A 288358-nucleotide genomic window follows, 5' to 3' on the forward strand; every position below is an offset into this window, starting at 1 on the left:
CATAGCAAGGCTACCTAGCTATCTTCCAGGCCTTCAGGAGGCTGTTCTTTTATTTCCCCTTTTGTTGCCCTTGTTGTTTTATTGTTGTAGTTATTATTGTTATTGTTGATGTCATTGTTGTTGGGTTGGACAGAGAGAAATGGAGAGAGGAGAGGAAGACAGAGTGGGGGAGAGAAAGACAGACACCTGCAGACCTGCTTCACCGTCTGTGAAGCAACTCCCCTGCAGGTGGGGAGCCCTGGGCTGGAACCAGGACTACGCTTTGCAACCACGTGCGCTTAACCCGCTGCGCTACTGCCCTGCTCCCAGGAGGCTGTTCTTAATTCCAGCTCTACACAATTTATCAGGGTGGAGCACCTATTGTTCTGTCTACTGCTGGAGCTGCTCATCAGCGCCCCCTTATGTTGGACATGTGTTTTCTCTGACTCACTTATCCCCATTTCCTCCCTTGAATTTCTAGGCATTAGATTCCAAATAAGTGACCTGAACTGAGCCATTTTTTTCCCCCAAATCTCTTTTTTTTCCTGGGCACCCAAAGATTCTATTACTTATGCTTTTTCGTTGGGGTTAAAAAAGCATAACATAAAATCCACCATTTTAAATGTATGGCTCAAGAGGCTGGACAGTGGTGCAAACAGTAGAATGCATTGTTTACCATGTGCTGGGACCCAGGTTCATCCCCCCACCTGAAAGGCAGAGGTTTCATGAGTGGTGAGGCAATGTTGTGTCTATCAAATAAAAGAACAAAAATGGCCACTGGAAGCATTTGTCATGCAGCCACCAAGCCCCAGCGATAACCCTGATGGCAGCAATAAAACAAACACATAAACAAATAAAATGTATGGTTCCATGGCATTAAGGACATTTACATTATCGCATCACCACCCTGCAACTCCAGGATGTTCTCCACTTTTCCGAACAGAAACTTTACTACACACTAACTACCCACTCCTATTAATTCCCATCCCCTGGACATCACCACCCTTCTTTCTGTCTTCATGACTGTGACCACCCCTGGTGTTCACTAATATGTGGACTAGTATGTGGGAGGTTCATGGTTTATAGTATAGATGTTGGCACATGGGCACAATTTCTCATCTTGTCTGCAACCCTCCCCCACCAACTTGTGGTTTTTTTTTTTCCTGTCATGTACTCTGTCAACATAGGAAGTCTCAGTGGTCTAAAGGTATCAACTATCCCTCAACTGAAATACAGTTTAATAAGTAAGTTTGATTCATATTTGGGGGACCTATGGACAGGTTTGGAGTCTTCTCCCCTCTCCTCTCCTGTCCTTTTTTTTTTTTTTTTTTTTTGAGCTGTTAATTAGAAGGAGAATGAGGGGGACCTCCAGGGTACTGGCAATGCTCTACTTGTGAACATGGATGGTTTTGTATAAAGGAATTACATTCCTGTCTTCCACTATAAGCTTACACTCTGGCTACATTCACTTCACTTCTGACAGCAGAGATGTGAGCATTCCACATGTGAAGCAGTTCTCCAACATCAGCTAAATGTCATATAATCTTACTCAATTCTGATTCTACTTACATACCTAGAATGCTTCAGACCCTACAGTCCCATGTGATTGCTCCTATCCTCTTCAGAGGCCACTTGCAAATCCCAGGTTGTAAATAGTAAGCTCCAGTGGTTGGCTATAAATTGGGGTCCCTGTGATTTCCTCTTTGGGCTGGGCTTTATAGCTTCCTAGCTGAACTTCCAGAAGACACACACCTTTACTGATTTGTTATGGAGTAAAGGTTATAGATGAGCAGTCAGCTGAAGAGATGTAGGGACCTATCAAGTGTATGTGACCTATTAGTCAAGGTCTGGAAGGGTCCCAAGCATAGAAGCTTCTGTCCCTATGGAGTTCACTCTCTCAGCATGTTGTATGCTCCCAAACCTAGATTCCTTTACTTCCAAGATTCTCAGTAGAGACTTCTTCACCTAGGTAAGAACTTGGTCTCTAGCTAGCCCTTCTCCTTTACCCTCCACAAACTTCAATCATGGCCTTATATTTTCAGTGACCAGTCACTATTCTGAAGCTACTTACAACACCAAGAGTTACCTCAGAGCAAAGAGGTAACTACATTACCCAAGAAAATAGCAGAGATTTTGAATCTCTATGTCAAGAACTGGGGTCAAAAAATAAATAGAACAAATGTTGTCCTAGTGTTCCTAGCACTTAGGAACGTTCTAGAGTTTTAGAAGTCTTTACCTGTATGTCTCTCTATCTGTACGTATGCATAAGTGCATATATTATATATACAAGTGTATGCATTCTATTTATAGTGTCAGGGCATTTGCTTTGTACTAATGTGTTACTATATACATTTAATGTATACCTCCCCAACTCCAAAGTCCTTCTTCTGAGTTAACACTTAAATTTTAGTCATCAATTCCTAGTACTTATTCCTAGCTCTGCATATCTACTTTAAAAAGATATATTATATTGTTAATTAATGAGAGGATGAAAGAGAGACAGAGGATCACTGTGGCATATGTGATCTCAGGGATCAAACTCAGGACCCTTGAATCTGAGAGCAAGTACTTTAACCATGGCACCACCTCCCTAGCCACTTACTTTGCATATCCAAATAAGATAGTTTATAGTTTAGTTTTGCTTACTTTTGATCTTACATAACAGAATGAAATAGTATATATGCAGTTTTGGCTGGCTTTTTTTGGTCTCAAAATAGTTTTTTCTTTTTTTTTTTATAACTTCATCCTGAAATTCCTGGGCAGATGATCTAACCAATTTGTCCCAGAACTTCACTTCTCCAGAGCCCTACCTAACTAGGGAGAGATAGAAACAGGCTGGGGGTATAGATTAACCTGCCAATGTCCATATCCTTCAGAGAAGCAATTACAAAAGCTGGAACTTCTAACTTTTGCACCCCATAAAGAATTTTGGTCCATACTCTCAGAGGGGGAGAAATGTCAGAGGAAAATGACCAGACAGGTCTCAACTCCATCAGGACCTGGAGAGAGAAGGAAAAAGGAAGTACATTTGGAAGTGGCAATAAGTGTAGGTGTGACTTAGGAAGAAAGAGAAGGCAGGACTGTAGAAAAAAATGGGCAAATATGTATAAATATAGATAGATAGTTATAGAAATAATAGTCAACCTATGTTTATGACCTTGGGAAAACTACTGCAGTTTCTTTTTTTTTAATTTATTTTTTATTTAAGAAAGGATAAATTAACAAAATCATAGGGTAGGAGGGGTACAACTCCACACAATTCCCACCACCCAATCTCCATAACCCACCCCCTCCCCTGATAGCTTTCCCATTCTCTATCCCTCTGGGAGCATGGACCCAGGGTCATTGTGGGTTGCAGAAGGTGGAAGGTCTGGCTTCTGTAATTGCTTCCCCGTTGAACATGGACGTTGACTGGTCGGTCCATACTCCCAGTCTGCCTCTCTCTTTCCCTAGTAGGGTGGGTCTCTGGGGAAGCAGAGCTCCAGGTCACATTGGTGGGGTCTTCATTCCAGGGAAGCCTGGCCGGCATTCTGATGGCATCTGGCACCTGGTGGCTGAAAAGAGAGTTAACATACGAAGCCAAACAAATTGTTGAGCAATCATGGACCCAAAGCTTGGAATAGTGGAGAGGAAGTGTTAGGGGGTACTCACTGCAAACTCTAGTGTACTTCTGCTTTCAGGTATATATTTTGCACTAGTTATGGATACGTGTGAACATATGCTCTCTCTCACAGAACCTGGTCTATATCTAGCTTTTGGGACTTTGTTAGAAAGTGAACCACCTGGGATGGAATTAGAGAATACCATGAAAGGAAAGGTCTCACCTGAGTAATGAAGCTGAAGGGTTGTCATTCCACACGTGAAGTCTCTGGACACAGTCTGAGCTGAAGCATGTTGAGGTGGCAATCGTTGCACTGATTAGGTTGCGATTGGCAGATGCAATATTATTTGATACGGACTGGGAGAGGCATGCGGGAAAGTGGGCCCTATCCTAAGGTTCCAGGACTGGGGGAAATATAGGCTCTATAGTGGAGATGTGAGGTTCCTGCTGTCTTAGGGTTCAAAAAGGCAATGGATAGTTAATGTTATCATCACATTATTTGGTAATTGGGTTAACTTTGAAAAGTCCTTTTGTTAGGGTTTGCTGTATCTTGTATGTAGCTGTGCCATACTACTGCAGTTTCTAATGGAGGGAATAGAAATGCAGAACTATGGTTGTGGGAACAGTGTGGAATTGTACCCCTATTATCTTGTAATTCTGTAATATTAAAGCACTAATATATAAAAGAGAAAGACCAGATTAGAACTGTTGAAGGGGCATCTGGGGAGGTGACTTAGCAGAACAGTGAGTTTGATTCCTGAAACCACATTTGCTATGGAGGAGAAGTGCTCTGGTCTTGCTCTTCCATAAAAAATTTTTAAAAAATCAATCTTTTATAAAGTATTAGAGGGGAGGCATGGATAAAGAACAGCAAGAATTCAGTGCTTTGTGGGACATGCTATTCTGAGTGCGTGTTTGTGTGTGTGTGCAGACGTGTGTGTTGCTTGAGAATTTCCATAATAAAATTAGAAAAGACAGCTCACATAAAACATCTACCTCTGCTTTTAGGAAGCTTTAATCTATAACCAAAATAATCATAGCATAAATATTAGAAAAATGTTCCACTATTTATACTGACAAAGTTAATAAATTAGAGTAGAGAATATTAATAAGATTTGTGTTAGCATGTAGCTTTTTTTTTCTTAGCATATATCTTAACTAGGAAAACCAGGCTGGAATAAGTTAGGACTTTAACCTCCAGTGCAACGTATTTAATGTCTCAAGTACTGCACATAAGTAAGTTCTTGAATTGTGCTTAAATTAAGAAACTTAAAAAAAATAAAATTCTCAGGCTAGCAGTTTAAGTTTTCTGGTTTCCTATTTCTAGAGGAGAGTTTATTCCTGGCATTTCCTGTTCAAATGATTTCTTCCTTTTTTCTCATTAATATTCTCACCCTTTCAAAACTCAGCATAAATAAAGAGAATCAAATTAGCAGGAATTTTCTTTTCAAATTGCTGTGATGAGATAAAAGTTCTGTGTTTCCATGATAAATGGATAGGAGATCAGTTGTTTTTTTTTTTTTTTTTTTTTTTTTTTTACTCTTCTGGGCTTATTGCAAACATACTCTCTGTGTGCAATTAACTCAATTAACTTCTGATTAGTCCTTAATAGATTGAGAGGGTTCATTACATTTTGAGAACCACATGCCAAATAAGACAAAGAAAAACCTCCAGTGCATTTTTCTCCCCCTCAGGCTATGCCTTCCTCAACTGTTGGTCTTCTAACAGGATAACGAGAAGAAGCCATGTTGAGATGACCCTCTGGCCCACTGAGCCCACTGTTACTTCTGGGGATGCGTCAATGACCTGACTGTGTCTGGGGACCCATGTAGGAACCTGGTAACCTTTTTTGTTTGTTTGTTTTTGCCTCCAGGTCATTGATGGGGCTTGGTGCCTGCACTACAAATCCACTGCTCCTAGAGGCCATTTTTTCCCATTTTGTTGCTCTTGTTTATCATCGTTCCTGTTATTATTGTTGTTGTTATTGATGTCATTGTTGTTGGACAGGACAGAGAGAAATGGAGAGAAGAGGGGAAGATAGAGAGGGGGAGAGAAAGACAGACACCTGCAGACCTGCCTCACCACCCGTGAAGCGACCCCGGGCAGGTGGGGATCAAACCAGGATACTTAACGCCGGTCCTTGTGCTTTGTGCCACGTGCACTTAACCCGCTGAGCTACCGCCTGGCCCGGAAGGTCATTATTAACTTCTGAGCTTGTAGCCTTCAAGTAGACCTTCAGATTTTGAAAATATAATATTGTTAGAAAGGGGAAATGCTTTCTAAAATCACCGTCGCGTTCCAGGAGTGTTCATCCCCTGAAAGTTAGCCAAAATAGCATCTTCTGTGCTCACATGGTCACAAGTCTTCTTTTTTCAGCTGGGCACCATGGTGATTTTTGATGTAGGGTTGTAGATGGGTTGAGGTATGGAGAGGTGACTCAACACCACATGTACTAAAGTGGTGCTCTAACTTGTCTCTTTCTGCCTCATGTGACACTCTCTCATACATGCAGATATCAGATAAATATATTAAGGAGGAGTGGGCTCTGGAGTGAATTGTAATATATGTCTTACTAGGAAAAAGCTGTTGCAAGAAAAATACACTGAAGAGGACAGGGAGTAACCAGCTGGCACAAAGCGGGGTCACCTTGTATTTGGGGAGCCTGACCATTGGAACATCTAGAGACACAGCAGAGAAAATGACTATTAGGAGGAGAGAGATCTAATACACATTTTAACATTGTTTGTGTTTCTCCAGTGCAAATATTTTGGTTTCCCCCAGACAATGCTCTACAAAAAGGTCTTTATGATTAGATTGCTTGTTTTCTTGTTGCTCTTTTGATAGGAGGAGGATAGAGAAAAATGAAGAAAGATTTCCCATCAGAGTGAATCCAATAGGGAATAATGTGAACTCCAGAAACTCAAGTAATTCATTAGAAGAAAGAAATTAGAGGTTGAGAGACTTCCCCAGAATGAGGAACTGACTGCCCCCAAAATGAGATAGAGCCAGGACAAGATAGCCACTGTGACTCTGGTCTCAAAACAAAACCAGGATGCATCTAGGGGCAGAGTGACCTAGTTAGTGTAATGGAGCCACCTCAGGCAGACCTCTGCTCTCACCCAGGTTACAACACCTGACCACCCACCCTTCCTGCATACAGCCCCTCTCCCCTTATTCCCTTCCCTTCTCCTTTTACCAAGGTATAAAGCTTCCTTCTCTAGAAGGATCTGACTCCTTTGTCAGCCGGTCCCTCTCGGGTTTCATCTCAATAAACCTGTCTAGCCTCTCAGACATGCAGGTCTCTCTGTCTCTCTCTTCCTCTGTGACCCTCGATACTTTTTTCTATAAGAGGTGACCATGAGAACACAAGCCTCTGAGAAGCAGCAAAAACTGGGATGAGGGCTTATGCTATCTTAAGTTACAGAGTGGATACTTGAACACGCTTCTCCAGCTGTTGGGAGGCAGTGCCACTTTGGCTGGTAATGAACTTCACAGCAATGCTATTGGTGTTAGTCTTTAAAACATTAGCCAAACATGAAGGAAGTAATTTCTGCTCTTGGAATGTGAGCTAAGCTGTCTTCAGCAATTCCCTTCAATCTGTCCCCTTTGAGCCAACTTATTATAATTATTTCAGTCTATCTTTATACAAAATTTGTTCACTCTCTATAAGCATTTTAGTTGGACTTCTCTAATTTATTCCTGTGATGACATTTCTTATGTAAGGCTGTGTGTAGAGCTAATGCTATCCAAGTTCAATGCCTCTAATCATTACCTCTGGCATCAAGAGAGCTGGGTGTGCCCTAGATTTGGCTTTTTCAGCAAAGCAGAGGATGGCAGACATTTGGGCCTCAGCTGGGCCACTTAACTCTCTGTTTAGTGTGTGACTCTCAGTGTGACCTTGACCCTTCAGTTCCATTATAGGCAAAATAGGACAGCAAACAATAACTATCCAATGTCTTCTTGAACCCTAAGACAACAGGAACCTCACATTTCCACTATAGAGCCTATATTTCCCCCAGTCCTGGAACCTTAGGGTGGGGCCCACTTTTCTGCATGCTGCTCTCAATTCAAATCAAATAATATTGCATCTGCAGATCGCAACCTAATCAACACGGGTGCCACCCCAGCATGCTTCACTTCAGACTGACCAGAGACTTCAGGTGTGGAATGACAACCCTTCAGCTTCATCACTCGGGTGAGACCTTTCCTTTCATAGTATTCTCTAATTCCATTCCAAGTGTTCCACTCTCCAATAAAGTCCCCAAACCTAGATATAGTCCAGGTCCCCTGAGATAGAGCATAGGTTCACCCGTGCCCATAAACAAGGGGAAAAATATACACCTGAAAGCAGAAGTACACAAGAGCATGCAGGGAATACCCCCAACACTTCATCTGCACTATTACAGTCTTTAGGTCCATGATTGTTCAACAATTTGTTTGGCTTTGTATGTTAACTCTCTTTTCAGCCACCAGGTTCTGGACGCTGATCAGACTTCCCTGGACAGACGACCCCATCAATGTGTACTGAGCGCCACTTCCTTAGAGCCCCACCCTACTAGGGAAAGAGAGAGGCAGACTGGGAGTATGGATCGACCAGTCAATACCCATGTTCAGTGGGGAAGCAATTACAGAAGCCAGACCTTCCATCCTCTGCAACCCACAATGACCCTGGATCCATACTCCCAGAGAAATAGAGAATGGGAAGGCTATCAGGGGCGGGGGTGGGATGTGGAGATTGGGTTATGGGAATTGTGCGGAATTGTACCCCTCTTATTTTATGGTTTTGTTAATGTCTCCTTTCTTAAATAAATAAAAAAAAAATAGGACAGCAAGCCGTTACTGCTCACTCTCTAAAGTCATGGAGAATCCTAAAAGAGATCACTTAAATCAAGGACCGATATTCAGAGTTCACTTTGCAAACAGGAGTTAGTAATTGAATGGTATTCTGACTGTAGGAGTTTCTTTTATGAAGGACTATTTGATTTAGCAATGTACCTGAGAAAAGAATTACTGAACCCTGAATGCTTCTTATTTCTCAATGGGTGATTTGGCAGCAGTCTAAACACACACAGAACCGGGAACCCTTTTAAATGGTCTAGTTCTTAATTTTCCTTCAAGTATCCAAAGGGGCCAGGAATCCAGCTAGTTTTCAGTTCCTTTCTAGTGAACAAACTGCATAGAAAACTTCAGCCAAACTTGCTTCAGCAGTTGCTACCCAGAGGCTTTTTTCTTTTCTTGTCTTTTTAAAGAGGCTTCCTCTGTAAGCCAAGAATTAGATCTTCAGAAAGGGCCAAGCCCAGTTAAACAGCCCAAGGGCTTTGGTGCTTCCACTGAGCAAGAGAAACACTTTACTCAATTGCATCTTCTCAGTCCTACTGGCTAGTGCCCCCTCCAGCTGTCTTTCTGCAGACACCACTCAGGTTGCAGGAAATGGGGTGGGGGGCATCAGCACTCAAGTATGCATGTGTTTCTCAGACTCAGGCAGTGGGTAGACCTTTCTATGGTAGAGAGAGTCTCCATAGTGTGGAAGTAAGAATGCAAAGTAATTAGAGGACTGGAAGTATTCTGTGTGCTGTTATCATGATGGAGCTGTCTCATATTTGTCCCGGTCCACAGGAGGTGAGCCTTCAGGCCAACTTGGGGCTCTGGGTGATAGTAATGTGCCTCTGTAGGTTCATCAGCTGTGCCTAGCGTATTGCTCTGGTGAGGGGTTGGTGGGAGGTGGGTAAATAGAGGGGTTATTGTGCATGTGTGTGTGAAAGGGAAGAGTATGTGGGAACTCCCAGTACCTTTTTGTCAGGTTTGCCGTGAACATTCAAAAATGCTTTGTTTTTAAATATCTTTCTATTTATTTATGTATTTTTACCAGAGCACTGCTCAGCTCTGGTTTATGGTGGTGCAGGAGATTGAACCTGTGAACCTGGAGCCCCAGAGCCTCAAGCATGAGAGTCTGTTAGCACAACCATTATACTATCTTCCACACCATAATAATACTTAAAAAAATAATAAAGGTTTGGGTTTTCAACATAGCTCACCTGGGAAGTGATCTGTTTTTGTTACTCACACAAACATGACCTAGGTTTGAGCCTGGCCCCCAAGGTATTGAAGGAGCCTTGGTTTCTTTTTTCCTTCTTCTTTTTTACATTTATTTTTATTTTATTTTATTCTATTTTTATCAGAGTACTGATCAGCTCTGGCTTATGGTGGTGTGAGGGGATTGAACCTGGGACTTTGGAACCTCAGGCATGAGAGTCTTTTTGTATACCATTATGCTATGTACCCCCCTACACCTCTTTTTTTCTCCTTCTGTCTCTCTACTGGAAAAATTCAACCAGAGATGTAAAACTTCAATCCCCACATCTTGCCCCCTAAATAAGGCTTGGGCCAAGGAGTTGGTTCAGCAATAGAACACTCTCCTTGGATTGATCCCCAGCACCAAATAAAACATTGGAGCAATGCTTCAGTCTCTTTCTAAAAAATAATTTGAGAATCAAACTAAATAAATAAATAGCACCTTTACTAAAACAAGACGCAAGAATCAAAACAAGTCTGCTTTCATTTTGGCACAGTGGCACTGAGACATTGGGGCTGGGTATGGTGAGTCTATACACATGTGTAGGTATGAAACTGTACCCCCAAAATTAAAAATATTTATTTATTTATTTTGGAGAGAGAGAGAGAGAGACTAGCAGCATTGTTTTTCTGTTTTATTCATTTACTCATGAAGCTTCCCTCCTGCAAGTGGGGATGGATGCTTGAACCTGGGTCCTTGAGCACTTTAATGTATGTGCTTAACCAGGCTCACCACTGCCTGTTCCCTTTATATCCCTAAAACTGACAGTGTTGCTAGTCAATGTTAACTTAGTTAAAGATATGGGAAACTTAAAAAGGAAGAAATACATTGACATATAAACCTTGAAAAGAAGAAATATTTGTACTCTTAATGCTACACTATGAAGATCTCTTTTCACAATCTAAGCTTTAAGTTAAAATTCTTGGCACCACACCTACACACACTCCTGACCCACCTCTCCTGGAACTCAGTGTTTCCAGGTGAGTAACTTGGTCTGGGAGCCATGCTCTGGATTTTGGTGGGACTTTGGCTTCCCAGTCTTGGATTCTTGAACAGCCAACAGTTCTTGTGTGATGCCCTCTATAACAACAGAGCTCTATTCTCCCTCCCCTGCTTGCTGTTTTCTGGTCTTTTCCTCAGGATTATAAGAATGGAAACAGATTGTTTTCTCGCTACCTCTGAAGTATATAGTGGGAAAATCCAACAGTTGGGAACAACTATAAGGTTTCACAAAAACTGGTGGCTCTTTCAGGGCTGGGTAGTGACTCACCGGTAGAGAGCACACATTACCATTCATGAAGTCCCAGGGTCAAGTGTTTGGTTCTCATCTGCAGGGGTGGGGGTGGGGGGTAGGGGTGGGGGGTGCAGTTTCAGGAGCGGTAGTGTAATGATGCAGGTATTTCTCTTCTTTTTGTCTCTCTCTCCCTTTATCTGTCTCTCACCTTTCTCAAAAAGAAAGAAAAAAAAAAACAGCTACTAGAATGGTGGAGTCATGCAAGCATAGAGCTTGAGAGATCACCCTGGTGCCAAAAAGGAAAGGAAATACTTTTCTTTTTTATAAAATAATGAGTGTTCATTGTAAATTTCCAGAGGCTTTTGTTCACTGTTTATATATTTTTAGATCATTACTGTCTTCAATCAATTATTAAAGGTATACTAGATCCATTCAAGAGAGCAAATCGATTAAGGAGAAACAGATTTCTTTCTAGTTTTACCAAAAATATATAGTTGGGAAAATGAGCATTTGGGAGCAACTACAAGGTTTTAAAAAATAATGACTTTTTCTTCATATAAAATAATGAATGCTTACTACGTTTCTTGTGACAGAACTGGTCAAAAAAATCCAAAACTCCCTAAAGCCCTTTTGTGAGAGCTATTGATGGCCGTGTCTCTGACTGAATGAGACCCATATGTGGACTGATGGTGCCTTAGCTCAGGACACCTTTGTCTCTGTCTGGTGCCCCCAGGAAGCAAGAGAAGGAAGGTGACTCCTTATTATCCAGAGGAACTCTATCTCTAAGTTCAAGTCTGGACCTCCAGTACTGGTGCTGCTGATCACATGGTGTTGTCCTTTTCCTGAAATCAACATGTGCTGAAGTGAACGGCCTGGAAGTAAAATCGGCTCTGAGCTATTCTGCCTGAGGGAGTGGTGGTGGCCTCCATTGCAGTCCCAAGAGTTAAGACAGGGGCTGCCTAGTCATGCTAGTCTAGTCTTGCTTGGGTGGCTAAGCACTGTGGTCCCAGCTGCAGGCAGAGACAGCAATACTGTAGAGAGAGACAGACATGGAGACCTGGGTCAGCCTTACTACCCACCTAGAAAACAAAATCCTGGAGCTGGGTGGTGGTGCACACATAACCATGTGCAAGAACCTGGCTTCAAATCCTCATGTCCCTACTTGCAGGGGGAGCTTCAAGAGCAGTGAAGCAGGTCTGCAGGTGACTTTCTCCCTCTCTTTACCCCTTTCCTCTTAATTTCTCTCTGTCCTGTCAAGTAAATATAAAAGAAAAAAAAAAGCAAAAATGACCACCAGGAGCAGTGTATTCATAGTGCAGGTACTGAGTCCCAGTAATAACTCTGGAGCCAAAGAGAGAGGGAGAGGGAGAGGGAGAGGGAGAGGGAGAGGGAGAGGGAGAGGGAGAGGGAGAGGAAGAGGGAGAGGGAGAGAGAGAGAGAGAGAGAAGAAAAGTCCTCTGTGACTCAGAATCTGACAGGTGCAGGTAAAGACACCCCTTGACCTTCGAATTTTCCACCCAGAGATTTTCACCTTTGAGTTTAGATCCCACTCCAGGGTTTCAGCTTGAGGGAACAATTAGGTAGACATGCAGATCCTTGGCTATAAGAATGGTCATTACAGCACTGCTTGTGATATTTAAAGTAATTCAGATGTTCGGAGTTAAGTACACTCTGACAGTGAAATTACAAGGTTTTTTAAGGTAGACATTACATATCAAAGTTGATAGCCTTCACTTCGTCAAAGCTCTTTTCTGTTGTCAAAGACATTGTCAAGGAATTTAGCTGAGAGCTCAAGAATACTTGTGTTTCTTTTGTCATGGGACACTACCACTCTACATAGAATTTTTTAGGTTGAGTGATACAGAGACAGAGAGGCAGAGAGATAGAGAGAGACCCACAATACTGAAGTTTCCCCAGGGTTCTGGAGTCTAGGTTCAAACCTCAGTTGTGCACATGGCAAAGCAGGAAAATATTGCTGTCCCAAGAATATTTCTTTTCTAAATTTCACATATTAATCCATTTCTTCCTACAAGTGAAACAAGAAAAAAAGGCAATGAAATGACTTTCACCAGTCCAAAAAATAGTGAAAAATGTAAAACAAAGAAAATCATAGATATTTGTAGCTGAACAGGACTGTGACATGTTTAAACCCAGTACCTATCATTGTACAGATAGTGAAACTGAATCCCAGTGAGGGATAGTAGTTAACTGAAATTGGATCACAACCAGAGTCCACCTCAAATCAGAAACATTCTGTTTTACCTCCAGAGGCTGTAGGACCCTCTGAATTCTGGGAGAGATTTGAATCCATTCCACATAATCTCTGATTATAGCTACTATTCAAAGAAAGTTGCTTAAATCATTATATAAGATAAATAACAATACTTTAATAAATACATCTTAGGTATCTACAAATATAATACACAACAAAATATGTATTCATATTTATAAACATGTTAGTATATGTTTAGTATATCCATGTATTTGTAATAAATACATATATACGCACCGAAATTACTAGCTATTTATCTGATTCAGATTTTACTGGACATGTGACTAGGGAGGTTACTTGGTGACAGAATACAAAACTTTTCTAATGAGGTCCAGGGTTCAATTCCCAGCATTATGTATGACTGGGCTGTACTCCATGCGCTCTCTCTTCCTCTCCCTCTATTTCATTTTTTAAACTTTTTATTTATTTATTTTTATATTTTTATATCACAGAATTATATGTCGACAGGTTTGAGTCCACACCATTCCCACCACCAGAGTTCTGAATCTTCACTCTCCCCACTGCAATCCACCACAGTTCCCCTAAAGTTGTAGACATGGGTCAACCATCTTCTCTACAACTGTCTGTCCACATTTATACATAGTTGCCCCCTTCTTTTTCTGATTCACTCCTCTCTTTTCCTCTAAGCCACTCATGACATCATAACTACCTCCATATGTCCCTCTCCTTTTCCTCCTCTCTTTCTTGGGGTGCTGATGGAATGCAGAGTCCTCTTATCTTCATCCTATCACTTCTCTTCCACTGGGAGTTTGGATCAAGGTTGTTTATGGGGAGCAGAAGATAGGAGTTCTGGCTTCTGTAGCTGCTTTTCTGCTGAGCATGGGCATTGGCAGGGCGATCCATACACCCAGCCTGTTTCTATCGTTCCCTAGTGGACCTCACACTGGAGATGCGAGGGTCCAGGACACATTGGTGAGATCATCTGCTCAGAGAAGTCAGGGTGGAGTCATGGTAGCATCTGCAGCCTGGTGTCTGGAAGGTGGCATGACCTAAGTTGAGACAAGATGGTTAATGAACAGGAACCAGAAAGTAGGATCAGAGCAGATGAGATTAGGGAGTTTAGGGTAGGAGAAGGCTAGGAGAACCATTTTAGGCATGTTCCTGGGGGCACACAATGATAGTAGTTTTGCTTCTAATTAACAGCAAGTATGAGGTTGGATGAAAATATTGTCTGAGAGAATGGTGTCAGAGTAGAGAAAAGGGCTAGAATGTTGGATTAGGGAAGGGAGTAGCTCCCATTCTTATAAAAGAAATTGTGGCTAAAATTAACTACTTACTTCCATCCACCTGCTCCAGGACCCATATGTGAATGCATATTTATAAGTGCCAGAGCCTGTATAACCTCTAAATCCCTATTGGTCTGAGCTTATAGCTCATGGTCACATCTGAGGAACATTGCAGGCTGCAATCATTTCAGGACCAGTTTTTTTTTTTTCAAGTGGCAGGGCAGGATACCCCCAGCCTCCCTTCAGAGATTGGGGTTATCTCTACCATCATTGCTTTATGGTAGAGCCAAGGTCCTGAGAGGGCCCACAAGGTGCCATTCCTTATGGAACCTCTCTCTCTATTTCATATAAGATAAAATTTTTAAAAATATGCCTTTAGAAAACTTCTAGAATCAGCAAGATAGCTCCCTGGATAGTGCACCTGCTTCATCATGAGTGCAGCTTGGGTTTGAACCAAGCCACAACCACACTGGAGGAAGCTTTGGTGCTGTGTTTTTCCCTTTCTCTCTCTGAGTTTTCATATCTCTCTTTCTGCCTGGGAAAGTAGACTCAGAGTAGGTGAAGCTTCAGAGAAGGCATTCTTTTTTTGTTTTACTGGGATCTGCTTTTTTTTTTTTTTCTTAATTGGGTATTTTAATTAGCTAAATCTGGCAATATTCAAAAAGAGACCAGATTCAAAGCTGGCTAGCATAAAAAAGGATAACCCATTTAATTTCCTGATTTCCATAGAGGAGAAAACTGGGAAGCAGAAAGCTGTACGTGGTCCAAGCTACTACCGCTCCTGTTAGTGGCCAAGTAGGGACTAGGATTTAGACGAGGTGACTCCTGGGACCCCTTCCAACACACCACACAGTACATGTGCCTTCTCTAGGGCATTGGAAACTTCAGCCTGCCACTTTTTTTTCCTACCACATTCAGATTCAATGCCTGCATGACAACTCCGCTGTTACTGATGGTCTTTCTTATTTCTTTTTCTGATAAAGGTAGAAAGGGAGAGGGAGACCTGCAGCAGTGCTGTATCCCTCATGAAGCTCCCCCATCACAGGTAGGGATGAGGGGTATTAATCCAGGGGTATTAATACATTACACATAGTAATGGATGTGCTACACCCCCACCTCTGAAACACACACGCCCACGCCCACACACACACTCTTCCTAGCTGCAGCCTTTCCATGAACATTTTCTTTTTAAAAAATATTTATTGATTTTCCCTTTTGTTACCCTTCTTTATTGTTGTAGTTTTTATTGTTGTTTTTGATGTCGCTGTTGGGCAGGACAGAGAGAAATGGAGACAAGGGGGAAAACAGAGAGGGGGAGAGAAAGATAGACAACTGCAGACCTGCTTTACCACCTGTGAAGGGACCCCCCCCCTACAGGTGGGGAGCCAGCTCCAACCTGGATCCCTACACCGGTCCTTGCGCTTTGTGTCACGTGCGCTTAATCCATTGTGCTACTGCCTGACTTCCCCGTGAACACTTTCTATACTGACAGAACAGCTTCACCACTGAGGACTGCAGATCTTGGGAAATGGTGGTTCTCGGATTCCAATAGGCACCAGAGTCACCTGGACGGCCTCATGGACCGCTGGTCCTCCGTCAGTGCTCCTGATGCTGGAGGATGGCAGTGGGGCCCTAGGCTTTGCATTTCCCACCAGTCTCTGGGCAGGGCTATCTGTCTAGCACTCACACTTGAGAACTGCTCGCTTAGCTGGTACAGTTGTGCCTATTTTACATGAGTTCCTTGATTAAAAAACCTCCTGATGTTGGGGGGCCAGGAGGTGGCACACCGGTAGAATACACTTTACTGTGTACTAGAACCCTAGTGCAAGCCCCCACTCACCACATGGGAACATCACACAAAGGGGAAGCTTTTCAAATGAAGAGCAAACTGAACAGGGTGGGGGAAACAGCATTATGGTGATGAGGACTCTCGTACCTAAGGCTCTGAGGTCCCAGGTTCAATCCCCTGCACCACAATAAGCCAGAACCGAGCAGTGCTCTGGAAAAAAAATGGGGGCCAGGCGGTGGCGCACCTGATTAAACGTACACATTACAGTGCCCAAGGACCCAGGTTCAAGCCCCTGGTCCCCACCTCCAGGGAAAAGCTTCACAAGTGGTGAAGCAGGGCTACAAGTGTCTCACTATCTCTCTCCCTCTCTATCTCCCCCTTGCCATTCAATTTATCTCTATACATATCTAATAAATAAATAAATAAATAAAATTTTTTAAAATGAACACAAATGGCACCTACATAAGAAAACTTTGTGAGCTGTGACTCAGTGCTGTGGGATCTCTCTGTGTCTCTTCCTCTCTCTGTTTCACCTATCATAAAAAAGAAGACAACTAAAACTAAAAACAAGAACTAAAACTAAAGAGTCCGCTGAGAGTGGAAGAACTGTGCAGCTGTGGAGGCCCAGTGGTAATATTTGTGACCAAAGAAAAAAAAAAAACCTCTTTGTGTTGTTATCATGCCTGAGGTCTGGAGTGTTCAAACCCAGCACCATGTGGAAGGGCCAGTGCTGCAAAAGGTGAAGCTCCATTGATGACTGACTAGTGCAATGATGTCTCCCCCACCTCTCTCTTTCTCTGTGTAAAATTTAAGAAGAGTTGAGGTGAGTCAAAAGATGTTTCCTTTTGGTGGTCAGGCCATGGCACAATGGGTTAAGTGCACATGTCATGAAGCTCAAGGACCGATGACGTAAGGATCCCGGTTTGAGCTCCCGGTTCCCCACTTGCAGGGGGGTCACTTCAGCAGTGAAGCAGGTCTGCAGGTGTCTATCTTTCTCTCTTCCTCTCTGTCTTCCCTTCCTTTTTTCGATTATTCTCTGTCCTGTCCAACAACAAAGACAAAAAAATGAAAAAAAAATGGCTGCCAGGAGCAGTGGATTTGTAGTGCAGGCACTTGAGCACCAACAATAACCCTGGAGGCAGAGAGAGAGAGAGAGAGAGAGAGAGAGAGAGAGAGATGGATTGTCTGTCTCATAGAGTGCACACGTTACCCCTGGCTGCTCCCTGGGAGCACTATGCAAAGGAGAAGCTTCACAAATGGCATAGTGCTGTGGTGTCTCTCTTCCTTCTCTGTCTGTCTTTCAGTCACCGAAGAATAGAGTTCACTTCAGACACCGGATTTGTGCAGGCAAGAAGCCCTAGTGAAGCCTTGGGGTACAGTAAATAAATAATTGATTAATTAAATTAAAAAAAAAAAACACATGAGAGTCAGTGCAGGAACCATGGGATTGCATATACATGAGACCCTAGTGCCACGTTAGGGGCAAAACCAGTCTAAACCAGTTTGCTGAGACCTGTAAGAGCAAATGACAGCAGTGAAATACGCAAGGATGAGGCAAATTTAGCTGGGCAGGTAGAGAGGGAACGAGGAATCATTACTCATCTCAGAGATGGGGCCCCACATGAATCATTTGAAAACGCACTCTTGTCAGAATGTTCCATGACTATGCCCTACCTCTAAGGTTCTTTTCTTTCCTTCCAGACTTAGATACCCAATTATGGGGCTAATTGCAGCTGAATGAGACATTTTGTTGAGACGATTTTGGCCAGATTTGAGGGTTTGAGGCCTTTGTTGGATCTCTGGTGTGGGAACTGGGTGCCCTATTTCCACCCATAGGAGCTGGAGGCTGGATAGTGTGGCTCACGACTCCCTGTCCTTCTGTTACTGTGGCCTCCTGGACTGACCCCTGAACAATGGTCACATTGTCACACCTCTCCTAGCCACTGAAGGAAACCACCAAACACAAGTTTTCAAAATGCCCCTTATCATCTGTGTCCTCTTTTATTGGGCCCACCCCAGCCTTGAGCTCTGAGCCCAGAAATCCCATCATGTGCCTGCATGTTGCCAGATTCCGGTGGTCACACACAAGTGCAACAATTACTGACCATGTGCCAGATAGCATGACTCAGTTCCAGCCACTTCAAAATATAAGAGCAATGCAAATTAGGCTGAGGATATATACAGGGGTAGTTCACAGGACTTGCATGGAGGAGGTAGTAGGTTTGAGCACATGTACCATCAATAGTCAGAGGTGGGAGGTGCTCCGGTCAAAAAGAAAAAATCAGATTAATTTAGAAAGAAAGAGAAGGCAGGAGCATCAAAACATGGGCAAAAATATAGATAGATGGATAGGGAGGTCATTAAAGAAATAATAGTCAACTCATATCTATGACCTTGGGAAAACCACTGCAAATTCCAATGAAGGGAATGGGGTCACAGACCTCTGGTGGTGGGAACAGTGTGGAATTATCCCCATGTTATCTTGTAATTTTGTAAAAAAAAAAAATTAAATCACTAATAAAAAATCATGTTAGGTCCAGGGAAGGTCTCAGTGCCAGAGTACAGGACATATATCCATTAAGTCCCAGGTTCAGTTGTTGCTACCACATATGCCAGAGCAAACAGTGCTCTTGTGCTCTCTGCTCTCCCTCCCTCTCTCCCTCTTTCTCTCATTGTCTTTTATAAAAAACTAAAATTAGGCGCTTGGTGGTGGTACCCACCCAGTAGAGCACACATATTCGAGGACCCAGGCTCAAGGAACCAGTTCTCACCTGCACAGGGTTGGGGGGAAGCTTCATTAGTGGCAGGTCAGTGCTGTAGTTGTGTCTCTTCTCTGTTCATCACCTTTGATCAAAATGAAGTAAAACAGACCCCTTTGTGAACCCCCATAGGACCTTTTCCTCAACTTGGATCAACAATGGTAGAGAATGTTCCATCCTCTGAAGGGAGGCTAGACAACATACTCTATGCTCCACCTGAGGAAGATGGGTCCTGATATTGGGGCAGCTTGGAATGTTCCTTTTCATGACCACAGAATGTGAGCTCAGATCTACAGGGATGCAGAAGCCACATAGGCTCCTAAGCTGAATATGGGGTTTACAGTTTATAATATTCATACACCTTTCCCATATTTGGGAGCTATTCTCTTCCCTGATCCAGCTTTCTGGTCCTTTTTCCAGCCATGACATCATCTCCCCAGACAATAACTAAGATCCACCTGCATATCAGATTTCAGGCTCAGGAGAAAAAAAATACTAGTATAGCCACAGGCCCTTTGGAATATAACTAAAGCATGCCTACTAGCTGTCTACAGAATGGAGAGCCCCCCCCCCCCAACTCTTCATCTGCACTATTCCAGCCTTTAAGTTCATGATTATTTAACAATTTGTTTGGCTTCGTATGTTAACTCTCTTTTCAGCCACCAGGTTCCAGATGCTAGCATGATGCCAACCAGACTTCCCTGGACAGACAACCCCACCAACATGCCCTGGAGCTCTGCTTCCCCAGAGTCCCGCCCCATTAGGTAAAGAGAGAGGCAGGCTGGGAGTATGGATCGACCTGTCAATGCCCATGTTCAGCAGGGAAGCAATTACAGAAGCAAGACCTTCCACCTTCTGCATCCTACAATGTCCTTGGGTCCATACTCCCAGAGGGTTAAAGAACAGGAAAACTGTCAAGGGAAGGGATGGCATATGGAGTTCTGGTGGTGGGAATTGTGTAGAGTTGTACCCCTCTTATCCTATGGTTTAGTAAGTGTTTCCTTTTTATAAAAAAAAATGAAACAAAAACCAAAATGAAGTAAAACATTATAATAATAATTTAAAATTTATAATAATACATAAATACAAATTTAAACATTACAAACAGTCAAAATCCATTTCTGTATTGGGAAGTATGGTATATACTTCCTCACTGCAAGAGCAGGCTCTTCTGGGAAATCCAGGTGGCTATATGACATTCCAGGGATGGAGCTTAACTGGAAAATATCTATAGCTATAAAGAGAAGGAGTGAAGGTACCCTCCAGCAGCTGAGGGGTTAGTGACCCTGCCTGAAGCTAGGGGTTCCCAGGAACCCTTTCCCCACCTGCCTAATGACCAAAGAAGTCAGGAGCTAAAACAGAGGAGACTGTTTCCCTGAATTTAACAGCAGCACCCCCCACCCCACCGCCCTCCCCTCCCAGGTAACAGGAATGGTACCTAACCTATATGGAAAGTGCTGTAAAGGCAAATTTCCTGTATCAGTTGAGATTTAAGGAGATGGAAATCAGATGAGCTCCTCCAGGAATTCCGGTGTGGTAGGTTCTGCTCACTCAAGTTAACTATGCTGGTGGTTCCTTGCAGAGGGAGGAGGGAATCTGCTGGAGGTCAAGAATTAAGACTTACAATCTGCTCCTAAGAAATGAGCTGTAACAAGAGCAGCACTGGTGTGCAGGATTGGAGCAGTGAAACCTGAGACAGGCTGACCTCCCACTCTCTCCATGAAGTGTCTCACGCCTCCATGCAGTTGGACAGACACACTGCCTTGGGGAGGATTTGGCCCAAGGCATGTTACTCAGAAGGCAGCTCTTAATTGCTGAGCACATTGATCTGCAAGAATAAACTGCCTGGAGGAAAGAGGTTGGTGGCAATGAGATTTTTAAAAAATCTCTTAGTGCCTTCAATCTTCTGCATCCCACAATGACCTTGGGTCCATACTCCCAGAGGGTTAAAGAATAGGAAAGCTATCAGGGGATGGGATGGGATACAGAGTTCTGATGGTGGGAATTGTGCGAAGTTGTAACCCTCTTATCCTATGGTTTTGTCAATGTTTCCTTTTTATAAATAAAAAACATACTTTAAAAAAATCTTTGTGAAGTAAAAAGCTGAGAAAGTTAAATCTCTTACTCTAGATTCATCAGCTTAGTGTGACAGAACTTAGCCTTGACCCCAGGGCCCTGTCTCTTCATGTCATCTGTGGTCTACACTCTCCACTGCTATGAAGCAAAGAGCATGTTTAACACAGAAATCAGAGAAATCAGTTGCTCCTTGTGATCACAATTAAGGAAGACGAGCAGAGTTGAGACCTTCTGAGAGTGACTGAGCAGAAGATGTTAAGAACTGAGAAGGTGAATAAGAACAGAAGAAGGAAACAGGGTAGTTTGAAACAGAACAGAAGAGAAGGCAGAGGTGATGGGAAGACAAAGGGAAGAAATGATGAAAATGGTGAATAAAAATTATAACAATGCATATTTTTGTATGTGTGTTCTATGGCAGACACTCTCCTAAGTGCTTTAGTATATTGTCACATGGTACATAATGGCATTTTGGTCCATGATGGACCACATGGATGCTGGAGGTCCCTATTCAAACCCTAGGTATGCAGAGAGCTATACCATCTAGGCTGGTACAATGCTGAAATTCCTAACGACACATTTTTCGAACATATCCCCTTCATTAAGCAACACATGATTGTATGGCATACTTACATTTCATATCCTGCCTGGCAGGTAGGTGCTATTATTATCATTTTACAAGTGAGGAAGCCAGCACTGCAGAGGAGGCAATTAACTTGTTCCAGGTCACAGTGCTAGTTAGTCTTAGAGAAACTGAAATGGTGGAGCTGGGCTCCACCCTCTGTGCACATAACTTTTCTCTTTTTCATTCTCCCATTGAGAAAGTTAGTGCTGAGGATGCCACAGATGTACAAGGGACACAGGGGTTATGAACCACGTAAAAGTGGACCAGGACTGGCTGACTGTCTCAAAGTAACAGCACAGGATGAGCTGAGCTGGTGGAGGAACAGAGCAGGAGCATGGATTTCACTAAGCAGGAGGCGTGAGCAGGAGCATGAATTTAAACCCTGCTCTGCCTGACATGATACATAGTATTTTTAGTCTTAGATTCTTCATTGAAAGAATAAAATCAGGGTCAGTAAATGACCTCAGTTACTATGTACTGCTTTGCCATTTGAGCAACCCATCTTTGAGCCTGCCCCCCACTGCACTGAAGGAAATTTTGGTTCTGTGATTTGTTTTCACTCTCTCTTTACTTCTCTGTTTCTCTGTCTCACTCTGGGGGAAAAAAAAACAATAGAATCAGTAGTACTTCTTAGTGAGGACTCCAATAGAATTCTTACAAGTATTGGGCAAGTAATTAAACAGTATTTCCCCTGCTGTTGTCATTAGGGAAAGTTAATGGTGCTTCACAGAAACTGTCTTGGAATTAAGTAGTTGGGGATCAAATTTTGGATCCCTCGCCAACCTAGAAAATGATCCTTCTTCCCAAGAGGAATGTAAGCCACTCACCCATCCCATTGCTATCACATGCAGAAAAATGTTGGTCCTGCAGAGAAAAAGAAACTGTCAAAGAACACAGAGGCACAAGTGCATCCATAGCAGACAAGCAGAGGCATTGCTTCATTATTGGAGCAGACAGCCAGCATCTTCCAGAAGGTGCTGCAGGGGACAACCTAGGTACATACAACTTGACAGACGCTCAGCTTGGAGGGAAGTTTGCTTACAAATTTATAGGAAATGCATTCCGAAGGACTTATCCTGAAGCATGAAATATGTATACTGATGCAGCAATTAGTGGAGTGGACACACATAGTGTGGGGGCAGTAAGAGGAGTACCCAGAATGGACACAAAGGACATGATCTTGGTGACACTGGTCCGCATTGCATGTAGCCATAAATAGGTCCATTTCTTCTTTCTTTTCTTTTCTATTTCTTTATTGGGGAATTGATGTTTTACATTCAACAGTAAATACAATAGTTTGTACATGCATAACATTTCCCAGTTTTCCATATAACAATACAACCCCCACTAGGTCCTCTGTCATCCTTCTTGGACCTGTATTCTCCCCATCCATCCACCCCAGAGTCTTTTACTTCGGTGCAATATGCCAATTCCAGTTCAGGTTCTACTTGTGTTTTCTCTTCTGATCTTGTTTTTCAACTTCTGCCTGAGAGTGAGATCATCCCATATTCATCCTTCTGTTTTTGACTTATTTCACTTAACATGAATTTTTCAAGGTCCATCCAAGATCAGCTGAAAACAGTGAAGTCATCATTTTTGATAGCTGAGTAGTATTCCATTGTGTATATTGACCACAACTTGCTCAGCCACACATCTGTTGTTGGACACCTGGGTTGCTTCCAGGTTTTGGCTATTACAAATTGTGATGCCAAGAACATATGTGTACACAGATCTCTTTGGATGGATGTGTTGGGTTCCTTAGGATATATCCCCAGGAGAGGAATTGCAGAATCATAGGGTAGGTCCATTTCTAGCCTTCTGAGAGTTCGCCAGACTGTTCTCCACAGAAGTTGGACCAATTTACGTTTTCACCAGGAGTGCAGGAGGGTTCCTTTGACCCCACACCCTCTCCAGCATTTGCTGCTGTTACCTTTTCTGATGTATGACATTCTCACAGGAGTGAATTGGTATCTCATTGTTGTCTTTATTTGCATTTCTCTGACAATAAGAAACTTGGAGCATTTTTTTCATGAGTTTCTCAGCCTTTTGGATCTCTTCTGTGGTGAATATTCTGTCCATGTCCTCTCCCCATTTTTGGATGGAGTTGTTTGTTTTCTTGCTGTTGAGTTTGGCAAGCGCTTTATATATTTTGGTTATTAGCCTCTTGTCTGATGTATGGCATGTAAAGATCTTCTCCCATTCTGTGAGGGGTCTCTTGGTTTGGGTAGTGGTTTCTTTTGCTGTGAAGAAGCTTTTTAATTTGATGTAGTCCCATAGGTTCATGCTTGCCTTAGTCTTCTTTGTAATTGGATTCGTTTCATTGAAGATACCTTTAAAATTTATGCAGAAAAGAGTTCTGCCAATATTTTCCTCTAAGTATCTGATAGTTTGTGGTCTAACATCCAAGTCCTTGATTCACTTAGAATTTACTTTCTATTTTGTGAAATATAGCGGTTCAGTTTCATTCTTCTGCATGTTTCAACCCATTTTTTCTAACACCATTTTTTGAAGAGACTCTGCTTTCCCCATTGAATAGTCTGGGCACCTTTGCCAAAGATTAGATATCCATAGGTGTGGGGGCTTACTTCTGGGCTCTCAATTCTATTCCACTGGTCAGTGTGTCTATTCATGTTCCAGTACCAAGCAAGCAACACATATTTTTATCCACTGTTGTTGGACACATGAGTGGTATTCATAACTTGGCTTTTGTAAATGACACAGCAGTGAATATAAATGTGTATATATCTTTTTAGAATTTCTACATTACATGGTAGGTCTGCTTTTTAACATTTTGAGAAGCCTTCATACTGTTTTCTATTGGGACTAAATTAATTTACATTCTCAGTAACAGTGTATGAGAGGTCATTTCTTCCCATATCCTTACCAATGCTTGGTCTTTGGGTGTCAAGTCTCAAAAAAAATCAGTTAAGAATGCTGTGTGTAGCTGTGCAGACTTAGCAAGACCTATTGCAGTCACAATTATATGCCTGGGGTAGATAAAACAAGCAAATGACACCCCTTAAAGCCAATATTGGTAACTTATTTATATTACCACATAACACCAAACATATTACCTGCAAAGATTTTTTTGCAGAGTTTTTTTACAACTGTGTTTTACTTCTTTTTTAAAATTATCTTTATTTGTTGGGTAGAGACAGTCATAAATCAAAAGGGGAGGGGGAGATAGAGAGGGATACAGAGAGACACCTGCAGCACTGCTTCAAAACTTGCAAAGCTTTCCCTGTGCAAGTGGGTACCGAGGGCTTAAAACTGGGTCCTTGTGTATTATGACACATGCACTTAGCCAGGTGCACCACCCCCTGGCCCCTGTTTTACTTTCTATATGTAAATATCTCAGGTGGCATAATTTCCCATGTGCCTTGAGTTTATACATTACTGTATTTGTTGTCACAGAAATTATAAAGAGAAACTCAAGAAATTAACTGTTATTGATGCCACATTTGTGTGCTTATTGCTGGTTTGCTTGGATGATCAGGAAGGGAGAACCCCATGCAACCTGTAATGGAGGACATTTCAACTATGCAGTTGGGAATAGAGGCTAGAAACTAATAGAAAAGGGAAGTTTCGAGTTGGGGATTATCTGGAATTTTGGCAGAGACAAGGGAGTGAATAAAACACAAACACAGCACGAGCTAGATAAGAAAAGGTTGTCATTGGAGAAGCAGCTAGAAACATGGTTGGAGTAGTCAGAAAATGCACTGAGAAGCTTCTGACAGACCCAGAAGTAATCTGTGACTTAGAGCAGTAAGATGGGATTCCTGCCAAGGATGAGACACACAGAGTGACAGAAGTTTCCTTGGGGAAAAGGAGGACAAATCAGAGGAGTTGCAGAGAGAAGACTGCAGTAGGACAAGCACAGTCTGGGGCAGAGGAGTCCTTGGCCACATAAAGTCACATGTATCATGCAACCAGATGACATCACAGGAGAGAGAGTCCAGTCTCTCTCTCTCTCTCTCTCTGTGTGTGTGTGTGTGTGTGTACATACATGTACAAGTTTGTCAAGTTAGGGTGGTGGAAGCTGGGTTTTTACACTGGAGCCAGGTGGTCCAGTTAAAAGAGTTAGGGCAGTCATAGGCATAGGCAATGAAGAACAAGCAATACAGAGCAGGGGAGAGCTCCTGGATGGTGCAGGGGGAGTGAAGCCCAAGGAGGTGGGAGGCAGGCAGAAGAGACAGCACCAGGAGGCAACATGTGGCCTGACTTTTGAAAAAAGATGCAAGAAAAGGGACAAAAACCAGAACACCACTCTGTTTTAACTTTTCAGTTCTCTAAGCCAGTAGGTTTAGGGAACATGCATCAAAGTCCTCCAACAGATTGCCAGAACCCAGGCTTCTGGGGGCTGGGGATATAGCTCTGTGGTACAGCACATGTCTCACATCTATGAGGTCTTGGGTCCAACTCACGGCTCTAAAATCAAATGAAACAACACAAAACAGAAAACCATATAGACTTTCTTGAGTCCAGCCCCAGAATGCCTGAATTAGCAGCTCTACAATGGAGCCGGAGACATGCATTTCTAACACTTTCCCAGATGGTAATGACGCCACTTGTCTGAGGAAACACACTTTGAGAACCATGATCTAAAGGAGGGGCAAGTGTGTGTTTTGAAGCTTTGTTATGAAAGCTTAGCGAATCATCACTCTTTAGGAAGACCAGAAATACCCTGGTCAGGGATAGAAACAACAAAAGGGCACAAAGCAGGATGGTACTGGAGGAGTAAGGAGTGGCCCAAACTCCAAATTAACTCAAGAAACAAAGAGAGGAGGGAAGAAGGACCTACTTATACAGATGAACCCAGGAGACATTTAAGAAAGGACCCTTGAAACCAGGGGTTTCTGCTGTTTCCTCATCACCAGTGCCTAAAGTGCCAGCATTGCGTAGTCTAAAATAATCACAGCAGAATCTCAGGCACTTCTCTGGGAACTAATAAGTCAACTACAGTAGCTAGTCAGAGATCTAGCTTTTACCCATCTGCAGTTTGGCCATGCACTGCTTGATTCCTGCTTCCCCAGCTCAGACCCTAGCAGGTAATCTATGTCCTGACTTGTGTGAGGATATTTGAAGCTGAGGTTATATTTACCCTTATTTCTTGCCCTAATCTCTAGTGGGAATGATGATTTACACATTTTTAAAAAATATTTTATCTATTTGTTTCAAGAGATGGGAGGAATAAGAGAGAGGGGGGGAGAGAACACCACAGCACCACTCTGGCATATGCAATGCTGGGGCATGAACTCAGTACTTCAGGCTTGAATATCCAGGCCTTTATCCGTTGCACACCTCTGGGGATGCTCCACACAATTCTTTTAATTAGTTAGTTGCTGCTAAATACCAACAGTTCATAATTACTGAATCAAGTAATTACATAGTGAGCTTTTTCATATAAATCTAAATTTGCTTGACTTATTTTTTTATTTTCCCTTTTGTTGCTTTTGTTTTATTGTTGTTGTTGATACTGTCGTTGTTGGATAGGACAGAGAGAAATGGAGAGAGGAGGGGACGAGAAAGAGAGACACCTGCAGACCTGCTTCACTGCCTGTGAAGCAACTCCCCTGCACGTGGGGAGCTGGGGCTAGAACCGGGATCCTTACACCGGCCCTTGAACTTCGTGCTACACACTTAACCAGCTGTGCTGTCTCCCAAACCCCGCTTGACTTATTTTTAAAAAATATGTATTTATTAATGAGACAGAGAAAGAACCAGAACATAACTCTAGCATGTACAATATCAAGGTTCCAACTCTGTACCTCATACTTTATCTACTGTGTCTGCCGCCTTCTGGACTGAAGAACTTTAAACTTCTAAAGAAAAATCATATTTTCCTTCTCTTCCTACTCATTTTCCATATCTTTTTCTCTTCCTCTTTCTTTTCTTTTCCACCAGGCTTATGTATTTATTTATTTATTGAAGCATTTTTTTTTTAAATTTTTTATTTAAGAAAGGATTAGTGAACAAAAGCATAAGGTAGGAGGGGTACAACTCCACACAATTCCCAACACCCAATCCCTATAACCCACCCCCTCCCCTGATAGCTTTCCCATTCTCTATCCCTCTGGGAGCATGGACCCAGGGTCGTTGAGGGATGCAGAAGGTAGAAGGTCTGGCTTCTGTAATTGCTTCCCCGCTGAACATGGACGTTGACTGGTCGGTCCATACCCCCAGTCTGCCTCTCTCTTTCCCTAGTAGGGTGTGACTCTGGGGAAGCTGAGCTCCAGGACACATTGGTGGAGTCTTCAATCCAGGGAAGCCTAGCCAGCATCCTGGTGGCATCTGGAACCTGGTGATTGAAAACAGAGTTAACATATGAAGCCAAACAATTTGTTGAGCAATCATGGATCCCAAGCTTGGAATAGTGGAGAGGAAGTGTTAGGGAGGTACTCACTGCAAACTCTAGTGTAGTCCTGCTTTCAGGTATATATTTTGCAGTAGTTTATGGATACGTGTGCACATAAGCTCTCTCTCACAGAAACTGGTGTATATCTAGGTTATGGGACTTTGTTGGAAAGTGAGCTACCTGAGATGAAATTAGAGTGTACTATTAAAGGAAAGGTCTCACCCGAGTAATGAAGCTGAAGGGTTGTCATTCCACACGTGAAGTCTCTGGATACATTCTGAGGTGAAGCATGTTGAGGTAGCAATCGTTGCCTTGGTTAGGTTGTGATCGGCAGATGCAATGTTATTTGGTTTGGATTGGGAGATGCATACGGGAAAGTGGGCCCTATCCAAGGGTTCCAGGACTGGGGGAAGTAGGGGCTCTATAGTGAAGATGTGAGGTTCCTGCTGTCTTAGGGTTCAAAAAGACACTCAATAGTTAATATTATCATCACATTATTTGTTAATTGGGTTAACTTTGAAAAGTCCCTTTGTTATGGTTTGCTGGACAGTACCCAGTATCTTGTATATAGCTGTGCTATTGGAAGCTTCTAATCTACTTGGTCTAGGCTTTTGAGAGAGTCCACATATCAAATACATAGCCTATATATTAAAAAGATTCAGTTTGTCTTTTGAGAAACTTTGAGACATACAATTGATTTCCCCCTCTCATATTAATTAGCTACTGATTTATATGTCTACATTTTGCTAGGAGTGTACATAAACACCATTCCCACCACCAAAGGACTGTGACCCATCCCTCCCGCCCACTCCCACCCCCCACTGGCCCAGGAAGCTACATGCCTACCCCTCACCACTGGGTTTTTACTTTGGTGCCCTACTTACAATTTGATCAGGTCCTGCTTTTAGTTTCCCTTTCAGATCTTCTTAGTCAGCTTCTGTTGATGAGTGGGATCATCCCATACTCATCTTTATCTTTCTGACTTAGTTCACTTAACATAATTCCTTCTAGCTCTGTCCAAGATGGGTCAGAGAAGGTGGGTTCATTGTTCTTGATAGCTGCATAGTATTCCATTGTGTATATATACCACAGCTTTCTCAGCCACTCATCTGTTGTTGGGCACCTGGGTTGCTTCCAGGTTTTAGCTATTATGAATTGTGCTGCTATGAACATAGGAGTACACACCTCTTTTTGGTTGGGTGTTATGGAGTCCTTGGGGTATAACCCCAGGAGAGGAATTATTGGGTCATATGGGAGGTCCATGTCTAGCCTTCTGAGAGTTTTCCAGACTGCTCTCCACAAAGGCTGTACCAATTTACATTCCCACCAGCAATGTAAAAGGGTTCCTCTGTCCCCACATCCTCTCCAGCATTTGTTGCTGCTGTCCTTTTTGATGTATGCCATTCTTACAGGAGTGAGGTGGTATCTTAGTGTTGTCTTGATTTGCATTTCTCTGATAATCAGTGACCTAGAGCAGTTTTTCATATGTTTGTTAGCCTTTTGGATCTCCTCTGTGGTGAATGTTTTGTTCATTTCCTCTGCCCATTTTTGGATGGGGTCATTTGCTTTTTTGGTGCTAAGTTTGCTGAGCTCTTTATATATTTTGGTGATTAGTTTCTTGTCTGATGTCTGGCATGTGAAGATCTTCTCCCATTCTGTGAGGGGTCTCTCTGTTTGTTTAATAGTTTCTTTGGATGTGCAGAAGCTTTTCAATTTGATGTAGTCCCATTGGTTTGCTTCTGCTTTGGTCTTCCTTGCAATTGGGTTTGATTCATCAAAGATGTCCTTGAGGTGTATGTGGGAAAGTGTTTTACCAATGTTTTCCTCTAAGTATTTGACTGTTTCTGGTCTGACATCTAGGTCTTTGATCCATTTGGAGTTGATTTTTGTTTCTGGTGAGATAAAGTGGTTCAATTTCATTCTTCTGCATGTTTCAACCCAGTTTTTCCAGCACCATTTATTGAAGAGAGCCTCCTTTTTCCATTTAATCCTTTGGGCCCCCTTATCAAAGATTAGATGCCCATAGGTGTTGGGATTTACTTCTGGGCTTTCAATTCTGTTCCACTGGTCTGTATGCCTATTTTTGTTCCAGTACCATGCTGTTTTGATGATGATGGCTTTATAATATAGTTTAAGGTCTGGGAGTGTGATGCCTCCATTTCTGTTTCTTTTCCTTAAGATGGTTTTGGCAATTCTAGGTGTTTTCAGGTTCCAGATAAATGATTGTAGCGTTTGTTCTATTCTCTTAAAGAAGCCTGGTGGAACTTTGATGGGTATTGCATTAAATTTGTATATGGCTCTGGGGAGAATATTCATTTTGATGATATTTATTCTTCCAATCCATGAGCATGGGATATCTTTCCATTTCTTGGTATCAGTTTCTATCTCCTTGAGTAGCGACTCATAGTTTTCAGTATACAAGTCTTTCACTTCTTTGGTCAACTTTATTCCTAGGTATTTGATTGATTTTGCTGAAACAGTAAATGGGAGTGATTTCTGGATGTCTTCTTCTTCAGATTTAGTGTTTGCATAAAGAAATGCCACTGATTTTTGTACATTGATTTTGTAGCCTGATACCTTGCTATATTGCCTAACAACTTCCAGTAATTTTCTACTGGATTCTTTAGGTCTTTCTATGTATACTATCATATCATCTGCAAATAGTGAGAGCTTGACTTCTTCCCTTCCAATCTGTATCCCTTTGATTTCTTTCTCTTGCCTGATTGCTATGGCAAGAACTTCCAATACTATGTTGAAGAGTAACGGTGACAGTGGACAGCCCTGTCTAGTCCCCGATCTGAGGGGGAATGCTTTCAGCTTCTCTCCATTGAGTATGATGTTGGCTGTAGGTTTGCTATATATAGACTCCACTATCTTGAGGAATTTCCCATCTATTCCCATTTTCTGTAGAGTTTTGAGCATGAATGGGTGTTGGATTTTGTCAAAGGCTTTCTCTGCATCTATTGAGATAATCATGTGGTTTTTGGCTTTGCTTTTATTGATGTGATGAATGACATTGATTGATTTACGGATGTTGAACCAGCCTTGCATTCCTGGGATGAATCCCACTTGGTCATGATGAACAATCTTTTTGATGTGTTGCTGTATCCGGTTGGCCAAGATCTTGTTTAATATTTTGGCATCTATGTTCATCAGAGATATTGGTCTGTAGTTTTCCTTTTTTGTTCTGTTCCTATCAGCTTTTGGTATCAGGGTGATGTTGGCTTCATAAAAGGTGGAAGGGAGTATTCCTGTTTCTTCAATCTTATGGAAAAGCTTAAGAAGTATGGGTATTAACTGTTTCCTGAAAGTTTTGTAGAATTCATTTGTGAAGCCATCTGGTCCAGGACTTTTGTTGTTGGGGAGATTCTTAATAACGGTTTCAATTTCTTTGTCTGTGATTGGTGCATTTAGATTTTGTAGTTCTTCTTGGTTCAGTTTTGGAAGTGCATAGGTTTCTAGGAATTGTTCCATTTCTTCCAGATTCTCTAGCTTGGTGGCATATAGTTCTTTATAGAAGTTTCGCAGAATTCTCTGGAATTCTGTGGTGTCAGTTGTGATATCTCCTGCATCATTTACAATTCTATTAATTTGAGTCTTCTCTCTTTTTTGTTTGGTGAGTCTGGCTAGGGGTTTGTCAATTTTGTTTAATCTTTCAAAGAACCAACATTTGGCTTCATTGATCTTTTGTATGGTTCTTTTATTTTCGATGTTGTTTATTTCTGCTCTAACTTTAGTGATTTCTGTCCTTCTGGTTGCTTTAGGGTTCCTTTGTTCCTCTTCCTCTAAGTCCTTGAGGTGTCTAGTAAGGTCGTTCATTTGGGCTTCTTCTTGGTGTTTAATATGTGATTGTATGGCTATAAGTTTCCCTCTCAGTACTGCTTTCGCTGTGTCCCAAATATTTTGATAGGTTGTGTCTTCATTTTCATTAGTTTCCAGGAACATTTGAATTTCCTGTTTGAGTGAGTGTCTGACCCAGTGGTTCTTAAGGAGCATGTTGTTTAGTTTCCAAATTCTATGTCTTTTAATAATTTTCCGTTTGTTGTTAAAAGTTAGTTTTACTCCACTGTGGTCTGTGAAGATACTTGGGATGATTTCAATGCTCTTGAATTTATTGATGCTGTCTTTGTGGCCTAACATGTGGTCTATCCTTGAGTATGTGTTATGCGGATTTGAAAAGAAGGTGTATTCCAGTTTTTTGGGGTGGAGGAGTCTGAAAATGTCCAAGAGGTCTAGTCTGTCGATCTCTTCATTCAATTCTCTTGTATCTTTATTGGTTCTCTGCTTTGTTGATCTGTCTAAGTGTGAGAGTGGGGTATTGAAGTCTCCCACTATTATTGTATTACTATTGATGTATTTTTGAAATTCTTTCAGTAGGTGTTTAATGTATTTAGATGGTCCCTCGTTGGGTGCATAGATGTTAATAATTGTTAAGTCTTCTTGGCTGATTGATCCTCTAATCATTATGTAATGTCCTTGCCTATCTTTTATTGCTTTATTTAATTTAAAATCTATCGTGTCTGAGATGAGAATGGCTGTTCCTGCCCTTTTTTGTGGACCGTTAGCCTGTATGATAGTTTTCCATCCTTTCACTTTAAGTCTGTGTTTATCTTGTTGTGACAGATGGGATTCTTGCAAGCAGCATATGGTTGGGTTATGTTTTCTGATCCATCCCCCCACCCTGTGCCTTTTGATGGGTGAGTTTAAGCCATTGACATTTATTGATATTATGGATTTAATGTATTGTAGTGCCATTGTTCTAAAAAACGATTTGTTTACTCTGATATATTACAAGTATTATAGTGATATTCTTGTTTATAAGAGGTCTTTTAGTACCTCTTTCAGGGCCGGCTTGGTGATAGTTGCCTCCTTTAACTGTTGTTTGTCTAAGAAGGTTTTGATCCCTCCATCTAGCTTGAATGAAAGTCTAGCAGGATATATTATCCTTGGTTGAAACCCTTTTTCATTCAGGGCTCGATAGATATCTTGCCACTCCCTTCTGGCTTTTAGAGTTTGAGTGGAAAAATCTGCAGAAAGTCTTATGGGTTTTCCCCTGTATGTGACTTTTTGTTTCTCTCTTGCAGCCTTTAGGATCCTTTCTTTATCCTTACTTCTTCTCATTGTGACTATGATGTGTCTTGGTGTTTTCAGGTCTGGGTTGATTCTGTTTGGTACTCTCTGGGCCTCTTGCACCTTGATATCCTTTCTGTTATTCAGGTCTGGGAAATTTTCTTGTATTATTTCCTCTAGAATGTTTGCTTCCCCTTCCTCTCTTTCTTCCTCTGGCAGGCCAATTATACGAATGTTACTTCGTTTGAGATCATCCCATATGTCTCTGTTGTTGTTTTCAGTGTCTCTCAATCTCTTTTTAAGCTCTTTGAAGCATTTTTTTAAATTTGTGATTAATGGTTTACAAGACTCTAAGATTACAGGAGATATACACCACACCCATCACCAAAGTTCGGTGCCCCCACCCTCCCAATAAGAGCCATCATAGTTCTCACAAAGTCTTAGAGACAGTTTGTTTGTTTCTGTTTTGTTTTTCTTTGAAAGGTCATGTGTATCAGTTCTCTAGATTCCACATATTAGTGAAGCCATCCAGTACCTCTTTATTTTGCTAAGCATAATTACCTCCAGTTAACATCCATGTTGTCCCAAATGACACAATATCTTCTTTTATGATTGTAGAGTAGTATTCCATGGAGTATATAACCCAGCACTTCTTTATCCCATCATCTGTTGATGGGCATTTAGGTTGAATACACTTTTTGGCTTTTGTGAATAATGCAGCTATGAACATAGAGCCAGTTGGATTATTACTGGGACTCCATGACTGTATGATGAGACTTGTCCCAGCAGACATTTTGGTTAGGTAGTGGGTGAAGGACAGAGACAGACACAGAGAGCGGAGGCATGGCAGCACTACTTCCCCACTTGTGACGCTCCCCCCATTCAGGCACTCTCATGTGGTGGCTGGGCATTTGAGCCCAGGTCCTTGTGCATGGTAATGTGTGCAGTCTACTAGAAGAAGAAGAAGTGAGCTATGCCCCTTATACTACTTTTTTTTTTTTTTTTTAGTCACACATACAATGAGGCAGTTCCTGTGGAGCAAGAGTCCTTGAAGTTGCTTCTGGGCCTAGCTCTAACATCAAGAAGCTGGGGAATCTTTGCCTTGCTCAGGTTATTTCATCCCCATCAGTCATCTGGAGACATCTGCTCTGCTTAACACAATTGGACTGTGTAGAAGAGAATCAGATGAGATAGGTTGGTAGAAAGTGTTATTTATTATTTTGAGGGTTTGTTTAAAAATATTTTTATTTATTCATTTGTTATTGAATATAGAGAGAAATTGAGAGGGGAGAGAGAGATGTAGAGAGGGAGAGAGACACTTGAAGCCCTACTTTGCCAATCATGAAGCTTTCTCTCTGCAGGTGGGGACCAGGAACTTGAACCTGCATCTTTGTGCACTGTATTGTGTGCACTTAGCCAGGTGTGCCACTGCCTGGCCCCAGAAGTGTTTTGAAATTTGTTAAAGCTACTGGTCTTTAATTTAGATGGGACATGTCTCCAATGTCCCCCAGCAGTGTGCATCAATGACTATTTTATTTCCAGACATCTAGTGAGAATTGAAAAAGCAGTGGGACTCTTGCCCTGTCCTTGACTAAAAGAACCAATTCACGACGAAGTTCTCCAGGGAAACACTTAGTCTATGTGAATTGAGATGAGACCGCAGATCCTTTGATAGCTGATGATTAGGTTAATAGACTCCTATCAAAGAGGGAGCAGAGGTTACCCAGACTGGACATCATCAAAATGAGGCAGATGAGCATGAACTCTCAAGGGGTTTAAAGTGCCTCTCTATTGAAGCTATATCTCCCTCGTGTTATAGATGTGTGACTGATTTTCCAGACAAAACTACAGGACCTTATGTTTACCACTGTTTGGTTTTATCAGTCTTCCCTTGGAGGAAATACAGAAATTCTTCTCTATTGGGAGGCCATTTAGAGGGTAAATACCTGGACACGGGCATTGATTGGATGTGAGAGAAGGGAGCTGTCCAGAGGACATGGGCAATGTTCTCTGCTCATGTTGAGTGGTGGAGGGAGACGAGGTTAGGAAGACAGCAGAGTTGTGTTTTGGACATGTTAGAACAACACATGTACTTCATGTGACAACCTGGAGTTGCTATGGGCATCCATAGCAAATGGCATTCAGAAATAGACCTTAAATACTGACCAGCATGACATTTATATCTCAAGTTAGCTTTTTTCTTTTCTTTTTTCTTTTTAATTTTATTTATTTATTCCCCCCTTTTTTGCCCTTGTCTTTTTCTTGCTGTTGTAGTTATTATTGTTGTTGTTATTGATGTCGTTGTTGTTAGGACAGAGAGAAATGGAGAGAGAAGGGGAAGACAGATAGGGGGAGAGAAAGAGAGACACCTGCAGACCTGCTTGACCGCCTGTGAAGCGACTCCCCTGCAGGTGGGGAGCCAGGGGCTCGAACTGGGATCCTTACACTGGTCCTTGCTCTTGGCGCCACGTGTGCTTAACCCACTACACTACTGCCGGACTCCCTCAAGTTAGCTTTCTGTACCAAAAATGTATACAGTTTGATAGTGAAATAATTAACAATATTGTGTGAGCTTAAGGTGTGAGCTTAAGGCGTGTCACATTTAGATATATTGTGAAATGATCACCTCGATAGGCTTAGCTAACATCTTCTCGTATAATTACAATATAAAAAAGAAAGAAGAAAAAGAAAAAAATTCCTTGTGATGAAAACTCTTAGGACTTACTCTTATATTGGAAAGTTAGCTATAATGACCATGTTGTATACGACACCCTAATCCTTATTTATCTCGTGCCTGGAAGTTTGCACCTTTTAGTCACTTTGCTCCAACTCTTCCTCTCCCCACAATCTCTGCTTCTGAGAACCATAAATTTGATTTCTTGACTCTTTCTCTATGAGTCTGTTCTTTCTTTTCGTTCCTTCCTTTCCTCCTTTCTTTCCTTCTTTCTTTCTTTATTCCTTTCTTTCTTTCTTTCCCTCTCTCCCTCTCTCCCTCCCTCCCTCTCTCTCTTTCTCTCTTTCTTTCTTTCCCCTTTTGTTGCCTGTTGGGCAGTACACCAGCTCCCCCCTGCTTTTGCTGTGGTCTATTTACATAATCACCGTTTTACCTGAGACCCGCCCTGTCTGCAGGGCATTGGTTTAATCCCACTGGTTCGCACACTCTTTTTGCTCCACCCTCTCTTCATCACATCCTGTTTTCCACCCTACTATTTCCTTCTTGGCGAGTATAAATACAGATTCTTTTCTGATTAAATACACATTGGATTGCCTTCTGCCTCCGTGAGTCCCAGAGTCTCTCTCCTGCGATGCTAGCCCGACACGAGTTCCTGATCTCTCTCCCACACAGCAGCCTAGGTTGGCTCCAGTCGAGTTCTCTCCAACCCAGAGAGCATGTGCTTGGGAAGAAGCAGCCTCAGGCTATCCCGGCAGTTGCCCTTGTTGTTTAATGTTGTTGTGGTTATTATTATTGTTGTTATTGATGCCATTGTTATTGCATAGGTCAGAGAGAAATGGGGGGGAGACAGAGAGGAGGAGAGAAAGATAGACACTTGAAGACCTGCTTCACTGCTTGTGAAGCTACCCCCCTGCAGGTAGAGAGCTGGGGGCTCAAACTGGGATCCTTATACCAGTCCTTGGGCTTCGCACCATGTGAGCTTAACCCATTGCGCTATTGCCCGACCCCCCTCTTCTTTCTTCCTCTCTTTTCTTTCTTTCTTTCTTTCTTTCTTTCTTTCTTTCTTTCTTTCTTTCTTTCTTTCTTTCTTCCTTTCTTCCTTTCTTCCTTTCTTCCTTTCCCTTCCTTCCTTCCTTCCTTCCTTCTTTCTTCCTTCCTCTATCTTCCTTCCTTTCTTTCTTTTTCTTTCTCTATTTCTTTCTTTCTTCCTTTCTTTCTTTCTTTCTTTCTTTCTCTCCTTCCTTCCTTTCTTCTTTCTTTTTTTCTCTTTCTTTCTTGTATTTAAAAAAGTTTCTGCATTTAAGTGAGATCATGCAGTATCATGCAGTATGTCACTTTATTGAATTTATTTCACTGCTATAATGCCTTCAAGCTTCATCCACATTATCAAGAATGACAAGATTTCTTCTTGGTGGGTAACAATATTCCAGTGGATATATGTTTACCACAACTCTTTTTATACATTCATCGTCCACTGGTAAATGCTTAGTCAGGTTGTTTCCATGTCTTGACCATTATAAATCATGCTGTTAAAAGTATGAGAGTACAGATATATTTTAGAGTTAGTATCTTTCCCCACTAGTGTGTATTATCAGGAGTAGAATTATCACATCGCATAGTAGTTCTATTTGTAATTTTTTAAGGACCTTTCATATTGTTTTTTATAATGACTACAACAACTTAAATCCCACTAACAGTGTACAAAGGTTCTCTTTTCTCTGCATCCATGCCACCATTTGTTATCGTTTGTCTTTTGAGGCTGATGATTTTAACAGGCAGGTGGTTTTAATTTGCATTTCTCGAATGATTTGTGAGGCTGAGCATCTCTTCACATATCTGTTAGTTTTTTGTCTTCTTTGGAGATAGGTTTATTTACATCTTGTGTCCAGGTTTTAATTGAGCTTTTCTTTCTTTATGTATATTTGCTAATGAGTTGTACAAATTATTTATCGTTTTTGGATATAAAGCCATTATCAGAAATATGGTTTACAGGCTTTTTCTTTTTCATTCTATAGGTCATCTTTTCACTTTGCTGATGACTTGTTTGATACAACAATTTTTTTAATTTGCTGCAGTGCCATGTGTTTATTTACTTATTGTTGCTTGTGCTCTAGGTGTCATATGAAGATTTATTACCAAGGCCTGTTACAAGGAGCTTTATTCCTATGTTCCTTTCTAGGAAATTCATATCTTATGCTTATATCTTAAATTCGTTTTTTAGTTAATTTTTGTGAGTGTTGCAAGATGTAGTTCCAACTATCTTAGCATGATCCAATGAAGTCTTTTCTCCACTGAGTGGAGAAATAGTAGTTGATTATATGTTGGTGGATTTATTTCTGAGGGTCTCTCAATTCTGTTTCAAGCAGGTTTTTTGTGTCTATTGGGGTTTGTATATTTCCTTTAGATAAATGTTTATTCAAGTACTTTGACACATTTTTAAGTGTGTTACTTGTCTTTTTATTGTTAAGATGTAAGAACTCTAGCTTTCCCAAATACTTGACTCATAGGTTTATGACTTGCATATATTTTCTCCTATTTATCATTTTTTGATAATGTCCTTTGATGTGCAAAAGTTTCTGATTTTGACAAATTCCTGTTTTTCTATTTTCTTTTTTGTTTCTTGTGCCTCTGATGTAACATGTAAAAATCCATAGCTAAATTCAAAATAATAAGATTGGCCTTGTATTTCTTTGAAGAGTTTTATACTAATATCTTTGATGAATTTTGAATTAATTTTTGTATGTGGTATGAAATAAGTTTTTAAAGTCATTCCTCTGTGTAAGGCTATTCTTTTTTCCATTGAATGGTTTTGTAACCTTTGCCAAACTCAGTTGGACATAGAATTATGCATTTATTTCTGGACTCTCAATGTTATTCCATTTGTCCAGATGTTAATCCTATGCCAGTACCATGCTGTCTTGCTCACTGTAGATTTATACTAAATTTTAAAATTAGGGAATGTGAATTTTTCTATTTCATTTTTTTTTTCAAGATTGCTTTGGCAATACTGGGTCCTTATGATTTCATATGAATTAGAGGATCAACTTTTTAGAATATTTCTGCAAAAATTGTGTTGATAGAAACTGCACTGATACTGTGAATCACTTTGGGTTGTACTGCCATCCTAACAGATTTCAAGCTTCCCTTTTATGAGTACGAGCTTTGATTTCATTTACTTCATCTTCGGTTTCTTTCCACTGTCTGGTGGTTTTAGTGTACATCATTCATAGGCATATTAACAGTCTGCCTTTGCCTGAAAAAAATCACAAGTTTTGAGTGTTGGCAGAGTTGTGGTACTTGATGAAAAACTACAAGAGAGTGAGAAGCTAAATATTGTTGTTAACTTACATCAAGACTGGCAATGTCTACTCACTGTCACAGGGAAGACCGAAGGAACAGAGTCACTGAGTCTTGACATACTAGGTGAGGTGAACATAGAAAAGTACAACTTTGGGGGTTGCGTGGTGCTGCACCCAGTTGAGCACACACATTACAACGCACAAGACCTGGGTTGACGCCCTGGGTCCCCACCTGCAGGGGCAACATGACATGTGGTGAGACAGTGCTGCAGGTGTCTCTTTCCCTCTTAATCCCCCTTTCCAATCTCAATTTCTGTTTCTATCCAAAATAAATAAATAAAGATTAAAAAATAAGGTACAACTTTGATCATTTATTTGCCTTCAGGCCTCTCTTACATCAGCTTCCTTAATAAAATAACGATTTTTGGTGCCATGCAGATAATTCTGTGCTAGGCACCTTAGAATTAGAAGACAAAGGGAGTCGGGTGGTAGCGCAGAGGGTTAAGCGCAGGTGGCACCAAATGCAAGGTCTGGCATAAGGATCCAGGTTTGAGCCCCCAGCTTCCCACCTGCAGGGGAGTTGCTTTACAAGCGGTGAAGCAGGTCTGCAGGTGTCTTTCTCTTTCCCTCAATGTCTTCCCTTCTTCTCTCCATTTCTCTCTGTCCTATCCAACAAAGACGACATCAGTAATAACATCAATAACTACAACAATAAAAAACAAGGGCAACAAAAGGGAATAAATAAATAAATATTTTTTAAAAAATGAAAACATAAAAAAAGAATTAGAAGACAAAGAAAAGAGCAAGGTACAGCTATATCAAGAGGCTATGCTTAATTTTGTGGAAGGAATGGCATTTCTTTTTTTAAATTATTTTTATTATCTTTATTTTGTTTATTGAATAGAGACAGCCAGAAATCTAGGGAGGAGGGGGTAATAAAAGAGGGAGAGACAGAGAGACACATGCAGCATTGCTTCACCACTCACAAAGCTTTCCCCTTGCAGATGGGGACTGAGGGCTTGAACCTGGGTCCTTGTGCACTGTAACATGTGTGCTCAACCAGGTGCACCACCACCCAATCCTGGGAATGGCATTTCTTTTCCTTAAATATTTCTGGGATTAATGCATGGTCAGTAGTAAGCTTTGAAAAGACATTATTATTTGTAAAAAAAAAAAAAAAAAAACAAGGTTTATGCTGTTTAATATGGGAGTTACTAATTATATGTGGTTTAGAGAGAGAGAGAGAAACAATGAAGCACAACATTGTCATTTTAGGAGGTTCTGGAGATAGAACCCAGGGTCTTCAGCATGAAAGGCCTGTGCGCTACTGCCAAAACATTTTCCTACCTGTGACTAAATTGAAATTTAGATTGGTAAATTAAATGAAATTTGAATTCAAATTTGCAGCCACACAAGTGACATTTCAAGTGTCCACTTGCTTCTTTGGGGCTGGTGACCACCACATTGGACAGCACAGTTATCACAACAGTAAGTCCAATTGGACAGTGCTGGGCTAGGGTGTGGAAAATCATCTCAGAATGCAATTCACTCCTTTTGGGAATCTTAAAACTCCTTTGACAAAAATCATATACTGTAGTCATGAACAATACAAACCTAGCATGAAATTTATGAACTCTTAGGTAAAGATGATATATTTACATCTATGAAGTTTGATATAATTGTATCAACTTTGATACAATTACAAATATTAGTTCTATTCTTCACCATAATTTTTTCCTCTTTATCTCAGTTCACTCATGCTTTTCTACTCCTTTCATGGAGCCCCTAATTGATCTTATAGCCCAAATATTGTTTTTATTTATTTCATTCATTAGTTAGTTTTATCTATAGATCATGTATGAGCAAAATCTTATGATGTCTGTCTGTTTTCTTTGTCTAGTCTGTTTCACTTATCATGATGCTGTCTAGGCCTAAGTATATTTCAAATGGCAAGATTTCATCTCTCCTTATAGCTAAGTAGAGTTTCATTGTGTATATAGACCACATTGTCCTTATTCAGTCACCAGTCAGGAGGCATTTGGGTTACTCCAATTCTTGGCTATTGTAAATCATGATACAATAAACCCAAGAGTGTGCATAACTCTTTGAATTAGCATGTTGGTGTTTTTCATGTAAATACACAGCATTGGGATAGATCATACAGAATTTTTATTTTTAATATTTTCACACATTTTTACTTATGTCTTGAACTTCTTTTAAAATTTTTTTTAAATCTTTCTATTTGTTGGACAGAGACAGTCAGAAATCAAGAATGTATGGGGAGATAAAGGGGAAGAGAGACAGAGAGACACCTGGAGACCTGTGTCACCACTTGTGAAGCTTTCCCCCTGTAGATGGGGACCAGGGACTTGAACCCGGGTCCTTGCTCACTGTAACATGTGCTCTCAACCAGGTGCGCCACCACCTGGCCCTATGTCTTGAACTTCTTGGAGGTGTTCCTCAAATTTGTCATGAGACATGGAAATGTCACCTGGAATAGGACTTCTGAGGATAAAGGGCAGGCATGCAGCTGACTCACAGACAATATCTCATCTACTAAGGTATTGTGAGGGCTGTGGTTCTGGGCTTTCCATGAGCTTCTCCCTCAGATTTGTCCTCTTAAGTCTCACAAATTCAGTTAAGACTTAAACAAAAAGACTCATGTGGGTGAAATAGAGAAAAAAAATTTTCACTCATACCTCTGGGACACACTGATATGATGAGAATCTGAAAAATATTGGGTCTTCTCATCAAAGAAGGTAACAGAGCTCTCCATTTGTTTAGCAACTATTTGTTTTTAGGAAAATGTTATCTATGCATGTGTATACATGATATGTAATATAGTATAATATACATAATTTTAAATCTAATGCCAGGGAATGTACTAAGAGTCTTGCATGTGTGAGACTGCTCAGTGACCTTCTTGGCTCAATTGTTTTCTATATACTTAGAAAGAGAGAGGGTGGGTCACTGGTCACTTCCAACAACATCATCATTAGTCTTCTTGTAGGCCTCTCAAGGACCATGTCTTCACTAGAAAGTATCAATGGTAGGGACTGCCTCACTCTCCAAAGGAAGGCTGGGTCAGCCTATAATGCCACTCAAGGAAGACTGGTCCAGAAATGAATATAGCCTAGAATGTTCCCAGCTGTGACCATGAACTGCAAGCTCCGACTGACAGGGACTCGGAGGTTACACAGGCTCCTGTGCTAAATATGAATATATATGGACCAAACTTTCTTCAAGTTTGGGAGCTACTCTCTGCCCTAATCCAGTGCTCTAGCCCTATTGTCAACTCTGACATTATCTCCCCAGACAATAGTTACAGTCCACCTATATGGTAGCTCTCAAGCTCAGGAAAAAATTACTAAAGTCATAGGCCATTAACAACATACCCAAAATAGACTTCCTAACTTCTTTCCACTCAAAACCCTTACTTTCACTGCTCTATTCCTACCTTTGGGTTCCTGCTTATTAAACAACTTCTACTGCTTTGTGTCTCACCACCTTTTAGCCACCAAAGTGCAGACACTACTGTGATTCCAACCTGACTTCCCTGGGCAGCTGACCCCAATAATATGTCCCTAAGTCTCATCTCTCCAGAGCCCTACTCCACTAGGGAAAGATAGAAACAGGCTGGGGATATGAATTGACCTTTGAGCACCCATGTCCAGTAGAGAAGCAACCACAGAAGTCAGGCCTTCCATCTTCTGCACCCCCAAAAGAATTTTGTTCCATACTCCCAGAATGATAAACAAACAAACAACAACAACAAAAAACCTCAGGGAAGAATGGAGGGGGTGTAACACAGAACTCTGGTGGTGGGAACTGTGTTGAATACGGTTATCTTACAATTTGTAAATCATTATAAAATCACTAATAACATTTTCTTTAAAAGAGAGAGGGTGGGGAGAGAGACACTAAAGCACTACTCTGCCATCTGTGGAGTTTTCTTTGGGGCTGCCCATGGTGTTGTGGTTCTGGGGATTGAAACCAGAAGTTCAGACACTGGTAAGGTATGCACACTAACCACTGAGATATCTCTAATGCCAGCATTTTTTTTTTTTTTTTTTTTTTTTAGTGTGAAGGTAATGCTGCAAGGGAACTTCATAGCAAGATCCATATGTGCTTGTAGAAGAATTAGATGCAGGCAGAAGATGGCTGACAGCCTAATAATAGTGTTCCTCATTTTTCTTAGCAAAGAGAATGTTCTAGAATAAAATCTACCCAACAGAGCATCACTTTTGTCACTGGCCATGAGCAGAGTCTCACAAAACCCAGATAACCTAAACTGAATTATTAAGAGTCTGGGCTTGTGTGAAGCAGGCGGGCAGGGTGAGTGGTTTTGAAGTTCAACAGCACCTCTGTGGTGGATCTGTAGCCCTGCCTCCCACCTGTCAGCTCTTGGGGGTGCAGCCTCACCTTGGTCACATTGTCCTGAGGCTGTCATAGATGTCACAGGAGCAGTCATCAAGGCTCCACTACTTGCTTCTTCCTGCCCCAATCTGATATCATAACATGTGCTCTGAGTAGACAGGGATTACTTGTGCATCTGCTGTCTATTGTTTTGCACCCACATAAAGGTCAATGATCTCAGTCTTGCTATGGGATATTTTCTGACTCTGACCTGTGTTGCTTGGCTGAGGAAGCTCTGGGCCATAGTTCTTGGCACTTTTTTCTGAATTAAAGTGTTTGCCATGCCTCTTCTTATCTTTGCATTTGAGAAGACTGGGGGCCAAGAAGGAGAATAAGGGAATAAAAATTCAAAGGGAGAGGATAATATAACCTACTAGTGACTAAACATCCACTTTGCTTCCAAGATTCCTGGGAGGAACTTTAGGAGGGAAATACGAAGTGGGGGTAGATCTTGTTTCTGGAAATTGTAAAAAGCACTTATGAGGCTTGGGGTCTATGTCCTTTTGATGGCAAACTCACACCGATGTTCTATTTTCTTTTCTCTCATGGCAAATGTCATTGTCTTTGAAAAAAACCCCAGGTTTTCTGGGAAAAGCAGAGAGAAAGAGAAAGAGAGAGAGAGAGAGAGAGAGAGAGAGAGAGAGAGAGAGAGAGAGAGAGCTCACTGGTTAGGATATGTGCTTTGCCATCTGTGCAACCCAGGCTCCAGAGCAGTGCAATATGGAAAGAGGTGTATGAGGGGAAACTCCAGTTTCTGTGGCGTCTTTTCCTCTCTGTGTGTCCCTATTTTGTCTCCCTTTCTGAATGAAAAAAAAAAGTCAAACCAGAACTGGTGAAAGTGAGCATGTGTGAGGTCCTGGCTTTACACAATGAGAAAGAAATGAAATAGTTTACTGACAATAAAAAATAATGAAATGCTAATTTTGAGACACAGAGGAAAGTAAAAGTTTAAGACATTTTCCTATAACTTTTGGTATTTTATGTGTTTCTTTCCTGCCTTTCTCTTTGTCTATAAATAACACATATACAAATTTATAACCACATCTTTATAGTCTCCTTTTTATTCAATCCATTATGAATATCATTCCATGCTGTTAAAATTTCTCTCAAAATATTATGTACATTGATTGGCTGGCACAGTGCTCCATCATGAGGACATACCGTAATTTATTTAACAATCTATCTTTTGTTTGATATTTACATTGCTGCCAATATTTCCATATTATGAATAAAGCTGCAATTACCATCTTTGTGCCTAAATCTTTATCAGTTTCTATAGTTATTTCCTTTGAATGGGTGTCTAGAAGTAGAAAATTCTAGGCCAAAGCTCAGCAACATTTGAAGCCTCTCAGAACATGCACAATGAGAATCGCTTTTCGAAAAGAATGATCAATTTTTTAATAAATGTGCAAGGACAAGAGCATCCCTCTAACCAAGTCATCACACCCCCCATGCACACTTAGTCTTCACAAAGTCCAAGAGATAGTTTTATTGCCACTTTTGCAAGTTCAGTTGCTTTAATCTTTTATGGTCCATGTGAATGAAAGCTTTTAGTAGTTGTTCTCCTCTTACTCCGTTTAGCATAATCACCTTCAGTCCCACCGATTTTGTTCCAAATATTACAAATTCTTCTTTTCTGATTGCAGAATAGTGTTCCATTGAGTATCTACCCCATAGCACCTTTATCCAGAATGGCTGTTTAGATAGCTTCTATATTTTAGCCACTGTACATAGTACAGCTTTGACACAAGAAAGCATATATGCTTTCAATTAGTGCTTTCATGTCCTTTGGATATAAAGTAGGGATTTTTAATGGGGAGAAAAGAGGAAGACGAGGTAAGTGACTAGAGTTGGTTAATATTAACAAACTTAAACATTTTTTGGTTGTACATTATTGATGACAGATTCTCTAGAAAGGATCAAGAGGGAACTTGGCTGATCTTATCCTTCAGCTAAAAATCCATAATTATGTCATTTCCTAATACAGATGACTTTTCAGCCAACTGTTTGTTTTCTGGTTTCTTCAAGCAATTGCAGCAATTAGATATATCTCAGTCCAAAGGCTTTTTAAATTTTTTTATTTTTATTTCCCAGAGCACTGCTCAGCTCTGGCTTTGGAGGTGAAGGGATTAAATTTAGGATCTCAAAACCTCAGGCATGAGAGTCTGTTTGCATAACCACTATGCAATCTCCTCTGTCCTCAGCCTATTGGTCTTTGGTGAAATTCAAATAAGACAGATAATTCAGTTTCTCTATAATCAGTACCGAGTTCCTTTTTTTTGCCTCCAGGGTTATTGCTGGACCTTGGTGCCTGCACCACAAATCCACTGCTCCTGGAGGCCATTTTTCCCACTTTGTTGCCCTTGTTATTGTTGCCATTGTTGTTGTTGTCATTGCTGTTGTTGTATAGGACAGAGAGAAATTGAGAGAGGAGGGAAGACAGAAAGGGGGAGACAAAGATAGACACCTGAAGACCTGCTTCACTGCCCGTGAAGCGACCCCCCAGCAAGTGGGGAGCCAGGGGCTCCAACCAGGATTCTTACACCTGTCCTTGAGCTTTGCACCATGTGTGCTTAGCATGCTGCACCATAACCTGGACCCCCTGAGTTCCACTTTAAAATCATTTCACAAGTGTCAGCTTTTGACATAACTCAATTGCACCACCTAACAGCTGGAGATAATATTAGATCCCACCAGCTAAGGGCTCAGTGGCCCCATGCCAGATACCAGTCATAAATTCAGGTTGGTACCTGTATTTCTGGTTGCCCAGCAACATACATCAAACGTTCTATGACTTCCTCCTCAAATGTGATTAATTTGCTAGAGGGGTTCATAGAATTCAGAGAAACATAGACTCATGCCTACTATTTTATTGTAAATGATATTTGGGGGGGGCAGTAGCACAGAGGGTTAAGCACACATGGTGCAAAGTGCAAGGACTGGCGTAATTATCCTGGTTTGAGCACCTGGTTCCCCACCTGCAAGAAGGTTGCTTCACAAGAGGTGAAGCAGGTCAGCAGGTTACTATCTTTCTCTCCTCCTCTCTGTCTTCCCCTCCTCTCTTGATTTCTTTCTGTCCTACCCAAAAACAATGACAGCAGCAACAACAATAATAACAACAATGATAAACAACCAGGGCAACAAAAAGGGAAAAAATAGCCTCCAGGAACAGTGGATTTGTAGTGCAGACATGGAGCCCCAGCAATAATCCTGGAGGAAAAAAAAAAGATATTTAAAGGCTGCAGAAGGAGTATATAGGACTAGGCCCAGAAACTTGTGTCCTCATGGCCCCAGAGTTCATGTGGATGCATTTATCAGTCTGGCAGCTCACTAAATTCAACTTCCAAACTTAGCTCTTTCAGTTCTGAGGACCAGGAAGTTCAAGATCAAGGTGCTGGTAGATTTAGTGTCCGGTGAGGAGCTGCTTCCTGCTTCATAGCAGGCTGTCTTTTCACTGTGTTCTCACAGAGCCAAGTGGGTGACCTGGTTCTATGCAGCTCCCTGTTAAAAAAGATTATGTATTTTGGATAGAGAAAGAGAGAAATTGAGAAGAAAGGAGGAGACAGAGAGGAAGAGAGAAAGAGCGACATCTGTAGCACTACTTCATCACTTGTGAAACTTGTGCAGAGGAGGCCTGGGGGCTCAAATCCAGGTACTTGTGTGCTCTACTGGGTGCACCACCACCACACTCCTAAAAGCCTCTTTTATAAGGGCACTAATCTCCTTCTAGAAGGGTCTGTCATGACCTAGTCATCTTCCAAAGGTCCCACCTCAAATACCATCAGTTTGGAGACTGGGTTTCAACATATGAAGGGAATGGGAGTGAGAAGCCCAAAATTCAGACTGTTGCATCCATGAAAGAGATTTCTGGAGGTTCATTGTCTCATAGGAAAAGACACTTGAGTAATTCACAGCACATCTCTACTAATTGGTAGGCAACAAGCACCCGGCCCCCTAGATTAATTGTCTTCTAGGCAGGAAACAGACTTGTTTGTATAATATATGTTGGGAAATCTAAAACAGGAGTTAATATAAACTTAACAAAGGCTTTAGAATTGAAAAGTGAAGTTCATGGACCACTCTTGGGGGTGCTATGCTCAGTTAGGTACCAACAAGTCACAGGCAATGAGAATTATGTTCTGGTGGGTCTGATTTACGTATTAAGCCATGAGCCACTTTTAAAAGCAAATGTCAATGCCAGTGATGAGACAAATTCAAGTTAAGCACCATAATGAGGGAGGAAGAAAAAAAACCTAGCATATACTTTAATAACAGTAGATTGTGGAACTATACACTGTAGTCTTATAATCTTGTAACCTGTTATTAACCACAAATAAAATATAAAATTAAAATAATAGTAGATTGTATGTGATCCATGAGGAACAAAAAATTTCACAGGCAATGAGAATTATGTTCTGGTGGGTCTGATTTACGTATTAAGCCATGAGCCACTTTTAAAAGCAAATGTCAATGCCAGTGATGAGACAAATTCAAGTTAAGCACCATAATGAGGGAGGAAGAAAAAAAACCTAGCATATACTTTAATAACAGTAGATTGTGGAACTATACACTGTAGTCTTATAATCTTGTAACCTGTTATTAACCACAAATAAAATATAAAATTAAAATAATAGTAGATTGTATGTGATCCATGAGGAACAAAAAATTTCAGTAGTTATAGTAAATAAAAATGATTTGGAAAAATGAGATAAGGTGGAAGAATTGGGTGTCAATTTGGTGCTCTTTTTCTTCTTTTTTTTCTTTTTACTTTTCTGTGTTTTTCCATCACTTTGACAAAATATTGCTTGCTTGATTGCCGTTGTAACCAAGGTACAGTTCCACATCTCTCCCATGGCCAAGTTCCTACACAGAGCAATGAGGGGGAGGAAGTAGGGTTCTGAGACTCAAACTTTTCTTTCTTTTCTTTTTTTCCCCTTCTTTCTTTCTCTGCCACTTCTTTCCTCATGACCCATAATGAAGAAAGTCATGTAATGGGATGACCTATAGTGAATTCACACACTCACCCCCACACAATATTTGACATTAAAATGCAATGACTGACTTGGTGTCTGATGAGGACCTGCTACCGGACCATAGAGGGGTGTTAGGGGCAGGCTGGGGCCAGACAGAAGCTTTGGGTGGGGGGAGGGTTTCCTGAACAGGATGTCAACATCTTGTTGTGGGGATGGACTAGGTGAAACTCTATGTAAAAGAGCTTCCTGGAATGACCAATTGCTGCTGGTTGACTACATGGGCCAATAACAGAAGGGGTTGACCTGCTTCCACTCAGGTCTGCCTATATATATATGCTTGGTGCTGAGAAGATGGAGAAGATCTGTCTGTGGTTCCTTTTATGTCTCTGCACATCTCTTTCAAATAAAGATCATCTTACTTGGCTTATGGGGCTCCACTTATTCTTCTGCAGAGACTACTGTGATGGATCCAGAGCTGGAAAGTTTACTGAGGGTTCCCTAGGAGCTATAATGCTCCATTGGACCTGGGTACCTGCCTCTCAAAGTATCAGTAGCCCACTGGGGCCTCTTAAGAGCAGGAACTTGCTTCTCCCACAGCAGCACAATCTTCTCATGAGGTCCTCACCTGGCAGAGAGAGGGTGAAGGAGTTCTTGGGGGCATTTTTTTTTTTAAGATTTATTTATTTCATATGAGATAAGGTTTCATATGTGAGAGAGAAACAAGCACATGCAACACCTGGGATTGGTCTCTAATGTCTCAGGCATGCAAGTCCTGTGCTCTACCAGATGAACTATTTCCCTAGCAGGACCTCTTTTATCAGGGCACTAGTACCATTCATAAGGGCTCTATCCTTATGAATTAATCATCTCCCAAATGCCCCACTTCCAGTACTATTTGTATTGGGGGTTTGGTTTAATATGTTCATTGCTGGGGGGTGGACAGAGGTGTCTAAAGCAACTACACATCTCTTTATTAAAATTTTTTTCTTGGGGAGGTTGTGGGGTCAAAGGAACCCTCCTGAACTGCTGGTGGGAATGTCAATTGGTCCAAACTCTGTGCATAACAGTCTGGAGAACTCTCAGAAGGCTAGAAATGGACCTACCCTATGATCCTGCAATTCCTCTCCTGGGGATATATCCTAAGAAACCCAACACATCCATCCAAAGAGATCTGTGTACACATATGTTATTAGCAGCACAATTTGTAATAGCCAAAACCTGGAAGCAACCCAGGTGTCCAACAACAGATGAGTGACTGAGCAAGTTGTGGTCTATATACACAATGGAATACTACTCAGCTATCAAAAATGGTGACTTCAGCTTCAAAAATGGTGTTTTCAGCCTATCTTGGATGGACCTTGAAAAATTCATGTTAAGTGAAATGAGTCAGAAACAGAAGGATGAATATGGGATGATCTCACTCTCAGGCAGAAGTTGAAAAACAAGATCAGAAGAGAAAACACAAGTAGAACCTGAACTGAACTTGGCATGTTGCACCAAAGTAAAAGACTCTGGGGTTGGTGGGTGAGTGGGGAGAATACAGATCCAAGAAGGATGACAGAGGGCCTAGTGGGGGTTGTATTGTTATATGGAAAACTGGGAAATGTTATGCATGTACAAACTATTGTATTTACTGTCGAATATAAAACATTAATTCCCCAATAAAGAAATTTAAAAAAGTTTTTTATTTCAAAAAATTTATTAGTGATTTGATATTGATTTACAAAACTGTATGTCAACAGGGGTATAACTCCACACTGTTCTTACCACTAGAGTTCTGAACCCCCATTTCCTCTACTGCAAGCCACTGTAGTTCCCCTAAGGTTGCAGACATAGGTCAACTATCTATGTACGTTTGCACATAACTGCCCCCTTTTTCTGCCAGGTCCAGTCTTCTCTTTCCCTCCAAGCCACTCAGAACCCTCTCACTATATCCAAAATGACCCTTCCTTTTCCTTCTCTCCTTCTGGGTCCTGATGGAGCTAGAGAGTTCAGAGTCCTCTTATCCTCTTCCTCCTATCACTTCTCCCCCACCGGGAGTATGGATCAAAGTTGTTTTTGTGGTGCGGAAGGTAGGAATTCTGGCTTCTGTAATTTTTTCTTTGCTGTAATTTCTGTAATTTTTTCTTTTCAATCCATATCCCCAGCCTGAAAAAACTTTTTATTATTATTATTTTTTTATTGCCAGCAGGGTTCTAACTGGGACACAGTGCCACTGCTCTGGGCAGTTTCAGTCTCTCTCTCTCAACTGAGAAAAATTAAGAGGGAAGTGGGTAAATTGAAAGGTAGAAAGATATAAGCCTGCAGCACTGCTTTACTACTCATGAAGCTTCCCCCCTACAGAATGGAATCAGGGCTTGAACCTAGGTCCTTGTGCATGCGTGATAATGTGTTTGTTTAACTGGGTGGCCACTACCTAACCTCTAAACATATGTTACTAGATACATATTTTTAAAAATCCATTTATTTATTATTTTTAAGGGAAATAAAATTATGGAACGCTTCATGGATTTTGCATGTCATCCTTGCACAAAGGCCATGCTAATCTTCTCTATATCGTGCCAACTTTAGTACATGTGCTGCCGAAGTGAGCACAAGATCTAGTTATTAATTAGTTAGAAAGAGCAAACCAGAGTGTCACACTGGCACATGGGATACCTGATATCGAACTCAGGACCTCACACTTGAGTCCCACACTTTTACTCAAGTATTACATCCAGGTCACAGTAACACATGCAATTTAAGATTTATTTTTTTATTAAAGAGAAAGTCTGGGGGGCCAGGCAGTGACAGAGAGAGGGAGGGAGGGAGGGAGGGAGGGAGGGAGAGAGAGAGAGAGAGAGAGAGAGAGAGAGACAGGCGAAGTCGAAAGGAGTGATCTTACATTTGGTGCTGGGACTGAACTGGGTCTTCAGGCTGGTAAAGCATGTGTTCTTTAACCACCTTCCAGCAAAATTATGTTTCCAAAAACTGTCTAAAAATACCCCCAAGGCAGATACAACACTTTCTGCTGATACAACAAGGTCTGCACTGGGTTATAGAGACCCAATGCAGACACTGGTACCCCTGGCATAGCCACCAACACACAACTTGTAGAACCAAGTCACAGGTGGTGGGGAAATGTGGGTTCACCCCAACCCCCCGCCTGGGGTGGGGAGAAGATATCTTAAAATGATCTGATGCCTTACCTAACCCCTGGGTTCCACATGGCTATTTTCTGTGTACTCATCCCTATGTCAGCCAGCTTTTTTGTATTTATTTGTTTATTTTGAATAGAGAAATTTAGAGAAAAGGGGGGGGGAGATTGAGAGGATGACAGACTCCTGTAATACTGCTTCACCACTCATGAAGCTTCCTTCCTCCATGCAGGTGGGGACTGAGAGTTTGAATCTAGGTCCTTGCACACAAAAATGTGTATGTTCAGTCAAATATACCACCAATGCCTGGCCCTAAGCTGTTTTCTTTCTTGATAGCTCCTATTGTGGTGAAAATTAAGGCCTGATCTGTTTCCTGGTGGCAACAGCCACAGGAGAACAGCACCATGTGATGGAAATGTGATGAAGGATGCCTGGAGAAATACCCCATTTCTTTTTTTTTTTTAAATATTTTATTTATTTATTTATTTATTTATTCCCTTTTGTTGCCCTTGTTGTTTTATTGTTGTAGTTATTATTGTTGTTGTTGTTGTTGGATAGGACAGAGAGAAATGGAGAGAGGAGGGGAAGACAGAGAGGAGGAGAGAAAGATAGACACCTGCAGACCTGCTTCACCGCCTGTGAAGCAATTCCCCTGCAGGTGGGGAACCGGGGTTCGAACCGGGATCCTTATGCCGGTCCTTGTGCTTTGCGCCACCTGCGCTTAACCCGCTGCGCTACAGCCCGACTCCCGAAATACCCCATTTCTATTATTCTTCTGGCATTGTGCAGTGATGGACTCTGAAATTAAAATGCGTATTTCACACCCCTGTGTTTGGAGGATGGCCATTCACTATGCATCAGCTATCTACTGGTGCTCAGCACATGGAGAAAATTACATTTTCTCACTTGCCAAATGGAAGAGATAAATTATCTCACGTGGCCAAGCACAGTGCTCCCAAGAGCAGGGCCATAGACCCAAGGCACTGATCTAGAATCTCCAGGAGAGAGGGCTGGAGCTTTCCTGGTGTCTTCATGGGCCAGTCTCTTCATTTAGACCCTCTGGACCCTCCTCTTACAGGACTGAATGTGGTAGGGCATTTGCTTTACTGGATTTTTTTTTTTTTAAACTGAGATGAGCACCCTTCAGGCCTCTTCTTATTCCTTCCTAGAAAAGATGCTATAAAAATGAATAAATCAAGACAAAACATTTCATATTTATGTACAGCCACTGAATTGATAATCCTTATTTGTAATGAAAGTTAAAGAAGGAAATGTTAAAATGTGATCTTTGGGGAAGGTATATTAGAACATCCTACCATGGAGACATTTGCCTGTTATAATTTTCCTCTTTTCCCTGTCTACTCTTTCAGGTTAATGAAGGTCCAGATAGGTAACAGCTGTCTCCAAGGTAGCCAGTAAGCCCTAACCTATTATCTACACACATATTATTAATAGCAATTGCATCTACACAATAATTACACCTGGCGTTTATTACCCTTCATATGGCCATCGTTTTTCTAGCCACAGATGCAGCTTTCAATATGATGGTACAGCGTTTTGTTCGTTGGTCTGTTTTTACATTCATTGCAATGAGCAATTTTATGATCCACATGCAGCAATATTGAACGTCTCTTCTATACCGGGTATGATACTCGGCCCTGGAGAAGTGAGGACTGAGGCAGAAGTCACCATAATACACAGCGGCCCCCATGAAGCGTCCAAATAAGCTTCTTGCTTTGAATGTTTTAGTTGTTGGGAGGCAGGAGGGATGGCTCGTGGGCAGCTAAAGCCACTAGTGACCTTATACAAAATTTAGGTTATTTTTTTCTCCCTCTGCCCAGAAAAGTAGCTGTTTAATCATCCCCCCCCCCCCGGGGTACACGTAATTAGAGACAACCGTGTGTGATAGTCAGTGATAATCAGTGTGGTCCACTTCGGAAGGGACAGAAGGCCACTTGGTCACCAGCTACGGCCAATGTGGCTGGGTTCTCAGGATTTTTCCTTCCACCTGCTTTCTAGAGTGTCACTCCCCTTCTGCCAGTGTCACTCGGACCGTGCCCTTGGGTGCTGGGCATCCCGGGCGGGGTCGCTCCTCAGCTTGTGAGCTCGGCGCCCCTCAGCCCAGCGCCTGGCGGGCGGTTCCTCCCCGCCCGCGGGTTCCAGGCCGCCCCTTGCCCTCCTCTGCGCCCCACCCCCGGCCGCTGCAGCAGCGCGGAGTCCAGCCCGCTGGGAAACGCGTTTCTGTCGAGGCTCAGAACAGCAGCCTTCCCACCCCGCCCCCTGTCTCGGAAGAATCTGGGGCGTCCCCTCCTCGGGACGAGAGGGAGGTCGTTGGAGAGTCTGCGCCGAGACCACCGGGCAGGTTCTTCCCCCGACGGGGACCCCGAGCCCGCGGGCGCCCGGCCCCCCAGGTGAGGCGGCGTGCACACAGGCGGCTCCACTCGGCGTGAGAGCGCGGTGGGGCGGCGGGGAGGACCTGGGAGGGGCGCGCGGGGGAGGCTGCCGCCCCCCGGTGCCCAGGCCCCGGCTCCAAGCGCTAGTTGCCAAAGCAGGTGGGGGCCGGCGGGCGGGGCGGGGCGGGGCTGGGGGCGGAGCCGCGGGGAGAGCGCGCGGGGGCCGGGGCTGGAGCCGGAGCTGGAGCCGCGAGCCGCGCAGTCCGGGCGCCCGCGGAGCTCGCCGCTCGCCGGGGCCGGGACCCGCCTGGCCGAGCGCGCCGGCGCCGCCCCGCAGACAAAGGCGCCCTCGCGGGCTCTGCGTCGGGTAAGTGGCTCCCCCGGCGGCGCCCCCTCCCGTTGCCCGCATCTCTCAGAGTTCACTGAGCCCGGAGCGGCTGGGCTGAGGGGGAAGGGGAGGCGACCCCGCTCGTCCCCCGCTCGCACCACAGAGCCCCTCCACCTTTCACAGAAAGCCGGGGAGACCCTCGGCCGGCGAGTTTGGGGGCACCGGGCTGTCTCCCTGGGGACCCGCACGGCTGCCCCTGGTGACCCCTGCTCGGCGGTGCGGGGGATCCGCGCCGTGGACGCGAGGTCATCCGCCGGCCTCCCCCGCGGTGTGTGTGTGCCCCGCCAGGGAGGCGCTGGGACCCGGCGCCCTGGGGAGGACCCGGTCCTGGGTGCGTTAGGGGGCGCCCTGCGAGGTCAGATGGGGGGCTCAGCGCCTCGGCATCCTCCCTTCCCGCCGCCCCGCGCTCGGGCTCAGGGGCTGAGAGCAGCGCCCCCTGCAGCCCACCCGGCCGCGGCGCCCACTCTGCTCCTCCGTGGGGTGCGGCGGTGGGGCCGCGGGCGGGGAGGGCGGGCGGCAGCGGGCTGAAGATCGGGGCTGACTTGAGCGCTCGGACCCGGGCCGGCTCCCTCCAGCTGCTTCCTGGGCTCTTCGGCTGATAAGCAGTGGGAGAGCCGGAGCGGCTTTGGCTTTTGTTCTGCCCGCGACTCCCGGGAGAAGCCGGGGTGGGCGGATGGCCCGGGGGCCGCGGCGGGAGCTCTGGGCTGCAGCGGGAGGCAACCCCGGGAGGCGGAGCGCCCCGCCGGCTGCTTGGTGCCCGGGGCCGGCCGCTGGTCCCCGCAACGGGACAGACGGCGCATTGTCACGTGCCTGTCCCAGCGCTCTGGGAGGCGCTACCTGGAGACACGCATTTCCATTCATGGATCTGTGCCTGGGATCCCATAGGTGCCATCTCATCTCGCTGTCTGCTACTATTCCATAGACGAGCCCGGTGCAGGGGTTCAAGGGGGCGACTGCGGGCCAGGCAGCCGCCTTACCATTCTGACCCGCTCAATTTAAAAAGATACTTGGGTACCTACTGTGTGCAGGGGCTGATAGGTCGCAAACTTTTTGATTTCGTCGATATTTACTGAGCACCTATTATATGCAAAGCTGAGGTGTCTTGATCTCTGTTCAGAGTATTTTGCTGTTTATGTTCATGGTTGTTAGCTGTGCTTGAACTACTGAACTACTGCCTGCTGAGTACAAGCTCCCCCCTTCTTTCTTTCTTCTTTTGTAGATGATGTCCCATATACTTTTGGGGAGCATATGGAGACGAGGGAGAATGTGTCTTCCAACTCTGGAGGTACTTGCACGTTACTTTTTGTGTACTGTTTGTTGCCCCGTGGTCAGGAAAGCTGCAGCTGGAGGGTTTTATCAAAGGAGAGCTGGGCAGGATAATAAAGGCTCATTCTGGGACCTCCTTCCTAGGCAGTTTCTTACCATGGTGGTGGTGGTGGGGGGGGAGAAAGTAGTTCCTATTTGTGGAGCACAGGTGCTAAATATTATTGGGGGGGGGTCAAAGATTGATAAAGGAGGCCCCTGTTCCCCCTAGGGCTAGAGAATCTGGCCATGACAGACAGATAGACAGCCAAAATGATAATCATCCAAACAAGGAAGGGTGGAGGGGGAGCATGATGGTAGGACCAGTCTGGACCTTCCAGCCCATAGTTCCACACTGGTGACAACAGTGTCCCTGGACACTAGCTTTAAAATCCCCTCTTTGTTGAACTGGGCAGTTGTGCACCCTGTTGACCACACATAAGACCTGGGTTCAAACCTCTGGACCCCACCTGCAAGGGGAGAGAGAGCTTCACAGGTAGTGAAACAGAGCTGCCGGTGTCTTTCTTTCTTTCTTTTTCTTCCTTTCTCCCTTCCTTTCTTCCTTTTTTTTTCTTCCTTTCTATACCCCTTTTCTTCTCAATTTCTTTCTGTCCTGTCAAAATTAAAAAGAAAAAGGAAAATAAAGTAAAATATATATTTTTAAATCCCCTTTGCCTCTGGCTGGGGAGCTAGAGATTGAGTCAAGTGGCATGAGGGTCCCTTCTACTGAGAGATTGGATGGCTCTCTGACTCGGTAATCTTGGGATCCTGAGCCAAGTGGGGAGGTCCAGATTGGCAGGAGGACTGTGGGTCTGCAGTGTTTCTGCAGGTGTAGCCTGCTGTTGGGAAGCAGTCTGAGATGTGGCTTTGTCCAAAAGGTCATAACAGAGCTCTCAAAAAATAAATACATAAAATGACCTTGCAGATGGCACATATGACAAGGCAGGGGCAAATTCTTCCTAGCATTTAATGCCAGAGGAAAATAAAGTCTGTCATCATGGAACTGTGGCTTCCAAGCAAGGATTTGGCTGTATATCTAAGATGTCTACCTTTGTACCTTGGCCTTTAGCAATTCCTGGTAGCTGCTTAAACCCATCCCTTGGTACAATGATTCTTCTAAATTATGTCTGACTTCCCTTTTAAATTATTTTTTTCATTGCATAGTATTTTTCTTTGTTATGGACTCAGAAACATGGCTCCCTCCCCCACCCCTACTTTATTTTTATTTTATTTTTTTAGATAGAGAAATGGAGAGTGAAGGAGACCACAATATTGAAGCTTTCTTTAATGTGGTGGAGGCTGGGCTTGAACCTGGATCACGCACATGAGAAAGCATAGCACTATCTAAGTGAGCTATTTTGCAGGCCCTTAAAAGCCCCCTATTTGTGCAACAATACATGCTTAAGCACCAGAGGAACGGCATGGAGGTCTCAAACTTATGAGGAAAAACCAGTGGGGGCCAATATCAGGAATGGACATAAAAAATATGCACTGGCCTTGCAGGTGCATCAGGCTTCAGACAAAGCAGAGTGGCCACCCCCTTCAAAACAGAGGGAGAGAGTACCTGGGAAGGTGTCTTGGGGGGAACACCTTCTCTTAGAGAGTCTGAGGAATCTGATAGCTCATTCACGGAACGAAGAGGTCAGGTGGGGACTTTACCCAGGACAGTGTCAAGTTCACCATGATCCCGGAACTGCTGAGGATTCTCTCTCTTGTCCCAGCTGCAGGGGACAGCACTGTCATTCTTTCAGGCATTCCTGGAGTGGTTTCACCTGAGCTGAACTTGATGGTAATCTTCTTCCAGCCCAAGAATGTGACTTTCTCCTCCTCTCTCTAGTTGCATCCTTCCCTCTCATGGGGCTCAGGTATAGAGTCAGTGGCATTTATCTCAGTCCTCTGTCGTGCCCATTTCTTCACCCTCTTTCTAACCTCCTTCTTGTCCTTTCTTCCTGTCCCCCACTTTTAGATGCTCAGAGCCTTTCCCCAGAATGAAAACTCGGGGAAGCATTGTCATCAGTGACTTTCTCTTGAATATAAATGTAGGTCACTCTTCTCTCAGCCTGGGTCTTTGCACTTGAAGCCTCATTATGGATGGGAAGACTCTCTGCCAGGAGAGGATTTCAAGCATGGAGAAGTGGGGGCTGGAAGTAACTGGGGGTGGGGTGGCATGGGGCACAAATCCTTTCTTGGTGCACTGAAATGATGCTCTTTTTTAAGTCTTTCACGTTGGAGCCTTGCTCCTTCTTGAACCCCCAAAGTCTGGAGGCTTCATTGCTTTTTCCACAGTGTGGTGGTTAAAGTAAGACATAGTTCTGTGTGAGCCATCAGTCTGACCTTCCAGCCTTACTGTAAGGTTTAAAGATTAATCATCTGAGGCCCTGAGTTCAGTTTCTGGCACTGGCAAAAATAAAAGTTAATCATTTTCCAGAGGGAATCCTTGTTTTCAATTATTTTTTCAGAGAGAGAGAGAGAGAGAGAGAGAGAGAGAGGCCATAACTCTTAAGTTCCTTCAATGCAATGGGGGCTGGGTTTGAACCAGGGTCATGTGCATGGCAAAGCAGTGCACAATCCTTATGAGCTATTGTGCCAGCCTGGCCCTTGCTTCTTTCCCTTCATGTACTCATTATTTGAAGGCCGGGGTTCTCAAGTTAGTCCCTGCTGGTGCTGTGGGCAGCATCATTTGCTCACGGGGTTGGGGGAGGGTGTCCTGTGAATTCCAGAATGGTTATCAGCATCCTTGACCCACTAGATGCCAGCAGTGCCCCACACCTAGTGCAGCATCTTTGACACAGACGCTGTCAGTTTGGATTAAGGATTAGTTCCATCAGGATTAACTGAACCAGAAAGGAACTAGCTAGTTCCCAAATTCTCTTCCTTCCCCTCACTCTCAGGCAACTAGTATTCCAGCAGCTCTGCAGGTCAGAGTGAAAGGGACGCACTTCTGACTCCTGGCCCAGTCTTGCCACAGACCTCTTTGTACCCTTGGTCACCCGCATGACTGCTCTCTGCCTCAGTTTCCTCATTTACACAGTGGGACAAGGAGATTCCTTGCCAAGCTAATCTCTGTGACTGTGTGCATAATTGACCCAAACAGATCTTGTCTCCAAATAGATTTTGACTCTTGAAAAGCCTTAGAAAACTCAGATGAATTTAAATGCAAATGGAAATTGAGTCATGAAAAAGCCCACCCACCCCCCTTACTACTGTAGAGTATTGTAGAGAATCAGTTTCTTACAGAGGGGCTATTTCTTTGGGGTGTCAACTATAAATATGAAGAGGTTTACCAGGGTTTCACCCTGGGGATGTGCTGGCCCCTTGAGCCTGTGAGGCTGTTAAGCTTCTCACCCTCCTCTTTTGGATTGGTAAGTACTCCCAGCCACCAAACTGGAGTAAAGTGACTTCTAAAACCTTGGTCCATATCTCTGGATTTCCTTACTTTAAGATCTTGAGCCTGGACCCCCACCACCACCCAATCGTGTCAGCTCTTTGCTACTTTAAAGAAGACTTTTTAGAAAGATTCCCTCCAGGTGTCTTTATTGAGTACACTAGGAAGACTGGTTCACATTGCTCTGTTGTGGCCCAGAGGGGTGGCTTAGTGGCAGAGCATAGGACTTTCAAGTTTGAGGTCCCAGGTTCAATCCCTAGCAACAAAGGAAGATTTGCGAGCCTTTTCATGCATTTAGAAGGTGTATTCTTAACACTGTGCTGTCAAGAGGAACCGCCAGACATCTCTCTCCTGCCTTGCACCAATTCTCACCAAAACTTTGTCCATGGTATTGATAAAGCCAGATATATTTTCAGTGAACAAAGAAAAAGTATTTGCTAAGCTTAGAAAGGCTGAACAAGCGTGCACTCCAGGTTTGAGCCTGTTCCCTGCCGCACTGAAGGAAGCCAGATGGCTTTGGCGCTGTGGGTGCTCTCCCTTTGCCTCTCTGTCTCTATCTAAACATGTCATCAAAAAAAGAAAAGGCTGGAGAAATGGGTTTTGAATACTGGAAGACTCCTTTTTGTTGACGTACACTTAGTTCTTTTAAAAACAATTGTTCTTCTTATTATTATTGATTTAATAATCATTAACAAGATAGTAGGATTAGAGGGGTACAATTCCATACAGTTCCCACCACCAGAGTTCCACATCCCATCTCCTCCATTGGAAGCATGACGCACTTTAGGTCCAGCCCTGATCTCATAGGGTCATCAGTTGATTTTTCTAAAGAGATACAGAGTTGTTTTTTTTTTTTAAATTATTATGCCACTTTTCTATATGTCTGTTGTCAATTTTTTTTTCTATTTAAATCTGAGGTTTTTTTTTTCCTCAGCCATTTTGAGCCCACTTTGTCTGCTAATAAGATAGATATGCTGTGATTTCAGTAACATGTGTGAAAGCTGTGGGGGGGGGGGGTTTCAGACAAAGTTAACTGAGCTGATCCCAGTGCTTATTTATCCTCGAGGCCAGAACATAGTCTGCAGGATGCTTCCCCCCCCAAGTGTCCCTAACCTTTGAAGATACTCAGAACAGAGGGTATTGTTGCTCCTTCAACAGAAAAAAAACAAAAAACAAAAACAGGGGAAAGTTCAGAAATGTGCCATGATGTTATTTATAAGAATAAGGAAGATGATTGCAGTAAACCACTTAGGGAGAGGCAGTGAGAAACATATAACAATAGAGTAACTACAGCTAGTGGCTTGCCAGTCTGGGTTGGAACGGAGAAAATGAAGAATGTCCTGACCAATTACTGTGGAGTTTCAAGACTTATTGTGTATAGGTCTGAAGGGAGCTTAAGTATCGCACCCACTTGCTAGGCAGCAAAGCCAATGAAATACATAGCAGGTGGACAGAGAGACCTTTGAGATAAGCTGAAGAGAGAGAATTCTTTTGCACTGAATGAGAAAATGTCTGGTCAATGATTTTATTGTCATGGGATGAGTAACATTTATTTATTTAAGATTCATTTACTTGTTGGTGAGAGAGAACAGTATCACTCTGGCATATGTAGTTTAGGGAACTGAACTTGGGACCTTACGTTTACAGGTCCTGTGCCCTGTTGCTGTGCCACCTCCTGGGCTGCAACTGTTCATTTTTCTCCATGTCCCCATTCTTTTGAATTGAATAGAGACAAAAGACAAAGGCCACTTAGGTTATTATTATTTTTTTAAGACTTAAATTTTTTATTATTTTTATTTATTGATTGGATACAGACAGCCAGAAACCGAGAGGGAGTGGAGTGATTGAGGGAGAGACAGAGAGACACACCTGTAGCCCTACTTTACCACTCGCAAAATTTTTTTCCCCTGCATGTGGGGACAGAGGCTTGAACCTGGGTCCTTGTGCATTGTAGCATGTGTGCTCAACCAAGTGCACCACCACCCGGCCCCCTCCCCTCTTCTTTTCTATGAGTAGTTTTTGAAAGTGGACCTGAAATGCTTCTGTGGAAAAAGAGACAGTCAAAATATCCTTTGGCTTCTCTCTTCTGTTTATTCAGAAGCAGATCTTCAATGATCTGCCTGCCAGTCCTTTAACAGATGACTTTTCTCTTACTTAACCAACAAACAAACAGTGCAGTGTTTTGCTCCATATGCTTGAATTCAGGATTTGACTTCCACATTATATTAAATGCCTCACTTGTCTTCCATTCTGTCTTTCCTATTGGAAGGAATAATAAGGGCATTATTATTTAATTATTAACCACTGAAAGCAATGTCAGATTTCAGTAATCTAAAACTATATTGCCTTAAGCTAAGATTATTTGACATAAGATCTTTCCTCTCTAGTAATAGATACCTAGAAAAGAAAGTGTACAGCTGTGGGCAGGGGGTGGATATAGAAACGTCTGCATACCCAGCCATGATTACAGGGCAGTCGTACACTTCTTCGTTTTTTTTTTTTTTTTTTTTCCTGGAAGGACACATAAGACGTTGTTAGTGGTGGTAAGGTAAGAAGTAATTGGTGACTGAGGTGAGGGAAAGCATCTTTTACTTTTTATTTTAAATGTCTCTGTACTATTTAGCATTTATTTTTAGATTGAGACAGAAAGGCAGGAAGAGAGAGAGAGAGAGAGAGAGAGAGAGGAAGAGGATAGGAGAGAGAGAGAAGACACCTTCTTCTTCTTCTAGCGTTTGTCCTTCTTCCGTAGCCAGTCAACAGCGTCAGGTTGAGCCTGATGTAAAGTTTCGAGACACCACAACATCATAGCTCTCTTGAGTGTGGTGGGGGTTGGGCTTGAACCTGGATCTTGCACATGGCAAAGCAGCACTATCCAAGTGTGCTATTTCACTGGCCCCTGTACTATTTAGTTTTTAAAAGAGGTGCATTTTTTTTATTTAATAAGTAAATATGGGAAAAATATAAGACAGGGAAGACAAAAGAAGCCATGGTGTGAGACTCTCTCGTCTCTGAACTGAACCTATAGAATGGTCAGTGGATTTTTCTGGTTTCTATCAACCATGAGCTCAAAGTCTAGGAAGCCATGCTCACTAGACATCTTCAATAGCCTCCATGGTATTGTAACTTAGATGATACATTTTTTTTTTTAAGTTCTTCAAGTGATATAAACCAGTATGTTGAATCAGTATTACCTGATTTCCAATTTCTGTTCTGTTCTGTTATATTATGTTATTTTTTTTGCCACCAGAGTTATCGTTGGGGCTTGTTGCTTCCACTACAAATCCACTGCTCCTGGTGGCCATTTCCCCCATTTTTGTTCTTGGATAGGACAGAGAGAAATCGAGAGAAGAGGGGAAGACAGAGAGGGGGGAAGAGAAAGATAGACACCTACAGACCTACTTCATTGCTTGTGAAGCGACCCCACTGCAGGTGGGAAGCCGGGGGCTCGAACCAGGATCCTTGCTGCAGTCCTTGTGCTTTATGCTATGTGCGCTTAACCTGGTGCACTACTGCCCAACCCCCTACCTGATTTCCATTTTACAGATGAGAAAACTGAAGCTTGGTTGAGATGGGTGATTTGTCTGAAGTGACATAGCTACTATTTGCTAAATGCTGGACTAGAAGCCAAGAACCTCGGAAGAAAGAGCTTTACTATTTTCTCTGGACTTTCTTTCTTTCTTTTTAATTTTTTTAATTATCTTTATTTATTTACTGGATAGAGACAGTCAGAAACTGAGAGGGGAGGGAGGGATAGAGAGAGTGAGAGAGAGACACCTGCAGCACTGCTTCACCACTTGTGAAGCTTTCCCCCTGCAAGTGGGGACTGGGGGCTCGAACCTGGGTCCTTGAGCACTGTAACATGTGTGCTCAACCAGGTGCACCACCACCTGGCCCCTGGACTTCCTTTCTTTCTTTCCCTCTCCCTCTCCTTCCCTTCCTTTTATTTGATAAGATAGGATTTGAGAGCAGAGATGGAGATAGAGAGATAAAGATACCTGCAGCACAGCTTCATCATTTGTGAAGCTTCCTCCCTGCAGGTGGGGACCAGTGCCTTGAACCCAGGTCCTTGCACATGGTAATGTGTATGTTTAACTGGGTGAGCACCTGCCTGACCCAGAATACTCTTTTTTCCAACCACTCCAAACTGCCTTTTTCTAGCATATGTGCTGTAGCCTTGGCTTCACTCTGCTAAAACCCTAGTTAGGTGTTTTGTTTTCTTCACTAACTTCATCAGCATAGACTGTCTCGCTTCCTTCCGTAGTGTCTAGTACACTGTGGTGCATGTGTTGGTAACTTAGCATTTGTTTTGTGGAATTGGATACTCCAAAGAATTATCCATTTTTTAAAGGAAAAAACAAAGCAATAAACTTAGCCATTCCCTCAAGACTCATATCTTTGTCCACAGGAGAATTAGAACCACATGATGTTTGAGCTGGAAGCAAACCATCGTTGAGATTATTTGTTCTCTTTTATCAATGAGGAACCTGAAGGTCAAATGACTTGCTCAGGGTCACACAGGGAATTAGAGGTGACATGGTCCTCAGAGCCAGTTCTCTTAATTTCCAGTGCAGTCTTCCTCCTGCTGCAGTAATCATCACAGAGACATATTCTCTTTGTCATCAGCTATGAATGTTAAGTGTTCAGTGTGGGCCAAAAATTAGGTCACATTAAATTAAAACTCCAATTGTGAAGAGGTAATCTCTTTTTAAAATATTTAATTTTGGGGGTCGGGTGGTGGCACAGCAGTTGGGCGCACGTGGCATAAAGTGCAGGGACCGGTGTAAGGATCCCGGTTCAAGCCCCCGGCTCCCCACCTGCAGGGGAGTCGCTCCACAGGTGGTGAAGCAGATCTGCAGGTGTCTGTCTTTCTCTCCCCCTCTCTGTCTTCCCCTCCTCTCTCCATTTCTCTCTGTCCTATCCAACTACAATGACAGCAGTGGCGACAATGATAGTAACAGCAACAATGATAAACAACAAGGGCAACAAAAGGAAAAAAGTGGCCTCCAGGAGCAGTGGATTTGTGGTGCAGGCACTGAGCCATAGCAGTAACCCTGGAGGCAAAAAAAATTAATTTAGTATGTAATTTATATATTTGTTTATTTTGGATAGAGATGGATAAATAGAGATGGAAAGGTGAGATAGGGAGAAAGAAAGACACATGCACCACGATTTCGCTGTGAAGCTCTGCCCTGCTGGTGAGCATTGGGATTTGTGTTTAGTGGGGTGCACTGCCACTCGGCCCCTGGAATAGAAGAAAAAAAAAGTTATAGTGCTTATTCTGCCCAAGTTTTAATGACTTCTCCCTCTTTTTTTCCCCTCCTCTCCCCTCCCCTCCCCTCCCTTCCCCTCCCCTCCCCCTCTCCTTCCTCTCCCTTCTCCTCCCCTCCCCCTCCTCCCCTCCTCCCCTCCTCTCCTCCTCCCCCTCCTCCCATCCTCCCCTCCTCCCCCCACCCCTCCTCCCCCCACCCCTCTTCCCCCCTCCTCCCCTCCTCCCCTCCTCCCCCTCTGCCCCTCCTCCCCCTCCTCCCCCTCCTTCTCCTCCTCCTCCTCCTCTTCCTCCTCCTCCCAGCTCTGGTTTATGGTGGTATAGGGGATTGAACCTAGGACTTTGGAGCCTCAGGCATGAGAGTCTCTTTGCATAACCATTATGCTATCCACCCCTGTCCTCACCTACAGGTTTCTTAACAGGTGAGCCATATCTGACCCGGTGAACGAACCGGCTTGCCTTGTCTTCAGCAGGAATTAGAGATTCCTCCAATTCCTAAATTCACCTCTGAGCACCTGAGTGTCCAAGAATCGTTGCCAGTCTTCACACATGCCAATGCTGAGGGGAGAGTTGGGAGATGTTTTTCTTGGTCTGAAGCTACCCAAAGACAAAAGAATGGCAGAAATTCCAGAGAGAGAAACAGCAGGATTCCTTGGTGAGGAGAAGGAATGTAGGTTTTGTTTATGCTTTTGTCTCTGGGATTACTGTTGGGGTTCAGTGCCTGCACAGCTCCAGTGTTCCTAGTGGTCATTTTCTTTTAAAATTTTTTAAAATTATATTTATTTATTTATTTATTAGATAGAGACAGCCAGAAATTGAGAGGAAGGGGGCAGATAGAGAGGGAAAGAGACAGAGAGACACCTGCAGCACTACACCATTTACAAAGCTTTCCCCCTGTAGGCAGAGACCAGGGGCTTGAATCCCAGTTCTTGAACACTGTAATATGTGTGCCCAACCAGGTGGGCCACCACCTCGTCCCATGGTCATTTTCTTTCTTTTTTTTAATTTTTAAAATTTATTTATTTTCCCGTTTGTTGCCCTTGTTGTCTTTTTATTGTTGTTGTAGTTATTGACGTCATTGTTGTTAGGACAGAGAGAAATGGAGAGAGGAGGGGAAGACAGAGAGGGGGAGAGAAAGACAGACACCCACAGACCTGCTTCACTGCCTGTGAAGGGACTCCCCTGCAGGTGGGGAGCCAGGGGCTCAAACCACGATTTTTAAGCTGGTCCTTGCGCTTTGCACCACGTGTGTTTAACTGCTGCACTGTCACCCGACTCCCTCTTTCCCCTTCCTTCCTTCCTTCCTTCCTTCCTTCCTTCCTTCCTTCCTTCCTTCCTTCCTCCTTCCCTCTCTCTCGCTCGCTCTTTCTTCCTTCCTTCCTTCCTTCCTTCCTTCCTTCCTTCCTTCCTCTATTTTTCTTCTTTCATTCTTTCCTCTCTTCCCCATTCCTTCCTTCCTTCCATTCTTTTTCTTTCTTTTTGATAGAGTATGAGAAATAGAAATACGGACAGAGAGATACCTGTAGCAGTGCTCCACTGCTCATGAAGCTTCTCCCTGCAGGTGGAGACTCAGGGGCTTGAGTCTAGGTTCTCATGCTCACTGCCACTCTCCCCCTGCAGAAAGTAGTTTTATGACATATGTACCCTTGGTGCCAACCTTGGTTAGATTCACACTGTCCTGGGAGGCATTTGTTCCACTAAGTGCAATTGTAAACAGTGTGATAGTGGATGTCCCTGAAAACTCAATTTGCTTCGACAGACAGTTAATGTGGGTGCTGTTGAAGCGTTTCAATGAAAATAGCAGAAGACAGACCCTCTGCCCTGGAGCTTGGAATCTTTGCTGAGCTCTCCAAACTTGTCTGCACATTGGAATCACTTAGGGACCCTCAAAAGAACTGATGTCTATACCCAGCCCTCTACTTCAGAGCTTGTGATATGATTAATGGGATAAGCTCTGTATTTTTTTTTTTTTCCACCACAGTAATCACTGAGGCAAGGCGCTTGCATGGCTTCATCTTCCCAATGGTAACACAGAGATAGGGAGAGAGATACAGAGGTAGAGATCTGGGGGCCGGGAGGTAGTGCAGTGGGTTAAGTGAACATAGCATAAAGCACAGGGACCCGGGTAGGAATCCCGGTTCAAGCTCCCGGCTCCCCACCTGCAGGGGAGTCACTTCACAGGTGGTGAAGCAGGTCCGCAGGTGTCTGTCTTTCTCTTCCCATCTGTCTTCCCCTCCTCTCTCCATTTTTCTCTGTCCTATCCAACAATGACAGCAGTAACAACAACAATGATAAACAACAAAGGAAGCAAAAGTGGGAAAAATAGCCAGGAGGAGTGGATTCATGGTGTAGGCTCCAAGCCCCAGCAATAACCCTGGAGGCAAAAAAAAAAAGTAGAACCTGAAATGGAATTGGCTTATCTGGGTTGGGTGGGTGGGTGGGGAGAATACAGGTCCAAGAAGGATTCAGAGGACCTAGTGGGGGTTGTATTGTTATATGGGGAACTGGGGAATGTTATGCATGTACAAACTATTGTACTTACTGTTGAAAGTAAAACATTAATTCCCCAATAAAAAAAGAAAAAAAAAAGTAGAGATACCTGCAACACTGCTCCATGGCTTGTGCAAATTACCTACTTCCGCTTCCCTGCCCAGGTAGGGACCTGGGGCTTAGACTTGAGTGCCCACACATGTGTGTGCTCAATTGGGTGAACCACCACCTGGCCCACTTTGGAATTTTTAAAAAGATAATTCCAGGATCCAGACAAGTTTGGGAACCATAGGTCTGGAGAATGATCTTCAATCTTGACTATTATTAGAGCCACCTGGATTCATTTGCAGGCATGTGGCTATCTGTGTATGCATGCATGCGGATCTCTGTGTGTAGTGTGCATGTGTGTATATATATACATGTGTTGGCACTCACATTTTTTAATATTTTATTTATTCCCTTTTGTTGCCCTTGTTTTATTGTTGTAGTTGTTGTTGTTATTGATGTCATTGTTGTTGGATAGGACAGAGAGAAATGGAGAGGGGAGGGGAAGACAGAGAGAGAAAGAGAGACACCTGCAGACCTGCTTCACTGCCTCTGGGGCGACTCCCCTGCAGGTGGGGAGCTGGGGGCTCGAACTGGGATCTTTACGCCAGTCCTTGCGCTTTGCGCCACGTGTGCTTAACCCACTGCGCTACCGTCAGACTCCCAGCACTCACATTTTAAATATGTATATCATATGAACATGTAAGACAACATACCCAGTCTCCAGTCCTCAAGACTGATTTCTGAGGTCTGGGGTGGAGTCTAGACATCATTATCACTTAAAAACATGGAACCCAAGATAAATTGCACTTTGGGATCACCTGGAGAGTTATCGAAATATTGATGCTGGGTTGAGGAGACAGAATAATGGCTCTGAAAAAAATGTTTATGCCTGAGGCTCTGAGGTCCCAGCTTCAGTCCCCAGCACCACCATAAACCTGAGATGAATAGTCCTTTTGTCTTCTGCTCTGTATCTTTTTCAAAAAAGAAAGAAAGGAAGAAAAAAAAAAAAGATGTGGTCCGGAAGGTGGCGCAGGGATAAGGCTTTGGACTCTCAACCATGAGGTCCTGAGTTCAATCCCCTGCAGCACAGGTGCCAGGGTGATGTCTGGTTCTTCCTCTCTCCTCCTATCTTTTTCATAAATAAATAAAATCTTTACAAAAAGAAAGAAAGAGAAAGGAAGAAAGAACGAAAGAAAAAGAAATCCTGGTGCCTGGGTCTCATGCCAGAGACTCTGGTTTAATTGGTCAGGGCACTAGGAACTTTTTTTTAAAATAACTTTTTAAATATTTATTTTCCCTTTTTGTTACCCCCTTTTTAAAATTGTTGTAGTTATTGTTGTTGTTATTGATGTCATCGTTGTTGGATAGGACAGAGAGAAATGAAGAGAGGAGGGGAAGACAGAGGGGGGAGAGAAAGAGAGACACCTGCAGACCTGCTTCACCACCTGTGAAGCGACTCCCCTGCAGGTGGGGAGCCGGGGGCTTGAACCAGGATCCTTAAGCAGGTCCTTGTGCTTTGTGCCACATTTGCTTAACCCGCTGCGCTACTGCCTGGCTCCCAGAACTTTTTTTTAAGGCTTCTCATGTAATTGGTTGTAATCCACCTGGCCAGTGAGTGAGGCCTAGTTTATCTTGTGCACAGTAGGTGCTCAATACAAATAATTGATTGAGTATGAAATGAAAGACGTAAGGGTTTGTGAAGATGCCAGAGCTAGAAAGTTATACATTTAAGCCTGGATAGGTTAGTCAGTGATTAAGGGTGAGGTGGGTGTCAAGACCTAGTAATTCTGCTCACCATAGCTTCCCTGTGGCTACCAGTGGAACTTTCAGCTGAGACTAATAGCCAGGATCTTCCTGACTGCTCTGTTCCCATTTGAATCTGCCTGTGACAGGAGGGGCTCCTCTGCCTGTACCACTCCAGCAGTGGTGTCTAATGTTGCTCACTGAAGCAAGGTGACCAGGAACTGGCATCTTAAAGGTGTGGGTGCTCCAGCTCTGGACTTAGCCTGAGGTGAACCCTGGGTTGTGAAGGCTTTCTGGGAGCCCGCCCATTGCCTGTCCCAGAGCGGGGAGCATTCCCCAGAGCCCAGAGCCCACGTGTTGCCTGGTTTCCTCTGTTCCCTAGGTGACTCTTAAAGGTGACTCTTGTCCACCAGCTGGGGGAAGGGAGGGATTTCCACATCTGGCCCTGTGAAGGCAGTTGCTTTCTGCTACCATCTTGGAAAAGGAGAAATTACCAGGCAAAGTGTCCTTGCACTTGCTGACTGACCAGAATCTTCACTGTCCCTCATGGTTTTTGAACTCCCCACCCCTCCATAGGTTCTGAAAATGGAGGGCGCCTCAGAATCCCCTGGTGGTTCACTAAGCCTCAGCTAGTGCTAAGGCAATTCCTGCCCGGAGCTTCTGATTCAGTGGACCTGCTGTGGGGCCTGAGAATTTGCGTGTAGCACCCCTGTGTGGTGCCAGTACTTACCTGCCCTTCGCTAACCACGGCTCCAGGAGTGAGGACACAGGTGCTGCCTGTGTGGTTTGGGGGAGAGGCTGTTATTTGTTTGCTGCAAATCTGCCTGATAGTTATAAGATCAGGAACTGAAGTGACCTCCCAGTCCATTAGAAGGTTGGTAAGTGAACTGATTAAAGAAATTATAAAACAACCACAGCTCATGAGATGTTGCACAAACTTAGCTGTTAAAAGGGAGGGAAGGTGAGGTGACTGTCGGGGTAGAAAAAGGGATGGTGAACGGACAGCACAGTCCTGTCCCCCAGTGAGGAGAATGTGCTTTAATGACGGGTTCCTTTGGTGCCAGCCCTGGCTGAATTGACACGACCCTAGGAGTTCCAGGAGGCATCATGTGAAACAACATTGTGATCATGGATGCCTCTAAAAAATCCAGTCTGGGACCTGGGGAGATACCCCAGCCTGTTAGGGCATAGAACTTGCGTGTCTGAGGACCCCAAAAGGCCACAGGTTCCATCCTGGCATCATATTGTGCAGGCACTTCTATCCTCTTTCATGATCAGTAAAGAAGTCTCAAAAAGTTAAAAAGAATATCCAGTTTGTTTGAGCAGGTGTAGGTACTGTGGTGGGTTTCAGTGAATATTGCAGAGACAGCCCTGCCCTCCTGGAGCTTAGAGGCTGCATCATGTTGGAGTCACAGTGCCCTGGGCTTCCTTGGGGTGTACTTCCCCCAACCTCTCTCTCTCTCTCTCTCTCTGGCTCAGAGGAGGCTTCTAGCACAGACAATGCTGGGGCAGAATATTTGAGGCTGAGTAAGGGTTTTCAGATGGAGAAGGCAGGGCAGGATCCAAGGAGCAGCATGGGAGAAGCTGGGTGAGAACCTGAGCCACTACACTTGATTCAGGGCAAGTGGAGGAAAGAGTGATGGAGAGAAGGGACTTGGTACAGGGCAGGCAGGCACGGAGACCAGAGTCAGGACCTGTCCTCTGCCTGGAGCAGGCAGCCTGGGCACCTGAAAGCAGGGGAATAAGTCACTGAGGGGTTCCACAAGGAACAGGAGCAGATTTGCCCGCACATTGGAAAGAGGCTGGCGGGCATGTGCGTCTGCAGGAGACACAGGAGACTGTCACAGGAGTCCCCAGTGGGAAGTGACGAGGCCACAGGGGATGTGACCATTGCATCAGCTTGTTCTTGCATTACTCTCTGTCTCGGCTCAGTAATTCAGACTTTTCTCTTTTCAAGAATTTTTATTTAATTCTTGGAAACCTTTGAAGAATTATTATTTTTTTGAATTTAAAAAAATATTTATTCCCATTTGTTGCCCTTGTTGTTGTAGTTATTACTGATGTCATTGTTGTTGGATAGGACAGAGAGAAATGGAGAGAGGAGGGGAAGACAGAGAGGGGGAGAGACAGACACTTGCAGACCTGCCTCACTGCTTGTGAAACGACTCCCCTGCAGGTGGGGAAGCAGGGGGTTTGAATCAAGATCCTTTTACCCAGTCCTTGCGCTTTGCACCACCTGCTACAAAATTATTTTATCACACACATACACACACACCAGCACCACTCTGCTGTGGTGTATGCAGTGCTGGACTGAAACTAGGCTTCACACACATAAGTCCTGTGCTCTGTCCACTGAACCACCTCCCGTGCCTCAGTATTTCAAGCTTTTCAAAGACATTTTCTTTCTTTTTTCTTTTCTTTTTTTAATTAGTGATTGAAAGACTATGGTGTAAGAGGGGTACAATTCCCACCACCAGAGTTCCATATCTCCTCCGCTCCATTGGAAAGTTCCATATTCTTTATCCCTCTGGAAATGTGGACCAAAGATCTTAATGGGGGGCAGAATGTGGGAGGTCTGGCTTCTGTAGTTGCTTCTTTGCTGGACATGGTGTTGGCCAGTGGATCCATACCCTCAACCTGTTTCTGTCTTTCCCTAGTGGGGCGGGGATCTGTGGAGGTGGGGTTCCAGGACACACAGGTGAGGTTGTCTGCTCAGGGAGGTCAGGTTAGTGTCATAGTAGCATCTGTAACTTGGTGGCTGAAAAGCATTAAGATACAAAGTAGGGCCATTTGTTTAATAATCAAGAAACTAAAGGTAAAGTATAGCAGATGAAATTTGGGGGTCAACGACATGTTCGGTGAGAATGTTCACTGGCTTTTGAGCAACTACTGTGTGTGCTTTTGTGAGTGGCACCAGCAGCCACTTGTGTTCCCTCTTCACTTACACAGACACTGCTTTTCAATGAAAACTCAGTTAAAAATCCACCTGGGAGGTGGTACAGTGCATAGAGTTCCAGTATTGTAGGCATGAGGTCCCCAGTTCAACCCTCAAGACCACATGCGACATGATCTGGTTTTCACTCTATCTCACAAGTAACTCTTTTTTTTAATAAGTTTTTTTTGTTATCTTTATTTATTTTATTGGATAGAGAAAGCCAGGAATTGAGAGATAAGGGGGTGATAGAGAGAGACAGAGCGACACCTGCAGCCCTGTTTAGGTGGGGACCAGGGGCTCAAACCCGGGTTCTTGTGCACTGTAACATGTGCGCTCAACCAGGTGCACCACCACCCGGCCCCCTCACAAATAACTCTTAAAAATATTTTTTGGGTAAGATGAATGTGAAGGGCCATGATAGAACAGGCAACCCACAGAAAGGCAGCTGCATAAGCAGTGCATGTGCTGGAGAGCTCTGGGTTCTTCATCTTTTGGTACTGGCTAGGCCCCAGCTTCATTCTCCTGCTCCTTTCTTGAGAACAGATTACAAACCCTGAGTCAGAGTCTGATCACCTGCTTGCTTCCACATCTCTCCCTCTTGGCCCTTCAGTCTGGAGGCCTTCCCAGGGCAGTCTCCCGTGGGAGCTTTCCAGAAGTCATCTTGTGCCCCTCGGGGGCTGGACAAATAGTCAGAAAGCAAGGGGCAGATTGACAAGAGAAAAAGTGAAGAGAAATGTAGTAACAACAGAAGGGTCTGTGCACATGAGTGACACCCAGCAGAGCTATATAAATCACTCACAGCATCTTTTCCAGACACAGATTAAAAGTCCTCCAGGTAGGGCCAGGTGGGGTGGGATGAAGAACGCACACAGCCCTTAGGTAAGACAAAAATTGGGAGAGAAAGAGAAAGATGGGTTAGGGAGGTAAAGTTGAAACAAAAAAGTGGGGCGGGGGAATGTAAAAGTATGCAAATTTTAGCTTTGCGTTCTTGAAAAAGCAATGAGGGGGGCTCTTCTGTATACGATGTGGAGATGCCCTCACAGAGACAACTCTTCCATTGTGTAAACACCATTTTCCAAGGCTTCTCTACCACAGCTTCAGAATCTCGCCCACCAAATCCGCTTTTCTCCACAGACATATGTTAGAGTGGCATCCTTTTTTGTAAATGTAAATGCACGGTACCCTCGAGATGGCTCCATTTCTAGGCACTGTGGAGTGGAGGCAGAGTTTCCAGCTAGTAAGCACCACGCCTTGCCCACTGCAGTTGTGCATGAAGAAAATGGGGCTGGGGGCTGCTGTGAGCAAATTGTTCGTGGAGACAGGTTTCAGGGGAGCAGCTAGTGCTTGTCTGCTCTTGACCCAGCTTGAGAAACGAATCTGCAGGGCTGGGTTTTGCTGCGGTCCTTCTCACTTCATCTCATAATGAAAATCTGATTTGTGGTTTCCTCTCACAGGGCTCTTCATCAAACTGTAATTGATACACCCCCAACACGTGGCTTTGGAGAAAATCAATTCCACAGGTCTCACCAACTCCCAGAGAGCCTCTGGGCTTGTGAAGGGCTCCAGCTCCCCTCTGTGCTGTGGGCTTTTGCCATAAGCTGAGGTGAGGGGCTCCTCCAGAAGCCTTGAGTGTGCTACTGCCAGGAGAAACCCAGGTCACAGGGAATAGCATCAGTTAGTGGTCTGGCTCAGAGGGCAAGGCGTTGATGTTTCTAGATCAACCTCCTTGAGGTGGTTTTACATGCCTTGCTATTTCAAACCAACATAGTGGCTGTCAGAGGACAGGCAACATAATGCGGATTGGCAAGGCTGATATGAGCATGGGCAGGTCGATTGTGGGTGCTTGGCTTGGTCACTGTCAGGGGACGAGAAACTGTCCAGAGAGACACAGTTAGTCAAGGTGGTGGCTCAGTGGTAGAGTGCATGCCTTGCCTGCCTGAGGCCTGAGTTCAATCCCCAGTACTGCAGAAAGCAATGAAGCAGTTATTCAGTCTCTTTTTACCAAGTAGAACTAAATAAATATACACAGATATAGCATATGAATTCCACACTGAGATGCCCCAGACATTTTGCTAAGAACATGATCCAACTGGAATTCTCTTTCTAAGGGGTTGCTAGTGATGATACATTTTTGCATGGAAAAATACATCATGGCTTTTCTGACAGCTCAATATTTAGCCAAATGTCAGAAGACTTCCATTGGCCTTGGGTGATCCAAGGTATGGCTGCTTTTGTCTTGATCTCACCTGCTGTTTATCTGTCAGTGAAGCTTACCATATAGTGTAGCTGCATTCTTGACCAAGGTGCCTGAGTTTTCCTTGGCTGAGTCAGCTCACGTGAAGACATTTGCTCTCCGATGCCCACTGCACCTGCTCATAGGCTTCTTTCCCTCACACTGGCCCAATGGGACTGCCCACTGCTTTTTAATCATTTATTAGTAACAAATAATTAGAGTTTGAGTTTTCTCCCAGGTCCTTTCAACACCTGGTGCATTTATTTGCAAAATGAGGGAGTCAGATGTTTTCATCTCCTATTGCTATAGATAAAAAAAAAAACAAACAACCACAAATCCATAGCTTAGAGCTGCAAACATTTGTTACCTTTCAGTTTCTATGGAAACCTTTAAAAAAATTTCTTTATTGGGGAATTAATGTTTTACATTCGACAGTAAATACAATATTTTCTACATGCATAACATTTGCCAGTGTATGGAAACCTTTTAACAGCATGATTCTAGTTCCAGGTGTGGGCAGGGGCTATAGGCAACTGAAGGTTACTTTAGATGGGAGGGTCTTCTTTCAAACTATCATAATTCACTTGTCTGTGTGGTCCTCTCCATTCAGAAAGCCACAGAATATGTCAGCTGGCTTTTTCTCAAGTGACCCGAGAGAGCAAGCAGGAAGCTACAGTGGCTTTCAAGACCTAGACCATGAACCTGCAGGCTGGTATTCTCATGTCTGTTCATGAGAAGTCAGCCACTTACTTAGTCCAGCCCATACTCCAAGAGAAGGGGGATTATGCTTTACCCTTTGAAGGAGATGCCAGAGGATTTTGTCCTATATCTTATTTTAGCCCCCCTTCTTAATTTTTTGTACTTTTATGAAAGAATTAGATAGATAAAAGAATGAATGAGTGCACAAAGCATTGCTCTCACCATCCTTGGAGTTCTATTCATTTGTCTGTCTTTGTTATTCTCATATGGTGCCAAGGTGTGAACTCAGGGTCTCATGTATCATCTGCTGCCCTCTTGACCATGTTTTAAACCACAGAAAGAATGGCTCCATCTGCTGTCCACTTAGGGTCTGACTCACTGGGTGAGTATGAGCAGAGAGATGTCTGAGCCTGTCTTAACTAAAGGCTCACTTCCCCATGGGGATGGCTTGGAGTTGTGCTGGGGAACTCCAGGAGCTTGTGGAATGAGGGTAGAGAAGGATCAGGATCTCCACTTACAGAGTGAAGAGTTAGTCTGACAAGAGTTAGTGACTAAGAGATATGTGTGTAAAGGCTTCAGAATGTTCTCAATATAGTCACCCCAGCGAAGTATATGTATTCTTGAGAATACATAACTCTTTCTAATTTAAAGGTTTTTTATGTTGTCACTTTGCTGCACCAGCATCTCACACATGCACAATAACTCATTCATTTTTGACTTAACTAGTACATTTAGTGTAAACATTGTGTTTGTGGGGACTGTTTATGCACCACTGCCATCAGGTGGTGAAACCCTCAAATTGCAAGATATTTTTGTTACGTTTTCAGTGAGGAGATGCATACACATTTCTTTTCTTTTTTTTTTTTTTTTATGAAAAAGTCATGAAATGACTAGTGGTAGGAAAAAAATTCATCAGATCTTTTAAAATCCATTAACAAACTCTATCTCATCTGGTTCCTAAAGAAATCTAGAGAGTAAATAGGACAGATGTGATTATCTCCATCTTGTAGGTGGGAACCAGGCAGAGGAAACAGAATGTGAGGGGTCAGAAGGCAGAAAGAGTCAGAAACAGAGTTTAGGCCCCCACCAAGTCTGTGAAACCTGAACTTATCTTGTCTAAATAACACATACTTCTCCAGTTGTGACTAGATAAATGATTTACTCTTTTAGTTTTAATTTATGCACACAACCACATCATATTTCCTGAGTAAGCTTTTGCTAACTCCTAATTGCATTGAGAGGATTGGGGACAGGAGTTCAAATTGCAATTAACTGAGAATTTGCAGCTGGAACTTCTATTGCTTATGCTTCTATTGTTTTGGTTTTCTCACCTGCAAATTTGCATTGCCAATATATTTGTAGAGTTCTTTTGTGTTTTTCAGAGAACTTTCAAATGCATTATTACATTTCATTTTTATGGCAATTTCACCACATAGTACTGAGTAAAATTGCTCTCTTGTGGCAAGAAGTTCAGGAATGTTAAGAAACTAGGTGAGGGAGGGCCTAGCAGGGAGATGGCAAAGTGACAGAATTTTTTTCTTTAATACTTTTATATTTATTTATTTTCCCTTTTGTTGCCCTTGTTTTTATTGTTGTTGTAGTTATTATTGTTGTTGTTATTGATGTTATTGGGTAGGACAGAGAGAAATGGAGAGCGGAGGGGAAGACATAGAGGGGGAGAGAAAGAGAGACACCTGCAAACCTGCTTCACCACCTTTGAAGCAACTCCTCTGTAGGTGGGGAGCCGGGGGCTAGAACTGGAATCCTTACGCCCATCCATGTGCTTTGCGCCACATGCACTTAACCTGCTGCGCTACCGCCCAACTCCCCAGAATTTTTTAAAAGGATATTTATTTCTTACATGAGAGAAATAGAGCTTTTTTTGTGAAACAGAGACAGATGATAGATAGATAGATGTGAACCAGAGCACCACTCTGGCACATGTAGTACCAGGAATTGAACTGGGAACCTTAGGCATGCAAGTCTGGTGCTCTTATCTGTTGAGCCATCTCCCTAGATACATGGCAGAATTTTGGACTTTCAAGCATGAGGTCCTGAGTTTGACTCCCAGCATCACATATGCTAGAATGATACCCTGATTGTCTCTTCTCCCTTCTCCTTCTTTCTCTCCCTCTATCATAAATGAAATAAATCTTAAAAAAAAAAAAGAGTAGCAAAGCCAGGCTAGATTCTCTGTTCCAGTGTCTTCCCCTCAATTGCACTCTTGCAGCTTTATTTTCTGTCTGTGCCAGTGCGTTGGGACAGGATGACCAATCATGATCAGCCACTCTTGGGACTAAAGCATCTGCTAGTATCTTAAGAATGGTCTTGGTCATGAAATATAGATGCAAAGAAAGACAGTTCTACTTGAATTTCAGTCAACAGTGTAAAAAGTGCTAGTTGTAATGGAAGCACTACCAAGAAACACGATTTTGCTTAGCCCTAGTAGTGATTTTCTCTATGGCAGGGACTTTTAGCTCATTGGTTTATGAACCTGGGCATCATGCGGGAGAGTGATAATGACAGCACTCGTGTCAGCTACTGGAGCACTTCCAGGATGCACACTTCAATCTCAACACATCAGGAGGTTCACAACCCTGGGGAGTCAACAGTCCAGCCCAGAACACCTCACACAAGTTAATGAGGAAGCTCTCAAAAGCAACTGATGGGCTTTTCTGCGGTGCTAAAATTAGAGTTGAGAAGTAAAAACAGATATGCCAGTGGAGTGGAATAATAATGTTATACCATATGGGAAACTTCTAGTGTGGGTGGGCAATTCTGTTGTCCTTGGAGTTCTTCAGAACTCTGTGGTGAGCTGTGCAGCGATGAATTCTGGTTTGTTGGGGATGGTTCAGTACTGTTTGTTGCCTTTGCATAATTATTGTTATGTCTCCTTTTATTCTCATAAGTGTTCATGTTTGGATGGTAAATGATATGTTCCCCCAAAGCATGGAGATCAGCATATTGCAGGCGCTCAGGGGGAAGTTAGTTCTCAACAAGCCTGTAACACCTGCAGTGAAGAACCTACAGACAGTGTGTATTTTGTGCTTAAAATGGACTTGTTCTCAGCATTAGAGGTTAAAATAAGGACTTTTCCCTTGATTAAACTCTTATTTTTTTTGAAATACATCCTTTCTTTTTTATCACTTATTTTGATTAAATATGGCAGAGAGATTCACACAAGACAGAGGGAGAAGCCAGAGCACATTGTGGTTGATGTGATGCTAGGCATTGAACTGGGATTTCCAGGTATGCACACCTAGTACTCTACCATTTGAGCCATTTCTCCAGTCACTTAAGGTCTTCTTTGTAAAAGTGACACTGTGGGCCAGGCGGTGGCACACCTGATAGAATGCACATGTTGCCATGTGCAAAAATCCAGGTTCAAGCTCTTCCCTCCCATCTGCAGGGGGGAAGCTTCGTGAGTGGTAGAGCAGTTTGTAGTTTCCTCTCCTCCCTCTCTCCTTCCCTTTCCCTCTCCATGTTTCAGCCTCTATAAAATAATTAAAAAATGGAAGTATTCAAATCTATATTGAAACAATAACCAACCTGACTTTTGCTAACTTTGGATTTGGTTGACACATGGGGGGAAAAAGTCTCTGATTTTTATTGGATGAGTCAAAATGATCATCATAATAATGTTTACTAGTTCTGTCATTTAATAAGATATTTCATGTGCATGATTTTGTCTCAAAGCAACCCTCTTCTCTTAATACTGCAGAGATCCCATACAATGCTATCAAGGCTTTTGACTCTCCTTCCTTTAATCCATATTTTGTACCCAGCAACAGTGTCTGTCAGCTATAGCATGCTGGTCTGGGGGGAAATGCAGGATTTAGTGACTCTAGAACATGCATTGCTGCTAATGGATCCACTTGGTGTGACCAGGGGTAGTCTCATTAATTACATCTTATATTTGTTTAGTGCTTTTATAGTTTGCAGAGCATTTTATGTGCGCAATGTCTTTGGCAGATGTTTGATGCATGTAAGGCATAGAACTCTTACTAATCTTTTGTTTATTGTTAAGTGTTAGTTTAATTCCACTGTGGTCTGAGAAGATGCTTGGGACAATTTCAATGCTCTTGAATTTGCTGATGCTGTCTTTGTGGCTTAACATGGTCTATCCTTGAGCATGACCCATGTGGACTTGAATAGAATGTGTATTCCAGTTTCTTGGGGTGAATAACTCTGAAAATGTCCAATAGTTCTAGTTTATCTGTCTCCTCATTTATTTCCCTCATGTCTTTATTGATTTTCTGCCTGGATAATCTGTCAAGTTGAGACAGTGGGGTGTTGAAAGTTCCCTACTATGGCTGTGTTGCTGTTAATATATTGCTGTAGCTCTTTCAGTAGACGTTTGATGTATTTAGATGGCTTCTGATTGGGTGCATAGATGTTAATAATTGTTAAGTCCTCTTAACATTTATTAAAATTACTTAGCAGTAAGTAGTGTCCATTCCTATCTTTTTAAATTTTATTTATTTTAAAGTCTATCATGTCAGATATGAGAATAGCTGTTCCTGCCCTTTTTTTGTGGGCCATTGGCTTGTATGATAGTTTTCCATCCTTTCACTTTGAGTCTGTGTTTTTCTTGTTCAGTTAGGTGGGTTTCCTGTAGACAGCATATTGTTGGGTTATGTTTTCTGATCCATCTTCCTACTGTGTGCCTATATATATGTATATGTATATATATATTCCCTTTTGTTGTCCTTGTTCTATTGTTGTAGTTATTATTGATGTCATTGTTGTTGGATAGGACAGAGAGAAATGGAGAGAGGAGGGGAAGACAGAGGGGGAGAGAAAGACACCTGTAGACCTACTTCACCACCTGTGAAGCAACTCCCCTGCAGGTGGGGAGCTGGGGGCTAGAACCAAGATCCTTAAGCCAGTCCTTGCGCTTTGTGCCACCTGCGCTTAACCCACTATGCTACCGCCTGACTCTCTACTCTGTGCCTTTTAATAGGTAAATTCAGGCCATTGACATTGATATCAAAGATTGAAGATATTTTAGTGCCATTCTTGTAGATTTTTAGGGTGTTCTGATATATGGCATATTTATGATGGTCTGACTGTTTATAGGAGACATTTCAGAACTTCTTTCAGGGCAGGTTTGGTGATAGTTAATTCTTTTAACTATTGCTTGTCTGAGAATGTTTTGATGCCTCTATCTAGTCTGAATGACAGTCTAGCAGGATACAGTAGTCTTGGTTGAAAGCCTTTCTCATTGAACACTTGATAGATATCTTGCCATTCTTTTATTGCCTGTAGTGTTTGTGTGGAGAAGTTTGCTGCTAATCTTATGGGTTTTCCTCTGTAGGTGACTCTTTGTTTTTCTCTTGCAGCCTTCAGGATCCTTTCTTTATCCTTATTCCTTTCCATTTTAAATATGATGTGTCTTGGTGTCTTTAAGTCTGGGTTAATTCTGTTTGGGACCCTTTGGACTTCTTGAACCTTTTTGTCTTTGAAGTTGTCTAGACTAGAGAAGTTCTCAGCTATTATGTCCTGAAAAATGCTTTCTTCCCCTCCCTCTCTTTCTTCCTCTGGTAAGCCAATAATGCGTATATAATTTCTTTTGAATTCATCCCATAGGTGTCTGTTGTTGTTTTCAGTATCTCTTAATCTCTTTTTGAGATCTCTTACTTCTTTTTTTAGTTGTCTCTAATTCGTCCTTGATCTTGCTAATTCTGTCTTCAGCCTCACTGACTCTATTCTCTCTCCCCTCTACTGTTTTCTGTAGTTCATCTATTTTGTTACCCTGTTCTGATACTCTTTTAGCTTGTTCAGCTAGTTATGTTCTTAGCTCAGCTATTTCAGCTTTCAGCTCTCCAATAACCTTGAGATAATAGTGTTTTCTTCCAGAGTCTCATTGGTTGTTTCTGCATTTCTGATGACAATTCTTTCAAACTCTTTACTCACTTCTGTGACTATTTCCTTAACAAACATTTGGATGTTGACCTCACTATTTTGTGGTTCAACCTTTGGGAGACTTTTAGCTGGACTCTTGTCCTGGTTCACTTCTCCAATATTTCTTCTTGTTGGGTTAACCATTCTATATAGTATATTATGAGGTCTCTCAGTACTTTTCAAATTACTGATCACTCTTGCCTGGATTGAATTGTGTCTAAGTAAGGTAATTAAAGAATTCACAGTTGTGGAAATTAACAGTTGTTTCAAATCCCTGAGTGGCTTTTAAAGCCTCTTTTGTTCTTTTTCTTCCATGTAGGCTATGGGAGCCTGAGGGCTTTTAAACTATAAGTAGGCTTCTTAGCTTAATCACTGACTCCTGACCAAGAGATAAAGCAGGTTGTGGCAGAGATAATACAGTGGTTATTCAAAGAGACTCTCACACCCCAAGGATCCAAAGCTCCAGGCTCAATTCAGCTTCTCTGCCAAGCCGGGCAGCCCTGCTGGGCCCTGTGAGTTTCTAAACAAGTCCTGTTTACAGTCTGTAGGTTCTGAGGCCACTATTCAATATGTTCTCATCAGGAGAACAACATGGAAAGGCTCCCACCACACAGCCCACCATTAGGCCACCAAGGTGTAGATCTTCTCCTGAGTTTCCTGGTTAGTTCTCTGTCCCCTGGTTTTAGCACAGTCTTCTGCTGCTCCAGCCTTAGGGCAGTAGCAAGGGAGACTCACAGTTGCATTTGGTGAATCTTATGGGTTAACTACTGGACTGTTACCAGCCACTGAATCTCTCCCTAGGCTCCTCTCTGTCCAGGAGCCACATGTATTTGCACTCACTGGTGATTTGGTGGGTTCCTGAAGTTGTTCTAGTTCTGCCTTGTTGTGGTCCCAGATGATCTCCTTTGGTATTCCTAGTTGACCAGGGAGAAACACAGCTGCTGCTGCTCTGTAGCCCCACCTCCATATAAGGCATAAAATTAGGGGTCTAGATCTGCTTTTCTAACAGAGTGGGAAAGAAAGTCAGAAAAGTTAAGTGATTTGCTCAAGTAATTCCATAAATGACAGTAAGTGGCTCAGAGTCCAAACATTACTGATATCTGGCTCTGCACTGGCCCCTCATTTCTGACTTCAAGGAGCTAGCTCCTCCAATGTGTTATCGAACTTGGGAAAGAATGTTTGACGCCAGGCTCACACTGAGCAGCTCATGAATGCTACACAATTCTCTCTATGAAAGGGAGCAAATGAAGTCTTTGACTGCCTCAGTGGCAAGAAACACAGCAGCATTTTACAAGATGTGGATCAGAGGAATTACTCATAATGGCCTGGGAAGGTGCTTAAGCAGCTCATGTTGATTAAGTCAAGGAGACAGAAGGCAACCACAGAAGAATGAAACACTTAGGATCAAAATCTTTTTAGGACTTGGAGACCCTGCCTGTCACAAGAAACAGGACTGGGAAAGCTCTGCAGACTCACAAGGTTTAGGGCTGATAAAGAATGGCCCTGAAAAGGTTTTGGGGCACGCATGACAAATGACTCCCTACGTAGGGATAGGGAAACTGTGTTTGGTTCATTAAATGTAGCAGGGAGTACTTGAAGGATAAGAAATCTTAGGCAAATGCAAGTTTATAACAGTTGGAGCTCGTGAAGAATGCTTCCTGGTGTGGAACTGAGATCAAAACTCCCAACTTTCTCTGAATTGCAAGAATGACATCCCCCTCACCATATACTTTGATAGGTCCCAGGAAGAGAATCAAAGGCCCTGGCCCTCCAAAGCAGTGGTAGCAGCTGACTCAAGTAGTGAACAAATTACTTGTTGACTCTTTGTGGTGTCCGCCTTTGCTTCCTTTCTGTTTTATCACCTTTCTGCAACTGGAGGTAGATGGAGTGATTTATTTCAATTTACTTGGGAGCCAGGCAGTGCACTGTAATGCACTGACAGTACAGCACTCAAGGACCCAGGTTCAAGCCCCTGGTCCCTACCTGTTGGGGGGAAAGCTTGACAAGAGGTGAAGCAGGGCTGCAGGTGTCTCTCTGTCTCTATCTCCTTCTCCTGTCTCAACTTCTCTCTGTCTCTATCCAATAATAAATAAGTAAATAAAATAAGTAAATAAACTTATTTATTTATTTTTGGATAGAGACAGAGAGAAGTTGAGAGGGGTTGGGGAGATAGATAGATAGATAGGTACCGACCTACAGCACTGTTTCACAGCTTGTGAAGCTTTCCCTCTGCAAGTGGGGACTGAAGGCTTGTACCCAGCTCTTTGTGCATTGAAATGTGTGTGTTCAACCAGGTTTGCCACCACTTGACCCTATTGACGATAAACTGACTTAGATTTTCTTCTGCCTATTAGAGAATTTTGTTCCTACGCCAGTGCGAAATTCCCAATCAAATGAAATGATAGAATGAGACAAGAAGCCATTGTTGTCTGTGTTTTCTTCAAATCTTTCCAAGAAGTTGATTTAGAGTCATAAACTATTAGCATTGAGAGAAAGGACCTTAAAGACACCTGAGAGACACTGAGTCAGTGACTGAATCACTGAGTTCTTGAATATTAATTTTAGTTTCTTGAATTGATTTCATAATAAGTTTTCTGGTTTCTATCTTCTCCATTTTTTTTCCTTCTAGATCTGTACCTGTTTGGTCATTTGGAGTTTCTGTCATTGCTGTCTGTGTATTTCTCAGTTTCCTCATTTAGTGTTGTTTTGTTGTTGTGCTGTTGTTTTGTTGTTGTGCTATCAGGAGGTGCTATGGCTGAGGTGTTCAATTTCCCTGTTGACATATCTTTAGTGGGGGAGGGAGATTTTTTTAATTTAATTTTTTATTTATAAAAAAGAAACTGACTAAACCACAGGGTAAGAGGAATACAACTCCACACAATTCCCACCACCAGAACTCTTTATCCCATCCCCTCCCCTGATAGCTTTCCTAATCTTTAACCCTCTGGGAGTATGGACCCAAGGTCATTGTGGGATGCAGAAGGTGAAAGGTCTGGCTTCTGTAATTGCTTCCCTACTGAACATGGGCATTAACAGGTTGATCCATACTCCCAGCCTGTCTCCCTTTTTCCCTAGTGGGGAAGGGCTCTGGGGAAGCGGAGCTCCAGGACACATTGGTGGGGTTGTCTGTCCAGGGTAAGTCTGTTGGGCATCATGCTAGCATCTGGAACCAGGTGGTTGACATACAAAACCAAACAAATTGTTGACCAATCATGGAACTAAAGGCTGGAATAGTGCAGATGAAGAATTGGGGGGCCTTCCATTTTGTAGATAGCTAGTAGGCATATTTTAGTTATATTCCAAAGGGTCTGAGGCTATACTAGTGTTTTTTCTTTTTTGCCTGATCCTGAAATCTGATACACAGGTAGATTCTAATTATTGTCTGGGGAGGTGATGTCATGGCTGGCAGAAAGACCAGAAAGCTGGATCAGAGAAGAGAGTAGCTCCCAAATTTGGGAAAGGTGTATAAATATTATTGACTGTAAACCCCATCGATTTGATGTGATCTGGGGCCCATAATCAGCTTGGGAGCTTGTGTGACCTCTGCATCCCTCTAGATAGATCTGAGCTCACCGTCTATGGTCATGAGTAGGAACATTCCAAGCTGCCCCAATATCAGGACCTGTCTTCCTCAGGTGTAGCATAGAGTATATTGTCCATCCTCCCTTCAGAGGATGGAATATTCACTACCATTGTTGATCCAAGTTGAAGGCAGGGTCCTATGGGGGCCCACAAAGGGGTGTATTGTGTTGTTCCTGATAGGAATGACAGATAACAACAGAGAGAGGGATTTATTCGAGGTCTAGGCCCATCATGTCTGTTTGGGAATCTCAGGACTTCCCAAATAGGGCTCCAGCTGATGTGGTGGCCTGTTAGTGACTAAAGAGTCATCGTTAAATTATGCCAGTCTCTTGCCCTTATCCAGCTTTGATGAGGTTAGCTTTGGAGTGAGTGAGAGAACTGTAATAGGAAGTAGGTGAGGAGGGTATTTAAGTCTTAAGTAGACGCTATTTCATTATGAACTTTTTACTGACTCACTACAGACTATTGTCTATTTTTGTTTTCTGGTATATATTTTGCCCTAATTCATGGATACGTGTGAACATATGCTCTATATTACGGGACCTGGTCTATATCTAGGTTTTGGGATTTTATTAGGAAATGAACCTACTGTAATGGAATTTGAGAATACCATGAAAGAAAGGTCTCACCTGAGTAATGAGGGTGAAGGGTTAACATTCCATGCCTGACATCTCTGGACACAGTCTGAAATGAAGCATGCTGAGGTGGTAGTCTTTGTGTTGATTAGGTTGGGATCAGCAGATGCAATATAATTTAGTATGAATCGAGAAAAGCATGCAGGAAAGTGAGTCCCACCCTAGAGGTTCCTGGACTGGGGAAAATATAGGCTCTGTAGTGGAAATGTGAGGATCCTGCTGTCGTAGGGTTTAAGAAGATAGTTATTACGATAATCACATTATTTGGCAATTGGGTTAACTTTGAAATATCCCTTTGTTAGGATTTGCTGTATCATATACAACATCACCATAATTTATGTCCTTTGACATTATTTGCATATAGCTGTGCCACTGGTTGCTTCTGTTCTCTCAGGTCTAAGCTTTTAAGAGAGTCAACATATCAAAGACTCAGCCTATGTATTAAAAAGACTCAGTCTGTGCTTTAAAAAGTTTGAGACATTCAATCAATTTTTCCCCTCTCATATTAATTAAATAGTGATTTATATGACTACAGATTGGTAGGAGTGTATATAAACACCATTCCCACCACCAAAAGACTGTGCCCCACCCTAGCCCCGTGAAGCTGAACATCCACCCTTACCCTCACCCAGGGTTTTTACTTTGGTGCCCTACTCCAAATTTGGTCAAATCCTGCTTTGAGTTTCCCATCTATTATTCTTTCTAAACGTCTGTTTATGACTGGGATCATCCCATACTTATCTTTATCTTTCTGACTTAGCTCACTTAACATAATTCCTTCTAGCTCTGTCCATAATGGATCAGAGAAGGTGGGTTCATTGTTCTTAATAGCTGCGTAGTATTCCATTGTGTATATATACCACAACTTTCTCAGCCACTCATCTGTTGTTGGGCACCTGGATTGCGTCCAGGTTTTAGCTATTAAGAATTGTGTTGCTATGAACATAGGTGTACACATTTCCTTTTGGTTGGGTGATATGGAGTCTTTGGGGTATATCCCTAGGAGAGGGATTACTGGGTCATATGGAAGGTCCATGTCTAGCCTTGTGAGAGTTCTCCAGAGTGCTCTCCACAGAGGCTGGACCAGTTTACATTCCCACCAGCAGTGCAGAAAGTTTCCTCTGTCCTCACAGCCTCTCCAGCATTTGTTGCTGCTGTCCTTTTTGATGTATGCCATTCTCACAGGGGTGAGATGGTATCTCAATTGTGTCTTTATTTGCATTTCTCCGACATTTCAGCGACCTGGAGCAATTTTTCATATGTTTGTCAGCCTTTTGGATCTCTTCTGTAGTGAATGCTCTGTCCATATCCTCTGCCCATTTTTGGATGGGGTCATTTGCTTTTTTGTTGCTAAATTTGCTGAGCTCTTTGTATATTTTGGTTATTAGTCTCTTGTCTGATGTATGGCATGTGAAGATCTTCTCCCATTCTGTGAGGGGTCTCTTTGTTTGTGTGACAGTTTCTTTGGCTGTGCAGAAGCTTTTCAATTTGATGTAGTCCCATTGGTTTGTTTCTGCTTTAGTCTTCCTTGCAACTGGGTTTGTTTCATCAAAGATGTCATTGAAGTTTAGGTGGGAAAGTGTTCCACCAATGTTTTCCTCTAAGTATTTGATAGTTTCTGGTCTAACATCCATGTCCTTGATCCATTTGGAGTTGATTTTTGTTTCTGGTGAGATAAGGTGGTTCAGTTTCATTCTTCTGCATGTTACAACCCAGTTTTCCCAGCACCATTTATTGAAGAGAGCCTCCTTCTTCCATTTAATACTTTGGGCCCCCTTATCAAAGATTAGATGTCCATAGGTGTGGGGATTTATTTCTGGACTTTCAGTTATGTTCCACTAGTCTGTGTGCCTATTTTTGTTCCAGTACCAGGCTGTTTTGATGATGATGTCCTTATAATATAGTTTGAGATTTGGGAGTGTGATGCCTCCATTTCTCTTTCTTTTCATCAAGATTTTTTGGCAATTCTAGGTGTTTTCTGGTTCCAGATAAATGATTGTAGTTTTTGTTCTATTCTCTTAAAGAAGCTTGGTGGAACTTTGATGGATATTGTGTTAAATTTGTATATGGCCCTGGGGAGAATATTCATTTTGATGATATTTATTTTTCTAATTCATAGGCATAAGATGTCTTTCCATTTCTTGGTGTAATTTTCTACTTCCTTGAATAGTGACTCATAGTTTTCAGTATATGAGTCTTTCACTTCTTTGGTCAGCTTTATTCCTAGGTATTTTATTGATTTTGCTGCAACAGTGAATGGGAGTGATTTCTGGATATCTTCTTCTTCAGATTTGGTGTTTGCATAAATAAATGCCACTGATTTTTGTACATTGATTTTATAGCCTGACACCTTGCTATATTGCCTAATAACTTCCAGTAGTTTACTGCTGGATTCTTTAGGTTTTTCTATGTATACTATCATATCATCTGCAAATAGTGAGAGCTTGACTTCTTCCCTTCCAATCTGTATTCCTTTGATTTTTTTCACTTGCCTGATTGCTATGGCAAGAACTTCCAATACTATGTTGAAGAGTAATGGTGACAGTGGACAGCCCTGTCTAGTCCCTGATCTGAGAGGGAATGCTTTCAGCTTCTGTCCATTGAGTATGATGTTGGTTGTAGGTTTGCTATATATGGACTCCACTATCTTGAGGAATTTCCCATCTATTCCCATTTTTTGTAGTGTTTTGAGCATGAATGGGTGTTGGATTTTGTCAAAGGCTTTCTCTGCATCTATTGAGATCATCATGTGGTTTTTGGTTTTGCTTTTATTGATGTAGTGAATGACATTGATTGACTTACGTATTCATTTATCCCTTGTATTCCTGGGATAAATCCCACTTGGTTGTGGTGAACAAGCTTTTTGATATACTGTTGTATCCAGTTGGCCAGGATCTTGTTCAATATTTTGGCATCTATGTTCATCAGAGATATTGGTCTGTAGTTTTCCTTTTTTTTTTTTTTTTTAAATATTTATTTTATTTATTATTTATTCCCTTTTGTTGCCCTTGTTTTTTTATTGTTGTAGTTATTATTGTTGTTGTCGTTGTTGGATAGGACAGAGAGAAATGGAGAGAGGAGGGGAAGACAGAGAGGAGGAGAGAAAGATAGACACCTGCAGACCTGCTTCACTGCCTGTGAAGCAACTCCCCTGCAGGTGGGGAGCCGGGGTTCGAACCGGGATCCTTATGCCGGTCCTTGTGCTTTGCGCCACCTGCGCTTAACCCGCTGCGCTACAGCCCGACTCCCAGTTTTCCTTTTTTGTTGTGTCCCTATCTGCTTTTGGTGTCAGGGTGATGTTGGCTTCATAGAGGTGGAAGGGAGTGTTTCTGTTTCTTTGATCTTGTGGAAAAGCTTTAGAAGTATAGGTATCAACTATTTCCTGAAGGTTTTGTAGAATTTGTTTGTGAAGCCATCTGATTCAGGACTTTTGTTGTTGGGAAAATTCTTAATAATTGTTTCGATTTCTTTGCCTGTGATTGTTGCGTTTAGATTTTATAGTTCTTGGTTCAGTTTTGGAAGGGCAGATGTTTCTAGGAATTCTTCCATTTCTTCCAGATTCTCTAGCTTGGTGGCGTATAGTTCTTCATAGAAGTTTTGCGTGATTTTCTGGATTATCTGTGGTGTCAGTTGTGATCACTCCTCTATCACTTACAATTCTATTTATTTGAGTCTTTGGGGAGGGAGATTTTATCCTGAGTCACCAGGCTGGGTCAGTGGCCTTGATGTCAGTAGTTTCCCTGCTGGCTAATCCAGCCTCTGTGGGACAACAGCATTGGAATCTCAAGAAGTCACAGTTGCAAATGGGTGAGTTTTTAGGTGATTTTTTTTCTTTTTAATATTTTTTTGTTGCTTAAACTCAGACCTCGGACCTAGGGAGCCAGGTGGTGGTGCACCTGGTTGAATGCACATGTTATGATTTGCAAGGACCCGGGTTTGAGCCCCCAGTTCCCACCTGTAGGGGAAAAGCTTTGTGAGTGGTGAAGCAGGGCTTCAGGTCTCTCTCTGTCTCTCCTTGTCTATCTCTCCTTTCCCCTCTCAATTTCTGGCTGTCTCTATCCAATAAATACATAAAGATAATACAAAAATACATAAACTCAGACCTGGAAGTGATGTGCCTCAGCCACCAATCCTTCAATTTGATGACAGCCATCTCTGAGCACCACTTTTTAGTCTTGGGAGTGACTCCCTCACTCCCTTTCCATTCACAAGCCACCTGTGGCTTAGGTGATTTTCTTTCTTTCCCTTTCTTCTTTCCTTCCTTTCTTCCCCCTTCATCCTTCCCTTTCTTCTTTCCCTTCCTCCTTTCTTCCTTCCTTTTCTCCTTTTCTTTCTTCTCATTCTCTCTCTCTCTCTCTCTCTCTCTCTCACACACACACACACACACACACACACACACACACACACACACACACACACAGTTATTTCTTTAACTCAGACCTGCAGGTGTTGTGCCTCAGCTGCCAAGCTTCCGGTTTGGTGCCAGCCTTCCCGGTGTACGGCCTTTTAGACCCAGCAATTTCTCCTTCATCTCTTTCCTGTCCACAAGCCACACTTCTACTCACTTGTGGCTTGGTAAATTTCTGAAGATATCTTGGTTGCATATTGTTGAGTTTTCAGATGATTTTTCACTGCTTTTCCTCGTTGACTGGTGAGAGCAAGCATGAATCTTCTGCTATTCCATAGCCATGCCTCTGGAAGTCCCCCATTGATAATTTCTTAATCCTCACTCGGCCCCTGTTATGTACCAGACACTAGTGTGAATTCTTAAACAGCTACCAAGCCATTCATCCAACATAGAAAGGCTACGTGACTTGCTCCAGGCCACATAGCTAATGAATAACAGAGATCAGAGGATAGCCCAGGTAGCCTCAGTTTGTGTATTGACCACTTTTTTTTTTTTGCCGCCCTTTTGATAAGACAGCTCTAGTAATCATTACATTTTTTTCTTATTTTGTATAAAAATTGACCCTTTGCAAGATTTTGTACCACAGGGTCTCTCATGTGATGATATATCACCAAGTATTCGCAGACAAGCCATCATGTCTTTCTGTCTCTTCTCCAGGCTGGCAATCCTTAGCCCTCCAGCCATTTCTCATTGGTCTGATTTCCGTGCTCCTGATTCCAGGTAGACTGCTGAAAAGCACCTGCGATTATAGGTCTACCCTACCAGGGCTCAGCCATCTTTTTTTACCAGCTGCACATGGTTCAGATATGTTATCAGTCTTTCTGAGCTGAGGGGCCTCCATTAGTGAAAAGGGACCTATTCTAACCTTTCTGGGTCATTGTATAGATAAGTAAGGGCAGGGCTTATAATGCTAACTTCAGAAAGAGTATCTGCTACTCTTGTAAATACAGAGTTACAATGACACCTCTATCCACACTCTTCCCCAACTGATGCGTGGATTTATATAATTACAGTAAAAACATTTATGGGCAAAGTTGAAGGAATTAATAAAATGATCTAAAATCTATATAAAAATGCAAAGGATCTGAACTAGCAAAGACAGCCTTGAGAAAGACCAAAAAAAGTTGGAGGTGCCATCCCAATTTCAAAATTTGCTATAAAGCTATGGTAGCATAGCATGATACTGACATAAAGAAAGAAAAGCAGATCAAAGAAATATATCAAGTAAAACAGAATAGAGGGGGCCGGGTGGTAGCACACCAGGTTAATTGCACATAGTACGAAGCACAAGGACCCACGCAAAGATCTGGGTTCAAGCCCTGGTTCCCCACCTGCAGGAGGGTTGCCTCACAAATGGTGAAGCAAATCTGTAGGTGTCTGTCTTTCTCCTCCCTAACTTCCCCTCCTCTCTCGACTTCTTTCTGTCCTATCCAGTAAAATAGAAAAATAGTTGCCAGGAGCAGTGGATTCCTAGTGCAGGCACCGAGCCCCAGCGATAACCCTGGAGACAAAAAACAAAAACCAACAACAAACAAACAAAAACCAGAATATAATCTAGAAATATATTCATATACTTACAATTAATTGATTTTTGACAAAGATGTGGATGTAATTCCATGAGAAGGGCTTTTCAACAGTACTAGCAGAAGTGGCTATCTTTCTGCAAATAAGATCACTTTTGACCCCAACTCCACTGTACACATCAAAATTAATTTGAGTGAGAATGTAAACTTAATGTGAAAGCTAAAAATAAAACTTCAAGATGAAAACATAGGAAAATATCTTTATGACTTTGGATTAGTCAGAAAGTAGGACACAAAAATATACTAACCATAAGAGAAAAAGAGATGTATTGGGTTTTGTCAAAATGAGATATTTATGGAAAGGTGTTATTAAGAAAATAGAGTATAGATTGGGGAAAAATATTTGTAACATATATAAATAAGACTCAAAATATTTTTAAAATATTTATTTATTCCCTTTCGTTGCCCTTGTTGTTTTATTGTTGTACTTATTATTGTTGTTGTTAGATAGGACAGAGAGAAATGGAGAGAGGAGGGGAAGAGAAAGATAGACATCTGCAGACCTGCTTCACTGCTTCACCGCTTGTGGAGTGACTCCCCTACAGGTGGGGAGCCTGGGGCTCGAACTGGGATCTTTCCGCCGGTCCTTGTGCTTTGCACCACCTTTGCTTAATCTGCTGTGCTACCACCTAACTCCCAAGACTCAAAATTTAGTTGTTAACTGTTACAAATCAGTAATTCATAAGCAAAGAACCTTAAAAACATGGGCAAAAAGAACATATATTTGGCAAGAAGATACACAATTGCCTGGTAAGGTGTTTACATCATTTATTTTATGGGAAATGTAAATTAAAACCACACTGAGATAATATGCAGAACCACCTGGATAACTCAAATCAGAAAGTGTCAACACCAGTGTTTCTAAGACTATTGGGATAACTAGGAAACTTGAACAACATTAGTGGGGGTGGTGGTCATCAGACGACTCTCTTGGAGAACTGCTTTTTAAAGTGAAACATTCATCTAGCCTATGACTGAGCTATTTCACTGTGAGATTCTTACAAAAGAGAAGCTGTATATGTATGTGTATGTATACACACTTATATATGACTGTGTTCATAGTAATTTTATTCATAATAATGCCAAACTGGAATCAACCTAAGGGCATATCAGTAGGAAATGGATAAGTTATGGTATGATAATGGCAAATGGAATGATAACACCCAGCAATTAAAAAGAATGAAATACTAACAGATGTAACAGATTTTTTTTTTTTTTTTTTTTTTTTGCAACCAGGGTTATGGCTGGGGCTTGGTGCCTGCACTATGAATCTGCTGCTCCCAGTGGCCTTCTCTCTTTCTTTCTTTCTTTCTTTCTTTCTTTCTTTCTTTCTTTCTTTCTTTCTTTCTTTCTTTCCTTCTTCTGCAGGACAGAGAGAATTTGAGAGGTGAGGGGAGATAGAAAGGGAGAGAGAAAGACAGAGACCTGCAGACCTGCATCACTGCTCAAAGTCTTCCCCTTGTAGGTAGGGAGCAGGGGCTTGAACCTGGGTCCTTGAGCATGGTGATAAGTTTACTTACCTGGGTGCCCCCTCCCCCCAATGTAACAGAATTTCAATAACAAAACAGTTAATTTAACAAAAATAAGCCAGGTAAACAAAGATTATTCCCCAGTTGATCAGCTCAAGAATAGACAATACTAACTTGTGATGATAAATCAGAAATTAAAAATCCTTTCCGTTGGAGGTAGAAATTAAAAGACCTTTTTTTGTTGGAGGTGGTGGAAATTGACTGGACTGGAACATAAAGAGTGTCTGGGATAATAAACACTCTTTATGTTGATTAAGGTGATAGGCGTATGGGTGGACTTAGCTATCAAAAACTATTAGGCTGAATATTTAAAATCTTTGTGAATTATACCTAATGTTAAAAATAATGATATATAAAATTAAATGTTAAAAATTACTTTAAATCATAACCCATTCAGTGGAAAAGCACTGGGCTGTGCTGTGATTAGTGTGTCTTGAGATTGCATTAACTTCTTTTTTTAAAAAAGCATTTTCATTACAGTCTTGCCTTGACTAATGAAAACTGCCTAGTCTTTCTTCCTTTTAAAGCAGAAATCGATTGTAAGTGGTACCACTTTCTGAAATGCCTCCTTTGTTTATCTAAGGTGGGTCTCTATGTCTCTGTACAACCTTGAAGGAATGAATAGAACTTGAGAAGACAAAGGGGATGCTTCTGAAGGGAAGGTGAAGTCTGTAAATAATAATGACGGCTTCTAATTACTTGGCACTTAGAACCCACCATCCTCTAGGGTTTTAGGCATAATCACCCATTTAATTCTCAGAGCTGCTCTGTGGGGTCGGTGCTTCCATCATGCCCAGGGCTGCTCTGAGGCACAGTGAGGCTGCCTGGCATATCTAGGGTTGTAGGACCAGGAAGGTAGTGGAGGTAGAATGCAAATCCTGTTTGATCGGATGCCAGAAGCTGTGCTCCTGTGCTGTACTCTGCCGGATCCCTGCTTTTCTTCGTTTACTTGGTGCTTTGACTTTAATTGACTTGATCTGTATCTAGCTAATCCTCTTACAATAGCTCAAGCCACTTAGGAATTCCTTACAGGGACTCCTGGGGAGAGAGCCTGTTTATGAAGGAACAACTGCGCCCTGGGAGGGGGATGGCTCTCCTATGAGCCCAAGGCCTCCTTCCAAGCCTTGCTTCCACCATTTTTCTTGTACACCAGAGTTCAGAGAATTCTTTATATAGCATCAGCAAGCCTTGAGCTCATGTTGCTGCTCTGTGTGCCTATCAGAACAGATACCAGTGGCATAACATCAGGTCAGAGAAGCACTGCTTGGTGGCAGTTCAGTCCTACAGGGAAGAGAGACTTGGCAGCTGTCACTAGCTACAGATTCAATAAATAGTCAGCGAGACCAAGCTGCTAAAGAGAAAGTGCACTCTAACAGAAGTGGAATGTTCAACACATGGTAATAACAGTTCCAAATGCACTTTTTACTGTTTATCTTTTTATTTTGTTTTGTTTCTCTCTCTTTTCACAGAGGATGAGCGACGAGAGAAATAGAGTTAGAAAAAGAGGAGAGAGAGAGAGAGAGCAAGAGAGGAGATATCTGTAGCACTGTTCCAGCTGCTTGTGAAACTTTCCCACTGTAGTTGAGAACTGGGGGTTTGAATCCAGGTCCTCATGCATGCTAACATGTACTCTATAAGGCAGCCCTTATTTTGCTTTTTTGATGGCACTATGTGAATTTGGTATTATTGCTTTCAATTTATGGATGATATTTATTGAACATTTTTCCCACACACCTTTATCTTTCAGGATAGCACATTGGCTATGCAAACACAATCTCATGTCTGAGGTTCAAACTTTTGGTCCCCACCTTCATGAGTGGTGGGGTAGTCCTTTTGGGTGTCTCTCTTCTCTTTCTCCATCTCAGTTTCTCTGAAAAAGAAAAAGAGCAAAATGGATACTGGGAATGGTGGAGTTTTGCAGGCACTAAACACCATCAATAACCCTGGTGGCAAAAAAGGGAGAAAAAGATGCCACACCTTTTGGGTGGTTTCACCAGGTTTTCCAGTGAGAGTCCTCATTCTGTTCCATGATCTAATCCAGATGGTGTCATCATGTCTCCCAGCCTCCTTAACCCTATTTCCCCATCTTTTGTTCTTTGCTTATGACTTTGGCAGGATGGAGGGAGGTTGACTCAGTGTCCAGTGATATGTCCTCAGGTCTGCTAGATGGTCAGACTAGGCTTATGGGTTTCAGGAAAGAACTCCTCAGAAGCACACGACCTTTCTCATCATGTGAGAAGGAGATGCATGCCACCCACAGGCGTCACTGATGATGATAACCTTGCTCTCTTGGTTATGAAGATATCTCTCGGGTTTCTGTTCCATTGCATTGCATCCTTTTAAAAAAATATTTATTTATTTATTTATTTCCCCTTTTGTTGCCCTTGTTGTTTCATTGTTGTTGTCGTTGTTGGATAGGACAGAGAGAAATGGAGAGAGATGGGGAAGACAGAGATGAGGAGTGAAAGATAGACACTTGCAGACCTGCCTCAACGCCTGTGAAGCGATTCCCTTGCAGGTGGGGAGCCAAGGGCTTGAACCAGGATGCTTATGCTGGTCCTTGCGCTTTGCACCACGTGTGCTTAACTTGCTGCACTACCGCCCGACTCCCCATTGCATTACATTCTTTCTGCCTTGAAAGTGGACCCTGAAGTCTCTCACCCCCTTAGCGTCACCTCACACAACAGAGAGTTTTCTGGGTATTTTATTTGGATGAAGGGTTTTTTTTTTTTTTTTTAAAGACTTCACATTCAGTACAATTCAACCGTACACTACATTTCATCCTCATTTTGTGCTTGAAGAACATTAATTAATCCTAACTAGACATAGACATGTAGCGGAATCTTGCTAGTTCTCACTTCACTGAACTGTAAATAGAATAGTCTTTCTAAAAAAGCCATCAGTCTGCTTCACTTCAGAGCTGAGATTAATATTACTGAAAGGGGCATATCAATGAAGGCTGGATCTGTGAATGTCTTTCTAAAGAGCTTATCCTCAGAGCCTCAGCATGATGAACTTTCCGCAGACACTTTACTTTGCATTTTTCTGCTTTCCTGTGGAGTATTATCCTGAGTCTTTAAAAGACTCTGTAAAAAAAAAATAGCCTTGGATTTTAATCTTTTTATGACACTACAATCTCAGTGTGGAACACCTCTGTCTAAGGAGTGCTAAGCCGATTATGATATATAATTAGGTAATATCTGCATTCTCAAAAAATCTCCAGCCTCATTATGACTTGGTTTCCAACAGAATAAAACTTTGGTTTAGGATGAATCAGCCTTGGGCTCTGTCCAGAGAATGCTTTATTTATCTAGCACTTAATTTGCATCGCCTTGTATATTATGATCATTTCTCATTTATATTCATCTGGGCCTCTTCCCCAACCATCATCTAAATGTTTTGGGGGGAAAACTGTGTCTTTGAGCTCTGTCTTCTGCAGTGACTGACTTGTGGCATTTATAGTCATTGTCAGTTGTCTGTCCAATATCCTTTGTGTGTTTTCTTATATCTAACAGATTTCCAATTCATTCACTACCTTATTCCCATCCTCAACCAGATACCCAAGAATAAACTGACCCATTCTTAGTCCCAGGGGACAGATCTGGCTGGTTGAAGGTTACTCTTCATTCTTGATCATAATTCACTTAGGAATGTGTACTTGACCCCAAATAGCTTACACAAGGGGAACTTGCTGGAGGCTTCTGTGATGAAACAGTTGCAGAGAGTGGTGTGGTGGTCCCTTACCTTAGTGTCCATGGGCATTGTCAAGCTGTGAAACTGTGCAGATCAAGCTGTAGGAGTCAACCCCTAGAGTTGGATCATGAAGTCTGGAGAATCTTGGGAAAATGATTGCAGCTCCCAGTGTTGTAAAAATAACTGTATTTCTTACCTAAGCCAGTTTGAGGCAAGAAAGGGTCTGATTACTTGCAGCCAAAGGCATCCTGAATGATGCATAATTATCAGTAAATATTTTTATTTGGTTAATGCTAATATCACAGGACTTCTTTGGAGGAAGAAGGAAAAAAATAGTTTGCACATGTGTAACATTTCTCAGTTTTCCACATAACAGTTCAACCCCCACTAGGTTCTTCTCTGCCATCATGTTCCCAGACACCAGAGTCTTTCACTTTGGTGCAATACACCAACTCCAGTTCAAATTCTGCTTTGGGGGATACAGGTGGGCTCATGACAATGGTACAGAATAGATGAACTAAGAAATTGAGTGGGGGTAACATAATGGTTATGCAAACAGATTTTAATGCTGAGACTTCAAAGTCCCAGGTTCAGACCCCACAAGTCAGAGCTGAGCAGTTCTCTGGTTAAAAAAAAAAAGTTTTAACTATTTTTTTAAAAAATATTTACTTATTTTCATGATAGAGACTGAGAGAAAAAGGCAGAGAGAGAGAAAAAACAGTTCTTCCTAGCTGTGGAATATGGCGTTGCTGGGAATTGAACCTAGGACCGCTGGGACCTCAAACATGTCAGCTCTGTACACCAGTGCTTCACTGTCTTTCCCACTCACATGTTTCCCATTAGTCAAGACAGACATAGACAGACTTTGTTCCGTTGGCCCCAACTTTGCTTTTGCTTGACCTTGGCTTACATGGAGTTCTGGTAGGTTTTGGTTTGCCTTTGGAAATCATAAGATTAGAAGAGCAAATTAGAAGGATTGTGTGGCCAACCACTTTATAGCAGGAAGTGATTGTGCTAAGTACAGAAAGAGTCACAAAAGTAGAAATCCAGACAAAAGAACTTCGGGCATCATTTGGGTAGGAAAAAAAATAAGGAGGAGGGAAAGAACCCAAAAGAAGGAGGAGAAGAACCCAAATGGCACCATACCTCAGTAGTTCTTGAATTGTGTCCTGGTCCCAAAATTCAGTGCAATGGCAGATGTTTATAGTTAGGAGTCACTGAACGGTGACTGAATGGTTCTCAGTGTGCTCTGTTTACTGAGGTGGGAAAATGTGTGATAAACTTTAGGACTTCCAACAAAGTGGCACATGTTAGAGTTTTGACGCTGAAAGTGATAAATCATCCTCCCACTCTTTGTGAATGTAATTTATACAACACACCCAGAACCCAGATCGAACTGGATAAATGAGGTGTCACTTTACACCGTTAATGTTTGTAAAACATCCTGTGATCCATGAGAAACAATCTTCACATCGGACTCCTGCTAGATTGGAAGGGGTGTCACAGACTTACATGAGAACACACAGAGCACCAAGGGGGGTGAATGGGGATGGATGGTGATAATGGGAGGGAGAGACGGGTGTTTGTGCAAAGAACCTCTCTGATCCCACCTTGATTTTCTTCACGTTTATTTTTTACTAGAGATTTAATAATGGTTTACAAGATCATAAGGTTATATATGTATATTCCACATTGCACCCACCACCACAGTTCTATGCACTCCCCTACCCTATAGAAAACATAGTTTGCATGAAGTCAAACTATGTTTAGTTATAGTTTGGCTAACTTTAAAAAATTATTTATTTATTATTGGATAGAGATAGAAATCAAGAGGGGGAGGAGAGAGACAGAGAGACACCTACAGCCCCTGCTTCACCACTCATGAAACTTTCCCCCTGCAGGTGGGGACCTGCCGCTTGAACCTAAGTCATTGAGCACTATAATGTGAGTGCCTAACCAGGTGTACTGCCACCTGGCCCCAACTTTTTTCCAAGTTCATGTGTTTCAATTCTTTATATTGCACATATAAACAACACCATCCCAAAGTTGTCTTCCAGTGAAATGCAGGTTATTTGCTAACAGTTAGCTATGGTAGCAAGAGTCCTTGAAAACAAAGAACTGAAGGATAAAACTCCTTGACTTTACTTCCCCCCCAACCCATATATATATATTTAAATGCAGAGCCAGGGGATAGAATGCTGCACATTTGTTATGCAAACGAATTTCATGCCTGAGACTCTCAGGATTACCATCACAAGTGCTCCAGTAAAAAGAAAGAAAGAAAGAAAGAAAGAAAGAAAGAAAGAAAGAAAGAAAGAAAGAAAGAAAGGAGAAGGAGAGATTAGGTCCACAGGACAGTTTAGTAATTCTGTGCAAAGACTTTTAGTTCATCCTCTAGTCTTTTTTTCTTTCTTTCTTATTAAGTAGAAAGAAAGAAGGAAAGCAGAAGAGAGAGAGAGGGGGGGGGGGAGAGAGAGAGAGAGAAAGAGAGAAAGAGATTAGGTCCATAGGATAATTTAGTAATTCTGTGCAAAGACTTTTAGTTCATCCTCCAATCTTTTTTTCATTCTTTCTTTCTTTCTCTTTCTTTTCTGCTTTTCCTCTTTCTTTCTACTTAATAAGAGAGCAGGAAAGAGAGTGAAAGAGAGAGAGAGAGAGAGAAAGGGACAGCAGAGATACCCCAGCACTACTCCACCATCCATGGAGCTGTCCTGATACCTTCCATGGTGTCCCTTTGTAGTGCCCAAGTTCAAACCCAGTCCTGCACGCACAAACACACACACACACACACACACACACACACACACACACACCCTGATTTTGACTTCTGTGTCTTGTCTGACTCTGGAAGCCCTGCCCACTGTCAGTCAGTCTTTCACTGCATGAGCACCAGACAGATTTTGGGCTATAGAGCCTCACTAGATCACTGTGCTCAGTCTTGTCTTCAATGTTTAGGGTCTTGAGGTTACAAAGTGGTCTGGACTAAGGACTTTGTTCTGCCTGTGACTTGCCATCACCCAGTCAGGATTCTGACTTATGTCTGCCTGCAGAGAGACATAAGTTGATGAACAGTAGGGGAGTTGAAGCCCCATGATACAGGGTCTAGTAAGGAGACAGAGCCTGAAATTTCTGAACTACATTTTCCCTTAAGGGGGAGTGTGATGGCTATAGGCCGACATGACTGCAGAGGGACTCTTACTCTAGTGAGACTCTCCCCAGGTGCTGTGTACATGTCACCACTTCAGCTCTGATGCTGCCAAGCCTTACGGAGTAGGAACATTATATAATGAGAAGACAGAGGCTCAGAGAGGCTAGGTGATTCACCCAAAGTCACACAGGCAACTGGAGGAGGAGATAAGTTGAAACCTAGGTCTGCTTCCAAGTCCATACTTTGGACCAAGAGGTGAGCAGCAGCAGGGGTGGAGGTGGGGGATGGGAGGGTGGGGGTCTGGCAGAGGCACTTCCTTCTTCCTGGCTCTCTGGAGAAAGAAGCCAAGTGAGAGCTTTCAAAAATATATGGTGTGTGTGGGAATGCCAGGGATAAGAATGTGGATCCCTTTGGGGGCTGGGTGGTGGCACACCGGATTAAGTGCACATAGTAGGCTGTGGGTCTCTCTGGGTGGGGTGGGGTGGTGATGAAATCCTGCGTGGCTACAACACTGCTGCTGCAGTCGGGCCCTGCTCTGGGACCAGAACGAACTCCAGCAGCATAAGTCCTCACACCCCTCACTGGAGAGAAACTCCAGCCTGCCAAGGTCGGTGTGTCCTTGCTCAGGGAAGGGGGGGGGGAATGGTCTCTTCTCACTGGGCAGCTTACTGCTGATCTTAGGTATTCAGTTCAGGCTTGAATTGTTTTCATTTGGGTTGCCTCTGGGGGTCCCAGGAGGTGGTGGGGGTAGGACAGAGGTGGGGAGGAGAGGACTGGCAGCTCCAACTCCCTTCCTCCCACGCAAAGCTGTTGTAGCCTGATGCCTGCTGTCCTTGGGGGCCTGGCACTCTGCTCCCTTCCTTCCTTCCTGGACCAGCTGGTTTCTCGCCGGGTAGCTTGGCCCCATTCCTCCACATCTCCATGTCCCTCAGATGAACGACAGTGAGAGTAGAAGGTCCAAGGGTATGTGGGGTCACCACCTCACAGTCCTGTCTGTGCTCTGGAAGACATTCTGAAATGGGGGGTTCTGGGCAGCAGCAGGGAATGAGGGCTCCTCTTGTGGGGAGTGGGGTGACAGTGTCTGACAGCACAGGACTCCGCTGAGGGATGGCTCAGACACCGTGGGGAGAGGGCCACCAGCCACTGGCCTATGGTGGGGACATCTTACTTTTCCAAAGAGGCCAGACAGGTATTAGCAAAGGGATCCTGGCAAAGAGTAGTGAAGAAAAGTACAAAAACTAGAGAGCCAGAGTTTTAAGGGCTTGGGGTGAAGAGAAGCTACTCCAGGGACCCATTCAAGGTCTCCAAGCTCCAGGGGTGGTGAGACAGTGCTTGAGTGAGACTAGCTGAGTGATGTTTTGGCCCATTCACACTTGTGCCACTCCTGGGAAAGGGACTTTGGGGACTTTGAGGAGTGCTGTTCTCTTGATAGATTCTGATCTGAGTACTCTCTGGTCTAAGCACTCTCTGATCTGAGTACCTGGGTAGTACTATAGTGCTATGCACCAGGTACTCCCAGTTCTCTGCCTCCTGGGACAATGTTAGGATGACATCTTCCTCTCCGCTTCAAAATTAGGTGTGACTTGACCGCGTGACATTATGGCAGCCAATACAGGGGGTGGTGATAAACTCTTCTCTCTTTATGTAAATTGTGGTGCTGGTGTGTTATTACATTATGTAAGTTCCAGGTTTGTGTCCTTGGAAGTCAACATGTGTGCAGACTACATTTAGATCATCACTGTTGCCAGAACTTCTTGGAAGACTGCGTAGTATTTTTAGGTGCAGGCTCTCTGGTTTCTCTTGCTCCACTCTCCTGTCATTGTCCCATGGAAGCAGCCACAGACAATAAGCCAGAATGGGGTGGCGGGGACTGCCCCTAGTTCCAAGAAATCTCCATTTAGCAAAGCAGGTAGTAGTTCGAAGACCCCCTGGCTCGGTGCATTGTAGCAGGAGTGACCTGGGGCCAGAAGTTTTGGTCAGAGTGTGTGGAATCATGGGGAATCTACCATCCTGGGACCCTATGTGAGCATCACATGGGTGTCAGAAATAAATCTGGCGGGGCGCTGCTGTTGAAATTTGGATGTTGTATCTTATTTTGATAGAACCTATCTCTGCAGATTGATAATGTATCATCGTCATATACAAAGTACACAATTATCTTTCACTTAATCATCAACACAGTTAATATTTCTTAGACATTTACTCTATGCCTAGTAGTCTGGAAGCCTTTACTAACTTTATTCCTCTCCCCTTTCCTCCCTTCCCTTTTCCTCTCCTCCCCTTCTCCCTTCCTTTCCCTTCCCTTCCCTGCCCTGCCCTGCCCTGCCCTACACTTCTCCTCTTCCTCCCTCCCTTCCTCTCTTGTCATGGGGGCTTCACCACCTTATACTGAATTTTTCAGGTATAGAGAGACATGCATTGGGGGGAGGGATTTACAGACCGAGTTTGTTCCTCCACACATTCCAAAGTCATGCATAATCCCAACAAAAAATTGAGGAGAGAGCATGATTTTCAAGAATTTTAAACTTGATTCAGGATTGAGAACATTCACATGTTAGGCAGAAAGAGAGAGAAGAAGAGGGAGAGAAAGAGAGGAAGAGGGGGAGGGAGAAGGAGAGAGAGAGCGAGAGGGAGGAAAGGGAGAGGGGGAGAGAGACACCCCTTTACTCACAGGATGACCTGGGCTCACCTAGGCAGAAAGGGCAGCCATGCCCACAGGTCTAGCTTAGAACACTCAAGACCTTAACAGACAGAAGGAGAGAGGGAAAGACACCACATCACTGAAGTTTCCCCCAGTGCAGTGGGGGCTGGGCTCAAACCTAGCTTCTACGTGACAAAGCAGACACCTTCCTAGGTGAGCTATCTTGGAGTCCCCAACTTCATTTCAGTAATTCTTCTACACATCAGTGTGACTTCAGATCCCTTTTCCCCCTTCCTTTATTCCTTTCCTGGCCCCTTCCTCTCACTCTGCCTCCCTCCCTCCAGAAAGAAGTAGTTAGAGTAGAATAACTTGCCCACCATCTCCAACCATTAAGAGTTAGAACTGGGACCTGTGCCCAGATTTGCTAAGTGTAAAACCTAAGTTCCTAACCTCTGTGTATCCTGTGTATTGTTTCTTTCTTTTGTCCCTTCACTCTTCCCTGCTTTGATTATACCCTTGGCTGTTTCTGCTCTTTTGACATGACTCACTGTGGCCTTGTCAGTGTGGTGAGAATGAAGAGTCTGGCTTCCAGAAAACTGCTGGTTTGAACCAGGGAGGAGGAAGATGGAAATAATCAGAAGCAGGAATTGGGTTAGCAGTTCAGACACACTTGGGAAGATGACTGTGTTGGAGTTTGGTAGATCTGAGATCCCAGTCACGTATTTATGGATTTCTGTCATTCATCTCCAAAGCCTGTTGTTATCTTCCCATTCTCAGTCATGTTCTTGTCTTCCTTTGAAAGATAGAAGTCATTTATATTCTGGAACTGACTTGAGAACTTGTGTGATTTCCCCCTCCCCTGTCTGCCAACACACTGAATAAGCCAAAGCTGTCATCATTGATGGTTTTGTAGATAATTTACCAATTATGTGTTGCAGTGGCCTAACTCTATTTAATCCAGTAACAGGAAGCCACATAATGAGTTCTTGTAACTTCTGAAGAGCTACCAGTGAAGATAGTCTCCATTGTGTTATTTAACTTTCCTTACTTAAAGTTTCATTAATTAACTTTATCTCTTTAGTATCATGCAAATTTTTTTCTCGTTAAAATGCTACCCTTCCATAACCAAATATGACCCACCTCTCCTCCCTTTCTTTCTTTCTTTCTTTCTTTCTTTCTTTCTTTCTTTCTTTTTCTTTGCCTCCAGGGTTATTGCTGGGGTTCAGTGCCTGCACCACTCCTGGAGGCCATTTTTCCCCCTTTTTGTTGCCCTTGTTGTAGCCTTGTTGTGGTTATTATTATTGTTGTTGATGTCGTTCGTTGTTGGATAGGACAGAGAAATGGAGAGAGGAGGGGAAGACAGAGAGGGGGAGAGAAAGATAGACACCTGCAGACCTGCTTTACTGCCTGTGAAGTGACTCCCCTGCAGGTGGGGAGCCGGGGGCTCAAACTGGGATTCTTACACCAGTCCTTACGTTTTTGTGTCACGTGCGCTTAACCCGCTGCGCTACCACCCGACCCCCCCCACCTCCCCTTTCTCTCTTCCCCCACCTTCCCCCACCATTAGCTTTGGGAAAAAGGGTTTGTCTGGTCCTTAGAAATAGTAGTCACTTTGGCTCCAGAGTACAGTAGGTCGTCTTTGCCTGTTCCCTTTGCTTCCTTCACCTCTGGTTTCAGATCTCTGTGACTTTTTCAATTGTATAATATTCAGGTTGCTGAAGGTCCTTCTTATGAGTAAATTAGGTGAAAATGACACTTCACCCCATACCATCAGGGCGTTACTTATCATATACTACAAGTCCATCATCATAAGTCCATCATCACTCAAGGAGTGCAGAGTTAAAATCAACAGCTACTGAGTGTGCTATCCCGGCTGGAGTCGTGTGTTGTGTATCATGTAAGAGTTTGATCAGTTAGCACTTGAATTACCCTGAAAGCTCAAATTAATTCCCTTGTAGATAACACTCAAGGAACCCTTGTTCTAAACTCGTTGTAGACCTATGATCAGTGATCTAGAAGGAAGTATTTGACTCGTTAGGTTTGAAAAAGTAATAGCAGAGATAGCCGTTACTAATCACTTGCTTACTGGGCGCTAGACTGAAGATTTTTGCATTTTTCTTCCTGTTTATTGTTCAGACGGAGAGAACTGTTTTTGATGGGGACAGGAAAATAGACTCAGATAGGAGAGGTGACACAGTGAGGAAGAGGCAAACCAAGATTTCAGCAGATGTCCATGACAGAGAGCTGTGCTCCATTGTTTGCTTCTTGAAGATGTCAGTGGCGCCAGCACGAAATGCTAGACATGTATTCATGCAGCACAGTGTCTCTAGCATAGGTTCTGTCACCATTTCAGTTTTACTGATGGGAAACTGAGGCACAGAGGCATTAAGTAACCTGCCATAGTTCACATAGCTATAAGGTAGCTGGGGGCAGGACTTAAATTTACAACCCACTCTTTGCAACCCACTCTTAGATCATGTTGAGACCACTGTGGGTGTAGTGGGTAGTAAATGAGGGCTTGGGTTCATAAAGCCTGGTTCTTGGTGCCAACTGGGCCATTGAATAGCAGAAATACTGGGCGGGTCCATTTTGTACCAGCCTGGGTTCTGATTAGAACCAGCCCTCACTAGTTGTCATAGTAGAAATAATTGAATAGAAGAGATTGGCTAGAAAGATACGAAAAGAACCTGGAGGAAATGCAGTGAGGCACCTAGAGCTAGCAGTCTCCACTTTCTGGGCTGAGGGTCACAGAAGGAAGCTTGGAGAAGGGCTCCTATAGAACAGAATTCCGGGGAGGAGTTACAGGACAGGTATGATGACTGCTGTCCTTGGAGAAGAGCAGAGCTGACTAGAAAGAGAGACTGGGCCCCACCCAGATGTTGGTGTACCAGCTCAGTGATCCTCCTAGTCAAAGGCCTGCTCTGCTCGGTCATCTGGTGTTGGCATTTGATGCACACTTCTTTTGAGACTGTGGGAGAGTGAGGAACTAGGACCAATTTCCAGTGCCAGGGCACCAGCCTCTTAAGCCTTGTGTCTGGAACATCCCTTCTCCCACCTTGCAGTGTCCCTGTAATGCCTCCTGCCAGTGGAAACAGATGGGACACCAGTTGTCAAAGGAGCAGTGGGATTTGCAGATTTGAAGGCCAGCATCAGCAGCATTTGGAGGTGTGTAGGCATTTCCCTACAGTGTGTGTGTGTGTGTGTGTGTGTGCGTGCGTGCGCGCAATTGAGAGGAGGATTCTGTTCTGCCACTTGGAGGATCACTCAAACCATGTTCTTCTGTGCCATCATCTCCCTGTAGTGAGCCCATAGCACATCACTTACTAGACTTGATTATTTTGAATCTTTTTGTCTCAGAGGCTATCAGTGGGCCTTCCTGATCGCACTGCTTCCAGTGGATTCTCTCTACTTTTCATCTCAGACCATGAGCAGCGAGAAGGATAGAGAAACAGCAAGAGAGACACACTGTAGCACTGCTCCACTGCTTGTGACGCTTTCCCTGTGTAGGAGGCTGGGGACTCACACCCAGGTCTTTTTTATTATCTATTTACTGGATAGAAAGAGCCAGAAATTGAGGAAAAGAGGGAGAAGGAGAGAGACAGACACCTGCAGCCCTGCTTCACCACTTGTGAACCCATGTCCTTGCACATTGTAACATGTGCACTCAACCAGGTGTCCACCTGACCCCCCAAGTCTTTACACTTGGTAAAGTGCTTCACCAGTTGAATCCTCTACCACCCCCTGGACTGTTTTTAAACGTGACATCAAGACCTCACACCTATGCCACATCACTGTTTTAGCCCAATATTTTATTCTCAGAGAGAAAGAAGCCGAGGTAGAGATAGACCAGAGCACCACCCATGGAGCTCCCCTGGTTCTGTCCATGGGTCTCCCACATGGTACCAGGACTTGAACCCAGTACCTCATGAGTGGTAATGCCTAGTTTCTTAAAATTTCTTTTCTGTTTTTTTTTTTTTTATTACCTTTGTATATTGGATAGAGACAGCCAGAAATTGAGAGGGTAGGGGGAGATAGAGAAACACACAGAGACTGAGAGACACATGCAGCCCTGCTTTACCACTCACAAAGCTTTCTCCCTGTAGGTGCGGACCAGGGGCTTGAACCTGGGACCTTGTGCATTGTAATGTACACTCAGTCAAGTGCACCACCACCTGGCCCCAGTAATGCCTAGTAATCGATCTGCATTTTACTACAGTACAGGTACAGAAAATGCAGCAGAGAATCTCTTGAGGAGCAGCCATGCATATACCCTTCACCTCTCCCCAGTTGAGCAAGCAGCCAACCTTGGGCTGGAAGGTATCACAAAGCCTGAACCAAGCCTAGACAGAGTGCGGCTGGTAGATATCCCCTGGGGAAGCCTGCACAGTTCTGACAGCGGGTCACTGCTCCTGGCCTCTAGGACGGCTTCAGGGAGCCAGCTAATGAGGCAGCACTCAGTCTTCTAGTTCTGCCCAGAAGGAGAAATGGCCCAGAGGAAGAGGTAGCATCCCTCCAGAGGCACCTGTCCACATCAGCAAGACATGAGGGCACTGGATTCAGTGGTGGAGGACCCTAATGCTGGGTCCCTTTGAGATGGAGACACTGTTGACACCAGTGTCCCCTGATGAGAATGACTCCCATTGCAGGAATCAGGCTGTGCTTTCTATAGACTTAGACACATCTCCTCATCCTCTTCTCTTCACTGAATTTAGTGACAGATTGTAGTGTAGGTTAGACTCCAATGGGAATCTCAAGCTCTTGGATGTTTTTTGCTTATAGATATCCTAGGTGACCACATAAGGTCATAGGCTTTGTCTAGTGCCCATTGACTTCCTCAGACCCCTTTCCAAGCAGTTCTTGCCACCCTCCCATTCTCACGATAGATTAGTTTGGTCTGAGTTTAAACATTATATGCATAAAATCTTAAGAAAATATGTAACAGCCCTGCCTTTTCCAAATATTGCACAATTCCATTATTTATTAACAGGAAAACTGGAGACAGTTTCTGAAAAATGACTTGAACAAGGCCCCACACTTTCAGTTCTACATTGCCTCTAACAGACACCCCAGTTAGCCAGCCCCTTTTCTAACACTTGTAGGGCCTAGGGTAGGAATAAAAAGGAGCGTATAGGTGATCCTAAATGCTGTCTCTAAAAGCTGGCTGATAAATGAAGTTGTCAGTAAACAAGGAGCTGCTCTTCCTGATATTTCCAGCACAATGGACTGTACTTGTCAGCCATCTTTAGATTTAACTTTACCTAATTTACCGTTGCATCATTTATAACATTTTAGTATATTTAGACATGTTTATTCAGGAGTGCACTGTATATTGGAAACAGATTTTACTGTGGGGTACATAATAAAGTACAAATATATAGACTAGAATCACAGATATAAGATAAACTGTCTGCAGGAATGAGACTGAAACTGAGAGGTGATGAAAGATGAGACGCTTGAAGCAGAGCCCCGCACGGTCATTTTCCATAGCCAGGTTCTCATCCATTTCTACAAGACCGGCTCCTCAGAAAGCTGGTTGTGACACAGAGAAGTTGATAAATAATTAGAACTCTCGGGGTTGGGCAGTGGCGCAGTGGGTTAAGCACATGTGGTGCAAAGCGCAAGGACCGGCGTAAGGATCCCGGTTCGAGACCCTGGCTCCCCACCTGCAGGGGAGTCACTTCACAGGCGGTGAAGCAGGTCTGCAGGTGTCTTATCTTTCTCTCCCCCTCTCTGTCTTCCCCTCCTCTCTCCATTTCTCTCTGTCCTATCCAACAACGAACAGCATCAACAATGGCAATAATAATAACCACAAGGAGGCTACAACAAGGGCAACAAAAAGGGGGAAAAATGGCCTCCAGGAGCAGTGGATTCGTGGTGCAGGCACCGAGCCCAGCAATAACCCTGGAGGGAAAAAAAAATTAGAACTCTCTATGTAGACTAGTTGTAGGTCATATGCCTAACGAATGAAAACTTATAAACCACTGTTACATATACTGTGTTCTACTACATTGACAGATGTACTTTCAAGGGTTTTTTTTGTTTTTTTTTTGGTAGAGGCAGAGAGAGGGGGCAGGAAAGCTAGGTCTCACATCACTGAAATGCCCTCCAATATGATGGGGGTCAATCTTGAACCTGGGTTATGCACATAGCAAAGCAGTACACTATTCAAGTGAGCTATTTTGCTGGCCTGACAGATACACTTTTATAAGAACAAAATATGTGTAAAGGTCTTTATATCACTGAAAGCTGGCAAAATATTAAGATGATGGCATGTAATAATTATTTTACATGCTTTGGTTCTGATGAGGCATGCTTGGCGCTTGAGTAATAAAATAGACATGATTCATAAATTATTCATATGTCTTAAGTATATTTTCTTGCTTTCATTTCAGGAAGAATTACTCATTATGTTGTTTAACACAGCTGTTGTTCAAACGATGGCAGGAACCTTAAAAATTAAAAAATAAATTATGTGCCAAACTGGAATGTATTTTCCTTAAGGAGTACGTTGAAAATAATAAAAATTAAATGACAGTTTTAAGACATTTTTCCAATATATTAAAGCAATTATTAAAATTAAAAAGCAGAACTACATATTATAAATAATAAGTATCCACTTTTAAATGGAAATAATTTGAAAGTAAGACTTGTATGCATAAGGTCCCAGGTTCTTCCATCCGAGTACTAACCAGCCCCGACCCTGCTTAGCTTCTGAGATCAGGTGTGTTCAGGGTGATATGGCTGTAAACAAGGTCCCAGGTTCTATTCCAGGTACCACATATGCCAGAATGACATTGTTGTTTCTCAAACAGAACTGCAAGTTTTAGGGCCACGATATAGCTCATCCAGTAGGTTGCCATCATGGTTATCACTGGGGCCCAGTGCCTGCACTACAAATCTACCACTTCCTGTGGCCATTTTTTTAAATAGCTAGGACAGAGAGAAAATAAAGATGGGGGGAGAGGATAAGAGACCTGCACACCTACTTCATCTCTTGTGAAGCACCCCTTCTGTAGGTGGGGAGCAAGTGCTCAAGCCTGGGTTCCTTATGTATGGTAACATGTATTCAATTGGATGCCGCCTCCTGGCCCTGCAGAGTACACACTTTAATATGCGCAAGGACCTAGCACCACATGGGAGCACGATGCAGAACAGTAAAGGGAGCTCTATGAATGGAGGAGTGGTACTGTGGCATCTCTTTCCTTTCTCTCTATTTCTCTTTCTGTCTGACATTCAAAGGGGAAAAAATGCACCAAGAACATTGAAGTTGCACATGTGGAATGCCTCATCAGTCAAAAAAATTGAGTTTTTTAAAATGACTTATTCAATATTGTGTAAACTCCTTTTCTTCTTCCATATGCACTCTTGTAAGTAACACACTAATTCAGTGGGGCTGATGAAGCCAATAATTGTAACATGAAGGGAGGGAAAAAATAAGTATTCTACACTTCTGGGAAACATTGCTTCTTCATTATGCAGAAATCTGTTGCATTAATGCTATCAGAGAAAGAGGATTGGATGAGTTAATAACCAAGTCCTGGCACTACTCAAATTCTTCCTGCACTCTGAAGCCACATCTGTTCTTATCCTGGCAATAGCAATGTCCCCAGTCTTCTAAAACAGCTGGATATAGTGACCTTATGCTTTGAAAACTAAAGCAAAAGCAGTGGAGAAGTGTTTCCCTGGAGCTTCAGAGCATTAGACACACACTTGGGTGTTGAAGTTGCTGGTCATGCTGTGTGGCTTCTCAGCACTCAGGCCTTAGTGACAAGGGCGGTGTGTGTGTGTGTGTGTGTGTGTGTGTGTGTGTGTGTGTGTGTGTGACAGACACCACCCAGTCCTTTCTGAGCTGTGAGACTAACTACACGCATCCTTCTTGCTTGAGTCTAAAGGAAAGTTGCTGCGCCAAATAGGCAACAACCTCTGGGTTCAACAGTCTAGAAGTTCACATTTCTGTCTTGTGACCTTGTGTACATCAGGAATCCATGTTGGATGGGCAGCTTCACGAATTCACCAGGACCCAGGCTTTTCTAACTTGTTGCTCCTTTTTTCCTCCTCAGATGGTTGAGGAGGGTTCCCACCATGTCTGCCATTCAGCTAGAAAGAGGAAGAAAGGATGACGAGCAAAGAGTGCCCCCTTTAAGGGTTCACCCTGAAGATACACATTGGTTCCCCGCACACTCCACTGTCAGCAGATGGGCTGAGAAATTTCATCTTCATGGGTGTCCTCAAGTCCAAATAACAATAATGTTTCTGTGAAAGAGGACATTAATTTGGGTGACACCAGTAATCTCTGCCACTATGTAATTTTCTTAATATAAACTTGCAAGGAAGGATGATACTTTTTGAGTAAAGAATACGCTTTGGCCTAAGTTCGGTTGCATTTTGTCAAAACAAGACACAAAGAGCCTTGCACAGTTTTAAGCACAGTGCTGGCCAGATGCTTCCTGAAATGTTAACTGAGTTTCCTAACACTCTTAAGACACCTGGCAGGGAAGTAGGGGAAGAGTTGAATTGAATGCAGGTCCACAGCAAACTACGGATGTGATGTTGAGTTAGTTATTTTACATCTCTTGGCCTCAGTTTGCTAGCCAGTACGAGGAGGTTTTGAGCTTGACTGCTGGTTTGCAGACTGGGTTCCAAGGAACATTAGGGTTCCTTGGTGTCATTTCATGTGCTAGGACTTGTCTCTGAACTCTTCTTCCCTATGTCCTAGTCTCAGCAACTTCATTTTTATTGGCTTTCTAAGAAGGGGGAAAAACTTCTATTGCTAAAAATGAAAGATTAGAAACACCTGAATCTTTTGATGCCTGGTGGAGGTAATCTGGTACGAAGTCAGATTGTTTTCCAACCCAGCATTCCCACTTACCTTTTTTTTTTTTTTTGCCTCCAGAGTTATTGCTGGGACTTGGTGCCTGCACCATGAATCCACTGCACCTGGAGGTCACTTTTCCCATTTTGTTGCCCTTGTTGTTACCCTTGTTGTTGTTGTTATTATTATTGTTGTCATTGCTGTTGTTGGACAGGATAGAGAGAAATCGAGAGAGGAGGGGAAGACAGAGAGGGAGAAAGAAAGACAGACACCTGCAGGTCTGCTTCACCTCTTGTGAAGTGACCCCCTCCGTAGGTGGGGAGCTGGGGCTCAAACCAGGATCCTTATGCCGGTCCTTGTGCTTCATGCCATGTGTGTGTAACCTCCCACTTATCCTTTGTGACACCTCGGGTTGAAGTCATAACCTTTCTTGAACCTCAGCTCTAAATTACTGTTTCCTCATCTATACAGTGTTTATACAATGTTTCATCACTACTTGTGTTTCCTTCTTGGACTATCCTGACGCTTACATGAGATAATACATTTACGAGGACTTGCATTTCAGAGTCTGACATAAAGGACACTTTTGATGAATGGGAACAATTATCATTGTCAACACCAGGAACTTTATTTGTGGTTTCAGATTGGAGCTCTAATACTTTGTTTCTGTGAATTGTTGTGTCAAATGAATGAAACTTCCATAAAATAAATAATTATCAGTGGTTTTTCTCTGTGCTTTTGGAGATTTGCAGGTTTTCTCAAAATGAAGCATAGTAGGGTTATACTGTGAAGGCTAAGATAAGCATAGGTAAAGTGCAGGGTCCTAGGTTTTTGAGGCAATACTGAAATGACCTTTTTTTAAAAGAGAGGATAAATTCAACCTTTTAAGTCAAGGAGAAAAATGTTTCAATTTTTTTCATTGCTGCACATGGCAGGAAGTAAAGGATGGAGTTTAAAGTACTTAGAGTACAGAATGATAAGCCTACATAAAATCCTATAATATTACTTTGCCAAACTTGACTTTCCAGGGATTAAACTTGACTTTATTTTTTGACCCCTACTTATTCCAATGTGTCAAACCTTTGATAAACTCTACTCTGTTCCACTCCATGGTTCCATTGGTGTGTGGTTGGGGTGGGGGGAGAAGGGGAGAGAGAGAGAGAGCTATTTAAGTCTCTGTTACAGTATGAAACTGTTTGCTCAAACTATCTTTTTGGAGATGAGAATGGTTGGAGGTCACTAATTACAGTTTTCCTGTGGCCAGATATTATACCATGAACTCCATGATAGGCACATGTAGACACACCTTCTCATGCACCCTCCCACCTTAGGCTTGTAAATCTTCTATGGAATATTTTTCTGACTCCTAACTGTGAGATCTTTGACAGCTCTCATCCATATTGGTTCCTTAGCTCTGTAAGTAACCCTTTTTTTTTTAAAGTTATCTTTTAAAATTATCTTTATTTATTTATTGGATAGAAACAGGTAGAAATCGAGAGGGAAGGGGGTGATAGGGAGGGAGAGAGACAGAGAGACACCTGCAGCACTGCTTCACCACTTGTGAAGCTTTCCCTTTGCAGGTGGGAACCAGGGGATCGAACCTGGGACCTTGTGCACTGTAACATGTGCACTCAACCAGGTGTGCCACCACCTGGCCCCAACTCTTTTTTTTTTTTTTCTCTCTCTAGAGTTATCGCTGGAGCTTGGTGCTTACACTATGAATCCACCGCTCCAGGAGGCTTTTTTTCCCCCTTTGTTGCCCTTATTGTTTATTATGGTTGTTGTTATTGCTGTTGTTGGTTAAGACAGAGAGAAATTGAGAGAGGAGGAGAGAAAGATAGACACCTGCAGACCTCCAGACTCTCAGACTTCTTTTCCCAGTAGCCATTTTTGTATTTCAGCTCTTTAGAATACAACTGACTGGCAAATGCTGCATCTTTTATTTTTTCCTACCATATTTCCCTTGGCTTTTAGCATGCTTGTCTTTTTTAATTGTCTCTAGAATGCACTGAAGTACCGTTTCAATCTGTTTCTAACTTTAGAAGTGAGAGACCACAAGCAATCAGGCACCAGCTACCAGCCTGATGAGAAAGCACTTGCTTGGTTGCTAAGAGAGTCATCACCATAGTGGAGGAGCCCAACTGGGACAGGTATTTGCTGGGTTGGGCTGGGATAAATAAGACTATCCCAGACCTCAAGAAATGCAAAGATTTGCTCTTAGAAGACTGCCTGAAAGTCAGTTGAACCTTTGACCTATTCAGGACTCAGAACCTTGGCTGAGTAACTGCTTTTCTTAATGATTTAATAGTGATTTACAAGATTACAAGATAATAGGGGTATAGTCACACCACTTTTACCACCAAAGTTCAGAGCCAAGCCCCAGCTATAACCACTATAGTTCTCCCAAGGTCTTTGAGATGGGATGACTACTTTTTTGTTTTTCAAGTTTATGTTCATTCAATTCTCTATATTCCATGCATGAGTGAAACTATCCAGTAGTTGTCTTTTACTTCCTTACTTACTTCATACACACAGTCACCTCCAGCTCCATCCATTTTGCCCCAAAGGACACAATATCGTCTTCTTTTGAATTGCTGAGCAGTACCGCGTGGAGTGTATATGTTTGGGTCACTGCCTTCTTCAGCATGCCTTTCTGTGACCTAAACTGGGCAAAGCCATTACATGTTACTTTATATAAGAAGGTGAATGCAAACTGAGAAGTGGTGTAGTGTGGTATTTTAATTAGGACAAAACAAATCTCTATAAAAAGGACAGTTGGAGGTCTTTTTCGTGTAGTCTTTACTTTCTGTAAATCTGAATTAACATGGCCCAGCCTGAGATTCCTACTTTAGGTATATGAGATCCTGTACTATATTCCAGTCAGTCACAGTTATGTCTGTCACTCCTTTATCTGAAAACATTTAAATGATCAGTCATAATTTTTTCCCGTGAGTTCTATTTTCCCAGTATATCAACTGCCTCATTAAAATGCAAGAGTTCCCATTAAACTGGACCTAGAACCTTTGACTCATATAAACCTCAGTGACCATTGATGACTGCTCCTCTTTTAATAATATTTATTCTCATTTATTTTGAGAGGGGAAGCAGAGATAGGGAGGGAGAGAGAAAAAGAGACACCTGTAATACTGCTTCACCAGTCACGAACCTTCCCCTCTGCAGGTTGGGACTGGGGGGATTGAACCCAGTCCTTGTGCATGTAATGTGTTCACTCAACCAGGTGCACCACTGACCAGTAACAACTGCTCCTCATTATTTATTAAAATTTTAATTATTTACAAAATTTTAATAGTGGTATAATTCCACACCATTCCCGTCACCATAGTTCTGTGCCCCCTCTCCCCCCTCTAGTAGAAACTGTAATAGTTCTTCCAAGGTCACAGATATGGATTAACCTATATCTATATCTTCCCACTTTTATTGACTTCCATGGTCCTGTTTTCACTTCCTTTCGAAGTCATAGCTATGACTGTTACTACTTCTGTGTGTCATTCCTTTCCCTTCTTCCCTCTCAGATAAATGACACACCAACTGCTCCTCTCTTCCTCTGGCTAGTCATTTGTCAACACAGGGAGCATAGTCACAGACATGGAACCCTCCTTTTAGGCATTAGTTTAACCACTTTATCTTTTTACTAAGGCTGGGACCATCAACCCAGATGGGGCTGTCACTCCTACCCTTCCCCGCCCCCACATACACACAAGCTCTCTATAGTGCTGGTGAGAGGTCAATCTCAAACTGGCCCCCAGGGAGCAGGGCATGTGGAGGGGTACTAGCTTGTGCTGCAGAGTTGCCAGCCATGGAAAAATTGAGGGTACTGTCTCTCCCATGGAAATGCAGGCCGTGCAACTTCTTTATTTGAGTTGGCAACAGTCTTTACACTTCACTTTGGCTAAGGCCTGATCACTTGCTGAATATTTATTTGTCCCAAAGATTATTTAGTTATCCCCAGGAATTCAGGCTCTTTGGCCAACTTTCCTCCTTGTGCATGGGTTTCCAGTGGGGAACGTGACTGACCCCTGTCCTTTTCAGAATGAGGCCTGAACCATCATCGGGATAGAAGCATCATTGTAGAAAAGAAGATTGGGACCCAACAGGACACATAACTTGCTAAAAGATGGCCGGCCACAGAGCTAAGACTAGAACTTAGATCTTCCAACTCTCCATCCAAAGTTCTGTCTAGAATCTTGCAGACTCCCAAGGAGAATTGCCCAAGGAACTTATTAATGAGATACGTATTCTTAAGCTCCCTCGTTATAAAGCCCAGCATTTAATCTGCCCATGGAAAGCACACTTTCATGTAGCCCATGATCTGAAATACCCTGTAAGCAGTAGATCACTTGAGCTTAATAAACAAGGTCAGGCGTGGTCAGGGTGGTGTGGTTATAGGCTACTTGAGCATAACATTTCCTTTTTTGTTTATGTCCCTGTGGGGAGGCCAGTGAGGCTACAAGTACAGTATGAAGATTAGTGTATACTCTCACCCAATTAAGACACTGGTGCAGGGAGCTGGGAAGAGAGGCAGCCCCAGTAAAGGTACAATTTGCACCCCTCCCCAGGCAGGTGCCCTCACCCCTGTTCCTGTGTCATACTTGCTGTCTATTTCTCTTCTACCTCTGGAGGGATAGATGATCCATGTATTTAGGCCACTAGCAGTCTAATCATTATTTTATGTCATTTTTTTTTCCTTTGTATCAAGTAGCTTCTTTTAATTTGACTTTCTAGGAGGCAGACCCTTAAAAATTATTAAAGAGGAAAAATAGCATTGAATATTCTGGCACAATGGCTAAATTACTGTGTTTGGTGGGTTATTTTTTGCTTTTTTTTTTTCCTCCTGCAGCTCTGCTTCATTGCTCATAAAGTTTCCCTCCTGCAAGTGGGGACCAGGGGCTTGAACCTGGGTCCTTTGTGCATGGTAATGTGTGCCCTCTATTGGGTGTGCCACAGCCTGCTCCCCTGTGCTCAGTATTTTATACACACTAAGCTGGATCCCATCAGCCCAGCGAAAAAGGTCCTAGCAATTCCGTTTCCCAAATGAGGACGTGGAGGCTCAGAAAGGCAAAGCATTTTACACCAAGTTTCCTGGTTAGTAAGCAAGAAAGTTGAGAGCCAGATCCTTTGACTTCGAGCTTTGCAACAAGTGCTACAGATAGGTGTGGTGGGAGTCCACACAGGGAAATGTTGAGGGGAGCTGGATGCTTTAATTGTAGGGAAGAAAAATGGGGCTTAACCCCAATGGCAGAGGCTGTTTTTATAGGCTTGGGGCAAGGGAGGGACTCAGTGAATTGAAAAGTCACAGTGAGTCCTGGTCTGCTCTGTTGCCATCTATTTTCACAGGTTCCCCAAACAGACTCCTTGCCAGAGCCACTAAAGATTTGGGATTTGATTCCTCTTTCTTCCCAGAGCTGTTAATTATCCTCAAATTGTAGGACAGGGGGATGATGAGCTGGAGAGCTGAGTCCTTAATCATTCAGAGGATCGGTACTGTCCGGAGTGTGTTTCCCGCTAGAAATGAAATCTTCACTGTCTTGAGTGCATTAGTTATTGCAAACCTTTTTCTTTTTAACAATGTTCTTTATTTATTTATTTATTGGATAGAGACAGAGAGAAATTGAGAGGAAGGGGGGATAGAGAGGGAGAGGGGGGCTGGGCGGTGATGCACCGAGTTAAGTGCACATAGTACAAAGTATAAGGACCCTCACAAAGATCCCAGTTTGAGTCTCTGGCTCTCTACTTGGAGGGGGTTTGCTTCACGAGCGGTGAAGCAGGTCTGCAGGTGACTATCTTTTCTCCCTTTCTATTGTCCCCTCCCCTCTCAGTTTCTTTGTGTCCTATCCAAAAACATTGAAAGAAAAAAAAAAGTGGGGGGGGGGGCTTCCAGGAGCAGTAGATTTGTAGTTCAGGCACCGAGCCCCAGTGATAAGCCTGGAGGCAAAAAAAAAAAGAGAGAGAGAGACAGAGACACCTGCAACACTGCTCAGGAAGCTCCCCCCTGCAGGTGGGGCCAAGGGATTTCAACCCAGGTCTTTGTGCACTCAATTATGTGCGCGACTACCTGATTTCTCCTGAGTTTCTTAAATCTTGCATTTCTCTTAGTCTCAGTGAGTCCCTCTGTCTCTACCATGCACTTGGCCCTTGGCATTAACACATACCAACATTCCATGTGTGAGGACGTCAGCTGATAGTCTCGATCTCGAGCCCTGTGCCATGCTGGGAATGAAAGATAACTCATGTCTCTGCCACATGGTGTTTACAGTCTAGGGAGACAGGAAACATATATAATACTAATTAACAGAGCTTATAGTGACCAGGATCTTGATGTACTTTTTTTTCTTTCTTTTTTAAAAGTCTTTGTTTATTTATTGGATATAGACAGCCAGATCAAGAGGGAAGGGGGGTGATAGAGAGGGAGAGAGACAGAGACACACCTGCAGCCCTGCTTTACCACTTGTGAAGCTTTCCCCCTATAGGTGGGGACCAGGGGCTTGAACCTGGATCCTTGCACATTGTAACATGTGCGCTCGACCAGGTGCACCACCACCTGGCCCCTCAATGTACTTTATTATTAGGTGAGGTAGGGTGTAGGTTGATAAGAAGCCAGATCAACAGCAGGCCACAGAGCAAGCAGAAGTAGAGGCTGGGGACCTGCAAATGGCATGGGGTAGAAGAGACTGGCCTTTCAGAAAAGACAGCCTTGAAGGGAGGCAGTTTAGGAAGGATTGGGATTTTGTGAGAAGAGGTAGCAAACATGCTTCAAGGCAGTCTGTGTCCCCTGGGAGAATGTAACCTCTGGCAGGGGTGCAGGGTCTGCTCAGGCCTCCCCTCTGGGTCTGTTTGGTGTGTGGCCTATTAGAGGCAGTGGCCAGTGGGGGACTTTGGGAACAGACTTGTAAGGATGGTAGCCTTCATACCTTCATGTCAGTATCTCCTTGCATGTGGGCTGCCCTGGGAAGGAATGTAAGTTTTGGTGAGGTGGCTGCATTCAGTTCAAGCAGTTCTTAGTGGGGGGAAGCACCCTAGCTGGGCAGAGAGGTCTGAGCATTACACCCAAGCTTTCCATAAACATGGGGCATCTTGGCTGAGAACTGTTCACTTGCCTCAGCCCTGGCGCCCTGCCTTATGGTTATGACCTAGGCAGAGCAGGATTGGAACTATAGCCTCTGCTTCAAAAATCTTATTTGCCAAGTGAAGAAAAACTCTTTTGTGGGTGAGTGGCGGCCACACACAAGCTGCTAGGCCTTTGGATTTCTCTCTCAAATCCCAGAAGCATTGTATTGAGAGTGACTGCCACTATTTCCCCAGTCAGTGGCTGATTGCTGGAGAGGAATAAGCGACCTGTATAGTCAGATGAATGGTGTCATTTCAGATACTGTCCCCTAAAGACTTTTTTTTTTTCCAGAGCCCATAAAGTCAAATAAATATCTCCTGTATATACAAGTGTTAGTTAACTCAGATGACAGCTGAGGAAACAAAATAATTCACAGCCTGCCTCCTTCCCTGGAGCTGAAATAGCTCTTTGGGTATCATTTCTCAGCTGTTAAGAGAGCTGTAGGATTTAAGGAGGGGGTATTTATTTTGTCAGAGATGGGAGAGATCTCACACAGTGAAGTGGATTTCTTGCCATGTCAGGTCAGGAAGCAGCTGAGCCCAGACCTAAACGGGGACAAACCAGGTTTCAGAGTTTGAAGCACCTACTTCCTGGGCACCCCAGTGCAGAATGGATCTCAAAGAATGATTGTGCAACAGTGTACAATTTTCAACAAGCTTATTTAGATTTTTTTCCCAACCTACTTGTCTCCTAGGCTTCCCTCCTCAAGGCATATATGGCCCCACAAACACCCAGTCCATCAGGCATAATTATTGGAGTAATTCTGGAGTCCTAGCTGTCCTCATTCCTTATAGGTGATCTGTCAGCAGACCCATTCCAATCCTTCCTAAACTGCCTCCCTTCAAGGCTGTCTTTTCTGTTTGTTCTAGTTCCAGAACGCATCTCAGATCTCTCTCCATCGACACCTTGACACCCATGTTTGTGCCAGCATGCTTGTGTACCCGGCCCCCTCAAGGGCTCCCAGCAGCCCACCTGTTTCCACTCTTGCTTCCCTTCAGTGCTCTCTTTACACTTCCCAAGCTGGCCCGAGGGAGCAAGTCCACCTGCGACTGAGAGAGGGATGCCCCCTCCTTGGCTCTCATCATGACTTCCCAGTACACAGGAGTCAAGTTGTGATGCACTGCATTAAAAAATATATATTGCCACCAGGATTATTGCTGGGATTCAGTGCCCACACAACAAATCCACCACTCCTAGCAGCCATTTTTCTCTTTAAAATAATTTTTAAATTTTATTTTGATAGGACAGAAAAATTGAGAAGGATGGGGAAGATAGAAAAGGAAAAACAAAGTTGGATAATGAGAGGATTAGATAGCTTAATGGTTATGCAAAGCGACTCTCATGCCTGAGGCTCCAATGTCTTAGGGTCCTAGGTTTAATCCCCCCCCCCCCCCGCACCATCATAAACCAGAACTGAGCAGTGCTCTGGTTAAAAAAAAATTGAAAGCAAGTTGGATAAGTTGGACAGTGAGTTGCTTTGTCATGAGCAGGTTCAATCCTTGTCACTATCACACTGGAGGAAGCTTTAGTGCTGTGGTCTCTTTCACAATCTCTGCTTCTCTGCCTCTATATAAAAATGCATACATAAATAAATAAAAGAAGACAAATACACCAGGGTCCTTCCCGGAATTCTGGAAAGAGCTTTAGGAAACGGGGATCCCTTGACTTAACCTCCATTCATTTCCTGGTGTGCTATTCAGGGCTCTTCAGAGGAACAAAACCAATGGGATGTGTGTATTAGCACATGCCAGTATATACTTATACATACTGACTGTATACTATGCACTGGATGGATATATTTGCTGGAATGTCTAAATCCTGCCTTACAGATTGGCAAGTCAAAAAGATAGTAGGCAGGCTGCTGACCTAGGAAGAATCAGAAATGTAGTCCAAATTCAAATGACGTCTCCTGGCAGAAGCCCACTTTGCTCAGGAGAGCTCAGCCTGTTCTGGTCAAGTCTTCCGCTGAGTGGAGCAGTGCAATCTGCTTTACTAAGAGTCCACTGGTTTTTAGTGTACATCTTGTCCTGAACATCCAGGGTACCTCTTAAGTGGGTGCCTTGGACTAACATATAAAGATAACCACTGTCTCTGGTAAGTCTGTCCCTGAATTGTGGGGGTCACTAATGGGAAGGAATGCTGTGGACCAAGTGATCAGGGAAGGCTTCCTGGAAGAGGTGGCATTGAGCTGAGGATTGGGCTTAGTGGTGTTTTCTGTCTTTGACTGTTAAAATACCAGACAAACTGGTGAGGCTGTGTTCAATGGTTTTGCTTTTTTCCCCCTTCTCTCCCACCCCTCTCCTCCTCCTCTTCCTCCTCCACCTTCTTCCCCAGAGCACTACTCTGTTAAGGCTTATGGTAATATTGAGGATTGAACCTCAGCCTTTGGGTGCCTCATGTATGAAAGTCTTTTTGCACAACCATTATGCTGTCTTTCCAGTCCCCATGGCCTTCTACTAAAGGATTCTGGAAGGATTTGTGGCCTGAAGAGGAGTCTGGGATGGCTAAAGGTTTGGTAGCCTTTGGCTCCAGTGATCAGCAAATCTGTGACTATGGCCAGTTCACCTCCATACGGTCTCCACACAGGAACTTAGTTTTCCTTTGGCTTGTCTTCTTTCTGCTTCCTCTTCTCTTCTTTACCCTTTTTGGTCTTTGCTCTCCCTCTTCTGGTTAAACCCCAGTCCGGACAAGACCTGTCTGATCCACTGAAGGTCACAAAGGCCTCCTGCAAAGGACCATCCTTCCAGATCCTCAGGACGAATCACACCCACTGTCCATGGTGCCATTTACATGCTGTCATGCACACTCCTGGGTTTCCATGACGTACTGAGGGGTTTCTGCTGCTTGGTACTCCTGTGCCAAGTGACTCTTTGCTAGTGCTAATCGGTGAGGCACCTCATTCATCATGTAGGTATGTGTTACAGATCTAATTTCTCAAGGGAGGCCCCTGTGCTCCCTGCACAGGAAAGCCAGCCTCTTGGTCCCCCTAGGCCCCCATCAGTCTGCAAGACAAATGGGTGTTTTCATTAGACACCATAACTCTGGCAGGGGAGGGAAAGCATTACCATTCCAACTCATTACTTTGGCATTTTTCTGCTCTCCCCACCCTCTAAGCCTCCAGTCTTGGCCCAGTGATTTTAAATTTAGCTTCTATTGCATTTTATCAACTGGATCCTACCTCAGCCTCCCTCTGTGGGGGGCTTTGGAAAATATGAAGCTGGGAAAAACCATCTGAGAAGGGTACAGTGGGTAGCAATGGCACAGTGAGATCACTCCCTTCCAGAATATTCCTTCCTGTTCCCCACAACCATGTTTGGAGGAGGGAGAGACTTCAGCCATGTGTTCTACTCCATTCCCAACCCATCTTTGAGAGATGCTTCTAATTTGAAAATACTCGAATCCTCCTTCCGTTGGGGTGTATTCAAGCCCCGGTCCTGTGGTTAGTGAGAACTGTTCCCTGCACCATGACACTTTGAACACACTCTTGCCCACAGTCACCTGAGCAGGACAGAAAAACTAGTCTCATCCCAGAGAGGTGAGGGGAGGCCTATGACTTCCAGGCTTTGAACCAGACCCTCTGCCCAGAACCGCCCCCCCCCCTCACCCCAGTGACTCACTTTGTCATGACTTGGACACTTACAGGACACACCAGAGGCTGCACTAGGTGCTGTCTTCCAATTTTTTGAAGCCCAGTGGAAGCCTGGTGACATCAGGGTGTTAGATTCTGAATGTCAACATCTGAGCATGGGTGTGTGTGTGTGGTGTTAGCATTCCAGTACTTGGAAAAAAGGGTGACCCAGGGTGTTCCTCCACATCAAAGGAACCAGTCTTGCCAATAGGCTCCCCACTCCCAGCCATCATGACATCTGACCCCTACTCAGCTCAGGTTCCTGTTGGGGGAGTTTGCAGAGGAGAGAGGGCTGTTTCTGGTAACTCTTCCCATATCCCTAGTCTCAGCTAGCCAGCTAATTGGTAAGAAAAAAAGAGAAGCAAACAATAGTGAAGAATCTGTGAATTAAGAAAACTACCATAAGCCAGAGCTGAGAAGTGCACTGGTAATAAAATAAAATAAATTAAAAAAGAAATGAATTAAAAAAAAGAAAGCAGCCTGAAGCACCACCCCAATGTGTGCCAACCGTGAAGTCTTTACAAGTGTGAAGGAGTCTGAGCAGTTGGCTGTTTCCAGGCTCAGCATCAGACCACTTTAGGAGGCTGATGGCTGCCAGGACACGGGACTGGAAATTCTTTCCATTGCATTCTGAGCCTTCCTGGCCTCTGGGTGCCTTGAAATCCATTCAGGTGCTGGCAGTGTCCCTGGGACCTGCTGAGGATCAAGTGTGACCTTCTGCTGGCCCTTGAAGCACGTGCAGCACCTCACCTGTCAGAATGCAAACTCAAGGTTTCACAAGTGGGTTTGGGGTACACGGTCAGATTTAATCTCACTGTCACCAGCTATCTTTAAAGAGGTTTTTAAAATTATCTCTATTTAATGGATAGAGACAGCCAGAAATCAAGAGGGTTGGGGGAGATAGAGAGAAAGAGAGACACCTGCAGCACTGCTTTGTCACTTGCAAAGCAAGTGAAGGCAGGGACTGGGGGCTCAAACTTGGGTCCTTGCACTTTGTAACAGGTGTGCCACCAGCTGACCCCCAGGTATCTTTATCATACACCAGCTTCACTCTTCTTCCCCTCCCTTCTGCTCTTCTCCCCTTTTCTCCCCTCTTCTCCCTTCCCCCTTCCTCTCTTCCCCTCCCCTCACTTCTCTCCTCCCTCCCCCCCACAAGGGAAGGGAGCTATTTGCAAAGTGATGTGTCGGGCTAACTTCGTGGGTGGGAGAGACGACCAGGGACTCATGACTGAGTGGTACGCAGTTCAGTCTTTATTCATGTGGAACACAGTGCAATCTAAGCTATCTCTAATCACAATCCTGTCCTTATATATCCTGAGGTCAGATATATAAGGACAGGTCAGAAGAGGATGTACGTAGGATAGGGGTGGGGAGAAGGAAAAAGCATGCAAAAAAAAAAGTGAGGATTAAACCAATGCTCTGGAGGCAGGTTGGTGCTTAGTTAACAGTGGTTATGTAAATAGAATACAGTGTTAAACAGGGGGATTAAACCAATGAAACAGAAAGGGTCTTAGAAGCAGAATTTAGAAGCAGACCAACATTTCTCCCTTTCTTTTTAACTAATGGCCATAGTATCAGGAGTGTGGGGCGAATAGAAACCTATATCGTACAGGCATTTTCAAAAGAACTGGCAGAATACATGGAGGAACAAATCAGAAAGCAGCAAGAATCAGTGTGATGCCAAGGGGAGGCCTGATTGGGCATGGCCTATAGAGTCCCCAAGGCTGCTGGCTGCAAAGTCCATGGACTGCTGTGGTCAGTCTTTGAGAAACCCAGCAGTGTAAAGGGAAACTGCTGTAAAGTTGTCTAAAGTGTTCAAGTGGTGTGCCAGTAAGTTCGATAGAAGTGTCAGTCCAAAGCAGATGACCACAGATGAAATGCCAGGGGATGAAATGCTGCACGTCTGTCTCGATGGGGAAGGTCAGCCACTGGAATTACGCTTTTTTGTAGAGAGTGAGCTTTGGAGTCTGTGAATCTGTTTCTTCAGGTCGTGCCAGGTCACATCATTGGTTTCCGGGGGGCGGGGGGCTGCTGTAGTCATGCCATCTTGTGGGCGATGTCAGAGAACAGGGCTCCAAATGGATTTCCAGGGATTCTATTTGAGCAGATGCTTTTTCCTGTGAAGACTTGACAGCTATAATTTACTTACTTGTGAAACAAAACTTATAGCAGATTAGAAGTTTACTATAATTGATAACGCTATTATAATTGGAAGTCCTTTCTAGTATGATTTTAAGGTTGTTTAAACAGTTTAAACTCAATAAAAGAACCATGGTTAGACACCTCAGGCATGAGAATCATTAACATAACCACTGCTTTATCTACCCTGCCCATAACTCATACAGTTTTCAGGATTAAACGTTTCAGATTTATACCAAGATGTAAAAAAAAAAAATAAAAGAGGAAAAAACAATTTTTTTGGATTGTTTCTGGATGTCTCTAGAAATCATGGCTGCGTCCAGCATTTTTTTTTTTAAGTCAGTGTCATACAAAAATTCAGTCATTCAAACCACTCCCTTATGAAACGCAACTGAAAGCAGACAGCAAACTTAAGATATTGAGAGAACAACAAGGGGTGGACTCGAGAGAAAAGCGGTAGGCAGTCTTTGCTTCTTTCACTTTGAACCAGATTATCCAGATCTCACCATGTAGCATCATGAGTCCCCGGAGGGCATCCTAGTCCAAAAAGCTCCTCGAAATTCCATTTAGGATGTTTCTGACGGTTCCTGCTGGATTGCTGCAGGTACCCATTTTTAAAAACGTCTTCCCATCGAAGAAAGAATCGAATCAGGAGAGTAGAACTAACCACGTTTCTCCATTCTTGGGGACTATCAGGGTACTGGAGAATGCTCCTCAAATTAGAGTAGACCTTCTCTGCGGGAAACATGCAAGAGGGAGTCCAGAAAGTCCCAGGGGGAAATCTCCGTGCATCTTCCAAGCTCTATGATCATGGTCATAAGGAACCAAAGTTCCCAGTCAGGGAACCAAAGTGTGGCCCAGAGCAAAATGTTCCAGAGACAGAGAAACTGTCTCATGAAGAAAGAGTAGAGGCTTTGGGAAACCTCTTCATAAGTAGAAAGGCAGCCCATAGTGGATAGGTAGCCAAATGGCTTTACTTATCTGGGTGATGGGTGGGTTAGGTCCCACGTTGGTGCCAGTCCTTGTCCGGGCGCCATTTGTCGAGCTAGCTTCGCGGGCGGGCGGGAGAGAGAGACCAGGGACTCATGGCTGAGTGGTACGCAGTTCAGTCTTTATTCATGTGGAACACAGCGCGATCTAGGCTATCTCTAATCACAATCCTGTCTTTATATATCCTGAGGCGGAAGTGTCAGGTCCGAAGAGGATGTACGTAGGATAGGGGGTGGGGAGAAGGAAAAAGCGTGCAAAACAGTGAGGATTAAACCAATGCCCTGGAGGCAGGGCGGTGCTTAGTTAACAGTGGTTATGTAAATAGAATACAGTGTTAAGCAGGGGGGATTAAACCAATGAAACAGAAGGAGTTAATACTTTACAGCGCAATCATTGACAGATGCATACAATTTCTTTTTTTTTTTTTCTTCTTCTTTTCCTCCTCCAGGGTTATTGCTGGGCTCGGTGCCTGCACCATGAATCCACCGCTCCTGGAGGCCATTTTTTTTTCCCCCTTTTGTTGCCCTTGTTGTAGCTTCGTTGTGGTTATTATTATTGCCCTTATTGACGCAATTCGTTGTTGGATAGGACAGAGAGAAATGGAGAGAGGAGGGGAAGACAGAGAAGGGGAGAGAAAGATAGACACCTACAGACCTGCTTCACCGCCTATGAAGCGATTCCCCTGCAGGTGGGGAGCCGGGGGCTTGAACCGGGAACCTTAACGCCGGTCCCTGCGCTTTACGCCACATGCGCTTAACCCACTGCACCACCGCCCGACCCCCAGATGCATACAATTTCACTATGTAATAGGCTCCTAAAGTTTTCTTCCTATCTGCCATCCATCTCCCTCTCCAGAGTCCTTTGCTTTGTGCAGTAAACTACTCCCACCCCCTTCCTACTTTAAGTTCCACCAATAAGTGAGATAATTTGATATTTGTTCTTCTCTTTTTGACTTATCTCACTCAACATGATGTCCTCAAGTTTCATCTAAGAGGATGCAAAGGAGACAGTCTCATCATTTTTTAACAACTAAGTAGTATTCCACAATTTTTTTTTAGCTCTCATCTGATGTTTAATATCTGGGTTGCTTCCAGATTCTGGTGATTACAAACTGTGTTTCTAGAGTTAGTACTTGTTTTAACTTCATGCATGCAACTTCTGCACTGCACCACTGAGCTGTCTCTCTATCCCCAATCTGGAGAGAGAGAGAGAATGAGAGAGAGAGAGAGAGAGAGAGAGGGATTGACCAGAGCACTGCTCAGCTCTGACTTAGTGCGGTGCCTGGGATTGAATCTGGGACCCCAGAGATTTAGGCTTGAAAGTCTGTTGCACAAACCACTTTGCTATTTCCTCAGCTGCCCGTCTATTTTCATTTTCTTTCCAGAGCACTGCTCATCCTGGCTTATGGTGGTGCAGAGAATTGAACTTGGCACCTCAGAGCCTCAGACATGAGTCTTTTTGCATAACTAGTATGTTTTCTCCCCTGCCCACCAGTATATTTTCCAAGAAAAGAGCCAAGGCCCAGAGAAATTCAAGTCCAGTGCTCATCAGGAGGTTGGAATCAGGCTGTCCTACTACCTCCTCCAAACTCTCCCTTTCCTGCCACCTTCTTCCTTTAGACTCTGTTGCATCTCCCAGCAGTACTGCGTATCTGCACGTCATCATTATGCTTGACTCAGGGTTTAAATTCAGATCAGTTGCCCAACCCACTTGTTTGATTGGGAAACTAAGGATCAGGCACAATTAATGACCTGTTGGGTTGTTTGTTTTTAAAGTTTTATTTACTTTTATGAGAGTGAGAGAGAGCCCAGAACACCACTCACATCTGGCATATGTGATGCTACAGAAGAACCTGGAACCTCATGCAACTTCTGCACTGCACCACTGAGCTGTCTCCCTAGCCCCAGTCTGTTGGCTTTCATTTCATTTTAAATATAAATTAGACTGGGGCAGGAAAATAGTATCCATTTCCCATATCTGTTTGACAATCTCTTTATAGAGAAAGATTTCATGATTTCTGTCTTGCCATCCACTTCTTGTGGAGGGTAGAAACAATACCTGATTAGAGCTTCATTGCTTGGCTTTGTTCCTCTGACCTGTGAGGGCCTCTTAAAGACCAGCTGCTCACATGTAATCTCTGAAGGAAGGGCATTACTCTGGGCTGACAAGCCATTACTCAGGGGTGAGAAATTCTGAGAGCAGAAACCCGAGCTGAAGCCTGAGAGAATCATGTAATGAGCTTGACGTGCGTTGTTAATTCCCCAACGTGTAGCAAGAGCTCCGGGGAGGATGGAGTTTACATGGTCTACAGCCAGATTGAGCAAACAACAGTTTGATTAAGTTACATGCAGTTAGTTCGCTCCGGAGCCAGGATGGCAGTGATGTGTTAATTTGGGATGGAAAGTTCTCAGCAAGGCAGACATGGCTTGCTCAGACTTGTCTGGTCCTCAGGTTTGGCTGGGAGCACAGTGCTTCATGGGAGAGGAGATAGGGGGAGGGGGTCAAGAGCAGGACTGGCTAGGGGATTTGTGGGGCTGCATGCAAGAAAAATATGTGATCCCCCCCATGCTCTAAAGGTAACAATTTTAGAAGTGGACGGAGAGCAAGCATACTGGTTATGCAAAAAGACTTTCATGCCTGAGGCGCTGAGGTCTCAGGTTCAATCCCCAGTACCAAACAGCATAGGACAGGACAGAGATGAGCAGTCCTCTGGTGCCCCCCCTCATTCTCTCTCTCTCTCTCTCTCTCTCTCTCTCTCTTTCTCTCAAAATAATACAATTTTTAAAAATATTTCAGCAGCCAGGACATAGCTTAGCAGGTAGAGTGTGTGCTATGCATGAAGCCCTAGGTTTGACTCTGGTACCACATGAAAACACCAGGACAGTGCCTGGGGGAACTCCGTGGCTGGTGAAGCGACCACTTTGATGTGTCTCTTGCCATCTCTGTCTCTATATTCTCCTCTTCCCTCGCCTCCTCTAAGTATAGAGAATGAAGAAAATTGGGGTTGGTGGTGTCTCATATGTGGAAGACCATTGGTTTTATTCCCTTGCATGGCATTTAAAGAAATAATTTTTAGACTAACTGAGCATCATGCCAAGTTCAAGGTCTTGCTGAGCATGAGTGGGGTGCTTGAAGCTGCCTCTGCTTGGAACCACTGTGGAATGGAAGGTGTCAACCCAGGGGTTTGTGGGTTCTGTGTGCGCTGGAAGTGAAGTTTCCTCCTTGCAGGTGGGGATGAAGGGCTTGAACCCAGGGCCTCATGCATAGTAGTGTGTGTGCTTAACAGGGTGCATCATTGTCCTGGCCCTACCATCATGGACTTTCACTTGTCTCTGTCCTTGGTGCTCCATGGAATAGCAGGAATCAAACCCAAGGCCCATGCATGGAAAACATGCTTCCTACCCACAGATCTACCTTCCAAGTCCCACCCATTTTATTTGGTACTCACTCAGTCCCTGTCTTCTGAAGGCCTTTGAATGTTACTCTAACTCTGTAGATGTAACCCCCACCCCTAGGTGAACAGGTAGACGTGCCGAAGCCAGAAGCCAAACGTGCTTATGGACAGGTAGTAGACACAGTAGGACGTCACACAACAGCATCTATCCCAACAAGAACAACTTGAGAGCCTCCCTGATGCTGTGCGGATCAGAGCTGTTTGCAGAAGTGCAGAGTGAACTGGAGGTGTGCCAAACGAGTCCTGTCTCTTCTTGTCTCCAGACATCTGTGGGTGGACTCGAGGAAGGCACTGCTTGGGGAGGAGGTTGTTGGTGAGCTGCAGACCCCACTGAGGCTCAGAGTCTCGCTCAGCACACTTCCAGCCAGCACCTTGCAGTGCCAACAACCCCCCCACCCCCCACCCCCGTCCCAGTAGCTCACTCTGCAGGGTGGTGGAGGGGGTGGAGGTGAGGCTTCAGATGATTAAGATGTGGCCCATCACACAGGGGTCCCCTGGAGCTGGCAGGCCATCCTGGGTTTCAGTGTCTTCAGTTTGACCTGTGATTGTGATCTGATCACTGCACAATGTGAGACTTCCCTTTGTGCTTCCTCAGAACCTTTTCTCAGCTTTTGGGAATGATCACATCTGCTGATGGTGTTTCCTTACCACCTTTTAGGGGGTGGACTCCTTCCATTTCTGGCCCAGCTATATGTATTTGTGATTTGCAATGAGCTTCCTCTGGATTTTAATCCTTTGTGAGGGATGCAGTCTGGAGTCTGGAGTCTGGAGTCTGGTTTGTGTATGAACCACTGACCACTGTGTGTAGTAAAAGCTCAGTGTCACTGGCTGGTTTTTATCACCTGTTGCACTGATGAGGGTAAATTCATGAATGCCTTAACCAAGGTCAAGTTTTTTGTTTTGGGGCCCTGTGCAGTAAGGCAGCAGTAGAGCTGAATTAACGCTCCATGTGGGTCCTGGTATCATCTCTGTGGCAGGAATGAATCAACTTATCTTCTATGTTGTAATAAGATTGGAAAGACTGAGGATGGGAAGGGCACGGGAAGTCCTTTCAAAGTCTAGGTGTGCTCAAGGTTACTGGGGAATGCCTGTTCTGGAAATAGAAATAGCTGGGGACAGCTGTCAGTCTGAAATGACTGTGGGGACACAGGAGCCTGAGAAGGGACCACTGGTGTCACATAGCTGTGGCTTCATGTCAGAAGGATCCTTGGAGGCTCTGTTTCCTGGAGCAGTGAGTAGGCATCCCCGTTGACCTGAGTGTCATAACACTTTCTGACTTTGGGAATGTTTAGAGCATCTCTAGCACAGTGGCTAACACTGTGGACTTCTGAGGATTTGATGCTTTGCAGTGACCTCTCTCTCTGCTTAGTGGTTTACCAGGCCAAGCCACTTGGACACAGTGTAGACAGATTAATCTCACCAAAAGGGGGCCAGGTGGTAGCACAGCGGGTTAAGCACACATGACTTGAAGCTCGAGGACAGGCATAAGGATTCCAGTTCGAGCCTGCAGGGGGATTGCTTTACAGGTAGTGAAGCAGGTCTGCAGGTGTTTTTCTTTTTTTCTCTCTCCCTCTCTGTCTTCCCCTCCTCTCTCAATTTTTCTCTGTCCTATCCAACAACAACAACAACATTAACAACAACAAGGGAAACACAAATGGGGGAAATGGCCTCCAGGAGCAGTGGATTCCTAGTGCAGGCACTGAGCCCCAGCAATAACCTTGGAGGCAAAAAAATAAAAAATAAAATCTCACCAAAACACCTCGATCCTGTTGCTCAGAAACCCAAAGTGACTTCCCACTGATTCAGGGCCAGACACTGAAATTCTTTTCAAGGACGGAGACACCATCTGACGTTCTTGCATGGTCTCCCAAGGATGATATGGTTTGGCGCTACCTGTGGTCACTTCCTAGGGCATAGGGTATGGTGCAGTCACCTGTCAGCCAGTTCTCTACTCTTAGGTGTAGAGAACCATGTTGACAGTCTGAATTGGGGAGCTGCTTCGCTTATAATTAGGGAGACCTTGGGCAGCATCTGGGGAATGTTGTGTAGTCAGAGTTCAGTTTGGATTTGGGGAGGTGGGAGAACATTAGTTTCATTGGAAGTACAAAGGTTTGTTTTTCCCAGATCCCCACTGTTCCCAGACAGATAAGCCTTTCTCTTTCTGTCTTCTGCGGATGGGGTCCATGGAGCTGGTGTCCCTCTCCCCAGCCTGTGGCACCAAGCTCCTGTTGGGATCATGCAGGGTGTTGCTTCTGCAGAGGGTGGGTGAGAGCTCCTGGCACTGAAGGTGAAGTGTTGTTTGCCTGGCACATGCTACTTTTTCAGACTGACTGTCAAGTTCTTTTCTTTCCAGGAAAGCTGGGGAACATATGCTGTCAGACAAGGTTCGAGGGCAAAGTGAACTCAGTTCTGGGAGGAAAAAGGCTGCAGGTTCTTTGTTGGGGCTTGGCAAGAGCAATGAAATGGAAGTCTCTTGCTGATTTGACATCCCTTCATATTGATTTTGCTCCCTGATCAGACCTTAAAGGCCTGGGGAGGGGGTGAGAGATAGCTCAGGGGGTAGAGCACTTATCTTACTATGTGGAGCCCTGGGTTCGATTCTGGCACCACATGAAGTCCCTGTGGACAGCACCAAGGGAACGCCATGAAGGACCAGGTGGTGCTTTAGTGTCTCCTCCTCTCTCTCTGCCTGTCTCTCTCTGCCTTCTCCTCAAGTACATAGAATGAAAAAGATGTGGGGCAAAGGCAATTGATGAGTGGTGTCAGACATGCAAGAGGCCCATAGTTCATATTCTGGTAGCACACTGGCAATCTCTGGCCTTATATTCTGTTGGCTCCGTGCCTCATAGAAGAGCATCAGCTCGTTCAAAAAAGGATTCCTTTGCCACTTGGGTTTGCACTTCCCCCTTAGGCACAAGAGGTATGTCCATCCATCATTCCATAGACCATGTGACCTGAGACAGCCAGGCTCAGTTCTTCATAAAGGGCCCAGGGGACCCCTGTGAGCCAGGAATCACTCAGGATGAGAATGTATCACTTTAATATCCAAACAGTTGCTCCCATCAGGCCACGTGTGGCAGTATTTCTGTACAAAAAGTCCTTGAAGCTTGAGTTCCTGAGTCATTTTGCTGCTTCTCCTTTCTGCATGATTTGACACAGGCTAGGCCAGGCCTTGGATATTCTCATCCCTGACTTCATGCTAGAACCACACAAGCTTGGGGGTGGGGAATTCGTCAACACCCCTACGCTTGTGGGTTGCTCACAGTCTCACTGCAGGTCACCTCCTTCTCGCTCTGCCTAGTTCATGATTGCCAGCCCTTCATTTCTATTCTTTGGGACTCTGATCTTGGGGAAGCCTTCTAGGGAGCCAGACCCTCATGCTGTCCCAGGCTCACTTCTCTGTCAGTGGTCACTTTCCACCTGGGTGGGGTGTACTTGTGTGCCAGGTCCCTGCCCCACCTCAGTGAGACCCCACGACCTCAGGGGCTGTGTCTGACTTTGCCCGTTTTCTCCTGTGTGTTCCACAAAGGGCAGAGCCCCCAGAAAGCACTCAGTAAGGACTTGTTGACCAGACACCTCAGCACTTTTCTAGAACAGCCTGAGCATTTTTGTAGCTGTACCTCTCCCTTGGCCTCTCTTCTGTTAGGCAGGGTGGGGTGGTGTTTGTCCGGGGGTGGGGGTAGGGGGCTGCCTCTCCTGCCGGAGACCTCTGCGGTACTTCCTAAGCAACATAGTTACATAAAACATTCTACATGACACCTCTGCTTTGCCCTATTTTCTCGGCCTCCTAACAACCTATGAATATGCATGTTTGTCAGCCTCTTCTCTGAGAACCTTTTGATGTTCCTTGCTCTCATAAAATATTCCCAGATCGTAATCTTTAGGGTCTTGACCCAAGATCTGGTGTCATCCATCTGCTCTATGGCTGGCCCACAGGGATGTCCAGGAGTGGCTTTTTTCTTTTTGAATCCCATGTATTGTGCTTTACTTCCTGTTTTTTTAATTAGTGATTTAATAATGATTGACAAGATTGTGGGATAAGAGGGGTACAATTCTATACAGTTCCCACAACCAGATGTCTATATCCTACCCCCTCCAATGGAAGGTTCCCTAGTTTTTTGTTTGTTTGTTTGTTTTCCCTCCAGGCTTATGGCTGGGGCTCAGTGCCAGCACCACGAATCCACTACTCCTAGAGGCCATTTTTTCCTTTTTTTTGTTGCCCTTGTCATTATTATTATTGTTTCCATTGATGCTGTTGTTGGTGGATAGGACAGAGAGAAATTGAGAGAGGAGGGAAGACAGAGGGAGAGAGAAAGATAGGCACCTGCAGACCTGCTTCACTGCTTGTGAGGTGACTCCCTGCAGGTGGGGAGCTGGGGGCTCGAACTGGGATTCCTATGCTGGTCCTTGTGTTTTGCTGTTGGTCTGCTTCTAATTCTGCTTCTAAGACCCCTTCTGTTTTGATCATCACGTTAGGTTCGCTTGCATTGCTTAATGCTGTGGTCTATTTACATAATCACTGCTTTACCTGAGACCCGCGCTGCCTACAGGGCATTGGTTTAGTCCCCACTGGTTAGATGCAAGCTTGATACTTCCGAGGACGAGCGCTTCCTCTTCCGACCTGACACTTCTGCCTCAGGAGATATAAAGGACAGGATTTTCTAATGAATAGAGATTAGATAGATTGCACTGCATTCCCGCTCAATAAAGACTGAACTGTGTTCCCAGGTCAGCTGTGAATCCCTGGTTGTCTGTCTCCCGTCCACAAAGCTAGCCTGGCACTTTGCACCATGTGCGCTTAACCTGCCTGCCTAACCCCCGGTTCCCTACTTTTTTTTTTTTTAATTTCAACATTTTAATTCAGTAATGGATTCCATTTGAACTCAATAAAACAACCAAGTGTCACATCAGACACAGACAAGAGAAGACACCAAAGTTAAATTACAATATGGAATATTCCCACCATCTCCCAGGAAAAAAAAAACAAAACATCGAAATACTATACACAGAAATCTACAAAAACTAACCTAAAAGGACAGCTCATCATACTCATCCTGGTGGGAAATTCAAAAACTGCTCCAACAGCTTCTTGAGCCTTCCTGAGCAAGTTGATCTGCTGGTCCTCTGGGGTGGTAACAGCTCAGGTCAGACTACTGGAGGACCTAGAAAAAGAACAGGTGTGCACTTGCATCCCCACTGTCAGCCGCTGTCTCTCCATGCTACCTGCCAGTCGGCCGGCCACTCACCCACTGCCCCAGAAGATGCGGCTAGTTCTCCTATGGAGCTGGTCGAGGCCTCCACGGGAAAAGCTCTGTGGGGCCCACAGGAGCATGCTGGGCTCACTGCCCTGCTTCAGTCCAGCTCCCCTCATTTACTCTAGGAAATCTATTTTAGGTATATTCCAAGGAGCACATGACTATTAATTTTTGCCTGAGCCTGACAGCTAACATGCAGGTGGGCTTCTTCTTCTTCTAGCGTTTGCCCTTCTTTTGTAGCCAGTCAACAGCGTCAGGTTGAGCCTGATGTAAAGTTTCGAGACCTCCTTTGAATCTGGAGAGGTGGCAGTCGTTGACTATGTGGGTCATAGTCTGTCTGTAGCCGCAGGGGCAGTTCGGGTCGTCTCTGGCTCCCCAGCGATGGAACATAGCGGCGCACCGGCCATAAAGGTATTGTCTGAGAAGATGGTGTCAGAGTTGGAAATAGGACTAGAAAGCTGCATCAGGGAAGAGAGTATCTCTCAAATATGGGGAAAGTATATAAATACCATTAACTGTAAACCCCATAGATCTGACCTAGGGCCCATGTCTATTCATATTTAGCACAGGAGTCTGTGTAACCCCTGTGTAACGGAGGAAATTATCAAAGGGCTAATTCAGGACCTTCTCCAGAACTGAAGGAGAGGAGTTTACACATCATAAAGAACCACTGAGTGATTTGGACAAGGAATAGTTTAAAAACATGGTCAGAGAAATAACTGAAATTTCAGAATAGTTCTGTGCCTTTTTTTTTTTTTCTTTTTACCAGAGCACTGCTCAGCTCTGGCTTATGATGGTGCAGGGGATTGAAACAGGGATTTTGGAGCCCAGGCATGAGAGTCTCTTTGCATGACCACCATGCTATCTCCTGTGCCCTCTGTGCATCTTTAAGGCTATCGCAGTACATAAAGTGCCTGGCACAGGTCAGCATCTGCTCCTGCTTGTCCTTTTCCCCTCTCTGCCAGGTCTGACTTCACATCCACCCCTCAGTTCCTGGGTAAGGATGACATGGGAAGCTCTGCTGGCAGCCTGGGAGTGAGCACTAGGTGGAATCTGTCTGTTTGGCAACTGTTCCTAAAATGGAACAAAAGGACAATCTCTCCATCATTTTGGATTGTTCAAGGCGTGGTTGACAATCCAACAGTTCACGCTGGAGGCCTTGAAGTTTCAGACAGATATTATGATGGGTCACAATCCTTCCAGATTGCATGCCTGACTTTACTCCAAGATACTAGCTGTGCTTCTGTTGTGTCCTTCTGTCCTGAGAAAGGCAGGCTGCCCTTCCCCTCACTGCTAGGAGCTGAGGTAGCCACACAACCCACACAAACAACAGGCACCTTGTAGTAACCTAGCACCACACCCTGAAGGCTCAGTGTCTACTCCCATCCTCACCTTCCCTCCTGGGAGCTCATCTTCCCAGAGCCACAGCCTGCTCAAGGGGGAACTTCCCAAGGGGAGTCAGGAGAACCTAAAAGTCATTTGGCACTGTTGACTTCATGAGGGTGTTCTCACGTGGGGAAGAGAACATGAGAAGAGATGTGGGAGTTCTGTTAGAGCAAGCTCTAGAAGGGAGACTCACGAGTCATTATCAGCAGCACGGCTGACCACCTCATTATCAGCCACCTCATTGGCTGAGTGACATCATGTGCCAGGCATAATTCAGACTTCTGAGGTGTGCCTTCTGCAGCCTCTACACTGCTCTGGGAGGGTATTTAATGCTGCCCATTCTTCACTGATGCTAGACAGCTGACCAGAGCTACCATGGGGGCCTCAGCCACCAAGCAGCCAAGCCAGGCCCCAAAGCTCTGAGGTTGGCTCTGCTTGTCCACAAGCCTCTGCAGGGGAGGAAGACCTTGGAGACTCTTGTGGCCACAAGTGGGAAGGTCATGGAGGTGGACAGATGGAGAAGGAAGAGAAAGGAAGAGGTGAAGTAGGAGGAGATGAAGTAGGAGGAAGAGAAAGAGGAGGAGAGAGAGGAAGAGAAGCAGGAGGAAGAAGAGAAGGAGAAGAAAGAGCAGGAGGGGGAAGAGCAGGAGGGGTGGGCAAGGGGACAAGGCAGCAGGAGGAGGGAGAGGAAGAGGACAGCTGTTGTTCTAAACCAAAAGGAAGGACCCTGGTACCCAGTCCTAAACTGACCTTGTCTCTTCACGTATATTGAGACTGGACAAGAACACCGTTGGTCTATGGGTAGAAGAATTTTGGTTCATATCCCCAGAGGGGGAGAACTGTTAGGGGAAGATGACCAGAGGACTCTGAACTCCAACTCCATCAAGACCTGGAGAGAGAAGAAGTAATAAAGAAGGACATTCGGAAGTAGCAATAGGTGTAGGTGGGGACTTAGAAAGGAAGAGAAGGTAGGACCACAGAAAAAAGGGCAAATATATATATATGGAGAGAGAGAGAGAGTTATAGAAATAATAGTCAACCCATATCTGTGATTTTGGGAGAACTGCTAAAGTTTCCAATGGAAGGAAAGGGGACACAGAACTCTAGTGGTGGCAACAGTGTGGAATTATACTCTTGTTATCTTATAATTTTGTAAAACAATATTAAATCACTAAAAATTTTAAAAAGAATAAATCAGCTAAAAGCCTCAAAGAAACCCAAGTCATTGGCTCAGGGCCGGTGCCCAGCTGGAGGACTGGAAATGGGAGCGAACTTGGAAAGCAGGGAGTTCTACGCTTGAGCCAAATGAGCTGAGCTCTAAGACGAGCATTTGTTGGCTGTTTTTCCTGTGTGTGATGTGCGCCCTGAGAGGGCTCTGTTCCATGGCTGTGCATTTGAGTGGGCTCTGAGAGATGGGTATTCACTTGACACTCAGATAGTTTGCTGCTTTGCTCTGTGCGTGACCCAGACCCAGGGTCAAGCCCAGCCCCCACTGCGTTGAAGTAAGTGTTGGTGTTGTCACCTCTTCACTCTCTGCCTCTCTGTCTCTATCTAAAGAAAAGAAGTAAAATATTTAAAAAGTAATAATCTGGATCGACCTCTCAATGTCCACGTTCACCGGGGAAGCAATTACAGAAGGCAGACCTTCCACCTTCTACACCCCATAATGACCCTGGGTCCATACTCCCAGATGGTTAAAGAATAGGAAAGCTATCAGGGGAGGGGATGGGATACAGAGTTCTGGGGGTGGGAATTGTCCCCCTCTTATCCTATGGTCTTGTCAGTGTTTCCATTTTATAAATAAATATTTTTTTAAATGATACTGAATAGTGATCCAGGAGGTGGCACAGTGGATGGAGCATTGGACTCTCAAGCTTGAGGTCCTGAGTACAATCCCTGGCAGCACATGTACCAGAGTGATGTCTGGTTCTTTATCTCTTCTTCTGCCCTTCTCATTAATAAGTGAATTAATAATAATAATAATAATTAATAGATAAATAAAAGGAGACTCGTAAGGTGGGAAGAAGCTGTCATCTGAATGTCAAACCATTTTTCTTCTGTCAAATTCTTTCTTTGGTTGCAAAATCATGGTCAGAACAGAAGATAGTGGAGAAAAACAAAATTGCAAAGGGAACATTTTCAGTAGTCTACTACTAACAGGTAAACATTAAAATTGTAAGAAGGCTGTCCTTCTAGACCTCCCTATATTCAATTTTAAAACAGAAAGAGAGCATACTTTGCCTCACATACCTGCCACTTAGTGTTTCGTCTTGCATGTATCTCTAGTGTCTTTTTTTTTTAAAAAATTTTTTTATTTATAAAAAGGAAACATTGACAAAACCATAGGATAAGAGAAGTACAGCTTCACACAGAACTCTGTATCCCATCCCCTCCGCTGATAGTTTTCCTATTCGTTATCCCTCTGGGAGTATGGGCCCAAGGTCATTGTGGGATGCAGAAGGTGGAAGGTCTGGCTTTTGTAATTGCTTCCTTGCTGAACATGGGCATTGACAGGTTGATCCATACTCCCAGCCTGCCTCTCTCTTTCCCTAGTGGGGAAGGGCTCTAGGGAATTGGAGCTCCAGGACACATTGGTGGGGTTGTCTATCCAGGGAAGTCTGGTCAGCATCATGCTAGCATCTGGAACGTGGTGGTTGACAAGAGAGTTAACATACAAAGCCAAACAAATTGTTAACCAATCATGGACTTAAGGGCTGGAATAGTGCAGATGAAGAGTTGGGGGTGGGTCCTCCATTTTGTAGATATCTAGTAGGCATATTTTAGTTAAATTCCAAAGAGCCTGTGGCTATACTAGTTTTTTTTTTTTTTCCTTTTTCTTTTTGCCCCTGAGCCTGAAATCTGATATGCCAGTGGATCCAAATTATTGTCTGAGGAGATGATGTCATGGTTGGAAAAAGGACCAGAAAGCTGGATCAGGGAAGAGAATAGCTCCCTAATATGAGAAAGGGGTATAAATATCCTTGACTATAAACCCCATCGATTTGATGTGATCTGGGGCCCATAATTAGCTTAGGAGCCCATGTGACCTCTGCATCCCTCTAGATAGATCTGAGCTCACATTCTGTGGTCATGAGTAGGAACATTCCATGCTGCCCCAATATCCGGACCCATCTTCCTCAGGTGTAGCATAGAGTTATGCTGTCCATTCTCCCTTCAGAGGATGGAACATTCTCTACCATTGTTGATCCAAGTTGAGGGCAGTGTCCTGTGTGGGGCCCACAAAGGGGTCTGTTTTGTTATTCCTGATATAAATGACCGGTAACAATGGAGAGAGGGATTTATTCAAGATCTAAGCCCATCAAGTTTGTTTGGGAATCTCAGGACTTCCTGATTAGGGCCCTGATGGGGTGGCCTGATAGTGACTAAAGAGTCATCTGTTGTTGAGCGTGGGCCGCAGAGAAGAGAGAGAGGAGGGGTCCGGAGCGAAGAGGAAACACAAATCTTTATTTGCACTGGCACCTCAGAGTTGGGTGCTAGAGAAGCAGGTTGGGCCACGTGGAGGTAGCGAAAATGGCCACCTCACGCAGTAACCTTTCCTGCGTCTGAACACCTGAGTGAAGCGCTGGCAAGAGAGCGAGGTGCAGAAGAAGAAAGGCTTTTATAGGAGCAGCTTTCTCGAGAATGGGAAGGGGGAGGAGTAACCATAGCACGCCAGGATAGGATGATAACTCTTGTGAGAATGGGAGGGTGGAGGAGTAACCAAAGCACTCCAAATATCGCAGCGGGGATATAGACAATGTCCTGAGGGCATAACATGGCGGAACAGGCACTCCCAGAATGTCCCAACTCTCACGGGAACTAGTAGCCCGAGGGGAAAACATGGCAGATGTGAATGCATCTGCACAATTTCCCAGCAGTCATCGTTAAGGTATGCCAGTCTCTTGCCCTTATTCAGCTTTTGCAGTCCTTGCTTTGATGAGGTTAGCTTTGGAGTGAGTGAGAGAACTGTAATATAAAGTAGGTGAAGAGGGTATCTAAGTCTAAGTAGATACTTACTATTTCATTATGAATTTGATACTGACTTACTACTAGTGTCTTTTTGTTTTTTAGCATAACTTTTTCTCCACCTTTGGCAAATCCATGATTTAATTGGGTGCCATGATCTAATTAGGACTTCTTTACTGGGTGTTGGGATGGTGGGCAGTGCCTTCTCTTGATTAGCTCACCTGGCATTATACCCCATTAGGAAGCTCTGATCAGCAGCGGTGTCTATTTTGGGAAATCTATGCTATTTATGTTCATAAATAGTTCACTCTGTTAATAATTATCTCTGATATTTCTAACAGAGGTCTGCATTGGTGTCATTGTCTGGTATTTATAGCCTCCTCACATTCTTTTGTTCTTCTAACAGAAGCAGTTTGAATGCATTACAAATGAATTACAGTTTGAATGCATTCCCTTTACCCTGGAAGTGAATATTAGAGGAAGAGGATTCATCTTGCCAGCTGTGGGCACAGCCTTATACTGCTTATGTGTCCACATACATACATGATGTTTACATGTAACATTGAAGAAAGCAGGAGCAAATGGCCAAAACCACTACATGGCGAATAGAATACATTTTCTCACATTAAAGTCTTTTGAAGGAAACTGACAATCAGGCGTACTACAGCCCAATCTCAAGTGACTGGTTCCCAGGACATTCTTGATGCATATAAAATGCCATAGGATTGGTGTGTCACATTCCCTCTCCCTCTCCCTCTCCCTCTCCCTCTCCCTCTCCCTCTCCCTCTCCCTCTCCCTCCCCCTCCCCCTCCCCTCCCCTCCCCTCCCCCTCCCCCTCCCCTCCCCCTCCCCCTCCCCCTCCCCCTCCCCCCTCCCTTTCCCTCTCTCTCTCCCCTTCCCCTTCCCCCTCCCCCTCTACCTCTCCCTCTCCCCTTCCTCCTCCCCCTCACCCTCTACCTCCCCCTCTCCCTCTCCCTTTCCCCTTCTCTCCCCCTCTCCCTCTCCCCCTCTCCCCCCCTCTCCCCCTCCTCTCTCTCTTAGCAGCCATTTCTTTTTTAATAGAGACAGAATTGAGAGGGGAGGAGGGATCAATTGACACTGCAGCACTGCTTCACCACTTGTGAAGCTTTCCCCCTGCAGGCAGAGTCAAGATCTTGAACCTGGGTCTTTGTGCATGGTAGTGTGTGTGCTCTATCTGGTATGCTACTGCCCAGTTCTTCTATTGCCTGAATTAAAATGCTTGCTGACAGAGAAGTCATTAGTTAACTGAACACCCTGGAAAAGTAACTTTTTTTTTTTTTGCCTCCAGGGTTATTGCTGGGGCTTAGTGCCTGCACTATGAATCCACTGCTAGAGGCCATTTCCCCCCTTTGCTGCCCTTGTTGTTTATCGTTGTTATTATTATTGTTATTATTGCTGTCATTGTTGAATAGGACAGAGAGAAATGGAGAGAGGATGGGAATACAGAGGGGGAAGAGAAAGACAGACACCTGCAGACCTGCTTCACCGCTTGTGAAGCGACCCCCCCCTGCAGGTGGGAGCCCGGGGCTTGCGCTTTGTGCCAGGTGCGCTTAACCCACTGCACTACCGCTTGGCCCCCGAAGAGCAACATTTTAAAAAGTTGTATCCTGGATCGCCGCTCCCCTAGAGTCCCCCCTCTCCAGGGAAAGAGAGAGACAGGCTGTGAGTGTGGATTGACCTGCCAACTCCCATGTTCAGTGGGGAAGCAATTACAGAAGCCAGACCTTCTACCTTCTGCACCCCATAATGACCCTGGGTCCATGCTCCCAGAGGGATAAAGAATAGGGAAGCTATCAGGGGAGGGGATGGGATACGGAGTTCTGGTGGTGGGAATTGTGTGGAGTTGTCCCCCTCTTATCCTATGGTTATTGTCAGTGTTTACTTTTTATAAATAAAAAATAAAAAGTTCCCAGGAGTAGGGGTAGTGCAGCGGGTTAAGCGCAGGTGGTACAAAGCGCAGGGACCAGCCTCAAGATCCCAGTTCAAGCCCCTGGCTCCCCACCTGCAGGGGAGTCACTTCACAAGTGGTGAAGCAGGTCTGCAGGTGTCTGTCTTTCTCTACCCGTCTCTGTCTTCCCCTCCTCTCTCCATTTCTCTCTGTCCTATCCAACAATGACAACATCAGTAACAACAACAATAACTACAGCAATAAAACAACAAGGGCAACAAAGGTAATAAATAAATAAATATATATTTTAAGCAAAGCTCCCTTAGAATTCTACTTCTCTGAAACATGGAACATAAAATGTGGTATAGACTTATACCAGGAGAACCTGGCTCTACTCTCACACTATAACTAAATTCCTGTGTAGGATTTGGACTAGTCTTTCTTGCCTTTCTTGTGCCTCAATTTCCTCACATGTAAAAAAAAAAACAGTTCATATAGATTTGTGGCTTTGAACTTGTGTTTTAAAAAAGATGCTCTGGCATCCTAAAGATGTTGGATTTGACCTTCTTTTTAAATTTTTCTTTAGCAATTATAACCAACAAATAGTACATTCAAATGTGCTGTTTATCAAATTTTGACATATTAAAGCCTTCAGTGTTGTAAATTTTCGTTTTTGTTCACCTCAAATTTTATTTTCACATTCCTTCTTAACTTAAAAATAACTTGAAATTGTCCAAGTGAACTGTAAAAAAAAAAGTCAGGATTTTACTAATAATGAATAATTGAAATTTAGAAATTAACTGAGTATGAGAATCAGACTTAGTATTCTCATTGATTGTCTATATGGTTAGTTAAGATTTACAGTATAATGTAGTAAATTAAATAACAGACTAGTTTCTGTCTTTCCATACTTGATGACTGTTAACCCTTATTTTTTATTTTTTAAACTTTATTTATTTAACTTGATAACACTGGGCGAAATTGAGTGGGAATATGGGGGGGAGGGAGAGAGAGAGAGAGAGAGAGACCTGCAGACCTGCTTCACCGCTTGGGAAGCTTCCTCCCTGCAGGTGGGGTCTGGGGGTTTGAACCTGGCTCTTTGCACATGGTCATATATGCACTTAACCAGGTGCACCACTACTCAGCCCCTAGTACTTCTCCTTTGTATGTATTTTACTTCCTATAGTGTTTTGTTTTTTAAAGGAGTATTTATTTATTTTTACATCTAGAGTATTCACTGAATCTTGGTGCCAGCACTATGAATTCACCACTTTATTTCCTTTTTCTTTCTTTCTTTTTATTATTTGATAGGACAGAGAGAAATTGAGAGGGGAGCGAGTGATACAGAGGGATAGAGAAAGAGAGATACCTGCAGCCCAGCTTTATTGCTTATGAAGCATCCTTCCTGCAGGTGGAGAATATAAGCTCAAACCCAGGTCCTTGTGTGTGGTCAAGTATGTGCTCAGCCACGCGCATCAATGCCCAGCTGCCTTGATAAATGTTCTCATATGACATCACCTTCAAGAACTCTCCAGACTTAAAATTCTATATACATTACTTTTTTTTTTTTTTTTTTTTTGCTTTTCACCACCGCTACCAGTTATTGCTGGGGCTCAGTGCCTGCATGATGACTCTACTGATCCAAGGCAGCCTTTTTGGTTTTTTTTCTTTGATAGAGGGTGAGAAACAGAGAGACATAGAGGAGAAAGAAACAGAGAAGGAGAAGCTCCTGAAACCCTGATTTACCACTGGTGAAGCTTCACACACCCATTCCCACCCCCCAACACACAGATGGAAACAGGGACTTGAGCCCTGGTTCCTTAAACTTCTTCATGTAAAGCAAAATCCCATTTGTGGCCTTCCTAACGTAATGCTGAATGTATATGCTGATGATTTTAATAAAAGGCAGGGGACTGTAATTTGACTAAGTAAACAATAACATTATGAAAGCATTATGTAAGTGGTATCCTAGTGAATGAATTTGCTAATTATTCCCCCCACTGCTTGGCAGCAGATTGGTTGTTGTCAGCTGAAGCACATGATTGTATATTGGGGGAGAGGAAATGTGCCTGAAGACTGCGAAGGCTAGCCCATGCAGCAGAGCTGAAGAATTCCACCCTGGAGGGAGTTAATGGAATAGCTTTTCGGCTGCTACTCTATTGATCATTCTAAATTAAACTGCAAAGTCCTGACTGCAAACCTGGTTTAGAAAAAGTTTGCTGGTACATGTAGTTTTGCCTTTCTCCCTTTGTGAGATTTTACAGAACAATTCTCCCCCCAACACATTTAACAAACACATTTAAAAAAACTCCAAGAAATTGGGGTTCAAAGATGTTCAAGCCCCAAGTAGTCTGGACCCTCAGGAAATTGTTGCCACTTTGCCTTTTAATAGAAATACAGCAAGACACTTAGTAGCGCTCCTTTTTTAAAAAAAAATTCTTTTCTTTTGTGGGTAGAGACAGAAATAGAGAGAGAGAGGGACAGGGAGAGAGGGAGAGAGAGAGATATGCAGCACTGCCTCATTACTTGTGAAGCTTCCCCCCTGCAATTGGCAACGTTGACCTTGAATCTGGGTCCTTGTACATTGTAACATGCGCTCAGTTGTTTGTGCCACAGCCTGATTCCAGTCTTCTTTTTCTTGTTTAATAGAATATTTATTTAATGAGCAAATAAGTCGGAGGGAGAGTTGAGCTCTACTCTGGAACATGCAGTGATGGGGATCAAACATGGCATGTGTTCGGCAGCTGTGCCTCTTCTCCAGCTGCATTTGACTGTATGTCATCTAAGCCGGTATAGTGTTGTCATGGGTTCTGCATAGTGCTCCAACCCCAGTGGTCTCTCTGTAATAGACATCCTCCTTGGAGCTGTCAGTGACCTATCAGCCCCTGCCTTGTGCCTTCACAGTGAGAATAGATGGGCAGTAGTGCCGTCATCGTTTTGATGTATGCCTTTTGCCTGGGGGAGGATTGTCTGCACAATCTTTTCTGAGGCGGCTTAGTGATTCTCAGAGCATTCTGTAGCATGAACATCACCTGGGAGCTAATCAAAGATACAGACTCCTCTGCCAACCTGCAGACCTGCAGACCTCCCGAGTCAGACATTCCAGGGGTGGGGTCAGTCTTCTGTGCTTGAAGGAGCCTTCCAGGTGATTCTGATGCCCCGTTGGACAACACTGATGTGGGGTAATGGCTCCCGGGGCAGAGCTATCAATGGGTACCGTGTCTGGGAATATAGTACTATTTTGTTTCACTTTGGTTCTTTTTTCTGTTGTTTGTTTAAAAACAAAACAGTATGAATGACCTCATTGAAGTGGCAGGTGTGGTGATTGCTTTCATTCTTTACACTGACCTTGGCATTCTCTCTCTCTCTCTCACACACACACACACACACACACACACACACACCTATGAAGGCACTCTTTGTCTATGACAGTGAAAAAATTAGCTTCTCTCAGCTGTGTGTTACTGGGGAGAAGAGCCTTGTTGCCAGCTAGTCTTTATCTTCCATTAAGTCCTAAACTTGTCTGCACTGTGGGATCACCTGGGGCTTCCTCCCCCAATGCTAATTTAATGATGATCCACTGAGTTCTTTAATTCCACTGAGGCCTTTAAAGCAGTTGTAAGTTCACAGCAAATTAAGAAGGATCAGGGAGAGTCCCGTATACCCCTGCTCCACTACATAATCATCCCCTTCTACCGACCAGCGCCTCCAGAGTGGAACATTCATCCTTACGGTTGAATGTACACCAGAGTCCATGCTTGTGATTCACTCTTGCTGTTGTATATCATATGAGCTCGGGCATGTGCATAATGAATGATACGTGCCCATAGTTATGGTGTCAGAATTTTCACTATCCTAAGAATTCTACCTTTCCACTCCTTCCCTTCCTCCTCTGACATCTCAACTTTTCACTGTGTGCAAAAGTTTTGCCTTTTACTGAATATCAGATAATTAAGTCCTGCCGTACTTTTCGGATCAGTTTCTCTCATTTAGTAGCATTCACTTCCAGTTCATTCATTCCTTTTTATGGCTTGGTAGTTCATTTCTGTTTAGTCTTGAATAACATTCTGCTCACTGCCTGGATAAACCGTAACTTATCCACTCAACTGCTCACGGATACCTCAGTTGCCTCCAGATATGGGCCGTTATGAATAAAATGCTATCAAAATGTGTGTGGATAGTGTGTGAGCGTAAGTTTTCAAGTCCATAACAAGGGCATAACCTGTTACTGTGCACTCAGACACAGGTTCAAGGTCCCACTCCCCACCAATAGGGTGTGAGTATGGGCATGGATGTGGAGAGAGAACGGGGACCAGGGGCTTTCAGAAAAGATCTCAACTTTTCAGAAGAAGAGTTGAAAACCCTGGTCTTCCAGCTGGCCCCTTCCCACTGTCTTCTTTATGGTGGGTTTCTATTGGCTGAAAGGCTGCCTACTCTTATTTCAACCCCATAAAATTGGATGGGGAGATGGATGCCTGCTAGGTTCACACTTGAATACAGCATCGGAGCTGCCTTCCCACTTTGCAACTGGCTCCCAGCAGGACTTGAGTGCAAGAAGGTGTGGGGTTTCTGCATCAAGAGAAAAGACCTCACTTTGGATAAGTTTTCACTGGGGGTTGAGATGGAAGGAGAGAGAAGAACATGATGGTGTAAAATAATGTCCGCATCTTGGTTGCCATGGCAACAGCTTTCGTCTGTCAATAACACCTGGGGAGGATGGAGAAGAAAGCTGCTGTCAGCCGTCTGGTTGTGGGAAGAGGGAAGGGAAGGGAGACACCAGATTGACACCACTGTGGGAACAACTGGAAGCCTGGAACACAGTCATACCTGCTGCTGGTACCTAGAGCTCCCCAACCTGTCCAGCAGACAACCAGGGCCATTGTTGGAACAGAGAGAGTGGGTGGCAGTACTTTGCGGAGGGAAGGAGGGGAAACACTGCTTTGGTTACATTATCATTTAACTCAGCTCAGCTCAGAGGGGGTCCTGCATCCTCTCCTCTCCCTTTTTCCAGGAGGTGGCCTCCACAGTGCCAAGTTCAAAGTCCCAGGAACCACTCCCATGCCTAGTCAGGGTAGTATGTAACCTTTCTTAACCAGGACACAGATTTCATGTCATGGTTAGAGGTACATCTTAAAATACAGATCCCTGGGAGGGGGGTTGTGGTCTTAGTCGTTCAACAGGGCTAGTTTGACTGCAGTCCTTCTATAAATGCAGGAGGGGCAGAGGACAGTGCAGAGGAAGAGGAGGAGCATAAAGTGACTCTGGAGCCATCAGAGAGATGTTTCTTCATTATTTGCCTGCCAGTGACTGTCCCCCTCCCCTGCCTCCACTTCTGTTCTGTCCTCCTCTCTCAGCTCCACAGTGGCTGTTCAGGGCTGCAATGGAGAATATGGGATTGGGGGGGGGGGGTTAGCGGCAGAGGACCATCTGAAGAGGGCAGCTGGGGGCAGTGGGGGAATAGGGTGTTCACTGAGGGAATGAGGTGCCCAGGAAGAAGTGAGAGGGAGGAATGATGGAAGTGAGCTATGCAAAAAGGCACAAAACTGGCAGGCAAGGACATTTAAAGTTTTGGGTGGCTCAGAGGACAGAGTGCAGGTTTTGCATGCATGAGGTCTCCAGTTCAGTTCCTAGCACTCTAGCTCAAGCAGGTGCTCTGGCCTCTCCATCAGTCCTCTTTTTTTAAGCTCTGGGAGTAAAATAGAAGCAGGCATGCCAACATGCTGTCCAAAATGGCCCTAGAATTTGGTGGTATGCCATGTGCTTTCAAAGTCGGCAGAGATGAGGGGCCTCTCTTGTGGGTGGAGGAGGGGTGGGCTTGAGCAGCCACTCGGCTTCTTGCTGAAGCACCACACAGAGCCAGCGGCAGAAGCCAGTTGTCTGTCTTGGGTTTTCCTTCAAGGCTATTCACTGATTGCTTCCCCTGCCTTCAAAGGAAATAGGAACTGGCCAGAGGCAGTTTCTGGCCACAGAGCACATGGCAGGTTTGGTGCCATCCCTTGGCACACGGACCCAGAAACTGGTTGCCAGGACAGCTCTTAGCCCAGGGCCGCAAATTCCCTGGAGAAGGTTTGCTGGTTGGCCAGTGTGTGACCTCTGGAGGCAGATCTGTCATCTGCCAGCTGGGTCAGCCTGGCCGTGCTCCTCAGATAGTCTGCGGTCTGTGTGGTTGTCAAGTGGAGGCAGGACCAGTGTGTTCCTGGGACCATCATTACCAAGTAAAAAGATGCACTGTGACTTGTAGATGCTATTATTATTATTATTCCTATTTTTATTATTATTTTTTTATTATTGTGATTAATAGTGGGCCACAAGATTATATGGTTGCAATGTATAGCTCCACACCACATCTACCAACCAAAGGTCTGTGTTCCCACCCACCCCCACCTCCCGAAGATAACCACCACAGTTCTCACAAATCTTACACTTTGTTTGCTTCTGGGCTTTTTTTTTTAATTTCATATGTATCAGCTCTCTAAATTCCACATGTGAGTGAAACCATTTGGCAGTTGTCCTTCATCCCTTTACTTATTTCGCTAAGCATAAAACTGGAGATATGATTTAGTGCTGTTTCTTATTTAGGCTGGGGGGTGGCATCTATGGGATTATTTTAGCAGTCATGTGTGTGACATTTTTTACTTTCCACCCCACCTTTTTGACTATTGGTGTTTTTTTCCTTTTTTAATTTTTAATTTTTAAAAAATATTTATTCCCTTTTGTTGCCCTTGTTGTTTTAGTGTTGCAGTTATTATTATTGTCATTGTTAGATAGGACAGAGAGAATTGGAGTGAGCAGGGGAAGACAGAAACAGGGAGAGAAAGATAGACACCTGCAGACCTGCTTCACCGCCTGTGAAGTGACACCCCTGCAGGTGGGGAGCCGGGGGCTCAAACCGAAATCCTTAGGCCGGTCCTTGCGCTTTGCACCACGTGCGCTTAAGCGTCAACCCGGCTTTGACCTAGCACGGTATGATTGGGCCCTCCTCAATCGCTATGGAACAGGCCATGGCCGGTGCGCCGCTATGTTCCATCGCTGGGGAGCCAGAGACGACCCGAACTGCCCCTGCGGCTCCAGACAGACTATGACCCACATAGTCAACGACTGCCACCTCTCCAGATTCAAAGGAGGTCTCGAAACTTTACATCAGGCTCAACCTGACGCTGTTGACTGGCTACGGAAGAAGGGCAAACGCTAGAAGAAGAACCTGCTGCGCTGTCACCTGACTCCCTTTAATTTTTAATTTTACTGGGTAGATACAGAAAGAAATTGAGAGAAAAAAAAGGGGGAGAGAGAAAGAGAGACACCAGCAGTGCTACCTCACAGTTGTAAAGTTTTCTTTCTTTCTTTCTTTCTTTCTTTCTTTCTTTCTTTCTTTCTTTCTTTCTTTCTAAAGAAAGGCAGACTGCCACATGCAGTGCCTCATTTGAATGTGTCTGGAATTCTGGAAACCTGACTACCCTACATTCTCCTACTAATGGACCTTGAGAGCTTGTTTGGAGGTTCTAGCAGGGGAGTGCAGCTACTCGTATACCCTCGACTGAAGACCCATCCATCTCTATCAGGGAAGGCCGTCTTCTTCGACCAAGCACGCAGCTTTGTGAGGGACACACATGGAGCAGTGAGGGAGGAAGGGGACACCCACCTGGCCAGCCAGATCAGCCGAATCAACCCTGGTGATCAGTGGGGTGACAGATGTCACAGCCAGATTGCCCTCACATCCCGTTTGTAAAGTTTTTTCACAGCAAGTGGGAACCAGGGGCTTGAATGTGGGTCCTTGCACAAGGTAACACGTTTGCTTGACCAAGCATGCCACTGCCCAGGCCTTTGGCTATTGTTTTAAACTTCCACAAAAAACTCATGTAATGGGGCTGGGTGGTGGTGCACCTGGTTGAGCACGCATGTTACAATGCACAAGGACCCAGGTTCAAGCCCCCAGTCCCCACCTGCAGGGGGAAAGCTTTGAGAGTGGTGAAGCAGGGCTGGAGGTATCTCTCTGTCTCTTTCCCCCTCTCTCTCCTTCCTCGCTCACTTTCTGACTGTCTCTATCCAATAAATAAATAAGGATAATACAAAAAAAAATTTAAAAACTTATATGATAAACGTGAAGACCTTTGTATTCTGGTAAACATATGAGGAAACTGAGAATCATCTTCTCCCAGCAAACTCATTCCTCCACCAAAGCCAGGCAGCCCTTGAAGTCTCCCTCCATGGGAGACTCCACCTCCTCTGGACAGTAGCCAACCATGAACCTCCTCTTAAACAGATAAGAGGGAGGGCTGGCTAGATAGCTTACCCGGATCGTGCGCCTACTGTCCCGTGCATATGACCCAGGTTCAGTCTCAGGCCCCAATGTACTAGGAGAAGTTTTGCTACTATGGTGTCTCTCTCTCTCTTTCTCTATCTCTCTGTCATTGTCTGTCTATCTGAAAAGGGTCAGTTTGGAGCAGTGAAGCCTTGGTGAGGAAAAAAATTTTAACACCTTTTCAAATATTTTATCTATTTACTTATTTATTTTGGATAGAGACAGAGAGAAATTGAGAGAGATAAGGGAGATAAAGAGGAAGAGAGAAAGAGAGACACCTGCAGCACTGCTGCACCGCTCATGAAGTTTCCCCTCTACAGATGGGGACTGGGGGCTTGAACCTGTGTCCCTGGGCTTGGTAATGTGTGCTTTCCACCAAGTGTACCACCACCCAGTCTCCTGGTGATCATTCTTCAAGTCTCAATTCAAAGGTCACTTAGGGAAATTTGCCACTTTCCTCCTCAAATAAGCATCTTCATCCCAGGTCAAAGTAGCCTGTGTTTGTTTCCCTGACATTCCATTCGTATGTATGTTACTTGCCACCCTAGTTATTACCACCCGTATGCTGTGTGTGCTGGCGTATGTGTCGCACCTGCCCCTGCACTCCTCAGACCGTTACTTCTGTGGTCACTGTGTCTGTTTTATTGGCTCTGTAAATATTACATGTAAGAATTAAATGCTAAATAATGCCATATGCAAGCACTCTGGACAGCAGAAAGCTGCTTAGCAGATGTGCTTTCATCTGGGTTTTATTGCTGTTCCATGAGACCATCAGACAGTAAAAGAGCTGTTTGTGGCAGCTGAGGCTTTTGGGGAGAAGCAGGCAACAGGACCCTTAAGAAGTCTCAGTGGGGGAGTCGGGCTGTAGCACAGCGGACTAAGCGCAGGTGGCGCAAAGCACAAGGACCAGCATAAGGATCCCGGTTTGAACCCCAGCTCCCCACCTGCAGGGGAGTCGCTTCACAGGCGGTGAAGCAGGTCTGCAGGTGTCTATCTTTCTCTCCTCCTCTCTGTCTTCCCCTCCTCTCTCCATTTCTCTCTGTCCTATCCAACAATGACAACAATAACAACAACAATAAAACAATAAGGGCAACAAAAGGGAATAAATAAATAAAATAAATATAAATATAAATAAAATAAAATAAAAAGAAGTCTCAGTGGGGGACCGGCTGGTGGTGCACCTGGTTAAGCACACATAGTACAAAGCACAAGGACCCATGCAAGGATCCGTTTGAGCCCGCGGTCCCACCCTGCAGGGGGATGCTTCACAAGAAGTGAATCAGGTTTGCAGGTGTCTCTCTTTCACCCTCCCTCTCTCTCTATCTCCCTTCACTTCTCTTCTCAATTTCTCTCTGTCTTATTCAGTAAAATGGAAAAAATGGTCGCCAGGAACAGTGGATTCATAGTGCTAACACCAAACCCCAGCAATAACCCTGGAAGCAAAAAAAAAAAAAGGAGGAGAAGAAGACGTCGTCTTAGTGAAGGGCCAGGTGGTAGCACACCTGATTGAGCACACATTGAGTACAATGCACACAGACCCAGGTTCAAGTCCTGGGTCCCCACCTGTAGGGGCAAAGCTTTGCAAGTGGTGAAACGGTGTTGCAGGTGTCTCCCTCTCTATCTCCTACTACCATCTCATATTTTTGCTGTCTCTATAAGATAGAGATAATTAACAAAAATTTAAGTCTCAACGAAATGCCTCGGTGTGGCTAATCCTGAAGGTGGAATGTAGACAGGTGGGCCCAAGGAGGTGTTCTGTGCTCATCTAGCCTCAGTCTCGGTAAACAGTCCAGATTTCGCATCCTGAGTTTGTCGGTGCACTGATCTGCAAGCCAAGAAGAAAAGAGGGAGAGAAGGAGGAACAAATACGCCAGGGAAATGGCAGGCAGTCACTCTCTGGGTTGCTTTCTGCTTAAGTGCTTCTGTTTCTCCTGTGTTATTTGACACTCCAGAGAACATGCAGTTAGTCACCAGGATTCTGCCTGCAAAGTCCCTTCTCTGCTCCCTGCACCTCTCAGTCCTCCTGGTCTTTCTCCAGCACTCATCCTCAGTCCACTTGCTGTTTCTCCCTGGCCACACCATTACTCCTACCTTTGCCCGTGTTCCTGGCTGCCACCCCATGGGAGTCCACAAGCCAGCATGGTCCTTCAGGCTCCCCTGTCCTGTCGCAACACCCTTCTCTCATCCCAGCCACCTGACCCTGATGGTGCTCTCTCACTGGCAGGCCACACATCTTCTGGAGAAAGCACCTTTCTGAATCAGCTCCCCAAACGCTTTACACTCTCGAGCCCTGACCCCATACCCACTGGGTCTCTTTGTTCACGTGTCCATTTTTTTTTTATGTGGTGAGAAAGAATACAGGGTACCTAGGGCTTCACTGAGATACCTCTTGCTCCTAATTTTTATTGTCTATTCTTTTAGACCAAATAGGGTAAGGATGGCGGCAGGGAGGAAAGCTTCTAGATATCACTCCACATCTGTGGAGCTCCACCCATGTGCCTCCTTGGTGCTGTCCACGGTGCTGCTCTCATGTGGTACCAGGGATTGAACCCAGGGCCTCACTCATGGAGGCATGTGCTGTACCTCTGAGGCATCTTAAGTGTTTTATTCTTTAGCTATTATTGTTGTTGTTATTGTTATTATTACCAGGGTAGTGTCAGCACAATAAATCCACTACTCCTGGTGATCATGTTTTTCTTTCTATATTTCATTTGATAAGACAGAGAGAAATTGAGGAGTGAGAGGAAGATAGAGAAAGAAAGAGAGACACACCTAACAGACTTGCTTCACCACTTATAAAGTGTCTTCCCTGCAGGTGGGGAGTGAAGGCTTAAACCCAGGTCCTTACACAGGGTAATATTCCTTAACGTTTGATTGAGCACCTGCTGTTTGTCTAGAACTAGACTAGACTGGGGGTGGGAAGGTGGGTGCAGGTGTGAATTATAGTTAACCAACCTCCCCCCAGTCTTCACTCAATTGCCTCCAGAGTTACTTCTGGGGTTTGGTACCTACATAATGAATTCACCACTCCTGGTGGTTGTTTTTCTCTTTTGTGTTTTTTTTCATTTGATAGGAAAGAGATAAACTGAGAGGGGTAAAGGAGAGAGAGATAGGTAGGTAGGTAGACAGACAGACAGACAGACCTGAAGCCCTGCTTCTCCACTTGTGGAACTTACCCTTCTCCCTGCACATGTGAACTGAGAATTTGAACCCAGGTTGCACATGGTAATAATGTCCCACTGCCTCATCCCCTCCAGCCACCACTTTTGCTCTCAGGACTCCTGCCTGAGCAGGAAGACGCTGGAGAGGCAGGGCCTCAAGAGCAGCCTCCAAGGGCATATGTGGTGTGCACTGTGGGGCCCTACAGTAGCGCTGGTCCTGGGCCACAGGAAGAATAGCAGACAGGTGGCCAGGGCCGGGGATGTGGTGACACAGGACCGAGCACCCCAGTCTGTGTGTCTGCAGTGTGGGTACGGCTTATGAAAGGCAGCTGGACATGTGTGAAGAGGACAGATGCAGGTCTGATGTGTAGGCTGCAATAGGAGCTTGGGTTGAATATCTGGATAGTGGAGAACTACTAGAAATTATTTTAAACAAGAGAATAAAAATCATCAGATGTATTATAGAAATGACAGAAAAAAAGACTGGATTAGAAGGGATTCCAGAAGATGGCAGAGAGAGCACGCGGCGGCTGATGAAACTTCAATCATTCATTCATTCTTTCCAAATAAGCTCATCAGGGACACACAGATGTCACAGTCTCTCAGCTGCAGGGAGTAAGAGTGAGTCCTTCTTGTTCTCTGGTGGATTGCAGACTCTGAACTTGCGGACCTATCAGGATGCAAACCAAGGTAGTGTGGACAAGGGGGAAAAAGCCATGCCTGACCTACCTCCATGCATCCTTCCTTCCTCCATCCCTTCCTTCCTTCCTTTTTCAAGTAGAGACAGCCAGGTAAAGAGAGTATGTGTGATGGGTACCACAGTACTGAAGCTTCCTTCAGTGTGGATCACACACATGATAAAGCAGCGCACTACCTGACTGAGCTATTTGACCAACTAGGTAGTGTTTCTAAGTAGGCTTTACCTGCTGCCTGTGCCACCACCTCCGCCTGTCCACTAGGGCACAACCCTCATCATGGTTTCCCTGTGAGGTCACCTCACGGTGAGTCCTTGGGAGGAGAGAGACAGAGAGGGAAAGAGAGAATGAATATGAGTGAGTTTTCCAGCCTGTGAGGACATTCTGAACACAGGCACAGAGGGTGAAATGCCACCAAGATTCTCCTGGGCCGCAGTCCCAGCCAGCTTCTTAGATAACCCCAAAGCTCAGGGCTTTCATCTGGGTGGCTGACGCTGACGCTGAAGTTGGTGCTCAGGGTGAAAAGATCTCCATCCAAGGCTGTGTTTTATTTCAGAGAGACGCTGAGCAAAGGGAGGTGGGAGCAGGTACACCTTGGGTCGCAAACCCTCGATCTCCTCGAGTGTAGTTTCATCAGACCTGTTGCAGGAACATTTGGTTGGATTCTGATGAGACCATTTTGTATTTCCCTTCAGGCTTTCTGAGGCCAGGCCTTTTCTGTGACCCTAAGTCTCTCTGTCTGCCTACACCTGGGACCTTAGTTGGCAATTTAGGTGGTTGTAACAGATTCAGAACTCAAAACTGTGGCCACTTGGAAAAAGAGAACGATCTTTTCTATCAGCCAGTGCTGATAGAAAGCTTTGCTCCAAGGGGGAGTTGGGCAGTAGCGCAGTGGTTTATGCACAGGTGGTGCAAAGCACAAGGACTGGCCTCAGGATCCCCGTTTGAGCCCCCAGCTCCCCACCTGCAGGGGAGTTGCTTCACAGGCAGTGAAGCAAGTCTGCAGGTGTCTGTCTTTCTCTCCCCCTCTCTGTCTTCCCCTCCTCTCTCCATTTCTCTCCTATCCAACAACAACATCAATAATAACTACAACAATAAAACAACAAGGGCAACAAAAGGGAATAAATAAATAAATATAAAATAAAATAAATTTTAAAAAAAGAAAGAAAGAAAGCCTTGCTCCAGAAGTAGCCTTCCCAGAGCATTCTTCCTAAAAGGAAGGGGTTCTGTTCCCTGCATACCCTGGCCTCATATGGTAAGCAGTAATGCCACTTGATTTTTCCTTCCTTCCTTCTTTCCTTCCTTCCTTCCTTCCTTCCATCCTTCCATCCTATCAGAGCACTGCTCAGCCCTGGTTTATAGTGCTACTGGAGCTTGAACCTGGGACCTCAGAGCCTCAGGCATGAAAGTCTTTTTGCATAACTATTATGCTATCTCCCCAGGCCTCACCTGATTTATCCCAAGTGAGAGATGACCAGTGCTAGAGGCAGGTCCTTCTGGCATCAGAGACCTGGTCCAGCCACCCTTTGTTACTATCCAATCTTTATTCTTCCTTTGTGTTCTAGGAAAAAAAGAAGAAGAAAAAAACTCCTGCCAGGATGCCTCCCCTATCCACTGCCTTGCCTGCACTTTGAGTGCCGGTCACCCTGACTCCAGGGTGTTGGAATGAGAGCAGCTTCTACCAGCTAGCCTTCTTCCCAGAGGGTAGTTTGGAGGCAGTGTCAACAGACTTAGGGGTGGCAGGGCCCTTCCCCAGGCAGTCCCCCTGCCTAAACCTTTTAACTTCTCTTTTGTTCAGGCTCATAAGAACTCCAGCTCATAACAAGATGACAAAGCCTGGTTTGTGCTGGTTTTCCAGAACTCATTAAATCCCAAGACTCATATATCTGAAGTGTGTCGAGAAAGGGAGAGGCAAAGGAATGTTTTACTGCGTCACTGACCAGCCCGTTGCCAGCCAAGCACTGACACGGTGCTGGTGGGAATGCCAGCCCTGGTCTGGGTTTCCAGCTCACTCCACCATGCAGGAGAAATCTAGTCCCTGCCCCAGCACTCCTTGTACCTGGGAGACTGGAATTCCTGGCTGTTGGCAGAATTGCATTTGTCAAACCAGGGTGTTCTATTGTGTTGGTCACAAGGGCTGCTGTTATCTGGCTTCTGCTATTTTCTCCACTGACGTAAGTTTTATTGCTGTGTGTCTATAGTTCCTGGGCAGGGAGCTTGGGTTGTGGGTTTCCAGTGTTAACAACAATGAGCAACTCAAAAGAAGGCAGGTGTCACTCTGGGAGGGACAGAGACCCTTCCAGTGAGAAAGGTTGCTTTTATAGCAAGGCTTCTTATTACCAATGACAGAAGCATTGTCTCAGAAAGAAAAGAAAAGTTCTTTTTATGAGAGCTGTCTCCCCTAGCTCAAAATTGTTATCTTTTTTTTTTTTTGAGTAGTCATGCAAATTATTCTGAGTTCTGAATTTATTTCAACCACCTAAGGTGCACATTGGAATCCCAAGTGTGGACAGACAGAGAGACTTAGTCCCAGCTCAGGGTGCCAGCATGCTTGGATTCTGTTGAGGATCCTCTTCTGGGCTGCAGACATGGTGTGTCACCATGCCCCCACATAGCAAGAAGAGGACAGGAGAGCCCCAAAGGCTCCCTTTTACCAGGACACTAATCCTATCCATGTGGGCCCCACCCTCATGACCTAATTACCTCCCAAAGATCCCACTACCTAGTGCCACCACATTGGGCGTTGGGAATTCAACATCTGGCTTGTATGTAAGGGTGGAGGGGACAGAAACATCCAGTCCTGTAGTGATCCGTTTTGGAATCACTGCAGATGCTCCATCCTGGGTTGGTGTTTTGGTACCAGCTTGTAAGATAAGAAAGGTTTAATTTATCCTCAAGGTCCTCTCCCCCTACTCCCCTCCACTGAAGACTCAAACGGTGTGCAGAGGTTGGTGGCTCAGTGCTCTGCTGGTCCCCTGTGGTGGTCACTCATTGTAGGACTGTCCCTAGCGGAGGGATGAGAGAGGGTAGCACTCCCACCTCCACCATCCAGAGCCCAGCCAACATCACTGAGAAAATTGTCATTTTCGGTGTAACTGGGTATGCTCGTAACTTCCCTTCAGTTCATGTGTTGCGTTTTCGAAATGTGCATTCACAACACCAGCCTCTATTTCTCCTTATTTCCCTGAATAGAATAGTAATGTTGATAATAACACTATAATAACAGCAACAACAATAGTAATTGTATCATCCAAGTAGGGCAAGTATGGTTCTTTCCACCTCCCAGATCTGAAACTCCTCACCTGAGAGCTTGCAGATAGTTGCAGGACTAGACACAGGCCCTCCTGGCCTCTCTCCTGTGTGGTGACAGCCCCCTGTGGCCTGGGGTAGTTGCTGTCACCTGAGCCATCATAAGACTGCTGCTTCCGTCACTTGTGAACAGGGAGATATGATCTCCACCAGTGAGAACTTTTTCCCCTAGCCACGAATGATTTCTTTGTGCCTCTGAGCAGGGCACCTGGAAATGATTAGCCTCCGTGGGAATAGCCGGGCTCACACCTCCAGGGCGATGGGCCAGGTGACTGGTGGGAAGCAGGGCTGTGGGAGGCAAGTCAAGAACTCACTGACATTTAAAGGGGACTGGATGTGGGTTTCAAGTCAGACAAGACTCGTGAGGTGTCCGCATTTGCTTGGCATTACTCAAGGGGAGGTAAGAAATGAGTGTTATGATTTGAATTTGTGAGCAGTGGTGTGGAGTGAGGGACTTGACTCAGAATGCAGCTTTGCTTTGCTACTGAGCAGGTTGGGGTGGGAGCAGGGAGGATTTTGTGGTGATGCCAATGAGAAAGAATCCCTGCTCTCTCTAGCTTCCAAACAAAGGCTGGGCAGCGGCTTACTGGGTAGAGCACCCACCTGCAGGAGGAAAGCGTCACGAGCAGTGGAACAGTGCTGTAGGTGTCTCTCCTTCTCCCTCTCTCTTTCTCCCTCTGTCTTTCTCTCTCTCACCCTCTATCAAAAAGAAAGACCATTTGGCAGGGGTAGATAGCATAATGGTTATGCAAACAGACTGTCATGCCTGAGGCTCTGAAGTCCTAGGTTCAATCCCCCATACCACCATAAGCCAGAGCTGATCAGTGCTCTGGTAAAAAGGAAAAAAAAAACTATTTGGGAATGATGTAGGCTGATGGGCCAGAGAGGGTTCACCAGGTAAAGCACACACATTACCATGCACAAGGACCATATTGGCCATTTCTGGTCCATAAGCAAGCTTGTCTGATGCTGTGAGTCCTTAAATGACCAACCAGGCTGCTTTCTGCATCACTGCCAGGGGCTGACCCTGCAGGAGGGAATAAGTGGGTCCCCCGGTGGGTCCCAGAGTTTGGCACATCTGTGTACTGAGCTCTTCTGGGGCCAACTCCTCTGCTTCCCATCATGACATGCTAAATCTAGGGTCACAAAAGTCACATCCAGATTCAGGGATGGGCACCACCACTGAAAATCAAAGCAAGTGCAGGAGAAACCAAAGATGTGAGCTTATTTCGTTCTTTATTTACATATTAGAGTGAGTGGATGTGAGAGAGCCAGAGCATCGCTCTAGTGTGTGTGGTGCTGGGGTTTGAACTTGGGACCTCATATTTGAGAGTCCAGTGCCTCATCCAGTGCTCCACCTCCTAGCCGGGCTTTGCTTTTGAGAATCTCAAACTCTAGCTGGTAGCTCTGCCCCTTAGAGCACAGTCCAAGCAAAGCAACCCCAAAGGGCACCTAACCTACCCTCCTTGAGCCACTGAAGTCATAGCTGTCCTAATTTAGCTTTTGGTAGAGGCCAACATCTTCTGTGAGCCCAGGATTCTTTCCTTTAAAAAAAAATGAGGGAGTTGGGCGGTAGCGCAGCAGGTTAAGCGCACATGGCACAAAGCCCAAGGACCGGCTTAAGGATCCCGGTTCGAGCCCCTGGCTCCCCACCTGCAGGGGAGTCGCTTCACAAGCGGTGAAGCAGGTCTGCAGGTGTCTATCTTTCTCTCCCCCTCTCTGTCTTCCCCATCTCTCTCCATTTCTCTCTGTCCTATCCAACAACGAACAACATCAACAACAATAATAACCACAATAAGACTACAACCACAAAGACAATAAAGGGGGGGGAGAAAGAAAGAGAATGACAAAGTTCCCCTTGAAATCTACAAAGGTCAGGTGTTGTGGGGACAGTATGAAATCTTAAGGATGTTAACTCTGGCCCCCACACAACCTCTTGTGCACACCAACCCAGGCAGGTGTAACCTCCAGTGGGTGCTGTTCGCATGGCGACCGGCACCCACACTCATGTTAAGGACCCAGACTCCCACCCTCCTCCCTACTCTGCACTGATGGATATAGGCATGAAACCCCAGTGAGGCCTCTGGAAATTCTCTCCATGCTATTTCAGGATTGTCAGGAGGTCTGGAAATCTTTGTCCTCCCTAACTGCTTGTGTAATTTTCTGGAGCAAAGGGTGAGCAGAGGCAGAAATGAAGACCTTGAGCTTCTCAAGTTCTCAGGCCATGATAATTGGTTTCAGTTTTGGAAATGTCAAGAGCTGCAGGTCTCTACATCTTTCCATTATTTATCTATTGTATTTTTTTTACAAACACCCCAAGTTTAGAGGCTTAAAGAGTATTTACTGTCATATGGCTTCTGAGGGTTGGGAGCTTGGGCACAGCTTAGCCAGTACCTATCACAAATCACTCGTGAGAGAGACTTCAGTGCCTTTATGGCCATGGCTGTTGTCCACTCAAAACTTAGGTCAGGAAGATCAACTTCTAAACTGTTTCATGCTGTGATGGTAAAGACTCAGAAGATCCTAGAACTCACATGGGTCTCCTTATAGGTCTACCTCAGGACTTGCCCAAGAGTGTAGTCGGGGGTAGCTGGCTTCTTTGAGAGTGATCATACAAGATGGAAACCACAGTATTTTTATAACTTTATGTCAGAAGTGATGTCCCATTACTTCTGCTATTTTCTGTTCCTTAGAAGTGAGTCATGGGGCCCGGTGGTGGCGTGGCTGGTTAAGTGCACATAGTACTATCTATAAGGAAATGGGTTTGAGCCCCTCCCTCCCCACCTGCAGCAGGGATGCTTCACAAGCAGTGAAGCAGGACTGTAGTTCTCTTATCATTCTCTCTCCCTCTCTATCTCCCCTTACCCTCTCAATTTCTCTCAATCCTATCTGATAAAATGGGAGGGATGACTATCGGGAGCAGTGGATTTGTAGTGCTGGCACTGAGAAGCAGCAAATGGAGGCAGAAGAGAGACAGTCAGTAGGTCCAGCACATTCTTTTTTTTAATTTCTTTATTGGGGGATTAATGTTTTATATTTGACAGTAAATACAATAGTTTGTACATGCATAACACTTCTCAGTTTTCCATATAACAATACAACCCCCACTAGGTCCTCTGTCATCCTTTTTGGACCTGTATTCTCCCACCCAACCACCCCAGAGTCTTTTACTTTCATGCAATATGCCAACTCCAGTTAAGGTTTTAGTTGTTCTTGCTCTACTGATCTTCTTTTTCAGCTTCTGCCTGAGAGTGAGATCATCCCATATTCATTGACTTATTTCACTCAACATGATTTTTTTCAAGGTCCATCCAAGATCGGCTGAAAATGGTGAAGTCATCATTTTTAATAGCTGAGTAGTATTCATATATATTATACCACAACTTGCTCAGCCACTCATCTGTTGTTGGACACCTGAGTTGCTTCCAGGGTTTGGCTATTACAAATTGTGCTGCCCAGAACATATGTGTACACAGATATTTTTGGATGGATATGTTGGGGTCCTTAGGATATATCCCCAGGAGAGGAATTGCAGGATCATAGGGTAGGTCCATTTCTAGCCTTCTGAGAGTTCTCCAGACTGTTCTCCACAGAGGTTGGACCAATTTAAATTCCCACCAGCAGTGCAGGAGGGTCCCTTTGACCTCACAACATTTCCAGCATTTGTTGCTGTTACCTTCTCTGATGTATGACATTCTCACAGGAGTGAAGTGGTATATCATTGTTGTCTTTATTTTCATTTCACTGACAATAAAAGACTTAGAGCATTTTTTTTCATGTGTTTCTCGGCCATTTGGATCTCTTCTGTGGTGAATATTCTGTCCATGTCCTCCCCCCATTTTTGCATGGGGTTGTTTTCTTGTTGTTGAGTTTGGCAAGCTCTTTATATATTCTGGTTATTAGCTTCTTGTCTGATGTATGGCATGTAAAGATCTTCTCTCATTCTGTGAGGGGTCTCTTGGTTTGGGTAGTGGTTTCTTTTGCTTGCAGAAGCTTTTTAATTTGATGTAGTCTCATAGGTTTATACTTGCCTTAGTCTTCTTTGTAATTGGATTTGTTTCATTGAAGATGTCTTTAAAATTTTTGCGGAAAAAAGTTCTGCCAATATTTTCCTCTATGTGTCTGATAGTTTGTGGTCTAAGCATCCAAGTCCTTGATCCACTTGGAATTAACTTTTGTATTTTGTGAAATATAGTGGTTCAGTTTCATTCTTCTACATGTTTCAACCCATTTTTTCCAACACCATTTGTTGAAGACACTCTGCTTTCCTCATTGAATAGTCTGGGCCCCTTTGTCAAAGATTAGATGTCCATAGGTGTGGGGCCTCACTTCTGGGTTCTCATTTCTATTCCACTGGTCAGTGTGTCTATTCATGTTCCAGTACCAAGCAGTTTTGATGACAACGGCCCTATAATACAATTTTTTATCTGGGAGTGTGATGCCTCTGGTTCTTTTCTTTCTTCTCAAAATAGTTTTGGCAATTCTAGGTCTTTTCTGGTTCCAGATAAACATTTGTAGCATTTGTCCTATTCTCCTAGAAAATGTGGTTGGGATCTTGATGGGGATAGCATTAAATTTGTATATGGCTCTGGGTAGTGTATTCATTTTGATGATATTACTTCTTCCAACACATGAGCATGGAATATCTTTCCACTTCTTTCTGTCTTTTTCAGTTTCCTTGAGTAGTGACTCATAATTTTCAGTATACAAGTCTTTCACTTCGTTGGTTAGGTTATTCCTAGATATTTTATTGTTTTTGTTGCTATAGTAAATGGAATTGATTTCTGGATTTCAACTTCAAACTCAGTGGAATAGAGGAATGCCACTGACTTTTGAATGTTAATTTTGTAGCCTGACACCTTACTGTATTGCCTGATGATTTCTAAAAGCTTCTTGCTGGATTCCTTAGGTTTTTCTATGTATACTATCATGTTATCTGCAAATAGGGAGAGCTTGATTTCTTCTCTTTCAATCTATATGCCTTTAATTCCTTGCTCCTGCCTGATTGCTATGGCAAGAACTTCCAACACTATGTTGAATAATAATGGTGATAGTGGGCAACCCTGTCTAGCAATTGATCTGAGGGGAAATAAATGCTTCCAGTTTTTCACCATTGAGTATGTTGTTGGCTGTAGGTGTGCTATATATAGACTCCACTGTCTTCAGGAATTTTCCATCTATTCCCATTTTTTGTAGTGTTTTTATCATAAAGGGATGTTTTATTTTGTCCAAAGGCTTTCTCTGCATCTATGGATATGACCATGTGGTTTTTGGTCTTGCTTTTATTGATGTGGTGAATCATGTTGGTTGATTTACGAATATTAAACCAACCTTGCATCCCTGGGATAAACCCCACTTGGTCATGTTGAACAATCTTTTTAATATACTGCTGTATCTGGTTGGCTAGAATTTTTTCAATATTTTAGCATCTATGTTCATCAGAGATACTGTTCTGTAGTTTTCTTTTCTTTTTGTGTCCCTGTCTGCTTTTGGTATCAAAGTGATGTTGGCTTCATAGAAGCTGGAAGGGGGTATTCCAGTGTCTTCAGTCTTCTGGAAGACTGTTAAAAGTAGAGGAATTAGTTTTTCTTTGAAGGTTTTGTAGAATTCATTAGTAAAACCATCTGGTCCAGGACTTTTATTTTTGGGAAGGTTCTTGATAACTGTTTCAATTTCATTAGCTGTGATAGGCCTGTTCATGTTATCTAGTTCCTCTTTACTCAATTTTGGGAGTTGGTAGGTATCTAGGAAATCGTCCATTTCTTCCATGTTTTCTAGGTTGGTGGCATATAGTTGTTCTTAGAAGCCTTGCATGATATTTTGAATTTCTGCAGTGTCTGTTGTGATATCTCCTCTTTCATTTATGATCCAATTTATTTGGGTCTTCTCCCTTTTTTGTTTTGTGAGTCTGGCTAAAGGTTTGTTGATTTTGTTCACTCTTTTGAAGAACCAACATTTACTTTTGTTGATCTTTTGTATGGTTTTCTTATTTTCAGTGTTATTTATTTCTGCCCTAACTTTAGTGATTTCTGTCCTTCTGGTTGCTTTGGTCTTATTCTCCTAGGTCTTTAAGGTGTGCAATCAGGCTGTTTATTTGTGCTTTTTCTTATTTCCTAATGTGTGCTTGTGTGGCTATGAACTTCCCTGTCAGTAGTGCCTTAGCCGTGTCCCAAATATTTTGATAGCTTGTGCCTTCATTTTCATTGACATTTCGAAACATTTTGATTTCTTTCTTGATTTCCTCTTTGACCCAGTAGTTGTTAAGTAGTGCACTGTTAAGCTTCCACATTTTGGGACTGTTACTAATCTTTTGTTGATTGTTAAGTGTTAGTTTCATTCCACTGTGGTCTGAGAAGATGCTTGGGATGATTTCAATGCTCTTAAATTTGCTGATGCTGTCTTTGTGGCCTAACATATGGTCTATCCTTGAGAATCACCCATGTGGACTTGATTAAAATGTGTATTCCAGTTTCTTGGGATGGATAACTCTGAAAATGTCCAGTAGTTCTAGTTTATCTGTCTCTTCATTTAGCTTCCTCGTGTCTTTATTGATTTTTCTGCCTGGATGATCTTTCAAGTTGAGAGAGTGGGGTGTTGAAGTCCCATACTATGACTGTGTTGCTGTTAATATATTGCTGTAGCTCTTTCAGTAGACTTTTGATGTATTTAGATGGCTTCTCATTGGGTGCATAGATGTTAATAATTGTTAAGTCCTCTTGGTTGACTGATCCACTGAGCATTAAGTAGTGTCCATTCCTATCTTTTTTAATCTTATTTATTTAAAAGTCTATCATATCAGATATGAGAATAGCTGTTCCTGCCCTTTTTTGTGGGTCATTGGCTTGTATGATAGTTTTCTATCCTTTCACTTTGAGTCTGTGTTTGTCTTGTTGAGTTAGGTGGGTTTCCTGTAGACAGCATGTTGTTGGGTTGTGTTTTCTGATCCATCTTCCTACTCTGTGCCTTTTAACAGGTGAAGTCAGGACATTCACATTTATTGATATCAAACATTGAAGATATTTTAACGCCATTCTTGTAGAGTTTTAGAGTGTTCTGATATAGGGCATATTTATGGTGTTGTCACTGTTTATTTCTATATTTATGGTGCTCTCACCTTTCAGAACTTCTTTCAGGGCAGGCTTGGTGATAGTGGATTCTTTCAACTGTTGCTTGTCTGAGAAGGTTTTGATGCCTCCATCTAGTCTGAATGACAGTCTAGCAGGATACAGTAGTATTGGTTGAAAGCCTTTCTCATTGGGCACTAGATAGATATCTTGCCATTCTCTTCTGGCCTATAGTGTTTTTGTGGAGAAGTCTGCTAATCTTACGGGTTTTCCCCTGTAGGTGACTCTTTGTTTTTCTCTTACGGTCTTCAGGATTCTTTCTTTATCCTTATTCCTTTCCATTTTAAATATGATGTGTCTTGGTGTCTTTAAGTCTGGGTTAATTCTGTTTGGGACCCTCTGGGCTTCTTGAACCGTTTTGTCTTTGATGTTGTCTAGACTAGAGAAGTTTTCAGCTATTATGGCCTGAAGAATGCTTTCTTCCTCTCCCTCTCTTTCTTCCTCTGGCAAGCCAGTAATGCGTATATTGTTTCTTTTGAAGTCATCCCATAGGTCTCTGTTGTTGTTTTCAGTATCTCTTAATCTCTTTTTGAGATCTCTTACTTCTTTTTTAGTTGTCTCTAATTCGTCCTTGATCTTGCTAATTCTGTCTTCAGCCTCATTGATTCTATTCTCCCTCCCCTCTGCTGTTTTCTGGAGTTCATCTATTTTGTTACTCTGTTCTGATACTATTTTAGCTTGTTCAGCTAGTTGTGTTCTTAGCTCAGCTATTTCAGGTTTCAGCTCTCTAATAACCTTGAGATAATAGTGTTTTCTTCCCGGGTCTCATTTGTTTTTTTCTGCATTTCTGATAACAATTCTTTCAAACTCTTTACTCACTCCTGTGACTATTTCCTTAACTAGTGTTTGGATGTTGACCTCACTATTTTGTGGTTCAACCTTTGGGGGACTTTTAGCTGGACTCTTGTCCTGGTTCACTTCTCCAATATTTCTTCTTGTTGGTTTAACCATTCTATATAGTATATTATGAAGTCCCTCTCTGAGGACTTTTCAAATTACTGATCACTCTTGCCTGGATTGACTTCTGTCTAAGTAAGGTAATTAGAGGGTTCACAGTTGTAGAAATTGACAGTTGTTTCAATAGTATTTTAATTCCTGAGTTGGAGCTCAGTGGCTTAAAAGCCTCTTTGTTCTTTTTTGTCCCTGTAGGCTATGGGAGCCTGAGGGCTTTTAAACTATAAGTAGGCTTCTTAGCTTAATCACTGACTCCTGACCAAGAGATAAAGCAGGGTGTGGCAGAGATAATCCAGTGGTTATGCAAAGTGATTTTCACAGCCCCTCTGCTAGGCCACCAAGGTATAGATCTTTTCCTGAGTTTCCTTGTTAGTTCTCCATCCCCTGGTGTCAGCACAGGGCCTCCCTGCCACTACTCCAGATACTGAGGGCAGTAGCAATGGAGACTCAGTTGCTTTTGGTGAGTCTCAGGGGATTCCTTTTCTCCCTTCAGCAGTCTCCTTGTTAGTGAAACAGAGTGGAGGTGGTCTCTCAACTGGTAAACTACCAGACTGTTACCAGCCACTTAATCAATCTCTCCCTAGGTTCCTCTCTGACCAAGCACCACACGTAATTGCACTCACCGGTGATTTGGTAGGTTCCTGAAGTCATTCTAGTCCTGTCTTGTTGTGGTCCCAGGTGGTCTCCTTTGGTATTCCTAATTGACCTGGGAGAGGAAAGGAGAGAAACACAGCTGCTTTTGCTCCCACCTCCAGAAGTCTCCTCCAGAACATTCTTAAGTGAGAAAAGATTGATTACACATGTCCTGAAACAAGGAAAGGGAGACATTGGCAGCCATCTTAGAAACTTTTTCCCCAAAAACTTTCTCTGAGTGAGTTCATTATCCCTAAGTCCATTACCCTGGATGTGAGAACCATGACAGTCCCTAAATATTCTTATATTGCTTTTGAAATAGTTTATTTTTATGAGAGGGAAATAAAGAATAAGAAAGAAAACAGAGCACCACTCAGCTCTGGCACATAGTAGTGCTGGGGATTGAATGTTGGACTTTTGGGGCCTCAATATGCAAATCCTGTGCTCAAATATTGAACTATCTCCTGCTTAAGTTCCTGTGGATGGGTTCCTCTCTCCCATGAAGAGAAGACTATAAGCTTCTTAGAGTCAGGATCCATGCATTCTGCATCTTTCTATTTTCCATTTAGACAAACATGGACTTAACAAGTGAGTACCAGTTAGATAATATCAACTTAAAATTTAACAAGAGAGACAGTGAAAATGTTTTAAACAACAACAGGACTTGACCCTCTCACTTGGCAAGAAATATGAGGGTTGGCACTTCCAGAATTGGCTCAGCTACTCAGCCGTGTCAACAAGGCCCCATGCTCATCTGCCAACTGCAGTGAGCTGGCCTTCATCCCCGATTGTCCTCATGTGGTCCCAATTTCACTTCCGGCCATTACTGCTTCCAAAGATAAGAAGTAAAGGGGGAGATAGCATCATGGTTCTACAAAAGGCTTCCATGCCTGAGACTTCACAGTCCCAAGTTTAGTCCCTAGCACTGTTATAAGACAGAGCTGAGCAGTGCTTTGGTAAAATTTAAAAAGAAAGAAGAGAAAACAGAGTAGGGAGGAAGAGTATGTTCCTTGAGAGATTCTCCATTGCTGCCATCTCCATCACCTCAGCAGGTTTTTGATTGAGGCTCCTTGTCCAGAACTGAACGATATAGCCATTCCCAACCTAGCCACTGCCAAAGGGGAACTGGTCACTATGATTAGCTTAGGCTCATGGTTCTCAGCAGGGGTGGAGATGTGGGAGATGTCACTTCCATTGAGGATTTGGGGAATTTGTGAGGTTGTCACAAGGCTACTGGTACCTGCGGGTCAGGTCCAAGGTCACCTAACTTTTGCCAGTAGTGCACCTGATGGTTCCATAAAAGCTCTAACTTTGCCTTTCAAACCCCAATACCGTCCCTGATGGAAACTGCTAATTGGGACCAGTGGTTCTGCACCATGGGTGGTTCTGTGCCTCCTTCACTGGTGGAAATTGTCAATGTTTAGAGACATTCTGGCTGTCACAGTGGGGCATCTAGCAGACAGAAGCCAGGGTTACTGCTAAACTTCCTATAACACCTAGGTCCTTCTCATAGCCAAGACTAACCTGGCTCAACATATCAGTTGTGCTCAGGCTGAGGAACCCTGATTTATTCCAATCTTGAGTCATCCCTGGGATTGGTTCAGATACTCTAAGGCTGCCCAGATCTATTTTCTGTTCATCTATAGGAAATGGCGTTGATTCCTAAGTAGTTGGCCAATACCAGTTACAGAGCCCCCAAGAGTTAGTCTGTGGGTAGATAACGAACTCAGCTCACATCTAGGATGGCCAGTCTTTGCCTCTGTAAGCTCCAGCTTATCTGAGGTTCAAGTCAGAGAGGAGGTCTTCAACTACTTGGATAGCAGGGCTACAGCTATTTGAGTTTATTTTATTTGTATATTGATGGTGCCAGGGATTGAACCCAGACAGTCTGTTATGATGCAGATGGTGGAGGGCAGGGAAGTGATGGTAGACAGCATTCCTTGTATGTCTGAGTTCCTGCCATTAAAATGGTGGTGTGGTACTCTGGTCTTGCTCTCTCTCACAATAATTTTATAATTTTTTTTAAATTGTCTTTATTAGTGTTTTAACACAATTTTTATAATTATTCTGAGCTCTTCGCCTGGATAGCCACCATAGTTCCCACAGAATCCAAGAGATGAAGAGATGATTTGTTTTCTGTTTTTTTGGTTTTTCTCTCTTCTTATTCTTTTTTTTTTTTTTCCTTTGCCACTACGATTATCTCTTGGGGTTTGGTACCTGCACTATGAATCCACCACTCCCAATGGCCTTTTATTTTTCTATTCTTTCTATCTCATTTAATAGGACAGATAAAAATTGAGAGAGGGGAAACAGTGAGGAAGGAAAAGAGACACCTGCAGCCCTCCTTCATTGCTTGTGAAGTGTTCCTTTGAGGGTGGAGGGAGGGCAGGGACCTGAGCCCAGGTCCTCTCACATTGTATAATAAGAGGGTAGTTGTGGAAGTCAAAGAACTGAGCTGGGCCCAGAATATGTTCCTTATAGATGACTTCATCTAAGCCTGAAATGGCTTCTGGGAAGGCAGGTATGGGGTTGGGTCTCTGGGAAGAATAACAGGAAGAGTCCAGGAGGAAGGAGAAGGTGTAGGAAAGGAGCTTGGGTTGCACTTCTGTGCCCCTTTGGGAGCAAGCTAGAGGATATTTCTATACAATCTGGAGTCAAGACTAACAAACTACATCCCCCTGGCTGAAGCTGCTTCCCTTCCATTATTGTCAATAAAGTTTTATTGAAACGCAGTCTTACCCGTTCATTTAGGCATTGCTGATGGCTGTTTCTGTGCTACAGACAGGGTTGCAGCTGAGAATGTACTTCCTGCAGAGTTTAAGATATTCATGGGGCTTAGCATTTTGGAAGCACATAAAGAACATTTGTTATGTCTACAAAATTGTGATAAAAATAATTTCCAGTGTCTAGTCTAGAGGACTTCATTCACATAGTAGAGAAGCTAGGATCATGAAGCCTTGAGTCAGACTGTGATATGAATAAGGCTACCAAAAATGCAGTCCACAGCCTGTTAAACTGTAAACCTCAGCTCCATCCAAGAAGGGTCTTATCTAGGTTTCTGGCTGTTCAGAAGAAGGAAGAACAGTGTCTGAAATGTCAGCGCCTTGCTGGGGCCTGTAATTCCCGCGGAAAGGCCACAGTATGAGATTTGGGGACATCTGAGCAGGCAGAAGAAGTGAGTCTAAATTTAGACTTTCCAAAGCCACTTTGTAAACCAATGCCCCAGGAATCACAGAATGGGACAGTTGGCACATGCCATCTCATCTCTGATTTGCTGTCACATGTTAAAAGGTTGGATGAGGAGAGAATAATTAATTGGCTGCAGAGAAGTTGTTGCTAGAGGATCAGTGAGAAATCAATGGGGAAAAAAGGAAGCTTTATTGCTAGGCGTCCTGAGGGGGAGATATTTCTATGACTGCATTTTATGACTATGCTCACATTGGAATTGTGGGAACCTGGGCTATCCTGGCAAGAAGGACATGCATTTTTTTTTCCACTGAGTGTCATTTGAGCATAGTTGAACCCATGACCTTTCCTTCTCACAAGGTGAATTCCAGCTCTGTGGTTTGAAATCACACCTGTGATTCAGTTGCTCTGAGGCACCTCCTCCACATGGAGAATGACTATGTTATTTTTGCTCTAAGCAGCTGTGTTGTGCCAAGATCAACTATATTCTCTCCTCCACCCAAGTGGGCACAGTCAGAAGCTAGGCCTGCCCCTCCCCAGGACCAGTGGGCCCCCACCTCTTGGCAAACCATGCAAGAAACTGACCACTAATGCGAGGCTTCTTAGGTAATAGTTGTTTCATAATCAGTCCACCTGCAGGGAAAAGCAAAGCTTTTTTACAAATAGAAAGCAGAGAGGAATTATTAAATGAAACTTAGAAAATGGAGAGGACTAAGAATGGATGAGTAACAGTAGACTCAGAGGGAACAGAGAAATGTGTCTACATCTAAAGAGAAGCAGCATTTAAGCAGAAGATGACAGCAAAAGGATGGAAGTTCTGAAATATTGGTTTGTCTGAGTGGCTGAAGAGTCTTGCTGAACAAGATGCGTTCGAGCAGTAAGCCGGAGGATCAGCCATCTGAAAAATGTAGGCATCACAGTTTTATAGACATGACAAACATTCCTCAGGTTCTTCCAACCTACCATTATGTTCTAAGCACAATTTTTGTGCCCTGGACTTGAGAAGCTGGAAGTCTAGTTGGGTGATGAACCTATGGAAAAGGCAAGTAACAGCCTAGACTGGTATATGGCCAGTGTTGAACACAATATAGACATGAATCAGTGAGCCCCATGGATGCTATAGGTGTTTAGAAAAGAGATGGTGCTGAGAGCACTTCATAAATGGACACATCTTAGGGCAAGGGAGATTTCACGTGGATTCTAAATGTAGAAGTTTAACAAGGGGAAAGGAAGCAAGAAGACATTTTAGGAATGGGGAAAGCAAAACCAAGAGTGAGGACAGAAGAGAGGATATTTAGAGATCCATGAGGGAGTGGTTGGAATTGAGCCTTTCCAAGGAATCATGGTGCCTGGTCACCGAAGCTGATAGTATGCTGAGAAATCCACCAAGACACACACACACACACACACACACACACACACACACACACACACACACACACCCATGTGAGAGGGAAAAACAAGAGCTGTAAGAATAAATAAAGCTTCTCTTAATCACTCACAGATTATCTGCAATGCAGTTGATCTAGATCAAATCCTGCTTTCTGCTGGCTGGTGATGTCATAGCTTCCCTGCTGAGGTGCTCATTTCTGTCTCTATTTACAACCCAGAGGGAGCTGGAAAGAAGACTTAAGTTCTTTCCTCAGAAAGCAAAAATATATATATATATTTGCCTGTGCTTTCTGTCCCCCTGGGAACCAGGCTAGCCATCTGGGTAGATAAGAAAGAAGCTGCAGTTTTGTTCCCTGACTTGGGCAGAGAAATCAGAGGGGGCTTAGTGGGGTACCTGAGTGCTCTTTTAACCTCCAACTGAAGCATCCAGGTGGAGTTGACAAGCTCATTGCCCTGGACAGTGGCTGAGTGGGTGGTCTTATTGCTGTTTTCAACTGGGTCAGCATCCTCAAACAAAGAAAAAGTTACTTGCTTGTTCATGTATCAGATGTTTCTTTGGTCCCATGTGTGTTAAGAGTACTGAACTGATGCTCTCTGAACTTCAGTGCCCTCAACTACAGAGTGAGAGGTTGTGCTTGAGTCACTGGCTCTCAGTGCTGTGGGCACTTGAGTGCTATGGGCACTGGGTGTAGGTGTCAGTTTTTTACTAGTAGGAGTATTTAGCTGCATGATTAGTAAATCTGGTCCATAAAGGTCACTAGTGACTGTTCAGTTCAGTGAACCAAGGAAGGCAGGATCACTGCCAGTTAGAGACCATGGAACTTGTTTCTTACAGTTGCTTTCCAATCAGAAATTCTGCAACTCTCTGGTTATTATGCTGCATAATTACCTGCAGTAGAGTTAGTGAAGACTTGATGAAACATTAAATAGTAGGCACATCTCATTCATATGTAAGGGGACTTTGAACAATAGCAAAGGCAGCATGACTTCTGTTGAGCAATCACTACATTCTAGACTCTTGGCAAATTTATTACCTTAGAAATTTTTACAAAGGGTTTGATTATTATTTCAGGTCATCTGTGCCTTCTAGTTTGCTCCCTAAATCTTAGAGCATAAATTGATGATTGATTTGCATCATTTATTATTTGTAGCACTTTCAGAGCTCAGATATGAAAGGTTCCCTATAGCCACCCTGTACTATCATGAGAACTAAGCACCAAAATTAGTTAAATCCACTGATTTATGCTAGATACAGTGTGTCTTCTCTGTGGACTTGATAAACTTGTAAAACCTCACACTCCTTTGGAAGCTGCAACATTTACTTTAGAGGTCTAAATTTAATGGCTGGTTTTTCGGTTTCATTCCCCTTTTGGGTCTTATGCCTGCAGTTTGAGGCAGAAACCATAGGGGGCAGTCAGACTAGTATTGGACCCTTGAAAACCTAGATCATATTGATGTCTTAATGTCATGCTAAAAAGACTAAGTCCTGACTTGCTGGGCAGAATCCCTCTTCTAGGGTGGCAAGAGAAATCCTTTATACTTTTTATGTGTGCCTATACACCTAAGTAGAAAGCAAGACATACAAATGTAATGAAATCTTAGTACCTGGCAAATCCTACTTAAAATATTCTAAGACAGGGCCTGTTGGTGGTGCATCCAGTTGAGCACACATGTTATCACGCACAAGAATGTAGGTTGGAACCTTCCCTCATAACCTGCAGAGGGAAGCTTCAGGAGTAGTGTCTCTCTCCCTCTCTATTCCTGCTCCCTCTCAATTTGTCTCTGTCATATTATATAAAATAATAAATAAACATTTTTAAATGCTCAAAGACATTTTAGAAGGAGACAAAAAGGGAGCCCAGAATAAAAACAAAATTACTGATATTTTATTTTACGTCTGCAACTGCAATTTTTTAAAGATTTTATTTATTTATTAATGAGAAACATAGGAGGAGAGAGAAAGAGCCAGATATGACTCTAGTACATGTGTTGCTGGGGATTGAACTCAGGACCTCATGCTTGAGAGTCCCATGCTTTATCCACGGCGCTACCTCCCAGACCACTGCAACTGCAATTTTTATATTCATTTTGTTTATTTATCTATTTATTATTACTAGAGCTATTGCTGGGGCTTCATGCCTGCACTTATGAATCCACTGCTCCCGTCTGCCATTTTTCTTTTTTTCTTTTTTACTCGATAGAACAGAGAGAAAAGGGGAGGACAGATAGAGAAGGAGAGAAAGAGTGATACCTACAGCCCTGCTTCACTGCTTGTGAATGTCCCCCCCCCCTCCGCCCCTGCAGATAGGGACCAGGGACTTGAACCCAGATCCTTGCTCATAGTAACTTGTAACTTTTTGCTGTTATTTAGCCAGTGCTGATATGTGTGTTTGGAGAGCAAGGTGAATGAGTTCCACAAAGGTCAGAGCTAGTTGTTCCCATTCACGTGTATGCGCGTGTATGAAACTTCAGGGTCTGGGCATCAACACACAAGGCCCACCTTGCAATGGGCATATCAAATCAGTCCATCTTCTCCCTCTTGCAGGGGCGAGCTGTACACAGAGGAGGGGTGGTCGGGCAGTGCCAAGCTGGAATCCCCTGAGCAAGCACTGTTTCAGCTGGCTGGACAGATCAAATAACACTCGGGCTGGTTAACAAAAGACACGCAAGGGGGAAGGTGTTGGGAGCTGGAGGGTGGAAATTTACCCAACGTTATTTCTTTGACAGGGAAGGAGACTCAGTCTGCAAGATGCCAAGTTCTAGCAGTGTCTCTGAACTGGGCAGAGCACTGCCTTGTTCGATGTGGCATGGATGAGGGGGTGGCAGAGGATGCTCTGCACATCTGAAGCCTCGGGAGGATTCTGCCCAGGCAGCTGAGCTCCTCTTGGATCGGGGACTTCAGGTGCCACTGGTTGCAGAACTCAGGGAAGGTGCTTGGGCCGCTCCAGCTTTCTTCACCAGTGCATGTCAGACTGGTTTGCATCTCAGAGCCTCCGGGGAGCTAGTAGAAAAGAGAGCTGGCAGCAATAGGAAGATACCCTTGGAAACCTTCAGAATTTATTGGATCCCTTCATTCTGCTCGGGAACACAGAGCCACCAACGAGCTGTGAGGCCTGTGTTACAGCTGAGCTTCGGGCCATCAGAAGTCAGCTCAGCACAGCTTCACATTGCAGCCAAAGGAGAGCGTTTGAAGAGCAGAAGAACAGGGGAGAGTTTCAGCTTCTTTACTCTCTTGTCTGTTATCTAGGAAACTTGATGTTCACATGGCAGAGACTGACTTTTCCTTGGGAGGTAATCTATTGGGAAGCAGCATGGGCCCTTCTGAGTGTCAGGGAGGGCTCAGGATACGTAGGAGCTGGTAGCCCGGCCTTCTGGAGCAGGTCCAAGAAACAGCCTGAGCCCCCAGCTTCTGCAGCCCCACCTGGCATGGACAAAGGCTGCCGTGTCCCCAGAGAGTTGGTGACAGAGACGCCGGCAGCAGTGACAGCATCCTTCCCACTTGAGGTGCGACAGAATGAGGAGTGCTTGGGACGCCACCAGCAGGGACTCGGCCTCTCCCAACTGCCCCTCGGTCACCCGGGCAGCCCCTGAGCACTGAGCCCACGATGGCCGAGAAGGGCAACTGCATTGCCAGTGTCTATGGGTATGACCTGGGGGGCCGCTTCGTCGACTTCCGACCCCTGGGCTTTGGGGTCAACGGGCTGGTGCTGTCCGCCGTGGACAGCAGGGCCTGCCGCAAGGTGGCAGTGAAGAAGCTGGCCCTGGGCGATGCCCGCAGCATGAAGCACGCGCTCCGGGAGATCAAGATCATCCGGCGCCTGGACCATGACAACATCGTCAAGGTGTACGAGGTGCTGGGCCCCCAGGGCGCCGACCTGCAGGGCGAGCTGTTCAAGTTCAGCGTGGCCTACATCATCCAGGAGCATATGGAGACCGACCTGGCGCGCCTGCTGGAGCAGGGCACACTGACCGAGGAGCACGCCAAGCTGTTCATGTACCAGCTGCTCCGCGGGCTCAAGTACATCCACTCGGCCAACGTGCTGCACCGTGACCTGAAGCCATCCAACATCTTCATCAGCACCGAGGACCTGGTGCTCAAGATCGGCGACTTCGGCTTGGCCAGGATCGTGGACCAGCACTATTCTCACAAGGTAGGGCTGGAGGGACAGAATCTCTCTGGGCTCCCCAGGGAATTATTTTTTTTATTAATATCTACTTTTTTCATTTATGTTTTTTTATTTTGTTTATTTAGTTTGATAGAATAGAGAAATTGAAAGGAGGAGAGGGAGAGAGAAACAGACACCCGCAGCACTGCTTCACTGCTGGGGAAGCTTTTCCCTTGAAGATGGGGACTGGGGGACTTGAATCTGGGTTCTTGCTCATGCTAATATGTGCGCTCAACCAAGTGCACCACTGCCCTGCCTATTTTATTTATTTACTTATTTATTTTACCGCCATGGTTATCACTCAGGCTCAGTGCAAGGACTACGAATCTACCACAACCATTTCCCCCTTTTTTTCTTCTTTCTATTTTATTTGATAGGACAGAGAGAAACTGAAAGGGGAAGGGGAGACAGAGAGGGAGAGAGAAAAGAAACACCTGCGGACCTACTTCACCACTTGTGAAGCTTCTCCCTTGCAGGTGGGAAACAAAGGCTCAAACCCAGGTCCTTGAGCATAGTACCATGTGTACTCAAGCTTGTACACCACTGCCCAGCCTCCCTCCCTGGGACATTCTGAACCCCAGTGGAATCAAGGGCCCTGGCATCAGTATCTGGGGGAAGAACAGAAGGTCCTAGAAGCCTTGCTGGCTTGGGAAGCTGGTGATTGAGAGAAGGGCGAATACCGGTGGCCTTATTCATGTGTTGAACTTAAGAAGTAAAGCAAAGAAAAACACAAGGTGACACTGAGGCCAGCTGTGATCCACTGCAGCAGAGCTAAGGTCCCCAAAGGGTGGGGTTTTGGGGGGGGGGAGGAAGGAGTTGGTGCCTGAAAGGAGAGCCCCCTGGTCTGCTGAGAATTGCTCTCTCCTCTTCTGAGTGTTTGCAGGGCACATAGGGGGCTCTAGTCTAGCTGGGAGCCAGGGAGGACCCTCAGGCTCACTGACCCCAGACCATCGGTGGCTGTTGTTAGCCTATGCCTGTGTCCGTTCTACAGCAGGGGCTTCCATCTTCCTGCCGCACAGGAACTTCCGGGCTCTCACTCTTCGCGGGTTCTCTCCAGTGAAGTCAGATGTGGGAGGCTGATACTCCTTGGAGACAGGCATGAGCCTGTGGGTGTCTACATCTCCTGCCTGGGCAGTAGCCACCCACTCCACCACTCCCTCCCTCCTTCACTCGCTGCTTCTAGTTCCCCCTCCCCATGTGATGACAAAAGACTTTATACTTGGTGCTTTTAGTTACCCAATGTGCTTTTCAGTCAGTTTATGTTTAATCCTCATAATGCTGTCAGCACTTAAGACTAATGAGCCATTCTAAGACGTGAGAAAGGGCTTTCTCAGGCTTACACAGCTGAAGGTAGCAGACCCGGCACCCTAGCATTAAGACTTGGGCCTTCTCATCTGGCTGGGTGGTCCTTCCATGACCCATCTCCTCCAGGACGGAGATGTGCCTTGCTCAGGCAAGGAGACTGTGCCTTACAGGCGCCCAGTTGGAATTAACCCTTTCTTGCCCTCCCTTCTTCCCTGTCCTGCACTTCCTGTTGTTCCCAGTCTTCTGCTCTGTCTTCAGGGTCTTCATAGGTGGGTCTTCTGTACTGTCCTAGACTGAAAGCTCACTGATTCCTGAGGACCAGCTCCTGTTCGCTTTGGACCCTCTCCCTCACTCCAAGGAGTCAGATCTCTGTGCCTGAGTCAGAGTCTTCGGTTACTTTAGTAAACTGTCTTGAATAGCAAAAAGGATACTTATTAGGCTGGGGGGCATCATAATAGTTTTGCTAAAAATTTTTATACCTGCAGCTCTAAGGTCACAGCTTTAATCCCCAGCACCATCATAAATCTGAGCTGTGTGATGCTCTGCCCAGCCCCATGTGTGTCCTTTCTGTACCTCTCCTCCATTGAAAAATAATAATTAAAAGAAAATAGAAAGGATATTCATTTACAAGTACATTACAGACTGGGAACCATCTAGGTTCACCAATTCTGTGTGGTCAGGAAGAGAACATGAAATTCTTCCAGAGAGTGCAAGTACACAGGTTCAAGCCCCTAGATTCACCTGCAGGGGAACAGCTTCATGAGTGGTGAAGTAGGGTTGCAGGTCTCTGTCTCTCTCCCTCTCGACCTCTCCCTCCCTTCTCAATTTCTTTCTGTCTCTATCCAATAATTAATAAGTAAACAAATAACTAAAGAAAGAAAAGAATTTCTTCCAGTGCATGAATTGGTCATATGTGGGCACCTGCTTACATGGCTAAAAGGAGCAGACCCAGCGCCTGAGCACTAGGGCTCGGACCTTCTCTCTCCTCACTGGGTGTTTCTTCCATTGTCAGTCTCCTCCAGGGATGCCTTGCAGGTGCCCAGTTGGAATTAACCCTTCCTCCAAGCCCATGAAAACTGCCCTGAACTTGGTCCTTTCTAAAAGTTTTCTTTGGGGGTTGGGGGATGGGGGCTGGGCAGTGGCGCACCTGGTTGATAACACATGTTACAGGGCACAAGGACCCAGGTTCAAGCCCCACTCCCCACCTGCAGGGGGAAAGCTTCGCAAGTGGAGAATCAGTGTCTCTCTGTCTCTCTCCCTATCTCCCCTTTCCTCTAGATTTCTGCCTGTCTTTATTAGTTTAATTAATTATTTAATTAAAGTTTGCTTTTTAAAAAGATATACTTATTTATTTAATGAGAGAGCAGAGCACCTCTCAACTCTGGCACATGTGTTACTGGGAGTCCAATCTGGGGTCTCAAGCTTGTCATCGTTTTATAGATACTGCGCTCACCTTAAGGAAGACTGTGCTCAGGGCTGAGAGACAGCTCACTGGGTAGGTGCAAGCCTTGCCATACACACAGCCTGGGTTCAAGGCCCAGCAGCAAGTGGGAATACTGGGGCACCATGGAGAGCTCTGGAGATGTGGTGTCTCTCCTTTTCTCTCTTTCTCTCTCTCTCTCTCTCTGAATGAAAAGTTCAACCTAGGAGTGGTAAAATCATGCACTCTGGGAAAAAAAGAAAAGGAAAGAAAGGCAGAGAGGAAGAAATAAAGAAGAAAGGAAGGGAAGGGTGGAGGGGAAGAGAAAGGGAAGGGATCCCTACTTCTCTGGGCTATAACTTCTGCTTCTGTGCATGTGAACAGGACCCACCTGCCACATGCAGCAGCCTGGTTCTATCTCCTTGTCAGGGCTCTCTCAGGTGGACAGTCTCCCTCACTGCCACATCCCCTTGCCTTGAGCAGGGCCTGGCACAGGGCGCAAATGCCCATCGTGTTGGTCAAGCAAAGGAGGTCCTGAAGGAATTGGTCTTTCTTCCTCTGTTGCACAGCTTCAAGTCCCAAGCTGGGAGCTTATGGGCATGCCCCCAACCCCTCAGGGTCTTGGCCTTTGTGAGATCCAGGGGGAAATCCCGGGTCTTCTCTAAGGAGCTCTCATAGTCATCTTGTTCATCCCCTTCACTTCACAGGTGATAGCGCTGAGGCCTCAGAGCCAGTGGCTGAGCCCAGGGCATAAGCCCCCTCTTTGAGCTGTAAGAGTGCCCTCCTCCATTGTCTTACCTGCCATGTAGAGGTCCTTAGTTCCACTCTGCTTGTTTCCTAGGAGTCTTCTTAGAGGCAGGTGAGAATGGGAGGTCAAGGTGCTTTCAGATGAACGCAGTGCTGGCTCATACACTCACAGATCTCACTGCACTGAAGGTGCCATGGGGAGGCTGGCCAAGTGCCCAGATGTCACCTTCCCTGCACTGACGTGTGGCCGAAGGGTGAGTCAGGGTCCTGATAGGAACCCTCTCTGCTTCCCCTTCTCTGTACACCCATCAACCAGTTTCCCATAGTGTGTGTCCTGGAGAGGCAGCAGACAGAGCCAAGCATGTCTTCCTTTGAATGTATCCTTTTAGGTTCTCCAAGGAGAAAGAATAAATGTTGTCACAGACTTCTCTGAGTCCTGTGTAAATTCTGTGAAATGTCAGGTGGCCTGGGAGGGAGTCCAGAGGCCAGAACTGCGTGCTGACAGCCTGATTAGCTGTGGGGTCACCTCCTTCCAGGACGGGCCCTACTCTCCTACCACCACCACCACCCCCACTGTGTCGCCATGTCTTTCTGGGGGCAGCCAACAGAGAACCCACAGAGTGGTCTGTCCAGGGAGCAGTAGGCAGAGAACAGGCAGGAGGGAAAGCAAGAGAAGAGCTCATCAGAGGGCTGTGGGTGACCGGAGGTGCTGGGCTGTGGTAGGTCATGAGTAAGTTCACGTCCTCAGCCAGGCTGGCCTGCCTTTCTGATCAGAGCACACGTGTCACAGCCACCAGAGCTTCTCAGTCTGCCTCCATGCCCTATGGAGATTTCTTAGCATTCCACTAGCCCGGTGGTTCTAAAAGTCTGGTCCAGGAGCAGTAACATCAGCGTGCTGGGAATGTGTGAGAGATGCAGATTTCCAGCTTCTAAACAGGACCCTGAATCTCAGGATCTAACTGGATCAGAAACTCAGCAAGGATCCAAGTGGGTGGTATTTTAACATACTTTGGGGGCAATTCAGATGCCCATTGTTAAAAAATAAACTTTTTTTTTTATTTAAGAAAGGAGACATTAACAAAACCATAGGATAGGAGGGGTACAACTCCACACAATTCCCACCACCCGATCTCCATATCCCAGCCCCTCCCCTGATAGCTTTCCCATTCTCTATCCCTCTGGGAGTATGGACCCAGGGTCGTTGTGGGTTGCAGAAGGTGGAAGGTCTGGCTTCTGTAATTGCTTCCCCACTGAACATGGGCGTTGACTGGTTGATCCATACTCCCAGTCTGCCTCTCTCTTTCCCTTATTTTTTGAAATAATTTATTTTAATGAGAGAGGGATGGTGCTGGGGATTGAACCTAGGACCTCTGAGCCTCAGGCATGAAAGTCTGTTGCAGAACTATTATCTTGTCTCCCTAGCCCACAAATAAACTTCAGAGCAACATAGTTCCCTTGGGTAGTGCGCTGCTTTGCCATGTGTGCGACCCAGATTCCAGCTCGGTGCCCACCACATTGAAGGAAGCGTTGGTGCTGTGGTCTCCGACTTTATTCTGCTTCTTTGTCTCTATCTAAAAATGTATTAAGAGGCCAGTAATGAGTACCTGGTTAAGCACACACTTTACCATGTGCAAGGACCCAGGTTCAAGCCCCTGCTTTCTAGCTACAGGAGGGGTGCTTTATGGTGAAGCAGGTCTGCAGTTGTCATTCTTTCTCCCTCCTTATTCATGTCCCCCACTGTCCTAATAAAATAAGAGAGAAAAAAGGCCACCAGAAGCAGTGAATTTGTAGTACAGGAATCGAGTGAGTCCCACCAATAACCCTGATGGCAATAAATAAATAAATAAATAAATAAATACTTTCAAGAATTGATTAGTTAATGAAACTTTAAGTGATTTATTTAAATGAACATTTAGAGCCAAAGGACTGTTTTGGTACTTATGTACTTGGTATTTTATTAAGAATGTGCTTGTGAGTGTATGCACACTGGCATAGATGCACAGACACACACTGGAACTTTTTTTACGGAAACTAGTTTTTGGTTTTTTTTTCATATTTACTTATTTTCTTTTGTTACCCTTGTTGTTTTTTATTGTTTTTATAATTATTGTTGTTGTTATTGATGTCGTCATTGTTAGATAGGACAGAGAGAAATGGAGAGAGATGGGGAAGACAGAGAGAGGGGGAGAGAAAGACAGACACCTGCAGACCTGCTTCACCACCTGTGAAGCGACTCCCCTGCGGGTGGGGAGCCGGGGGCTCGAACCGGGATCCTTATGCCAGTCCTTGCACTTTGCGCCACCTGCGCTTAATCTGCTGCGCTACCACCCGACTCCCGGAAACTAGTTTTATGGAAATTATTCTACACACAAATCTATGTGTGATGTGAGAACTGGGGAGCAATGCCTTTATTTTTACAGAAGAGAGACCTCAGAGATTAAATCGGTGGCCAATGGAGCTCTGGGTTTTGGGCTTTGGGCCTTGTGCTCTGACACTGAGCTATCTCCCCAGCCCACTCTTGACCCTCTAAGAGCCTCTAATCTGAAGTCTGGCTTGTGTGAGGCCAGAAAACTGAAGCTGTCACTGTGTCTGCCAGTGCTTGGGGCTGTGGCTTCAAGCTGCAGTGTAGACTAAGAAGCCCTCCCAAACACAGGTCTCTGTGAAGCAACTCCCCTCACTGAAGGAGATGGCTAGTGGTGGGGTTGCCAGGCACTGGCAGGGAATTACGATGACTGTCAGGGGCAGACTGACCCCCCATCACACAAACTCAGAACCCAAAACAAAAGGAGCCCTTTGCTCTGTTGAGGGTTGTGACAACAGTTAGCTGACATGAACTGTGATGCTAGAAAACATGTTTTCCTCCCAGGTGTCAACGACTTCACTGGATGTTATTTAAAAACAGAGGCCCCAGCGTCACAGTTGGTGAGATGGAATGTTTGAGTCAGGGCTCAGCAGATGACTGCAGCTCGTTAAGGCCTGTGCTTCCATGCACAGTCCCTGAGGAGGCTGAGAGGGACACGGTGCTGCGCACAGAGGCCTTTCACGGGACTGTATGTTGCTGAATCGCATCACAGCTAGCTTAATGTTGTCCAGCTTCTCCTGTCTGTCACTGCCTTCCTCTGGTGGCTTCTTGTCTGGGCCAAGACTCCCCCACCCCCAGGCCTGTGCACAGGGGCACTTAATGCTCAGAGCTCCCTTAAAACAACAGACCCTCTTTTTTAAATTTTTATTTATTGACAAGAAATATTGACAAGACCATAGTATAATAGGGGTACAATTCCACACAGTTCCCATCACCAGAATTCCGTATTCCATTCCCTCCCTCGATAGCTTTCCTATTCTTTATCCCTCTGGGAGAATGGACCCAGGATCATTATGGAGTGCAGAAGGTGGAAGGTCTGGCTTCTGTAGTTGCTTCCCCTGAGCATTGACAGGCCGATCCATACTCCCAGCTTGTCTCTTTCCAAGACAACAGACCCTCTTGGCACTGAACTTGGGCGGAAGAATGCCATCACTGTGTTTGAAAGGGGATCCTTGCAGGTAACCAGGAGAGTGTGTTTGAGGTTCTGTGTGCTCAGGTTTGAGGTGGCTTTCATAATGCACCTGGCAGTCCCTGAATCCATGGAGTGAGGAAGGGGTGGCCCAGAATCCTGGAATAGAACTGGGGTTCAGGAATGAGTTGTGGAAAAACCCCCAGCCTTATCTCAAGGCCAGGGCTTCAGGAGAAAATGGGCTTGTAGAAGGACAACTTGCTGAGGGTTTGACTAGCAGTTCTTTCATGTGTTTTTAATTATCTTTGTGATTAGTGTTTTACCACTAGTTTGCAAAGTTGGGCAATGATGGGGTGAATGTGTGTAAGTCATCACACCCTCCACCAAAGTCCCATGATCCCCATCCCACCACGACCCCTGCCCCATAACCACCATTCTCACAGGTAGAAGAGGCAAGGTCACAATTTCTTTTTCCAAATTAATTTGTTTTAGTTCTCTAGATTCCAAGTATGAGTAATAATTGTCCTTCACCACTTATTTTGTTTACAGTGATCACCTCCACTTCAATCTGTTTTGCTCTTATCATTTTTAATTGTGGGGTAACATTTCATTAGTATATATCCCAGGGCTCATTTACCTAGTCATCTGTCCTTGGGCATTCAAGTGGATTCCATAGCGTGGTTACTGTAAATAAATGCAGCTATAATCATAGGAATGCATATGTCCCTTCAAATTAGTGTTTTCATGTCCTTCAGATGTATGTCTAGGAGTGGTATTGCAGGATCCTATTTCCTTTTTAAGGACTCTCCATACTATTTTCCATAGGGGCTGCACCAATTTGCATTTCCACCAGCAGTGTACCAGAGTTCCTGTAGAAGTTCTTAAGCCATTAAGCATGTTATTCCAAACCAGTGAAGCTGAAAGATTGATTTAAAAGGTTATGAAATATCCCCTTTTAAAAGGGAAAAATATGACTGAAGGGATTAGGACAGAGGCTGTACAAGAGAGTCAAGTGTCCCTGGACTCAGCAGACATGGAAAGCTCATTTTGATGGCTCTCCGGACCTCCCCTCCTCTTCCCACCATAGCCTCTGTCCCACAAGAAGGGTCTTCACTCTGGCCCTGGGCCTCCTGGGGTTGTCATCTACCTGTGCCCAGACCTCCCTTCCTGAGAAACAACCCCATTTCTAGGTGATATGATAGATCTGTAACAACTAGCATGGCCCAGGTGCTCAGAAAGGAAGGAAGCCCATCACAGTGCTCAGACAGGAGATGCCCAGCTTGCCAGTAATTGATGCTTTATTGTTGGGTCATAGGAAGGTCTTGGGTGTGTGTGTGGGGGGGGTGTCTCTGAAACTGAGGCCAAAGTGACAAGCAAGGAGGTTAAGGACCTGGAACTGTGGCTGGTCTGCAAGTCTTTGTTGAGCCTGACTACTGGCTTAGCTGCATCTGTACCAGCTTCTGTGGTATCTGTGGGGAAATGGCTGATTAGTGCACACACAGGCCAGCTCTTTGGGGAAGAGATATCTAGGGAAGATGCACGATACAGACTTCTGAGCCCCTTCCTACCCTGAGAGAGGGGTGCCCGATCCAGCATCCTGCCCTGTTCACTGCAGCTGCCCCAGACTCCAGCCTTTGCTTCTTAGCTGCTCCATGCTCTGCTTGCTCCCCATGCTGTGGTTTTGAAATTTACCCGGGCGTAGTGCCAGAGTGAACTCGAGGCTCACCTTCTGTGTCCCCCTGCCCCACTCCCCTCTGCCAGGGATCCCACGTACCCTGTTGCCTAATGCCTGAGACATCTGCTCTGTGTTGTGGCGGGTTTTGTCTCTGATTACAAGAGGAGGGTGAATCTGGCACCAGCTACTCCATCCTGAACACAGGTGTCCCCTGTGGCATGTAAGGAGTAAGGAGGCACTCACCCATCTGGGAAGCTTTTTTTTTTTTTTCTTTTTGCTACCAGGGTTATTCCTGGGACTCATGCCTGCATGACTCCACTGCTCCAGCTGCCAGTTTTGTCAGTCTCTCTAGATAGAAGGTGAGAGACAGACAAAGAGATGGAGAAGCGAGAAAGACAGAGGGAAGTAAGACACCTGAAGCCCTGCTTCACCACTTGTGAAGTTTCTTCCTCCTATGTGGAGACTAGACGTTTGAACCTGGGTTGTTGCACACAGCTAAGGGTGTGCTCTTCTGGGTGAACCACCACTCACCCCCCCCCCAGTTATCTTTTTTTATTTTTCTTTATGATAGAGACAGAAATAGAGAGTGAAGGAAAAAGAAAGAAAACACCTGCAGTGGGAGTTGGGTGGTAGCATAGCAGGTTAAGTGCAGCGGGTGGCAAAGCGCAAGGACCGGCCTCAGGATCCTGGTTCGAGCCCCCAGCTCCCCACCTGTAGGGGAGTCGCTTCGCAGGCGGTGAAGCAGGTCTGCGGGTGTCTATCTTTCTCTCCTCCTCTCTGTCTTCCCCTCCTCTCTCCATTTCTCTCTGTCCTATCCAATAACAACGACCTCAATAACAACAACAATAATAACAACAATAAAACAAGGGCAACAAAAGGGAGTAAGTAAATAAATTTTTAAAGATTTTAAACAAAAAAAAAAAAAGAAAAAGCAAACACCTACAGCAATACTCCCCTGCAGGTGGAGATAGTGGCCTTGGATGCGGGTGCTCGAGCATGTGTGCTCGATCAGATATATCACTGCCTGACCCCTCTTTTTAATGCTTGACAGTAAATGCCTTGACAGAGGTGTGGCTGCCTTGCTTAGCTTACCCTCCCCTGAAGCCTGCCTCATGCAGTGGGCGAGCCCGGGACTAAGCATGGAGGAGTGTGCTCCACCTGCCCTCGATACGTGTGGAGAACTGTGGGTGAGGGAGCTCCCTCTCAGATGCTATCTTCCACCTTGTTGGGGAGGTTTCCCACCTCCAGCCCTTGTTGCCGGCAGCCCACCTGTGCACCCCCACCCTGCAATTGTCTTGGGAACTTGGTGCTGTTTTTTCTCTGGGTAGAAATCCCTGTGTCTATACTGAAGAAGAAAGATTGGAAAATTGAATCCAGTCCTTTTCAGTTCCCTGCTGAAGTTCAGCCTTCTTTGTTCAGTTTCCTTTTTTGCTCAGCAGCTGCTATGGTGATGTGTTGAGAAGACAGTGGTAGCCATGGCAGATGTGTGTGGGACAAGGGGGGCTGAGCCATATTGCTATGATTATTCGAACTCACCCCACTGTCTTCTGTAGCATCACCACGCTCCTGTGGGCTGGGGGAATGCCATTTGCTGCCACCCCACTCACCTTGTACTGAAGCATCACTGATGTGAAACCAGGCCCTGGAGAGCGCCCCACACAATACTCAGTGACAGCTCTGGTTCTGCACTGTTCCCTCTGCTCCCACATAAACTCACACTTAGCTCTGCAGACCTGGTTCAGAAGCCCCACCTCTGCAAAACCAGCAGGGATGGTTAATCACACCACCCTGTGGTAGCTAGAGTAGGTGTGCATCCACATGCCAGCATGACCGCCTGTTTACCTGCCTCTCACCTCATAGAAATGGGGGCCTTAGAGAAGAGTATCTCATTCATCTCAATACTTCATGCACCTAGTACAGCATCTGACCCAAGTCTGTGTATCTCCTAAGTTTTCCGACTGGTAGAGAAGCCAAGCCCCTACCTTTCCACAGAAGTCCTCAAGAGACTCTCAGAATAAAGCTTTCAGACATCTCAAATAAAGATTCCCAAATGTCTGAAGTCACCCATCATGCTCCTCCAAGTCTCTTTAGCCTAGACTTCTTTTTAAAATTAATTTATTCCCTTCTGTTGTCCTTGTTGTTTTATTGTTGTACTTATTATTGTTGTTGTTGTTGATATTGTTATTATTGAATAGGACAGGGAGAAATGGAGAGAGGAGGGGAAGACAGAGGGGGGAGAGACCTGTGAAGCGACCTCCCTGCAGGTGGGGAGCCAGGGGCTCGAACCAGGATCCTTATGCCGGTCCTTGTGCTTTGCGTCAAGCCTAGACTTCTATTTTCACACAGTATTCAGGCAAGGTTAGTGATGACTAAACCGGTAGAGTGCACACATTATCATGCATGAGGAGCCAGGTTCAACTCCTGGGCTCCTGCAAGTGAGTGGGGGCGGGAGGAGCTTTACAAGTGGTGGTATCTCTCTGTGTGTGTGTGTGTGTGTGTGTGTGTGTGTGTGTGTGTGTGTGTGTGTCCTCTACCAAAAAGAGGAAAGAAAGAAAAAGGAAAAAATGGTATACAAGAATGGTGGAGTTATATAAGCACCAAGCCTCAGTGATAACCTTGGTGGCAAATAATAATAATAATAATAAGATTCTAAGTGCTTGACAAGTGTGTACCCACTTAATCCTCAGAGCACTTTAGGATAACAGGTGCTGATGCTATTCTCATTTTACAGATGGACACAGAGAGGAACTTGTTCCAGGTCAGGTAGCTGGTAAATGACAGAGTTGGTTTGCAAGGCCCAGTAGTGACTTCCACGCTGAGTCCATGCTGGCTGTTTAGGAATGGTGTGTCCAGAGCTGAATCTGTCCTGACTTCCCTCTCATTACCTCCTCCAACCTGTCCTGTGTCTTCCTGAACACACACTATGGGATTTAACCAGCAGGGTTAGTGGATGTGGAATCTTTGCTCTGGGAACGGCTGACAGTTTGTGCTGTGGGCGGTGCTTTGGGTGCACTGCTGGCTCATAGTGAGCTCGTGACCCATTCACTCCTCTTAGACTTGACTTAGTTCTTGACTTTGCATTTCTGTGGTTGATGTTTTAGCCCACATATAAGACTTTACCATTATCCCTGATAGATTGCCTCCTTTTAACTCAGGCATATATTCAAATATGATGAAACTTTTGGAGAATATTTGTATTTTTGTTATTTTCCCTTATAGCTTCATGAGTTCTAAGCCTTCTGGGATTTCACCCATGTCATTAATTATAATGTGTGGAAAGATATCACAGTACCAGGCACAGTCCTTCAGCTTTCTGTGGCTTTAGCTTCCGAATTATTAGTGAATTTCCATTCTTACATGGTTGTCTGAACTATGCTCCTACATGAACCATGTAACTGAATACCTTGCTGAGACTCAGGGGTACTGTTTATAGAATCCTCTCACTCTACCTCCATACAATTTAAAAATCCATCCCACAGGAAAAGAGTGGAGTTCAAACAGTATGACCAGCTATGACATGCTAATTCCTAGATACACACAACGCAGATGTTGGCAGCCACCACCACTTGACTCAGAGAAAACCTGATACACCAGAAACTAGACTTCACAGAGTTGTGTTGGAGGTTAAACCACGGTTAAGTAAACTATGGCTGATCCACTATGTAGAAAGTTACATGGCTATTTTCAGTGGTGTTTTTGAAGAGTTTATAATAACATAGACAATGTTTATGCAACCATGGCTAAGTTTTAAAAAGCAAGATATCACATCAGCTGAAAACGAGGAGGAAAGGACAGCAAATGAGAAATACATTAAGGAGGCTAGGCAGTGGCATAACTGGTAGAGTGCACATGCTACCATGCACAAAAATCCAAGTTCAGTACCTGGCCCCCACCTGCAGTGGGGAAGCTTCATTAGTGTTGAAGTAGTTTTACAGGCATCTCTCTCCCTCTCAATTCCTCCTTCCCTCTCAATTCTATCTCTTTCAAAAAGAAAAAAATAATGGCTGCCACAAGTGGTGGATTCATTGTGTTGGCACTAAGCCCCAGAGATAACCCTGGTGGCAATTAAAAATAAAATAGATTAGAAGTTAAAATGGTAGCAATAAGGAGTCGGGTGGTAGCACAGCGGGTTAAGCGCAGGTGCTGCAAAGCACAAGGACTGGTGTAAGGATCCCGGTTTGAGCCCCCGGCTCCCCACCTGTAGGGGGGTTGCTTCACAAGTGGTGAAGCAGGTCTGCAGGTGTCTATCTTTCTCTCCCCCTCTCTGTCTTCCCCATCTCTCTCCATTTCTCTCTGTCCTATCCAACAACAATGACATCAGTAACAACAACAATAGTAACTACAATAATAAAACAACAAGGGCAACAAAAGGGAATAAATAAATATTTTTTAAAAAATGGTAGCAGTAGTTGGATGACACTTGGCTCCTCCCCCATTATTTACATGTTTCTGTCATTCCCTCAGATGTGTACTGTGGACATGCATGATTCTCTGTCACAGCCACCTACTCAGACAGAAAGCTGGGAAATTGGCTGCAAAATAAGTAAGTTTACTCAGATTATGTTTATTGTACAGAGTAGGTAGACCTAACTTATCCAGTGCCCAAGAGAGTAGGGCCAAGTTCCCAGGTGTCTGACTCAGGATTAATTGAGTGTTTGACTCAACTACACTCAGCTCTCTGAGGTACCCACTGGGTCACGAGACTGAGTCTTCGTGGCAGAGTGACCCTACCTCACTGCTGCCGCTACGGACCTATCTGGGTGTGCCAGGCCCATGGAAAGTGGGAGGGCTTTCCTCATAGGTGGGGTGGGCAGATGCTAAGTGGTGCCAGTGCAGCTGGGGCAAGTCAGTTGCTCTGCCAGGAGCTTGCTCTGTCTCCCCATAAGGAAATATTTCACTTCATGGGAAGATTAGCTGAAATGACATGCGTAAAATGCTTCACACTGTCAGGAATCTGAGAAGTGCTCAGTGATCTCGGCTCTATCTCATTATAGTCGTTAATCATTATTAAAGCTGGAGGCAGGGAAGTTCTGCATTCTCAGATACATGAAATTATACCTGAGACAGTTATATTTTCATTTTATTGGGGAGGGTGTTAATGAATCACAGCATATTTGTCAATTACATGTGTAAGGTTTCCCAGTTCTGTGTAACAAGTCCTGCTACATACTTTCATCCCCCCGTCAAGGACCCCGCACCCCCGTACCCCCAGGCCTGTATTCCACGTCCTCCCCAGTGTCCCTCGCTTTGGTGCAACACACCACCTCAGTCCCAGTTCCATCCTGTGTCCCCCCTTTCTAACTCTGTCTCTCAAGTTCCACCTACATGTGGTTTCATCCTGCATTCCATTCTCTCTTCCTGACTTATCCCACCCAACACTTCTCCCTCTGCTTTCAGCAAAGGTGAGGCAAAGATTGAGGTTTTAGAGTTTCTGCTCTGATATCTAGGTCTTTGATAATTGGCCTTGGTTCACCAATATTGGTCATATCACTCTGCCTTTCTGCCCTTTTCCTATATGTTTGCTCTTTGTTGTTGTTGTTGTTGTTGTGTGGGTTCCCGTTTCTATTCCACCACAGGTTACCTCACTTGGAGTTAGAGTTCCTTTAGTTCTCCTGTGGACTCCTTTCAGTAATTCTTGCAAGACAGGGTCGATGGCAATGAATTCCTTCAGTTTCTGTGTGTTTACGAAGCTTTTGATTTCTCCTTCATACTTCAAGGATAGCTTGGCAGGATAGAGCTGATAATTTTTGTCTGATAATTTTTATTTCTTAATGCTGTGAAAATGTCACTCCATTCCCTTCTTGCTTCTCAGGCTTGTGTTGAGAAATCTGGTAAGAGCCTGATGGTTCTGTCTCTCTATGTCAGCTTCTTCCTTTCTCTTGAAGCCTGCAATATTTCTTCTTTGTCCTTACTTTTGGAAAGTGTTACTATTATGTGTCTTGGTGTTGGCTACTTGGGATCCAATAGTTTCGGTTGCTGTTCAGCTTCCTCTGCATCTATATTTTGACCAGATGTGGAAAGTTCTCTGCAATAATTACTTTGAATATGCTCTCTGCTCTTCTCTCCTCTTCTCCTCAGACACCCTAATGACTTTCAGGTTTTTCTTCTAATGGAGTCTGCTGTTTCATAGAGAATTGCTTGATCTTTTCATAAACTTTTCTTCTTCAGCAGCTTGTTCTTCAAGTTGGTGGTTTTATCTTCTAGCTGTGCTATTCTATCCTCAAACTGATTTATTCTGGATACAAGGCTTCTTAGAAAGGCCTTAGTATTGTCCAGGTTTTCCTTTAATTCCACTATTTTCTTTTGGAGTTCTCTTTGTGAATTTTTTTTTATGAATTTTTTAGCTCTTAGATAAAGAGTTCTGGATTTCTTAGTTTGTGTTTGTATGTTGTGGTTGGAGTCTTGAATTGTCTTTATAATTAGCTTTCTGAATTCAAACTTAGACATGTCTTTCAAGTGATGCTGGACTTTTGAGTTCTTGGCCATGTTTCAGTTGGGTGTGGTTTCTGCTGTTTAACTGGCAGGTGGTACCGTGGCTATATTTTTATGCGTGATGATGTGGCAGGGTGGGGGTTCAGGGAGAGTCTTTCTGTTACTCATGTCAGTGTGTGGTGGGCATTTCAGTATGGCTCCATCTGTTTCCCAAGGCTGCAGTTCCACCTCCCAACCTGAGACAGGTGGTGTGGATGCTGTTGGCCATGGCTCGGGGCCCAGCTGTACTTCCCTTTCCCAGACTGCACTCTGGCTTCTGGCTGCCATATTCCATGGTCTCTGCTGTCCCAACACTGCTGCAGGCGACTCTATGCTGAATATGTGCTTCTAAAAATGCCTCCACCTGCTTTTCCTCAGCTGCTGTTATAGCTCTGGCTTCAAGCTGCCTCTGTCCCACATTGCTCTTCCCCATCCCATTCTACACACCCACTTGCATGTACCTGCCCCTCAGTGAGTTGCCTCAAACTTTGTAGATTGTGTTATGAGTTTCTGGGTATTTTTTTTTCATTGTTTTATCTGGTTTTCTTCCTGGCACAGTCTTTAAGTCTTTGTAACTCTGTAATCAGAAAGGACGTGACTTTTTTTTCCCCCTCCAGATTTATTGCTGGGGCTTGGTGCCTGCACCACAAATCCACTGCTCCTGGAGGCTATTTTTTCCCTGTTTATTGCCCTGTTTTGTTTTGTTTTTAATCATTGTTGTGTTTATTATTGTTATTGATGTTATTTTTGTTGGATAGGATAGAGAGAAATGGAAAGAGAAGGGGAAGACAGAGGGGAGAGAAAGACAGACACCTGCAGACCTGCTTCACCACCTGTGAAGCGACTATCCTGCAGGTGGGGAGCTGGGGTCTTGAACCAGGATCCTTATGTGCTTGTTCTTGTGCTTTGTGCCACGTGCGCTTAACCCGCTGTGCTACTGCCCAACTCCCTAAATTTTCGTTTTCTATTAGACAAAGAGAAAGAGGTGGGGGGAGAGAGGCAGACCTTGCTCCACTACTGTATGCAAATCCAAGGACACCAGGACCTCAGTAGCCTCATCTCTGTCCTTAAATTTGCCCTGCAGTTCTCAGCAACTGGGGAGTTCTGCCCCACTGTGACACCTCTGGATCCTCAGGTTGGTTCTCCTTGGGGGTGGGGGAAAGCAAGTCAGGTTAATTATCATCCTCACTTGCTATAGGAGGCCTAAAGAACCCCTGGGAATGAGGGCTCATGGCCCTCTGCTAATGGGAGGCTGAGCCAGGCACTGAGGTCAGCTAATGCCTCTGGGTTGGGCTCTAGCAATGGGCTCCTGTTAGCATCTATGATGAGAAGAAGGAAGAGTCATAGAATGGAGGTCCTTGCTTCTGCTTTCCCTTTGAGGGTACAAGGAGATGGGACCAGTCTGCAGCCTGCTATGGACCCCGCAGTGAATGGATATGGAGTGAGGACAGTAAGTTACCCTCCTATGCCCTAAGCCTTTCCTTTTCTCCCCATAGTTCAGACTTTCCAGGGCCCCTCCCCCTGTCCTCCAGATTTCTGCCCTGCTTTTTTCCTTCCATCTCTCCTCATTAGAAACCTATTGACTTGGGAAATTCTTCTTAGGAGCACAGGCTCCCAGTGAGGAACCTAGCGCTCACTGCCCAAACACACAGCCACCTGGGAAAAAGTTACCAGCTAGGATATTCCTTTTGGCAGTAGGACAGTGATTTACATTTGCCTTGATCCTGTATTTAAGACAACTTTATTAAAATATAATAAACATATGCCCACCCATTTAAAGTGTCTAAGTTTAAAGGCATGTGCACAGAATTATGTAACTGACATCAGAATCTGGTTTAGAATATCTTCATTACCTGCAAAATAAATCCTGCCCCCCTCATTACCTCCCCAAAGTCTTTATCCTCCCCAATCCTAAGCAGCCACTGGTCTGATCTCTTTATCTCTAGATTTGTCCATTCTGGGCATTTCTAAATAAAATTGTACGTTATGTGGCTCATGCAATGTGTCACTGATTTCTTTTGCTCCGTATAATGTTTTCAGAGTACATTCTTATGGTATCCATACTCCATTTCTTTTACTGAATACCATTCCATGGTAAGGACAGACTGTGTGTTGTTTATTTAATCCTCAGCAGATGGGCATTTGGGTCATTGTCCCCAGTTTTTTGGCTAGCATGGATAATGCTGCCTTGACCAGTCACATATCAGTTTTGTGTGTGTGTGTACGCACATAGCTTCTCATTTCCCTTTGAGTTTGTACAAGGAAATGAATTCCTTTGTGATTCTGTATGAAGAACTGCCAGAATGTTTTTAAAAGTGACTTGCACTATTTTACATTCTTGCTAGAAACCTATGAGAGTTCAGTTTTCTGAATCCTCACCACCACTTGTCACTCTCTATTTATGACTTTAATTCTAAGAACCCCAGTGGGTGTGAAATGGTATGGTGAATAGGGTACTTGCCAGCTCACTCTAAGCATTATTGCTGTAGCAAAGCCAGACAAGATATTATAAGAAAATAACAGATTGATATTTTCCACTAAAATAGATGGCAAATTTCTGGACAAAACTTTAGCAAATGGAATTCAGCAGTATATAAAAAGAACAATGGAGTGGGTCGGTTGGTGGCACAGTGGGTTAAGTACATGTGGCGCAAAGCGCAGGGACCAGTGTAATAATCCCGGTTTGAGCCCCCAGCTCCCCACCTGTAGGGGAGTCGCTTCACGGGCAGCGAAGCAGGTCTGCAGGTGTCTATCTTTCTCTCCTCCTCTCTGTCTTCCCCTCCTCTCTCCATTTTTCTCTGTCCTATCCAACAACGAACAACATCAACAATGGCAATAATAATAACAAGGCTACAACAACAAGGGCAACAAAAGGGGGAACAATGGCCTCCAGGAGCAGTGGTTTCATGGTGCAGGCACCGAGCCCAGCAATAACCCTGGAGGGGAAGAAAAAAAAAAGAACAATGGATATTGACCAAGTGTGTTTTATTTCAGGATGCAAGTTTGGTTTATATTGGGAAATCAGTGTCGTGACAGTTTTGGGAAATGATTTGGCACTCACTTTAAAAATTAAGCTTACATCTACCATATGATTAAGACATTCCATTTTTATCTGCTTACTCAGAAAAAAAAAATGAAAGCATATGTCTACACAAAGACTTGTGTACAAATACTCTTAGCAGCTTTTTTTTTCTTAGGAAATGCTAGGAACCACCCCAATATCCATCAGAGTTTGAATGAACAAACTGTTATAACTATAGAGTGGAAACATTACTCAGCAATGACAGAAATGAACCATCCACAGCAGTCTGGGCAGATCTCAGAATGATTATGCTGCATGAAAGGAGCCAGACCCAAATGAGTTGAATGAATGAATGAATGAATGAAGTAGATACAATAAGGTCCCACTTAGCTAGAATCATTAGCTAAATCGTACATGAATCTATAGTGGCAACAAACAGTTAAGTGGTTGCCTAGGTACACGGAGAGATCACAAAGAGGCATGGGTGGGGGGAGATCTGGGCGCACAGACAAGCACACACAATACCATGTGGAAGGACCTGGGTTCAAGCCTCTGTTCCCTACCTGCAGAGAGAATGCTTCATGTGAGGTGAAGAAGGTCTGCAGGTGTCTGTCTTTCTCTCTCCCTCTCTATCTCCTTCACGCCCTCTGAATTTCTCTTTGTCCTATCAAATAAGGTAGGGAAAAAAAAGAAAGAAAGAAAGAGAGGAAGAAAGGAAGGAAAGAAGGAAGAAAGAAAGAAAGAACAAGAGAGAGAAAGAAAGAAAGAGGATAAAATGGTCTCCAGGAGCAGTGGAGTCATAGAGCTGGCAACAAGCCCCAACAATAGCCCTGGTGGCAAAAAAAAAAATTAAGGGGGGGCGTGTCATAGGGAAACTTTAGGGGTGATGCACATGGTCACAATCTGGGGATTGGGTGGGGGTAGATAGCATAATGCTTATGTACAATCTGGGATGATTTCATAGGTATAGGGCTAGGGCTAGGAGTAGGGGTAGGAGTAGGGGTAGGAGTAGGGGTAAGGTAGGGGTAGGGCTAGGGCTAGGGGTAGGGGTATGTCAACACTTACCTGGATGGGGAGATAGATAGCTCAGCCTGTTCAAGCCCAGGATTTGGGGTTCAAGGCATCTTTAGTTATTTCATACATATTTAAATTTACTATTTCCAGCTAACTTTCTTAGTTGTATATGGAGAGAATTAGAGACACCACAGCATTGAAACTTCACTCCAATGCTACTGTACCCGCTATATAGCTCCCAAGGTCATATATATATATGTCAAGGTGAGCTAGAGCCTTGAACTTGGATTGAGCTAATGACAAAACAGGATCCCCATTCAGGCGAGCTACATCACCAACCCCATTATCAAAAGGAAGTCCCAGGCTCAATCTGCAGCATCACCATAAACCTGAGCTGAGTGATACTCTGGTTCTCTCTCTCTGCCTGTCTCTCTCTCATTTAAATTAATATCTCTTTTCAAAATTATCAATACTGTAGTATTTTTAGAGATAAGAATTGTTTTGGAGAGTTGGACAGTAGCGCATCTAGTTAAGCGCAGTTGGCGCAAAATGCAAGGACCAGCATGAGGATCATGGTTCGAGCCCTTGCTTCCCACCTGCAGGGGAGTTGATTCACAGGCAGTGAAGCAGGTCTGCAGGTGTCTGTCTTTCTCTCCCCCTCTGTCTTCTCCTCCTCTCTCCATTTCTCTCTGTTCTATCCAACAACGACAACATCAATAACAACAATAACTACAACAACAAGAAAAACAAGGATAACAAAAAGGAAATAAATAAATATTAAAATTTTTTAAATGAATTGTTTTGATAGAAAGAGATGAATTCACTCAAAAAAATCTGCAAGTCCCCACTATAATCTAGGTGCTAGAGACACAAGACTGAAACTAAGGCTCTAGACAGATTTCTGTCTGCATGGGCTTTATCTGGAAGCTAGTCTAGACTGGAAGCTAGTCTGGTCTTAGTATTTTGAACAGTCCCAGGATTGTGCTACACCACCCTCCCAGCCCAGAGCAAGTGCCCTCCCTCCACAGAGTGTAGAGTTGACTTGCGACTATGCTGAGCAGGAGCCCAGCTCCAGAGCTTCTAGGTTCTCTCTACACCCGCCCTGGACTCTCCTCACAGGCTTCCGCCCTAGCAGGGCACCAGGGGACAGGAAAAGCTCCATGGATGGTGAAGTGGTGCTGTAGAGTCTGTCTTTTCTCTCTATCTCTGTCTCATTTTTTTTTTAAGTTGCCGTCACAGGGGAGGCCCCTGCGACGAAGGGATTGAGGGGAGATGGGTACAGGGAAGAGAGGAACTTTGAGGCTGGTGTGCAGGGTTGGAGCTAAGGGACCAAGAGCTTTGTGAGAGGTAGCATGCAGGCATTTATGTGTCCTGACTGCCCCCACCCCCATTCCTGCCTCGGGTCCCCTTACTCCCCTCCTCCCATTCTTCCAGGGACTCCTGTTTCCTGTTCCTCTTCAGAAATGTGTTGCCTTGTGGCTCAGGGTGAATTTGGGGCCATGTATGCAGCTTCATTCAATTAAATTTCCAGTTTTCATTCTACCCAACTCATCAGTGACCAGGAGCAGAAATATGGCTCTGTGCCTCGATTTCCCCACCTTGAAAGAAAAATAGCAACTGACTTCCTTCTCTTCTAAGGGCACAGATGCAGGATGGGAGTAAGAGATGTATATTTCAAAGACTGGAAGGCAGGTCAATAGGCTAGCCTGTAGGCCTGGGTTACAGTCTTGCCTCCCATCATGGTGCCTGTGACACCACACAGGACCCCACTTTCTTCCCATGACCTGCAAGAGTTGAGCCCCAGCACACACAGGACTGGGCAGATCAAAGGTTCTCCACACATGAGTGGCGCTGGCTAATGGCACCCAGTGTGGCCACCTCCCGGGTGGGGTGCGCCATTCCTCTGATATCTGTCTGCTTCCACAGCTGGAGTCTGGCCTGCACACTCGCTCAGGACTGTGGGTGCATCAGAGATGCAGAATTGGGGGGGCATGCTAGAATTTAGAAACTAGCTCCATTTTTATTATTATTGTCATTATTTATTTGATAGAGACAGCCAACAATTGAGAGGAAGGGGGATATAGAGTGGGAGAGAGACAGAGAGACACTTGCAGCACTGCTACACCACTCATGAAACTTTCCCCTTACAGGTGGGGACTGGAGGCTTGAACCCGGGTCCTTGAGCATTGTAACATGGGCACTCAATGAGTTGCGCCACCACCCAACTCTATTTTTTTTTTTCCCAATGTGAATACTGGGAGTCATTTCAAGGCTTCTTGAATGCACAGTACCACTCAGTGACCTCCGAGGTCCAATTTTTAAATTATTTTTATTGAGCTAGAGGGAGAGACACCTCAGTACCACTCCACCATCCATAGAGCTCTCCCAATTCTGTTCATGGTCCGAACTCCCATGGTTCTGTAGCTCAAACCTAGGACATGGTAAGGTACGCTCTTCTGGGTAAACTAGCTTCTGGCCCCAAATAAACACATCTTACTCCCTAGAAAAACACACACACACACACACACACACACACACACACACACTTCAAAATTGGCTTAGCTGAGGTGGTAGTCAGCATAAATTTGTCTTCAGCGAGCAGGTGACAACAAAACAAAAGCAAGTCCTCCCAGAAAGTGCAATCCACTTTGGTTTCTCACTACCATCGGGTCCCACTCTAAACATAGTGTTAACAGAGAGCCAAAAGTCTTCCACATGCTTTATGCTTCTTTTAGTGGGCTTGCGCTGGCATGAACTGAAATCCAGAAAGATTCAGAGGCGGCTTAGGAAGTCATTCGGTCATCCAAGATTGAATTCTGTTCCCTGGGCATTTCCCTGGACTAAGGCAGGAAACTGAATGGGAACATTTTAGAACTCTTTCCAGCAATGGGGAGTAAAACCAAAAGTCTTTTCTGCCTCCCCCTCATTTAGCCAGAACACCATAGCCTCCTAAATGACTCTGAAACTTGGTGCACATCTTATTCTTTGCAATATCTTGCTTCCTGTTGAAACCGTGGGTTTCCTTCTCAGAGGTGGCCTCTGATGGAAGTACACTGAATCCCCTCGGTGTGCTTGCTGGGTAGCTGAGGGCACACTGGTTGACCCCTTCCTGTTCCTTTTGCAAGTGGACTTCCTGCGCATGGAGTTTTGCTCTGACTAACCTGGGACCCAGGTTTTCAGGAACATGTCTGCAATCTGCTATGAGACTTTCCCAAAATTTGCTTTGCTTGGGGACTGGGAGGTGATGCACCAAGTTAATCACACACATTAATGTGCACAAGGACCCAGGTTCAAGCCCCAGTCCCCACCTGCAAGGGGGGAAGCTTCATGACTGGTGAAGCTAGGCTAGGCTGCAGGTGTTTCTCTCCCTCCCCTCTCAATTTCTCTCTGTCTAGAAGGAAGGAAGGAAGAAAGGAAGGAAGGAAAGGAGAGAAGGAGGTTACTAGGAACAGTAGATTTGTCATGTGTGTAGGCATCGAACTCAAACAATAACCCTGGTGACCATAAAAAAGATGCCTTGGGGGGGGGGCGGGTCAGGCGGTAGCTCAGTGGATTAAGCGCACATGGCGCAATCGCACAGATCAACATAAGGATCCCAGTTTAAGCCCCCAGCTCCCTACCTGCAGGGGGGTCCCTTCACAGGCAGTGAAGCAGGTCTGCAGGTGTCTGTCTTTCTCTCCCCCTCTCTGTCTTCCCTCCTCTCTTGATTTCTCTCTGTCCTATCCAACAACAACAGCAATGACAACAATAGTAATAACAACAACAACAAGGGTAGCAACAAGGACAACAAAAGGAAAAAAATAGCCTCCAGAAGCATTGGATTCATAGTGCAGGCATTGAGCCCCAGCAATAACTCTGGAGGAAAAAAAAAAAGATGTTTTAGTTATTTACCGTCATGAGGATCAGGACTATACATGAAAGGGGTGCTGGCTCCTCCTGTCTCCTGTGTCAGCACTGAGGAAGAAGAAACAGGGTTTGAAGGGAGGTTGCCAAATCCCAACTGTGCATAAGAAGACAAGAGAGAGTGGAGCTGACATCCCTGGAGAATCCACCATAGATGCTGCCCCCTAGTCCTCTCCACAAAGCCTTGACAGGGCACAGTCAGAAAGGGAGGGGACCCAAGGCCTAGTGTAGACCTGAGGGCAGGCCCCAGGAGGTGCACATTTCCCAGCATCCTCTTCTGTATGCTGCCCTAATACTGCACCTGCCTTGGAGGACTGAGCATGACGCCCCTCCAGCAGCTCTGATCTGGCTTCTCTCTGTACCTTTCTCTTCATAAATCGTTGAAGAGGAGAGTGGAATCTGGACTCCTGATTTAAAGTGCTGTTGTTCAGGTTGAGTATTAACATGTCTTTTTTTTGGGGGGGGGGAATGTTTTACATTTAACAGTAAGTACAATAGTTTGTATATGCATAACATTCCCCAGTTTCACATATAACAATACAACCCCCACTAGGTTCTCTGAATCCTTCTTGGACCTGTATTCTCCCCACCCAACCACCCCAGAGTCTTTTACTTTGGTGCGATATGCCAATTACATTTCAGGTTCTACTTGTGTTTTCATTTCTGATCTTGTTTTTCAACTTCTGCCTGAGAGCAAGATCATCCCATATTCATCCTTCTGTTTCTGACTTATTTCACTCAACATGATTTTTTCAAGGTCCATCCAAGATTGGCTGAAAACGGTGAAGTCACCATTTTTTAGTATTCCATTGTGTATATATACCACAACTTGCTTAGCCACTCATCTGTTGTTGGACACCTGGGCTGCTTCCAGGTTTTGGCTATTACAAATTGTGCTGCCAGGAACATATGTGTACACAGATATTTTTGGATAGATGTGTTGGGTTCCTTAGGATATATCCCCAGGAGAGGAATTGCAGGATCATAGCGTAGGTCCATTTCTAGCCTTCTGAGAGTTCTCCAGACTGTTCTCCACAGAGGTTGGACCAATTGACATTCCCACCATCAGTGTAGGAGGGTTCCTTTGACCCCACACCCTCTCCAGCATTTGCTGCTGTTACTTTTTCTGATGTATGACATTCTCACAGGAGTGAAGTGGTATCTCATTGTTGTCTTGATTTGCATTTCTCTGACAATCAGAGACTTGGAGCATTTTTTTCATGTGTTTCTCGGCCTTTTGGATCTCTTCTGTGGTGAATATTCTGTCCATGTCCTCCCCCCATTTTTGGATGGGGTTATCTGTTGTCTTGTTGTTGAGTTTGGCAAGCTCTTTGTATATGTTGGTTATTAAACTCTTGTCTGATGTATGGCATGTAAAGATCTTCTCCCATTCTGTGAGGGGTCTCTTGGTTTGGGTAGTGGTTTCTTTTGCTGTGAAGAAGCTTTTTAATTTGATGTAGTCCCATAGGTTTATACTTGCCTTAGTCTTCTTTGTAATTGGATTCATTTCATTGAAGATATCTTTTTAATGTATGCAGAAAAGAGTTCTGCCAATATTTTCTTCTAAGTATCTGATAGTTTTTAGTCTAACATCTAAGTCCTCGATCCACTTGGAATTTACTTTTGTATTTGGTGAAATACAGTGGTTCAGTTTCATTCTTCTGCATGTTTCAACACCATTTGTTGAAGACACTCTGCTTTCCCCATTGAATAGTCTGAGCCCCTTTGTCAAAGATTAGATGTCCATAGGTGTGGGGCCTCACTTCTGGGCTCTCAATTCTATTCCATTGGTCAGTGTGTCTATTCATGTTCCAGTACAAAGCAGTTTTGATGACAGTGGCCCTATAATACAATTTGAGATCTGGGAGTGTGATGCCTCCATTTCTGTTCTTTTTTCTCAAGATTGTTTTGGCAATTCTAGGTCTTTTCTGTTTCCAGATAAACATTTGTAGCATTTGTTCTATTCTCCTAAAAAATGTGCTTGGGATTTTGATGGGGATAGCATTAAATTTGTAGCTGGCTCTGGGTAGTATATTCATTTTGATGATGTTAATTCTTCCAACCCATGAACATGGAATATCTTTCCGCTTCTTTGTGTCTTTTTCAATTTCTTTGAGTAGTGACTCATAATTTTCAGTATACAAGTCTTTCACTTCTTTGGTTAGATTTACTCCTAGATATTTTATTGTTTTTGTTGCTATAGTAAAAGGAATTGATTTCTGGATTTCAATTTCTTCTAGCTTAGTGTTTGCATAGAGGAATGCCACTGACTTTTGAATGCTAATTTTGTAGCCTGACACCTTACTGTATTTCTTGATGATTTCCAAAAGCTTCTTGCTGGATTCCTTAGGTTTTTCTGTGTATACTATCATGTCATCTGCAAATAGGGAGAGTTTGACTTCTTCTCTTTCAGTCTGTATCCCTTTAATTCCTTGCTCCTGCCTCATTGCTATGGCAAGAACTTCCAACACTATGTTGAATAGTAATGGTGATAGTGGGCAACCCTGTCTAGTACCTGATCTGAGTGGAAATGCTTCCAGTTTTTCACTATTGAGTATGATGTTGGCTATAGGTTTGCTATATATAGACTTCACTATCTTCAGGAATTTTCCATCTATTCCCATTTTTTGTAGTGTTTTGATCATAAAGGGATGTTGTATTTTGTCAAAGGCTAGAGAAGTTTTCAGCTATTATGGCCTGAAGAATGCTTTCTTCCTCTGGTAAGCCAATAATGCGTATATTGCTTCTTTTGAAGTCATCCCATAGGTCTCTGTTGTTGTTTTCAGTATCTCTTAATCTCTTTTTGAGATTTCTTACTTCTTTTTTAGTTGTCTCTAATACGTCCTCGATCTTGCTAATTCTGTCTTCAGCCTCATTGATTCTACTCTCTCTGCCCTCTACTGTTTTCTGGAGTTCATCTATTTTGTTTCCCTGTTCTGATACTGTTTTAGCTTGTTCAACTAGTTGTGTTCTTAGCTCAGCTATTTCAGCTTTCAACTCTCTTATAACCTTGAGATAGTGTTTTCTTCCAGAGTCTCATTTGTTGTTCCTGTATTTCTGATTAGACTTCTTTCAAACTCTTTACTCACTCCTGTGATTATTTCCTTAGCTAATGTTTGGATGTTGAACTCGTTATTTTGTGCTTCACCCTTGGGGGGGGGGGGGCTTTTAGCTGGACTGTTTTCCTGGTTCATTTCTCCAATATTTCTTCTTATTGGTTTACCCATTTTATATATTATGTTGAGTTCCCTCTCTTAGTACTTCTCAAATTACTGATCACTATTTTCTGGATTGACTTGTGTCTAAGTAAGGTAATTAAAGGGTTCACAGTGGTGGAAGTTAACATTTGTTTCAATAGTATTTTAATCCCTGAGTTGGAGCTCAGTGATTTAAAAGCCTCTTTTGTTCTTTTTCTTCCCTGTAGGCTATGGGAGCCTGAGGGCTTCTAACTATAAGTAGGCTTCTTAACTTAATCACTGACTCCTAGCCAAGAGATAAGGCAGGGTGTGGCAGAGATAGTCCCGTGGTTATGCAAAGAAACTTTCACAGCCCCACAGCTATGCCACTGAGGTATAGGTCTTCTCCTGAATTTCCTGGTTAGATCTCTGTCCCCCCGATTTCCCTCCCTGCTGCTGCTCCAGATTCTGAGGGCAGTAGCAATGGAAACTCAGGGTTGCACTTGGTGAATCTCCGGGGAGTCCTCTCCTCCCTTCAGCTGTCCCCTTGTTGGTGGAACAGACTGGAGGTGGTGTCTCAACTGATAGACCCTCGGACTGTTACCAGCCACTTAGTCTCTCCCTAGGCTCCTCTCTGTCACCAGCCATGTGTGTTTGCACTCACCGGTGATTTGGTGGGTTCCTGTAGTCGTTCTAGTCCTGTCTTGTTTCAGTCCCAGGTGGTCTCCTTTGGTATTCCTAGTTGATCCGGGAGAGGAGAGGAGAAGGGAGTATTAACATGTCTAACCCACCCTCACTTCTCTATTATTTCAGGTCCATAGTTTATCTTTCTATTCATCTAGACTAGTTCCCTTCTCCCAGGAGATCTTGTTACTAACAGCAGCCTGAGAAGTCGGTTACCACAGTGACATGTTCAGAGGATCCCCAGTCTCCCGTGGGGATCAAGATATTTGGAACAAAACCTTAAGAGGTTTGAAAAGAGACTTACACAAGGATGGGACTCTGAGATTTGAGATTCTTTTCACTGTTGTGAGAAGTTGTCTGTAATCGATGAGGTGCAGAAAGCATACGCGTGGGTCAAGTGTAGTAAACTCGCTTTGTTTTTGGAAAGGAGATGTATGTGTGCATGGAGAGATGGGAGGGAAAATGGAATCACACTAAGTTATGATTCTGTTTGGGGAATGGGGAGATCTCAAGAATCAAGAAAGGACTTTTTTATGCAAACACCAGTGAGGAAGTGGTCAGACAGACAAAGCATGCCCAGTGCCTGAGAGGAGAGGAAGAAGCAAGAGTCTGATGTAACACTGTTTACAACAAAGGCACTTGTGATTAATTGAAATTTTATATGTGTGTGTTTACTTTCTGATGAAAGAAAGATTATGAAAGCGTATGCCACTGAACTTAACAAACGGGGGGGACCTATTATTATGTGCAAGTATCTCCTTTATGTATAATAGAATCTCCTACAACACACATTGTCATGTAAGAACCCAGGTGGCAGGAGTCAGGCGGTAGCTCAGTGGGTTAAGCACACATGGCGTGAAGCCCAAGGACTGGCGCAGGGATCCCGGTTCAAGCCCCTGGCTCTCCACCCGCAGGGGAGTCACTTCACAAGCTGTGAAGCAGGTCTGCAGGTGTCTGTCTTTCTCTCCCCCTCTCTGTCTTCCCCTCCTCTCTCTGTTTCTCTCTGTCCTATCCAACAGTGACATCAGTAACAACAATAATAACTACAACACAATATAACAAGGGCAACAAAAGGGAAAATAAATAAACATAAAAAAATAACCGAGGTGGCAGCAGTTTTCCAAAATCAATCATCCTCAAATCAGAGTGCGTACACACACATACATCTTGGAGATTCCTCTGCAGAGCAGATTTTAGGCATAACTGGAGAAATGTAGAGTCTGTCTTTGTAATCATGCAGCCTGCCCAGTCTGCACCCCTCCCCCAAAGTATAACCTCCACCTCCACTCACAGCTTACTATTCTCTTTCTCCTTCCCCTCTGTCAGACCCATAGACCCCATAGACCACTGGGTGCTTCCTTCATTTTTCAAAACCCTCCAGTAAGCTTAGAAAAGGAGCTAGTATCAGTCATTTACTCTTTAGTGTGACTTAATTCACAGCCACAGAGACTGGTGATGTTTGATTTTTTTTTTTTTTTTTACTTTACTTACTTATTTGATTTGATAGGACAGAGAAAACTGAGAAAGGGGATGGAGGAGAGAGAGACAGAGAGACACCTGCTATGCTTCTTTGCCACTCATGAAGCTTCCCTCATGAGTGGGAGAGATTGGGGCTTGAACCCTGGTCCTTGTGCACTTTACCAGATGTGCCACTGCCCAGTCCAGAGACTGGTGATGTTTGTACTTTCAGGGAAAGTAAAAGGGGAGCTTCCAGGGAAAGGAAATTGCAGGCATCAGCAGCAGTTGGAGGCAGTATCTTTCCAGCTACCTTCTGTGGCTGCAGAAATCACCCGCTGACTGTTCTCCACCCTAGAGCCAAGGCCCTGGGCATACTCACCTGGAACTTTGGTGCAGGGCCTCACCTGATCCTGCTGGGCCCTTCTCTGAGCTTCTGGAGGAAACTTTTATTATTCTCCATGGAGCACTGGCGACTGTAAAATCTCTGCAGCAGGCCACTGTGCTCTCTGCAGGAGAAGAGTCGGGGCACTCAGGGTAGGGCAGGACCTAGGATTCACTGTTGAAAGACCAGGAGAGAGAAGTCTGAAGGGAAACAGGTATAAACCCTGATTCTTTTCTTTAGGACTTGTGTGACATATTACTTACTATACTTACTATGCATAAGGACCTGGGTTCAAGCCCACACTCCCCACCTGCAGGGGAATGCTTCAAAAGTTGTAAAACAGGTCTGCGGGTGTCTATCTCTCTCCCTCTCTCCTTACCCTCTCAATTTCTTTCTGTCCTGTATAATAAAATAGGAAGAAAGAAAGAAAGATGAAGAGAAAAGAGAGAAAGAAAGAAAGAGAAAGCTGCTAGTAGCAGTAGATTCATAGTGCTGTCATCCTGGTGGCAATAAAAAAATTAAAAGAATTGTGATCTCAGATGAGTTATTTACCCTAAGTTCAGTTCTCTTAGCTGTAAAAGGAACCAGCAGCAGCTGTTGTGCAGATGTGTTTTCAGGGATGAATCAGATAAAGGCAGCCGGGTGCTTAGCACACAGTGCCTGGCAGGAAGAAGGTTCACAGGAGACATGAGTGCCTACTGCTTGGTGGAACAGAGCCAAACATGTGGGAGAGGGAAAAAAAAAAAAAACCAACATCCGCCAGAACTAGGGCTTGAGAAGTTGGGGCAAGAACACCTGTTTCTGTCTTCTCAGCTTGGACCCAGTGTCCTTGCAATCCCATGTGGTCCACAGTAGGAGAGCACTGAGGAGAGCTAGCTGGCAGCTCCCAAGTAGAGCACAAGCACTTTCCACATGATTCGAACCAACATCATTATCTGGGTGTCAAATCCACCACACGTTACAAGCAGCAAACTGCAGGTTAGACAGGCATCCTTGGAGCAGGAAGAAGAGTCCAGCCAGTGGTCTGACAGGTACGGAGGCAGTGAAAACTTAATGTGTGCCATCAGAATTAAGAGTTGCCACCATTAGCTCCTGCCTGTTGAGACAGAGTAGTGCTTTGTGGTGGGTGGTTAGGAAAATATCAAAAATGTCCTGCTGCTTAAACGGATTAGGGCAGAAAAAGAGGGACAGGACTTCAAAGCTACTGAAAACAATACTCTGAATATTCAGGGACTATTGATTTCCACCCAGGGTGACTAAAATCAAAAGAAAGTCATGGGGCTCTGTGCATACAGCAGAAAGCTTCTTCTCACTGGGAGACTGAGCCAGGCAGAATGACTCCCTCTGACCTTGTCCCAGTCTTGCAGGGCTCTGGTTCCCCGAGGTGTGCTCAAGCAACCGACCGATGACCTGGGTCAGAAAACTCCAGCTCCAGTCTCCTCGGTCACCTGGGGCCATCAGTGTTCTTAACAGGCCCTGTCCCATCAACCACGAATGCCTCTCCTCTCTAGCTCTGCTGCCCCGTTCCCCCCACATCCTGTTGGTAGGCAGTGGCAGCTGCCTACGAGACACCCAGCTAATAAGCGTGCTTCTTTACCGTGCTTTCCTCTTTGTCCACCAGCCCTGCCATGCGTTCTTGAAAGTGGGCTCGTGACTATGTACACCTCCCTAGCTGTGACACCCGGTCCTCATTGCAGGAGTAACAGATGGCCAGCAGTTTAACCACAGCCTCCTACACACCCAGAACACTGCCTTATCATTTTGCTGGAGGTGGGATTACCAGACCCCCCAGCCTCTTAGGGGCACAGATTACTCACAAGGAGGGAATGCAATTCTGACATCCCAGGCAAGAAAAAATATTGAGAAATGATGCCCCCTGGTGTTCAATCCCACCTCCCAAACCTGAGAGCTGCTTAAGGAGAAGTGTGCCCCCCCCCCCCCCCCGGGGTGACTCTAACATCCTCATCAGAGTCTGCAAGACTGTGGCTCTGATTCAGAGCCTGCTCTCATTATCCGACTGGAAGCCCAACCAGCATCATGGCTGCTGTGACTGACCTGTGTCTGACCTGCTGGTAAGACACCCCCAGAAGTCAAGTGCAGGAACAAGCCCTTCTAAACAGCACCGTTGATCATAGGATCCTGTTTAACTCAGGTCATTGTGCATGTAGACATAGATGGTGACAGCACTGGTGGCATTGAAGTCCTGAGGCCTCATGCGGACCCAGCCTAGTGTGGGGCCCCTGGTGAATGGGTGGAAGAGATGTGGGGGGAGGAGAACACTTGAGAAAACTCAAGAGACTTAGTTCTGTCTAAGGGCAGAGGTCCCCAAAGTGTGGTTCCCTGGACCAGCATCATCACCTGGAAGTGTATTAGACTTGCAGACTCACTGGCCCCACACCAGACTTAACAGAAGCAGAAACTGACAGGTTTGACAAGTTGCATTTTATTATAATTATTTTTTAACGAATGGGAGGGTCCAGAATGCTGGGTTCAGCTTTGTTATATGTGGTGTGCAGGACTGAACTTAGGGCCTCAGGCATGCAAGTCTGTGCTCACCCAGTGGGCAATCTCCATGTGCAAGGACCAGGGTCTGAGTCCCCACTCCCCACCTGCAGGGGGAAAATTTTATGAGCAGTGAAGCAAGTACTGGGGGTGTTTCTCTGTTTCTTTCTATCTCTACATACCTTCTCAAATTCTCTCTGTCCTATCAAAGAAAGGAAGATTAATAAATAAAAGGAAAACTCGCCTGTCAGGAGTGGTGGATTCATCATGCAGTCACTGAGCCCCATTGATAACCCTGGTAGCATTAAAAAAAAAAATTTAACTAAGATCACACTAAGGCTGGCCACCATTGTCACCCTGCTTCTGATCACCACTGCATCGCCAGTCCCAGCAAGCAAAGTGAGATAAGATTCTGCTCTTCACGAACAATTTGATTGCCCAGATGAAGCCTCGAGCTCCAGGCAAATTAAGAGATTTAATAAACTGAGTTCAGCTGTGTTACTGAATGTAAGATCATATCCAAAAAAATAGCTTTTGTCTCTGTACACTGATTGAAAGCAAAGAAAAAAATCCAGTTTTCATTAATAACGGCATTTAAAATAGCAACCAAGTGAGATTTAGTAATTTGGCAAATGGCCTCTGACCTAGAGTTAACACAGACTGCACAGGTTATGGGCTTGTTCCCCCACAAACCAGCCTTCACCCCCATAAGCAGCCACAAGATAAGGGGTCCCCAGGCCATCGGCAGAGGATCAGCTTCAGAAATTTCTGTAGCCCCTCAGGTTTGAGAAATCACTTAAACAAGCTACAGTGCTGAGAAAAGCCCTCTCTTAAGATTATGGTCTTATTATAAAGGATGCAAATCACAACCAGCCCAAAGGAGAGACCCACAGGGCAAGATGTAGGGGAGCCCCCAAGCAAAGACTCTTTGTCACCGGGTCAGCTCATTGATGCAGATCCTCACCAGGGACATCACTAAGCCTAGGAGCCAGTTTGCAGTGGGTTTTTGTTACACAGGCATGGGAAAAAAATTCCATCTCCAGCCTTTCCACCCCTGACATGGCTGATCACTCAGGCCTGGCCAGACTCATGTAGGGATCCGCCAGGAATGAGGAAGCCAGTCCCATCACTCAGGCTATTTCAAGGGCTTAGAGGCTCCTTCCCAAGAACTGATAATTACGGACAGCCAGTTTCTTTTTCTTTCTTCCTTCCTTTCTCTCTTTCTCTCTCTTTCTTTCTTTCAAGATTTTATTTATTTGTGAGAAAGATAGGAGAAGAGAGAAAGAACCAGACATCATTCTGGCACATGTGCTGCCAGGGATCAAACTCGGGACCTCATGCTTGAGAGTCCAAAGCTTTACCACTGTGCCACCTCCCGGACCCTTTTTCCTTCCTTCCTTCCTTCCTTTCTTTCTCTCTTTCTCTCTCTCTCTCTCCCTCCCTCTCTCTCTCTTTCTCTTCCTTCCTTTCTTATATATTTATTCACTTACATATTGGTAGAGAAAGAGAAATTTGGAGAACAGGGGAAAACAGAGAGGGAGAGAGATAGACACCTGATGCCCTACTGGTGGGTTCAAACCTGGACTGCCTCCTCTCCCTCTATCAGGCTTTTCAAGACAGAAAAGCTGATGAACATTCCAGGAGTCTTCCTTGAGGCAGTCACGGTAGGGGCTGAGACACAGCTTCCTGTGAGCTGGTCAGCCGAGAGGCCTCAGGGAAGGTGCTCGCAGGGAGTTTTCTGCCCTCCTCGCACAAGGAAGCTTGTAGAAGTTTTAGTCACTACACAAGGGCCCTCTGGTCTCTCGCTCCCTGTGGTTGCTGGTTCCTTTGCCACCTTGCTCCTGAAATTCCTTAACCAAGGGCCGAAACCCTTGGCTTCACTTTTGGAGACACACTTAGCAAAGCAAATTCCTGGCCTCCCCTGAGAAAACCTGCAGGCCTCTTGTTCTCTGTGCTCAGCAGTGCATCTGGAAGGCTTTAGAAAGTAAAGTGTGTGTGGGGGGGGGGGTGGGCAAATGCAGGACACTCAGAGGGTGGTGGGGCTCTAAAAGTTCTACCACATTCAAAATACATTGTTGGGGGGGAGTGGACCCCAAACATAAAGTCTGCTTTCTTCACAACTTTCACTCCCTGCTCCTCAGTGAGTCCTTCCCAGCACTGACAGATGATCTTTGTTTCACTGTTGATGCCACAGCACCACCAGCGAGTCTGGTTCTCAGAACAGTACATAATGGAAGCGTTGGTGATAAAGTGGTGAGCATAGCTGCCTTCCAGAACAGTAAATAGTTCATGTGGGAGCCTATGGCTTAGTCATCTTCACAGCTGTATAGCATTCCAGTGAATTAACATAAGGAATTTGTGAAGAAGCACTAGGTGTTCTTTTGTTGGTGAGTTCTGACTTCCTGTGGTAAAGAAATTGGCTGCCAGGAGCCACGCAGGCACTTACCATTCACAAGGACTCAGGTTCAAGCTCCCCAATCCTCACCTGCAAGGGGAAACTTTACAGGTGATGAAGCAGGATTGCCGGTGTCTCTCTGTCTCTCTTCCCTCTTTACCTCTCCCTTCCCTCTTGATTTCTCTCTGTCTCTATGCAAAAAATAGATAAAATAGTTTTTAAAAAGAAACATTTCCTAAAAAAGAGAGAGAAAGAGACTAGAAGTGTAGTGTCCTCACAAGGAATCTGGAGATTCCTGCAAATCTTATAACTCACAGACTCAAAACTACTAAACTGTATTTATTCACAAATTTGACAGTGACCCTGAAAATTACAGTGATGTCACCATTAATTCATTGATCAATGAAATCAACTTTTGGTACCAAACTAATAAAATATCCACCATATCAGGAGAGAGTGGCCTTGGAAAACCTCTTTCCAAGACTGAGTTGGCTTTTAGTTCAGTGAAAAATGCTGCAAATTGGTCCCAGAAGCTCAGCTCAGAGAGTAGACAGTATTTCCATGTGTTTGTTGCCTGCAATTTGCCAACCAGCTAATTAGTAAAAATGCTACTTTTATGAATGTTGTGCTATTTATGGAGTTTGACAGTTCTTGAAAAGTTGCCTGCAGCTGTCTGATTCAGAAATACATACTATCATCCTAAATTTTTGATTTCTTCCAAGTTCATGTGTATCAGTTCTCTAGATTCCACATGAGTGAGACCATCTGGTAGCTGTCTTTCATCTCTTTACTTATTCCACTAAGCATCATCTCCTCCAGCTCCAACCATTTTGTCCCAAAGTACACAATATCACCTTTTTTGACTACAGAGTAATAGTCCATGAAGTATATATCTCCTAAGTTCTTTAGCCAGTCATCCTTAGAGAAATGCAAAATAAAACTACAGTGTGTTTCCTCCTCACACCTGTGAGAATGGCAGAGCAGGGGTAGGAATGATGCCCACCTTGTACGGCTGTGGAAGGAATGAAATAAAAGAACACAGAGAGTTTGGGAGAGCACTGAGCATATGGGGTAAGGCCTTGGCAAACATTCCTGATTAACACACGCACACACACACACGCACATACACGTACGTCAGAAGTGCTTTGGGGTGGGTATTCTCTTTCTGGGGGAGAGGGTGGCAGGGGTGTGAGTCTGATCTCTGCAGGCTCCCAGACACAATGAGGACCCCAGAGCCCCAGTTACCATGCTGGAGTGTTCACATAGTATCAGCCTATCACGCTCCACACCTGAGGGAACCCCCAGGTTTTAGAGGCCTGGACCCAAATATAGTGGCTTGTCCTCTGTCCAGCATGGCAAAAACACCTCCAGATCATAGCCTTCTGGCTGTTGGTGCCATGTCACATGTCTGTCATGCCTTTAGCTGAGGATTTGTAATTAATTTTTATCTCAGCTTTTAAAAAATATTTGGAGATAGAGAAATTGAGAAGGCATATGAAGGGGGGAGGGCCTGCTGTTGTTAAAATTCGGAGGCTCTGGCCGGGCTGGCTTGCTTCACTGGCGGGTAACAGAGACGCGGAGACAACGGCTGGGCAGGGAAGCTGTATTTCTTTATTCAGGAACAACGATTCATAAACTAAGACAAACTAATCACCAAACAGAACTCGGCTGTCTCTTTGCGGTGGCACAAGCACTCTCTCTTTTTTCTCTCGAACTCAGGAACCCTCTCCCTTACTCTCGAACTCAGGAACTCTCGAACTCTCGTACTCGGGAACCCTCTGAAACTCTCGAACTCAGGAACTCTCGGACTCAGGAACCCTCTCTCCGGGTTCCTTGGGGCGGGGCCAAGCAGGCCCGCGAAATTAACAGGACTGATCCAATTCTCTTGGCGGGGGAGGGCTAGAACAACCCAATGTAAAGCATACGACAATTCCCCCTTTTCTTTTTAACTAAATGACTATAGTATCAAGGGTGTGGGGTGAACAGAAACATATATAACAAAAACCAGCATGTTGCCAAGGGAAGGCCTGAGGGGGCCATATCTGAAAAAAAAAAAAAACATTTCTTGCCTCTGGGGGGCTACTTGCCTCGACGGGCAATTGCATGGGGGCGGGAATGGCCTAGAGTCCCACAGGCAGCTGGCTGCAACTTACTTACTATGAAACAAAACTTGTTATTAGCATATCTACTGCACGATCCAACGTTTCTAATAGAGAAGGAATCTGAGACTTTTACATATCAACAACGTCTTTTAACCTTTTGTTACACCCATTCAAGATGGAGACACACCCTAGGTGTGGGCCGGAGAGGAAACCTCAGGCATGAGAATAATTAGCATAGCCATTGTGCGATCTACCATTTCTAATAGAGAAGGTAATGGAGAGTTTTACACATCAACAAGTCTATTTAACCTTTTGTTTAGACTAACTTAGTTAAAATATATTGATTGTTAACTAATTTTTACCTCAGACTTTAAATGTAAGTTAATTTTTATCTTTATGAGAATTATGTTGAAAACCTTTTTCATTTAACTTTGACTAGTAAGAATTTAGCCTTAAAGCTACTGTTTACCAAACTTTAAACATACACATAAACATGGTCATTAATACACAAGGAGAGAAACCTTTGTTACGAAGACATGTCATTTTAAACACGAATTTAAATCTGTACTGTCTTAGTTGTTGGGGGGGGGGTTCACCATCCAGAGGTGGCTTCCCGCGCAGCTTCACTTTTAGGAATTGCAGGTTGCGATCTCTGCACAAATCTCTGCGTACTCCAGCTTGTCTGCCTTCAGACCAGACCAGCGGCTGGAGATCTCGTGTGCCCAGTTTCGGCAGAGAGCCCGGGGGTCCGGGAGGTCTGGGAGCGTTCCAGAATTTATAGCAAGAGGGCAGGCAGGCCAGTTTTGTAGAAGGCGTGGGCCTAGGTGCCCAGGGGTGGCGGCCATGATAGGCCGCCGCGGCCCTGCCCCATGGCCCTGCCATGTCTGCTGCCCTGCTCGCAGTGGCCGAGCAGCGTGGAGGGATCACGCGTCCAGTGCCCTGCGCCCCGCGGTGGAGAGCCGGCTCCTGTGGGCTGGCCTAGGGCTCTTGCGTGTTGGCCTCGGGCTCCAGGGGCTCTTGTGTGCTGGCGTCGGCCTCCTGCGGGCTGCGGGGCTGCGGGGCTGCGGGCGCGGTGCGCGGGGTTGTCTGGGTGCAGCCGGCTGGCTGGCTGTTTAACCAGGTGGAAACAGCAGCTCCGCGCCTCGCCTCCCGCCCGCTGGCTCTTCCCGCTGGCTGTTCTGAGTTCGCCCGAGCGAGTGGAAACCACAGAGTGGTCCAGAGATAAATGTTCCAGAAACAGCAAAACAGTCCCGTGAAGAAAGAGCAGAGGCCTTTGGAGATCTCTTCACAAGCAGAAGAGAAGGCCATAGTGCATAGGTAGCCAAATTGTCTTTACTTATCTGAGAGATGCGCAGGTCACATGGGCGCCATTTGTTGTTAAAATTCGGAAGGCTCTTGCCGGCCGGTCTAGCTTCACGGCGGGTAACAGAGACGCGGAGACAACGGCTGGGCAGGGAAGCTGTATTTCTTTATTCAGGAACAACGATTCACAAACTAAGACAAACTAATCACCAAACAGAACTCGGCTGTCTCTTTGCGGCGGCGCAAGCACTCCCTCTTACTCTGTAACTCGGGAACCCTCCAACTCTGGAACTCTGGAACTCTCGTACTGGGGAACCCTCTGAAACTCTTCCACTGTGGAACTCTCTCTTACTCTGTAACCCTGAAACTCTCGAACTCAGGAACCCTCTCTCCGGGTTCCTTGGGGCGGGGCCAAGCAGGCCCGCGAAATTAACAGGACTGATCCAATTCTCTTGGCGGGGGAGGGCTATAACAAACCAATGTAAAGCATACGACAGCCTGCAGCACTGTTTAGCCACTTATGAAGCTTTCCTCTTGCAGGTGGGGGCCAGGGGCTTAAACCCAGGTCCTTGCATGCTGTAATGTGTGCACTTAACCAGGTGCATCACTACCCGGCCTCTAGCTTAGGCTTTCTAGCCCATTCATTCCACACACACATCAGAAGCAAGCACCTAGCTTGTCCACTGCAGAAAGACATGGAGCAGCTGGTCCTGCCCTCAGAACACCACTCCCACCCCCACTATAGCATCATACATTTGAGGGTAAAGGGATACAAGAACACAGCAGCTTACCACCCAAGCCAAGCAGAGAAGAGCAACCTGCTGCAGTTACCGCCAGATAGAGAGAGCATCAACAGATACTTGTCTTACAAGGCTGGTGTCATGGCAGCTGAGCTCATGCTGGCAGAATGCCCCTTGCATGATGGGAGTCCTGCAGATCCTAGCTTCTCTTCTTCATAAAGGTTCTGTTATTTATACATGAGGGTTAGTGAGGGCTCTAAGAAGGTTTGCTCTGGGGAAGGAGAACAGTAAGAATGGCGTCCAACTGTAACGGGTGGGGATAGGAAGGAAAGAGCAGAGATCCACTTCTCTGATAGTCTTCCTCCACGTGGCGGCAGGGGTCATACTACTAAGCTGCCCCACTCACCGCTCAGATGTCCCCTAATCACAGAGGTCTTCCTGGACTCCCACCCTCCCCTGCTTTATTTTCATTCCTAGCACCATCTCCTCTGTAACCATACATTCATCTCTTGAGTGGTCTTTTCCTACTGCACATCTGACACATCTGTCTGCTCTGTGACAGGTTAGGAAAGCCCTGTAGTCCATGACTGTTTCACTCACTGTCAGGACTCATTCTTCTCTCAGCCAGTGAGCAGCTCATTTGGCCTTGCTCAAGTCATTCCCTTCTCCATACACTTTCCTTAGGGTCATTTTGATAATTAAAGATGCATCCTACCTTCACACTCTGTATTCACAATGGCCTGGCATAGCGGAAGTTCTCAAAAAATGGCAGCTAATGGTATTCTTGCCCTTACCTCCAAAGCAGGTGACTAAGCAGTAGCACCCTAGTTCTCAAAGATAGCAGCACTCTGGGAGCCCGTGGAGGTGTGTGTGTGTGTGTGTGTGTGTGTGTGTGTGTGTGTGTGTGTGTGTGTGAGAGAGAGAGAGAGAGAGAGAGGTGGGGGCTGTGACATCTAAATGGTGCCTAGCTTCTGCTCCCAGAGACTCTGGGACAGTGGGTAGGACAGGGGGCCTGAGCACCAGGACTGTCTTCAGTTCACTAGGAGCAGGCTTGAGAGCTGCAGCTCCTGAGTGCTGCCACCAGATTTCTTGATGGCAAAGTCAGTAGGACAAACGTCTATTTCTGTCCTGGCAGCCGATAAATCTTCCTAGAAGGAGCCATTTGCATCCCATTAAAAATGAATCATTTGGGCCCAGCAGGGCCCTTCATTCAAAATTGCTTTTGCTTGAAGACTTAGACCTTGAAGGCTAAGAGCACAAACAGATGAGGAGGGAACTGAGGCTGTAGTCCTCCCTCCAGCCCAACAGCTGGTTCCTGATGAGGATGGTGACAAGACACCTGAGATCCTGGAACATCTCTAGAAAGACAAAACACTTGACCTTGGGTTTGAACTACAGAACTCAGAGCTCAAGCTTTGGACTCCACAGGGAGTCATGTCCAAATCTGTAGCTGTGACAGTGTGCTCTGGATGAACTAGAGGATCACATTTCAAGAGCAGGCTGCTTATTTATTATTTCACACAGAGATAGAGAAGGCGAGACAGAGAGACAGAGTGGTGGTGCCCCTGGTTGAGCACCCATGTTACAGTGTGCAAGGACCTGGATTCGAGTCCCCGGTCCGTCCGTTCCCCCCCCCCCCACAGGAGGAAAGCTTCACAAGTGAAGCAAGGCTGCAGGTGTCTCTCTGTCTCTCTTCCTCGCTATCTCCTCCTTCCCTCCCCATTTCTGGCTGTCTCTATCCAATAAAAATAACTAACAGAAAAAACTTTTAAGAGAAGGCAAAGAGGCAAAGAATGGAAGAAGCCACAGCACTGAAGTTCCTTTCATTCAGTAGGGGCTGGGCTCAGACCTGGGTTGTGAACATGGCAAAGCAGCACACTATCCAAATGAGCTATTTTGCCAACCTAAACATGTTTTTTTAAAAATTATTATTAGTAGTTTAATAATGATTTACAAAATTTTAAGATAACGGGTATAATTCCACACAACTCCCACCACCAAAGTTCTGTGCCCCACCCAGCAATAACCACTCTAGTTCTCCCATGGTCATAGATATGGGCTGAATGTATAGATATACTTTTTGTCAAGTTCATGTTTTTCATTTCTCTGTATTCCACATATGAGTGAAGTCATCCCTTAGCTGGCCTTCACTAAGCATGATCACTGCCAGTTCGATCCACTCATTCCCAAAGATCACACATTATAGTCTTTTTTAAAACTGCTAATAGTACTCCATGGAGTATATGTCTAATGACTTTTTTTTGTATTTATAAGACTGAAATTAGTGATTTTTATTCCATTGGTAACCCCCCTCCCCCCGCCCACCACCATAACTCTTAAGTATTCCTCATAGGGTATTTCTCCACCACCGATATTTTAAACTTTTAATCAGGAAAATGAAAAGGCACCAGAGAAGCGCGCATGGCCTATTTGGACAAAGACTGCTGACCCCAGGTGGAGGCTGATACCCATTTTTATTCATTTCTAAGGTGCCACTTTCACTACCTACACCTGTTACAACCTGTTTTCACACCTACACCTGGTACAACTGCCAAGTGCCCTTCCTTTTTCCTCTTCCCTCTCAGATAAGAGGCTTCCTCAGATTGTTTTTCTTTTTTTTTCACCAAAGCATGCTCATCTCTGGCTGAGGTGATGTTGATGTTTGAGCCTGGGAGCTCAGAGCCTCAGGAACGAGAGTCTTTTGCATAACCATTAGGCTGTATCCCCAACCTACACTTTTTCAGGGGAAATGTGCCAATTTTACCACTCCCTCTTTCTTGTTTAGGAGTGAAAGGAAGCAGATGTGACCAATGTGAAATAAACCAGTTACAGAAAACACATACTGCATGAGTCTTCTTACATGAAGCATCTACTTCAGTCACATTCCTGGACAGGGAGAGGCTGGCTGTCAGGGGTTGGGGGGAACTGAGCTGGGGGAATTGCTTAATAGGTTCAGGCTCAGTTTTGCAAGTTGGAGAGAAGAGGTGGGTAGGAGTGATGGCTGCACAGCAACATTAGTGGGCTTGCGACCTCTACACCGCGTCCTCCGCATGGTTATGGCACAGAGCTCTCTGTGGTGTGCACCAGGGCTCTGGTATCCGCCGGCTCCACACCTGCAGGTCTGACTGGGCATCTGTGGAGATGCTGTGCGGTGCTGCTTGCTACTCCTGCCATGGCTGGTCTGTCCTGAACTTGTCATCTAAGCAATACAGCAGGAGAACGGCTGACCTGACAACCACATTGAATGAAGTGTTATTAGTGATCTAGAGACGAGATGAAGTGTAGAGGGGATGTGTGTGTTAGATGCAAGTGCTATACCACTTTATATGTTTGCTTTGTTTTGTTTGTTTCTTGTTTTATGCTCCTCACCACTGGGACCTCACTGCTCTGGGCTGACTTTTGCAGAGAGAGAGCAGGAAAGAGAGAGGTACTATCAGACCACAACTTGCTCCAGTGCAGTGGATGCTGGATTTAACCCAGGTTGCTCACATGGCAGAGTGCGTGATCCAGGTGAGCATTACAGGACGCCTGAGCATCCTCAGAGTTTGGTATCTGAAAGGTTCCTGGATCAGCACCTGCCCCTCCCCACCCCAGGGATACAGAGGGGTAACATTTTAAAGTAATTATATCATAACCTGTTTAAGTAAAGGTGAAGTGACTACAGAGGACCTGCAGGAAGTTAACTGGGCTTTTGGTTGACTTCTAGGGAAGTCTGGAAAGAGATGATGGGCCTTACTAGGCAGGATTCCCAGGGCAGCCCTGAAGAAGAAGGGTCAGCACATCAGTGTTCAGGCATCTTAGTGGGTAATGAGAACTCGGTGCAGCTGATTTAAGTGTAGGATCTCTTCATCCCTGAGAGGCACCAGAAGACATGCCAATCATTATGTGGTGAGCTGGGGCTTTTTAAAACTGTGTGTTCCTTCTCTCAGCTGGAGAGATCCCCTGCTGTATATTTTCTTAGAAATGAGTTTACCAGAATGCGTTTGGAGTCAGCAACCAGAGAGACAGTTTGACTGGGGAGTCAGTTCTCTTTTTTTTAAAAAAAAAAAGGTTTCTAACATGTCTGGGAAGGACACTGGCATACGTGAGAACCAAGGAGGAGGCTGAAAAGGACAGGGGATACATTTCTGCTTCAGCGTGGCCTCTGGGAGTGCGTTGTTTCTCTAAATGATCCTTTGATGAGCGTCTGTAGCACAGAGAATTAACCTTGATTATAGGTCAGGATGCTACCCGGTTGGAGAACTCTGCCTGGCCCATCCTTTGGGCAAGGCAAATCCTTAATCCTTAGGACTGGCAGGATATTAAAGCTCTCCTAAGGACCAGGCAGTGGTGCACTTGGTTGAGTGCACATGTTACAATGTGCAAAGACCTGAGTTCAAGCCTCTGGTCCCCACCTGCAGGGGGGAAACATCACTAGCAGTGAAGCAGTGTTCTCTCTGTCTCTCTGTCTCCTTATCCCCCCCTCATAATTTCTCTCTGTCCTATCAAATAAATAAATAAATAATCATAAAACTTACTTAGGGGCATGTGGTTCAGCTGTTCCAAAGCTTAAGTAAGCTAGGCTCTGGAGAGTCCACTAGGAAAGGTGGTGTTATCCCATCTGACGTTGCCCATCTGAGGTTGAATACATCTGGCTATCTAGAAGTCTTCCATACACCTGATGGCTCTTGTGTGTGAAAGGCAGGGAACCCCATATTCAGATCAAAGGTGCCCCATTGCACAGTCTGGCACTGATTACCAGCTATTCCTTCTACATGCTGCAGGGTTATGGATAGGTTGCCCCTCTCTCTGTGCCTCCTTGGGAGAAGCCCAACCTCTTCCCAGCCAGTCAGGAAGCTTCTGGAAATTGGCCTATTGGATGTCAGACTGCCACCTCCAGTCACAAATCAGGGAATCATGTTGTCACTGCTATAGCCATGAGCCCTGAGTGCTAGAACCTGACAAATAAGTTTCCCTCGGTATGTGCACCTTTCAATTTTGGACCAGAGAAAGCATTCACCATCTCAACTACCCACTTCTGCTTCTCTAGACAGCAACCTAGAAGCTCCTGGTTGGGAGGTTGTCCTGAGCGTAAGTTAGGTGGGTGTGAGGATCTCCATCTATAGGCTGTATACATGCAAAAGTACAAAGGAAAAAGAAAGAGAGAGACATTATTTTAAAAAATGCAAGGTGTTTGCTTCTACTGAAACAAACCTGGGAACAGGTAAATATACTCATCTCCAGCTAAGGAGTATTTTCCTCTATTCCTCCTTCCTTCTACCAATTTGAGACACTCATCTGAAAAAAAATTGTGTGTGTGTGTGTGTGTGTGTGTGTGTGTGTGTGTGTGTGTCAGTCTCACACACAGGGGAGAGGAAATAATGTGATAATTCATGGCTATCAATGGATCTGTGTTCTCACATTAGAATTCCAGGTAATCCTTGTGGACATTCCCCAGGTCCCGCTTTCTGAATTATGTAGAGAACAAGTTCTCAGTTGCTTGGGTGTGTTTTCCTCTCTGTGAAAACATCAGCACCCAGAGAGAGAGGAGGAAAAAGAGAGAGACATATGCAGGTAGTTATGTTGTCATGAGTGGCTTGGAGTGGAAGAGATGATTGTTATCTGGAAGAAAAGGGTGGCAATTATGTATGAATGTGGACAGATAGTTGTAGAAATGATGGTTGGCCCGTGTCTACAACCTTAGGGAAACTGTGGTGGCTTGCAGTGGGAGACTGAAAATTCAGAACTCTGGTGGTGAGAATGGTGTGAAATTATACTCCTGTTGACATGTAATTTTATAAATCAATATTAAATCACTAAAAAAAATTTAAAAAAAAAAACACCAGTGGCACCACTAGATTCTGCAATGAGGACTCCTTCCCAGAGCACAAGACAGTGAACAGTGGCTGAACTCAGCAAGAATGTTTACCTCTTTAGTAAATAGTCATTCTGCACGCACCCTACGATGAGGGCTATTTCCATCTGCCCTTCACTTGCACCTGCATGAAGCTGGCTTTCTCCATTCTCAACAGGAACTTAGCATCTGCCATTTGTGGCAGTCATCATAATCATCAGCACCAAAGCAGCTGGCTTGCTTTGATATGTATGTGTGGCTACTGCTGAGACTCAGCCACTGGCTAGAGGCAGTTCCTGTGTTTCATCCATCCTTACCCCATTGGTGGTGATAATGAACTTGAGTATGGCTTCAAGTTATCCATCCTCTTAACTAGATAAGGGCAGATTTGCTCTGCATAGTTACATCAAATCAGTTGGGGAAAGCATGTATATATACCTTTAAACATAGAACATAAAGAACAAGGGGACAGACAAAACTGATCTCAGCAAGATAGCTCAGCTGGGGAGGGTACCTGCTTTGTCATGAGCAGGACCTAGGTTCAAGCCCAGCCCCCCGCCCACAGGGGAGAAGCTTTGGTGCTATGGAGGCCTTTCCCCCCCCCCTCACTCCCTCCCTCTTACTTTTGCTTTTTCTGTCATATCTTTCTCTCTTTATGTCAAAGAAAAAAAAAAAAAACAATCATCCAGAGCAGTGAGACCTTGACAGTGGGGGGAAAAAGCCCAGACCTAAAATTTATCCCCTAAATGTTAACTACAAAAGAGAGGTTACCAGAGGGGGAGATTGAAGGGGAAACTAAGAGTACAGGAAATTCAATATATAGTAGTGGAGAGATATTACCAGCACTTTTGGTGGCCAGTCTTGGTTTGAGAACTTGCTCTTGAAGAGACATTTCCATTCCTGAAGCATAATCACAATAATGTGAACCAATGTTAACTCATTAAAATAATCTGTGGTAAACACAGTAACTGGTAAAGTATAAATAAAATGGTAGTATCTTGGATCCCTTTTTAAAGACTGTGTGTGTGTGTGTGTGTGTGTGTGTGTGTGTGTGTGTGTGTGTGTGTGTGTGTGTGTGTGTGTTGTTTCGATGGGTTATGTTGTTTTCGCCGGGCTGGCTTCACGGGCGGGTAACAGACAACCAGGGACTCATGGTTGAGCTGTAGGCAGTATCTCTTTATTCATGCAGGACGCAGCACAATCTAAGACGAGCTAAGTTAAACTCAAAGTACAGTACTGTAAAACTCACAATGCTGTCTTTATATATACTTGCCAAGTAAGGTGGAAACAGGATGTGACATAGAGAGGGTGGAGAGAAAAGTGACTGGTGAAAATCAGAGTGTGACAAAGAGGGGGTAGAGCAGGCGAGAATCCTATCACTGAACCACAAATGCCCTGGAGGGAGGGTGGAACTTGTTAACAGTGGTTATGTAAATAGAATGAAGTGGTTATGTAAATAGAATAGTGTTAAGCAGGGGGGATTTAAACCAAATGAAACAGAAGGGGTCTCATGCATACCAACATGAGAGAGAGAGAGAGAACCAGAGTGATACTGTGGTACATGCAATGCCAGAGAGTGAGCTTGAGGCCTCTTGGTTGCTAGTCCAGCACATTATCCTCTGCACCACTTCCCAGGTCACCACTGGATCCTTTTCTAAAGAGAAAAATTCCAGGATCTCATAAGATTCTCCCACCTCAAGCCAATGGCATGCCTTCAAAGTGTGAAACTTCACCAGTGGTGGAGTGATACCATGATGTCTGTCCTTTCTCTTTCTGTCTCTGTCTCTCTGTCTCTCTGTGTCTCTCAACCGAAAGGAAAGAAAGGGGGGGAGGCTACCAGGAGCAGTGGTGTCACACAGTTACTGAAACCTAGCAGTAACTCTGGTAGCAATAAAAATAATACCCCTCCCCACCAAAGCCTTTAAGCCTCACAGGTATTCCGATTCCCTCCAGCTAAGCCGCCTCAACAGGCTGAACGAGTGGAAGGTTCTTGAATGGGGACTGGGAGTTGGGGTTGGGGAGCTGTCTCCACCTGTAGGGAAACGAGGAGGCCTGGGAGAGGGTATCTGCTAGGGACTGACCAGCAGAGTGGGGTTTTTGTCTTCCAGGGGTATCTGTCTGAGGGGTTGGTCACCAAGTGGTACCGTTCACCACGCCTGCTCCTGTCCCCTAACAACTACACCAAAGCCATTGACATGTGGGCGGCTGGCTGCATCCTGGCAGAGATGCTCACGGGGAGGATGCTCTTTGCAGGTACGTTGTTCGCCCCCTCACCCTCCTCTGCGACTGAGGTCTATGAGAAGGAAGAACTGTGTGCTCCAAATCTGCTAGCCACAAAACAGGCTGGCCTTTCTCTCTGCAGTTACACCTGGAGCTTTAATGGCACTACTTTGTGACACCTTGCTGGCATGGCGGGTGAAATACTGCAAATAGCCGTTGAGTAGATGGGTTTTGGAACTCTGGGGTCCACTTGCCCTCGGACACTTTGAGATGGACTGTTAGATATGCCAGTCCTATAAGCTCAGTCCCTTCCTCTTCTTTGCTCCCTGCCTCTGGAGAGCTCATTTGGTGAGGAGACCCCCATAGGGGTTCCCAGAGTCCCAGGTGAACCCCTGCAGGCACTCACTGCAGAGAGGTCAAAGGAACTCCTCCAGGTGCATGCTGGGGCTGCAGGTGCATTCAACAGCAGTACTCATGGGGAGGGGTGCTCACCACTAGCCTCTGGCCCACTGGGATCCCTGAGCACTGGCAGTAAGGGGAAGGTTCTCTGAGTAGCTGGAGCGGGGACAGGGAGAGGATCAGGGATCTTCTAGGGATAGCAACAGTTTGGCTGTGTATTTAACTCTGCCGAGGTGAGTAAAAAGACAAAGCGCAGGGATAAATGGGAGGAATGGAGGTGAGAACAGAGAGGAAGTCAGAGAGGAGCAGCAAGGAGACAGACCTGAGTGACACAAACAGGATTCACACCCAGCAGCCAGCTGATGCCTGCCAGGGGGAAGATGTAAGTTACTATTGTGTTGAATGAATGAATGAATGAATGAATGAATGAATGAATGAACAAATGCTTGTCTCCACCCAATGCCCCCATGATATCCCCACTAGCCTGGCATATCTGTCTTTTCCCTCTGCCCATAGGAGACAAGCATGCTAAGGTACTTCCCACTTCTTTTTTAATTGTTGATGTAGTTATTGTTATTGTAATTGATGTCATCGTTGTTGGATAGGACAGGGAGAAATGGAGAGAGGAGGAGAAGACAGAGGGGGAGAGAAAGAAAGACACCTGCAGACCTGCTTCACTGCCTGTTAAGCGACTCCTCTGCTGGTGGGGAGCCGGGGGCTTGAACCGGGATCCTTACACCTATCCTTGCGCTTTGCGCCACCTGTGCTTAACCCACTGCGCTACCGCCTGACTCCCGATACATACCACTTCTAACTGATGATTTCTGATTTCCCCCCTCCTAACCGGTATCCTTAGCAGGACCCTCTTAGCCCTGAAGTCACTCCTTTGTCCAATGGGGCAAAGAGTGTGCCGAGAGGCATGCAGGAAGAAGTTTGGAAAGCTCTCAACCAAGCCACTGGTCCATCCCAGAGGGAGGCATTTGACAGAAGCAAGTCCCACAAGGCCAAGCAACCCGCCCACAGTCACCCAGCAAGTCAGTGGCAGAGCAAAGAGCTCTGTGCAAGCTACTGGCTCCCAGCCCAGCATAGCCCCCACTCTCCCATGTCCTGTCAGCCCTGCAGGCCAGGCCTCCTGGAGTGGCTCGGGGCTTCTCAACACCCAGCTCTGGGCAACACAGCTGACCATCTGGTGTTTCCTTCCCAGGGGCTCACGAGCTGGAGCAGATGCAGCTCATCCTGGAGACCATCCCTGTTATCCGAGAGGAGGACAAGGACGAGCTGCTCAGGGTCATGCCCTCCTTTGTCAGCCACACCTGGGAGGTGAAGCGGCCACTGCGCAAGCTGCTCCCTGAGGTGAACAGTGACGGTACGGAGTCTGCAGGCTGCACCTGGCTTTCATCTGGGGTTTCTGGGGGGTCGCATAGGTGGTCTCCTCCGCAGGACCAAAGGCCAAGCACACTCCCTAGACGTGTAGGCATGGAATCAAGGGCCCCCTGCCATAGCCATCTGCCCTGGCTACTCCCAGCCTGGGGAAGTCACTGTGTGGACAGACAATATGCACTTTGATTTTTTTTAAAGGGCAATGAATTTATTAGGGTCTAGTCACACGAGACATGGAGTAGACAGGTAAGAGAGAGCAGTTTGACATCAGCATAGAGTTGAGTTTGGAGAATTGTTTAAGAATAGATAACAAGGCTGGGGAAGACAGCAGGATGGACATGCAAACAGACTCTGCTGCCTGAGGCTCCCAGGTCACAGGTTCAATCCTCCGTACCACCATAAACCAAAGCACTGCTCTGCTGAAAAAACAAGATACATCAGTGAGGTAATTGTGACCACGAGCAGTATGGCATTTGTAAAGCCCTTGGTCTAGGACGCTGCCCTGTCACCTCACCTGTTAAACTAGCACTGGGCTTCATGCTACCAGGATGCCCCTATGTTAGATAGGATGTAGGTTCAGTCACTCCTGACAGTGACCCCGAATTCTCAATGATGCAAATAAGTTTTGCTTTGTTTGCCTGTGTTTGGCTTTTTGCAGCCAGGTCTTTGCTGGAGCTTCACACATGCAAAATTCTGCCAATTATGGCAGATTGTATTTTTAGTTTTTTGTTCTGTTTTGTCTCCAAATAGAGACAGAGAGGAAGAAAGAGAAATATCATTCCACCCCCAGTAAAGTTTCTTTTGTTGGGTGGTCCCATGTGGTGGGAGCATTCAGGGGCCTTGAACCTGGGTCCTTGTGTATGGTAAAGTATGTTGTGACCTTCTGGTGAGTCATTTCTAAGTCCCAAGATCAGTTTCTTATCAAATAAAAAAGAAGTCAAAACATATTCTCTCTATATGTGTGTGTGTGTGTGTGTGACACACACACATAGTTTTTATTTATAAAAGGAAACACTGACAAAAACCACAGGATAAGAGGGTTACAACTCCACACAATTCCCACCACCAGAACTCTGTATCCCATCCCCTCCCCTGATAGCTTTCCTATTTCTTACCCCTCTGGGAGCATGGACCAAGGGACATTATGGGATGCTGAAGATGGAAGGTCTGGCTTCTGTAATTGCTTCCCCGCTGAACATGGACATTGACAGGTTGATCCATACTCCCAGCCTGTCTCTCTCTTTCCTTAGTGGGGCGGGAAGCTGGAGAAGCAGGCTCCAGGACACATTGGTGGGCTTGTCTGCCCAGGGAAGTCCGGTTGGCATCACGGTAGCATCTGGAACCTGGTGGCTGAAAGAAAAAATAACATATAAATCCAAGCAAATTGTTGATTAATCATGAACCTAAAGGCTGGAATAGTGCAGATGAAGATTTGGGGTCTCTGTTTTGTAGATAGTTAGTAGTACTATTTTAGTTATATTCCAAAGGGCCAATGACTATATGAGTGTGTTTTGGAGGTGTTTAGGAGGTGCCAGGGCTTGTGCCAGGGCTTGTGCCAGGGAGAGAAAAGGTTTCATGTAGGACATGAACTGGAGGGGCTGAGCCCGGGGGTGGGGAGGCATGCCCCTGTGGAGACTGCTGAAGGCGGAGTCAGGCTCTGGGGTGATGGTGAAAGGGGACAGATTTAGGACTGACCTTAGGGGAGACTTTCTCCCCCCTGGGGATTCCCGGGAGTGTCTGAGCACTAGCTAGAGCACATGCTGTCAGTAAGTGGAGAGAGGGGATGTTCACCTTCACTGCGACCTTCAGGACTAATGCTTTCCAGCTTCACTGCTCACTAGGCCTTTCAGGAATATGATGGTGATGCCGTCAGTGTGGAGTGTGTTAACTCTCTCAGTTCTTTGCCAAAAGTTTTAATGTATTAATAATAGATGGGGCCAAAGGAGTCCAAAGAATGAAATATGGGGGTCAGGAAACAGTAGGTAGAATACATGCCTTATCATGTGAGGACCTGGCTTCAATCCCAACACCACAAGGAAGCCACATGGGCAGCACCAGTGGAGGGAGGGGACTCATGGATGATGGAGCAGTGTGGTATATTGGTGTCTCTTCCTCTCTTTCTCATTCTAAGGACACAGAGTAAGAAAATTGGGGGATGGGTGGTGCCGGGATAGCCTGAGGGTACTTCTTCCCGAGCTAGTGCTCTCTGGCTTGGAGAGAACTCAACTGGAGCCTATCTAGGCTGCTGCGTGGGAGGGATCAGGAACTCGTGCTGCACTAACTTCTGCAGGAGATACACTCTGGAACTCTCGGAGCCGGAAAGCAATTTCCAAGTGTCTTTAATCAGAAGAGCAGCTGTTTTTATACTCTCCAAGTAGGGTGGAAACAGGATGTGATATAGAGAGGTGGGGAGAAAAGTGACTGGTGAATATCAGAGTGTGACAAGGAGGGGGCGGAACAGGCGAGAATCCTATCACTGAACCACCAATGCCCTGGAGGGAGTGCTTTATGTAAATGTAAAAGTGATTTATGTAAATAGACCAAAGCTTTGAATGGGTTCAGTAAATCCCTATGTAGGCATATGGTTAAGCAGAAGCCAGGGGGAGGTGGCATACTACCCAACATCGTGGTGCTTCACCCAGTAGAATGTACACATTACTGTGATTGACCCACCTGCAAGAGGAAAAATTGATAAACAGTGGAACAGTGCTGCAGGAGTCTCTTGGTCTCTCCCTCTCCTTCTATGCATTTTTTTTTTTGCCTCCAGGGTTATTGCTGGAGCTCAGTGCCAGCACTATGAATCCACTTCTCCTGGCGGCCATTTTTTCCATTGTTTATTAGATAGGACAGAAAGAAATTGAGAGAGGAGGAGAAGATAGAGAAAGAGAATGATAGACACCTGCAAACCAGCTTCACCGCATGTGATGCAACCCCCCTGCAGGAGGGGAGCCGGGGGCTCAAACCAGGATCCTTGCATGGGACCCTGTGCTTCGTACTATGTGCGCTTAACCTGGTGCACTGCCGCCAGGCCCCGACTCTCCATTCTCTATAAAAAAATAAATAAAACTTTAAAAAGACAGAAAACATGACTGCTGGGAAGAGAGGAGTCATGCAGGCACAGAGCCCCAGCAATAACCCTGGTAGAAAAGAAGGGAGGGAGAGGAGGAAGAGGGAAGGAACGAAGGAAGGAAACAGGCAAGGAGCTAGAAAACTGGCTGGGAAGCCCAAGACAGCATGGAGGGCACTTAGTGGCACGGTGCATGTGAGAATGCCTGGGCCTTAGTGGCACGGTGCATGTGAGAATGCCTGGGCTTATTCCCCAGGGGAAAAAGGTATAGTGAGATGGGCAGGCCAGGCCAGAGAATTGGTGGGATCGTCCAGACTGGAGCTAGGCAGTGACAGCTGGCCCTGTCCCACACACCTATTTCTTCCCAGTTCTGGGACTTGGTGTGGCTGAGCCTCCATTAGGTCTGCAGCCCTGAGCTTGAAACCATGCTCTGGGCCCTCCAGAGCTTGAGGGCAGGGAGTGATCAGAGTTGCTGCTGCTGAGTGATCTTTCAGACTAGGATTACCAAGTAGCTCTATATCCTCCTGGGAGGCCAGTGACCTTCAGAAGCCATAGATTTCTTGAATCATTGATGAATTTTCCTGCAAAGTGAGCCAGGGATGATGGTGTGAGGGGCAGGGAGATGGTGGGAGCTGAGCCCATCCAGAGTCCCTCTGAGGAACAGCAGCTGAGGCCTTGAAGCTCAGCTGTCTTTCTGCTTCCTATGTCTGGTATGGCCTGATGAGCCAAGTCAAGCAGAGCCTCTGGTGCTGAGAAGTCACGCCAGCTGCATCTGGCCCCAGTAGCACCCAGCAGCCAGCTCAAAGGGCGGTGGGCACTGGCCCTGCTCAGGGAAAGGGTACTTCATAGCTGCTCAGTCAGTGCCCACTCCTCATGCCTGCCAGCCGCTGAAATCTTGACATGCATTCCTACTAGTCAGAACACAGCCACTGTTCAATGGCCCTGGTTATTCCTATAAGGGGAAAGTGGCCCCACCCATCCCCAGGTTCCAGCTGCTCAGGACCACCCCTGCAGGCTGCAGGGGGGGCTTCAACCAGGCTGATGAATACCTTCAACAACAGGCCTGTTGGCTTTTGTGAGGTTCCAAGGGCAACATCTGGTAGAGAACTCAGAACTTAGAGAACAGGGCTCCTCCTGTCCTCCCCTCCCCCACCTCACCACCACACACACATACCCACCACACCTTTCATCTGTTAGGCTTTGCAGTAAAGCTCTGTACCAGTGGCACATGGGAAGAGAGGGTTCCCAGCCCACGAGGCAGACTCAACAAGTTACACATACATGACAGTGATGGAAAGCCAGCATGGAACCGCCTCCAAGGTGTGTCCCACACTGCTAGAGATCTACAATGGAACTGAGCCCCCTTGCAGGGTCCTGCTCACTGCATACCTTCTGGGGGCCCCTTTCCTGCTCTGCTGTCACTGTTCCCTGGGATTGTGGTCACATAAACTCTATGCACCCCAATTCCTGTGCCAGAAACATTCAGCCCAGATCAGAGTCCCAGTCCTGGCCCCCCTCTAACCCACAGTAACTTGAAGCAAGTCACTCAACCCCTGAATCTCTGTGGGTTAAAAGTGTGAAGTCAAAACTGCAGTGCCTGATCTGAGTGTTTCTTGAGGCTAGTGAGAACACCTCCTGCCCCCAGCACTCCTTTCCTTGAGTGCAAAGTACACAGACTGGGAGTGGCCCCCTGCTGGCCAGTCCCCAACTTTGACCTGCTTTGCCCCCAACAGCCATCGACTTTCTGGAGAAGATCCTGACCTTTAACCCCATGGATCGGCTCACAGCTGAGATGGGGCTGCAGCACCCCTACATGAGCCCCTACTCATGCCCCGAGGACGAGCCCACCTCGCAGCACCCCTTCCGCATCGAGGACGAGATGGACGACATCCTGCTGATGGCCGCCAGCCAGAGCCAGCTCTCTGCCTGGGACAGGTGTGACGGGGCTCGGGCTCAGCCTCCTGAGCCCACATCTCCATCCTCCCATTTCCCTACTGTCTCCGGTCCTGGTCCTCTGGGACCTTTCTTTCTGGCTCCCAAGTTGTCTACAGGATGCTCCCCCCCCACACACACCTTGTCCTCAGACACTCCCAGTTCCCAATAGGTGACTGGCAGGAAGCCTTCTGCGCACCAGGGGCCTTCCCTTTGTGCGACAGCTGCCATTCACTCCCTCCCCACCCAGGTCTACCAGCAGCAGTAGCTCCCTGCCCGGACTGGGAATCTGCACTTGGGGGACAAAGTGTATGTGTGTGTGTGTGTGGGGGGGGGGGGTCTGGGTGGTGACACAGCCAGTTGTGCAAGGACCAAGGTTTGAGCCCAAGCTCCCCACCTGCCAGGGGGAGGGGAGGGTGCTTTACAAGTGGTCAAGCAGGTCTGCAGGTCTCTCCCTATGGTCCCTTCCTCTCTCAACTTCTCTTTGTCCTATCAAATAAAAATAGAAAAGAAAAAAAAGAAAGAACTGGCCACTGGGAGTGGTGGATTTCTCATGCAGACTCTGAGCCCCAGGGATAACCCTGGTGGCAAATAAAAGGGAGGGGGAAAAAAGGAAAGAAAGGGCACCAGTGCAAATAGAGCACTGTCACCACTTCCACTCACACAGAGCAGTTGCAGAAGGCCATTGAGCCGCACAGCTAGTCCCTGTCCACCACATGGAGCCTCTGCTACTCTGCACCCACACCAGACCCTGCTAAGCAGCCCCAGACCTCACTCCTGCCAAACTGGGCTGAGCCTCAGAATCCTTCTCAACCTAGTGTCCCTGGAAAGTCACCACCACCGAGTCAGAGAGGTGGGAGATACTTTTTTTTAAAGCACTGTCTGTGTAGGCCTGTGATCATCTTTTGGGTCCCTTCCTGTTCTGATGTCTGCAGATCACACAGCTAAACAGTTGTGTATCATCACCATCTGCTCATCCTGGGAGGAGCACCAGGAGCCGCTCAGTTTAGAAACAAAAGTCGAGGGCTTAGCAACTGGAGTTGTGTGGGGGGGGAGGGCTTGGTGGGAGCCCCACTGCTCGTGGTAGGAATGTGACGGCCAGTTACATAAGTGACAGATGAGCAATTTCTCTGCTTCAGTCACTTGGCAGATTATGGCTGCAGAGTAAAGATGTCACCGAGGGAGGGCCAGGGCATTGTGGCTATTTTGGGGACAGGTTTGGGGCTTGTTGCTGTTGCTTGTTGTGATTGAGGGTTGCCAGCAGATTAATGAAGACTCTCTTCTGCCAAGTCCATGCTAGGCCTGCCCTTGGCCATGTCCCCACGGCCTCCTCCACCCACCCCTACTGCAGCTGGAGACACAAGGCCTTCACTCAGCAAATTTCACCCTAGGAATATTAGGGCTGTGACTTGGGGCTGATGCCAGGCTAATTGGGAGCTGTCCATTAGTGCTAATGGGCTGGGGAACCAGGGTCCTTCCCTTCATGTACCATATCCTTGGCCACTTCTAGAGCTTTCCCAGTATGGAAAGTCCTTCCACCAGTCTCCAATTTGGAGACACCATCAGTGTGTAATAAAGATGACAGTCTTCTTCAGTTCTCCCTTCAAGAAATTTCAGTCACCTTGAGGGTCTCCATGGGAGGAGGCAGGTCCCCCTCTGGGAAGGCCTCCTCCCCTGATATCGTCATCATGTGGGCCACTGCTACCAGCCTGTCTCTTCACACAGCCAAACCCTCATGCCCTGTGGTTTCTCCTGTGTGCATGCAGGTGTCCTGTTCCAGACCAGGTGGCTGCTAGCTGCTGCCTCCTGTGTGCTCCCTGCCCCCATTCCTACCCCCCCCCTCCACTCTGCAGAGAATGCAGGCTCAGAGAGAGCCCTGCACTTCATTTGCTTTCGGCTAGCTTACTTCATCCACTGTGGCTGCAGGACAGTCGACAGCAGGCAGAATGCCATGGCCTTTCCTGAAGGTGGCATCTTTCCACAGACCCCATCTGCTCTGTGTCTACACAGTGCTGCCAAGGATCCAGGACAAGAGTTCTGGCCCTGGATCAACCTTGGTATCATTAGGAGAAGCTCTGAAACCTTACTGATGCAAAGCCCCTTCCCCAGTCCAGACAGGCTGCATTAGAATTGAGGAGAGGGGGATATTCTATTTTTAACCCCCCACCCCAGATGATTCTCAGCCCCAGTCAGAGCTGAGAAGTACTCCTTAGGGCCTTGCTTCTCCAAGTGTGGGCCAAGAAGGCAGCAGTACCTGGAAACCTATTAGAAATACAGACTACCCCAAACCCCCATCCTCTCCCTCTCAGATCCACATTCAGCTTGCCCCAGCAGGGAGGGGTTCAGAGTCTGCATTTGAGTGAGGTCACCGAGTAATCTGTGCACATGCGCACAATTGGGGAGCACTGCACAAGATGATCCAAAGGGCAGGGAGTTTGTCATTTTGCTCATTTCTGTGTCTGGTGACGATGCCTGGCACATAGTAAGTGCTCAAGAAATAACCAAAGGTTATTGAATATTAACAAATACCTGGATGGATCCAATCAACTCCTCTAACTCAGCAGTCTGGGCTCACCATTTCCCTTTTGTTTTAATAATTTTATTAAAACAAAAGGCTAGTGGTGTACAGTACAACTGTTGACACATGAATACAGTTTCTCATCGCCTCCATACTAGATGTCTGCTTACACTCACCCCCCAACTTAGGTCCTTTTGCAGCATCATGCACTAGGACCCCAGAGCCCCCTCCCCCGTACACACCTACATACACACCCAGCTCCTTCCCTGCCTGCCTTCCCCAGAGTCCTTTGCTTTGGTGCGACACACCAAACTTTGCTTTTTCCCTTTTCTGCCCTTGCTTGTGAAGTTCAATGTATGAGTGAGATCATCTTGGTATATTCATCCTTCTCTTTTTAGTTTATGTCACTTAACATGATGCTTTCAATCTCCATCCAAGATGAGGCGACACCATTTCCTTATCCGCCCCCCTTCAGGTGGAAAGCACAGGAGTTGGAGGGAGGGGCGGGGAGGGGGGTGGCTCACAGGGGATCCCTGGGGTGCAGAAGAGGATCAGGGTGTATGAGTCCATCTAGCCCCCACACCTCTGTCAAGCCATAGGCCTGGAAATCCGATCCTGCTTCCTTCTGCACCCACGCAGGTACCCCGTGAGCCTGTCGTCGGACCTGGAGTGGCGGCCAGACCGGTGCCAGGACGCCAGCGAGGTGCAGCGCGACCCGCGCGCCGGCTCGGGGCCGCTGGCGGAGGACGTGCAGGTGGACCCGCGCAAGGACTCGCACAGCAGCTCCGAGCGCTTCCTGGAGCAGTCGCACTCGTCCATGGAGCGCGCCTTCGAGGCCGACTACGGGCGCTCCTGCGACTACAAGGTGGGGTCGCCGTCCTACCTGGACAAACTGCTGTGGCGCGACAGCAAGCCTCACCACTACTCGGAGCCCAAGCTCATCCTCGACCTGTCGCACTGGAAGCAGGCGGCCGGCGCGCCCCCCTCGACGGCGGGGGCGGGCGGCGAGCCCGGGGCGCGCGGGGAGGAGCCCGCCAGCCTCTTCCTGGAGATCGCGCAGTGGGTCAAGAGCACCCAGGGCGGGGCCGAGCGCGCCAGCCCGCCCCCCGCCGACCCCGAGCGCCCCCTGGCGGCCTCCCCGCCCGCCCGCCGGGCCCCCCTCGACGGCGGCGGCGCCAGTCCCCAGTTCGACCTGGACGTGTTCATCTCGCGCGCCCTGAAGCTGTGCACCAAGCCCGAGGACCTGCCGGACAGTAAACTGGGCGACCTCAACGGCGCCTGCCTCGCCGAGCACCCGGGCGACCTGGTGCAGACTGAGGCCTTCTCCAAAGAGAGGTGGTGAGGGCAGAGGAAGGCACTCCAGGGAGCCCGCGCCCACGAAAAACCAGGCCTGACGCCATGGGGCCGCCTTGCTGGCAACCTCCGCCGTCCCTCCTGTCCCCTCTCTGCTGCCTTGGGGTCAGCAGAACACAGCCAGGATCCCAGGAGCGAGAGGAATGTCCGTTTTCTTAAACTGCCTTAATAACTTAGCCTTTAAGCTCTGGGAGTGAGTTTGCGTTGTAGCCTAGTTGGGGCGTGAGAGAGGAGGAGGCAGTTGAAGTGAAGGGGGAGGATCTTTCCTCTGGGCTAAAACTAGAGTCGGCAGGCCCTCCCTGGGTGGCCAGGTGCGGAGGAAGCTTGCAGGCTTAGTGTTGAAACCTCTCATCCAACTGGCCTTGGGTGACCGATGAGGAAGGACAGTGAGGTTTAGAAAGACCAAAAGAGACCCTGAAGGTCAGGGTTGGGACGAGCCTTGCATCCCAGTTTCCTGGGTCACCACACATTATCTTCCTCTGCTGGGGTGGTTCTGGTAGTCACTCGGAAAACTGAGTCCAAGATGTGTCTTCCCTGCCCATCACCTGCAGACCGGCACCATGCTCTTTCACTCTGAGCAGTGTTCCTTCTATCTCCAAATTGGAAACTGGGCCAGTTTCTCTCCCTGAGTCACCAAGCATATCATTTCTGACTTCTCAAGTAGTTAAACACTGTCGCTGGCCGCGCCTTGCATTGGCCCTGCACCTCTGAAACCCTGGTAGAGCTGACCAGCTGGAGTCTGTGGGCGAGCAGCTCCAGAAGCTCCTTCTCCCAGGCCTTGCACCACCTCCTCCAGAGCTTCCTTCCTATGCACTTTGCCGCCCTTCAGTGACTCAGAGACACAGCCCTAGTTGCCCTGGGGACACCTGTCCATTCTGGTGAGTGTGAAGACAGCAGTTCCAAGAATCTCACCACCCTTATACACTCCTCTGCAAGCCACCCAGGGAAGAGTGCTTAGGAGAGGTGCTTTCCCACTTGCCTGTCACCTATTAACCCTGACCTTGACACTGAGCCTCCACCTAGCCCTAGCTCTAAAGAAGCACACTGGGGAGCATGACCTCGGGGCCCAGGGCTACAGAAAGATAGGAAGGTTTAAATGGTAGAGTGGCAACTGCGAACAAAGGTCCTCAGGTGAGCCAGGCACCAGCAAAGGGGCACCACAAGGAAAAATTCAGAGCTACCACCCTGCCTCCCTCCCCAGTTGGATGAGTTTGGAGAATGCAAACCCAGAGGAGCACTGGCACATGAACTAAGTAGCTGTGAGTCTGCACAGCAGGCTTTCTGCGGTAGCAGAATCCTATCTTCTGGAATGTTCTGCCGTTTCTCCACTGCTGGCCAGCTCCCTCTGCCCTGCCCCCCAACTAAGATACCGCGGGAAGTCTAGCCAAGCTGTTCAGCAGAGGGTTCCCCAGCTGGCCTTGGGCTGTGCTCCCCCTCACCTCATCAGCACCTTAAGTACTCCAATCTGCTAACTAGGGTTTATACATTGAAACCTGCAACATATTAGAAGCTTCTATTTAAAGGCAAAGTTCACATTGATTTTTAAACGGGAACTTATGTAAATATGAAGCATCGACTTCCTTTTTTTTTTTTTTTTTTTTTTTGAAAGATGATGATGTCTCCCCCCCTCTTGTGCCATTTGTCCTCAGAGGATGGTTTTGCTTTTTTCTCTTTGCTTTCTTTTTCTTGGTAAAGGAACAAGCTGACCCAGACCAGGAGTTCATACAGAGTTGTCACTACAGAGGAATTGTTACTACTACTCATGCTTTGTTTTTCAATCTGTTCAACTTGATCAGGACAGGCCAAATAAAATCTTACTGGAACGTGGAGTTGTGTATTTTATGTGAGTAGGGTCTCACACATTTGCATAGTATCTGGCCCTCTCTGGCGGTGGTGGCTAATTTATCAGATGCAACCTGTTGTCTCTTTGCTCCCAGGAGAGCCTCTGCTTTGAGGAAGGATAGAAGGAAGATTCTACCTTGAAGATAACCCAGAAAGCGGTTCTAGAATTACCCAAGGCAGACCTGCTGTTCATGTTATAGATTTCAAACTGTCTCCTGGGTACCCTACACTCTGCTCTGAACTCTTAACTGCCTCTCTTTCCACAGCAAAGACCCTGTGGCCTCAAAGCCTGCAAGATTTATTATGCAATCTTTTACAGAAAAAGCTTGCTGACCCTTGGCCTAAGGCACCATGTGGTTTCGTCTTCTCGGTGAGTAAAACTTGCCTTGTCTTTCCTTGTCACCGACATTCTAGTTCAGAAATGTCAGCGTTTCAGAATGTCATTTACTTTTCCATTATTTGCACTGAGGAGACATTATGCCAGAAGTCCTCGTTAAAAATCTCTTAGCTGGAGTGGTTAGAACAGCAAAGAATGGGAGTCGGGCTGTAGCACAGCGGGTTAAGCGCAGGTGGTGCAAAGCACAAGGACCGGCATAAGGATCCCGGTTCGAACCCCGGCTCCCCACCTGCAGGGGAGTCGCTTCACAGGCGGTGAAGCAGGTCTGCAGGTGTCTATCTTTCTCTCCTCCTCTCTGTCTTCCCCTCCTCTCTCCATTTCTCTCTGTCCTATCCAACAACAACAACGATAATAACTACAACAATAAAACAACAAGGGCAACAAAAGGGAATAAATAAATAAAATATTTTTTTTTAAAAAAGAACAGCAAAGAAGAAGCTCAGTTTGAAGGTTATGATTTCTAGTGGAATTACTAAGCTCCAGGTAGAAGGGTCTTATTTTAATGTCCCCAACTGCCTGGTTTTAAGTCAGATTTCAGCCAGGGTACATAAAACAGCATCTTCTCGTACTCAGATGGAATGATTGAGAGTCTTAGCTCTCTTGCCCAAGTAATAGCCTGTTCAGGTAATAACCTTGCCCTCGCTCATTTCTCAGCGTATGTGAATATGAACAGTAGATGGGGGTGTGTAGGTGATCTAGTTCAAGTCCCCTTCTTTGGCAGAAGAATTATCTAAAGTCCAGAGCTGTCACAGGGTTAGTGGCACAGCTGTAATTTGGGCCCATACAGTCTTTCCAGAACCAAACTCAACTCAGCCCAGCTGGTGTACAGGTGCTGGGACCGAGACTTGAAGGAACAATTCAGCCCTGGGGATGAAGCAAAGACAAACAGCAAAAGAACAAGAGCCTGTGCTCCATTACCCGGATGCTGGAGACCTCGTCTCTGGCTGCCTGGAGTCATGGGACTGACTTTAGAAATATCTGTTGCTCTTCCAGATAGCTCACCCCACCCCCACCCCTGCATGATCCAGATGCTAAGTATAAATGTGCACTGGTGGTTAGTTTTTAGGTTTTGTCATTGTTGTTGTTTCAAAAAGCAAACCATTTGACAAAGAATCCAATGCAAGTGGTTTGGAATTGGGAGAAGTCAGGGCATATAGAGGGTAAAGAGAAGTGTCCGAGAAGGGGAGAAAGACAAATAAAGGCTGCAAGTCTTCAAAGTGGTCAGCCCACCTCAGAGCCCTCCCACCCCTCCAGTCCTTGACCCGTAACCAGTCTCCAAGGCTGTTACTTCCTCAGCACCTCTAGCTAACCTGCACTGCAGCAGCCCAGGCTCCACTGGCCAGAGAAAACCCACAGGTTCAAGGACACAGGTGTAGGCAGCAGAACTGGGCAGGTGCATGTAGACATGAGGACCAAGGGACATGGGAAGGGCACCAACAGCACCCACACATGTGAATGGTGGAGTTTACCATGAAGGCTGGGCCCAGGCAGAAAACATCTGCTTAGTGCCGGCAGTACACTTGGGATTTTCTCAAACCTTCTCCCTTCCTAGAATAAAAACTAATGATAAGGCAGGAAGTATCAGGAAAGTGGGGTGGCATAGCGGATGGAGTACTGGTCTCTCAAGAATGAGGTCTTGATTCTTGGCAGTGCAAGTGCCAGAGTGATGTCTAGTTCTCTTTTCCTTCTCTTCTCCTATTAATAAATTAAATATAAAAAATGAAAAGAGGACTGGGGAGTGGGGAGAGAACATAGTAATTATGCAGACGGCTTTCATGGCTGAGGCTCAAAGGGCTCAGGTTCAATCCCCATCATCACCATAAGCCTGAGCTGAGCAGTGCTTGCTCTCTATATCATTCTTTCTGTATCTCCTCATTAAAATAAAATAAAATATATTAGAAATGTTTTTTAAAAATAAAGATAGAGTAAATAAGAAGAAATAAGAATGGTGGGAAATGCTACCTAATTTGAGCTGTTTCCCAAGCAAGATTTCCTTTCAAGTCTAAACATCCCAAGCCCATCTCCAGTGTGCCCACCTCCAGTTTCACTAAACCCTCTCTGGAGTCATCTATTTCTGTCTCTGTTGAGCAGTTTTGATATTCAACCAGTGCAGATCTTTACCTACTTGTGGGCCTGTGGGTCAAGCATAAGAGCTGTATGTTCTTATTTGGATCATTTTGGTTCTTAAGATGTGAATTTTGCCTCATTAATTACACTAAAGTCACTAAAAGTCCACCCAGATTTTTGCCATTCCAGATCTTACAGTTCAGGGTGATTAGAATTCACTGATATCTCTCTCTCTCTCTCTCTCTCTCTCTCTCTCCCCAAGTTCTCAACTAACTGGTACTTTACCCTATCAAATAAGAAGGGGGGTGGAGGATGACTGCTGAGAGGGTAGATTTGTCGTGTAAGCACCAAGCCCCAGCGATATTCCTGGTAGCAATAAAAAAAAAAAAATCTCTTACTTAATGACTCTACATGTGCATGGCTTTTTTTTTTTTTTTTTTACAAAGAAGTAGAGAGAGTGAAAAGGACACTACAGCACTGAAGCTTCCCACAGGGCAGTGGGGACAGGGGTTAAAGCTGGCTCATGCACAGGGCAAAGCAGCCCACTATTTTGGTGGCCTTATATGTACATGTCTTATTTTACTTTAGTTTACTCGTATTTGTTTCTTTACTTTTTAATTGGTGCAGACATTTATTTATAGATGGAGACAAAGAGAAGTTGTGAGAGGAGAGAAGGTGATAGGGAGAGAAAGAGACACCTGACACCTGCTGCACTGCTGCGCCCCCGTGAAGTTTCCCCTGCAGGTTGTGTGTGCCTTACTGTTTCTCGGTGAGTAACAGAGAGACTGGGCACTTCATCCTAGGTTGATCTTCACAAGAAACAAAGAAGCAGATGTCATTAGACCCACCTTACAAATGAAAAAAAAAAATGGAGGCACCAGAAAACGGAGGCACAAAGAAGTTAACTGACTAGCATAGCAACAGGCAGAGTAAGAGGGCCAGGAAAGCTGGATTGGAAGGTAATGGCAGAGCCTGGTAAACTGGATTAGAAGGCCAGCTCTGCCATGGACTGATTGTGTGGCCTCAGACAATACAGGTTGTACACCTTTCTATACTCAGTTCCCTGTTCTATAAAGTGGAAATAGCAACTGTAACACCTATCTCACAGAAAGATTGTGAGAACTGAATCAATCAAAAGATGTAAAACACACAGCAATACAGCGCTTGGCAGGTAGAGAACCCTGCTGCAGGATGATGGGGAAAGTTCTCAGCTAAGGGAGAGACTGTTTTGCAGATGCCTGTCAGAGGGAAGTGAGGGACTGTGCCCATGTGCCAGCGACTCTACTGCAAGCCATAAATTCTCCCAATAAAGTGATTTTAAAAAATGAAAAAGGACAGAAAGGAAAAACAAAGTGAAACTTGGAGTGGGTGTGGTGTATTGCAATAAGGCAAAGGACTCTGGGAAAAGAGAGGAGAGGCCCTTGGGGTCCTGGTGCATGATGGTAGAAAAAGACGTAAGTTGGATGTGAAAAGTGATGTGAAGACACCTATCACGGAGAAGTGAGAGCTCATACCCTTGTGTCAACAGCTGTACTGTAAACTGTTAATCCCCCAAAAGAAAAATATAAAAAATGAAAATGTTAAGTTATATAACTGCTTGGTGACTAATGAAGCACAACAATGTCAAGAGTAAGTGGTGGCTCCATACGTGTCAGCTAGGGCTGCTTCTGATGCTGCCTGTTATCTAGAGTTCTTTCATTATTCCGCCACCAAAGAGTGGGGTCTCCCAACTTCCTCACCAAAAAACAAACAGCAACAACCAAAACCTACCTCTGGCATATTTTCCCAGCTCACACCTTCCTTCTCTGAGTGGACTCTCCCATATGCAAGGGAAGCCCCTGCACCCATACTGCTGTTGTGGCCTCTTCCCTTCCTGCTTGCACCCTGCCATGGTACTGGACTGGGGTGCATACCTCTGCTAAGATGATCTGATCATAATTCTCTGCTCAGAGTTTTGACTCAAGATACAGAGGTGTGTGCCAACCTTCATTTCTGCTTGACCTGAGAATAAGTCATCTTCAAAACTGTGGGTTGATTAAGTTTGTTGTGTGTCTTTAATCACAGAAGAATAAGATGGTAGTGGAGAGAAAGAATAGAGACCCTCTTCCTGTCCCCCAAGTGTCTTGATGAGATCTTCTTTCCAATCGTCTTCAGAAAGCAGACTGAGCCATTGAGTGGACCCTGCAACCTGTGGCTGGGAAGAGCCTTGATTTGGCTGCTACCCTTGGGCCTGATCCTTGCCTGTAGGAGCTCTGCATTCAGTACCCATAGCTGAAGCAGATGTAGGACAGACTTATCCAGTGTCCATCCACATTTGAGCACAGGCAGTTTATCACAGTGCCCCCCCCGCCCCAGAAACAGAGCAAAGAGAGGGAGCAGAACAGCTCCATACAGTGAAGGGTTGTGGGAAGACTTCAGACAAGCTCACAGCTGGGTGAGAACTGGGCTAACTGAATCAGGGAAGCAGAGAAATGAACGCCAACTGAGAAGGGAAACTGTAGAGGGTGGGGGTGGGGGGGGGGCAATTTCATTGCTTCCATCATTCTGCCTTGGGCTGGTGACCGAAGCAGGGCAGAGGTCAGTCAATCAAGAGAAGTCCCTTTGTCTTTGTCTGTACATAGGGTTTGATACTCTCACCAGGAACACACAGTGATCAAGCAAGGACAGCTACCCATGGGTGTAATTAAACTCCATCCAAATCTGTGAGCTTAAGGGTTTACGCAGCCAAAGAATGTCCCTTCCCATAAGGAGAAGAGCCACAGCTGCTTTTACCAAGTGGGTCTCATTAGGCTAATTACATAATGCTGGAGAGCACTTTCAGTGCGCTCAAGGAGTCTTAATAAAATGAGGGGTGTTTGAGCAGAAAGGGATCACCTAGTGAGCCCAACCCTCACCCCAGAGAGAAGGCTGTTTGCTCAGGGAGGCAAGGTGACAGGCACAAGGTCACAGAGCAAGCTGGCGGTTCCTGGTTCATCAGCCACTTCTCTCCCCGCCTCAGTGCAATGCTCTGTCTTCATTCATTTCCAACAAACTTACCTCTGGAGGCTGAAAGTCTTGCTTTTCTTGACTTTCCTGGAGGCAACCCTTTAGCCATGTAGATCTGAAGAGATGTTTCTTGAAAGGTTTTTCAGTACCTAAGGACATCAGAAGAAGAAACTCTCTGCCCTCTTTATTGGCTTTTGAATTTAGATGACATGCTGGAACGGCAGCAGCCATCTTGAGATCATGAAGCAACCAAGCAAGGAACAGAAGGTCAAATCAACTGTGGAGGTGAAAAAGAGGGCTGCTGAGCCTAAGCCTATCCAAGACCTACCTGCACTCCTCTCCCCCGACCCATCCAAAGGAAACAACAAATATCCTAACAACTAAACCGCTCAGTCTTCAGTTTTGTTTTCTCACTTGCAGTTGAAGACATCCAGTGAATACAAGGCTTATTTGAAGATCCCCAACTCCCCTCCCCCATAAATGTCTTGCTCTCCTTTTTCTAACACCCACAGTTGGTAAACTTTACTCTTTACCTGTTTCTACATTGGATGACCCAGAGGCATATTTTTACCCAGTGTTATGCCTTTGGCTGCATACAACCTGCTTTTTCTAGGATGTATGAGCACAAGTTTCAACCCACAGTGAGTGTTTGAGCTCTGTTAGACTTGGCAGCCGTCATACAGCGGCTGGCACTGTCTCTAGAGAAGACTCACTGCATTAATTTTACAATGGCCTTAGCTTATAGGTCTCTGACCAGCCTCTCTCCAGTTCATTTCCTGAGATATTTGTGACCCCTTAGTCCTTCTCAGCAACAGCCACCATCCCTGCTTTCCATGTGCGTTCCTGTCTCCTACCTTCACATTTTCTGGGAAGAACTCCCAGAAGCATGACCCATTGAATATTGTGATTTCCAGCCTTATTCACCTTCCAAGTGAAGGTTTAGGAACAGCTCTGGCTAAAGAGAACATGAGGGCCGAGTGCAAGTCCAGCCCACACAGCCACAAGCTCCCATTCTATACTGCTGCCTAAGCCATCCCACCTTCAGACATGACTCAAAGCTAAAAACCACAGATGAGGGAGAGGCATCATTCTCAGCCATTTTATGTATTTGTGTATTTATTTATTTATTTATTTATTTATTTTGGCCTCCAGGGTTATATCTGGGGCTCGGTGCCTGCACTATGAATCCACTGCTCCTGGAGGCCATTTTCCCCACTTTGTTGCCCTTAGTTGCTGTTATTATTGTTATTGTTGCCATTGCTGCTGTTGTTGTTGGATAGGACAGAAAGAAATCAAGAGAGGAGGGAAGACAGAGGGAGAGAAAGACAGACACCTACAGACCTGCTTCACCACTTGTGAAAACAAAAACACTCTCGCCCCCAACTTAGGTCCCTTTCCACTACCATGCACCAGGACCCCCAGTCCGTTCCCATCCTCCCTTCCCCAGAGTCCTTTTGCTTTGGTGCACCACCAAACTCAGCCCAAGTTTGACTATGTTTCCCCTTTCTGTCTTTGTCTCTTAAGTTCCAACTTATGAGTGAAATCATTAGGTATTCATTCCTTTCTTTTGGGCTTATCTTACTTAACATGACTCCAAGTTCCATCTAAGATGAAGCAAAGAAAATAACATCATTTTTAATGGGTGAGTAATATTCACATGTATATCACAACTTTCTTAACCTAGGAAAACAAAACCAAAAATAAACTTTTCTCTACCTTCACCTCTTGCCCTGAAAGATGTCCTTGCCCCATACCTTAGGATCTCAGGGTATCCCCAATCTATAATGTTCAGCAAGTCAGATGCAAGACATGTTGTTAGAATCAAACACACATCATATTTCAAAAACTTGGCACACAGCTCAAAAGAATGCAACGTGGATCTTACTTATTTCCCTTGATTATATTTTGAAATTGTGAAATTTTTACTTTGTATTTAAGTACAGTAAAATTAACTTCACCTGTGTCTACTCTGTTTTAGTCTCTCTCTCTCTCTCTGTGTGTGTGTGTGTGTGTGTGTGTGTGTGTGTGTAAGAGAGAGAGAACAAAGCACCACTCCTTCATATGTGGTGCCAGGGATCAAACCTAGGAACTCACACATGCAAGGCACGTGACCTACTGCTAGGCCCCCTTGCCAGATCTCGTTTTACATTTGTAAATCTGTATGGCTGCATGTAAGTTTGGAATTGCAGAGGTGACCTGTATAGTGCTTCTCAATGGCCAGTTCAGTTCTAGATTATTATGGACTGAGTATGACCCATAATTATTAAATATTTTTATTTGATAGAAAAGAGAGAAATTGAAAGAGGGAAGATGAGATGGAGAGGGGAGGAAGGGAGGGAGACAGAGAGATAGAGAAAGAGAGAGAAGGAGAGAGAGAGAGACCTGCAGCACTGCTTCACCTCTCATGAAGCTTCCCTCCTGCAAGTGGGGACCAAAGGCTTGAACTGGGTCCTTGCACATGGTAACCAGATGCACCACCACCCAGTCTCTTATTAATTCTTTTGTAATAACAGTTCATTTCAAGGAGGCTATCCTCTTCTTAAACTAATGGATCTTTAAGGGAGGGAGAACTGTAAGTCCTGGGCCAGGGTCACAGTATAATGGTTATGCAAAAAGATTTTTTTTTTGCCTGGGGTCCCAGTGTCCCCAGGTTCAGTCCCCACAACACCATATGCCAGAGCTGAGTAGTATTCTGGCAAAAGAAACAAGCACACACTCAACTCCATGACCTATTCAGCCTTTTCCTTTTCTTTTATCTTCTTTTCTTTCCTTTTCCTTTCCTTTTCTTTTGGGGCTGAATGGGGGGAGGGTAGATCCTTGCAAATCATACCACAAAAGTGTTGTTGGCCTCTTGACTTACTTGCAACTCCACTTAAATGTCCTAAAACAGAAAAGTCATGTTTACTAAGCAGTTCCAGTTGCCTTTTTCCAAATATGAAGGAAACAAGCAGACCATCACCATAGACAGGGCTAAACATACGCTCTTAGGAAATCAAGAATCAAGGTTCCGCTCTGCACTTCCCCACACTTTATTATCTCATCTCTTGGCCCAACCAGTTTCACTCCACTGAGCGAAATGTCCTTCTACTTCCTCTGAGTTGGGCAAAATCAGTCACCAAAGTCATCAGAAGAGAGTGGAGAAGCAAGATGACCTGCTTCTCCGATTATAGGTAATTTATCTTCTCTGCAGTGATGCCAGACATTGCATTTTACACGTGAGTCCCGTGGCTCTGAGCTGTGATTTATTTATTAGACTTGACTAGGACATGAATCTGCCTTGTGTGCACAGAGGAAATTTCAGTCTGAATCAGAAAGTGGAAGAAATGGCACTCAGGGTAGCAAAGATTTTATGAAGAGTGAGCCTCCTCACTCTCAAGGGCTGGCAAAGTTGGGTCAATAGCGACTAAACTCTCTTAGGCTAATTCGTAATTACAGAGATATGTATATTTGGAGGATTGTGAAAATAAGATGTCACCCCCTAGAAACTGAATGGAACCCGGTAAGATTTTTTAAAAAAAAGACAACGGGAGAGAGCTCTCCCAAGATCATAGCTATGGGTTGACTATGTATTTTTTTCTCAAGTTTACATTATTTCAAGTTCAGTGTTTCAATTCTTGATATTCTATTTATGAGTAAGACCATCCATTTGTTGTCCTTTCTTTATCCTCTCCCCTCTCAGATAAGAGAAATAGCCCCTGACTTCCTCAACTGTTCTCCAGAATCTCTTCCCACTCAGTGATAGTGCCAAGTTTCCTATCAATAAAGTTGCAGATCCCAGTGGAATTGGGGATCAAAGCCCTCTGGTCATCTTCTCCTAACATTTTCCCCTCTGGAAGTATAGACCAAAATTCTTTTTTTGGGGGGAGGGCAGGGTGGGATTTGGGGAGGGATAGAAGGAAAGAGTTATGGCTTCTGTAATTGCTTCTTCGCTGGACATGGACATTGGCAGATTGATTCAGACCCCCAGTCTGTTTCTATCTTTCCCTAGTGGGGAAGGATTCTGGAGAAGAGAGATTCTGGCTCATATTTGGTGGATCATCTGCCTAGAGAGGTCAGGATGGGATTATAGTAGCATCTAGAACTAGGGATGGTGGCATTTTCTTTATCTAAAACTAGCAGGATGACAGATCAGCCATTGGTATTCAGGGCCTGGAGTCCCAGAGATTGACGCTTGAAGGAGCAGGCAGGGCTGGCACCTCAGAATCAAGCTCAAAACTCCATACTCTCCACTCAGCCTTAGTGTCAGACATGGACCTGATCCCCTGAGCCACAGGAAGTCTAACACTATCATATCAGTTTTCTTCTGAAGCGGAAATACATCCTTAAGTGCCATTCACAGCTGTGACAATAGAAAGAGTTAGTACTTACACCAACCTCTAAATAGTGTGAGAATTTATATGGGGCAGAATTGGGGGAAGACAGAGAAACCAGGAGCTGGGTTTAGGGAGAAGCAGGAAGGGACTTGTGGGGAGCTTCATATCTTCTTGCCTCTGAGACCATGGTCTTAGCAAATTTCCTTCCATAGCTCATAATCAGTCTTAACTGCTATCTATTATTTTGAATTCACTCATTCATTCATTCATTCATTCATTCACTCACTTATGTATGTTATCAATGAGACAGAGAAGCAGAGTATCACTATGGCACATGTGATGATGGGTTTAAACTCAGGACCCAATGACTGTGAGTCCAGTGTCTTACCCACTATACCACTCCATGGACTGCATTATTTTGAAAGGAACAACTATTGAGTTTCCACTAGTTAATTTTGTTTTAGCTAATTAACTGTTCCATTGGGGAGAGGGGAGAGGAGGGAGAGGGAGAGGGAGAGGGAGAGGGAGAGGGAGAGGGAGAGGGAGGGGAGAGGGAGAGAGAAAGGAGAGAGAGAGAGAGAGAGAGAGAGAGAGAGAGAGAGAGAGACCCTGTGTGCAGGACAACAGAGTTATCATCAATCTCAGATCACTTTCTCCCTCCAAAGGGCATGTTAGAAAATTCTACCTTGGGCTGGCAAAATAGCTCATTTGGACAGTGTGCTGCTCTTTGTCATGTATGAGGTTCAGGTTTGAGCCCAGTTCTCACTGCACTGAAAGAAGCTTCTATACTGTGGTCTCTCTCTCTCTCTCTCTCTCTCTCTCTCTCATCCCCACCTGAAATACTGGCTCGTTCCCAGATGTGGCCAGAGCTTATACTGTCTGCTTTAGTACTGCCCAGTTTACTAGCTCTACTCTGCTCTGCTCTGCTCTGTTCTACTCTGCTCCACTTTGCTCTGCTCTGCTCTGCTCTGCTCTGCTCTGCTTTGCTTTGCTACCAGGGATCAAACCAGGGAGAGACACCACAGTACCTGGTATTCATATAGTGACACAACCCCTCTCATGTGGTGCTGGGACTCGAACCTGGGCCAAGTGCAGGTTTCCTTCTCTAAGGAGATGATGGTCAAGGATTTACAGCACATGCAGCATATGAGGGAAGAGGAATTAGGGTGGGCTCATGCCTGGGTGGGGGCTCCCATGTCCACAAACAGTTCTCTTTGCAAAAAAGTCTCCATGGCAACAAGAGCCACGGGGGTGGGCAGCCAGGCTCACATGCCAGCTCTGCTGGTGATATGCCCACTCTGGGATGGTCACGGTGCTTATTGTTGTGGGTACAGCACAAGCAGAGTCCAGCCACTCTCCCCTGGGCAAGAGGAGGCGGGGGCAGCATGTCTGCTTCAGTGTTTCCAGAATCACCATTGGACACAGGCTAAGTCCCAAGTTACCTTGATGTGGGGACTGACGCTTTCCATCTGCCGCTCCTGGGAAGCCAGTGGACTCAAAATTGGATCAAATTACCAGGAACTGTGAAAAAACTATTTGGGGATACTGGGAGGAGGGAAATGTCTGGGTAGAGAGGAGAAAGAGGCAGGAAAAAGCAGGCGGCAGCTGCTGCAAAGGCCTAGAGGAGGAGGTAATGAGATTTGACCACACTGGGCAGAGACAAAGGGCCAGGCAGGAGGGGCTTCCTGTCTGCTGAGCACCTGCACCAGGCTGGGAGGCAGGGGGCCAGACTCACTTCTGACTTAACCTCACCCCTGCCTGTTCTGCCTCCCAAATGCTTCTTCTGCTCAGCTGACTTTTGAGCTGGCCTGCTAGGTGAGGTCTCCATGGTATGATTTCAAAAGTTTCACACATGAAAGCAACCTGCCCACTCATAGGCATTGAGAAGAATGCCCACTAGCAAAGACCTCTGCTCCTTTGAGGAGGGAGCTTCGGGACACTTGTCACCTGTCAAATGGCCAGTAGAGTTAGTGCCCTTAGGAAGCCACTCCCCACACACGTACACACACACACACACACACACACACACATATTACACACACATTTTATCCCTTATCAGTTCTTTGCACCTGTATTAGCCTCAGCTATAGGTCTTAGAGTGCTGTGGGGGAGGAGAGAAGATGGTCCCAAGAGTAGCTGGGAGAGCCTGAGATTAAAGAAGTGGAGAGAGAGAGAGAGGTGGGGCCAGGTGGTGGCACACCTGGTTGAGCACACATATTACAGTATGCAAGGACCTGGGTTCAAGCCCCCAGCCCCCCACCTGCAGGGGGAAAGCTTCACAAGTGGTAAAAGCAGGGCTGCAGGTCTCTATCCCTCTCTGTTTTCTCCTTCCCTCTCAATTTCTCACTGGCTCTATCCAATAAATAAATAAAGATAGTAAAAAAAATTTTTTTAAAGACTCACCTAAATCTCACCTAGCACCAGCTACCCAGGAGCATGTTCCCATGTGAAACAGACCTCTACTCAACTTGCTTTTCTGTATTTATCCCCAGGACTATTTGACCTTGAGTATCTCTAAGAGCACACACTCTGCCAGCCTCCTTAATCTGCAACCTGCCCTGCTGTAGCTGAGGATGGACATCTATCTGGGCACATGCAGAACAGGCCCACCATGTGGGAGAGAAGCAGAGTGTCTCATGCCCTTGGAACTGGGCACCCACAGAAGGCTGCACTAGGCATCTCTCTTTAGCACTTTCTCCAGCAGGCTGGCCTCTGCTTCTTCCTGTCTTCTCCCTCTGCCTCCCCAGACCCCAACTTTCAGACATAGCACCTAGATCAAAATTGGGGGGAAACGTGAAATGAGCAGAAACCACCTGCCCTCAGCAGGGAGGGAAGCTGAGCCGGTGAAGGTTGTGGTCTATGGCAGGCAGAGGTTGAAGTGATGCTCTGGTCAGGCGGTTCCCTCTCACATGGACATTAAGAACAGCTGGAGGCCAGGAGACATCTGACAAATAGCTAGTGTCAAGCTGAAGCTTCCCAGGGCTCAGAGTCTCATCAGGCTGCATGATCTCCTGTGTCTTATTTCTGACCTGCAAAACCAGAACAAACAAAGCAGCCAATGTTGTGGTTTCCTTCCAGCTAGTCAATTTGTAAACTGACCAGAAATTCTGGTAAGACATGAAGACAGAGACTATGGATCTCCAGGACAAGGAGACAGAGTCATTGCCATAGTCACCATGCCAGTATGAATTTAAGCCCATATCTCCTAAAAGAGACAGACCGAAATCACAGTCTTTCATTCAACCTTGGCTAGAAATTGTGAGAGAAAGTAGAATCTCCAAGTCCCAATTAGCCATTGCTAAAGAAGAATCCTGGTAGGGGAGGTGGTGGTGGTGAGAGTATTGATACAGGTGCTCCAAAGAACTTAAGTCCTAGAGTATCCATTAAATTTTATTAAGTAGAAATGTAAATAGTGAATATTTACACACCAGTGAACAAAGATCATAGAGAATTGTACCCACACTCTGTATCTTGTCTTCAGAGTTGAGATCATACCAAGTTCGCTAAAAAATGTACAGAGATTTGCTGTAAGATTAAAAGGTTTACTCTTATACTGCCAAGGATTTTAACTTGTAATATCAAGACCAATATGTTTGTTTTATGGAAAATATTTTAAAGAATGTTTATTGTAGAAAATGGTGCTTGTTATTTTGATGGTAAAAGCTAAATTTGCCCTTGGGAGTCTATTTTTTCCCAGCAATCTTGGTGACAAATTAATTCACTATGATAGCACCTGTAGGCTTCCCTTAATGCAACCCATCTAAAATGATTGAACTAGTTTTCTTAACACTTGGAATATATTTATAGCGGCATTTTATTTATTTATTTATTTATAAAAAGGAAACATTGACAAAACCATAGGATATGAGGGTACAACACCACACAATTCCCACCACCAGAACTCTATCTCATCCCCTCCCCTGATAGCTTTCCTGTTCTTTAACCCTCTGGGAGCATGGACCCAAGGTCACTGTAGGATACAGAAGGTGGAAGGTCTGGCTTCTGTAATTGCTTCCCCGCTGAACATGGGCATTGACAGGTCGATCCATACTCCCAGCCTGTCTCTCTCTTTCCCTAGTGGGGTGAGGCTCTGGGGAATTGGAGCTCCAGGACACATTGGTGGGGTTGTCTGTCCAGGGAAGTCTGATTGGCATCATGCTAGCATCTGGAACCTGGTGGCTGACAAGAGAGTTAACATACAAAGCCAAACAAATTGTTGACCAATCATGGACCTAAAGGCTGGAATAGTGCAGATGAAGAGTTGGGGGGGGGACCCTCCATTTTGTAGAGAGTTAGTAGGCATATTTTAGTTATATTCCAAAGGGCCTGTGGCTATACTAGTTTTTTTTTCCCCCTGAGCCTGAAATCTGATATGCCAGTACATCCAAGTTATTGTCTGGGGAGATGATGTCATGGCTAGAAAAGGACCAGAAAGCTGGATCAGGGAAGAGAGTAGCTTAAAGGTACATTTCTTTTTGAAACTTGCATTTATTATCAAAGTGGCTCTGATACGTTAACCTTAACCACAATTTGACAGGGTGATCTTCCTGACCAAGCTGTATGAATTCAAGCTACACATTACTTCATAAGTTTAATGAGTGTGTACCTAACTCAGAGCCAGGGTGGCATTCACTTGATGGAATTTGACTGTCTACCTGTTTGACTTTTCCTACATTCCATGAATTCATGTGAATCCATCAAAATTGCACTTAATTGGGTTACAAGACTGGGAGAGACCACGAAGTCTTGTGACAGACAGTTCACCACCTTGGCGGCTACATACACTTTGTACCTGGGTGCAAGTCAGTGTAGACCTGATGGAGATCTATCTGAAATGTAAGTGTGAAAATGCTGCCACATAAGAATTACAGTTCTAAGTATTTATCCTATAGTGAATTTCCATGTTGATTAAATGACCAGGATGTTAATTGCAACACACTTGGTAATAATAAAATATGGTACCAGGGGGAGACTCAATGCTCTGCTAGGTAGAAGACAGGTTAAATAAATCAAGTATGGCTACACTGTGAAGCTCTGTATTTATATAAACTTTTTAAATATACATATACATTTTTATTTATAAAAAGGAAACATTAACTAAACCATAGGATAAGAGGGGTACAACTTCACACAATTTCCACCACCAGAACTCTGTATCCCATCCCCTCCCCTGATAGCTTTCCTATTCTTTAACTCTCTGGGCGTATGGGCCTAAGGTCATTGTGGGATGCAGAAGGTGGAAGGTCTGGCTTCTGTCATTGCTTCCCTGCTGAACATGGGTGTTGACAGGTCAATCCATACTCCCAGCCTGTCTCTCTCTTTCCTTAGTGGGGAAGGGCTCTAGGGAATCGGAGCTCCAGGACACATTGGTGGGGTTATATATATATATAAGCTTTTTAAGTAAAGCTGCTTTCTGTGTTCTAAGATTCAATGCACAGTGAAAGGAAGTAGCTTGTAAACCAGTGTAATGCTTCCATTTGAGTCATAAAAATTTCATATATTTGTGTTTTTATACATACATAGAATATGCCTCAAAAGATGGCCAAAAGCTGTTAATGAGTATTTTATTTAATAATTTTTTGTAATAAAAATATTTTTATTTTATGAGAGGGAGAACTAAGAGGATTTAAAAATACTTTTTTTTGTCTTTTCTCTCCCCATCCCTTTTTTCTTTTTTTGTCTTTACCAGGGCTTCAGTATTCCAGACTAACTTTTTCAGATAAAGGGAGTGAGAGAGAGAGGAGAGAGAGAGGGAGAAGGAGAGAGAGAGAGAGAGGGAGGGAGAGAAAGAGAGGGAGAGAGAGAGAGGGAGAGGGGAGAGAGAGAGAGGGAGAGAGAGAGAGGGAGAGAGAGAGAGGGAGAGGGGAGAGAGAGAGAGAGAGAGAGAGAGAGAGAGAGAGAGAGGGAGAATATATCACAGTTCTGAAGCTTCCGCTAGTGCTATGGGGCTGGGCTCTAACCTGGGCCTCGTGCAATGCAGGAAAAGGTGCACTATTCAGGTGAGCCTGCCCAGAGAGTACATTTTAATCACTGTTTTTTCCTATTATGGTAAAATATGCATTAAGTAAAATTTACATATATGATATATAGTATGCACATATTTTTACGTGTTAGTGTTAGGTGTGCAGTCCGCTAGTGTCAGGTATGTTCATTTGTTGAACAGCCACCCCCACTATCCACCCGCAGGACTTTTCCATCTTTCTTGACTGTCAGGAACTGTCCTGCCAGGTTCAGGGGACTCCGCCTCTGCCAATGCTCTTTGCCTTTTACTGCCCCCTCCTCCCTCCTAGCTTCCCTCCATGCAAAGAACTGTTGATTTAGCACAAACACACTCACTGCCCATCAGAGCACATTATTCTTGGAGCAAGTGAGCACCATAAACGGGGGGGGGGGGGATCTCATCTGCTTTATTCTTACCTTTAGGCTCCTGATTATTAAACAGTTTTGCTCTGCTTTATATCTTAATGCTTTTCAGCCATCAGGTTGCAGATGCTATCTTGATGCCAATGTGAATTCCCTGGGCAGACGACCTCACCAAGGTGTCCTGGAACCCCACCTCCCCAGAGCCCTGCCTCACTAGGGAAAGAGAGACACAGGCTGGGAGTATGGATTGACCTGCCAATGCCCATGTCCTGTGGAGAAGCAATTATAGTAGCCAGACCTTCCACCTTCTGTGCCCCACAATGATCCTTGGCTCATACTCTAAAGGGATAAAAAATAGGAAAGCTTCCAATGGATGGGATGGATGTGGAACTCTGGTGGTGGGAATTGTGTGGAACTGTACCCCTCTTATCCAACAGGCTTGTTGATCATAATTAAGCCAATAAAAAGGGGGGCATCATCTGGGGCCCTAGTCAGGAGTCCTTGGCTTCCCACATAGATATAAAGGGCCTATATCCCTCTAGGGAATCTAAGGATCTAGTGATCTAATGGATCCCTAGTCACTCTATCAGGATCATCATCATAAGCCCTCTGTGGGCCTCTCCAGGACCTTGCCCTCACTATAAACTAGCAATGGTAGGGATTGCCCCACTCTTCAAAGAGAGACTGGGTCATCCTATCCTTCCACAGGAAGAAGATTGGTCCTGAAATAGTGCATCCTAGAATATTTCCAGCTGTGTCTACAGAATGCGAGCTCAGACTGCTCAGGATGCAGAGGTTACACAGGCTCCTGTGCTAAATATGGATATATATGGGTCCTGAATAAGACTGATGGAGCAAACAGTTAATTGTATGTATGTATATACTTCCCTCATATCTGGGAGCTACTCTGCCCTAATCTAGCTTTCTAGTCCTATTCTCAAGTCTGACACCATCTTCCCAGCCAATATTTTTAGTCCACCTGCATGTTATAGCTATTGGGCTCAGGCAAAAATCAGTAAAGTCATGGGCTCCTTGGAACATATCTAAAATAGACTTCCTAGCTTCTCTCCACCCTAAGATTCCTATTCTCATCTGCTCTATTTCAACTTTTGGGTTCCTGTTTATTAAACATTTTGTCTTGCTTTATATCTTACTGCCTTTAGCCACCAATTTGCAGATGCTACTAGGATTCATCCTGATCTCACTAGGCAGAAGATATTACCAATATTCCCCAGAACCTCACCTCTCCAGAACCCTACCCCACTAGGGAAAAATAGAAACAGGCTAGGGGTATGAATCAACCTGCCAACACCAGCAGAGTAGCAATTACAGAAACCATAACCCCCACCTTCTGCACACCATAAAAATTTTGGTCCATACTCCCAAAGGAGGGGAAGATGACCAGGGGATTCTAAACTCCAATTCCATCAAGACCTAGAGAGAGAAGCAGAAAAATGGAAGGACATTCAGAAGTAGTAATAGGTGTACATATGACTTAGAAAGGAAGAGAAGGCAGAACCATTGAAAAAAAAGGGCAAGTATATAAATATAGTTATAGAAATATAGTCAAACCATATCTATGACCTTGTGAGAACTACTGCAGTTTCCAGTGGAAAGAGTGGGGACACAGAACTCTGGTGGTGGAAATGGTGAGGTGTTATTCCCCTGTTATCTTATAATTTTATAAATCTATATCAAATCACTAATAAAAAGGGGGAGGGAGGAGGCAATATAACTCACCTGGATGGTTTGCCTGCCCTCAGGTTCAATCCCAGCCCCCCCATACACTGAGAAAACTTCAAGGCTGTGATATATCTTTCTCTCTGTGTCTCTCTCTATCCCCTCTCTTTCCCTCTCTTATTCTTTCTCTCTAATGGAAAATATTAGTCCAGAGTAATGAAGTTCCAGTGACAACAACAAAAACTAAGGAAACATGCTTTCTGTGGGACATCTGTTTAAAAACCAAAAAAAAAAAAAAAAAAAACACCTCCCTAAATGCCATCTGTTTAGTATATACTAGAACAGCAGTGTCCAAGAAAAGCAGAATGGCAGCCACAAAGACAAGTTACATAGATCACTTAACGTTCCCTGAGTAGCTGGGGAGGCGGGTCAGTAGGCAAAATGTAGGATTCATTAAGCAGGCACCAAGCTCCTATGATAATCCTGGTGGCAATAAATAAATAAGTAAATAAATAAACAATTAAGAAAGTAAAACTGCGTAAGAAGTTTCATTAGCAGGGCTTACCTCAAGCAAATAGCCTATTTCCCAAAGAACAAGGACCTGAGCCTGATGGAGTCCTGGAGGAAGCTGAGTTCATAATGGGCAGGGTGGAGAGCTAAGTCCTGAGGCCAGAAATCATTTGTGTCAGCTCACCACAAGCCTATCTCAGCGCAGCTCCATCTTAGCCAAGCCCTCTCTTCCCATAAACCCACTCTGGTGCACCAGCCCTTTCTGCAAGACATAACTCCATTTATTCCCTGCCGTCCAGCCCGAGGAGGGCCATAACAGGGAAAAGAGGCAAGGAAGCTGCTAGTCATATTGTTTATTTATGATGATTTTATGCCCATCCACAGAGGAGGGGGGAGTCTGTTAGCTGTTGCTTTCATTCATTGAGAAATCACTATTCATTGATCTTATCCAGTGAACCTTGACTTTGGAGGCAGCCCTGAAGCGCATTCCTCTGTCCTTGGCTGCCTGCCTCACGCCACACCACAGCTCCAGTTCTAGAAACACTTAGGAGCAAAGACTGCAAGATTCGGATGCTGCTTAGAGATTTAATTACAGACCTTACCCCTCAAATACCCCTCACCCCCTTCTCCAATCTGAGAGGGAAATGCCTTCCCTGGAGCCAATTGGGGTGAGTCTTATATCACTGTGGGGGAAACAGGAAGTGGCCAACTTTGAGTTCTCAGGCTGGTTTCACTTACTAGCAGGTAAGCTATTTATATTGAATTATATTTAATAAGAGGCCTTGTGAAATTAAAAAAAATACTAGCACAGTTATTACTTTCTATGGGAAAAGATAAGAGCCAGGAGGTTAATCAATAGTTAGGGCCAGGTATAAATACAGACCCAACTAGGGCAAAGGTCATCTAAAATTAAATTAACTGCACATATTTCATTATCTCTGATTAGAAAGAAAAAAATCTTTCACTGTTCCTTGATAATTTAAAAGAACTGTACCTATAACTAAAATAGGCTGACCACCTAAATAAGTAATATTTAAGTGCCTTAAATTATAAATTTTTGTCTGGGAAATTGAACTTGCTCTTTAAAGTTTTCAAACTTGCTAGTCTGAATTAATGCCATTCACATTACAGTTCACAAGAACCCAGATTCAAGCTTCTGGTTCCCACCTGCAGGGGGAAAACTTCACAAGTGGTGAAGCAGGGTTGCAGGTGTCTCTCTGTCTCTTTCCCTCTATCTCCCCCTCTCAATTTCTCTACCTCTATCCAATAGTAAACAGATTAAAAATATTAAGAAAAATGAAAAAAAAAGAATCAATTTTATTCATCACTGTGCATATTGTGTTTTTTTGCTAGTTAGAAAACTCCAGATACCAGAGTTTATTATTCTAAAATTTCTAAGGGTCCAGTATGTAGATAGATGGTCACTCCAGAAAATATAAACCCAAACAGATTAAAATTTTGACTTCTCCGTAATGGACTCACAAATATTTTGAGTTCAATTTGAACCCAAGATTAGAGGAAACCCAAAGAAAAGAACCAGATTGTTTTTAATTTTTTTATTGCCAGCACCTTTGATGCTAGAATTTAATGCCTCCATGACGAATCCACTACTTCTGGAAGCCTTTTTTTTTTTTTTTTTCAGGACAGAGAGAAATTGAGAGGGAAGGAGGAGATTGGGAAGGAGAGAGAAAGAGAAAGACAGATACCTGCAGCACTGCTTCACTGCTCATGAAACTTCCCCTGTAGGTGGGGAACAGGGTCTCAAACCTAGGTCCTAGAGCATGGTAAATCATGTGCTTAACCAGGTGCACTACCACCTCCCTCCCCCCCCAGTTTTTCTATAATATCTGAGTATTTCTCTTCCTGTCACACCAGAAATTTGGGATATGACTAATTTATACAAAATAGATAAAGTAAAATGCCAGGAACCATTTCTCTGCTTGATAAATGATAAGCTTTGAAACAATGGAAGCCCTCGAGACAAGTTTTATTTCACCTCTGGGCAGGCCATTTCCCCTCAGGTAAACCATTTATCAGAAAATCAAGTGACACAACACATAGTTGTGGTAATAAACATGGTTTCGGCCATTGTTTGTTGCAAGGAACATTCCACTTTGAAGTTTGCTCCCCCTCCTCCTCCTCCAGCATCCCCCCCTTTTTCCCAAAGCCTTAAAATGCCTGTGAACACAATAAAATTTTTCAGCTTGATCAGAAACCTGTCTTGCTGTTGTTCTTTCGTGTCTCTTGTCCCTGTCATTCCAGGTCTTTAGGTTCCTAGTCCCTGTTGACTGCCCCGCTGGCCGGGGCAGTAAAACATGCAAACTATGTCTTATTTGGCATGGTAACAGGTATACTTATTATCTGGCAAAGCATCCTGGTGTACAATAGTTTGTGATTTACTGTTCTTATATTTTTACATATCCTTTGCTTGTGACTTTTGTCAAAAAGCAAACTGTACTCTAGATAGAAATCAAAAAGATGAGTATAGTGCAAGGGTTTAACCTACAAGTCAGGAAACTCAAGGCGACGGGAATGATGAGTTACTCACAAAGAGGTTTTAGTAGGGTAAGTTCAGAAGTGATTTGATTCTTTATAAAGCTGGGTGGTTTCCTAGTGGTCTCCTTCCTTGTTTAGCTCAGGGGAGTTGAGTTGAGTAGACATAAAAGTCCATAAAAAGTTTCATTTCCTCCCTTCTCCCTGGGATAAATAGTTCCAGTAATAATTGGCCGCCATGTAAATAATAACACCTCCTCTTGGGAGATGGCCTGCTAGCAAGTCAGGACAGAAAACCAGGTCTTCTTATGTCACGTCTAGAGTTTTTCCATGTGCACAACATCACATTGGGGCACTGAGCTCCTCTGCTCCCCATGGTGCCACACCTCTGACACAGTCAGTGCTATCATGTCAAAAAGCCTTGGATTTTTGCCAGAACAAAATGGCATGTGCCTTTAGCAGGCATAATTGAGGAAATTACATTGTAACTCTCTGATCAGCACTGGTTAACATTTGCAAACTGCTGCAGAAAATTCATTAGCTTGAAAGGAACGTGATTACAACAGTCACACTCAGAAACAGAAGGTGGGTTGTTAATTATTAACAAGTGATCACCCAAACGATATAACAGAATTATTAATGGACCTGTTGGACTATTAGAACAGAGTGAACAGAGTCCATTTAAGCCACACAGGGAGCATGAGTAAGGAAAAACCCCAGGGCAAGCAAATAGCTCATTTGGATAGTGAGCTGCTTTGCCATGTGTATAACCCAGGGTCGAGTCCAACTCCCAACACACTGATGGAAGCTTCAGTGATGTGGTGCCTCTCCTCAGTCCCCCTTTCCTTGTCTCTTTCAAAACAAAGGGGGACACAGTCCCTAGCCAGGGAGATAGCACAGTGGTCTACCCAATAGTCTTTCATGCCTGAGGCTCAAAGGACCCAGGTTCAGTCCTTGGCACTGTTATAAGCCAGAACTAAGCAGAGCTCAGATAAATAAATAAATAACAAAAAAGCACAGCTACTCAACTCTAACCACTTATGACACCCTACGAGAGTCCACAGGAAAATAGGGAAATAGTTTAATGGTTCTGCACAAGATTTTCATGCCTGAGGGTCTGAGATCCCAAGTTCAATCCCCAGCACCACCACAAGCCAGAGCTGAGCAGTGCTCTAGTTGGTTAGCCTTTCTCTCTTCCTCTCTCACTAAAATAAAATAAAATAAAATGTTTTAAGAAAGAGTCCACAGGAACCAAAACCATTTGTTGTTATTTCAGTTATAAGTCTCATTTTCATTAGAACATATTAAGTCACAGATTCATTTGTCATCAAGGCAGAAGTATTAGCAATTCAAACATTAAGCCATGCTTTACTGAACTCCTTGGCAGGCTCAAAACTACAGTCTGATGCACAGTTGCCCCCTAGCACCACAACTGTTTGGGGGGGGCAGTGACAAGGAACCAAGGTGATACAAATTGTCTTATGCCACAAACCATATTGGACCTCTAAGACTCAAGTAGCTTCTAGAAGAGCAGAAAGTAATTAGTGAGAAGGCTCAGATGTCTACCCTTTGGGGCACAGGACTTGCCTGCATGGTGCCCTGCTGGGCTAGCTTCGTGGGCGGGAGAGAGAGACAACCAGGGACTCATGGCTGAGTGGTACGCAGTTCAGTCTTTATTCATGTGGAACGCAGTGCAATCTAAGTTATTTCTAATCACAATCCTGTCCTTATATATCCTAAGGCAGAAGTGTCAGGTCTGAAGAGGATGTACGTAGGATAGGGGGTGGGGAGAAGGAAAAAGCGTGCAAAACAGTGAGGATTAAACCAATGCCCTGGAGGCAGGGCGGTGCTTAGTTAACAGTGGTTATGTAAATAGAATACAGTGTTAAGCAGGGGGGATTAAACCAATGAAACAGAAGGGGTCTTAGAAGCAGAATTTAGAAGCAGACCAACAGTGCCCAGCGTTCAATTCCCAGCACCACATATGCTGTAGTAGGTACTCTAGTCTCTCTCTCTCTCACACACACACTCATGAGATAAACAAATCTTTTAAAAAAGAAAAATAAGATATAATAGCTAGAGAGCTGGTGTGGGGATAAGGAGAAAAATTAACATCTCCTGAGTGCCTTCCATGCGCCAAGCTCTGTGCCAAGTTTTGTGTCATCTAGCTGGATATTCTGAACAGAGTCACTCCATGGGCTGGGTTGTTTTGTCCAGTTCACAGATGAGCAAACTGAGGCTTGGTGTATTGATTTAGCCAGGGCTACATGGGCAAGTGGCAAAGTCAAATTCATGCCCAAATCCAGATCCAGTTCTCCTAACTGCTCTACCTCTGAAAAATATCAGTGTAATCAGCCAAGGGAATGGGTGACTGGAAACACAGAAGTGGAGGGTGAAGCATTCCAGACAGTAGGAATTTAGGAGAGTGAAGGAAAGTGATAATTTTGTATCTAGGATGGATATCACATGTCACTGGAAGTCTGTACTTAACTTGGTGAATAATGAGGGTCTTTATGTATCAAGCCATCTTCCCTCAGATTATTGGGATATGTTGAATCCAATGCTTTTAAAAAATATTTATTTATGAGTGAGGGAGAGAGAAAAAGAGAAAAACTCCTAAGTACTGCTTAGCTCTGGCTTAAGGTGGTGCTGCGGGTTGAACCTGGGGCCTCAGATCCTGAAGTCTAAGAGTCTTTTGCATAGCCATGTTACTGTCTCTCAGGCTTCCAGACTTTTCTAAGAATATCTGACAGGGGTTGAGGAAACAGCACAATGGTTATGCAAAAGACTCTCATGCCTGAGGCTCTGAGCTCCCAGATTCAATCTCTAGCACTACCATAAGCCAGAGCTGAGCAGTGCTTTGGTCAAAGAAAAAGGTGTGTGTGTGTGTGTGTGTGTATCCACCCCACACACATATCTGACACATCAATAAATACAGGAAAAAATATTTACTATAATTAGACTGAAAGAATGCAAGGTCAGAAAGAAATGAGCCAATCATCAGCCATAAGTGATTTTATCAACAAGTCATGACTTCATCAGGTTAAAACAAAACTCCCACAGCTATCCCAGGCTTCCCTGGGCTGGAATACAGTATCACTTCACAATTCAGATAACTTTCTGAGTTTTCAGCTGCTGTTTTATAGGTACACTTTTGCCCATTTTATAAGGATGAAATTAATACAAGCTAAAAATGCAGAGAAGCACAAGTATGTCTCTGCCTTATTTACACCACCATGCTGTAGTTACCCTACACAGCTGCTGTTCCTATCTTTATAAAACACACTGTAATGGGCTTTATTTACTTTTTTTAACAATGTGTGAAGCATTCCCTGAACTAATGGCAATATTGAAGTGAGTCCCACAGGCTTCTGTTCACACAGCTTACCAGTGCTAGTTGCACCTGTCACCTTTTCCACCGCCTTCTGAGTTTTTCACTCTCTTCCCATTTAGAAAAACCCATCGTGAGTAACCAGCAGGTGGGGACCAGCTTGTCTGTATGCATGTCTCTCTTTCCTTCAAGCACTTAGCAAGGAGGCAAGTGAATGTTTCTTTTTCTTTCTTTTGTTCATTGAACTGTGCTATATCCCTGGCTCAAAATGAGATGATCTAGAATTGCCTCTGTGTTGGCATTCAAATGAACACATCGGGAGTCGGGCTGTAGCGCAGCGGGTTAAGCGCAGGTGGCGCAAAGCACAAGGACCGGCATAAGGATCCCGGTTCGAACCCCGGCTCCCCACCTGCAGGGGAGTCGCTTCACAGGCGGTGAAGCAGGTCTGCAGGTGTCTATCTTTCTCTCCTCCTCTCTGTCTTCCCCTCCTCTCTCCATTTCTCTCTGTCCTATCTAACAACAACAACAATAAAACAACAAGGGCAACAAAAGGGAATAAATAAAATAAATATTTAAAAAAACTTAAAAATAAATAAAATAAAATAAAATAAAATAAAATGAACACATCCTGGTGCAGGATGACGGACCTAGTTTGGGGGTGGGAGTGTTTTTCAGACATCTGTCTTGCAGAGATGAGAAATTGTACCCGTGTACCAACAACTACACTGTAAACCATTAACCTCCCCCCAAAACACACACACACAAACAAACAAACAAGCACTTTATGGGAACAGGCAGTTTTAAGTGCAGAGCATTACAGTAATCCGTAGAGTGACTATAAAGAAAAGATGACTCATTTGCAAAATGGGTTTCTCCCAAGGAAGGGGAGCTTCAGATAACTTTCTGATTTTTCCCTCCAATCGACATTAATTTACTGAGTATCTCTGAGGTCATGTGGGGAGTACAAAGATAAACAAGATAGGATCCTGCCTTCAGCAGCTTCAATCTAACAGGGCAAAAAGGACATGTAGATAAAAATAGAAGTTCGGGATGACAGAAAACATGTTAAGGAGCCGGACAGTGGCACACCTGGTTGAGCTCAAGGACCTGAGGTTAAGCCCCAGTTCCCACCTGCAGGGGGCAGAGCTTCACAAACTGAAGCAGTGCAGCAGAGGTTTTTCTGCCTCTCCCTCCCTTCTCAATTTCTCTCTGTCCTAGTAAATAGAAAGTAAGGAGGAAAAAAAGGAAGAGAGAGAAAGAGAAAGAAGCTGCAGGGAACAATGGATTTGTCATGCAGGCACTGAGCGCCACTAATAACCCTGGTGGCTATAAAATAAGATTAAGACTGGGGGCCAGGTGCACATAGGGTTAAGCGCACATGGTGCAAAGTGCAAGGACCAGACCAAGGTTCCTGGTTTGAGCCCCCAGCTCCCCATCTGCAGGGGGGTCGCTTCACAAATGGTTAAGCAGGTCTGCAGGTGTCTGTCTTTCTCTCCCCCTCTCTATCTTCCCCTCCTCTCTTGATGTCTCTCTGTCCTACCCAACAACAACAGCAATAACAATAACAACAACAATAAGGGCAACAAAAATGGAAAAAAAATGGCCTCCAGGAGCAGTGGATTTGTAGTGCAGGCACTGAGCCCTGGTGATAACCCTGGAGGCAAATGAATAAATAAATAAATAAACTTAAGATTGCTAATAAACTCTGGGAATTTAGGGCTACCAACTTTTCCATAATGGAGGGAATCAGGCATCTGACTTTGACCTTGGAGTGTGGGTTGGATGCTAGTCAACTATGTGTGTACATGTACATGAATGGGTGTGGTCAGGGCAAGACTGAAGACAGCACTGAACAACAGGCTAGACAACGTTTAGGGAAGAGAGAAGAGCCATTCTCGGCTAAAGCAAAGAAAGCTAAAAAAAAAAAAAAGAGGAAAGAAAGGAAGAAAAGATGAAGAGGAAGAAGAAGAGGAAGAAGAAGAGAAGGAGAAGGAGATTGACACAAACGTATAAAATTACATAATAACTAGAGGATACTGACACAAAAATATATTCACCTTACAGTGAATTGAGTTTTAAAAACTACACTTAGTGAATGTAAAAGTAAAAAAGTCGCTGAGTTTCATATGAGAAGAGAAAGTTAAGAGTTTTTCTGTTTACATTGGTTTTATTTGTTATGTTCTAACTATTCACAAGTCACCTGTTACTTCATGATGGAGCAGTGCTGTGTGGCATAGAATGTAGCCTCTAGAAGTCAGATTGGGGCCAGGGTAGTAGTGCAGCAAGTTGAGTGCACATGTTACCATGCACAAGGGCACAGGTTCAAGCCCCCCCTCCCGTCTCCACCTGAGAGGGGGAAGCTTCATGATTGGTGAAGCACTGCTACAGGTGTCTTCCCCTCTCTTCATCTCCCCCTTCCAGCTCAATTTCTTTCTATTTTGTCAAATAAAAAAAGGAGGAAAGAGGAAAAAATGGCAACCAGAAGTGGTGGGTTCATTGTGCAGGCACCAAGCCCCCCAATAACTCTGATGGCAATAAGGGAAAGGAAGGAAGGGAGGTAGGAAGGAAGGAAAAGGAAGGAAAGAAGGAAGGAAGGAAGGAAGGAAGGAAGGAAGGAAGGAAGGAAGGAAGGAAGAGCTCAGGTTAAATGGGTTTGAATCCTGGCTCCATGATTCACTGACCATCTTGGATTAGTTATTTAGCTTAATTCCCCTGTGCCCCAGTTTGCTAATCTACAAAATGAAGATACAACAATGTATATCTTATAGAGATCTGTTTATTTTCTTGCCAGTATTGCACAGTACATGCAAAACTCTTAGACAGTGCCCAGTGAATTATAAACACTATCACTAACATTACTTACTACTGTCATTCCACAGACTCATCATTAGCCTGAGCGCTTTCAACCTGTGATTTATGAATTTTATTTTTCTCTTTGTTGATTCTTGTTTGGAATAGTCTTCAACTGCTGAACCTCTCCAAACCACCTTTATGGCACCTCTGCTAAGTTTAACTCAGTCTTGCCAAAAAAAAAAGTATATCAATAGCAAATAGAAAAGTATCAATAGCAGACTTCTAAAACTTTTAAAACTACTTAAGGCAACAGTTATTCTCCTAAGCCTCTGAAATTAAAAATAAAAAGTGAGAGAGAGATGAAGGGGAAAGCAATAAACACTAAGTGTCTATCTACTTGAGATACACTATGTACCTTACATGTAATTTGTAGGGGTAGGGGATGAAATCTGTGAAAGCACTTTAGAATTAACTTTGGTTATAAGTATACACTTTTGCAGTATTACTTGTACCATCCATCGCTCCCCAATACCCCCATTTCTGTATCAATCCCAAGAGGCAAGCAGAAGCAGCCGGAGTGTTGCAAGAGGAGGGTTCTTGGCCCTTTGGGCTGTGCTCACGTGGAACCATTCCTGCTGCTCTGAGTTTACAGAATTTTATTTGCATAGAAGAACTGCAGGAGCTCTGGATGATAATGGCTCTGAAAGAAATTAGCAAAGGTACACATGAGGGAAGATTCAGTCAGGTCCCTTGACCGTGGAAAGAGAAGACGGTTGTTGATTACCAAGCACGAGAACAAGCCGTCTTGATGGCCAGTGATGGCGGCAGGGTGGCCTGCTCTCCACTGAGGATCTAAACAGCCACAGCCAATGTGTCCTGTGCATAATCCTCCAGGTGCTTTTGTCATTGCCTTGCATTTAGGGACCAATTACAATTGAAATGTACTTGGCCAAGAGTTGTTTTATGGAAGGGAACTCCCAAACACCGGGAGGGCAGGGGCCCTGGGAGGGTTGTCTCTCCACCTTTGCTCACTCACCAGCTGCCTACAGAGCTTCGGATTCCTCGGCTCATCTTCACTCTGGAAGCTGTATTCCTTCCTTTGTATCAAGTAGGGGGAACAGGCTCTAAATGTTGTCTTGCAAGCCTGAGAAAAAGAATGTCACCACGGCATCATGAAAAAATATCAAGACTGGGGTCAAGTGGCGGCACACTCAGGAGAGCACACATTGTTACAATGTGTAAGGACCAGGGTTCAAGCCCTGGGCTCCTACCTGCAGGGGGAAAGCTTCACAAGCAGTGAAGCAATGCTTCAGCTGTTTCTCTATCTCCCACTTCAATCTCAAATTCTCTCTGCCTCTACCAAATAGATGTATACATTTTTAAAAAGAAAGAATAAATACATTTTTAAAAAGAAAGAATATTATCAAGGTGTTTTATAACCAGGTTATCCCAGGAGAATGCAGCCAACCCTTAGTCTCAAGGCTATTGAGAGTCTGATAGTAACTTCCTGGAAGTTTGGAAATTGGAACCCTAAAGGGTCTGTTAAATGACCGTGTGTATAATTTCAGGCAGGTGAGGAGGACATTGCTTCATAGTTGACCACAACACTTGTTACTCCGCCATCAAAAATACTGCTGAGTTCTCTAGCTGTGAGTTCCTTAGCTCAATCTTGCTCCGTTTTTTTCCCTTCCTCCACCCTTCTTCCTCTGTCACATACACTAAATTAAAGAAGAGTGGTGTGTTACAGCCCTCAGCTTACAGTGATTTTAAAACAATCACCCAGCCCCACTTCAAGGCTGACCTGAGGATGACCCAGCCAACCCTGTTGGGTCACATTTGCTCCAAGAAGTAAACAAAAGCTTCACCTGAAATTGAGAAGCCATGGCTGGAGGGCCAGTCCTGCAGTGTCATGCTGAAAGCTAATTAGCATAAATGAATACTCTCTGTGTGGAGCTCTGCCCCCACCCTCCATTAACCTGAATTTACTTAGCAATGGCAGGTGCTGGGACTGAGCAGATATAGCAGGAGCAAATGAAAAATAATGTTTATAACGTTTACTGGGTGGCACACCCAGTAGAGTGTGCATGCTACAGTGCACAAAGACCTGGGTTCAAGCCCCTAGTCTCTACCTGCAGAGAGGCAGCTTCATGAGCAGTAAAGCAGTGCTGCATGTGTCTATTCCTCTCTATCTCCTCCTTGCCTCTCAATTTCTTTGTCTCTATCCTAACTAACTAAATAAATACAATTTTTAAAAGAAAAATAACATTGTCTGGAGCTTCATCTATTTGGGCCAATATTTTTTAGACTAGATTAGATCAGACTAGACTAGATTAGATGAGATTAGGAAGTGCCACAGCACTGAAGCCTCCCAAGTGCAGCTGGATAGCCCTGTGGTATACAGGGCCTCACACCAGGGGGACCTACATGAGTACACAGGTAACCTGTCAGGTGAGCTATCTCACCAGTCCCCTAAAATAAAGTTTTGTTCCAGGAACCATTCGATGTTGAGGAGTCCCCCTTTCTGAACTGGCTGCTGTGTGGCTGAGTGGGCAGCACTGAAGTGTCAGGAACTGAGCATGTGGCATCTCAATCCACAGGCCTCTCTCTAGGGTGGGCACAGGGGTCATGTGGTTGGTCGCAAAGTCACAGCCTTACCTTGGCCACCTGGGGGTTCCTGTCCTGCAAGTGGATAAGGAGGGAATCCTGTGTCTGCTTCACCTGCCTGGTGAAAAACTTCTTCCATTTCCGCCCAGCGAAGGCAGCCAGCTGCCCGAACAAGACGAAGGCTGAGTATCTCAGGCTGTCGTTCTCCTGTGGATGCCCCGGGGCAACAAAGCCACAACCCAGGTCACTCTCCAAAGGCAGGGGCAGCAGAAAACATCAAAGACCCTGCCTTCTGCTGCGGGGAACAGGGTGGGCCCCCAAATCCACTAAAGCATTAAGCTGGTGAACATGGAGACACAGGGGCCTAGCTGACCCCCAGTCCCATGATCCTTTGCTCCAACAGACAGGAGAACTGAACTTGAGGTGGGGAAAGCATCACTAGTGCTACTCCCAGATTTTGTTTTATATTTAGTTATTTTATAAGATAGAAGAGAGGCAGACCAGAGCATCACTTGGTCACATCACACCATGGATCAAGCCTGGGACCTCACACATTCAGGGAATGTGCTCTACCCACTGGGCCACTAGCCCACCTGATTCCCAGGGGCTGGTTGTTTTTCATTATTTAATGTTTCAGAACAAGGGTTCATTTATATGGTTCAAAATTCAAAATAATCTCCCTTAAAAAAAAGTTGCTGTGGTCCAGGAGGTGACTCAGTGGACAAAGCACTGACTCTCAAGCGAGAGGTCCTGAGTTTGATCCCCGGCAGCACACGTACCAGAGTGATGTCCAGTTCTTACCCTCTCTTCCTATCTTTCTCATTAATTAATAAATAAAATCTTTATTTTAAAAAAAGTAACTCTCAGGGCCCAGTGATGGCACAGCTGGCTGAGCACACACCTTACCATGTGCAAGGGCCTGGGTTCAAACTCCCAGTCTCCCCCTGCACAAATGGTGAAGCTTCACAAGTGGTGTCTCTTTTTCTCTCCCTGTCCCCTTTCAATTTCTCTCTGCCTTATCAAATTAAATAAATCTTGCTTTTTAAGTAAGTTCGATCTGTAAGACTCTCTACCTGCCACCAAGTTCTTCTCTCCTCCCAGAAAATAATGGCTATGAGATTGTGTATCCCTCCAGAAAACCCAGAAGAAAGAGAGAAGTCCAGATCACATTGTCCTTTCACATGTTTTTTTCACCACAGGGCAGCAACCTCCACCACTACTAGGCTCTTTGGTTGCTCTATCAGTCTATTGTCAATCCAGAAAGAAAGGAATGTTCACTCTTGGAGTATGGGTGGGGGGGCGTTACAGACTCGTTCATTCCTCTGCTTATTTTCTGTGCATTTTAGCTAGGCCCTCTCTTTCCTGTGGCTCTGTGTTGGGAAATTGTGCAGATGTGGCTGACATTGGCAGGGCCCACAACCACCATATTTCCATGCAAGTATTATTATTTACATACCAATCTTCTGCTTTGTCTTACAAATGACTAAAGGTCTCCTCCCCACCACGTTATCCCCCTCAGGGTATTACTAATTCCCGCCAGCTGGATCCCTAGCAATGGTGGTTGCTAGGGAGGTTCTTCCATTTCCATTGCCCCTCCCACTTATGGTATTGTAAAGCCACTTCCATTTCTGGTCTCTCTTCCCCTCTCCCCCTCTGCTCTTCCTCTTCTCTCTTTTTCTCTCCCACATCCCAACCTGGAGAAGGGCTGGCGTGCAGAGCGGGAGGCGGCCATTGTGGTTTGGCACCAAGTAGCTTAACCCGCTGTGCTCACGCCGACTCAGGGGCACCCGCCGGAATAAAGACTTGTATTGCTACCACCACGAACTTGGTTCCTGGATCCTCTCTCCCGCCTGCGACGCTAGCCCGGCAGCTCTGTGTTATCTGCAGTCAAAAGTTATATGTCAATCCTGACACCCTTACAACACCTGCCACTCTAGTCTACTGGCCAGTTGTCCCTGAATGTATGTCTATGGGTCAGTTCTTCCTTCCTCTTTAAAGTGAGCTTTACTCTAAGTATCTCCCTCCCAGGTGAGAAGACCAAGGTATGGAATATCTCAGTAATGTTTGTGCCAGTAGTACCATCAGCTAACAGAACGAGGGTTGTAACCCAGTGTCCTGACTCTTGTTTGAGGTTCTTTGTTTCCTGTTCCTGTCCAGCTCCAGATGAGCCTGAAGGAGCAGGGCTGGGTGATCCTTCCCCCAGGGGCAAGAGGTGAACATAGGTCATTTATGACATATTATTTCAAAACTATTTGTTGCACATGGGACACATATAGAAGTAGTTTCACTGCTAGATTTTCCTCACTGTTCTGCTAGGAGAGAGGTGGGGGGGGGGGAGAGACTCAATTCACCTAACATTTCTGGAGACCTGACTCTGTCCAAAGTATTGCCCTGAGGCTATGAGGTGTAAGGTGGGTACCTGCCCCTCTCCCAAGATTTGAGGCATCATCTAAGAGGAACTTATACACCAGTGACCCTGGCAAGGGGTGAGCAATGAGGAGTGTTGCAAAAGAGAGGTAAATTGTCAGAAAAAGAATCTCCCATGAGGTTTGACATGGCTGGGATTTTCTGATCAAAAACATACTAGCAAACAGGTCTAAATGATTAAATGAGTGGCAGACGAGTCCTAGAACTAATGATACTGTCCCTTAAGAGAGTTAGAGACATCCCCCAAGACACCTGCTCACTCTCTGAGGTGAAGAGGGTCCGTCCTCTCCCCTCCCTGGAGAGGACTGGATTGAATCCAGAACCAAGGCTGAGCGGGAGTCTATGCCAGCCACTCCCCCTGTGAGCTCCAAGCCCCACAAAGTCAACGTTTCTGTCTCCTGTGCAGAGGATACTCCCTGGGGCTAGAGGTAGGAGACTCAAGATACAAGATGTTCTGTGAATAAATAAAAGGCCCACTTCATGTTCTGCAGGAATCCTCTCTCTCTCTCTGTGTGTGTGTGTGGGGGGGGGGGGAGGGAAGGGTGTGACTGGCTACTGTCAAAGCATCCTCTAGTTAATCCTATAGTCAATGCAAGCTAACTGGTTAGCCTGGAAGGAAGGAATCTCAGAGCCTTCCTAGTTTCCAAGTAAACATTATCAGTGCACTTTCAGCTAGCTGGTCTTGTCACCTGGTTGTTAAGAGACAGGCCCTGCACTTAGAGGATCTGACTTTGTATTCACTTTCTGGCCCTGTGAACCTTGAGCAAGTCACCTAAGCCTTTCTGTCTCTTGGTTCACTCATAAGATGAAATAATAGCACCTACCTCACAGCGTCATTGTGAAGACTCTGTGAGATAATCTAGCACACCTGCATTGTGTCCAGCAGCCAGCAAGGGCTCACCAAATGTTGTTATCATTTATAAGATTCATCAGTTATAAGATAACATGGGAACTGTTATATCATCATTTTGAGTACATATATTCACTTCCCTGTTACAGTAAAACTCCTTGAGGTAGTGATGGAATTCTATACTCTTTTGTCTTCTGTGACCCCCACTGCTACATTAGTCTCTCAGATCCCTAGGGGCAGGAGGGATGGCTCAGTGAGTAGATCACCTGCCTTGCATGTGTGCAGCCCTGGGTTTGATCCCCAGAATCACATGAAAGCACCCAGCGTAGACATAAGTAGAGTTCCATGGGTGGTGGAATGGTGCTTTGGTGCCTCTTCTCTCTCTCTCTCTTTCTCTTCAACTCTCTTATCTCAAAATGTAACATCAAAATGGACTGGGGAGGTGACTCATTGGTAGCATTCATGTGCAATTATGGGTACAATCCCCAGCACCACATGGGAACACCTCCACATGAGAACTTCATGGCTGGTGGAGGAAAAAACAGAGATCTAGTGTCTCTCCTCTTCTCCCCCCCGCAATCTATCACATTTCCTCTTTCTCTTCTTCTTCTCTCCCTGTCTCTTTCTCTTTCCCCAGAGTCACACACAAAAAAACAAGACATGTGAGACCCTGTGTGGTGTGAACAAAGAGTAAATACTCTTCTTTTACTCATTACCAATTATAGAATGGTGTGGACCAGGGCTCCACATGGTAAGGCTTGCTCTCTACCAGCTGAACTCAGTAATCTTCTTGCCACCAGGCTCGAGTGTCTAATCCCAATTTGGATTCCAATAACCCGGACTTCTGAATTATTTCACTCACATCATCCAACAGAGTTCTGGTCTGGAGAGTGATGTCGATGAAGAAGGAGCCCAGGCCTTTCCCCTGGATCTTGTTCAGGATGATGGACAGAGTCTTCATGCTCTCGTGGATGACTTCAGAACTCATGGGGTCATACAGCCCATGTACCAGCAGGTCAAGAACAAGTTTCTTATACTTTCTCAGCTGTTGCCAAGGTTTAAAATGGCATTAGTCACACATGAATTTCTCCATGTGTTTTGACAAGCAACTTCACAGCCAATCGCCCAATAACCTAGAACTTTCATTACAGACCATGACTTTCTCCCAGATCTGTCACAACAGTTTATTATTATTCATATTTATTCAAACATGAATGTGTCTACTCACCTAACCTAAGAGTCAACTCCAGATTAGGAGGATAACAGAAAGAGTGATCTATTGACCAGAGAAGAAGATGAAATAGACTCAGTGTTGAGAGAATAGAAAGAATGATCTAGAAGGTGGCCGTGGGCAGATGGGTCTGAGTGGAAGCTTAGGGACAGTGGCAGCCAGAGACTGGATGATCTATAGACCAGGGTCAAACTGGACACCTTTATAAGGGGTGAGATGACATGGTCACTGAAGTTGACTGATGCTAAAGGAAGAGGCGGGAGGAAACATCGTTTACCAAGCAGGAGAACATCCTTAGAAAAGAAGTTCAACAGGCTGGGGGTATGGATTGACCTACCCATGTCCAGCAGAGAAACAATTACTGAAGCTACACCTTCCACCTTGCGTACCCTCCACCCAAATTTTGTGGTTCATACTTCCAATGGGGGAATAAATGATAGGGGAAGATGACTAGAGGGCTCTGAACTCCAACTCCATCAAGACTGGACAGAGAAGAAGAAAAAAGAAAGAGAGGAAGAAAGGAAGGAAGGACAGACATTCAGAAGTAGCAATAGATGTAGGTGTGACTTAGAAAGGATAGGGGCCAGGTGGTGACACAGCTGGTTGAAGGCACATGTTACAATGCACGAGGATCCAGGTTCAAGCCCCCAGTCCCCACCTTCACTAGTGGCGAAGCACAGCTGCAGGTGTCTCTCTGTCTCTCTCCCTCTCCTATCTCCACATTTCCCTCTGGATTTCTATCTCTATCCAAATAAATTTTTAAAATTTTTAAAAAGGAAGATAAGGCGGAACTATAAAGGGGGAAATGTATACAAATATAGACAGTTATAGAAATAACATTCAACCCCTCTCTGCAACCTTAGGAGAACTACTGTAGCTTTCAGTGAAGGGAATGGGGATATAGAACGCTGGTGGAGGGAGTCGGGCTGTAGCGCAGCGGGTTAAGCGCAGGTGGCGCAAAGCACAAGGACCGGCGTAAGGATCCCGGTTCGAACCCCGGCTCCCCACCTGCAGGGGAGTCTCTTCACAGGCGGTGAAGCAGGTGTCTGTCTTTCTCTCCTCCTCTCTGTCTTCCCCTCCTCTCTCCATTTCTCTCTGTCCTATCCAACAACGACAACAACAATAATAACTATAACAATAAAAAACAAGGGCAACAAAAGGGAATAAGTAAATAAAATAAATATTAAAAAAAAAGAACGCTGGTGGAGGGAACAGTGTAGAATTATCTCCCTGTTACCTTATAATTTTGTATATCAATATTAATTCACTAATAAACTTTAAATGTTCATCAAAATAAGTGATACCCAGCTACATGTGAATCCTGCTGGCAGCTGTTTCTTGGGAGCGGAGTGTGGTGACCCTAAGATGGTTCCTAAGGGAGCCACTGCCTCAGACAGTCTCCTGCTCTGAGAGGCACGGCTGGCCTGTCCCTAACTTTTGAGCATGGAAATGGTGAACAGAGTCATTCCAGTGGGCACTTCCATTATCTAGATCTCTGTCTCAGCTGGCAGGTGTGGATGGCACCCCCTCAGTGGCCTTGAAACAGTCAGCTAGGACACTGTAAGAGTGGTCTCTAGGAACCCAGACAGCTCACTAGCAAGATGCGGGGACCACTGGATTCTCCCCTGGAAGGAATTGAATTCTTCACCAGCTCCTCTGTCAGAAGCATATCCCAAGATTCCAGAAGGGGCATGGCTGGAATACAGCCCAGACTCTGAGCAGGGACCCAGCTCAGCCACACCCAGAGTGCTGCCCCTGGAAACTTCCAGAATCTGGGTGTGGGTTGCATCAAGCAGCTGTGCTGTGGAGAACAGCTACACAGAATGAGAAAGCTAGAGTGTGACTCCCACTCCTGGGGATTCCCGATCCTTTCCCTACCTTGTCGGGGCTCTCACAGGCCAGGGTCCCCAGCCCCCTCATTGCCATGTGCCGCTTCCTAGCACTGGGGTCTTGGGCTCTCTCTGCCAAGAGCAAGAATGCATTCTTCATAGGTTCCCGCTTCTGGAACCTCAGTTTCCAGGAAACCTGCGAAGTGAGTGAAAAAATATTGAGTTTGAGGGGGTATTCCCAGAAGCACCCCCACCCCAGTCATGAGCTTCCGGCTCATTCTCACCCCATCTTCCTCTTAAAAAGAACAAACCTGATTTTAATTGGAAATATTAAATATACATAATGTAGAAGGAAAATACAAACAAAGAAAAAAGGGAGGGCGAAAGGGGAGAGAGAAGGGATAAAGGAAAATGAGAGAAAGAAGAGAAAGACGAGAGAAGGAAGGAAAGAAGGATGGAAGGGAGGGAGGAGGGAAGGAAGAAAGGGGATAATGAGTGAGGAAAAATAACTCGGGAGTCGGGCGGCAGCGCAGCAGGTTAAGTGCAGGTGGCGCAAAGCGCAAGGACCGGCATAAGGACTGTGGGTCGAGCCCCCGGCTCCCCGCCCCCACCTGCAGGGGAGTCGCTTCACAAGCAGTGAAGCAGGTCTGCAGGTGTCTGTCTTCCTCCCCCCCCCCTCCTCCCCCCCCTCTCCTCTCTCCATTTCTCTCTGTCCTATCCAACAATGATGACATCAGTAACTACAACAATAAAAAAACAAGGGCAACAAAAGGGAATAAATAAATATTAAAAAAGAAAGAAAGAAAAGTAACTCAAGGCTGGTGTGGAGGTGAGTTTGAGGAACTGTGGAGACAGCTCCTGTTGGGCAGATGTAGTTGGACAAGCTGGAGAAGAGAGGGACTTTCAAAGTTGACATGAGCTAAGAACAGGCACTCTTTCCCCGGTCCTGGGTCTGCTGTTACCTTCCTGTCTCAAAGCAAAGGGCTTCCTGGACAGCTCTGCCTCCTCCAGCTGTTCCCCATTTTTCTGTTCTTCTTTGTTGCTAAGCACTTTGAGAGACAAGTCTGAACATGTCTTCTTCAACTCCTGTCCTCTTCTCTCTGACATTGTCTGCAGTGATGTTGGTGTCTGTTGTCCCAGTCCACACTTTAACCTAATTCTGACACTCCACTCCCGCAAGTGAAGGTCTGTGCTCCTACTTTTGATCCCAACTTCGAGAAGCAAGTAGCCAAGTTTCTTACAAGTTCTGCCTGCCTTGGCTACAAACTGGAGGTTCCCATGTCCTCCTCCTTAGATTCAACTGTTTGCTTGAGCTGCTCTCAAAACTTAAGGGAACAATTTCAATTTAGGGCCAGGTGGCAGTACACCCAGTAGAGTGCATATGTTACAATATATAAGGACCTGGGCTCAAATACCCAGGGGAAAAGCTTCATGAGTGATTAAGCAGTGTTGCAAGTATCTCTCTTTCTCCCTTTTTATCAACCCTTCTCTCTCAATTTCTGTCTCCACCCAAAGAGAATAAATAAAATATATTAAAATAAATAAAGTGCTCAGTTTGTTAAGGTATAGTTAAAGTGAGACCACAGTGACCCAAGGGTCCTTAAAGAGGGAATGAGGGGCAGAAGAGGTGAGTGAGAACTACATGCGACATTGGAAGAAGGGTCAGATAGATGTAGTGTCACCAGGTGGAAGGGGGAACATCTGCCCCAGTCCAGCCCAATGGCTCAATCCAAAGGTCAGGGCTCAGTACCATCTTACTCAACCTCTCAGCTGCATTTGACAGGGGGGCAAAGCACATCTCCCAAAGGACACCCCATCCAGGACGCATACTCTTAGCTTTGCCATGTACATGACCCAAGTTTGAGCCCAGCCCCCACTGCATTGAAGGAAGCTTTGGTCTGTAGTCTCTCTCTTTCTCTCTCTGTCTCTCTCTGTCTCTCTCTGTATCTCTCTCTGTCTCTCTCTCTCCTTCTCAGTCTCCATCTTAAAAAAAAAAAAGGTAAAGAAATACAGAAGGCTTCCCCAGAGACACACCTTACTAGGGAAAGAGAGAGGCAGACTGGGAGTATGGACCGACCAGTCAACCAACGCCCATGTTCAGCGGGGAAGCAATTACAGAAGCCAGACCTTCTACCTTCTGCAACCCTCAATGACCCTGGGTCCATGCTCCCAGAGGGCTAGAGAATGGGAATGCTATCAGGGGAGAGGGTGGGATATGGAGATTGGGTGGTGGGAATTGTGTGGAGTTGTACCCCTCCTACCTTATGGTTTTGTTCATTAATCCTTTCTTAAATAAAAAATTAAAAAAATAATAAAAAAAGAAAGAAATACAGAATAATGCAATCCGGCAGTCGGCGGTAGTGCAGTAGGTTAAGTACACGTAGCGCAAAGTGCAAGGATCGGCGTAAGGATCCTGGTTCCAGCCCCCGGCTCCTCACCTGCAGGGGAGTCGCTTCACAGGCAGTGAAGCAGGTCAGCAGGTGTCTATCTTTCTCCTCCCCGTCTCTGTCTTCCCCTCCTCTCTCCATTTCTCTCTGTCCTATCTAACAACAACGACATCTACAACAATAGAAAACAACAAGAGCAACAAAAAGGGAAAAATAAATATAAATAAATATTAAAAATTAAAAAAAAAAGAAATAAAGAATGCATTCCAGAGCATGCAGAAACCTGTGTATCAAGGTTCAAGGTCTTCTAACTGCAAAACAAGAGATGGGTTCTCCATCATAAGCCCTGATGTCCTGGGCACCACAGGGTATGGCGATATGTACCCAAGTCAGAACCACGACAAGCAAGATCCTGACAAGATCCAGGAAAAACCGCCTTCCCCCATCCTTAGCAGACAGAGAAGGGTAAGGACTGCTTCCATACACCTGGTAGTCACCAAGTCTCACTGTGTGTTCCTAGTCACTTTTTTTTTTTCAAGTTTCTTTTTTACTTTAGTGGTTCACAGTACAGTTGTTGACACATGGGCACAACTTCTTATCTCCCCATAACAAAACACTCTCACTACCAGCTTAAGGACGTTTCTGTCGTCATGTACCAGAATCTCAGAGTCCACCCTCCCCTTCCGCTTCCCCTGCCCTCCTTCCCCAGAGTCCTTTGCTTTGGTGTAATACACCAAACCAGTCCTAGTCTTACTTTGTGTTTCCCCTTTCTGTTCTTGTTTCTTTAGTTCTGCCTATAAATGAGATTATCCTGTATTCACTCTTCTTCACTTATCTCACTTAACATGATCACTTCAAGCTCCATTCAAGATGAGGTAGAAAAGGTGACTTCATCATTCTTAATTGCCACTATATGTGTTAGTGAAGTGAGCAACTAGGTGAAGTCCTTCCCACTTATCTTCTTGCTTGTCCCAGAAACAACTCCCTGTGTTTAAAGAACTACCACCTTGGAAAGAGGAAAAAATGTATCCATGAGACAATAACTCTTAAAAATCATCATTTCCCCAATAAAACAATTCAAAAATGATATTTAGTAATAGCAACAAAAATAGTAAGTGTTGGTAAGAATGTTGAGAAATTAGAATCCTTATGCAATGTGAAAGGGCTACAAAAAATGCTGTATCCCAGTCCCACCTCATCGAGTATACATGCTGTCCACGCACAAAGACCCAGGTTCAAGCCCCTCAGCCTACCTGCAGGCAGAGTGGTGGGGAAGTTCTGCATATGCCTCTTCCTCTAATCTCTCTCTCTCCTCTTTTTCTCTTCCATCTCTGTCTTTTACCCTCTATCCAATAAGAAGAAGAAGAAAGAAAGAAAGAAAGAAAGGAAGACTGCCACCAGTTTTTTTTCAGAAGGAAGAACCTTAGAGGAGTAAACACAGGCCAAGAAGCATCCATGTCATAAAGAGGCTGCCAGGAATGGACATCTGTTCATCAAATTCAGTGACAGACCTTGGAGAGGAATGATGCCATTGATGTCCTTTTCTTCTTGCCCTGGGAGGACGGAATGGAGAGGGGCTGGCCTGGGTTTCTCTCCGCCTGGTCCATGGAACTAAAACCAAAGCATCAGAACCAGCATGTGAACCAGGAGCGTTCTGCAAAGCCTCATCCTTGGGAATCTGCCCTCTTGGGGTAGAGAAAGAGAAGTCACATGGGGGGGTGAAGAGCTGTTCCATGCTCCCCATTCTATTCTACAGCCTTCCTCTCTCTGTCAGGGAGCAGAATAGGGATGTCCCCAAACCCCCCACTTTGGGCAGATAGATTGCCGAGAGCTGAGGGCAGTTAGGATTCTGTTTGTGCATAATGCAGTGCCTGGGAATGGGCATAGAACCTCATCTGCATGATACCACTGAGACACCATCCTGGCCTACTTTTTAGCTTCTGTTTTTGAGAAATGGTGGGAGAGATACCCAAGCACCTCTCCACCACCCAGGGATTCTCCAGCACTATCCATGATGTTCCAGAGCAGTGCTGGAGATTGAGCCCCGAGCCTCACTCTTGCTAAGACGTCTGCTCTACCCATTAGCCATCTTCTGGTTCCAGCAGGCTTTCCTTTATCTCTCCCTGAACTGCCAGAAGTAATGGAGACAGAGAGCCAGATCCAGAGAGCAGGCTACTGGGACAGCTGCCCCACAAGCTGGACCAACTCTGGGTGCCTGGGGAGGTCTGCAAGGCTCATCGTTCCTCCCAGCTCCTCTCTGTGTTCATGGTCTGTCAGTGTCTTGATCAACACTTAGTTTCCCCAGCACTTGCCGGTCTCACCCTCCTGTGAGCTTCCTTTCTCCCTTTGGAGTCCCAGACCCCTCTCCCTTCTTCTCAGACCACAAAGGCATTTTTATAAATTTTTGCCTGAGTGTCTTTGGACCTCTCACATCTGCATGAATTCTCCCAAAGTACAAAATTAAATTAGTTTTTCTCCGAGTATTGGGTCTTATGGCAATTTAACTGTCTTCCAGCTGAAAGAACCAGAAAGGCAGGAGAATACTACATCTCTCTCACCTGTCTGAATCACCAGAAAGATACAATGCAGATTCTGGGACACAAAGACTTTCATAATTTGGGGTAGAAAACATCCTGCAGTGGTGTGTGTGTGTGTGTCTTAAGATTTATTTATTTATCTTGGGGCTGGGCAGTGGTGCATCCAGTAGAATGCACATGCTGCCATGTACATGTTGCCATGGGGGTTCATGCCCCCACCCCCATATGTGAGGAGAAGCTTCAGGAGCAGTGAGGCAGCGCTACAGGTGTTTCTCTTTCCCTCTCTTTCTATTCTCCTCTTTTCTCTCAATTTCTCTCTGTCTCTATTTTTTAAATTATTTATTTGTTGCCCTTGTTGTATTTTATTGTTGTTGTTGTTGTTGTTGTTGTTGATGTCGTTCATTGTTGGATAGGACAGAGAGAAATGGAGAGAGGAGGGGAAGACAGAGAGGTGGAGAGAAAGATAGACACCTGCAGACCTGCTTCACCGCTTATAAAGCGACTCCCCTGCAGGTGGGGAGCCGGGGGCTCGAACCAGGATCCTTACACGGTCCTTGAGCTTTGTGCCACCTGCAAAAAAAATGGCCTCCAGGAGTGGTGGATTCGTGGTGCAGACACCAAGCCCTAGTGATAACCCTGGAGGCAAAAAAAAAAAAAAAGAAGAAGAAGAAATTATGGGCTATGTACTCTACGGAATACTACTCTGCAATCAGAAAAGAGGATACTGTGTCCTTTGTGACAAAATGGATGGAACTTAACAAAATAAATAAAGAGATGAAAATACCTACCAGATGATTTCACTCATATGTGGACTCTAGAGAACTGATACGTATGAACTTGCAAAAAAAAAAAAATGAACAAAAATACCAGAAGTAAGCAAACTTTTTTTTTTTTTTTTTTGCCTTCATGGTTATCACTGGGGCTCAGTGCCTGCACTATGAATCCACTGCTCCTGGAGGCCATTTTTCCCATTTTGTTGTCCTTGTTGTGCTTGTTGTAGTTGTTATTGTTATTGTCATAGCTGTTGTTGTGAGATAGGACAGAGAGAAATCGAGAGAGGAGGGGAAGACAGAGAGGAGGAGAGAAAGATAGATACCTGTTGACCTGCTTCACCACTTGCTTAGCAACCCCCACCCCCGCCCCTGCAGGTAGGGAGCTGAGGGCTTGAACCGGGATCCTTAAGCCGCCGGCCCTTAGGCTTTGTACCACTTGCATTTAACCTGCTGCGCTACCACCCAGCCCCCAGCAAACTCTTTTTTAAAAAAATGTTTTATCTGGGGGTCGGGCGGTGGCGCAGTGGGTTAAGCGCATGTGGCGCAAAGCGCAGGGACCGGCGTAAGGATTCCGATTCGAGCCCCTGGCTCCCCACCTGCAGGGGAGTCACTTCACAGGCGGTGAAGCAGGTCTGCAGGTGTCTATCTTTCTCTCCTCTTCTCTGTCTTCCCCTCCTCTCTCCATTTCTCTCTGTCCTATCCAACAACGAATTGCGTCAACAAGGGCAATAATAATAACCACAACGAAGCTACAACAAGGGCAACAAAAGGGGAAAAAAAATGGCCTCCAGGAGCAGTGGATTCATGGTGCAGGCACAGAGCCCAGCAATAACCCTGGAGGAGGAAAAAAAAAGTTTTATCTTTATATATTTATTATATATAGGTAGCCAGAAATTGAGAGGAAGGAAGAGAGAGAGGAGAGACACAGAGCGACACCTGTAGCACTGATTCACCACCTGCAAGTAGGAACAGGGGGCTTGAACCTGGGTCCTTGCACACTGTAACATATGTGCTGAACCAGGTGAGCCACCAACTGGCTCCCAAATTGTTTCTAAGACTTGTATGGTGGTTATCTTCGGGAGGTGGGAGAGTAAGGACACAAAACTTTGGTGGTGGGTGTGGAGCTATAAGACTATAATCTTATAATCTTGTAACCCACTATTAATCACAAATAAAAATAATAGAAAATAAAATAAAATTTCACACTGCAAGGAGTCAGGCAGTAGTGCACTCAATTGATCACACACATTATCATGCATACTTGAACCCAGGTTCAAACCCCCTACTCCCCACATGCAGGGGGGAAGCTTCTCAAGTGGTGAGTCAATGCTATAGGTGTCTCTCTTTTTTCCTCCTTATCTCCCCTTTCCTCTCAATTGCTCTGTCTCTAGCAAATAGCAAAAAAATAAAAACAGTTGAAAATTTTCACATGAGGCAAAAATCATAGTGATGATGGTGGTGGCGTGGTGGTGATGCTTAGGTGTTGTTTTGTACTGTGTGCGTCGGGGGAGATTTCTGCATACAACCTGGTGTTTCCCGATAGCTTGTCACTCCTAGGGTTTAAATCCATATTTCTGGGCAGGGGTAGGTAGCATAATGGTTATGCAAAGAGACTCTCATGCCTGAGGCTTCGAAGTCCCAGGTTCAGTCCCCCACACCACCATAAGCCAGAGCTAATCAGTGCTCTGGTTTAAAAAAAAAAAATCCGTATTCCTTCCAGTCCTGGAACTTCTAGGACTTTGCTTGTAATTCATGATGCTTCTCTCAATCCCCTACCCCGTGATACTGCCTCTGCTGACATCGACTAAACTGATGCAATCAGTGCCGCCACACCACACTCCATTTCAGACTGTATCCAGAGATGTCAAGCCTGAGACGTCAGCCCTCCAGCTCCAGTAATCTAGAGATACCATTCCTAACACAGGACTCCCTAGTTCCATTTCAGATGTCAAACTCCCTAACAAAGTTACAGACCCTAGATACAGACGAGGGCCTAAGGGACGGGGCGCATGTGCACACGTATCCGGAACTACATACCTCAAAGCCAAAGCGCTCAATAGTCTGTTATGATTAGACTGAGAATTAGTAAGCTCAGCAAGCAAGTACAAGGACCTAAAGAAGACATTAAAGTGTCTAATCAAATATTTACTACTTGGGCCTAGACACCCTCCTCTCCTACCCCCTACTTCACTTCCCTCAATCACTTTACTCAATTAACTACAGAAAAGAAAGTAAGTAAAAGATAAACCCTAATTTCTTCTGACAGCAACAGTATCAATGTCACTCCCTTGTTAATCTTTAGAAGAAATATTGTATACAACTGGCCAAGAGATATACTTACAAAAGTATATATATCAACTAAAGGACAGTTATTGTCCTCTGTGACAAACTCTATTATAATCATCAAACAAGTAAAACGCCGTAAAACTTATAGTTAACTTAATCCCACTTAAACTCTGGGTCTATTCCCTCCATAACTTGAGGCCAAACCCTATAAACCCAATATTGGCTTAGATACAACAGGTGTCACTCACTGATTTAACAACTGGGAGAAAGTCTAACCTTGACAGATAAAGAAAGAACCACAAAAGCTGGGTAAGGGCAAGAGACTGGCTCACTTTAATGATGGCCTTTTTGGTCACTACCAGACCACCCCTTCATCTGGGCCTCCAGTCAGGGAATCCTTAGATTCCCATATAGATAATATGGGTCTAGGCCTCTACCTGATCCCTCTTTCCACCATCACTGGTCACTTCCAACAAGAACATCATTGTAAGCCTTCTTGTGGGCCTCTCTAGGACCTTGCCCTCGCTATAAAGCAGCCATGGTAGAAACTGCCCCACTCTCTGAAGGGAGTCTGGGTCAACCTACTCTGCCACTTGAGGAAGACTGGTCCTGAAATAACTGCAGCCTAGAATGTTCCCAGCTGTGGCCATGGACTGTGATTTCAGACTGACAGGGACTCAAGAGGTTACACAGGCTCCTGTGCAAAATATAAATTTATATAGGCCCTAGGTCAGACCGATGGAGTAAGCAGTTAATTGTATTTATATACTTCCCTCATGTTTGGGAGCTACTCTCTCCCCTAATCCACCTGTCTAGTCCTACTCTTATCTCTGACACCATCTTCCCAGACAATATTTTTAGTTCGTCTGCATGTTAGCTATCAAATTCAGACAAAAACTACTAAAGTCATGGGTCCTCTGGAACATACCTAAAGTAGACTCCCTAGTTTATTCCCATCCAAAGACCCATAATTTCATCTGCTCTATTCCTACTTTTGGGTTACTGTTTATTAAACATTTTTGTCCTGCTTTATATCTTACCACCTTCAGCCACCAAGTTGCAGAAGCTACCTTAATGCCAACCTGACTTCCCTAGGCAGAGGACTTCACCAAGGTGTCCTGGAAACCTACTTCCACAGAGTCCAACCCCACTAGGGAAAGATAGAAACAGGTTGGGAATATGGTTCAGCTTGTCAATGCCTATGTCCAGTGGAGACGCGATTACAAAAGCCAGAACTCTCCCACCTTTTGCACCCCATAAAGAATTTTGGTCCCTACTTCCAAAGGGATAAAAAATAGGGAAGCTTCCAATGGAGAGGATGGAACACAGAACTCTGGTGGTGAAAACTGTGTGAAATTGTACCTCTCTTATCCCACAATCATGTCAATCATTATTAAATTACTACTACTACTACTACTACTACTACTAATAATAATAATAATAAAGAATAAAGAATAGGGAAGTTTCCAGTGGAGGGGATAGGACACAGAACTATGGTTGTGGGAACTATACCCCTGTTATCTTGCAGTCTTATAAATCATTATTTAATCACTAATAAAAAAATTAAAAGTCCAGGCTCACAACCGAAGGGGCCTGCCAGAGCTGAAGGGTACACAGAGCTTAAAAGAAGCAAAGCTCCTTCAAGTGAGGGCCACTCACACAGGAACTCACAGGCCCAGTCATAGGCCATCTGGCATCTCTGTTCCCAGGCATTCAGGAAGCTATTCTTGAAGCTTCTTTCTGCTGGAAGAAAAGCAAGTCCTCCTCCCTGCCTCCTCCCTGTGCTTTCTGCTTGGTTTCTTTCACAAGATTCCCACAGCAGCCAAAGGCTCCAGCCATGCAAGACAGCTCCCCCAGGCTTCAGAAGCCAAGCACACAGCCTTGCCACTTCCCAATGACACAGTCAGCATCCAGGACCAGGGAGGGTGGGTGTCACAGCAGGGCGAGGGGTAGGAAAACTGAATGTCAATGTGGAGGGTTCAGTGTGTGGTTACAGAGACAAACAGGCTCTGCTTCTTCTGTCAGATTCTGCCCTACTTCCCCAGAACCTCATGACAAAAATGCAAAGTGTGATCTAATGGCCCAGGAAGTGGTAAAACATACCTGGCATGTGTGAGGCCCTGGGTTATATCCCCAGCACCACACGGGAGCACCATGGACAGCATCAAAAAATGCTCCATGGTTGGTGGAATGGTTCTTCAGCCCCTCCCCCCCTCAGAAATGACTTAGCAGTGTGGCAAAGACTTTAAGATCATCCCCAATGAGGGCTCACCCAGTAGAACTCATACATCATCATAAATAAGGACCCAGGTTCAAGTCCCCACTCCCCACTTACAAGGCAGATTCTTCAGGAATGGTGGGTCAGTGATGCAGATGTGTCTCTCTTTCTCTCTTTCCCTCTCTATCTCTCTCTGTCTCTCACCCTCCATCAAAAGAGAAAGAAGAAGGGGGAAAATGGCTACTGGCGACACTGGCACCATGCAGGCACGGACTACACCACAGGGATGATAACCTTGGTGACAAACTAGATTATTTACATTTTTAAAAAATTATTCCCAGAACAAAGTTAAAAAGAGAGAGAGGAAAAACTATAATCAAGTTTACCTCACAGGTTTTCAAATCTCATCTCTCCCAAGAACTCGCTGTAATTGTGAAATGTAATTAAATGTTCCAGAAACTGGTAAAGGAAAACAGGCTGTTTCTATGAAAGTGAGTTTGAGAAGATTCATCACCAGGAGTGTGCTTTGAAAACCACCATAACTGGACACAAGTTTGGAAGCGGTCTTCGTAACTCAAGTTAGTCATTACAGTTGGAATGACTCTGCCGTCAGTCACCTTACACCTGTCTTTCTAGTTGTCTTTACATTCTCACTGCATTGGAAAGAAACGGAACTCAAAGATGAAGTAATCTCCCTGGGCCTTGTAAGAAAGACAGCTCAAAATACACCAACTAGCAGATTCATTTTCAAAGAAAAGCCCATAATTCCCCCTTAAAGATTGGGAAGATCTAAGTGGAAAAAATTTTTTTGAAATACAGATGATCTCTCCTGTGAGCTCTTTCCAACGTTTTATTAAATCTACAGCATCATCTTGAGAAGTTTATTGTTTGTTTTAAAGATTTTATTTATTTTTAATGAGAAAGATAGAGAGAGACCAGAACCCTGCACAGCCCAGGCTGATAGTGCTGCTGGGGATTGAACCTGGGGCTAGAACCTCAGATGCAAAAATCATATAATCATAATGCTAGCTCTCCTGTCTCCCTGCCTGAGAGGTAAGTTTTAATTATCGTATTTTAGAGAAGGGGGAACTGAGGCTTGAGGAATGTAGAAAGCCCATCCAGTGTCAAATGTAGTAGTGGAGGAGGGGAGTTTGAGGGTCCAAGTGTAGCACTTTCCAGCGCTAAGAGCTAGGCCCACACCCCACTGACAGAGAGGGCCCTGGAGGTATCCAGGTAAGGATTCCACTCTGTTGCAATCCCTCAGCACCTGCCACCCCAGAGCTCTCTGGTGACCTAGGATAACGATCTAAGGACCATCTGTGGCTGGCAGACAGACTGATTCAGACTGGACTGAGATTGCTGGTGAGAAGAAATCTTAATTGGCTTCAGAATCTTAGTGACCCACTTCCGGTTTTCCTAAGGAGATCGGCAAGTGACGTCCCAGACCGGGTTGCGGAGCCCCAGAGGCCCCGCAGTTTCAGTCTGCAGTCAGGCCTGGCCCAGCCTGCGGGGAACCTTACCTGAAGGGTGGCGGTCACGTGGTGCGGTGTGGCACGTGGGGGCTGGAGCAACAGCCAGGTGGGATGACTCCTTTCAGTTTCCCCAGCCTTGAGTTCCTAACAGAGAAGAGAAATGAGAAGGTGAAGCAGGGGATGATCAAGAACACAGTTAGGCACTGTCTTAGAAAGTGAGAATCCCTGGAGTTAAAAAAAAAAAAATCAAAGTTTAGATAATATGGGGGTGGGGCAGGGAATCGCCCTTGAAATCGACAAGGGTATTGCAGTTGTGCACAAGCATCACTTGTGCCCGGCACTTCCCCAGCCCGTGCTGAGGGTTTCGTCCTCCCTCTCGCTTTGCGTCCTCCTCTTGCCGAATTCTTCCTCCTCCATGCCCAGTCTCACCCACACTTTCTAAAGAAGGGACAGCAATTCTGAGGCTCTTTCTTGTCCAGCACCAAATTGCAAGGGTTCTGCCGAGCGCCGTCCCCCGTGTGGCCGCTAGATGGCGGCATCGCTCAGCGCACGGCACCTGGCAGCCTCCCACACCCGCAGCGGCCCGGCTTCCTCCCCATCCTGGAGAGGACGGGACACCGCGTTCCGGCCAAGCAGCCTCATTGTGACTGACTGGTGCACCAGACATCTAGAGATTTAACCGTTGGTGGCCCTTCCAACTCAGCAACCACGGTAGGCGCTGAAAGAACAGGTGGGAATGCTTAACAGTAGGAAGGACAGATTGGGTAAAGTAAAATAAATAAATACCTGTTGTAATAGTACTTACAGAATAAGGGAGTCCCCACCCTATCATAACACTTTCCCTGGGTTCTCTGAGCACACACATTGATAACTACTTTTCAAAGACTTTCTCTTGATATTTTATTTATTTTAATGAGTGACAGAGACAGAAGAGAGAGATACAGAGACAGATCACAAGCTCTGCTCAGTTCTGGCTTATGGTGGCACTGGGGATTGAATCTGGGTCCTCAGAGCCTCAAACATGAAAGGCTTTTGCATAACCATCATGCTATCTCCCCAACACAATAACTAATTATTGTCCAACCCTGTAGATACCATAGATGGTAAATTCTAAAAGAACTGAAAAGCTAACTTTGTTCTAGAAGTTTGTTGTTAAGATAATATAACAGTTGTTGAGTATTTCTCTGTAATAAACATTGGAGTGGAAATTACATAGATGAATTCATGAGATTTTTATGACAAATCCAAGGAGAGGACTCTTGCTTTAATCCCCATTTGAGAAAGAGGGAACTGAGGCACTGACTTTGCCTAAGATGACACATTTAATTAGGATTCAACCACAAGCAGGTTAAAGTCAGAGTTTAGGCTCTCAACTACAGTACAAGTCAGTAGACAACTTTGGGGAATTTAATTCGAAGGCAGGTAAATAGATAAGAACTGGAAATGCATTGAAGGTTAAACAGCAACACCCCAAAAATGGAGGGAAGGAAACTGATGCCTCTCAGAAAACAGGGAGGCTGAAGCAAAACCCTCTTACCCCACCACAGCCACAGGGCACAGCTTGGTGACCTCTGAGAATGCAATTTTAACAGTGCCTGTTTAAGAGGTTTGGTGGCAACACTAAGGAGCAGTGTGGGGAGAGGAAACTGAGATGTTTTGTTGCACAGGGAAGACAATAAATAGACTAGAAGAGACAGCAAGGTCAAGCAAAGGCATATTGGTTTTCTTTTGAGCTTTTTAAAAATAGAATAAAGTGTGGGCATCTTTGAAAACTGGGAGACCTAAGGGGTGGGTAGTGGGAGTGCTGGGAAATGGAATGGGAAGGGGGAGGGGAGGGCAGGGCCAAGGGCTCAGGAGAGATGCCTAAGTCTGGACAAGGGGAAAAGCTTCTTGCTCCCTGCCTCCCACGTTTTGACTGCAGCTGAATGGCATTCACTGTGATGGAGATACGGAGGTGGGAAAGGAGACAGGTGAGCAAGTTCAGCTCTTCAAAGTGGCCTTAAGTGTCCCAGAAAAGCCAGAGCTGAATTATCTGCCAAGAATGGAAAGAAAGGGAGCAGGCTGGGGGAGACAACATAATGGTCTTGCAAAAAGTCATTAGTGCCTGAGGCGCTGAGGTCCGGGGTTCAATCCCCAGCACCACCATAAGCCTGAACTAAGCAGTGTTCTGATAAAAATAGAGATAATTAAAAAATGGAGCGATCCCACAAAATAGGTCACATGTCTTGATATGCAGATCAACCAGGGTCAAGCAGCCTGGACTAGCACTAACCCACTCACTGTGGCATCAGAAACAAGATGGTGCAGTATTGGTAACTCCTCATGTGTATTCGGGTGTTGAGATATTTGACAGAGAGATCCTGTGGTCCTCATCTGCCAGCAGGGAAAACGAGAGTGCAGACATGTTCTCTGGCCTGACTGAAAGCCACCAGCAAAAGCAGGGACAGGGATGGAATTGGTACCTACAAGCCTTCCTGATCTGATTCTATTTCAGTTCTCTCAAATACTTCTCAAAAATGCCAAGGGCCCCCAGAGAGACCCAGACACACCACACGCCTAGAACCCAGGCATACCAGGTGTGACACCCAAGAGAACTATGTTCTCCTGGAGTGGCCTTGGGCTGCACTCTGCATGGTTCCGGAAGTTAGGGGGCTGTGTCTTGATAACTTGAATGTAGTGTGTTGATATAGTGATGACACGATGTCCTTCACATGCTGTGATTGCTTCTAGCACTGTTTAATGACTACTTTCCTTCTCTATTTTGTATGTCAGACAGGGTGGCTAATGCAATGGCAGATCTTTTTACTCTTTTTTTCTTACCACCAGAGTTATTATTGGGACTTGGTGCCTGCATGGTGAATTCACCACTCCTGGCAACTCTTTTTCCCTTGTTTAAAAACTATGATAGAGACAGAGAGAAATAGGATGAGAGAGGGAGAAAGAGGGACACCTGCAGTACTGAGCCACTGTGTGTGAACCGCCCCCCCCCCCACATACACATACACCCTGCAAGTAGTTACCAGAGGTTCAAAGCCGGTCCCTGTGCATGGTATGTGTGCACTCAATGAGCTAGCACTGCCGGGTCCTGGCAGATATCTTAAGAGGATTATTTTGAATGTTTTATCTGCATTACCAATGAAAAGGATGACAGGCAGATTACCCTCCATTTAAACTTGAGGGATGAGGACAAAATGGAAGAAGTATCTGTCAGAAGAGCATCCTTTTGTGGCTGTTCATGGTCCAACTGCAAAAAAAGAAAGAGTGTCTGCCTTCTTTTATTTATTTGTATTTGCATTTCCACCAGGGTTATCTCTGGGGCTCAGTGCCTGCATGATCCACTGTGCCTGGCATAAGACAGACTTTTTTTTTTTGTTCTAATAAGACAGAGAAAAATTGAGAGGGGTGGGAAATAGATTGAAAGGGAGGGAAAGAGAGACACCTGCAACATTGTTTTACTGTAAACGATGCTCCCTCTTTGCAGGTAGCAGCGGAAGGCTTGAGCCTGGGCCCTTGACCATAGTAACCTGTACACTCAACCCCATGCACCCTCATCCAGACCCCGTGCCTGCCTTTTGACAAGGCTGCACACCTTGGTCGTGCCTTTTGGGAGAATGGAGAACCAGTCGGGACAGAGGATGAGGTCATGGCACTCTGTGCGCACATGGGGGTGGAGGGAGATAAGAGGGTGGCAACGGGAAGCAAATGGAAAAAAAAAAACTTCATCTACTGGTTAGTGAGAGAAAAAGAGCAGTTCTAGAGAACCAGGAAGATCACTCTGACACATGTAAGGCCTCTACAGCCTGGGAGTAAACTTAGCATAAACATAAATGCAAACAAAATGATAGAAAGGGAGTCCAAGCTTACATTAATTACTCCACATCATCAAGACCACACTTGATAAAAAAAAATCATCATAAGCTTAGAGAAATCTTTTTTCAACCCAGCTGCTTTAATCTGCAGCCATGCACTGTGTTAAATCACCAGGTTTGAGAGAAGCTGTGAATCTAGAAATCACTCTGAGCTCTTACCTGAGCTGGGTTATGTCATCTGCCCTGGACCCATCCTGGCCACAGCGAGTGTGGCAGTGGCTGGGATACTGTTGCCCTTTAAGCAGGCTTGGAGCAGACTTATAGCAGCAGCACACTGTCCTTGAAGATGAAACATAGAACAGATTAGAGTTTCATCACAGCGGGGAATTCATAATGAAACCTTTTTAGGCTATCTTGTCTCTGATAATCACGAGACACGTTACAGACCCAGCTTCTTTGCAGACTGGAGATTCTCACATTAGTTCCCTCTTTCTGTGAGGGCTGGGTGAGAATGCTTGTTAAGTTTCTCAGATGTTTAGAGGTATGTTTTGGTTTTGTTTTTTAACATTCATAACAGGATTTTAACATTCAACACAAATATACTAGATGGTGTATAACTCTCAAGAGTTGAATCTCATGGATTTTCTAATATGTATATTATCTTTTTTATCTGAACTGATACATAAACTATGAACTTGAAAGTGCCTAGAAAAAAAAATCCCATCAATTAACAAACAGAAGCATAGTAGAAAAAATCAGCCTTAGGGACATGACTGCATGTAATTCTGCCCCTGCTGTTTTAACACCTCAAACAACTTTTACGTTTTATAATGTAAAAAAGAATAATGATTAATAAGAGAAAAGGAGCAGAGAGAACCAGAGTATCACTTTGAAACATGGAATACCAAGGATCAAACTCAAGACCTCATGCTTGAGAGTCCAACGTTTTATCTACTGTGCCATCTCTGGGGCCACTATTTGTCATTTTCTCTTCTTGAACCTGGGGGACTTAGGGAGGAAGTCATTCTTCTTTCACTTTACTGGAGGGAGGGTAATGGTTTACAAAACAGTTATTGACAAGTATGTACAGCCTCTCATCTCCACCCCCCATAACAGGTATTTGAATGACACGCTTCCATAGCCTAGGTCCTTTAACAACAACATACACCAGGACCTCAGAGCCCCTCCATCCCATTCATTTCCCTCTTTCCCCAGAGTCCTTTGCTTTAGTGCAATACACCACACCCAGTCCAGACTTCACTTTGTGTTTTCCTTACCTATCTTTGATTCTTAGGTTCTACCTACTAGTGGTGAGAAAGTCATGGTATATATACACAATAGAATATTCTGTACCTGTTAAAAATGGAGTCATCTTCTTTGCCATATCTTGGACAGCACTTGACAGTATGTTGAGTGAGGTAAACCAGAAAAAGGATGAATACCAAAAAGATCATTTTTATGCCTCTTTGATGAGTAGGGAAACTGAGCAGCAGAATGCATGATACTTGTTCACAGTCTTAAAGCTAGTTGAGGGGACTGAGAGCTGAGTGTTAGGCTTCCTCCTCCACTTTGACCAGCAATCATCACTCCCTAGATACCTTCACTCTCCTCTAAAGGTTGCTGATGTGCTCTACATGCTCCCTTTCTCCCACCCTCTTTGCCTATTCTCACCTGCTTTTCCCCTACCATTTATCCCTCCCCTTCCTTGAAGTTTAAGATGGAGAGCAAGAGAGCAAGAGAGATGCCTGCAGACCTGCTTCACCACTTATGGAGCACCCTCCCTGCAGGTGGGGAGCCAGGGTCTGGAACTCGGATCCTTGCCTCAGTCCTTGCCCAGCCTCCATCCAGACATGTTTTATTGGGTGGGGGAAGTGCTGGGGCTCCTGCATGGAAGGCCTGTATTCTCCCTCTGAACTCCATCCTTGGCCCATTTTCAATTACACTTTGGGACACAGAAGTATCTAAGGAACATTTCTGAACAACAAATATATTCAAAACCAACTGCAAATAACTTGGCATCGCAACGGAGCTAGCAGAGGAAGGAGGACAGGAATCTGGGTGTGATTCAGGAAAGCAGAAATCCCCCTCTACCTCTGTTCTCTTCAGGCATTTTCACCTCTCAGTTCTTGCCTCTGAAAACAAATACCACACTCATGTGTCTATTGGACAGTTAATACATTTCCTCCTAGAGCAAAAGCCACACTAGCCTCACTTTCTCTTATTAACTCGTTCTAGTTGAGTTCACAGGGCATCCAGTGCTGCCTGTTAGTGAATAACTCTGGCACAGGTTAGGGGGAATCATGTTCACAGTTTGTTTTACAGTAGCAGGTGGGTGTGAAAGAATGAGAATGACTCTCTTTCTCCCTTTGAATTTGCTCCCTACAGTTAGACAAGAGAGCACTAGCCTTCTATCCATTTCTGGAATTATAATTTCTATTAGGATAAAAGGTAAGGTGAATTAATTATTGCAGATTCTATGCTAAGAATATCCTCTCCCCCCTATGAAGGTTTATTTTTACTACAAATACATTATCCAAAAAAAATATGAAAAGAATGAATTTTCTCTGATGAGCAGAAATTACATTTAACATAGTTAAGTAACATGGCAACCCCAAATCTCACACTAGAGTGACATTTGTATCTTTTTAAAAGAACTACTTGTATTTCTTTCTTTTTTCCTAATCTCTTCAAGAACGGATGTAGGAGGACAGCACACTGAATGTTATAAATTTTCCAGAATGTTTTTCTACTTTGGAGTTTCACATTTTGAATTGGGCATTTGTTCCCATGTCGAGAAAGCAGACCTTGATTTTGATTACAAGTTCACAGATCATGCTTCTAATTTTCCCACATTCCATATTTTGAAACAGTAGAAAATAGGTTTGAAATGCTGAATTCAGAGCAGGGTAAGGTCTTCTCTTGACACATGAATGTAGCAAACAGTCCATTACCCCTCCACTTTCTGTTTGGAGATTTAAGATTTACAGCCTTAGAATTTATTTGCTGACCTCCCTCACCTTGGTTACTCTGGCTGTATCACTAAACAAATATTTATTCACTCAGTAAGCATTTATTGAGAATCTCCTGGGTGTGGGGCTCTAACCAGCACCAGGATTTACTATGGTAAATAATGAGATAAAAATGTATGGCTCCTATCAGCAGGTTACAAATTTCAGCCATGGGCTCTTCTGTCCAATATTCATCATGTCTGTTCTGTATAACCAGGGCCAGGACTATATGGAGGCAAGACTAAACATTTTAGGGACTCTTACTCTCAGACTGTGCAAATGCAAGTGGGTGCTGGAGTGTAAGCCTCTCAGTAAAGTTTGGGTTCTCCCTTTGCCCTGGTCCTGTCTCAGAACTCATTACTTTCCCCTTCACCCACAAAGCAAGATCACTTCCTGTCTGGGTCCTTCATACACATAGCAAAGCAGCACACCATATTAATGAGTTATTTCACTGGTCCTGTGGTGTAGGTTTTATGTTACGAAATTTAGTTTATTTTTTAAATAGATTTTATTTATTGTGAATAGAGGCAGAAAGAAGTTGCGAGGGAAGGAAGAGATAGAGAGATAGATAGATGGTAGATAGATAGATACATAGATACATAGATACATAGGTAGATACATAGATGGATGGATGGATGATAGGGACCCACAGCACTGCTTTACTGCTTATGAAGCTTCCCACCTGCGGGAGGGACTTGGGGGCTGGAACCTGGGTCCTTATTATTGTAATGTGTGCACTCAACCAGGTGCACACTATGTTATGAATCAGCCCCTATGTTACGAATTTTAGAGGGACACAGATTTTCAACCCATAGACTGAAGCTTTGGTAAATGATTCCTCCATTTATCTGAATCTATGCAATCTGTTGCACATTTTTGTGTTTCTTTTCACTCTAACAGAGGCGAACATCAGTCCAACAAAGAATGACAAGCATCATATGGTCTCATTTATATGTGGAATAAAAAACAAAACAAAACTCAGACTCAAGGCCCGGAGATGATACAATGATTAGAGTGCTGGACTCATAAAAGTGAGGTCCTGAGATGGGCCCCCAACATTACATGTTCAGAGAGATACTCTGGCTCTTTCCCCCAATCCCAATAATAAAATAAATAAATTTAAATTGTATTTAAAATAGTTAATATTATTTCATTAAAATAGTATATGTTGCTTTGTTTATCAGTATGATTAATAATATACTGATTAATAGCTAGTGATAATGTAAATCAACTATACAATTATAATTTATATATATGTCTTATGTATTATAATTAGTTATATCAAATTATTTATTTAAAATAAATTTAAAATATAAGGCTTCAAACTCAGAAACAGAGTAGATTGGTCATTGTCAGAGGTAGGTAATTGAGTAGGGAAATTAGAGTGAAAGTATTGGAAAAGGGATAAAACTCATATAAAATTCAAAAACTGATTATACATAATGCTTTATTGAAAAACACTATCCAATCAGTTCTTTGAGATCCAGGTTTCACAACTACTGTCCTAGATAGTGGTGAAGGGACCCTGTAGATAACTCTCAGTAGCAGGTATGCAGGGGGTTTGAAAACTATTTTATTAATGGGATTGGAGGGAGACAACCAGAGTTCTCTCAATATGAGGGGGCTGGGAAGATAGCATAATGGTTATGCAGAAAGACTTTTATGTCTGAGGCACTGGAGGTCCCTTCTTCAATCCTAAGCACCACCATAAGCCAGAGGCAGAAAACAGAATTGAATGATTTCTTGAGACATTTCACAGTTGAAAGATCAATGATTCAAAATCCAAACTAAGAACCCCAAGTGTGTTTTGTACTTATAGAAATGCAAAAGTATCTTCTGTTATTACTGTTTTTGGACTTTATTCAAATTAGGACCAGTTAGAATTTTAAGATATCTCTCTCTCTCTCTCTCTCTCTCTCTCTCTATCTCTCTCTCTCTCTCTCCCAACACATTAACTAACCTGTACCTTTCCCTAGCAATTCCTTTCTAGTGAGTGTGAACAATTATCACTCTACATTTCTCTACAAAATACATATGTTCTGCTTTATCCTGGGAATACAAAAGTGGAGAATAAATATTGTCTTGTTTATGACCTATGATAAATAGATTTGTAAGTCAATAATGGACAAGGAGTAGGATATTATAGGTGCCACAAGAGAAAATAGAGAGCTAAAGGAGGGGATGGGATGAGTGTCACTTCCTAATGAGATAGAATCAGCAATCTAAGAATCTCATAAATAATTTCCCCAGAACTAGCACTTTCTGAATTGAGTGCCTTTTCAGGACTCAGTTTTCCCAGATTCCTTTTCTTCTACGTAATTTATCATAATCTAATTAAAGATTTCTTTTAAAGCTTCACACCTGTATGTATATAAAACAGCTCACTCTTGCTGGATCTTTTTTTCTCTTTATCATTTTATTGGGGGGGTGATGGTTTGCAATATGGCTGTTGACATATGGGTACTATTCATATCTCCCCAGGATAGATGTCTACAAA

The 288358-nt window shown here is 44.8% G+C and overlaps 2 protein-coding genes, 1 long non-coding RNA gene and 1 other non-coding gene across 13 annotated transcripts; 1 reads left to right on the forward strand and 3 right to left on the reverse strand.

Annotated features, from left to right (window-relative positions):
- Positions 1-50926: 50926 nt before the first annotated feature.
- LOC132533219 (U6 spliceosomal RNA) lies at positions 50927-51034 on the reverse strand. Its single transcript, XR_009545125.1, has one exon. It is a non-coding gene; the product is annotated as a U6 spliceosomal RNA (small nuclear RNA).
- A 2773-nt stretch (positions 51035-53807) lies between these two features.
- Positions 53808-231483, forward strand: MAPK4 (mitogen-activated protein kinase 4). 7 transcript variants are annotated; one of them, XM_060173882.1, is made up of 7 exons: positions 53808-54022; positions 55577-55642; positions 171727-173150; positions 218896-219040; positions 220611-220772; positions 225587-225788; positions 228943-231483. In XM_060173882.1, the coding sequence occupies exons 3-7, from the start codon at positions 172605-172607 to the stop codon at positions 229643-229645; spliced, it is 1758 nt and encodes a 585-aa protein (XP_060029865.1). In that variant the 5' UTR covers positions 53808-54022; positions 55577-55642; positions 171727-172604; the 3' UTR covers positions 229646-231483. The 7 variants fall into 7 exon arrangements, with proteins under 7 accessions (XP_060029865.1, XP_060029867.1, XP_060029863.1 ...); XM_060173880.1 differs by lacking the exon at positions 53808-54022 and adding an exon at positions 54180-54336; XM_060173885.1 differs by lacking the exons at positions 53808-54022; positions 228943-231483 and adding exons at positions 54180-54336; positions 225938-226151.
- Positions 152778-155904, reverse strand: LOC132533170 (uncharacterized). The gene is made up of 3 exons (XR_009545081.1): positions 155704-155904; positions 153851-153962; positions 152778-153040 (listed from the first exon to the last, which is right to left on the reverse strand). It is a non-coding gene; the product is annotated as an uncharacterized LOC132533170 (long non-coding RNA).
- A 26912-nt stretch (positions 231484-258395) lies between the features above and the next one.
- On the reverse strand, positions 258396-283144 carry MRO (maestro). Of its 4 annotated transcripts, none has more exons than XM_060173887.1 (8): positions 283073-283144; positions 279093-279188; positions 271270-271369; positions 267421-267567; positions 265174-265356; positions 261086-261241; positions 259467-259574; positions 258396-259340 (listed from the first exon to the last, which is right to left on the reverse strand). In XM_060173887.1, exons 3-8 carry the CDS (start codon positions 271363-271365, stop codon positions 259077-259079), a joined length of 954 nt encoding a protein of 317 aa, XP_060029870.1. In that variant the 5' UTR covers positions 271366-271369; positions 279093-279188; positions 283073-283144; the 3' UTR covers positions 258396-259076. The 4 variants fall into 4 exon arrangements, with proteins under 4 accessions (XP_060029870.1, XP_060029871.1, XP_007515974.1 ...); XM_060173888.1 differs by lacking the exon at positions 283073-283144 and adding an exon at positions 279474-279545; XM_007515912.3 differs by lacking the exon at positions 283073-283144 and having other exon boundaries at positions 258398-259130; positions 279093-279464.
- Between the last annotated feature and the right edge of the window lie 5214 nt (positions 283145-288358).

This window comes from Erinaceus europaeus, chromosome 15 (assembly GCF_950295315.1).
Source record: "Erinaceus europaeus chromosome 15, mEriEur2.1, whole genome shotgun sequence".
NCBI lineage: Eukaryota > Metazoa > Chordata > Mammalia > Eulipotyphla > Erinaceidae > Erinaceus > Erinaceus europaeus.

Coding starts and splice junctions, on each gene's coding strand:
- MRO (XM_060173887.1), bottom strand. CDS start 271,365: ATGGACCAGGCGGAGAGAAACCCAGGCCAGCCCCTCTCCATTCCGTCC. Junction 267,568..271,269: donor TGGCATCATTCCTCTCCAAG/GTCTGTCACTGA, acceptor CTCACTTCGCAG/GTTTCCTGGAAACTGAGGTT. Junction 265,357..267,420: donor CCTGTGAGAGCCCCGACAAG/GTAGGGAAAGGA, acceptor CCTTGGCAACAG/CTGAGAAAGTATAAGAAACT.
- MAPK4 (XM_060173882.1), top strand. CDS start 172,605: ATGGCCGAGAAGGGCAACTGCATTGCCAGTGTCTATGGGTATGACCTG. Junction 219,041..220,610: donor GGGGAGGATGCTCTTTGCAG/GTACGTTGTTCG, acceptor TTTCCTTCCCAG/GGGCTCACGAGCTGGAGCAG. Junction 225,789..228,942: donor CAGCTCTCTGCCTGGGACAG/GTGTGACGGGGC, acceptor GCACCCACGCAG/GTACCCCGTGAGCCTGTCGT.